At 30.5% G+C, this 271526-nt stretch overlaps 3 protein-coding genes across 6 annotated transcripts; all 3 read left to right on the top strand.

Annotated features, from left to right (window-relative positions):
• Positions 1-50080: 50080 nt before the first annotated feature.
• LOC142329262 (uncharacterized) lies at positions 50081-191252 on the top strand. 4 transcript variants are annotated; one of them, XM_075373686.1, is made up of 4 exons: positions 50097-50171; positions 152447-152606; positions 175325-175726; positions 184211-191252. In XM_075373686.1, the coding sequence occupies exons 1-4, from the start codon at positions 50105-50107 to the stop codon at positions 184659-184661; spliced, it is 1080 nt and encodes a 359-aa protein (XP_075229801.1). In that variant the 5' UTR covers positions 50097-50104; the 3' UTR covers positions 184662-191252. The 4 variants fall into 4 exon arrangements, with proteins under 4 accessions (XP_075229800.1, XP_075229801.1, XP_075229802.1 ...); XM_075373688.1 differs by lacking the exon at positions 50097-50171 and adding an exon at positions 107025-107117; XM_075373685.1 differs by lacking the exons at positions 152447-152606; positions 175325-175726; positions 184211-191252 and adding an exon at positions 114192-116356 and having other exon boundaries at positions 50081-50171.
• LOC142329264 (uncharacterized) lies at positions 55259-97427 on the top strand. The gene is made up of 2 exons (XM_075373689.1): positions 55259-55570; positions 91454-97427. Exon 2 carries the CDS (start codon positions 91485-91487, stop codon positions 92517-92519), a length of 1035 nt encoding a protein of 344 aa, XP_075229804.1. The 5' UTR covers positions 55259-55570; positions 91454-91484; the 3' UTR covers positions 92520-97427.
• On the top strand, positions 138546-140014 carry LOC142329001 (uncharacterized). The gene has a single exon (XM_075373240.1). It carries the CDS (start codon positions 138565-138567, stop codon positions 139621-139623), a length of 1059 nt encoding a protein of 352 aa, XP_075229355.1. The 5' UTR covers positions 138546-138564; the 3' UTR covers positions 139624-140014.
• Positions 191253-271526: the final 80274 nt, after the last annotated feature.

Genomic DNA, 271526 nt, shown 5'->3' with positions numbered 1-271526 from the left:
TTACTTCAAACATATCTTTCTACATAAAAACCTGTCGGCCTGTAAAGTATTTAAATGATTTCTTTTTACAAATCAAGGGATTGTCATTCTTTGTGTGTTTGATGGTAAACGTTTATCTCTCTGGGCTATTTATAATTTTAAGGTAGCCATTCGAGAGCATTAAGCTCTCGGACATTTTTGGTATTTTATTTGACAATAGTCCGGAATTTTATTCGGACTCTAAGAAAAAAGTTTTTCTAAATAAGGATCGTCAGTGAAGAGAACAAATTTAAAAGCTCGGTTATTCAATTGACGTTCGGGTGAACTTTATCACATATTGTCAGTCTTTTAATGCCATTTAGTGAATATGGAAGAGTAATCTACTGCATATCGTGCTTTCTGCGTTAAATTGTTTTATAAAAAAAAAAACAGTGAATCCGCGACAGCTGTACGAAGGTTATTTCGCAATCGGTTTAAAATTCGGCTTCATGGGCGGGTACCGTCTGTTCATGTAATTATGGGTTGAAAAATTTGAGACAGCCGGGTCCAAATTAAATTTAAATCATAAAGGAGCAATAAAAAATCTTAGAACGCCAAAAAACATTGATAGAATTCGAACTATCTTAACATCCAGTCCAAAACGTTCAGCGATTAAACACGCATTAGGACTGAATTACACTGAACCGTCGATCAGCTGAATCTTACATAAGGTGTAACGTTTTTAACCCTATAAAATTCAAATTATTCAGGAATTAAAGACAGTTGCTCGCGTGAATTTTGGCGAGCATTAAGAAATGTTAGAAGGATTGTATTGTGGCGAAAGCTTAATCCACCATATATTTGAATCAGATAAAGCTCATTTTCACTTGAACAGCTACGTAAATAAACAGAATCGTCGATGTTGGAGCAATGAAAACCTGTTACATGCGAAACTGTTGCGTACTTCGAAGGTTAGAATGTGGTATGCAGTTTCGTCATTTGACATTATTCGATAATTCTTTTTGAAGCCGATCGAGGAAACGCCACAACCGTTACTACAGCGCGTTACACAAGCACAGCCACAATATTTTTGAGGCAAGATTAGTTCGAGTTATGTGGTTTCAGCAACACGGTGCTAAAAATTATACAATTCGTGTGTCTATTACTACAAAGTTAGATTCTATTACCGCACGGTTCGGCAAGATAACTTTTGCCAAACCATATCACATCCAAAGATAGGGAAATTGTTTAGTCGGCTAGATCTCCTGATTGGTCCACCTGCGACTGGGGTTTGCTCAAGAGCAACATGCTTGTCGAGCGACAGGAAACATTAAGTAAACTAAAATTAAAAATTCAAGAAGTCGCACACATTACACCGGTCAGGTTACGGTCAATAATGGATACGTTTCGATTAAGAGTGCGTAGATCGTAATGGGGCTCATTTGTCGATCGTTATTTATAAAAACTAAAATGGCGTGTCATTCGTCTTAACCGAATTCATGTTAAAACAAAAACTTATTTAAATAGCGGTTTTAAATTTTCCCGCTTCACGACGTACCTGTAGTATCGGGAAATTTTTATCGATAAGGTTCTCATCTCCAGGTTAAGCTTTTTGCACAGCCCCTTCATAGGAACCAAAGTCACTGATCAGGTCAGTAGGTAAAAGTCGGCCTCCGTGGCGCGAGTGGTAGCGTCTCGGCCTTTCACCCGGAGGTCCTGGGTCAGGCGTGGCGTTTTTCACACACGCTACAAAAACATTCATCTCATCCTTTGCGGAAAAAATTGCTTAATTGCGGACCCGGAGGTTAAATAAAAAAAGTAGTAGGTAAAGCCAACCCAAAAAACAAACTTTAAAAGTATCCAAATTGTTATAATTTTAAAGGTGTTTACGTCTCCGGTACGAATCGAATGAGCATCTAGGCAAATTCTTTTTGAAGAGAAAGTGATGGGGGTAAAAAAGAAGTTAAATTTCCTTAGTGGCTAATGATAAAGGGACAATCTACATAGAGGGATCGTGAAACAAAACAAACAACCCTCCCCAAAAGTACTTTCAAGTTCCTTTCTAGGTGACGGTAGCTATCCCGTTCACAATTTTTGATGATAACTTTCTCAGGCATTAATAAGCTCAAATACGCGTGAAAACTATTACTATTCTTCAGATTTTAAACCGCCACCTAAGAAAAGAATTCCAAAAGGAACAACTTCTCCAACTCGGAATTGTGTGGAATATATGTAAGCATAAGCAACCAAATAAATTATTAATCATTTAGCCAGATCAACCCCCTAACGGACCTGGAAATAAATATGTATATCATGAAATTAAATTTTTCTATCTTTCAAGCACACTTTTGCAACTTCTTTTTTAGGATTTGGATGGGATTGTTAAAGCCGTATGACCTTCATGACAATAATCTAATAAATAATAAAGTTTGAATTAACTTGTACTCACATGTATTCATTATTTCTTGTGTTATTTAATTTTCGGTACGTTTGTGAAAAACCGACTATTTTCTCATCCATGACAGTGGTCTTGGACAAGTGTTATGTCCAACACCAACAGATGATTTCACACGTTGTGGAATCAACAGTAGTAATAACGATTGTTAATAATACTTAATATTAATTTTAGGTAAATAACGGAAATTCTTAAATAGGAGTATTGTAATATAATCTATAAAAACCGGTTGTGAATAGAAAATTATCCAGTTTTAAATAAATTCTTATATCTCAGAATATAAATAAGATAAAAAATAAAAATATCTGTAAATTATATGGCTGTACGATAACTGGATTACAGTGTACAGGCAAAATGATGTAATTTATAATCCGGTACAAAAAAAATATAAACAAAACCGACTTAATAAAATCACGCAACTAATTACAGAAATTAAAAAAAAAGAGTTAATATTGGTGTTGACATTTGTGGATTTAAAAAAAATAATATAAAATTATAAAAATAGCTTACGCTTATAATACAGGTTAATTTGATCATTTTGTTTGTTAAAATCTTAGTCTATAACATCTGAACTAAAAATTTTAAATAAATAAACTGTTTTAGTTACGCATAAATTATACTTGTATTTTCTAAATATGTTTTGAAACAGCATTTTATTTTCTTACCGTTGCACAACAGTTATCGACCCTCGGTCGTGCGATCACAAGACCTTATATAATCAGTGGAACGCTTTGTAAATTTCTGTCTGCAGTTAATTATCTGTTAGTTACTAATAAAAGATTTTAGTGAAAGAATTTCTCTGCATAATGAGGGTTCTAACATGTGGTTATTAGAAACAAAACGATTAAAGAAGTAGTTTTTGTTATGTTCTTTGAGCGCAGAAAACCTGAAAAGTTCTCTGATTTTTTTTATACATATTTTAGCAAACTATTTTGGATTAAATACTTCCTTGTTTCTAAACTGGTGTACCGAATGAAATCATCGTAAGATTAAAATTAGATTAACGAAAGTTTTAAGTCTTGTTAATTATTATTTATCAATTGATGGGAATCTTATATTTTAAAGTAAAAATTTTCAAACTAAATAATGAAAAAGTTAAACAAAGGATTAAAAAATTTCACATTTATTTTGTACAAACATAAAATATTCTCACATTATGTAGATTTAATTAAATTGCTTAATCACTGAAACAGTTAAGAGATAGTTTTTCTTTCTTTTAAATAGGACCGTAGAAAAGTGGCTGCCTTTAGTAAGATATGAACCTTAGAACTCTCGACTTCGAAATCAGCCGATTTGAAAAGACGTTCACCACTAGACTAACCCGGTGGGTTTCGGTATTTACCTAAAATAATTTTCATTAACGCCTTATATTTTTTGAGTTATTTTTTAATATTAAACATCTTAATTTTTATTTACCTAAACATTTTTTCATACGCTTATATTTTAAATAATTAATAAGAACTTTAATCGTCTGGATTTTATTTTATAATTAATTGTTTATTTTGTGATTTTGCACTGAACAAGGTTTTACTTGATCCATTAAGAAAAATGCTGGGTAGGTTCCTTTTTTTGTATATGGGTCACATCAGGAACGGGTAGATACCCATTCCTGATGTGATCTATATAATTTATTATTATGTACCGATCAGAATAAAAAAAATTATTTATTTGTCAATCAATCTTAAGTAAGAAAGACAAAAACTGTTTTAAAAGGATAATACTCAAATAAAAGGTTATAATTCAGATTAAATCTTCTCTTTAGTTGGGATATTAAGGTAAAGCAGCGACAAAATGCTGGATTTTTCATGTAAAGATCGACAGATCGAAGTTTAGTCGTCATAACTTAAATTATTAATTGCTTTTATTGATTTATAAATTAATAACATTACTAAAACCATACGAGTTGCCATAATGTTGTAAATATCGATAATAATATTGTCGTATCGGTAAGGAGTGATTAAAAAATGCTATAGTAGTCGTCTTGAAAGAATAACTTGTTATTGAAAAATATACCTTACAAACTATTCAATAGAAAAGAATAACAGCTTTATCCCTCACTGAACATTGTCGATTTTATCGGATTATTTCTGAGTCCAATTTATTTGAAAAAAATAAAAATAAAATAAAATATAGCAGTTATACAATAAAAGTACCCTGTCTTACGATTGTTTTCCAATACTGTAATCCCAGAGATTTTGGTAACTTTTTTAGTTTAGTTTTATTACTAGAGAAAAGATAGTTTTTAAGTATATTTAAAGACAGAGTTTATTATGTAGTTAAGAAATTAAAAAAAATTTCCCTCGATTGGTTTCAAAATAGCGACCAGGAAAGGAAATATATTACTTCGGTTCTCGTTTTTTGCAGTGAACTATGTATTTTTATCACACTATTAAAGTACATAAATAGTTCCCTCCGCTTACGCAAATGAGACAGAGTATAAATACGTATGTATATATACTTTCCACAGAAAGAGGTTCATCAGCTTGTTGTTTTTATCATTTCAATTTAGATACATGTAAAAATCTAAGAGAGAATAGGGATTAATCAAGGTTGCTTACTTTGTGTGTAATAATACACTCTACAATAATACACTACACTGTCATTCCTTATGATGGACAGTATGAAGATGTTCATGAAGACAATATCACATAAATTTGGATAGAGTTGACAGACTGATATACTGGAACAATATTTTTCGATCGGTGAAGAAATTAGCGGGAATCCGCTTCATTCCTCACTCCTCTTAGTAAGATTGGGATGATATTTTTTATTCTTGGGAATCGTTACGCCATTTTTGGGAATGATTTTGTGTCGTGTCATGTCCGCCCATAAATTAGTACGGTTTAAATGTTAACATAACAGCTTTTATGTTTGAATTAACAACGGGATGGAAAAAACATTTAATGAAATTTTTGTAATTTTCTATAAGGATTTATAAAAAAAATCAAAGTGGATTGTTCTGGTCGATAGCAATATATTCCCGAAGTTACGTAATATAACAACAAAAAAGCAAAAATCGATATTAATGACTTTGATTTTAATGTTAATCGCTATGACAGTAAACAACGGTTGAATATTAAAATTAACTGCTTAATCAAAGAAATTAAAGCAAATTATAAAAAGAGAGAGAAAGAAAGAAAATGTGAAAAAAGAGAAATATTATTTTTGTTAATGATGTAACCATATATTCATATGTATGATATCCGAAATCGGTTACATCCTAAACTATATTAAAAGTGTTAAAAAAGAGATTTGAGTATTTTTGTAGTTACATTTTTTTCGTAAATAAATTAATATTGGATTGCGATCGATAAGTAACTATACATTATACAGATTAATACTACGTAGTAATTTTATAAACATGTTTATTTTAGTACTTATTTACTATATCCACAAATACAGTTCTACGTCTTCGTTTTTCATTTAATAAAACGTAAGCGACTTGTTTGTTTCAATCGATGATATTTTTTATTACGATTGTGTTTGTAAACAGTTTAATATTCTAGATACGTATTATGATGAATTTCCTGGAAGTGAAAAAGCTGATTAACAATATATCTAGCAATTATAACTTGAAGTTAGTTACAGTTAATATTTTTTATATACTAAGTGTCACGCGAAGAAACAAAAAGAATATCAGTTAAGAGATAATTCGATGGTTTTGTGAGGTTTTTCATTCAACAAACTGAATGAAACAGGTCCTAGAGTTATATCTAATACTTTTAGTAAAAAATATTGTAAAATTAAAAAAAAAAATTGGTGTTGCAAAACACAATTTTTTTATCTGATGTATAATAACTTTAAAAAAACTAATATAAAAAATAAATTTGCAACTAAATGTTTAGAGAATTTAATGCTAAACTAAAGAAGAGTTTAAAAAATTTGACTTATATTAAAAAAAAAAAAGAAAAAAAGACTGAAACTTAACAGAAAAATGCTACCTTATAATTTTAAACCGATACAAGAAACATTCCATTATTCGGATATTGTCGCTGAATGGCTTCCACGGCACGTGGCACTTAATGACCTTGTAGTAGCCCTGAGAAGGGCTGTTGTCGAATGGCTTCGACGGCTCGTAATTTATAACCTTGTGGTGGCCCTGAAAAGGGCCGTTTTTTGGGTTAGCTCTGAGAAGAGCTGTTGGGTCAGGAAACTGTATGCGACGAAGTAGGGGAGATGCGTCTCGTCCACTGAAATCAGACCGGGTTTCCCCTCAGCGGCAGTTAGGTCCCAACTACAGCGTGGCACTGGTGGCTCCCAGATCCCCACAGTGTCGGGTCGGCGGTTCTCACAAAGGGACCCCACGCTGGGCCGGCTCCTGCTGCTGAGTCCACCGGCCAGGGTGATTGAAGCTCGGCGAGCTGGAGCGGGAAGGTAGCGTCCGCGTCCAGGACTCTCTTGGAGAGCCGGCCAGCCTGCTGTTCTGGCGGGGATGTTGACATCGGGCCGGGATTGAAGCGCCAGGGAACTTCTGTCTTCCTCCATCTTCTTCTTGTTGGTCTTTTCCAGGTGGTGGTCGAAGATGAATTAAAAATTCACTCCCGTGCACGCTCCTTTATTGGAGCCTGAGAGTGGTGTGGCCGCAGCGCTGCTATGGGGGGAGAACTGCGCGGTCATCTTGGCGGGGGATGGTGGGGGGGTTGGGGGGGGGGAGTGACGCTGTACCAGCGCGTCCCGCTGAAATCTGATCTCCTGCCGTTGCCGTCCACCGATATTAAGTTAGGCATATATGTAGTAACAGTATGTATGTATGTACGTACGTACGTATGCATCTCACATAACTTAGTCGTAGACTGTTGAAATTTTGGATTTAGGACTGCAGTAATCTAGTTATGCACCTGCTGTTTTGATTGCAATCGACGGGACCAAAAGTGTCCAAAAAAGGCACGTCGGTTCGAATGTGACTTTATTTCCTTTTTTTTAATTTAAATATATTAATTTATTAATAATTATTATCCTCTGATTGTAAAAAAAAATTAGAATGACTAAATATTCAATAGTAACAATTAAAAAAAAAAGAATAAAAATCAGAAGTTTTTAGTGAAATAGAATTTAATGTTCTTTTTTTAAAATATGTATATTCAGTTTAATAGACGTACAAGGAAGTCATTTGGTGTCCATATCAAACAAATTTGATGAAACATTTGATTATTTAATATTAATTGAAAATTATCATTTAGAATTAATCGTCGTATTATTTTTGGATTTTCTTAGCAAAATATTCAAAAAGTTATTTAATTTTTTTACTTCCTTGTACGAAGTAAAGCAAGTATTATAATTTCAAAAAATTTCCGTTTTTAGATATCAACGGAAATATCCTTTTTGACCATCATGAATCCATTTTGACTAGTTTCTGCGTGACGTCTGTACGTACGTATGTATCTCCCATAATACAAAAGCGATTAGCCGTACAATGTTGAAATTTTGGATTTAGGATTGTTGTAACATCTAGTTATGCACTTCCCTTTTGATTGCAATCGACTGGGCCAGAAATGCGTATACAGTCAGAACTCTAAATAAATTTGGATTTTGGAATTTTTCTTAACTGCAGTATTAAGCCCTAGTTAAAAACTTTTCAACGATATGTCAGTGGTACTTATTTTCTTTGGTTCCAGAATTATAGACAAATAAAATTTTAATTAATAAAATATTTGGATCTTACAATGGGAAGGCACATCGGTTCGAATCCGACTTCGTATACTATTCATATAGATTTTTTTTTTTATACTTTTTATTTAAATATATTGATTTATTAATAATTATTAACTTCTGATTGTAAGGCATTTTTTAACAAGAAATAATAATTCGATAATAACAATACAAAAAAAAAAAAAAAAAAAACATCAGAAGATATTATAGAGAAATTGTGATATTATAGTGATATCTATTAAAGAAATAAAATTTTATGTACTTTGTATTTTAATTCAAACAGTTTTACGTAATATAATAATTATTAATAATTCAATATATTTAAATTAAAAAGAAAAAAAAAAAATATATATATATGAAGTCGGACTCAAACCAATGTGTGCGTGGTTATTGATCCGATACGTTCTCATATACACCAGATAACTACTTGAGAGACGGGAAATAAAATTAATATATAAACTAACATAAAATGTTGATATGGACACCACAAAAAAATGTGATGCATGTGGTGTCCACCACAATGCAATTGTGTAACTGTCCACTTTATTTAAGAATTAGAGGATCATATCGCACTTTCAAATGAAATAAGTTTAAATGAAGTGCAGAAAAAATGTATTTATGTAATCTAATAGGCGTACAATGAAGTCATGTAGTGTTCACATCAAATTTTTTAATAAGTATTAGAAGAGGAGGTTTAATCCTCAAATGGAAATCTGAATGATGAGTTATATACTAGTTCAGTTTGATACAAGCCGTAAAATTCTGAGAATGAGTAAGCATTTTTCTTAAGTAAGCTTGAGCTTTTCTCAGGTGGTTCTGAGAAAAAATAAATTTGTAGCACGATACATTTAAGCAGAACAGTAGTAGCGCGTTACTAATTCAACGATTTTTACATCGACTAGTTCAAGTATATCCTACAGGAACTTTATTTTATCTCCAGTTACTGAAATCACCCGAGAACAAGATTAGGCTTTCTTATCAAAACCTCGATCCGTTTTCTAATTTTGTGTCGCATCCAATTACTGAATTTTGCATATAAATACAGCGGATTACAAAAAGAAGCTTACTAATTTTAACAATTCACGAACAACATACAATTTTGCCATTTCGTAATTATTACGATAATTTGATTTTTTCAAATCATTTGGGCAATCTGCTGTTAAGCAAGATTTTAATTTTGGGGTACTATTGTCCCAATTTTACCAATGAAAGGGATATTCTATCTGCAATCCGTTTCTCATTCCTCAATAAAAAATAACATTATTTCTAATTACGGAATCAGACAATCAGTTTTCTTTTAAACCACAAAAATTAATTTTTTCTTAAATTATATATTATTTTATACATTTATTACGCAAAGATTCTTTATTAAAAAAAAAAAACAAAAGAATATTACAAGTTTTTTATTTTAACAGAATAAAATATTCTCCTGCTGTAGTTTTTTGTAATAAAGATGTTATTATTATAATTTTTTAATATTATTGTTACAATATCGCGTTAAAATTGAATTGAATTGAAAAAATAAACATGAAACTATAAATCCATTTGTTTTAATAATGAATCATGTGATGAATACATTTTATATTCAGAAGTATAAAATTAGCATTTAGATGTTTTAAATTATTTCTGCATTTATTTAATGAATAATAATAATGATAATAATAATAATAATAATTTATTTATTTATTTATTTGTTTGTATTTTTTGTGCAATAGGACAGCTAACTATAGCCTTTGTATATTACATAATAGTACATAAAAAAAAAAAATATATATACATTAAATATAAATTAAAAATGCAAAATTTAATCATTAGTTCATAAAAATAAGAGTTTAACTGGTGTTTTAATTATGTTACACAATTATATTATTATATGTCTTTGCATAAATACAAGATTACAGATAAACATGTACACATAATTAAAAATACACATAATTCAGGATTTTTTTTTTTTTTTTTTCTTTGAGGAGGGAGGTGGAAATGCATTTACGCACGGAGTGTCGGGCTCCCGCTGATGGTATTATCCAATCACCATCAGCGGACTACCGACTAAAACCACCCCCCTTTCTACCAGGGCTCGACCCGGAACCGTTTAACACATTACTTCTGGTCGAGTCCTCCTATACTAGCCTGTTAGTAGGTGCTACCTAATTTTCAGGACTGTCCAGGTCAACCTTTTTGGCCCTGAGTATGTTGCCGACGAATCGGGCTACGCTTTCCCAGCTGCCCAGGTCACGGAGCATCATCGCAACCACGTTGCGGGGACTCAGTGCCCCGTGATCCGCCTCTAGTGTCCCTCGATCTGCCGCCCACCGAGCACATTTGAAAAATGTGTGCTCAGCGTCGTCCCGTACACCGGGACAATACAGGCAGTCGGGGGACGGCGCTTTCCCTATGACATAGAGGTAAGCGCGGAAGTACCCGTGACCCGTTAAAAATTGGGTCATGTAGTACTCCACTTCTCCATGCCGTCGCTCCGTCCACGGTCTGACCAGAGGAATAAGCCTTGCGGTCCATCGTCCTCTGGTCTCGTGGTCCCAGGTCTCTTGCCATGCGAGGAATGTGCGAGTGCATTCCTCGTTGGCGATGGTCACCCGGTCTTCGCCTCCTGTAGATCGCATGGCGCTCCCTTGCTAAAGTAGCAATGGGTATGACGCCGGCGACCACAAGTACTGCAGGCTCGGAGACCGTCCGATACGCGGAAGCGACTCGCAAGGCTGCGGTGCTTTGCACCTGCGCGAGCCGCTTCCAGTTTCTCGCAACTCTTAATGCCTGGGCCCACACTTCCGACCCGTATAGCAGGATGGAATGTACCGTGGACATCAGCAATCGCCGTCTGCTGGCCTTCGGTCCGCCGACATTCGCCATAAGCCGGCTGAGAGCAGTTACGGCTCTCGCAGCTTTGTCGGCGGCTGTACGAAGCTGCTCAGCAAAGCTGAGTTTCCGGTCAATCATCATACCGAGGTACTTTGCGGCCGGCTTGGTCTCGACAACCTCTACCCCGACCCGCAGGGAAAGAAGGGTGTCGATACGTTTCTTCGTGAGAACTACGATCTCCGTTTTGCTGAGAGCTAGAGACAATCCATGATCGTCCAGCCAGGCACCGACTCTGTGCATGGCCCGACTGAGCCTCAGTTGGGCGCGCTCCACGTCGCGGTCTGCGACAAGTAGCGAAACGTCGTCAGCGTACCCAACCAAGGCAGATTCTTCAGGCATCTCCAGCCTCAGCAAGCCATCGTAGACGGCGTTCCAAAGGTCGGGGCCGAGAATCGACCCCTGCGCCGCCCCTGACGTGATCGTAGCCAGTCTGCCAGCCTGCTGCGGTTTCGTAAATGAGACCGCAGTTCCTCAGGTATGCGTCTACCATTCTCAGAAGGTATTGAGGCACATGGAACGAGTGCTCTAGGGCCCGAATCATATCGCTCCACCGTGCGGAGTTGAACGCGTTTTTTACGTCCAACGTAACGAGAAGGACCACACGTCGCGAAAAATGATTGTGATCCTCTGCTCGCCGCACTGCCACAACAACCTCCTGAATTGCGTCTAGGGTCGACCGACCCTGCCGGAAACCGTACTGGTTAGGTGACAGGCCACCTGCCTGATTCATCGCCGTAATCAGTCTTTTCTTTAACAGCTTCTCCAATACCTTCCCAGCTGTGTCAAGCATACACAATGGGCGGTAGGAGGACGGCGACTCTGGGTTTTCTTTTCCTTTGGGAATTAGCACTAGACGCGCGGTCTTCCACCTGGCGCTAAAAGACCCAGCCTTCAGACATGCATTATACATGTCTAGTAGAAGACGGGCCTGCAGCGCCCCACTAGTTTCAGTACCTCGGCCGGTATACCGTCGGGACCAGGGGCTTTTTTGCATTTCAGCGACCGTAGGACTCCTTCCAATTCCTCCATCGAGAAGAGCGGGAAGTCGCCCATGTCGCTGAAGTCCCGCTCGGCACGGACCGAGTGCGCCGGGAACAACGTCTTAACGACGTGTTCCGCTTTATCTTCGTCTAGTGGAGCTGTTGACCGCGAGACCCCCAATCGCCGAGTTACTATCATGTAACCTAGCCCCCAAGGGTCTGCATCCACGGTCTCCGTCAGTTCTCTCCAGCAGCGTGCCTTGCTCACGTTGATGGCTCGACGGAGCCGCTTCTTTGCCGTCTTATACTCGGCTGACCTGGCGTTCGCGTCTATGCGATTCCTCGCACGTTGCGCCACTCGTCTTAGTCGAAGACACTCCCGGCGCAACCCCGCAATCTCCGGTATCCACCAGTACACGGGTCGCTTCTGGTGCCTCGGCCCCCCGTGGGGCATGGAGGCGTCGCATGCAGAAGCGATCAGCCGCATAGTCGCAGCAACTACGGCTTCAGCGCCAGCGTCCCCCCGTTGGCGAAGTTTTCAGGGGCTACCACCCCTGAGGAGATCTTTTTGTTGAATTTATTCTCGTCGATTTTGTTGATGTTATATCTGTTCGCCTGCCGTGGGGGCCCCGGGCGCTCTCGTGTACCATCTAGGACTCTAAATGAGATGTATTGGTGGTCGCTACCGGTATAATCCTCGAGGACTCTCCAGTCCTGGACGAGCGTGACCAACTCTTCGGAGGCGAGGGAAATATCAGGAATGGTTTCCAAATATCCTGGGCGGCGGAACGTCGTCGAGTTCCCTGTATTGAGAATCCCGTGCCCAGTACGTGCCGCCATGTCCAGAATGTATTTCCCTCTGGAGTTGGTATGCGCCATACCCCAGTCTACTGCCCTGGAGTTGAAGTCCCCAGCTACCACCATCTCACCAGCGGCAGCGAGGATGACATCCTCCAGCGCGTCAACTTTCCGGCGAAAGTCCGCTCTCGAATCATTTGGGGTGAGGTAACAGCTAAAAATCGTCACTTCACCGCAGCAGATCCAAACGAAACCCTCGCCTGCGCCGTGCCTCCGAACTTGGGCTCTGCTGCGATACGGAATCCATATCGCGGCAGTCCCGAGCGAGTCTCGGAACCATTGGGAGTCGTCACGGTCCCGGTACTGCTCGCTGATCAGCACCAAATCGACCTCCTTGTCTCTGGCTAGCTGCAGCAGCAAGTCATCAGCTAGCCGGCTCCTGTTAAGGTTGGCCTGTATTATGTTCAACATTTTAACGGAGCCTTCTCTTCGCCTGCTCCAGGGCTGCCCGGAAGACCTGACACTCCCTTGTTCCAGGTACGTGAGCCAGCTGCGAAGCGTTCACCGCTTTTTCTTGGCAGAGCATGCACCGAAGGGGGGCCGAACACTCCTTAGCCTTGTGCTCCCCTAACCCGCACTTATGGCAGAGCCGGCTTCTGTCAGGCCCCTTGCATCCACGAGCCAGATGCCCATACCCATGGCACCTGAAACACCGTGGGACCTGTGCCCTGGGTCTGATTTGACAGTACAACCAGCTAATCCTTATCTTGGATTGGCTGAGTAGTCTGGAAGCAGCCTTCTCTCCAATTTGTATTAATGCTGCTTTCTGCCCCCTGGAATTAGCACTGGTAACACTAACTCGGCAGTCTCCTATATCTCCGAGCTCTCTTCTCAGTGCTGCTTCCACGTCCTCCTTCTCTGTGACACAGTCTAGATCTCGGATTTCGAGGGTCTCCCTCGGTTCCAGACTGTGGACTACGGCTCCTTCTCCGAGGACAGACTTTAGGACAGCGCTAAGGTCTTTTTGTCTTTGGTAGCGCTGCCGAGTTCAATCAGGACATCTCCCGCCCTAGTTTTCCTTATTGCCGCTACCTCTGCTTCAGTCTCCTCCAGATTCACCCCCTTCCGAATTTGACTGAGCGTTTCGGCATACGATTTCCCCTAGGTCTTTTTAATGAGAATCGCTTCTCTAAGATTCTTCCTCTTTTTCAGATTTTTCTTTTGTCTGCTGCCTCTGGGAGATTTTTGTGGCTCCTTTGCAACCTCTTTATCTTCAGAGCTCTGGCCCTTCTTTTTTCGATGTTATTTCATTTGAATTTTTATATTTAAAGCAAATGTAGTATCAGAGAATTTACTATTTATTTTTTGTCTTCAGTCACTTGTCTGGTTTGATGCAGCTTTCCAAGATTCCCTATCTAGTATCAGTCATTTCATTTCGGTATACCCCCTACATTCTACATCCCTAACAATCTGTTTAACATATTTAAAACGTAGCTTACCTGCACAATTTTTCCCATCTACATGTCCCGGCAATATTAAAGGGACTATTCCAGGATGCCTTAATATGTGGCCTAAAATTCTGTCTCTTCTTTTATAACTCCTTATAATATAAAAGAAAAACTAAAAAAAATTTTTTTTACCTAACTCGTATTTACACTTCTGTTAAACGCGTAAAAAATATAAAAATATATCCCAGTCTGGTATTAAATATCCTGTAAGTAATGTTCTCCATTTTTTTCGCTAAATTTAAGCATTTTTTTAATCGACTGTTTTTCATTTATCGGCCACTTTTCATATAAAAACTATTTCTGTCTTTCTTCAGGAATCCTTATACGTATTAGGAAAAAATTATAATAATTATCATGCTTTTTAATTATAATTAAAAAAAAAAAAACACGGTAGTTCTTTTTGATACCTAAAAAAATAGAAAATCTGTAATGTAATTAAAAGTAATAATTCTTACGAAGAAGATTAAGTTCCATTTGAAAAATAAAACCCTTTTAAATAACTACCTATAAAGAGAAAAATTTTGGAACAATCCTTTAATAACATAGACTATGTAGTTACGAATAATGTCAGCTGCTGGTAAGGTAATCTATCGGCTAATCATTTTCTTGCGAGTGACTGTACTTTACCCGCTTTAATTCAAGATCTATTTACACATTTTTGTTTACAAATATCACTTCAAATGAACGTAAAGGTTTATTTTCCACTGTTATACAATTTTGTATTTAGTATATGAAAATGAACAAATCAGTTTTTAATACAAAAAAAAAAATTATGAAATATCTCTTTATAACTTGAGAAGTGGAAAACCTTACAGTTTTCCACTTTTAAAAATGTTCTGTTTCCCACTAATTTTGAAAAAAATTCCAAATTGTTTGAGGACAAACAATTGCAGGTCGTAAAAATTAAATAAGGGTTAAGATTATTAGGTTGAAAATTAGTCAAAAAGGGACACTTCTGTTTTACTTTTCCTTCATTTTTTTGAAAATAAAAATTTCGATAATGAAATGAAATTTTAGTGTATTTAAAGTTTATAAATATAATTTAAAAATAAGAAAGATAAATATAATTTATATATTTTAAATTTTATATTTGTTTAAAAAGAAATTGAAGAAAAGATTAGAGATTAAAATATCCTTGATTATATCCTGTTATTATTGATCGAGTTATTTAGCTTCAGCTACATCGGCGTCAAGAGGAATCGATATTTATCCAGTTGTTAAAAGCGCTTTGCCAACCGACCGTACATACGCACACAGGCGGGAGCGAGTACGATAACTTAGAATTGAATTAAATCCGATTCTATCTAAACTTATTTTTAAAAATTTAATCGGTATTATACACAACGCATTTTATTCCTAGTTTTATTAAAATAAGCAGTGGCAGTTGGCCAATATATTTACTTCGCCGTTCTGAATAACCAAGAATGGTTTGTCTTATTGGATCGCTTGGTAAGGTCAAGATGTGTAGAACTTTAAGTAAATAATTCGGTTACCGAATTTTCTATATAACATATTTTAAAATAAATATAATCTGTTTACTTAGTGTTAAACTTAGAATAGGCCCTATCATTTAGTTAGCCTATAAATAATAGTTTATTGAAACACTTACATAATAATTTACATGTGTTGAAAATGATGTCCATCCACTTATATGCACTTGTCAACACGTTTGGCCATGTTCCTGGCCGCTCTTGTTAGCTGTACCTTGTGTATTTCTTGGATGCCATCGGTAACGTTGTCTTCAATTTCTGCGGGGTATGTCGATTGCTCCTACAAACTATTTTTTTTAAGTAACCCCACAGAAAGGAGTCTGGACTAGTCAATCAGGGGTTCTTGGTGTTCTGATCGTTTTAAAAAATTAATATATTTCTATAATATTTTCAAAATAGGTTCACTAGGCATTCTAACAGCAGATTATTACGCGGATTTATAACTTATCTCTTCACAAGAAAAACCAGTATCAAATTTATTAATTAATTACATTACAAATTTTAAACCGCATAACAAGAAGTACGTATATAAGTTCAGAGTGTTTAAATAAGAATGTTAAGTAAGAGTGGTTTTAAGAGGCTCCATCACTCAGCAGTCTATACTAAATGCATGCATTGATGTGAGATGGGTAAAATAATGTGGAGGATGTTGGTACGCCTGGAGCTGAAATGGGGAAAACTTTTTATCGCCTTAACATTTGAGTATTGCCAGTCTGTGTCGAGCATTGACCTTTGAACAAGGTAGTCGTGTGATGTTTGTTAAAATGCGGTTAACTGCTGAAGAACGTGTATATGATGAAAACTTATTTAGAGACGAAATCTCAGCGATTTAGAAATTCTGATCAACCCTTTAAAAATGATTCGTCCACCGAAAAAATCCTGTAGCCATCTTCATAGTAGAGCGAGCTGTACGGCAAGTAGCGCCGTCCTGTTGCAACACTCATCCTTTTCCAGTAAGGCTATGAACTTTTGGATAATTTCCTGGTAGACGGCAGAATCTATTGTTTTTTTTTCAAAAAAACAAGGACCCTATTATTCGTCGCCTTGAAACCGGACGCCATACGCCTATTTTTTGTGGTGTAGGGGAGATTGAAAGAAAATGTGCGGGATTTCCGTACCCTACGTCTGGTAGTTCTGAGGATTAGCATACTCACCTAGGTGAAACACCACGCTTCATCTGCGTAAAAGCCTGTTTAAAATGCCAGCGTTGCCTCTAGTGAAGTTCTTGAATCGTTGACTGTAGTGGACCGTTTTAACATATCAGCATTAAGTAGCTTGTGAAAATCTTGCATTCGGTACGGATAACATTTCAGCACTTTCCTCATTGCAGTGTGAGCTGAACCTAGTAAAATGTTTTTTTCCCGGCTTAATCTCCGCAAAGATCTATGAGATCTTGTAATTTCCGCTTTTATGTCCTGTACGACCTGCGTGGTTAAAGATGACCTATATCGAGCACGTTTCCGGTCTAACACCGAACCTATTTCACGAAAGCTTTTAAGCTAACTTCTGAGTAATACTTTTAACTGGTACTTCCTTTTTAAATTGGTCTCTGAACTTTCGTCGACACACAATATGAGATTTCGTGTCTAAATAAGCTTCCATTACAAAGACACGTTCTTCAACAGTTAACCGTATTTTAGCAAACAACATACAAAAACCTTGTTCAAAAGTCGATACTCGACACAGAGTGGCAGTAGCCAAATTTTATTCCGCTCCAGATGTGCCAACATCTTCCACATTATTTTACCCATCTCACACCAAGTAAAGACTGCTGAGTGATGAAGCCTCTTTAAATTGGACACTCTGTACGTATATACTTCTTGTTATGAGGTTTAAAATTTGTAATCTTCTTCATTAATAAATTTGATACCGGTTTTTCTTCTGAAGAGATCTATCCGCATAATAGTGTACTATTAGAATACCTAATGTGTAATAATAATATTAGAATGCCTAATGAATTCATATTGAAAATATAGAAATATATCATCTTTTCCAGAAAAAAATCGCAGTTGTGACAAATATTAACAACAAAAATCTGTTACCTCTAATGCAGACGCATTTTAAATTACCGTAGATGACAATTTTAAAGTAAATTAATTTAGATAATGTCATATTCTGCTTTAGCCAAAAAAAAGTATTGAATCATTTTTTAATTTTTCGTAATAAGTAAGAAATACAAGCATAGCTTTCGCAAATGAAGTTTAGGAACTTGACCGATTATTTTTCTTCGTTTTTTCATTAATCAAAATAAATGACTCTGTTCTCCAGGCACTTTAGGTTTAATAGAACATTTTTCGTCTCAAATCACTTTGTGGAAGACAAGTGAAATATTTTTTGGACCGATCTATCTTCCTATACAATCAGAAATTTGGTGAATGTGTTTGTATCGATGTTTCCTTAAAACTCAGTAACTTCTGGACCTATTTAACTTTAATCTTTTACCGCTGTACTTACTAAAATTTCAGTGGTAATTACTGGTGTAAATGTATCCGATACCGCTATGAATTGCAATAATTTATGGATGAAAAAAATCTTACGTGGACACCACATGACTACCTTTTAGCCTATTAAATTACAAATACACATTTTTAAAAGTACATAAAATGTTATTTCACTAATAAATTCTAATTTTTTCATTTTTTTTATTGTTATTATTGAATTATTATTTATCGTAATTTTTTTTTAAAATCAGAGATTAATAATTATTAATAAATCAATATATTTAAATTAAAAAAAAAGTTAAAAAAAGGGGGGGAAAGAAGAACATGTGCAAACAAAAAAAAAAAAAAAACAGGAAGAAAATGTTGTAAACAAGAAGAAAAACATTAAGAGTTGATAAATATAAAGAGGAAGAAAATGTTAAAACCAAAGAAAGAATAAAAAGATTAAAAGAGGATGATGAATGTAAAGAGAGAGAAAATTTGAAAACTAGAGACCGTGTACACAAAGATCAGGAGAATTATATCAAACCAAAGAGCGATTAAATTATTGGCAACAAAAAACAAATAAACGAAATGATGATCAACTCCGACTTAGGGAGAATACTTTTCTACAATATCAGACGAGTAATGATCTAAAAGATAAGATTTTTTTGCAATTTATTAAAGATCGGGCATGTATGCCTCAGTGTCTAGGTTGTTCTTGTGAGGATCTATTTTTCAGTCATTCTGTAGTTAACTTTAATGTAGATAAAATTAAACAGAACTTCCAGAGTAATTAAATAAAATTGAACAGAAATTAAACCAGAAAATCCATAAATAATACCACTCCATATAAATAATTTTCAATTAATATTAAATAATCAGATATTTCACCAAATCTGTAACATATACACATATGTAATAATGCCTATTAAATTACAAATACACATTTTTAAAAACCCGTAAAATTTTATTTCACTAATAACTTCTGATTTTTTTTTCATATATTTTTTTATTGTTATTATTGAATAAATATTTATTGTATTTTTTTTTACAATCACGGGTTAATACAAAAATATAAATCAATACATTTAAATTGAAGAAACAGTTACAAAAAATAAATTAAAAAAAAAGATAAAAATAAAGATGAAGTCTGATTCGAACCGACGCATCTTCCCATAAGATCCAAATATTTCATTAATTAAAATGTTATTTGGCTATAACTCTGAAACCAATGAAAATAAGTATCATTTATGATATATCATTGAAAAGCTCTTAATGAGGGATTATTACAGTAGTTAAGAAAAAGTCCAAAATCCAATTTTTGAGGATTTTTGGTTTTTTGGACACTTTTGGTTCTTCAGTGGACGGTCTGAAGGGGAATTACGTCGGGAGGACAGGCTTTATAAGCCTAGCCTTCCGCGGTCGGCCCATGAAATGGGTTCGATAACGCTGGTTCAACAACGGATTGGAATGCAATTAAATCCGTCTTAAATTCACTAAAATAATAATAGACAAAAATTGAAAAATTAGATTCGAGATTAAAAAAATAACCTTTTAAAAAACAAGCCCGATTAGAATGATCCAGCAGCAAGGGACTCTGTCCAGGTTCTGCGATAAAGTAGGGAGTAATAGACTCCTGCCAACTTTGCATTCCATTCCATTCCATTCCACTTTTGGTTCAGTCGATTGCAATCAAAAGGAGAGGTGCACAAGTAGCTGTTATACCGGTCCTAAATTCAAAATTTCAACATCCTAAAGCTAATCGTTTTTGAGTTATGCCAGATACATACGTATGTCACGTCGGAGCTAGTAAAAATGGATTCAGGGATGGTCGAAATGAATATTTCCATTGAAATCTGAAAACCGAAATTTTTCGCGATCACAATACTTCCTTTACTTCGTATAAGAAAGTAAAAACGAATAAATACAAAAAATAATTAAAATAATAATTTTTAATTTTACTACAGGAAAGTGTTAAGTTTAAATAATTTTTAAATTTCAAGCAAGAGGCGAAATATCTTTGCCAGCGTTTTTTTGTTTTTACTACTATTCGTCACAATAAAGTTACAAATTTCAATCAAATTGTTAACCTAGTAAAATAAATTAACATGTTGTATAATTTATTTAATGATAAAAATTTAATCGGATGTAATATTTGAAGTAATATATTCACGTTCAATTTAATAACGAAGCGATTAGAGATTCTCTGACCGTCAAATAGTTTTTTCATGATGGAATTGTTAGATGGCTTACCTTAAAATCTTGGCAAGTATTACGCATTTAAATCATCATTACTATATACAATGGAAGCAGATAAATTAGCAATTTTGATTAAGTATAAATAAATAGTAAGAAACATTTACGTCTAGTTTCTATATTGAATCGATTAATGTAAATTCTTTTTGGTGAAAATCATGAGATTTCTTTTAATATATCACAAATTGTGAATTATTATTATTATGATTATTGCCTTAAATTCTAATTGAATTTCTTTCTAATTGAAAACTTCCTCCTTTTTATGATGTCATTAAGACTAATAAATTATTTTGTATTTAAATTTCATTTCAAGTACTTTTAGCTGTACTGAAATAAGTTTTATAATATAATATTAATTTTACGAATAACATAATGAGAGTAAACTTAAAAGATTATCACATTTGATAAATTATAAATTAGCAGTAAACCATTTTTCAGCTCGAACAATATCTGATCGTTATTTTAAACAATTATTTTGAATCGGATAATTCGCAAGTATATAATATTATCTCTGTTTAATGCAATAAAAAATTAGTTTTACTGAAAATTAATTAATCAGACCAATATACTACTGAAATCTAATAAAAACGTTTAAGCAATCTCTACTTAAGCAATCGGCAGTCATATTGAAGATGAATCAAACAAATCGATAAAATATAAGTAAATCGATACGAAATGGTCTATAACTCCCCCAAAAATGTACTGGTTTACCAAAATCTGGCATCCCGTTGTCATTCCTGACACACTTTGCCGTGTGTAAACATTTTCGTATTTAGGGAAGCTTAAATAATTCTTGGAAAAAAGTCAGCCGGCGCGATTTAAGACAAAGTTTAATTTTTGGTAGGTTTGTTACGTTACAATCCCCGCCCATCAACTATTTTAAATAATTCTTTTGACTTCTTTACTATGATAAAACGGTAAAACAACCAAACGTAAGAAAAAAGTTTTTGCGGCATCCCTTTAGGATTATTACCAAAAGGTAACAATTTTTTTATAAATTAAAAAGTTACTATTTTTGAATAATGCTATTTATCTGATATACGTATATAAATGTAGTGGTTTCTGCGAGTCTGTTACTATTTTACGTAAAAACTACTGAACCGATCGAGCTGAAATTTATAAGAAAGTAGTTTTTATAGCTGGAAAGAACATAGGAGTAATGCCGTTACGAAACGTTTCACCGCTTCAAGATGGGGGCTTGCGGTAACAACCGAATTATGTTGCTTGCCGATATTCAACTTTACTATGGACAAACCGTCGTCAAAGGTGAAACGGTGAACGGCGCAGTGGCTTAATCAGAACAACCACTACCATTGTTACTGTGTATGCGACGCGATTGTCCGCACCTGTCTCCAGTTACATGGCTAAAAACCATTAAAAAAAAAAAAAAAGAAGAGAAACGACGTTTCACGGTCACTTCCTCGTGGTGTTTGTCGGGTACCCCCTAAGAACCTTTTTTTTCTTTTTCTTTTCTCTTTGTTTAACCTCCGGGATCACCGTTAGGTATTGCTTCAGAGGATGAGATGAATGATTTGTAGCGTGTGAAAATGCCATGCCTGACCGGGATTCAAACCCGGTACCTCCGGATGAAAGGCCGAGACGCTACCACTCGCACCACGGAGGCCGGCACTCCCTAAGAATCTGCAAAATACTTTTTTACTCGTACTATTCGGGAACTCGCATTTTTCGCATCATTCAAATTTTTGAGTTCTGTGCTAACCAAAATGTTGCTCCAAAGAAATTACAATACACTGATAGATTTTATAAATTAAACAGACTTTAATTGTTATTTGTCTGTATTATTGTCACAAGCATGATAATAATGAACACAGTAGTAATCCAGGGGGCGGATCCCTTTGTCTAGACTTACATAAATTCGTGTCTGTTTTATTGTTATGTATTACCTAGAGAGAAACACCCAACCAGAATTTTAAAAAAATTGTTCAAAAGTTAAATTGTTAAATTGTTCAAAAATATATATATATATCTTTTTTTAATTTTGGACCTATATGTTTAATAACATGTTTAATTACATAGTTTATGTTTAATTACATGTTTAATTATGTTTAATTAACATAGTACATGTTTAATTAAGAGGTCTTCGTATCCGGCAACTAAATACTACAAAAATTGAGTAGCTACTAAACAAATTCTGCAAATCTTGAAAATCAAATAACATGTTTGTTTATTTATTTTTTGTTATGATGGATTTTGATCAATTAACGACTCCATCCATCGATTATTAGTAATTTTTTATTTTCTCGGTTTAGGCATTTTCAAAACGAATACAGATGGTCCATAAAAAGAGTCAAACAGGCATGTTGGAAACAACTTTGTGCCAACATAGATGACGACCCTAGGGCCAGGGTTAGAAGATCGTGACTGGGAAGCTAGGAAGGAGACTTCCGGTAACGACAGAGAATCAAGTGCGGGAGTGTCTGAGAGAATTTTTTCCCGAAGGTAGAGAGCCGATGAGGTAAGAGCTAACAACCGATGTAGTTCAGAATAGACGAGCTCATCGGGGCGGGAGAAAGATGAGATTGCATAAGAGTCCCGACCCCGATGGTATACCGGTTGAAGTGGTGCGGCTGTTGGTCGATTTGGTTCCATGGAAATACTGGAGGTCATAAACCACATGCTAGCCCAGGAACGTACTCCAGTTGACTGGAAGAAGGCAAGATATGTGCTGATAAAGAAGCCCGGAGTAGAAAATACAGCGAGATCATATAGGCCGATTTGTGTAATTAACAATTGTTGTAAATTATTCGAACGGATGTTAGAGGCAAGATTACGGGTAACATAGAAAACCTAGGAGGATTGAGCTCAAGACAATGCGGGTTTACAATAGACCGGTTGTCACTTGACGCTGCGAATGAAGTTATTCGGATAGCAGATGAAGCCGCCAAAGGTACGTGGAGAACAAGAGATCACATTAGACGTTGTAAATGCGTTTAATAGCCTGAGTTGGGAGACCATATTTGCATAGTTCCGATACAAAGGAGTAGAAGTTACCTTAGGAAGATGATTCAAGAGTACCTGGAGGACCGATATATAATTTGTCACCAAGGAGGAAGTACAGAAGAACAAGGTCACACGAGGAGTCACCCCAGGGTTCAGTCCTGAGGCTCCTTTTATGATGTACAGTCTACGATGAAGTACTGAGACTGAATTACCCAGAAGGTGTAACAGACTTGGCCTTAGTTATTAGGGACAGTAAAGAAAAAGATGACAGCTGCGGCTAACAGAGTGATAGAGATGGATAGCGAATGGCTAAAAAAGTGTTACAATTGTCAGGCGGAAAATCACGAGTGATATTGATGACGGGTAAACGAAGAATAAGACCAGCGCTGATTAACTTAGACGCTCCAGCAGGATTCAGAAGTAAAATAGTTGGGTATGTGAATAAACAGACGTAGGGCCTTTTCAACTCATGTCCAAGAAACTTGTACCAAAGCAGGAAGAATGGTCAAAGACTTGAGCGTGCTATTAACGAACATGGCTGAACCGCCATCATCAAGGAGAAAGTGGTTCGCGCACGTGATCAATTCGGTGCTCGTCTACGGTGCAACAATTTGGGCTAAAGCATTAAATGTCGAACGTTACAGAAGAAGTATGGAAGAGGTGCAACGACGGATGGCCCTTCGGATGGCGTCCGCACATTCTTCAGTCTCAACGGAAGCTTCACTGCTTATAGCGGGAATTCTCACACTGAAACAGCTGGCCAGGATGAGGAAAAAGTTGACTGAAGGGGGAGCACAGCCTGGAATGACATGATCGAGGAGTGGCAACCAAGATGGGAAGTTACAACTAAAAGGAGATGGACGTATCGACTGATAAAAAGGATAGGAGCCTGGGCCGGAAGGGAATTTGGGGAGCTCAGTTACTGGCTTAGCCAGTTCCTGATCGGTAACTAGGGGTTCAGAACGTATCTATTTGCGAAATATAGAGCTGAGAAAGAAGAATGCCCCTATCATAATCCCAGTTACAACGCTATAGTCATAACCCTAGTTATGATAACTATCATAACGGGGTCGATAACCCCGATCATGTCACTTTCCAATGCCACAGGTGGGCGATTCAGAGGAGAGTGATAGAAGGCATAGAAAAAGTTGTCGATAGGATGTTGACCGGTGAAAAAGAGTTCCAGGCAATAGCCAAATACATCTCGGCGGTACTTCGGAGAAAAGAGGAGGAGGCGAGGGATAGTCCCTTATGGAGTCGTCGTCCGTTTGGACTTGCTTGGCTGCGGCGAGGAAGTGGGGGGGACTCCGGATCCTCTCGCATCCTAAAACCTCGGAGAAAACAACACCTGGGGTAAAAATAAAAAGACCCAGTCCGGCAGGGGGCCAGTAATCGTATCCCCTGTTTGAGTGGGCAATAAAACAACAAAAGATCCAACCGGTGGCCCGACCCGTCATTCCGGACGTACAGCCGGTAGCGGGAAGGGCCGTTTGAGTTTAAAGGACACGCCCCTACATTGAGCCATGCTTAATTGCTGATCCAATGCAGAGGTGTAGGAAAAAAACTTAGGCATTTTCAAGTGATCTTTTGTTTAATTTTTCAATCATGCAAATTGCTGCTAGGTCAGACTGAAACAGATTAATTATGCAAATTTTACTAAAATGGCTTTTGGTATTCATGTGTAATCGTGAATAAATTGATGGAATCTGGACATAAATCAATATCATGGGCAAGAAAAAATTTAAATTATGCGTTTTTATAATTCTGCATGAAAATAAAATTCGTCAAAGTAATTTATCGACAAAATTATGCGTTATGTAGTACTTCCTATGAAAAGCTACGTCCTCACCTACCTATAAAATTAAGAAAGATCAAAATTTTTATTTATTTTTCGGTATATTTAAATGGTTAATTCGATTTCATAAACTTTGTACCATAATCCAATCAATTATTTTTTATTATTTCATCAATGAGTTTCATGCTAATAATCTTGTACTTATGATCTTCAGCGCTTCAAAATATTACTTAAAAAAATATGACCCTGTAAAATACGACACGTTCACGTTTTACATGGAGTTACTGGAGAAATTTACGACTAAAAACATCCTCAAACTTTGTTAAATACAGCAGTACACGTATCTTTTGTAAAGGCAAAAACGTTTTTAAATTGTAAACGAAAATCGGTACAAAAAAGCCCACAAACATAGACACTCTATATATATATATATATATACTAGTCTATTGGGGCTCGCTTCGCTCGCTCAACCGCCTTCGGTCCCCCGTCCACGAAGCCTACTCCAGGGCCCTAGATGTCGCTTCGCTCGCCGTTTCCGTCTAAGCTGAGGGCTCTACCTGTTGGACTCCTGCAATATTCGTTACCTTCATGGTTGTGAGAATAATAGTGATAAATAACGATAAAACTATTCAAGCTTTATAGAAACCTGAAAAAGAAACTAAATTACATAAGAAAAAAATAGTATTTACGGTGATTTAAATATACACAATTTTGACGACGAAAAATGTATAACTTACTTCTGTTGCCGTGGTGACAGAATATAATAATGAAGTAAAAGGGTTAATTTGTTTTTCATAATGAATATTTTTAATTCACGACTTCACTCCCAAGGGGGCTGGGGTCTCGGTCTATGGTTTAAAATCTTTCCTGCGAAACACAAGTATATTCTTCAAATTTGACAGTAATCGGTCGGTTGGTTTTCGGTGTCGCGAGAACAATCAATCAAATAAACAAACAAACAGACAGACAGATAGGTAGGCGAGGGGTCGGATGGCGGACAGACAAACTTTTGGCTTTGTATATGATATATGAAGTTATATAGTGTTATGTAATTATCGGTTGACTAATAAATAACATTTAATGTATTAGAATAGTAAAATGAATATTGGATACCACATAAAAAAATTATTACGTTTTTAAACCGTATTAATGTTTTGTAACCTTGCTCAATTTATATAAAAGACATTAAGGCAAAAGAAACGTGAATTGTAATATTATATCAAGTCGGTGAAAGTATTATAGTTTTAATTATTGTTATACATTGTACAACTATTAGTGTGGAATAGTTTATATAATATTAATACGTTACTTAATTTACTGGATGAATTACCTATTGGATATGATAACAGAAAAACGAAAGAGTTCTCCGTAATTCAAAACCAGATAAATGAAGTGCAATATATGTTCTTACCAAATAAACCCATTTTTTTGTTTTATGGACGAGTCCTTTGATAGTCTGCAAAGGTGCTAACTTTCAAGAAGTTAAAATATTAAGAAGAACGGAAAGTATATACAGAGTAGCGCACGAAATGATCTGATATTTGGTTTTGTTAAAAAATATTTATTTGAATAGCTATACAGAACAGTGTGTTTACTATATATCTGATGATTATATTCTGCTTATCGCATGTTCAATATGACCACCATCACGTCTAGCAACTTAACTCCGATGTTAATAACTCGACGACACATTTCCTCGGTTATCTTGTTGCACGTCTCAACGGTCAGCACTCGCATTTCCATCACTGTACGAGGATATTTAGGGTAAATCTTTCCCTTTAGAAATCCCCAAAGAAAATAATCGCACGGATTCAAATCGGGACCGTTCGGGGACCAGTTCTGTCCGCGCGTAAACGATTAGGAATCGGTTTGAAATGACGTTACGTTAAAAGTTTCATGCAGAGAGTTTAAAACAACTTTAGCTGTGTGTGGTCTGGCTCCATCCTGCATGAACCACTCCTTTTCTAATTAAAATCCTTTTTCAAGAAGCTAAGGAATAAAGTTATTACGCGGCATGTTTAGATAACATTCACTGTTCACTGTCTGTTCAAAAAAGAATGGCCCTTAATATCCCATGACTTGAGATAGCGGCTCGTAACACACGTTGGTTTTGCAAGCCCAAAAACACACATTTTTTTATTAACAACCCCGTCTACGTGAAAATGTGCTTCATCTGAAAACCAAACGTTGTTTAACAACACTCCTTGGTTCGCAGCCCGTTCAGCGAATCCATTCTTTGACGTTTGTAGTCGACCGTTAATTTAGGCAATATTGTTATTTTGTACGAATTCAAACGAAAATCGGTTTTTAAAATTCGCTTCACAGATCGCCTAGAAATCCCAAGTTGTGCTGCTGATTTTATTGTTGATTGTCCCGGACTCCTCAGCAATGTAACTCTGACACCTGTGGAGAACATTCACATCGATATTCTGTGGAAAAAGAACATCGGCAAGCCGTTCGCGCTTACTCTCAAATATTAAACCGTCACTATTAAATTTTTCGTAAAGTCTACGCATTGTTTTAAACGAGGGCGACCACCGAGTTTGAAAATGTGTACGAAACCGTCTTTGAGTTACTACCACTCTTTTCATTTTATTATAAAGCATAGTCTTTACGCGCTGTTCAACAGTTGGTCTTCCTTTGTCAGCCATCTTGGAACGTACAAAAACATCTCACTCGGAAAGAGAAGAAACTAAAATTAATGAACTGCTATCACTTCTGCCAACATAAAACACATTATTAATTATTAACCTAACCGATTATTGCAAAAAAAAAAAAAAATGTTGGATCATTTTGTGCGCCACCTGTATATTTTTTAGAATATTATTATTTGTTTATCTTTTTAAGAAATTAATGCAAATAAAAATTTAATGTATTTCATATAATTTACCATACTGAGTAGAAACAGTATAAGGCTGTATAATGCATTATTTTATGGTGAAAGAGGTAGAAAAAATTTTCCTCTATATTATATATGACTAAGTAATAATTCTAAGTCTGCGACGCATGTAAAAAGGTAGTCAGATTTGTTTTCTCTGAGAATAAAGTTATTGGCTAAACAAATTCCCTAAGGTGAAGTTGCTGCTTCCGGGCCTGATTGTCAAGTTCATTACTATACAGTAATATTAGAATATTTAGCTTTTATATTTTTCTATTTATTTAGCTTTATATATATATATATATATATACATACATAAATTTCTTTTCGTTTTAAACTAGAATGTTATTCTTTTTACGTCACTCATTTCCTGAGGTGTATTACAAAAGACCTTATAAATAGTATAAAAGGATTTGTAATTATTACTTCTAAATAACTTCTCTACGTTTGATATTCAAATATTAGGTATAAGAGGGATCGAACAGATTATTCCGTTTAAAATGGGCATGCACCAACATCTTATATATTCTTATATAATGCTGTTTAACATCAAGAACTCCCAGTTTCCTAAAAAAAGAAGATAATTTTATCACAGCTTTCCGAATTGTTAAAATAAGATTAATTACGAACTTTTCCGAACATTTTATTGGGTTTGGCGTGCTGATATGCTGTAATGTATTCGATTTCTTGTAACCCTGATATGGTGATGCGTTAAAAAAAATCAGGTCACCTTTAAATTATGTAACCTAAAGAACAAAATTAAGCTATTAAGCTGAAATACATTTGCTTAATTACATTATTAAAAAAAGTCTGTGAATTTATTTATAGAATAAATTTTTGTGTGTGAGCGTATATACGAATTAAATATTCATTATTATATTTTTCTTCTATTTAATATTCTAACGTTATCCTACGTTAATATATGCACTTGGTTATCGTATGAACAGCACACTAAATATACGTGAATTTTTTTTAAATATTTAAACTTAGAATTCTCATAAAGAATTTTTAATATTACTTTATATAATCCTTGAAATGTTCTTCACCTTTAATTAATATTCAGGAAACAATATATTAAAACAAGTAAAAATAATTTTTCGTTTTGGAAATGAACTCGTAAAATTTGCGAGTGATATTACAACATTTAAAAACCAGCATTTTTGAAACTAATATTTATTTTAATATAAAACAAAAATATCTTAAAATCAGCCTTACTATACTGTTTTAATTTATAGATATAGAATATTCGCAGTCAATAGGCAATGTTTATAATTAAAAATAGAATTTAAAACCGACAAATTCAATTGGTTGTAATTACTCAAAACGTGCAGGTGCGCACTGTTTATACAACTGTTCATGCAGTTTCGAGGTCACGTGTAATTTATTACTAAAACAAATAAAAATACTGTAATACTGTACAACATTAACGCATATTATTACAGTTAACTCAGTAGGGGAGAGCTTGGAAACGCCGTTCTCATTCGATAAAAGTTATTACTTCATATTCATTTAATATTATGCTTAATACAAATAAAGAAATCTATATAAATAAAATCCAAGGAACAGTAAAGGCTGACTAAGTTTAGATTATCTATATGATCAGTTTTCTAGTACAGTTTGATGACATTATTTACAAATAGAAACTGAAAAAATATTACTTTCTAAAAATCGTTTATAAGAATTTTACTTAAGATCTGAAAATTAAATTGCCATTGAAAAACAAAGACGGTTGCTAAAAATCGTACAGATTAATTAAAATTTGTATATATGAGTACATATGTATCTCGTATACGTATAAGAAAATAAGTAAATTAAAAAAAAAAAAAATCAAATAATAAAAGAACATATGAAACACGAATTCTTTGAATAAAATTAAAAAATACAAGCGACAATAGTAATTTTAAGCTATCATACTAAAATTTGTAATTTTAGCTTAAAAGCACCACTATTGTAATCTCCGGTAATATACATTATCCACTGTGACTTGATGTAGGTTGGACAGAAACTTATCTTAAGAAAGATAAAGGCCGCATGAATCCAAAATCTTTCAAAGAAATGTCCCTACCCATGAACAAAATTGGAATAACCAAACGATTATCTCATTCTTTATCAAAATTTAATCTAATCAAATTAGATTAAATTTTAATCTAATTCAGATTAATTTCTTTTTTATTTAATTTTATTACTTGAACTTACTAAATTTAGTAATTTTTAAAGTTCAAACTTTATTTCGCCACCATTTTGGGTACAGACATCTTACTAACTTTTTATTTATACCAATTTTTTTGTCTTAAACATATCTTTAAAATGATGTACACATAAGGGGTGTTACCGTTTAAAATATTTGACTTACAACCCTTGGACTACCTCCAAAGAAGGAGTTGACATTTTTTCAAAAGATAAAATAGTTGACCGATACTTTATCCTGAAAGGTACAGTATTCTATCTGGAACGGTTTTAAAGATATTGAGGGGATTTCCATACTTTTGACTCGCTCCGTGTAATAAGCCAAATGTTCCTCTACTCTACTTTTTATCTTATGCTTAGTTTTCCCTACGTTTCCTTAATAAGAATTCTTGTCTTTATAAATCAATTTGCATCTACCCGTTTTTTCAACCGGTTAAATTTTTAGCGTTTCCGAAGAGAGAGCCTAATCTCTTAAAATGTAACCACGTTACCGTTTCAGTGAGATTAAAAGAAAATAATTTTGTTATCTTGGTTGATGTATGCAGAGTAATACGCAGTATTTATTACTGTTTTCTCTGATCCTGCTCTTTTTTGTTCTGAAGTAAGGTTTCTTCTTACTACATTTGCTAAATTTTTGTGAGTACTTTTCAATATTCCAACAATCCAAAACGGAGGCGTTTCATACGCGGATGACACGGCACCGCCGCTCAAGATAGTAGTTTCGAAGAGGTCGAAGGAAAACTAACAGAATCATTAACAGAATTAGCAATTACTATGAAGAATATCACGCGAGATCAAACCCCAGCAAGACATAGGTTTGCGCTTTTAATTTACGAAACTAAGAAGCGAGAAGGAAATTTAATAGAGAATGGAGAGGATCTCGGCTGTAATGTTGCAAAATTCCAGCCGAAACTTTTCCTTTCAACCTGGAGTTTAAAGGAAAGATCTGTGCAAGAAATAATATTATTCTCAAATTGATAAATTCGACACAGAGAAACAAACTACAGTCGAAGCACTACAACCAATAATGCTTCTGGCCACGGCAACGGCTCTGTGTTTTGCGGTAGGAGAGTACGCAGTTACAGTATCGGAAGCATCTGGACACCTTACGAATGTTGATGTAGCTCTGAATAATGCAGTGAGTATTGTAACTGTTGTCTAAAACCTACACCGATACAGAGAATTTACTCTTTAGCCGGTATAACTCCTTCTAGCAAAAAACGGAAAGTGGCTGGAGAAAGGAGAAAAAACCAGGCGACAGCAAACACCCTACGTATGACCAAGTGGCTGTCAATCTTAGGCTTAAATCAAGAAAAAGGCTTCATTCAGAAAATGGTACCTCTTGAGGTTCCACCTGAGACCCGGCGCTAACAGCTGTGGAAAGGAGACGTTACCAGATGAAAGGGGTCTCGTACCCAAAAAGGAGCAATCTATAGAACATCAGCTGCCATATAGTATTTGAGGGAAGCTGAATAGATTTAAGACTTAAGCGGCAAGAAGTCGAAGTAATGTGTTGAGGTACGGATGTGCCTCTGCACAAAAATGAATAATGAATGAACGATAGATGTGATTGTAGGGAGATCCAGATAATGGAACATCTGTTGTTCTTGTGCCAAATATAGCAGAAGCTCGCCCGCATGAGGACTTACCGGTATCAAGTGACCAGGTGATCAGAACTGCTGAGTACTGGAAGTGGAATATAATAAGTGGTTTTATTCCCGGACACGGAAAGTAAGCAGTATTCTGTAAATTATGTTTATAGTAAATCTATTAAACAGCTTAATTAAAATTCATTTCTCTTTATCTCCTTATTGACTGCATTAACAGAAGTTATTAAATTATTGTATTACTATGCGGTTGGGCAAGACCGCACACGTTTAATTTAAAAAACACGATAAATAAATGGTAATTTTTTAAAATCCCATGACTAATTAGAAACAAAATCTTACTTATTTATAATGTTTTACACTGTGTTTAGCGTATAAGTTTAATATTTATTTTTATTATTAGCAAAGCGTTTTTATTTCTTCAGTATTTTTTCTAAAAAAATAATAAATTTTTAATAACAACGTTAATTGCTAAAACGTTAACGTTAGTTGTTATTCAAACAGAGCTAACTAAATAATAAAGAAAAGAATATTAAGAATAATAATAAACTTAAGGAAAAACAGAAATGGAAAAAATCGGGTGGGTCTATGTCGGGGCGCACGGCCGTTAGTTTAACGTGAAACGTTACAGACCTTGGATGAAGTTCCTCCGAGCTACAGGCCGACTAACTTATCTGCAGAGTTAAATGGAAGAGCCACCGCTGTATTTTTTGAACAAAACTGAAAGTTTCCGATGGAAAATTTTAGTTCCTTCATTTGGCCAACTCTACAGATAAATTGGTCTATCTGTATGTCAGCGAGTCACTTTTAGTGTATTGGCTTGAAATAAAAACGATACATTGACTGCAGACTAAATTTTTAACATAAAACAGTACGGGTGTTATCTTCAATCGTTATGTCCATTAGTTCGGGTACATCAGCGGTAGAGGTGCTCGCGCCGTCGGCGTCGTTCGCTGAGCGCGCGGTGTCAGTTTTGCGACGCTCCCGAAACAGTTTCTTTCACTCGGCACCGGACATTGGGAAACCTGTGCATGGCCCATGACCTTTCCTTTCCAACGATATGCGTAATTTATATTTCAGGCTGGATTTTGCGCGGGCTGAGGCTGATATACCGAATTTTTATATTTTTTATATATTTACTTTCATTTTTTACACATAAATATTGCCTAAAATACACTTATTTTAGGCAATAGACAAATAGACCGATACTTAAATCGGTCTATTTCGACAAACTCTAAACACAAACATACGAATAACCGCGCTGTCACGTCTAAGTAGTGAGCTATACTGAATGGAAATGAGCGATAGCGCCAGTTTTGGTCGATCTGTGCTATGCCCTCTTCCCGCCAACCCTCTCGTTAGTGTCGCAAACTCAAAGTCGCATCGATATGCTGACTGTGTAAGTTATAAAGTGACATCGCATTTACGTCTCTGAGACTAATAGTTTGGAAGTTATTAAGGCAGGACAATATAAACCTTTTCGTTACGCTACAAATTTTTGTTCTGGTACCTGTATGTTTCGGTGTGATTTGAAAGACGTTTCACGTCACATGACGACTATGATATAACAAATATGCATTATTTATGTGAGTAACTTACGCTTTCCTTTTTGTAACACATCATCACCTTCATCATAATATTTTTTACAAATTTAAATTTCGTTATTGGTTTTCACCAACAGCAACATTTAGGCAGACTGTACACCACAGCGATATAATTTTTACCTCGGCAATAAGCGCCTTAAGACGTGAATCTTGCAATTGTGATGAATACGTTCTAAAGCGATAAAATAATTATCTCGTATATTGCAATAGGTTAATTCAATAAAAATGAGAATCTAGAATAAGAAAATACTTGTTATAGGAAACCTGTAATAAGGGAACCTATATATTAATGAAAAAAAAAGACCTACAACTTGGAAAATTTTGGTAAAATAAAACTCAAATTGAAGTAAAACAATGAAAAAAATCAGTTCTTAAAATCCTTTTTAAATTCGGATTCTAAAAATCCTTTTTAGAACAATTTAGATTCGGAGTAACAGTACAAGGTGAAAAGATGAAGATGCTACGATTTGCTGATGATATAGTAATTCTAGCCGAGAGTAAAAAGGATTTAGAAGAAACAATGAACGGCGTGGTTGAAGTCCTACGCAAAAACTATCGCATGAAAATAAACAAGAACAAAACAAAAGTAATGAAATGTAGTAGAAATAACAAAGATGGACCACTGAATGTGAAAATAGGAGGAGAAAAGATTTTGGAGGTAGAAGAATTTTGTTATTTGGGAAGTAAAATTACTAAAGATGGACGAAGCAGGAGCGATATAAAGTGCCGAATAGCACAAGCTAAACGAGCCTTCAGTAAGAAATATAATTTGTTTACATCAAAAACGAATTTAAATGTCAGGAAAAGATTTTTGAAAGTGTATGTTTGGAGTGTCGCTTTATATGGAAGTGAAACTTGGACGATCGGAGTATCTGAGAAGAAAAGATTAGAAGCTTTTGAAATGTGGTGCTATAGGAGAATGTTAAAAATCAGATGGGTGGATAAAGTGACAAATGAAGAGGTATTGCGGCAAATAGATGAAGAAAGTAGCATTTGGAAAAATATAGTTAAAAGAAGAAACAGACTTATAGGCCACATACTAAGGCATCCTGGAATAGTCGCTTTAATATTGGAAGGACAGGTAGAAGGGAAAAATTGTGTAGGCAGGCCACGTTTGGAGTATGTAAAACAAATTGTTGGGGATGTAGGATGTAGAGGGTATACTGAAATGAAACGACTAGCACTAGATACGGAATCTTGGAGAGCTGCATCAAACCAGTCAAATGACTGAAGACAAAAAAAAAAAATCCTTTTTATGATATTTTTTTAGAATCCTTTTTCGCCGAGGCAAAGTCGATATAATTTTAAAAGGAGCGAAAACGAAAGTTTGTTAGACTTTTAAAGTACAATTTCAGTTATGGAATGAAATTATGTATGTTTATTAGAATGGATTCGGGGAGTAAAGCGTTCGGACCGCTATATGTTTTTTAAATTAAGTACAAAATGTACCGAACGTTGGGTTGGTGAAGTTTTTTCACCAAACTTCTAGTTAAATCAACAAGAAATTTCAATAAATGAAGTAGATACAACCTAAAACCTCTGAAATGAAATCCCTTATTGCTATTAAAAAGAAATGCTTATACTATACCTCAGTCAAGATAATATCTGCGTTGGTGTAGTACCTTGGTTAGGGTAATTACTTGGTTAGGGTATTTACCGCTGGTTCAAAGAATAAATAAATATAGACATGTATTACTTCATAATTAGATATGATCCTTTAATATTAAAATGAATAATACAAGATTATATATAAGTGTATATAAATGCTTTTTATGATTCCATAAATGATACATTTATTACAGGAACCAAACTGCAACAGTAATAATTGAAGAACATAAGAAAGAAGTCATAATAAGAAAGGGAGTCCGACAAGGATGTTCCCTATCTCCGTTACTTTTTAATCTTTACATGGAACTAGCAGTTAATGATGTTAAAGAACAATTTAGATTCGGAGTAACAGTACAAGGTAAAAAGATAAAGATGCTACGATTTGCTGATGATATAGTAATTCTAGCTGAGAGTAAAAAGGATTTAGAAGAAACAATGAACGGCGTGGTTGAAGTCCTACGCAAGAACTATCGCATGAAAATAAACAAGAGCAAAACGAAAGTAATGAAATGTAGTAGAAATAACAAAGATGGACCACTGAATGTGAAAATAGGAGGAGAAAAGATCATGGAGGTAGAAGAATTTTGTTATTTGGGAAGTAGAATTACTAAAAATGGACGAAGCAGGAGCGACATAAAATGCCGAATAGCACAGGCGAAACGAGCCTTCAGTCAGAAATATAATTTGTATACATCAAAAATAAATTTAAACGTCAGGAAAAGATTTTTGAAAGTATATGTTTGGAGTGTCACTTTAAATGGAAGTGAAACTAGAACGATCGGAGTACCTGAGAAGAAAAGATTAGAAATTTTTGAAATGCGGTGCTATAGGAGAATGTTAAAAATCAGATGGTGGATAAAGTGACAAATGAAGAGGTGTTGCGGCAAATCGATGAAGAAAGAAGCATTTGGAAAAATAAAGTTAAAAGAAAAGACAGACTTACAGGGCACATATTAAGGCATTCTGGAATATTCGCTTTAATACTGGAGGGACAGGTAGAAGGAAAAAATTGTGCAGGCAGGCAACGTTTGGGATATGTTAAACAAATTGTGAGGGATTTAGGATGTAGGGGGTATACCGAAATGAAACTACTAGCACTAGATAGGGAATCTTGGAGAGCTGCATCAAACCAGTCAAATGACTGAAGACAAAAAAATGATACATCGTTAAAGAATATATATTTAATTATATTTTGTAAGTTTGTACGTTGAGTCATATGTTAAACAAATTGTGAGGGATTTAGGATGTAGGGGGTATACCGAAATGAAACTACTAGCACTAGATAGGGAATCTTGGAGAGCTGCATCAAACCAGTCAAATGACTGAAGACAAAAAAATGATACATCGTTAAAGAATATATATTTAATTATATTTTGTAAGTTTGTACGTTGAGTCATATGTTAAACAAATTGTGAGGGATTTAGGATGTAGGGGGTATACCGAAATGAAACTACTAGCACTAGATAGGGAATCTTGGAGAGCTGCATCAAACCAGTCAAATGACTGAAGACAAAAAAAATGATACATCGTTAAAGAATATATATTTAATTATATTTTGTAAGTTTGTACGTTGAGTCCATGAAGGTTGATAGAAGAAGGCTGGAAGAAGACTGCCTAAATGTAGTGCGGAGCCGGCTTATATAGTGTGTACGGGCCCGCTGAATCCTCAGAAGCCGAATGCGTCCGAATGGAGCTGTGTGGGTACACAGTGGACATGTTACTGATTCGGCGGCTCCAATACGGTGGAGGTGGCTCTAGAGATAGTCCTGCGCCGTCTTCATTCGAAAGTGTGCAACGGCCTCACCCCATGGAAGATCTACTGGCAGTCGTCCCTTTTCGTCAAGTAATGATGTCCATTGCTTCTTCTTTAACACTAGCCGCCATTTCTGCTCCATCTCTCCCTTGATTGATGATTTGATTAATTTTTCCCCGTCACAAAATGTATTAGCTTATCGGGCTGTTCCTTTCTAGCACCTTCTTTAGCTAATTGATCAGCTTTTTCATTGCCCGACAACCCACAATGTGCCGGTATCCACCACTTTAAAACGACTTGAATGCCTTATAAAATCGACTCCTCAATCGATTCCTTACACATATAATTTCATTTGTGGAAGAAGAGGAAGCATCAGAAACGACAATTATGGAAGCCTGCGAATTAATCAGGATAACGAATTTCTGCGGTTGTATCATTTTTATGGATTCCAAGGCGAGACAAACTGTTCTGACCTTGCCGTCGAAGTTACTGGCTAGCTTCCCCACAAGCTTTGATAACTGGAAAGCTTCTGCATAAACTCCAGCTCCTCCATACTTTCTTGCACTATTTGCAGAACCGTCTGAGAACAGATGTAAACATAGGGGTATGGGGTACTGGTCTATTATAGTTTTGAGCGCAAAGTTCTTTAGCTCTGTCCTTGAGCAGCTTTGTTTGTTTATCGGCTACAGGTACTGTAAGTTGGCTTCTGCTGACTTTGTAGGGATCCTTGGTGGAATCATAACGAAATTTTCTCTAGTACCAATCTTCAAATCTTCTCTATTGAGTATATTTTATTCGTGAATAACCTACAAAGCATATTAGTATAAATAATTAAAAAAATCTTTTTTCATATCAACCCCGCCCTCCCACCTCTTAAAATTGAAATATATAATTTTTGTTCTTTTGTTGTTACTCGTATCTTCCTTCGGTTTAAATATTTTTCAAATTTTTTTGAAGTTTATTCTTCATATACAGAGCTAAAAATGTCTACAATTTAAAAAAATTATAAACCCTTATCTAAAATTCAGAAAAGCTTTTTGAAAATCTTCTAATTATTCTTTTAGTCTTTGTTGAAGGAGGTGTTAGATTTAGAGAAAACTTTACTTAAGTATGTTAAGCTTAACCTATGTATGGATATTTTTAGGAAATTCTTTTAATATTACAACTTACAACTCAACAAAATTTACATATTCTACTTTTTTTTTTATACTCGTGTTTGTAATTTTTATTATTACTAACCGGTCAAGTCGTGCAATATTTATCCAGTTTTTTTTTTCTTTTAGTGTATCAAAACGATTAGTACATATATACAACGGGCATTAAATTAATTGTTAAGACTCAGGATAATTACTGATAATAAATAACTTACAATTCCGTGAACCTTTTACTTCTATAGCTATTACAAAAAGATATTTTTAAATATTCTTACGCGCCCTAAAAAAAAATGAATAGAGTGATTTTCTAGTACAAATAAAACAAAATTATATTTTGTTAAAAAAATATATTTTTTTTTTGGAATAGCATAAATCCAAAAAAAAGGAATCATATGTTTAAAATAAAATAACGTTCAGAAAAAATAAGTCTGCAGTATATTTTATAATAAAGCATTAACAGTTTTGGCCAAAGATCAAAATATCCTTAAACGTTTGATAATCCAGTGTATCTAACCGACTTCTCGCTTACATTACTATCCGAGTTTTTAACGCGAGCTGGCTTGTTATCAATTTTTCATTACTATTATTAATGTTATATTTATTTTAAAATTATTTCATGAAAATATCTTCTTATATATTTAATTACAATCACGTTCGCATTTAATTAAATTATTATTTACACATTGGAATGCCAATTAAGGTAAAACGTTTATTCATGTCACACTTACTATTTACATACTTATCATCTCTATACGCATGTTATTCATCTTAAATACGTTTCGTAATTTATATGATAAAAATATGAAAATATTCTACGTAGAATTATAAAATGGGTATAAGTATCCTTTTCCAAAAAAAAATTATATATATATATATATATATATATATATATATATATATATATATATATATATATATATATATATATATAAATAAAAATGATTGCAACTAGCCCAATATAATTTACAACTTAAAAGTAAGTGTGAAATTACTATAAATAATCTAATAATGGCTAAATAAATTACGAATCCTTGGCGCCTTTCATCCGGTAGATTCTGGTTTGGAAAATCTGGTCTGGCTTACCAATTTCCATAGGGGGATAAATTAAAAAACCACTCCTAAAAAAAAACTGATGTAGACACCACATCACTTCCTTGTACGCCTATAATTACGCCTTAAAATTACATAAAATTTTATTTCTATTAATAACTTCTGATATTTTTCCATATTTTATTTTTTTATTGTTATTATCGTAAAACATTTTTACAATCGGTGATAAATAATTATTAATAAATCAGTAAATATAAATTTAAAAAAATAAAGTTAAACAAAAGGAGATGAATTCTGATTCGAACCGATGTGCTTTCCCCTTATGAGATCCAAATATTTTATTAATTTAAATTTCATCTGGCTATAACTCTGGAACTAGTGAAATAAGTACCACTTATGGTATACCGTTGAAAAGCTCTCAGTGAGGTCTTATTAGTACAGTTAAGAAAAAATCAAAAATCCAAATTTCTTCTGATTTTGGGCTTTTTTTGGACACTTTTGGTTTAGTCGAGTGCAATCAGAGGCACAACTAGATGTTACAACAGTATTAAATCCAAACTTTCAACATCCTACGGCCAATCGTTTTTGAGTCATGCGAGATATGTACGTACGTACAGACGTCACGCCGAAACTAATCAATCTAAATCTGTATCACAGAAAATATTAATCAGATGAAGAATTGATCATTTCCAGGTTAGCAAAATGAAATAGAAAAAACAAGAAAAATGGGGGAAGAGAAATGAAGGAAAATATTTGTACCTTATCTTTGTTTTGTTTTTTATTTTAAATAATAGGTTGTAAAAATAAAATTAAAGAAAAATGAATTAAACAAGTTATAACTTTTTTTAAGCAGCACTTTTTTTTAAAGAAAAGGATTTGATCATAATAAAATAACAAAAAGTAGGGTGAATAAACAAAATATTTTCCTGTTGCCTAAAAATGTTTATTAAATTCAATTCTTTTTAGAATATGAGTTAATGAAAGCAGAAATGGGAAAATATGAAAATATGCAAGACGTTTGTTATATTACATCACGAATGAGAACCGAGAATTCCTTTCAGTATAAGTAGAATAAAGGTCAAGAAAACTACTACTGTGCAAGATTATAACTAAATACAAAAAGCATATTATGTTTTATCATTAACGTTTAAAATGTATTTCATAATTACATAATACGTTTGAATTAAAAGATAATAATTTACGACTGTAACTTCTTCCTACTAAGTATAGGTAATGCATTGTTTCACAGTAAGAAACGGGTAGGTTTGTTTATTGTTTTACACTATCTGTTCCAGTTACTGTACTGACTTAATACGTAATAATGTATAATGTGCATGACATGTAAAGCTACTAGTAGTGCTACTTTCTTGAAAAGCAATGAAGTTTATTACATACCAATTCAATTGCCTGTCGTGTGAGGGAATGCAGGAAATCTTACGGCTGAGAATATCAGTGGTACATACAAATTCATTGATTTTATACTGTCGCCGAATGACTTCGACGGCACGTAATTCATAACCGTGTGATGGCCCTGAAAAGGGCCGTTTTCTAGCGTTAGCTCTGAGAAGAGCTGTTGTTTTCAGAAGCTGGTCTCCGGCGAAATCGGGGAGTTGCGGCCCGTCCATTGAAGTCCGACCGGGCTTTCCCTCAGCGGCAGTTGGGTCCCCACTAAGCGTGCAGTGGTGGCCCCCAGAGCCCCGCAGTGTCGGGTCGGCGTCGGTCGTCTTTCACCGGCGCGGCCGAGGCGGTTCTCCCCGAGCGATCCCACCCTGGGCCGGCTCTTCCTGCTGAGCCCGGTGAGCTGGAGCGGGAAGGTAGCGTCCGTGTCCAGCGGCTTCCTCGGCGGCCCGGCCAGGCCTGCTGCTCCGACGGGGGTGTTAGCATCCGCCCGAAGGTCCCACGTTGAGCCGGCCAGGGATCTTCTTCTTCAAACTTCTTCAGGTGGTGGTCGACGATGAATTGCATTCACTTTCGTGGTGAACGCTCTTTTATTGGTGCCTGAGAGTGGTGGAGCTGCAGCGCCGCTATGGTGTGAGAACTGCGCGGTAAGAGTGATGCTTGTATCCGCGCGTCCGTATACTGTGCACCCCTCTCACATCGTTGCTACCGTTATCGCCAGCCGATATAAAATTAAGTATATACGTGGTCACAATACAAACAAAAAACTCATTTATATATACACATACGATGACTCAGGAGGAAACGGAAATAATTTGAGAACTGATTCTCGAGTTTGAAATAAGGAAAAAAGTTTATATAAACGTATGTCCGAAAACGCTTTGTTATCGAGTTACGACTAGCGAAAAATTTAGCCAGTATTCAGTTTTACCGGTGAAAAGAGGTCATGATGAAATTTTAAAGGCATTACAGAAGGGGTAAACTTTGAAAAGGCCTTACTTTAAAATTTTTAAAGCGTTACGTAAGGGTTTATTATATTTTTTACCTGAAAAACCGTAGTAGTTTCACGATATCCAACGTAAAATAGAGAAATTCGGTGACGAAAAATACGTTATTTTTTAGGTTTGAAGTACAGTAACTTTGTTGTATGACTAATAAATGTGTAAAGTATATTATCAAAACGTGTAGATAATTTAATTCTGAGAAATCTGATGTAATATATCTAAAAAAAAAAATAAAAAACTCAGCTTTAATTATTAAAAACAAAACAGAAGAAAAGATGAGAAAAAAATTATGAATTTGTAAAAATTAAATAACGGTTTTTAGTATAATAAATTTAAAAAAATTAGGTTGGTAACTGTATGCTTCGGAATAGTCATTATTCTATTGTTTCCAATTTTTTGTCGATAACAAAAACCATTGGAGTTTTTGTCATCGAATTTTTCAGCGAATAGTAGCGTCTCTTCCTTTTATCCGGAGTTCCCGGGTTCGAATCCCGGTCAGGCATGGCACTTTTATACGCTACAAAATTCCATTTTCATATCCCACAGACGAGTTTCAAGTTTATATGGGGAGATATCAAGTAAAAAGAAAAAGAAAAGTTTAGTTTTGTTTTCCAAATTATTGTAATTGTAAATACAGACGTATTTTTTATTTTTTATTTTTGTATAACCAGATTATCTTGATAAACCAAATTATCAAGAATAGAAAATAGACTTCAGTAAAGCGGTATAGCTATTAAAACTTTTAAAATGACTTCAGGTATAGGGATCAATTGAAGTTTAAAAAAAATTGCTTCAAAGGGAACTGGCTACCGAGGAAATGGAAAATTCAGTAAGAAGACTAGATTTCTAACTATTCCGTACTTCAGGTGCAGTTATTGGCATACTGAAATAATCAAATTTTTTCGGGGGGGGGGGGGGTGAGGGGGATGTATGCCAACAATCGATATTTTGATTTGTTCTTGTTGTATGTAGAATTCTGTATTGATGCAAACTGTATTGTTCAATAAAGATAACTATGCTGTGAAATAAAGTAGTAAAAAATCAAATGAGTTTAATATTTAAAAAAAAAATTAATGTATTATCATTAAACTTTTATTTCTAATCAGAATAATGTTTAGCGATAAAATTTTAATAAACATGAACTTTTATTTAACATCTCTACTTATTTAGAAAAAAAGAGATCTTCTAAATACGAGTATATCGACAAATATTTTTCAAATACGCAAAACCGACGAACTGATTTATCTAATCTAAATGTTGTAATATTGCCACAAATACGATTTATTTTACTGCATTATTTAATCTATTCTTTAATTTTCAACCGTTCAATAATAACATATTTTAAATTACTGTAATAAAATGTATGTCGAATTAATTATGAAATTAAAAATTTACGATGGACAGTAAACCGCTGATACTATCGTAAATTTCAACCCTACTGCAGTAATATTCAGTAAAACAAATTCTAATAAATAAATAAAAAGCCGTTTTGAGTACTTTTTTTATTTAATACCGTTATTCATATGAAGGTTAGGCACTCTATTCACGGAACAATTCATCCGTTTCAATAAAACTAGCAGTTTGATTTGGTTCGTCCTCGATTCAAATTTGGATACATAGCATTAAAAACATATTCCGCTCCATTTCGTAGGATTAGTTATCTTTGGAGTAATTTTTTCCCTTGAATATAATTTTTATCATAAATTCTTGCGGTTATTGTTATTATCGTGAAGGTTAAATAACTTCACAATTGTCTATCCTCATAACAAGGACGTCATAGTGCATGTTTTCATTGTTAATTTGGTCTATAACTAATAGATAGCACCACAAACTAATCAAACGATTTAAAATATGTTCAGTAAACCGATAAATAACTACAAGACATTTTCTAAATGAAATTATGTTACCTACGTTTAAACGTCGACCAAATTTAATTAAAAGAATTTGACAACGACCCCTCTTTCGGGATACAACTAATAGCCTAGGCTAAGGACCATAATGATGATATATGTTTATTATTTAAAAAAAGAGCTTCCTTGCTTTTTGGAAGTGAGAGAGCCATTCAAACATGCTATAAGATAAAAACAGTTAGACCACCTCGCAATAAGACGTGAACCGATCGGTGTATGCGCAATTGAGATGTACTCCTACAATAAAGGGTCAAAAGTTTACCTGCGAAATTACCTTCATTAGAAACTGACAATTTAACCTTCAGCTTTTATTAATTCTAGACAAGTAAGTCAAGTTAAAAGGTATTATTCTCTCGGGTTGGTTGAAATTATATTTATGACATGAATGCTGCAAGGTACGACACTATTTTCTACCCCTCTCAACAGCGTTTATTATTATTATTTTTTTTTTTTTTGCAATAGTATCACAGTGTAATGGTAATTACGGAAGAAAGACACCATGTTAAGGAATGTTTCCTGAAACGAAAGAGCAGCTTTGTCTTTTGTTGAAGATTTGTTTTATTCGCAAAACGGAGCGTCATCATAAGCGCCCGAACATGATATTTATATATTAAAAAATTGAATTTAAAAGACTAACCTAAATATTAAACAAAAGTAATATATAAACACACTACAGATGGAAAATGCCTATGTCGTATGCTAAAAGCGAAAAAAAACACAATTAAATACAATAATTAAAATTTAACTAAAAAGAACAAAAATACCATCTGGCAAACGCCAAATTGCATAAATAGACGAAAAAGATTGTACGAATAATCAAATTTTTGAATCCAGATGTATGAGCTTAAGAAATCGGAAGACATTCGATAACATATTCATACGTTCCCTAAAATAATTCTGATGTTTCCGAAATTTTCGACGCGATGCCGCATAACAGACACAGTCCACAAGTAGGTGGTGTACCGTCAGTTGGCAGTCGCAGCAAACACAAACGGTGCATCAGTCTGAGTCTTCCATCAGTGAGCCCTAATGTGCCCTATTTGCAAACGGAAAATAATAAAATCCTCAAGACAGAGACGGTTATTATTCCTACATGAAGAGCTATAGGGTGACTCAGTGTTCTTAACCGGACGAAGTTTATTGTTGATGGTTGCATTCCACTCACTCTCCAACTCTTCAAAAAACAGACCAGATCATTCGAAACAATGGGATTAGTGAAAGGAGGATGCAAACAAGCTTCATTTGCCGCAAGATCAGCGTGCTCATTGCCTGAAATTCCAATACGGCTGGGGATCCAGCTCACAGTTGCATTACGTTCAGTCATTTCAGTGACAGTAGACTGTATGTCACAGACAACAGGGTGTCTGGAGTGCATATCACTAATAGCTTGCAAGGTACTCGTGGAATCTGAACAGACAATCTGTACGTGTCGGAATGTTGGGTTAAGTTTTTTTAAGGTCATGTTAATCGGTCCCGGTATCGTATGAGACGATGGACGTTAGAAGGAACGTCGGGAGGCTTTCCTCACTCCAACGCCGAGCTAATATAAGGACTATCTCGGCATATAGGACCATATCGGAAGTAGAGGCGGAGGTGATAGTTGGGGTGCCGCCAATTCACCTCCGGGCGCTGGAGATGAAAAGAGTGTTTGATGGAACAGCAAAGGCAGAGGTCAGACGGCAACACACAGGTGAATGGCAGTCTGAGTGGGAGGCATCAACTAACGGTACCTGGACGAAGAGGTTCATACCGCGCCCCTCGAACATGGCTCGAAGGGGATTTGGAGAAGCTCCTCTTGGGGCATGGAGGGTTGGCGTATCTCTACAGATTTGGCAGCAGGGACACTCCGACCTGTATCTATTGCGAGGAAGAGGATATAGTGGAGCATGTATTATTCTTTCAATTAGAAGATGGGAGGGGGTCAAACGGCTGAAGGGACTTAGCTGGTTGACCCCAGATACCTTGGTGGTATACATGCTCCAGGGTTGGAGGCAGTGGGCTGAGGTTGCGTCACTGGCTTCACAAATACTGCAGACCAAAGGCAGGGAAGAAGCACTCTGGGGCGTAGAGTACTGTGTTGGGAAGTGACAAAGGAGTTATGGAATAGGGATACCCAATTTACCAGAGTTAGAGCATCATCCGGCCTTAAGCATATTAGGCTTAGGTATTAGATTAAAGTTCCTAGTAATTAGTACATTCTGATTGTAGTTGTTCAAGTTATTGTGTTGTTTTTGTCTTGTTTTATATTTGATGTATTTGTCTGTGGCTTTGGTGAGGGTGCTCTTAAAATCAGGAAAGGATCCGAGTGAGGTCAGCAGTTATCGACCCATCAGCCTCTTGCCGGTAATCGGCAAGTTGCTTTAAAGGCTGTTTGTGGAATGGTTCTGGGAAAACATCGCCATGAACGATTTTCTAAATCGAAGCCAATACGGCTTCATGAAAGGGGTTGGTATCAAGGATTGCATCTTAAATGCTCTTGCCAAGGTGGAAAGCGCCGACTGTAAATATGTTTCGGCAATTATTATAAACATAGAGGCAGCATTTCCTTCCTTGTGTTGGAGTTCTGTTCTATGTGAATTGGAACGCCACAATGTTACCGTGCCCGCAGGGTTCGGTTCTCGGTCCCTTGCTGTGGAACCTGGTCTTCGACGGATTTCTGGGACTGACATTCCCAGAAGGAGTCACAGTCCAAGCTTTCGCCGATGATTGTCTCCTGTTAGTTCGTGGTAATTCATGGTAATTCACGACTACAGGTAGAAGGCCGGACGCAGGCGGCCTTGTCAACCACAGAGGGCTGGATGGTCATTCAAAATTTAAAGATTTCTGTGCCCAAGACGAAGTTTATAATTCTCAAGGGTGCAGACAAATTATCGTAGTCGTAACCCCCATATTAAATATAAAGGCTGTGTAATCAGCCGAGTGAAAGTTAATAAGTACCTAGATGTTTTGTTCGATGAAAAGTTGCTGTTAAGTAACCACATTAGGCAAGTATCGGCGGACGCCGTGTCAGTGATGCACAAACTTAGAAGGATTGCTCGGAAAGACTATGGGTTCCTACGAGGCTACCACTATATTGGAAAAGGCTCTCCCAATCGATTTAGTGGTGAAGGTTCGGGCAGCCATCGCGAAGATGCCGGAAGTCCAAGGTATTTGAGGTGCGGTTTTGAGCCGGGCTAGTACCGGAGCGGAACGGTGATCACAATGCACCGGATCTAAATTTCGAACAGTTGCCCATCTCCTGCCTGCGGAGGAGGCTTTACAGCCTTGCGATGGAAGCATGGCAGCAAGAATGACAAGCCACAAGTTGTGTAGATGGTTTGACGATCTACACGTTGTGTAGGGCCAGAACTCAGACCACCCCGGAACTTAGAAGTCAGTGGAAAATTGGCCACTCATAAGCGGCGAGTCAATGTGGTGTGAGCCGCATTGTCGGACCGTGTGGGAGTTCCTTGATGCCGTTGCTTTGTTCAACCGGCATCAGTAGTTGAAGCGATATAAGACTCCTACGCGACGGAAAACCGTTAAAAAAAATTTGAATTTGTTACAGAATTCATCATTAACAATCGATCTAAATATAATACTTTTAAATTTCCTTTCTAAATTCGGGTCCTTTATTGAATTCATCTAAAACCCGTCTATCGGAATGAAACAAAAATTATTTGAGGGCGTCCATTAAGTATAAAATAAAACGGACTAAATTTGGCGTGTAAAACATAAAAAATCTGCGAACCGTTTCGCAGTTATCGAGCTTCAAATTCGAGCGTACAGACAGTAATATCTGTTCAGATAGTATTGCTGTGTTATCTAAGTAACTCTGTTGTAAACAGTACAAATCAGGTCACAATAACTTAATAAATCGAGATTAATATTATTAGTTTTATTACATCGGTTTAAAAATCACCTCGCTGAAGTGTCAGAATACGCTTTTCGAAGGGCATTCCTTATCATTAAAGGTAATAATACAATTAAAATAAAAAACGGTACGTAAAATTAAAACCGGTATTTTAGTAGTTAAATTGAATACTGTCTGAGATAAACGTTAAATTTATTATGTACGTTTATTACAACAGAGTGCAGCAGCCGTCAGAAATTAATATCTTGAAAACAGTTTGTTTATTTATGAAGTCTTCTTTGAATCCTAATGATTTTTGTATTGCTATTTATTTTATCTATCACAAGTAAATATATGATATTATACGGAAAAATTCTCAATATATGATTTTATATTTTAAGGGGATTTATATTTCTGTAATTAAAATGGAAATTTATTTTTATGAACGAGCTAAAAAAATAATAATAATAAATGGATTATCAACTTAATAAAACCGGACAATAGAACTATACTACTACGGCATAGGAGAAAGGGCCATATTCTCCTTTTTTTAAAAATAAATTATGAACTCGTATCTCGTTTTATCAAAAATAAAATATTTTCTTTTACAGGTCCATTGTTTTTAGATAAAAATCTACGAATAAAAAATAACTAATTCTTTTGCAGCTTTGTGAAACTTATAAATAAATCTCTCTAGATATTTTTATCTTCCTAAAAATATCTAAAAGTTTTTGAGCTTAAATCATTTGTCTTCACATATCTTTTTTCTTGTTATTAAAGTACCTATATGTTTATTAATTTTTGTATTAATTTGGACTTAAAACCTTTTTATTTGCTTTTTTAATAATAATTAATTGTGTTCTCTGTAAAGGAAATTATGGGTTAACCTTAATCGGTCCAGGTAAATACCGGTGCAGCTCTTTTTCAATCCGAAGGATACTTCTATCCTTTCCTGAAGTTATCTATTATCATATAATCGAATAAAAATTTGAAGAAAAGTCTATTATTAATTTATGTTCTCAAAATTTTCTCGAAATCTATTCTTTTATAACTAACAGTATATAAGTTATGATAATATAACAGTTGTTAGTTTTACGCATTATAGGTGATTTTTATAAATTTAGTTAAACATTTTTATCTTTATATATATATATATATATTTTCTTGTGTACGTGTGTATGTCACTGAACTCCTCCTAAACGGCTGGACCGATTTTGATGAAATTTTTTTTGTGTTCAAGGGGATTCGAGAAAAATATGTAGGAGATACTTTTTTAGAATGATTTTAAGTGAAAATTAGCAGTAATGTGGATGAAAATTTATTAATTACACTAATTATTAATTTTACGACGTTTCGATTTTTTAATTCAATTTTCATGGGGCATCTCAATATTTAGTGAAAATAAATATTAACCGTACTACATATAATTAATCAATAAACCCATTACAATAATACATGTCCGGAACATCACTAGGCGGGTGTCGTGCCCTACGGGGACACCAGCGTATAGCCTCCTACTTATGGCGCTCCGTTAAACTAAGCGCCCCAGAAGAAGGTCGTGTAACCGATCGCGGCGGGTGCTGGGTCGGCGAGTAAGTATATTGTTGAAAGAGGATTTGGTGATTTTTCTCAGTTTAAGAAGCAGCGACCTTTCTTTTTCCTGTTTAGCCTCCGGTAACTACCGTTTAAATAATTCTTCAGAGGATGAATGAGGATGATATGTATGAGTGTAAATGAAGTGTAAAGTCTTGTACATTCTCAGTTCGACCGTTCCTGAGATGTGTGGTTAATTGAAAACCCAACCGCCAAAGAACACCGGTATCCACGATCTAGTATTCAAGTTCATGTAAAAATAGCTGGCTTTACTAGGACTTGAACGCTGGAACTTTCGACTTCTAAATCAGGTGATTTGGGAAGACGCGTTCACCACTAGACCAACCCGGTGGGTAAGAAGCAGCGACCTGAACAAGTAAAAACCCACACCGTTACAAGAAGAAGACGATGAGCGTACCATCTACCTTGTACAAGCTTCTCCAAAATATGGGAGTACACTCCTTTAATCAGGGAAGTCAGAAATCTTCAAGGAAGCAGCCTTTCCACCTGACTAGTCTACCGGTAGGTTAAAAGCCCTTCTTCGAGCGAATTTATAAAAACAATTTCAGAAAACGCGATGCCTTTCTTTTTAAAGAATGAAAATTTTCCGATACGTTTTGAAGATTGCATTACATACAAATTCGTTAAAATTGTAGGTTATTTTTTCTCAGAGAGAGAACAGCAGCATCGGTCACTGAAGACGGTCGTAAAGACAACTGAAACGTTTTGAAATAAGTTATGGAAAGATGTTTTGTTATAAAGTTTCGTTCGGCTTATCGGTACAAAAGTTTTTATTTTAGAATTATTAACATTGTCAACCGTCACGGACAAAATATAGCAGAATTTGTGGATTTATTGTACACTGATGCGATATATTTTATCAGGATGTTAAGTAATTGAAAATAAAATATGCCTGATATCAATAAAGTTTCAATTAATTAGTTTATTATTATCTGTAACTATTATACGGGAAAAATTTTACACTTTTTAAAATGAACCCGAATAAGACACAAGTACGGGGGAAAAATGTTTATTTTTTTTATTTTGTAATTAAACTAGATAATATTTCTCGAAAAAAACAAAGAATTAAAATAATTTTTTTAATATTTTGTTAGAAGTTGTTTTTTTTATGTTTATTAATGGAATTTTTATGGATAATTTCTTTTCTTATTATTTCTCGGCAACAGATTAACATGTCAGATAATCGAACGATAAAATGTTATCTTCCATTAAAATTTATGAGGCTATATCTATTATCAATAAATACTATTATTAAAAATTCACATTTACGAAATATTAAGCTATTAATAGATTTTTAGATAAAGAAAATTAAAATTTAAGATATGCTACTTCTAAAATATACGTGACCTCACAAAATGCCTCTCGGAGAAAGTCGCTTGGGAACAACAAAACCACCAATCATTACGCGCTTCAGTAATTTCAGTAAGTACCGACTAGTTTTGTATGTAAAAGAAATTATGTACTTCCTAATTAAAGTGATACGTTTTGATAATCAAAGATATTTTAGATACGTGTAATAGTTATGTTTATTAATTACAATTCATTATTAAAAGGTGGCTAAATAAAGTCCATCAATCATACGCTTCTACTGTTTCTCGTTCTACAACAATTAACTAAAGTTTTGAAAAAGTTTTTGTCACAATTAAACGTATTCTTCTTCTTTTATCTATTTATTAATGTTAATATTATAATATTATTACTATTCGATTATTTAGAATTATTTTCAAATAAATTTTAATGTAAAAAATTTTGCGTTCCAATAATATTTTTATTAGTAGCTAATATTTTCACCGATTAATCTGAAACTTAATAACGAATGATCTTCTTTTATTGGGAATTATTTATGAAGTTCATAATATAATAATAATTTTTAAAAAACTACAGTAAAGTACCATTTTGTTAGTTATATTTTTGTAAATTTTAATTGACTTTTACGCCGATCTGAAATATATACAAAAAAAAAAGCCTTATTTACTTCCTAACAGGTATTTACTCGCGTAATTCCCGCACTTTTTTGGCCAACATTTTTTAACCTAAAAGTAGGTGCGTGATTTATGCGAGAAAACTACTTTAAGTAGGGGTAAAATGAAACTAAAATGTGATAATCAGTGATAAAATTATATTTTTCTACGATTGTATTATTATTATTTTTATAATACAGCTGTTTCAATCTTTTACAAGATGTAGCCTCTTCAAGTCTAGTTCGACAGGTAAGCCTTCAACCATTCTCGCCATGCCTGTCTGTCCTCCGCCGTCCTCTGCCAGTTGGTTCCAGCCACCCTTCTAATGCCTCTGTTCCATCGGTCTGGTGGCCTGCCTCTCCACTCAAGGACCGCCTTTGTCCACTTTCCATCACATCATCTCGCGATGTTTCCTGCCCATTGCCGTTTCAGAGTTTTCACCGTTTCCATTATGTCATGCACTCTCATTATGGCTCTTATGTCTTCCGCTCTTTTCCGGTCCCTCCTTGTGTAGCCTAGCATCGAACTTTCCAATCCTCTTTGTGCTGTCCGAAGCTTTCCTTTCACGAACTCGTTTAAAGTCCAGGTCTCGCATCCGTAGGTGAGTACCGGAAGAACACACCGCTCAAACACCGTATTTTTCAAGACTAGTGGCATGTTAGGTTTGAACACTGTTGAATATCTTCCAAATGATTTCCAGCCCGTCCTGATTCTCCGGAAAATTTAAGGTCTGATGTCCCCTCTGTTGTTTATTAACTGCTCCAGGTAGACGTATTCTTCCACATTCTCTAGGATGTTGTCGTCAACTACTATCTCTCCTGCAGCAGCCCATCTGTTTTACATTACTTTTGCTTTGGTCAAATTCATTTTCAGACCCGCTTCTCCACATTTTTCTGCAAGATCCTCGATAAGCGATTGCAGTTCATCGACCTCCTTAGCCAAAAGTACAATATCATCTGCAAACCGCAAGTTTTTCAGTCTCCGCCCATTTAACTTGATACCTCTTTCAGACCATTCAATTTTAGGACCGCTGTGACTAATTTAGGAGATATGGGGTCTCCTTGTTTAACTCCCCTTCCGATAGAAAATTCTTTTGTCGGTTTACCGATGCTGACAAACGCTGTCGAAGTTTCGTAGATATTGTGTAGCATTTTTACGTATCTTTGGTTCATTCCTTGTTTGATTAGAGCTTCCATGACTGCAAGATGACTCAGAGAATCGAATGCCTTTTCAAAATCGATAAAGGCTAAACACAGCGGCATTTCGTATTCGTTGGCTCTACTAATGGATGTGGTCTATTGTGTTGTATCCCCTCCGGAATCCTGCTTGTTCTATTGGCTGAGATCTGTCCAAAACATCATTGAGGCGATTCGTCAAGATCTTGGTGAAAACCTTATAGATAACAGATAGCTGACTGATGGGACGGTAGTTCCGTTAGGAATTATCCATTATAATACGGTTGTATTATAATGTTTGAATTACGCGGTTGGAACCTGCGTTCCGACATCATTGGGAGTCATTATGAAACAGATTTTCAGTATGATACAGGTGTTTTTTTTTTTAACCTCCGGGACTACCGTTAGGTATTGCTTCAGCGGATGAGATGAATGACAATTTTTGTAGCATGTAAAAATGCCATGTCTGACCGGGATTCGAACCCGGAACCTCCGGATGGAAGGCCGAGAGGCTACCATTCGCGTCACGGAAGGCGGCATTGATACAGGGGTGTTTAACCGATCAAAAGCCTACTCTTTTCAACCACTTACCGATCGCAAGGGGGTATTGTTTAATGTATCAGCTGTTTTTTAACTTTGATTTTATTCCGATTTAGTAGTTAACAAACAAAAATTAATTTGAAGGTTCACCGATCGGTAACTGAGTTTCTATATTTCACTGTTTTTCCTTTTGTTAATTACGTCAGATTCGAAGGAAGAAATACCTTTAACACCGGTCGATATTAAAGAAAAGGAAGAACTTATGACTAATAATCTATTGCCACAAAAATAAAATAATAAAAATTATACGTCAGTTAACGGATTGGAAATTAGCGAACAATGTAAACTCGTTCTCGGAAAATGTATTGCTTGTTTATTTTGAAGAACTGTCTAAAAAATAAAATCGACATCTCTTTGAGTACATTATTCTAAGTAAAATTTATTCTAAATTTGAAACATGAAACGGACAGACAAAAGTGACTGTTTTTTAAAAAGAAAAACACAACGATTTCTATTATTGATTTAAATCAGTAATCCCAATAATTTCTCACCCGTAGAAAAAATACGGTAAGGAACTCTCTATAATGGTCATTAATTCACTCGTTACTCGCAAAGGCTCGTGTCGTAACTTACTTCGCGCTCCTGAATCAATGGCTATCATTATAGGCTCATTGTATAATGTGCTATTATTTGATTTAATGTGTTATTTTTTAATATTTAAATAAATTAGCTAAACATTTACGTGCGTAAATTACACGAGTAAATACGGTATTCTTTTTCATATTACTCATCGTATTTGTGTGTTTTCAATGCATTAGTTTTTAATTATCTGTCTTTTTTCAAATAATGAATGATTATTTCTAAAATTAAAAAAAGGAGTTATTTTTTCATTTTTATAACTTGAAGAAGGAGATTTGAATAGTATTTAAAAGAAATCATTATTTTAACAGGTACGTTATGTATGGTATCTACAAAAAAAATCAATTAGTAATATGACGTATTTACTAATATGAATAATTCAAGTAGTCTGATGCACGTCTGATTTTTTTTTTAAATTTGTGTTAATACAACCTCAACACATCTTTTTTTTATTTTACTTTTTATTCCTAATGAGTACCTTGCAATCTGTTCAACTAGTGAACAATAAACTATCTGCTGATGGCTGAATGAGATGAGGATGATATGTATGTTATGTAAACGAGGTGTATAGTCTTGTGGAATGGAATACAAAGTTGGCGGGAGTTTATTACTCCCTACTTTATCGCAGAACCTGGACAGAGTCCCTTGCTGCTGGGTGATTCTATCGGGCGTGCTTTTGAGGTTTATTTTTAGTTAGCGGGTCTAATTTTTTCAAGTTTTCTTTATTATTATTTAGTATTTTAAGACGGATTTAATTGCATTCCAATCCGTTGTTCAACCGGCGTTATCGAACCCATTTCATGGGCCGAACGCGAAAGGCTAGGCTTATAAAGCCTGTCCTCCCGACGTAATTCCCCTTCAGACCGTCCACTGAAGTCCTTTCGGTGCTAACGCTTAGTAGGCTAGCAGGAATACGCCACAACGGGGCACTAGCTATAAGGAAAGAGCAATGCGTCCCCTTTTCCGGAGGAGTCGCAATTGCTGGGTTATTTGTATAGTCTTGTACAGACTCTGGTCGACAACAGCTGATTTTTTGACGACGAGTTTACTACTAGACTTCCCGGCTGGTCTACAACATACATCTGTGTTGTTTATTAATGTACTTAGTTAATTGAAGATATCAGACATATACTCTAAATTATCTTGTTTTATATGTTCTTATCTTTGTCTTTCTTTTGTATTGATTACTCGACAAAATACTTTGTATAATCACATAAACTAAACCTAGTAATTAAATTTAACCGGCCCACAAACATTTCTTGTGGGTTCAATTAAAAAAAAATCTGATGTGGACACCACATGATTTCCTTGTACGCCTATTAAATTACATATACAGGTTTTTTTTTTAATGAAAAGTACGTAAAATTTTATTTCATTATCAAACTTCTGATATTTTGTCATAATTTTTTTCTATTGTTATTATTGAATTATTATTTATCATAATTTTTTTTCTGCAATCAAAGTTAAATAATTATTAATAAATCAGTATATATAAATTAAAAAAAAATAATGTTAAAAAATGAGATGATTCGAAAAAAGTCTGATTCAAACCGATGTGCCTTCCCCTTTTAAGATCCAAGTATTTCATTAATCCAAATTCAAATATTTTTGGATTTTGGGCTTTTTTGGACACTTCTGGTTCAGTTGATACACTTTGGTACACATTATTAATAACAAAAATAACAATATATTTTTGTTATTATGTTTATAATAGACGTATATAACTTAAGTTCATAAAATATCACGTAAAGGTTTTATTCTTTTTCTAAAATATTTGTCAACTGATTGCATTTAATCTCCATACTATTTTTTGCTTTGTAATTCTGCATTGTTTTTTATGACCATAGCGTTGCCAACAACTGATTGTTTTAAGGACTTATTTCTTTGAAAAGTTATATTGTTTTAATTGGCAAAATACTTGCTTAGACTCTATATATATATGTAACAGAACAGTAGAGGAATTACGAGACGTATTATCAAGAATTATTTTTCCATCTTAAGTCCTTGCTTTAACATACGTATGAAAAACAATCTTAAACATTTCATTTTCAGTAAAATTAAACAATAACAATTTTTTTTTGTGATAGAATAAAAATCTAGTGTAAAAAAATATATAAATAAAGGAAAAACATAATGCAGTGAGGGCTTTGGAAAACACGACTTTTTTGTTGGGGATTTGTGGTAGCACTGAGATACAAAATGAATGTGCGTCTTGTTGGTAGTGTTTGTGTCTTATTGTGGAAGAGAAGAAGACTAAGTTAATGATTTTCGCAATATTGAATAAAAAGTAGTTAAAACTGTTTGTAATCCTGATTAATCCTGTTTCGTTATTAATGTGTGACTGTAAAATATTCAAAGCTTTTTGTAAAAAATAAACGTAAGTTGTAACTTGTAAGTTACTGTCATTACAGTGTACGTTAAAAGACTATATTAAAAACAGAACTGGTTGTTTCTCTTTTTATATTGAAAAGATGGTAATTGCACAAATAATGCATCATGTTTTTGTGTAAGTAAAAAAATAAATTGGCTACGTATATAATTAACGTATTTTTAGAATAATGCTACCAAATATTAGGTTATATAAACATGAACTGTGCGTGATCTTGCCGGTAGTGATAGTATTTGTATTAGAATTGATTTCATGTCGACAGGAAGATAATATTAAAAAAATGGTAAATCACACAATTTAAAATGTTCTAAAACAATTATGATCCCAGATAGATTATTTTATTTTTATCTATTTATTTATTCTTTTAATAAATTCTAACTGTTTGCAATACAGTTTGCCAAAACTTCTTTCCTTTTAGCAACTAAACTATAATTATTATTCATTCACTAATTAGTAACTGGATAACATATCATTTTTTTTACGTGTTTAGTTGATAGGAATAACTATGAGAGCTAGGAACAATTACTGCCTAATGGGGCAAATAGAGCTGATTAAACAGTGTTTTTGAGAAATACTTTTAAGTACAGTTTTCTTGATTAAAATTCAAATTATGATTTTGAGAAACTTTATACTATTTAGTATTTTCTCAAAAAACATTTAAATGATGGGAATTATAATAAAATATGAGGAAGTTTTTTTATTGAAAGTGCATAATTTCCTTATTTTTATTATAATTACATATTAAATTTTTTTTTGTAATTGCCTAAAACTCAAAAAAGTAATTGAAATTTTTTTATTAATGCACTAAAAAGTAATCTGTTAAAAAAAAATCACAATGAAACATAAATTAATATAATTTTGTTGATAAATGTGATCAGCAACTAAGAGATGTAATAGATTAAACTTTAAGGAATTGCTATTGTGTCCTCAACATTATTGTTTTTTATCTTAGGAATTATGGTTGTTAGTTTTATTTTGTTTTAATGTATTATGAAGAAATTTGTTTCAACTCTTAATGATGTTAACATTTAAAATAGTATCCGAAGTTTGGCCTCTATTGTGTTTGTAGTAAATTAAATGGATTTTATTATAATTTAATGTGGTGGTATAACCGTGAAAAAATTGATATACAAAAATTAATTTTTATTTTCCCTGGGAATAAATGAGTTGGTGATTAAGTTAAGCGCAAATTGTTTAAATTAGGTTTCTGATGTTTTTTTGCCTGTAATTTTCATTTATTAATTTTATCACCGTGTTTTTAAAAATGTTATTTGTTATTTGTAATAAGTAAATTGTCTGCTTTTAATGGTTACATGTGAAAATTATGTACTAAACTAAATTTAAATATGTCAAAAAGTTTTACTTTGTTAAATAATTTTCATCTGTAGTATGTACCCTTAAATTGATAAAAATATTTAGTAGGTCATGGATTAATGTAAAATTTTTAAAATTGGTATTATCCGAAGTCAAAACATATAAAATTGAATTTTTGTAATTACACTACCAGCAGTTTGCAATGGTAGTGGTCAACCTCTCTAGTGAAGTGGTAGTATATAACCTCCATAGCGAGGTGGTATATATAGCAAAGTGATAGGCTTTCAAGTATATGTGGGATACTAACCCCAATCAGGCTTGACTGACCGGGAGCATTTTTACATGCTATAAAATTCATCTATCATTACCTATGATTGCTGTTTGTAATCTGAGTAATGCATTTATATATTTTAATGAATAAAAAGGTGCATTATGTTTTTGAAGTTCATACGGAAAAGGAATGAACAAGCCCAGTATATTCATTTATATTGATCCATGTTTCTTTTTTCTTATAATGTAACTGTCACAAACCTATAACACACAGAATGAAAATTTAAAATTATTGAGATGCAGATGATTTTTAAATTTTATAGAAATGTTTTAAAATTTGATCCAGGGTATGTAAGGTTGCTAACTTACAAAAAACGGAATATTTTATTTTTAATAACGTTTGTAAAAAACATATTTTTTAAATTGTGACAATTTTTAAAATTGTTTTTTCCTATTTATGTCATAAAACATTTTTATCTTTAATCCATCTAGTTTTATAATTTAAAAAAAATATATATTTCCCATCATGAGGAGAAGCAGGTATCACAGTGATATTTCTCAGGATTAGCCGGGTAATAAAATTAAAAAAAAATTCAGAATGATCAAGTAAGGTTTTAAAATCATTTGAATGTAAGTCATAATGCAGGACCAAACGTTTATGGGGAAATCACTGCATGATAATACCTCTGTATTGATAAAAACGTTTTTTACAAACATTTTTTAAGTTGTATTTGAAAATGGTTGTACTCCATTGAAGGATCATTGCCGCTGTAGAGTTTAAGCTGTAGAAGTTTAATTTAACACTTCCTGTACTTGAATGCCAGGGAGGGGATGATTTAAAAATATGCTTAAGGAAGACCCTTTGATTGAATTCAGACGTTTAACTAGATTTGTAGTACAAAACCACAGAAAATTTGTAGCAGATAAATATATGGCTCTAGTTTTTGTATGTTTAGTTATAGCTGATTTGAATTGATACTAAAAACATTCATGTGGGTAATTTCAAGAATGTGAGTACAACTGTATTATTTCATTATGAAACAATATAAGTTAGTTAAATGGATATTATTTCTCAATGAAAAATACAGAAATAAATTATTTTTTTGAAATTATTTTATAAAGCGAAAAATATGGGTAATGAATCAGGTAGATGTAAACAAAACCCATATTGGAGAATGAGATTTGTTTGAAGTATATTGGGTAAAACAAGAAGTAATAGGGGAAAAATTGATGGAAAAGTTTAAATTTGGAGAAAAAGTAGAACAAAATCGGTTAAGTTGGTTTTGGCATAAGTATAAAGCAAGAGGAGGATGAGGAAACAATCTATCAAATTGGAATATATATAAAACCTTCAAAGAGGTAAACCAAAGAAGAGATTTCCAGTGTTTGTGGGTGGTATGATACCAACAAGGTTTTGCAATGAAGATTTTTGAAAGAATAGTCAAAGATGGACATATTAGGGTTCATGCCCCGATCTGGAACTAACTGTGTGTTGGAAAGATGGTTTGTTTTATTATTTCGTAATGATAACACTGATAAACATAATTTTTGTTTCCTAAAATGCATTATATGATTTTAATCTGTTTTTGATGCTGAAAACGAATGTGAACTAAGAATTTTTCTATCACCCACCATTTTTGAATTTTAATTAATGGATTTTTTCATTTTTCAGTGTATAGTTAGCATTTCAAGTTCCTATATTGTATTTTGTTAGCTCATTTTTTATTGTTTAACTTTCTAACATAATTTATAAGCTATAAATGAACAATACTAGACAAAGAATTAAATCATATCATAGTCGCATATTATGACATCATATCTAATACTAAAGAGTAAGCCTTCATGACCAAGATTAATCATGTCAGTGCAGGTCAAAACATGCAGCTGAATATACAGCTGCAATCTTTGTATTAAGCACTGGATTTAGGAATGAATTAACTTTGTTCGGTCTTATTGCCTTCAAAATAATGAAAAATGTTGTAAAATCAATGAAGAAGAATAGTCCCGTATTTTTGTACATCAGGCAGAAATTTCTGAATGTAAGTGAAGGAAAAATAATGAAAGAATATTTGTTCGTCTTCAGATAACAGAGTTGTTCAAAGATGATGCGTTTAACTCAACGTTAAATAATGTAGAATATGCAACTTGTGCTTCATTTAAAGACATTTGCAAACATTTTCTCAGCAAACAAAAATCCGACAATTACCACAATATTGTTACTCAACTTCTTACTTCATACAGAAATATGGGATGTAATACGTCTTTGAAAATACATTTCTTTCACTCATATCTGGATTTTTTCCCAGACAACCTCAAAGACGTAAGTGACGAACACGGTGAATGTTTCCACCAAGACATTTTGGTGATGGAAAGCTGCTATAAAGTTATTGAAATACTAACATTCTAGCTGATTACTGTCTGACATTAATTCAGGATGTGCCTGAGGCTATTTATGAAAGAAAAGCATCAGCGAAATCATTCTAACACAGGTATGGCCATGCAAAATTAAAAATTTTACAGATTTTAACTATATTTTCCTTTAATTTTTTTTTGTAGCATAATTTATTTAAAACTGAGGATGATAGAAAAATTGTATTTACAGATCTGTAATGTACACAAAAAAGCAATTTAAGAAATATCACATGTACAGAATCATTAAAAAATATTTTTTGTCTGCCAGTGTAATTAATGTGCCAGTTGAGCTAGAAATTTATCAAGCGTTATTGATTTATTGTAAATAATTAACATCAATTAATAATATTTTCTTTTGATAATGATTAATTAACACTTAAAATTAAATGGTCTAATTAAATTCAAACATTTCAAAAAGTTTGTCCTCTTTTGTCATGTTATAAAAAAATACTGGAATTTTCAGAAATCAAATGTATTTCATATTACAGGTGATTTTGGTTTGTTATGAGTTGTCATCAGGTACAACACTTTTTTCTGTGGAACCTCTAGATGTAAGAATGTTTTCTTGTGGTAAAGTTTTGTCCAGCCTGTGTTAACTTGTTTTTCGTTGAAATACTCTTAAAGTAAATTAAAATTGTAAATTTTTGGTAAGGTGTTGTGAAACTTGATCATTATGGCTTAGAACTCTTGTAAATCTTTGTAAAACTCTTTTGACAGCAATAGGTGATTAAAAATAATGATATACTGATTGATTGTTGTATGTTACGAATATCACTGTCGTAAAGTGTGTTATAATATATAGGTAACAAAATTTTATTTATATACATAGTTATCCACATTTTCATTGATACTGTTTCAAGTAATCTGCAATATAGCAATATTGTAATTCACATTTTGGTATTAACTGCTTTGACATGAAATTGAGAATAGTTGTGTAATCGCCCCATCCTGGTGTAAATAGTAATCATCATTAAAATTATATAGACACATCTACAGTAATACATTCTGTTATTTATTCAAGAAAGTTATGCTATTATTAAAAAAAAAAAAAAAAATGTGGAATGTTTTTCTTCAGTCAGTTACCTACCCTAATTATTTGTACTTGATTTACTCAATTGGTTAATATCAATTACATATATGATTACGCTTAAAACTTTGTTCACTATTGTTTAGTTAGTCTTGTTAATCCTTTCTTTCATTCACTTATCCATTTACTTTTTCTTGCTAGGAAAAAATATTGACGGATAAGGAATATATACTGGTGCTTCCCGATGTAGATTTCTTTTTAAATTATTGTTAGGTTAGTAATATTATATTAATAGACTACCTTAATTAATAGACAGATTTAAAAATTAAAGTAACATGGGCTAAAAGTACATAATATTGAGAACGATGCAGTTTGACATCATTGTTAGTTATAACTGTTAGTATGTAATTTTCATAATACTGTGGTAAGTCTAAGATACTATTAACATGAACATATTGAGCTGTAGTGTGATAGATAATTCTTAACAACTTTTTTTACAAAATATACTGTAACTGAAAATTATTGAATCGAGCAAGCTTAACCCAGATGTCTAAACCTATAAATATCAAACATTGGATATTTAGCATAATTTATAAAATATCCCATTAATTTCTTAGTGTGTGAATTTAAAAAAAAAATCCTTTCATTTTAACTTTAATTTTATTGTTCTTACCTAAATATCCTTAAAAAATACTATGTTCTAGTTTAATATAGAAAATATACTTCGCATGAAATTACAATTCATGTTTTGCAAAGTGTTTAGAAATCAGAAAAATTGTTAAATATCTCTGCCCACCTGATTCTTGTGTACTGTGTGCATTAAGTACAATAGTGTGTTACATTCATTGGTGATATTTCATTTAACACAAATTTTTTTCAAAAATTATGCAGCCATCTTCAAAAATAAAAATTGTGTACCTGATTTACTAAAGAGATTGAAGGTTGAATGATTTCTTGTTACCTTTTTCACAGAATTAAATATTTGATTGCATGTCAGCACAGCATGGCATCAAATTGCAGGTGGTAACATATTCAAGCAATTTGCTATTGGGATAAATCTAATGTATTACTGTATTATAAATAATCTTAATAAGAAAACATTTTGTAACTCCTTTTAGTTTTTTGTATGATTTTGGTTTATCTTTTTCTTTTATAAAAAAAAATTTTATATAATTTATTTAATGTAATCAAAGGGAAAATAAGAGATAATTCAATTCAAAAACAACATAAATATTGACAAAAAGATGCTTTAATGGGATATATTGGAGATGCAGTAACCAAGATGGAAATCAATTTGATAATTATGATGGATCAATTTATGAAAGAAAATATTGAATATGTTAAAAGAAACTTGATTATTAGGGTACAAAAGTCGAATAAGGGAACAGTTTCCATTGTTACTCCTTTTTGCAGTGAAAATTCATAAGTTTGAGAAAGCTATCATTAATATCAGCAGCAGTGAAACTCATTTGAGTCTTTTACATCATGTTTATTAATATACTGAGTCACAAAATAGTAGAGATGAATAGTCATCTGTATTACTTAGGTTAATAGATTAAAAAATTCAGAAACATTAAGATGTAACAAATTTAGAGAAAAAAACATTGAAATCATTTTCACGTTTCTAATTCTTAAAATTTTATTATGTGTTTTTCTTACAGTTATAAATAATGTAAACGGTTTGCGTACCATTTATTTATTTCAAATAAATAAATGGTCCTTTTTAATTAAATTTCCATATCTTTTATTTATTCTTAAGTAGAAGTACAATTGTGTGAATCTTTTCTAAAGCCAACTTCTTGTTTGTTTATTTAGTGGAAATTCTTATTGCAGTAATTAATTTTTTTTCTAAGAGTAATCTCCTGTTGTATTATAATTCATTAAATGGACATTTTTATTTTTTAAAGATTTTAATTTTTCTGATTCAGAACATTGTACTTGCTTAGGAAGAATATTAGCATTCTGTAATAACTATATATTTTTATATATCCATTCTATTTTATTTATTCTATTTTTAATTTAAAAATTTTTGAGTATGTTGTTTTTGTTATTGCATACAAGTATGATTTTTTTATAACAAAATGAAATATTAAGTATATTTATTATGATTTCAGCTTAGGATATATGGTTCCATTGTAAGCAGACCAGTGCAGATGTAATTCTGCCGGTTGTTTGAAGGAATGTAACCTGGGAGCAGCACAGACAAGTTTAGAACCTTGTTGAATAAAATTCATAGTATTATTATTATTTCGCTTTAGATTTAGATCCGGTGAATATTTGTAGTTCTTTTGATAAATGGAATGACATTTTTTGTAGAAAATATTGCTTGTGGCGGCTCAGAAGAAAATTTTGGATTCATGATATACACCAGGGCAGTATCAGTGGGAAATATAATAAATTATACTTATGTTAAAAGAACATTCTGAAAAATTAAAAGAATATTACAGAATGGGTATAAAAACGTTTGACTACATTTTTCAGGCTACTGAAAATTGTTTAAGATGATCATTGAAAATGTATTGAATCTGGACAAAAACTTAACAGTTGCCTCAAGGTAACATTTAAAAATAGTTCATTTTTACTGTCAAAATGACCAGCTTTCTGAAGAAAAATCAAATTCACTTGCTGGTTGACAGATGGTTGAAATATTAATTAGTCTGAAGTGGTTTAACTAGAATTAATCTGATAGTGCAGCACGCATTTGTTTTTGATAGCATTTGCTGGGCATAGATCTGTGCTGGTCGTGTCTGGTTTGTCCGCTTGAAATGGAACCATACTCTTACCTGTATTTTGAATTCTAGTTTTAATCGGATTATTGGGAACTTGATTTATCAAAACTAAGATTAATATGATCATTAATAATTTATTATTTTTTAAGATGTATTTTTTCATCTTGGGATATTTATAATTAATGAAATCAGAATTAGTGTTTTTTCATCTTTAAAAAATTATAGATACATTATTGCAATAAACTCAACAGGCCCATAATGTCGATATTTAAATTGATTTGGGGCCATGAAAACCATTTTGGAAATCATTATGAACACTAGGTTACATATTATAAAGTTGATATAAACTATAATCATTTTTAATATTTGCATCAAAATATTTACTTGGTTCAATATTTATATTGAAGATATGATAAAGAATATATTAGAAAAAAGAGAAGAAATAAGTATTGGAGGATAAAAAATAAGATTCATATTGTTTGCTGGGTTATATGATAATTCTAGCTGATAGCAGATCCATGCTTCAAATATTGTTAATTGCTTGGAGGAAGAAATGAATAAAGTATTGTAAGTAAATGACATAGTGGATTTTGTGGTAATGACAAATGAAGGAAGAAGAAAGAAAGTAAAAAAATTACAGGTATTTGGGGACCATGGTGACAGAGGACTAGAAGAGCACAATAGAAATTTAAAGGAAGGAAAGCAGTGGTAAAGGAAGCCTTTAATAAGAAGAGGAAATTGTAATTTGTTAAAAATCTGGACAAGAGTTAAGGAAGAGGTTAGCCAAATACTATGCATGAAGTGTTATGTTGAATGGAAGTGAAACATAGAGAGAGGGATGGCTTTTGAGATATTTGTATGAAGAAAGTAAGATGAGCAGATAAAATTGGAAGGAGAAAGTAATAAACAGAATTCAAAAAGAAAAAGAGTACTTGAATGGGAAATATATTAAAGAAAAGCAAACTGGTTGGGATATGAAGTTAGGGGAAGCAAAATTCTGTGCAACTGCATTGGAAGGGTCAGTAGAAGGAGAAAGGAAGCAAAGATGAAGTTAAGAAAAGAGGTCAAGATTGGAAATTACAAGCAATTAAAGGATAAGGATTTGGACAGAAATGGATTGAGACAGTAGTGGTGTAGGGAACTTACTGCTAGGGAGATGATTATGATAATTATATAGTGAATTATGGATTCCAAATGATAATTATGTAAATTTTTAAGGAAAGAAGTAAGTTGAAAGTTATAGAATTTTAATTATAACCACTCATTATAGTGCGTTCGGAAAGTTGCTGTGCACTGAAATTATTGAAATGTAATGATGAAATTTTCTTAATTGTAACTTTGTGTTTTTATTTCATTATTTTATAGAAATGAATATTACAATAATTGGAATAGTTTATAAAAGTTGTTGAAATTGACCTGCTCCAACATCAGTACAACACTGCACACATTTCACTTTGTTTTCAAACACTTTAACCAGCTGATGTACTAGAAGCTGATGTCTCTTACATATGTTGTTATTGTGGTTTTTAGTTTGTCCATCATGTGTGATCTGTTGTGATACACTGCTTGTTTCGCTACCTCCTGTAGAAAGTAATCTGGGGGAGTCAGATCAGGTGATCATGCAGGCTATGAACCGCTTGAAATGATTCGTTCACCAAAGACATTTTGTAAAAAAGTCATTAACATGTTAGCTGTGGAGCCATCTTGTTGGCACCAATTGTGATTGATTTTCATTTCTGTTAACCGACTAATAAAGTTTATTAAAACAGCACAATAACGATCACTATTAAATGTATTTTCAAAAAAAGATTGGACCCACAATGGGCGTTCTACTCACATCGACCCAGACTGAAATTGTTCATAACAACTTTGTGTAATTCATGGGGGTTAGTTGTTGACCGCAGTCGTGTATTTTGTGAATTAATATACCTTCCCAGATGAAACCACCCTTGATCTGTAAAAAAAAATGTAATGTGGAGGATACCTAAGAAATTTTGTTTAATAAAACGTGGACAATAATTTACTCTTTTGCCATGATCTGTAGGTTTCAGTTCTTGAACACATTACTTTGTAGAGGAAAAGTTTCAATTCTTTTCTTACAATTTATGTGTGGTAGTAAGTCTGATATCTTGCTGCTGTGCTAACTTACACATTGACTGTGTGACAGATTTTCGGCCATAGCATCTGAAATATCAAGTAGCTTCTATTCATTTATTTTAGGCGGTCTTCCACTTCGATCAGCATCAGAACCAGGTTGCCTGAGACTTTTTGGTAAGACTTTGAACTGCATTATGGTGAGGAGCAGGAGTATTTGGAAACTTTTCAGAAAACTTGTGCCTCACTAATCAGTCTACTTGTCACCTTCGCAAAAGATATGTTCAACAAGAAAAATGCAGTCCAGAATTATAGTGATTCTGATAAATGAAATGAAGCATGTTCAATCACAACTCAACAACTGACATCTTGATTTATTATTGAGCAACACCTGATGAACCGACAGGGCAACCGATTTAATGCTGAATCCTAAAGCATAATCCCATTTCGTAATCCTAAAGTGTGCTGCACAGTGACTTTCCGAATGAACTGTAAAAGATATGAATCTGTGCCATTAAATTTTGTTTTTAAAAGATTTTATAATTTTATAAAAAAAAATGTTTGTACTTTGAATAATCTAACCGGTATTAAACAGTTAGTAATCGACTGTTGTTTTGGTGGCAGTTTTTATTGTTTATTGTAATACATACTGTAGACTAAAACAAATTAATTTATTTTAATACATTCCTTCTACAGTCTCTCATTCTTTATTTTCACCTTATTTATTTGTCGTAAGTAAACTTTTTTTTGATATGTTATTAATTGACCTATTGTTTTTAAAAATTGATGTTTTAAAAACTCGTTTTTTTTAATTATAAATATTGATTAAATGTATGTGAAAATATTTTTTTTATGAACTTCAATATAACAATACAAAAGTAAAGAAACTTTAAAGTATACATTGTACCTGTAGCATTTACTTATTATTATTATATATAAATACAATTTGACAATAAATTAAGAAGATCAATTGATATGACAGTAATTTTATTAAGAAAGAACTTAACAGAACATAATCCATTGCTGATTAAACACTTCAGTTAAAATTACACTGTTAACATAATTTTTGTTTCCTAAACCAATATGAAGTCAGAATCTTTCTATCACCCACCATATTTGAAAAATTTCTAAAATTTTATTAAATTTTCATCTTTCCACTTATAGTTAGCATTTTAAGCTCCTATATTGTATTTTGATAGCTCATTTTTTATTGTTTAACTTTGTTAACATAATTTGTAAGCTATAAATAAGCAATACTAGATGAAGAATTACATCTTATCATAGTCACATATTATGACATCATATCTAATACTGAAGCCTTCATGGATAAGATTAATCATGTTTGTGCAGGCCAAAAACATGTAGCTGTAAACACAACTGTGTTGTTTGTATTAAGGACTGGATTTACGAATGAATTAATTTTGTTCAATCTTATTGATATCTTAAGTTTGTTAACAGTGCAGTGTCATAATGCCTCAAAATTGTGTAAATGATGTGGATGCCGTTTGTTATGTATGTGGTTAGTTTACCGTAAAATCAAATAGAAAAAAACATTACACCTTTAATTAAAAAAGCATATCATTTGTAATTTCAGTGTAAAATTGGTGATTACGATAAGGCTTGGGCTCCTCAAATAGTATGCACTAATTGTCCTGTATATTTAAGAGGATGGCTGAAAGGTATACGGAATGCTTTGCCATTTGGTGTACTATGGTTTGGCGTGAACCAAAGGACCATGTAACAGATTGTTACTTTTGTTAACAAGTGTGTCTGGAATTTCTAAAAACTCTAAATATACTATAAAATATCCTTCATTGCAATCAGGCCTGTACCTTACAGTGAAATTATACCCGTTCCTGAGTCACCTGTGAATGTATCTTTCAAAAGCAGCATTAAAGAATCTGGCAGTACTAAAGAACACAACATTGATTTTGATTTTGAATTATCTTCCAACAAGCCACATCTTATATCACAAGGTGAATTAAATGACTTTATTAGGGATTTAAATTTATTAAAAAATCAAGCTGAACTGTTAGAATCAAGACTGCAAAGTTGGCATTTACTTCAAAGAAATAAAAAAAATTTGGGCTTACGAAGCCAACAAAAGGAACTTTCTCAGTACTTTTTTGATGAAAATAATTTGGTTTATTGCACAAATATTGATGAGCTTATGTTGCACTTAGGACAAGTTCATAAACCTGAGGACTGGCGCCTTTTCATAGATTCATCCAAGTTTAGTTTAAAAGTGGGTTCTACTATACAATGGTAACAAATATCCTTCGATACCATTCCCTTATGGTATTAATTTGAAAGAGACATACGATGTGATGAAAGACATTCTTGGAAATATGAATTATAAAAAACATAGCTGGTACAAATGTGGTGATTTGAAAGTTATAGATATTTTGTTAGGCATGGAGTTAGGCTATACTAAATACGTGTGTTTTCTTTGCGAATGGGACAGCCGAGCTATGGATAAACATTATGTTACCAAAGAGTGGAAGAAATGAGACGACTTAACTTCAAATAGGAAAAATATTATTCATGAGCCCTTAGTTGATGCCAAAAAAATATTTTTACCCCCTCCAAATCAAGCTAGGACTAATGAAAAATTTTGTAAAAGCAATGAAGAAGGATAGTCTTGGATTTTTGTACATCAGGCAGAAATTTGCAAACGTAAATGAAGGAAAGATTAAAGAATGAATATTTGTTGGTCCTCAAATAAGAGAGTTGGTCAAAGATGATGTATTTAACTCGATGTTAAATGTAGAAAGTGCAGCTTGGGCTTCATTTAAAGACGTTTGCAATAATTTTCTCTGCAAAAAAAAAAGTCTGACAATTACTACGATATTATTAATCAACTTCTTACTTCATACAGAATTATGGGATGTAATATGTCTTTGAAAATACATTTCCTCCACTCATATCTGGATTTTTTCCGGACGCCCTCAAAGTTGTACGTGACAAACACAGTGAACGTTTCCACCAAGACATTTTGGTGATGGAAAGCCGCTATAAAGGGAAGTGGAATATTACATGCTAGCCAATTACTGATGGACATTAATTCCAGATGTGCCTGAGGCTGTCTACAAAAGAAAAGCATCAGTGAAATCATTCTAACACAGGTACGGTCATGCATGTTATAAATTTTACAAATTTTTATTATATTTTCCCTTAATTTTTTTTTAAGGTATTTATTTAAAACTAAGGCTAATAGAAAAATGGTATTTACAGATCTGTAATGTACACAAAAAAGCAATTCAAGAAATGATATCGCACTTAAAAACGTTTTTTGTCTATCATTGTTGATTAATATTTATATAAGTAGTTCTCAATAACTGTTTGCAAGTCATATAGCGAATGTATAAGTAATAACATCAAAAAAGGTGTTATTACTTATAAAAAAAAGTACTGTAGGTGATCCAATTAAAAAAAAAGAAGATAAATAAAATATGAGTTTTAATGAGACAGGTATGGGAAGTTCAGGGTCATTTAAGGTGACTACAATGACATCATACAATACCGATAAAGTTGATACATAATTGTAGTGCTATTGTATAAGAGTGATGTTTTCAGTCGTTGCAAAAGAGAAATAGCATTGCCGTTTAGAATGGTTTAAAAGTATTCATGTTTAATTTTAAAACTTAAGTAGTTATGTATTATACTGGTGGTATTTTCAGTATAACAGTAATGTTATTAAATAAATTATTTGCTATCTTTTAGGGAATTAAATTACTCTATGATGATACATTCCGCTCTTACTTATGGTCACAAATTAATTTATTTAATAACAATGGGCATTACTCTGATACTACAGGTTTAAAGGTTTTTATTGATTTTCAGCAAGGGGAAATATTTAATGGAGACAATTATTTATTACATTCCTTCTAGTAAATTGTTTGGAAATTCTTTTGATTGTAAAGGTCATAATTATCACAGATAAGATATGGGAGAAGTGAAGATAAAGAGGAAAAAAATGATTGTTTAATTTTATAAATATTCTATGTTAATATTTCTTTTACAAAAAAAAGTACCGATAAAGATACTAATTGTTGCTTAGTAAGATTTAATTTCATTTGTAGATGATTTATTGATAGAATTTTTAATGAATAAATTTCTATACAGATTTATAGGTGAGATAAAAGTAAATAATTTGTTTTCCTTATTTCAGAATAACAAAAACATTTTAGTTTATAACACATAAAAGAGCTGTAAAAATTACTGCATTTTTTTAAAATGATTGTCCCACACATTTGAACACGTAATTTGACCTTTAATTGATATGTTCATTTCAGCCATTAAACTGATAAAGATTGTGCACATTAACGGTGATTATTATTTTAATGGTTGTTTTATTATGAAACAAGTTGAAACTATTCCTGTTTGTCAATAAATTATCCAAATAAATTTTTTATCATTTTTTTCCTTGAGGCTCTATCTAGGTAATAAAATTATACGAATTTATTTGCATGTAGTTTTATATTTCAGGAACGGTTTAACTTTATCTCATTAAATTTGGTTATTTATATATTAAAAAGTTTTACTCTATTTAATGAAATGTTGAAAATTTGAATAAGGTGGGAAGATAACTGAAAGAGGTGTTGAAAAGTTTTGAAAGGATTGAACGTAATGAAAATCTTACTGTTATGTACCTTTTAACCTATAAGTAATAATACAATTAAAATTATGAAGAAATATGAAAAAGCATCCGTAACAAAAAAAAAATTTTTACTATTCTATAAACTAAAACTGTTCTTATTATTTTCTGTATGACATGTTATCCAGCTACAACGTTTCAGTTGTTTATCACAGAGGCAGAAGATAGTATGTCTAAATAAAAATATTAGGAATTATAAATATATTTATTTTTTAATCTATTTTATGACAGCTTAGGACAGAATAATTCAGAATAGAGTTAAATATGTGTAAATTTCTGTAATAATTTACTGGTTTAACAAATGAATGAAACATAGTTTTTGTCATTTTTTTGTTTTTAAGGAGATAAATACATCTCTGTAAGTGTGAAAATAGTTTCAAATTTAAAACTTAAAAATATCGGCTTCATTTTTTCTAATATAAATTCTTTAATATAATATAAAGAAAAGATAATAATTAAAAAAAAAAAAAACGTTTTCTACTAGTACAAAATTTAATAGTTTTCTACTAGTAGTTCCTGTTTAATATTGAGGGTTGTTTTTTCAAAATTGCTATGTTAATCGAGATATTAAGTAAAACACTTTTCTACATACAAAGTACAGTAAGTTTTGTGTGCATGTTCTAATCTAAATTTTATAACTATTTTTATGCACTGATATATTAGATATAAGCACTTATGTTGAAATTGAATTAGATTTTACTTACCGTTTGATTTTTTGATGAATTCTATTTGGAACAAAATTATAGATATGATTTATAAGTACAACATATTTTGACAAAAGAAATTAAAAGTAGTAAAATTGTAACAATACTTACTGTTTTATAAATAAAATCGTAATCAAAGGTAAGATAGAATTTATTACTTAAAATGAAGTAAAGTAATTGCAATAAAAACAAAGAATTTATAGATATGTTCTCGGATTAAGATTTAGAAAGCAGCTGCCAGTATTTTAATCCTCAAAACTACAATTATAAAAGTATTATCTATAACCATATCCGGCATAATCATCTTCTTCTGATTAATATGTATGTATATCATATTAAGTAAAAACTTAAAAATTTCCTTAAACCAATACTTTAAAAAATTGTGGGATTTCAAATAATCCTAATTCCGGAACAAAGCATTAAAGTTCTAAAAATTAAGAAAAGCTGTCCAAGTTTTCGATATACAAAGTCCTAGCAATAATCCATGCGTGCAGTGTTACAAGGTCAACACATAAGCTCTTTAGTCACCAGGATTACGGTGGACAGCAAGATTCAGTGTGTTTTTTGGCTTGCTGAGTTTGAGTCTGCTATATTTGTTAGGTGTTACAATTTATTAACATCTTCCCTTTGAAAGAAAAGTGGGAAACCTGCTTTTATTCAATAGGTACTTCAACCGAGAGCGGAGTTTTTTTCTTTAGATGGTTCTAAATGCATGAGGTCACTATCCCACACCTGACTGAGAATGATGAGAGCTGATGAGTCCCAATTTTTTTGTGGTTGCTAAAAGATGTTGACACAATGCAACAGATGAAACAGGATGATGACTAGTCTGTTTATTTAAGCATTCTTTCAAGGAATAAAGAAAATAGAAGGAAGAGCAAGGGAATGATATCAACCCGCAGAGGTAGTTTCAGTAGTCGGGCAGTATATCACCCTGCCAGGATTCAATAATATAGATAACTAAAACATCTTGTAACCTGTTAGTTCTGTAATATCTTGAAAGGTATTAATTGAAGCATTCTGGTAGTCGAAGGAAAAGTGAAGTATCATCTGAAATTGTTATCTAAAATGCCATTCCCCCCCAAAAAGAAAATATTACCCCTGTGAAAAAAAAAATATATATATTTATATTAAACCAAATCTCATGCTATTGTTAATTAATGGTATCGTTTGACAAGTATAAAGATAAAACTGTTAATAGGTTTTTTGTATTTTTACTTAGATGGTGGTACTGCATCAATTAATTTAATCTCTACTGCAGTGCTTTTCATTGTATTAGATTTGCACAATCTTATCACTTGATGGATACCACTTCTAATTTGTTACATTACTCCATTATTTTTATCTGCTGTTATCTAGTTATGAACTAAGAATATTACATTACATACGTATATTACTATGTTTCATTTATTCTACTTATTATTTATAATAATAAAAATTAATATTAATATGTGTTATAAAAGTTTTATTAAAAATTTTTGTTGTAACTGTTTTATGAAAAACAAATTGTAAAATTTGTTATGATCTGACAAAAGCAAAAACAAAAACAAAAAAACAAATTTTCATAACTTAAATAATTTATTTTTAATAGGATGACAGTATGAATATACCGACTAACAATAGCAGTTTTGTGTTTTCTTTCCCGTTCATACTTTATCGTTAGTAAAGCCATTCGTATTTCAAGGTAAAGTTTAATTGTAAGAGAAAATTTCTACATACAAATGGTAAAATTAAGGACAGAAAAAATGGTAAATTAAATTCAAACAGTAAAGTTTGGAAAATATCTTAGGAAATTGAAGTGCAAAGGGATTATGTACGGGAACTCTTAAGTCCATCGCTGTTTAATTTACTTATAGGTCAGATTAGTAGTTACATTGTGGAGAAATCAAGAGATAATGTTTGCGAGAAGGGAATGAATATAACAGTATGTTATGTAACCCACCCCGTATAAGGTTCAAATCCTAGTAAAGGCAGTTCTATACGGATTTGAATGCTAGATCGAGGATACCGGTGTTTTTTAGGGGTCGGGTTTCAATTAACCACACATCTCAGGAACGGTCGACCTGAGACCGTAATTTACATTCATACATATAATCCTCTGAAGTAATAACCTATGGTGATTCCAGAGGCTAAACGGAAAAAGAAAGCGTGTTATGTAGATGAATGTTTACTTTTAGCCGATATTAAAAATAATATTTTAATTGTAATTCTTGGATCGAAGAAAAGTTATGTACATTTTATAGTATGAAGATTTCAGTCGATAAGGTATGAAATAATAGAAATGGAACCGTTCGAGTACCGTAGTTCAGCTACGGTTTACTTAATCGTAAGTTCCAAATGAAAAAATTCTGTTTTAATCAGGACAATGAGTTTACAGTACGCATCGTTCATCCTAATAAACCTTATTATAAAAATTAACTGCACAGCAAAATGTGAAATTGAAACTATAATATAAACTGAAATGAGTCGTGTATATTCGATCTAAATCGACTGTAAGTTAGATGATAAGAATTCACACGCACAAGCGAGTGAATAGTGTCGCTGAATATATAAAAAAACTTAAAACCAAAAATGAATAATCTTTTCGCAGCAGTACAATCTTTAACGGTGATTAGGAGGAAAGAGTTTATTATAATTTCATATCTAATAAGTCGTCTCCAATAAGAGTCTTAACGAATAAAATAAATGAAAAAATGTTTTCGTTTATTTGAAATCGGAAATCTGTTCACGAAAGTTTGTCGATATGACTGCTTTCGTCATTAGCCGCTAAAAAAATCGGGTAACTACATCTGAAACTGTGAAAAACTACATCCGTTGTACATTTGCATTCTTCAATTTTCAAGATGCTGCTTCTTGTGATGTACCCGTTGTAATGAAATATCTGGTCGTAAGGGTGCAGTTTAAGCATCCATTACACCCTGAAGGTTCACAGTTCAGTTCGGTGCAGCTTGTTCTCTTGTAATTGTAATATATGAATCAGGAATTCCTGCTCGACTTTATGTTAAATAGTTGTCAACTGTATATGCACAATTAATATTTGTTATCGATTAATTTTCTCTTAATTTTTTATAAAAGTTTTTTAAGTTAGCATTAATGAGAATAATTTTTTATCGTACATTTGTTTTTTTTTTGTTCTATCGATCGCAGCGAGTTTTATTTTTATAAAAATATTTCACGGAGTCAAATTATTTCACGCGTACATTAATTTTATTTCTGTTCCTCATATTTATTTACAATAGTTTTTCACAAAAATGGTTCTTTATTGTTACCGTTTTTCTTTCTAAAAAAATATATACATTTTATATCTCAAAATGATTTAAATTTTTGTGACGCTTAAGGTTTTTTATCGAGAGTTTGAAGGCTATAATTATAATTATAAAAATTAATATGTTTTGTGTAAGTTTTTAAAGTTAAGATTATTTTAATATTTAGTATTCGCAAACTTAATTTATATAAATGGAAAAATGTTAATTTTATTAAATCAGTGTTTGTTGATCGTTTGATACCGTGTTTTGATTAAATGATATTTCTCTTTTGCTATGTTATTTTGGGTGTGTCTAAAAACAGCTTTACGTATTTCATTTTAAATAAGAAAGTGACATTTTAAATAAATCGTTTAGTTTTTCTTTCCTATTTACGTTATAATGTGTTTATGAATAATGAATATTAAACAAAGGTATTATTTTTTTTACGTTCTGTAACTTAATATTTTTTTTTATATTGAGAAATTATTCTGAACTCTAGTTGTTAAATATGCAGACTATATTTAAAATTTGTCAGAGATTTATTTCTGTTTGTTTACCAGACAGTCGATTTTAATATATCTTTTTTTAATTTCTGTTCAATAACTATTTTTGCAAAACTTCCGTGTCTATGTGTAAAACGTACGTTATCAATTTTTTTAATGTTCATTTTATATTTAAAAGAAATTGGTTTTCACCGGTCGATTATAAATACTACTTTTACTACCGACCAAATCAGTTATATTTTAATACTAATGGCTTCTCCATCCTGTTCCCAGACACCAATGTGCTGTTGGGTTTTGATTAACAATAAATTCTAGCCTGGAGATCTGCGGATACGACAAGCTTCAGGTATACTAATTACATGAACAGTGTACTGCCTTGTTATTACATTACAGGGACATAACTATTTAAGATATTCTAGATAATCGGAGATTTCCAATATATTGTAAAAAATTATGAATATTTTGGATTTTTATAGCAATATATAAGCAATTTCTAATTATAGTGATATCCTATTTTGTTCTTAGTTTGTAACACTATACAGGGCTGTACTCCATTATTTATTCCCCGTCTCTAAACTGGATACATGGCTACAGAAAATTAGGACTCTGTATTGTTTGTGAAGGAAGCGCATTGCTTATTGTTGAAGATTTAAAAATCTGTAAATGAAGTTGGATCTGCTACACGTAAAGCAGAAGCTAAGGGAGTTCAGAGTACTGAATCGTCTAATATTGGGCGATTTTGTTCATCCATCCGTGAATTGAAGCTTAAAATTTGAAAGCGAGCTTTAAAACTTAATGATAAACGATCTCATATAAAGAAATCATTTAAGAAATGAAAAATGTTCGGAGATAAGAACACGTTTTGAATTTTTTTTCCAAGTAGTAATTTCTTTTGACATTTACTGCGCAAACAACTTTTTTCACGTCACCAGTAAGATATCAAAAGTAAAAGGAAACGTTTTATGTATTAGAACATTAATGATTGCAATCGTAGATAAAAATAAAAATCAGTCGGTTGTAGTAATTTGCAAAATATACGGTCGTAAGTTAATAAAATAAAATAATTTACAAGATGTTTCATTGAAACAGTCGGCTATTGAAACGGTTATAAATATAACCGTTTACAAACGGTTAAATAAATAAAATACTAACTCGTTAAGTACATTTATATTTGATTATTTTTGCTTAAAATGTACTAATTTTGTATTCAGGAATGTAAAACATTTGAATCTTACTATTTCATGACTCCTATGAATAAAAAATGTGTTACCGCACAAGAATATATGAATAAACGTCTGTCTACTTATTTGCTGTCAGTCTGTCTTTTCTCGCTTCATTTTTACATCACATGTCACGTCTGATTTTTAAGAAACTTGGTGAATATGATTATTGTGTTCTTTTTATTAGAAAATGAGTGTGTGTGTGTGTGTGTGTAAAGCGCTTGTGTGTATTTATAAACTAATATAAGGTGAATCGTGTACAAAGCTTATGCTTATGGGGATTATGCCAAAATAAACATTCGTTAATTGCTTTGTTGATGTTCTGAGATAGGATTCATTCTATTTTCTGTTGGTTGATTTTTGTTATTGCTGTTTCAACTTGATACTTGTATGAAAGAATTAACGGTTTTATCGTTGTAATATTTAAGAAGTATTATAAAAAAAAGTTTTTTTTATAATAGAATACATAAAGGTTATTAATTCAACAAGTCAATATTATTACTAAAAATTATATGAAATAATAATGAAGTTAATATGTTAGACACAAAAATAAATAGATTTTTACAAATTTTATTTAACGAATATTAATTGATGAGATGTTACTGAAAATGGCAACTATTATTTAATAAAATTTTGTTTAATATTTTCTATAATGTTGTATATTTTACGATATAACTATGTTGATGATTAAAGAACTTCCAAAAAATCCTTCCATTCTTCATCTTGTTGCATCCGGTGTTTACTATTTTTTGATGTTTATTTCCATATCAATGCAGTATTATGCGATGTCTGCTTAATTACATTTGTACAAATGTTGTGTGGTTTACAAATCATTTAACATATCATTTTTCAAAGTTATTGTTTTCTAACTTTATTATAACAGTAATTCTGTATTTAAAATTATGTTTTTTAATCGGTATAAATTTCAATTCTATATTTATCGGGTGTTACAGATTTTATTCGTGATGTTTTGGGATTGTTTTTATTTCAAGCCAGAGTATGAATTATACAATTCGTGTAAATTAATGTAATAATTGTACAACATAGTACATTGGAGTACAGAACATTTTTGAATATTTGTTTCTTGCATGTTTCAAGTTAAAAATTAATATTCACGCGATCCATTTTGTTAAACGTTTTACCTAGAATTTTCGTGGAACCTATAATAATACTTTTATTTACTTAAATAATAACTTTTTACTTATATAATATTTATTAAATGCTCGATGAATTATAAAAAAAAATGTTAAAATTTCGTTCTATGTACTTGCTTTATTTTGTTAATATTTGCAATCTTGTGTGAAGTTTTAGATTCGTATTTACTTTTAATTGTTACCGACCAGTGTTGATGCTCGTTTCAGTTAATGTAATTCGTATGTTTTATGTATTTATAAAACATAATATTTTGACTCTTCCAGCTATAGCTCTATTGTTGTTGCTACATTAACTATACGAAGAAAGTATAGTGTTCGGTTAAAACATTTGGTACGAGGATATGTTTGTAAACGGTGACATTTCAAGATCCGTCAGTCTAAAAATCAGAAAAAGTTTTATGAATTTCTAGATGTATGTTTGTGCATACGTGTTGCCCTATGATTTTTTTAGTATATCTGGACCAGCTCATCATACATTTTTTGAAAAGGCTCAAAAAATTTCTATACGTGGGGCATTGCTGGCATTCAGTTTTGGAAAAAATTAAAAAAGGGAGGGGTATATTTTGACATTTTGAATTTTTAACATCTATATAGTCGAAAAATTGATGTAGGATGGATAGAAATTGAGGTAGGATGGAACTACTCGTATTTAATTAATTAAAATTGTAAACTTTTAAGTCTGCCAGATTTAGTGAAGAAATTCAAAATTATTTCTAAACTGATTTTTGCATAATATCTCAAACACCCACCCGTTAACTGAAAAAGTTGAAATTCGGGACAAATATTTCACCGTATTTATCTCAGGTTTGGCCTGATTTTCAACCCTGTCAGACTAGGGGTTACCCGTTGTTTGCGGTACCCATTTTTTTACTTTTTTGTAAACATTAATATTTTTTAAGACATTGTCTTGTCGAATAACATAGCGTCTAATCGGAAAATAATTGCTCTAATAAATCAAATTTTAAACCCAAATAAACACAGAGGGGACCGTACGGGACCTGTACTTAAAATATTTTCTTAATCTTATTTAAGGTGTAAAAAATTAAAAATCAACTTTATACAGTATTAAAGTAGACAAAACGGGAACTTTTTAAAAAAGGAAATGCTGTACGATTAAAAGGTTTTTTTTAAATAATTTTACGTGTTTTATCTCTTATTCGAATTGTGGGTTTATTAGAAATGTTATATGTGGTAGCTGTTGAGCAAGGGGGTTGAGTAGGACTCAAATTTCTTTTATTAAAAGTTTAGATTTTTTTAAACTTTAACAATTATACTCTAAATATGCTATTATTTTGATGTTAAAATTGTCGTTTGGTCGCTTAGGTCCAAAGCTTTTTACTAAGAATTTTGATTTTTTTTCAATTACATTTTTTTTTATATTTGTAAGGAGACAATGCCATTTATCAGAAGGGTTGAATCAAACTGAAATTCTTTCTACTAAACATTTTGATCTTTTCCTCAATTGTGAAGTTAATGTTGAATAATTAAGTCATTAATATTTTAAAATCCTATGTAGTATTTGTAATAAAAATCTGTCAACCCTTTGCTGGCTTTTTATTTATTATATGTGACCTGTCGATATTTCTTTTTGATTTGATATCTTCTTTACATTATTTGATTACAATCGGTTTTAGTCAACAATTATTCTCAGAAATTTTTCACATATTTCACAACCGTATTTTATTTAACGTGTAAACATTGTATAAAATTTCAACATTAAATTTAAAAATTGGACAGCGACGGTAAGATATGATACTTTATTTTTAATGTGACTGATCTAAACAAAAATTTTAATCTTGCATGTGCTTTTACCACAGTGAAACAAATCAGCAGAATGATATTTCAAACATACATACATATATATATAAAGCTGTGTGCACCGCAGAAGTGCTAATGTGGGAGAATGTTTAAAGTATTAAGTAGTAGTGGTATTTTTATCTTTATTTTATTTGATTATTATTCATTATAAACCGCAAAACTGCAAATTAATTAACTATATAAATATATTTATATATATTAACTAATATATAGTGAATCAGATATATTAAAAAAAAAACAATGTTTCTACGGTATTTAAAATCATAAAATACAATCTCTCTCTCTCTCTCTCTCTCTCTCTCTCTATATATATATAATATTAAATAACATAGAGACGTATTTTTTTAATAGATCTGATTTTTGTACTGATAATTTTGTTATTGCCATATTTGAAAATATTTTTGTTTGGTTTTGTTGAAAATGACAAAAGTGATTAAATACATCAGTTAATAAGTAAATACGTTTGTATTTATGTGCTCATAATAAAGGCAAATAATGTTATTACTTATAAAAAAAAAACACTTGAAGAAGTAATTCTTTGATAAACTGTAAAAAAAAAATAAAACTTAAATAAAGGTGGTTATAAATGTATATCAATATTATAAAAGAGTGTGTATTTGATAAAGAAATGAAAAACTTTAGAATGTATGTAAATAATATATGTAGTTCAAAACGAAGATCTCCTTCATTTTTGAAGTTGATAAAGAAATAAAAAAAAAAACCATGAAATCGTTATATGATATGTTTTATTAATTATATTATTCAGTTCTATTATTTGTATTAAGACGCTTAATTTTAATTTCTTCTTTTTAATTTTGTTTTTTGAATGACGTTTATTTAGGAATTGTAAATTGCATTGACCTTTACTTCCTTTAATTGATCTCAATTTAACAAAGATGAGAATTGAATTAACCGTTATTAAGTATCCAGACATCAACATTAATAGTATTATTGTAGGTGTACAGAAGTTTCTTTCTCATTTACATTAATTATTTTTTAATATATATATTTTTGGGTGTATTATATATTTTTACTTACGGTATTAGTATTTCTGTTTATAATGATATGTCTAAAACGTTTAATCGTATTAGGTGTAACTTAATGTTTTGTTTAATTCACGAAATGTTGTCTATTAACAGTAAATTATAAATTAATGTTACGTTTATTTAAGTACGATATTCAACGTAGGTCAGAGATATTTTAAATGTCATTCTAACCGTGAAACGCTTACTGAGAATTCGTTAATTATCAGCAGTAAAATGCCGCACCGTGTACTTAATATAGTTGTAAACGTTTTTACAAGTTTTATGTCGTAGTGAAATTACATGTAAAAGTATCTAGTAAAAGCCGCTTTTAACATCATTTGTATTGAAATATGCATATATTTTTTAACCTACTTTACTGTCTTTGAAGTTTTCTTGTCTCTTTATATTCGTTTGCGGTTATTATTTTCATTGCGCTTAAAATTACTTGCTATTATGACCGTCAAAGGCATTATATTGAAGTATAAATTCAACAGCGTGTTCTATTTATAATTTTTAGGGAAATATTTTCTTACTGTTTCTTTCAGGTACGGTATCGGAGCCTTTTAAGATGAAGTCGGTTAAGCGTGAAATATTCTATCGAGTATAACGTTTCATAATGATCAACATGACCGGTATGTTAAAACTCCAGAATCATTTTATCGGAAAGATGAAGAGTATGCTGTCGTTCGTTTGATGCGTACTAATATTTTTGTAGGATTTTCCTAGTTACATTTTAATTATATATTTGTTTGTTTTAAGTTCATTATTGTAATACTCATTAGTCCCTTAAATCCTAACAGCATGCGGTTTACTATTTTAGGAAAACCTGAACCCGCTATTTTTTAACTTTTTTAACCGTATGGGAAATGCTTTATTAAATACAATCAAAACCGCTGGCATGTAAACTTTATTTGGCACCATCTAAATTTTAATCGGGTTGGAAGTACGTCTTTTTAACTTATCCCTCAATTATGAGGATTTTTAGTATTTTTTACGAATTAAATATATTATTGAAACGCCTAAGGTATTTACTTTAAATATCTCAAGGTATGGAATCTTGGAACTTTACATTTTTCTTTAAGTTATTATATTTGGCTAGCTTGTGTTTTTTGTAGAATTATAAAGATTTAATTATAGAATTAGAAAAATTATAACTTAAAAAATAATTTGTTTTTAATATTAATAAAATTACAAAATTGAACAGCTGTTGTAATAATATTCGTTTAAAAATTTTAATTTTCTAACTATTTTTACGTGTTTTTTAAACATTTAAACTTTGAAGATTTCTTTAAATTTTGAGTTTTAGAAGTTGAAAATTGAAACAGCTACTATAACTTATAACTGTTAATGTAGCATAGATTTAAAAAAAAGAATCTAAAGAGATTTTGAATATTGTAAAAAAAATATTTTTTTATACCTTTTTTGTAAGTTTATTTTGCATTATATGGTTATTTTTATATAGGGGGTAGGCCTAACAAAAAGTATCGTAAAATTTTAATAATCTAATATTAGGTGATGATGATGACCAGAAAAACCAAAAATACCAATTTCTTCTATATCGCAAATGTTTGTTAAAAGAAACTTCCGCTTGAGTTACACCTGGAAAGAATTTTTAATAGTACTTACAGAAAAACTGCCTTTAAAAAATAAAAAAATAAAACTTGAAATCTGTTTATTTGCTTAAGAGTATTCGGTGAATTTACTTGAAGGTTAAAAAAAACGTTTTTGGATTAAAGAACATCCTTTATTTGAAGTCCAATGCTACAATAAACGAATCAATTTTTAAGTGAAATAATTACAAAGAAGAATTAAATAGCGAGTATTACTGTATTGTGTTGCTTTAAGGGTTAGATGAAGGCGTTCCTTTTAAGTTTAATTTAACCAAAGAACGTTTTTTAGATCCTGCAAACATAAGCGATACACAGGTGATGATGATTACGACTAAACATCAAGACATTACATTTGTCGTTAAGGTAGGAGAGCATTGACTGTCAAAATGTGAATGTATACTTAAAGATGGTTCTGAGAAGTATATAAAGTATTATTGAACAATTAGGCTGTACGAGTCGCTTATTGACGTTCATGGATCTAGAAGTCTGGTTCATTGAATCAGACTGTTCAATGTTTATTACCTTATTTAACGCTCCACAGAATATGTAAAAATTGTAACGGCAGAAATAATTCTGTCCATTATTGTTGTTACTTATGCGTGTTTTTCTTCTGTAAATTTGCTTTAAATTGGAGTTCGGCAAATAATTTGTAAGTCCATTCGATTGTCAGACATATACAAATATTAAAATAAAATAAGGTGTTATTCGTTAACAGCATATTCACTGAGCTTGTATTTAATATGTTTTAAAAATACATTCACGAGTACATTTCTTCTAAATTTTTTAAATAGTCTTTATTTATTATTTTTATTAATCCCAATAAGTAGCTGTACAGCTGTAAAGGATTTCAAATTTGTAGTTAGTAAATCGGTTTAAAAATTAACATCCTTCATGTTGTCGCCGAATGGCTTCGACGGTTCGTTATAATTTACAACTATGTGGTAACCCTGAAAAGGGCCGTTTTTGCGAGAACTGTTGGGTCCGGAAGCTGGTCTCCGGCGAAGTCGACTAGGTTGTAGTCGGGGAGTTGTGGCTCCCGTTGAAATCAGACCGAGCTTCCCCTCAGCGGGAGTTGGGTCCCCGCTACGGGTCGGCGTCGGTCTCTTTCGCCGGCGCGACCGAGGCGGTTCTTCCCCGGCGATCCCACGCTAGGCCGGCTCCTGCTACTGAGTCCGCCGGCCAGGGCGAGCTGGAGCGGGAAGGTAGCGTTCGCGTCCAGCGGCTCCCTCGGCGGGTCGGCCAGCCGTGCTGCTCTGGCGGGGATTTTGGCATCCGCCGGAAGGTCCCACGTTGAGGCGGCCGGCAAACTTCTTCCATCTTCCAGATATATATAAATTTAATTGTAATTTAGGTTATACGTAGGGCAATCTAAAAGAAATATTGAAACTAGAATAAAGAGAGCTGTTTGTTCATTATGAATGTAAAACATCAGAGAAATTGGTTATAGTCCAGCATTGCCTGAGACCGGTCTAAATTAGTTTATTAGAAATTTTAGTTTTAAAAATGTACGTAATAAACAAAATTAGGTCTTTGCGAATGATCTTGCAACTTTAGCAAACAGCAAAAAAATACCAAAATTCAAATCGGTACTTTAAAAGAAAATGCCGAATAAACAGGATTATAAATATCGTTTGAAAAAATTGAATTCTTTTTTTAAAGAAAAGATTCACCAAAGCCTTTTTAAATACAAAATACAGAAAAATTAAAAACGTGAATTATTTTAAATATATAACAGAAATAATTCAACGAAACTATAAGACATAAAAGCTAACGAAATTCAGGAAAACAGAATGGAAAATGCATCCAAGCTAACCATTTACGACAAAAATTTTTTATAAATTAACAAAAAATGATGGTATTATAACTGTGATTAAACTGGAAAGTTTGTACGCGTCTAAATTTTTAACTCTACATAAAGCTGGACAGTTGAAAAATATTATTAAAAAAGGAAGTAAAATCCTACTCCAAAAACGAAAGATGAGATTCGATTAGGATAAAATTGACAAAAAACAGGAAAATATTTTTCAAAGTTTTAAAACGCGAAGATTATGTTTTTGCAGACGCATATCTTCATGTGAATAATAATAGATTACAGCCGCAAAAAAGTTAAATCAAACCGGTTCGTGGACAGAAAAGGACGTGGAAGAATTAATTCTACTGATGGTATTTTAGAGACTTATATAGAAAAATTTTATAATTTTTAATTTACAAAAACGGGTTGTCAGATCATCTGGCACCCATAAGTATAAATCGTGTAGACCAGAAACCTATATTTAGAAAATTATATACTTTAACGTATTCTTGCGTTTATATTTATGAATGTCTAATTTTTGCTTAAAAAAATGGTTACTTATTCTTAAAAAATTATTATTTTCAAATTTTATTTTTTTTTTAAATTTTAGCTAACCGGACTGCAGAATTGTTTTCATTTAACCGGCACAATACTTTGGCGTGTGAGAAAGGGCCTTATTATACTTCCTTTGTCGTATTTAATAAACTGGCAAAACTTTTAAAAAACCTTCCAACCGACTTACTTAAAATACAATTAAAGATTCTCTTTTACGGAAACAATATTACTCGGTTGAAGAATTTTTAAATCGTTCTAATTAAAAAAAAAGACGATTTATCAGCATCCCGTTCAATGTGTACATAAGTAAGTACCTTCTTAAACCAATCTTCAGTAGTACTTCTGAATTTTCCATTATTTTGTAATAATTTTTTACGTTTAATGTATCTTAACATTATTTATTTAACTTATATTTAAATAATTAATATGGAATTTAATTACATTATTTTGTATCGTGTAATATGTTTTTATATTTATAATTTATCTTACATTGATGTGATCTGAATAATGATTATTATTATGTTCCGATATCAGAATAAAGATTTATTTAATTGTGGAAAATCGAAAGAAAAAGATAAACATCAAGAACATTGTAAAAGAATGAGGAGAATTAGAATGTCAGAAATGCAGAGGAAATGCGAAATCTTCAATGCGGTCCGTAGTTGGCAAAAAAAAGAAAAAAATTTTACAGGATTGATGATAACTTTATCGATAACTTATCAACAGTAAAGCTGAAATTTTATCGTTAAACAATAATAAATAGGAAACTAATATCCAATAGCCTTTTTATTTTATTTAATTTTATTTATTTTATTTAATAAATTTAATTTATTTTTTATAAATAAATTTATTTAAAATCTCTTTATGAAAGTTTTCGGTTGAACAAAAATAAAATGATTATCCCTTCCCTTATATCTTGTTTGGTTTAAGGTTCATGTTATCCAACTTATATAAGTAAGGCGTGCATTACATTGTGGTGGACAATTTTGAGTTTGAGGTTTGTTAACTGAATTTATAGTTTCTATTTGAATCGTCTAAAATGACATCAGCTATTTGTATTTTTTACTTTAGTTCATGGAACACATAAAAATACATGTTTTATTAAATATTTTAAATGCTGCTATTTGTAAAAAAAAAAAAAACACTCATTATTATTTATTTTCCCATTTATTTATTAAATTTATTTACTTATTTTCTTAAATATTTTTTCTTCAGTGTTTACTGATAATTGTTTGACGACTGAAATACCATGTAATGTAAATTTTAAATAAAATTGCTGTTAATGATATCTGAGTGTAATTTAGTTTTAGTTTTTTTTTTTATGCTTCTATTCATATTTGTAACGTTAAAATTTTAGCGGTTAGGGATCCGTCTTCTACAGCTGACGTAAGCTTTCCCGTAGCTTGTACTTTAACTTCTGCATATTTTTCTCCGGTCTGGTTATCTTTGTAGATTTTTCCCTTAATTCGCTTTAAGAATAGAAAAGCTGAATATACGGTTTGATTTGTATTCATTATTTGTCTATTGATTTCATTTAAGAAGCTCAAGTTCTGTGAGTTTTAATAATCAGACAATATGTACATTTTGTTCTTTATGCGATAGCAATTGAATTTCATCGCTCCTCTTGCCGATCCAAATTTTATTAATGTGCGATTGACAATGTACTATATAAAAAGTTATGTTTTCTAAATAATATGACTTATATCGTTTCGCGGTGAGCCGTGAAACATGTAAACCGTTTTAGTTACTCTGATTTATATGGACTGTGTCACCTATGTCAGGGACAGTGAATTTTAGACGACTTGTAGAACCGTAGTAATCAAGAAATTTTAACGATCGGGTGTGTTTATTATATAATTCTTTTATCTGAATTGTTAAATGTGTTTTCTGTAGGTATCCTACATTCTTTTCCTATAAATCTGAAGTTATAATATTGTTTATAGAAATGTATTTTAAGTTACCGCTTAAATTCAGTATTTTACCTTTCAAACAGTAGTGTAAACATTTATTTCTTTAATTTATTTTTTTTGTTTGTCGATATATTTTTTTATTAATTATATTTGAATTAATTTTTAATGATAATATTGTATTTTTAATTAGGAAAGATTTTTAAAAAAATTTTTAATTTTTGTTAATTTTATATGTATTAAAACAAAAATTATTGTAACTACGATAGATTTCCTTTTATATTAACTGTAATCCATTTATATATTTTTTCATATACATTCTAAATTGTGTGATTTTAATAATAGAAACGTTATTATTTCTTCTTTTAAAAATAATTAACTTTTCATTATAATTCTATAATTTTGGAAAACTGTTATAAGAAATAAAAATTTTAGGTTACAGTTATTCTAATAATCTTTAGATATATAAATTTTATTAGATACAGTGTAATGGAATCTTTATTTACATTTGTTTGATTTTTGTTAACAGAGATTTTTTGTGTGTCTGAACAGCAATTGATCTCATTCATTTAATGTTCATTGTTTTTTCAGTTGTTATGTGTATTATTAAAATGAAACTTTGCACTGCGCAATGCAATTTATTTACGTTAGGTGTTTAAATACAGTTGTATGTGGTATCAATATTTTGTTTATGAGAACAATTAAAAACATTAGTATTTGTTAAAAAAAAGAACGAAAGAAAAAATAGTAAAAGGAAAAGTAAAAGAAAAAGAGGGTAAATTCTGTTTTAAACCTTGCGGGATGGAATTTAATCTTATTTTAGTGAAGCGATGTTTAGATGTTTTTTTATTATTAATATTATTATTTGTGTGCTGTTAAAGCAATCAAACAGAGAAATTGTTTTTACTATTGGATTTACGGTAAAGGTATGCTTGTATCGGTGTAATATAACGTAAAAACAATATTTTAGTTCTGTTTTTTTTTTTTTTTTTTATCAATCGCACGATAGTTATGAATGATACTCTTGATATATTCTTTTTTCTTATTAACCTACTCCGATCTGATTATCTTGACTAAAAACAACCGTAAAAAAACATGGCCCATAGCCTTATAAATTTTCCAATAAATATCAGTATAATACTGTTACCTAAGAGATTAAATCGATCTTGTTAGTTCTTTCAGTATCAGTGGTTTTAAGCAGGCGATGCCCAATGATACCATGTAACATCTGCTTTTTAAGATCATTCACTGGCTTCTATTTGAAATCCTTACTAATTTACCATTTTTTGCCGCTTTTGTTTCCTCATTCTGGTAATTTTACTTGGAATTCTCTGTCCATAAAGTTTAAACGATTAGAAAAATTATGTGCATGTGTATTATAAAACACCACAACACAGTAACTGGATAAATTAAACTTACTGTAATCAATTTTCACGGTATCCCACATCTTCAGCTACTATTAAATTCTATAACCACGTTAAAACATATTCTTCTAATAATTTGTCATTTTACTCTAATTTGCTTTCTTTTCTTTTTCCTGTTTAGCCTCCGGTAACTACCGTTTAGATAATTCTTCAGAGTATGAATGAGGATGATATGTACGAGTGTAAATGAAGTGTAGTCTTGTACATTCTCAGTTCGACCGTTCCTGAGATGTGTGGTTAATTGAAACCCAACCCCCAAAGAACACCGGTATCCACGATCTAGTATTCAAATCCTTGTAAAAATAACTGGCTTTACTAGGACTTGAACGCTGTAACTCTCGACTTCCAAATCAGCTGATTTGGGAAGACCCGTTATCCACTAGACCGACCCGGTGGGTTTCGAAATTGCTTTCTGTAGTGAAAGTTTAAATTGTATTGAGAACGTTTATGTAAACGTTGCTATCCAGTACTGTTGTATCCTATATTCGTATATTACAAACATCATATATTTTCTGTTGGAAAATACTTTTTTTGTGCGTTCTCCATAACCAAACATGTACGTTTGGTTTTGTACGAATTTATTATTATTTTTAAAAATGACACTTCTGTCATTTTGACATTCTCTGTCTTCTCTTATCCAGGTACGAGTTGATCAGTTTAACAGCACTATTTTAGTATTTTAATTGACAATATTAATCGGTTGTATTCAACACAACACGATGAAAATTACTTAATTTAATTAAAATACACAGTGAAGTTGGTTCTATAAATAGAGTTTAAAATAACTCTTGTCCCTCTTCCTGTGCTTGAAATCAAACTGATTTTAATAAAAACGATTACTATTTTTTATGTTAATGTCTCATAAGATGTTCCCAAGTAAACGCAAAATTTAAATAGGATTATTTTTATTGACTTAGTCTGTTTTAATATTTAATTTGTACATTATACGGAAATTTGTTAAAAACTCTTTGTTATTATTCATCTGTTATCTAAAATTTTAAATATTAACATTTCATTATCTTTACATCGATCTTATCTGTAGGTAGATTAGTTTTTGAAATAGTCTTGTTGGTTGTAGAAACTGAAAAATATTTGATCTCCACTTAATGATATATTATTCAAGAAGTAATGTCTCATCATTAATTTGTATATTGATTTAAGTGTCGTCACCTTGTTGTACTATATATTTCACTGTTCATAATAATATGTCGTGTAACGATACCGCATACAAATATTTAAACTCTAAATCGACTAGGATCTTATGAAAAAAAGAAGGAATTATTGAGTATATTTGTAAATGCAATACAGAATAATATTTCTTAACTAGATGTAGGATTTTTTTTTACTATACTTATTTTCTTTAAATATATTAAAAATTGTAATTTTTATTGAAAAACTGAAATCTAATACACGAATGAAGTACAGTAGTGTCTCAGTAATCTGTTTTTTTTTTATTTATCTGGCTAGTACATTAAGAAAATTACTTTTTTCTGAAGAATATTTTAACCTGATTGTCAGGAAATCGTTACAATAACTGTTAGAAGGTATGCTTATTTACAGACTTATTTATTAAACATTTTCAAAAATAACTGCTTTTTTTAAATAAATCTTTCTTAGTTATAAATTAATTTTAGTTTAAAATTAAGGGTGGCTTGACGGTATAGTAGGTGTAGTTGCGCACTGTTACAAAATACTATTTTACAGAAAGTTAATAATATCAGCCCACCATTCTAACTCCGACTTTAATTTTAAAGTTGTGAGCTCTTCTTGTGATTAAAATCGTGATTCGTTTAAAATCTTTTGAGGAAGCTATTTTGGGAACTGTTTTCTGTTAACAGCTCTTGTATTTTATTTATCGGCAACAAAATTTGCATTTATGCAATCACGACAGAAATTAAACAAGGAAAATGTGCTGTAAGAATATTTTATTCCATTTCACCTTAAATTCACATTCGTTAACACGTAACAGTCGCTGCTGTAAAACATCTGATTATTAAAAGATATTTGGCACTTTATATTTAACAATTTAACAGTGATATACACTATCGAAGATACTTTGAAACGTTATTATAAAATTAAGTTACTGTTGATATTATTTATTTGTTAAAGGTACTATGGATTTAAATAAAAATCCTCTGTTAGATATGAATTTAAATATCGGATAGTAGATCCATATTTTGTCTATTTCAAAGTTTGTTGTATAATTTAATCAAATTTTTATTTTTCAAGTAATGTGTTTATCCGAGTCGCTTACAACAATAATATAAATTTGTTAATAAAGGTAGAAAGCAACATTAAAAAATTCCTACAGTGTGCTTTTTGTTTAATTTTTCACTTGACTTTTGTACTTGTTTATAAAAAAACAGGAATAGTTATTGAAAAAGAAACTTAAATGAAAATCAAGTATCATGTGACCATTTCCTTTTCAAAATGCTTATTATCTAAATGTCCAGATATATATATATATATATATATATATATATATATATATATATATATATATATATTTTTTGAAAAAAATCCTTTTCACTCACAGACCCAAGAGGAAGTACACTTTTTATAGCTCCTACACCACTGTTTTAGGTTCTATTTTATAATGTTAAAAAAAGAAAGAAATTAAAAACTAAAAATTTTAATTAATGTCTGAAGGAGAGAGAAGGACAAAAGAAGTTTTTAAGATCTGTTTACACTTTTACTATGCTTCATCAAAAGTAAATTATTAAACCATTTGCCAAACTGCATATGGCCTGATATGATAGTTATGAATCTTGAAGGGATCATTTTTGTCCAGTTTTCAAGAAAAAACTCTCTTTTAATACTCACTATCTGGTAAAATATGGAAAAAAAAGTTATCTCTTCCTTTCTCTACACCCAAAATTGGGGCTGCAACTTCTCTGTTTTATTTAAAAATATTTCTTCATAAAATGATAAAAAATTTTAAACCCTGATTTTAATTGATTTTTTGTGGCTTTATTAATGTGAAGAAATTAAAAAAAAAAAAGTAAATACTGCACAACATTTATTTTAAAATTATTTTTATTATACTTTCTGAGTGAAGTTTTCGCCAAAATATGCTCATATCACATCTTGTGATAACGTTCAGGTTAAAGGAAAACTAATCCTCCCTCCCTCGAATGTCAAATTATTAGAGAATAGGACCGAGAATAGAAGTATCGACAATAATAGTACCAGTGCCATATTCATAAATTTCATCATTTCCCAGATTCCAACACACGCACACACACACACACACTGCGCTCAAGATTGTTTTTGCCTTTTTGAATTCATTAGACATTAAAAATTTAATACCTAAAATTTTGATGCAGTATAATAGTTTAAATTATGGTCTATTATTGTGATTTGTACATTAATTACTCTTACGGAAAAAATATATAAAATTTATATCAAAAAGCGTTCAAAAGTTATTTGGAAAGTAAATGCAGAACGTGCAAAAAGTAAGGGCGGATTAAAGTATTTTATATCAAGGGTATCTTTCCTCGTTAAACATTACATTTTATGTTAAAATATAGTTAGGATTTCAAAAACGATTATGATAAATTCATTTTGCACGTTTTGTTAAATCAGTTCGACCATCTTTGTACGGATCATCATAGAATATGACATTACACATTTCTGAATGCACAAATTGAGATAACGTGCTTTTACTTGAGTTTTTTATGAAACGCAAAGATATCACTGTAAAATATATCTTATTAAACCGGTTTTACAAAAGTCGATTCTGTTCTGATACATATAAAATATTCTATTATTATAAGATCGGCTCATCTGGAACGATTAATTTGATTTAATTAAATGAAAAACAATAATAAAATGGCGTTTGTACGAACCGAATTGTTTAGCTACCTCTTAAAGTACAAGATCTTATCGGATACTTGAAATAAATGTACACCAAAAATATACTGCGTAAAGCGTCATACTTTTAGTTTCAATTATAAATTTCATTTTATCGTGAAATCGTTCGACTAAATTCATATCGTAATTGTCTTAATAGCTAAAAAAAAAATAAAAATAAAAATAAAAAATAAAATACTTTAGCAGAAGAGTTACTTAGATCAGATCAGCAAATCCTGAAATTTGTTATAACAGTGGTACATACATACAAACATAAATACTGGCATTTTTTCTCTTTAAAAGGATTCTGTTTTCGTGCGCGCGCGCATGCATGCATTCGCACTCTGTAATTATTATAAATAACTGCTATTTATTATACGATAACAAAAACATTCCTCTCATTTATGTATTTACTGTTTTAGAACAGATTATTACATCGATTCCATGCAAACAATAATTACTGTAGCTTTGGGCTTTTGATTGTAATATTTTGAATTAATAGTTTGCCAAAGTGGCCTTGGTACACGGTGATTTCTGAGACTCTACTGTACTTTGATCCTGCGGTAATAGTGAACATTTTTAATATTTTGTATAAGTTATGGAAACCATTTCTTATTGAATTCAATGTTTATTTTTGTGACTGATCTTGTTATTCGTTTACTGAAATAAGGTTTTTTATTTATATCAGGGATCCGGAATGAAGTACTGAAGATAACGCTATGTATACTACTGCTGGAATGAAAGAATCTAAGTTGATAATCGGAACCGTTCTCGTCGGAGTATTATCGTTGATCGTTCTTCAGTACGAAAAAACGCAGAAGAGAAGGTTCATTTGCGACGGATCGTTATGGGAGAAATACGAACACGACGAATTCGAAGGCTTTAATAACGAGACTGGAGTTTTAACAGATAATTATATCGTTCCTAATTACGTTCATTTTTTAAGGATGGGTTCGAAAATGAAAAAAATTAAATTTATCGACGCTGTGGTTATGTTAGCCGCATTTAAAAAACAAAGACCGGATAAAATATTTGTTCATACCGATCTCGAGACGTTCACAGGCGATTATTGGAAATATCTTTTGAACGATGTTCCAGGATTCCGCGACGTTATCGTTTTAGTTAAAACCGAATTGCCTAAATCTATATTCAATCAAACGTTTTCAAAAGATTATCATTTTTATCATTCGAGCGACGTTCTTAGAATTAACATACTTTTAAAATACGGGGGAATATTTTTAGACAACGATTCGTTTATGGTAAAAAGTCTCGATCCGTTTCGTCGATTTGAAATGGCGTTAGGTTGGGATGACGGTGAATTCCTCGGTACGCAAGTACTCGTAGCGCACAGACGCGCTCGATTTTTACGTCTTTGGTTGGACAGCTATAAGGATCATTATTATCCTGATCTTTGGTATTTTAATGCGGGCGAATGGCCGACTGTAAGTATATTATGGGCCAGACCCGAATTGGTTCATAGAGTTAGACTTCTGTTCGGCGTACACGATTTAAGGAACGAACTGTTTACCACTAGATGGAAAGACTGGCGCGATCAGTTTTCTATCCATTTGTTGACTAGACATTTAAAATTTTTAATGAAATCTTGCGATATAGATTATAAAGATGAAAACGATCTGACGGAGTCGTTCGTTAAAAAATATCATAATACGTTCAGGGATATGATCAGCGAGATTTACGAATTTAATCCGAGCATTAATGTGAACGAAGTTAAAAATATTGTATGCAAAGAATAAAATTTAAGGTTAACTTCGTCGAAATATTACAGGGGTAGTTTTTCATAATAAAAATTTATCTTTACGTTATTTGTAATTTTTTTAATAAAAAAGCTAAGCGCTTTTGCATTATCTTGTCATTAGTTATCGGTAAATAAAATAATTACCGACTCCCAAGGTAGGGTCTCTGTCTCTCGTGCAGAAGGTTGACCGTTCAATATCACGATCGCATTTGGCTACGTTTTGGATTCGCTAAGTATTACGTTCCCGTGCAAAAGCCTACAGTCTTCCTGTGATAAATTAATAAATAAAATAAGGAATAAAGTTTTGGAACTTCAAAAATCAGAATGTTCTTGAACGGGACGAGATATTGCAAAATACTAGAAATTAGACATTTCTTTCAGCGGTACTTACATATTTCTTAATATTTATTATGTACTTTACCGGCTAATATATTAAAAAAATTATTACTTTAGTCTTTAAATAGTTATTGTCATCTTAAAATGCTTGATTTTTTATTTATTTTTTTTGTATACGCCTAAGAACTTGTAAAAATTTAAAGATAAGCCGCTAAGTCGAGTTTTATTTTACTTAATCGGAAACAGATCTCATCACTTAAGAAATCCTTGTGATAGTGGGTAACTAATTTTTTTTTTACCTTTTATTAATTAGTTTCATGTGAAACTGCTGGGTTTTAATAAATATATTTATATCTACATGGGTCTATATAGTTATTCGTGTATAACAATTATTTTGTCGGTGTTAAAGAAATATGTACGAGAGTTGTTACCTTACAACTCTCAACTGTGTTATAATTAATGAATTTATGATGAGATTTAATTGCTAATTTACGATTAAATTTTAATTTATAGTTTTTTCTCTTGATGTGTTGTTTATAATTTGATATTTAGATTAGTTTTAAATCGATTGATTTTTTTTACAAATTTAAGTCTGATTATTTTAATTATTTCATTGTCATAGTTAATCCTTACTATTTTCGATAAAATCACTGATGTATATACCTTATTGAAATTATAAGTTCTATTTTTTATGCGTTAAATTTTACTTAAAGTAAGAAACTTCTATTACTGTAAAAGGTTTTAAGAGACAATAAATGCTTTAGTCGATTTAATAGCGTCAAATAATAAAATTACTAGGCTTTATTTTGTTTGTGATAGTATCATTCAGTGGGAGTTTTCAGTCGGTATTAGCGTGCTTATAATTTTTAAAATTATTCTATTTATTCAGTATTTTGCTATTATAAGTTTTGTAGAAACATTTTAAATAATGCTAGTGTAATTCTTCCAAAAATAACTTTTGTTTCTGATATTTCTTTCTCATCTTGTTCAAAATAACAATTTGAATTTTAGCGCGATTCATCGCATACAAAATGTAGAAAACAAATATTTTTTCAGACATTTATTTTTAAAAAAATACATTGGTTTGGAGAAAAATTAGCCGACTTTTGGCCGTATATTAGCTTATGAAAATGGAGACTATGAAAAGATCTTTTTTAGAAAGTTTTAAACCATGAAATTGCACAATTTTACTGTTCTTTACTTTTCAGTTCGCGTGAGAAAATGTAGATAGATTTACACTAGAAGAGCTATTAATTTTGGACGTATCTCATATAATGTTTATTCAAAATTTCAATTTGTTTTGTTCAAACGATGAAAAACAAAAAAAGTCATTATTGGAAAAATGTAAGTGTGAAAATAACTTATAACAATTTTCCTTGTTGGTAGCGCTAATATAACACGTTAATTACAAATAAAATGGACACTATTTATCAAAGGTATGTAGAAAATTTATTTTCCAAATATATTTATTCTTAAATAGTTTTAGAAAATATTTCTTTCGTTCAAAACATGTGAAAGCACACTCTGCTAGACTCGAGCAATAGTGTTTGCGATACGTTGTTTTGAATCGCCTATTTTAACAGGAAGAAGAGCGAGACAGACTCTTTTAATAAAACCCAGAAAAAGTAGTCGAATGCTTAAGTTTGGAGTTCTTGGTGGCCAGTTTATCGACACACTGTTGTTTTCATCGGTTCCAATCCTCCAATCTATCGGCCAATCCGATGTCTTAGATAATTTTTCACCTCCATCCGTTTGAGAGGAACTCCTGAACTGATGAGAGTGAAACCCTGAGCGTCTACCTAGAGTCGAGACGTTAGTTCTTATCTAAGTATATGGAGATGAGTTTCTCCAGTTGCTGTGTGATCGTGAAAAATAAATATTTGTGCGCTTCTTCACGGGAAATAGCACAAAACATGTTCACTTAGGTGAATTGCGTAGACGTTGCACAGTTTTTCTGTTTCCGTATTAGTTCGTAGTCCTTTCCGCTAACTATATCGTCCTTTCTTATACCTCAGGAATATACGTTAAAAAAATTAAATCCCCTGTTTGCAGTCCATTTCGCACTCTTTTATTTCAAATTCATATTTTGAAAACGTATGATACCGTAACTTATTTTAACTCATTTTTTCTGTTACATATTTGTTTCGACTAAGATACCTTAAGAATTCGGAAAAACTTTCAGTCCTTCTCCAATTATTTAATGAAGTTCGAATAATTGCTTTGTCACACGTTACAACTTTTTGTGTATCCAAATTACGCTGAATTATCTCGATAGTATCCCATTCACTAAGGAATTTTTTACAACTAATTCTGTTGTTAACATTAAGGAGATTAGGCTAAAAAAAAGCATACTCCGCCGTCTTGGAGGATATCATCCTTATAAGAGACTGACTTTTTATTACCGTTTGGTAGAAGATAATGAATTCTTTCAGAATTATTTATCGATAAATAACAATATTTTCTTTTTTATTTGCGATGAGAGAGATCGATCGTTACAATTAATTGTGACGGTCGTCCGGTACTTAAATCTTGTTGATCCCTTAGGATGGAAGATAATCCTGAGACTTTCAAGGTCATTTTAACATCTTTCAATATTTGCCTCCGTAATTTCACTTTAAAAAATTTATTTTCTTAGCAGGAATTCTTTTTCCGATTGTCAAGCGATTAATCATTATATAAATATTTATTTTTTAAAATAATAGTTCTAACGCGTGTTGGGATGTTTTATTTTTGTTTAATTATGTTAAATACTCGAGACAGAGAACGTAGGAGTTTTTTCATTTGGTTTTTTAGCTTTATTAAATGTACTTCTATACTCGCGTCAAAAAGTGACGATCAATTTGTCGATGGAGCACAGCAGAGCGGTGGTTTCCTTGTTTTAATCTTTTGATACAAATCTTGTGTTACCGGCTTAAGAATTTTTCTGTTACCGGCTTCTCTATATTTCTTTTATGCTTGTCTCTTTTCCTAGTTCTATCGCTTAAACCCGACGAACATATTAAATTAATGGGATCGATATCGTACGTGTACCCGTTGCCGCTCGTACGTTCACGATTCACGATCGTCTAGAAAATATTTCTAATTTTTGTCAGTCGCTATATCGTTATTATTCTGCATCGAAAGTGTGTTAACCGGTTTGTGAATTTTTTTTAATAACTATTTCTATTTTTGTTTTCGTCTCTGTTATTAAAATATATTAAATCGTTATTACAAATTAAAATTTTGAGTCGATTTGTTAATATAAAATCTTACAACGATTGTGTTATTAATTTAATGTAATAATATTCTTCAACGGAGTTAAAATTCATATAAATTGCTTTATTTGCGGTTTTTAAATCGCATCGTATTTATGACATTTTATCCGACTTTTTATTTTTCTATCGGTTTATAAAAATAATTAATTATCTATGAATTTTATACGCGTTTAGAATATTTATTAATATGTACTTAAATTTTTTTTTGTACCTTTATAACGGTTATTCAGGGTTTTCTGATCGCGTACATCCTTGTGCGTGTTGTGCAAGTGTGCACGCGTAATTCCTCTATAAGGTTCAGGAATTTTGTTTATTGTTATTAAAAAAATATTAAAAATAGGGTATAGAATTGCAGAGTTGGGTAGCGTCTAAACAGACTCTGTTCATCAAGTCGCCAGAAATTCTAACTACAAATTAGTATTTATGATTATTCTATCTACACGTTTAATTATCTAATCTTAGAGTGAATATAAATTTTTTTGTCTAAAAAAATTGTAATTTAAAAACCGTTGTAATTTATCACCTTCGGGGGTCATCTGGGAGTGATGAAAGGGGGAAGATTATGGATTTCGAAATTCGTGAAGGTATCATACTCAGCACTATAGTACGTTTAAAAAAATGCCAATTTTTGTAACTTAAGCTAACAGTTGTAATCTAAAAAAAATTATAGTTACAGTATAACTATTTTTACACTAATTTATATTGAAATCAAAGTTATATGTTTCTACTTAAGAATATAAAACAAGAAAATTTGCTACGAGAATTTTTCGAAATTAAGTATATTGCGAATGCGTTAAACGTATAACGCATTTTAGTAAAGATATATAACGAATAAAAAATAAAAACGTTTTAATAAATTTAATTAAAAGAAATATCAATTTAATTAAAAGTATTCATTTACGTAAGAGAAAACAGACTCTCTGAAGGTGATGTAAATCTTGGTTGCTACTTTATGCACAGAAGTTAACGTAAAAAGTGTTAGGTAGATTTCTTTTTTCTAATTAAAAAAACTGTCTAAATTAAAATATATGTATATATGCGTGATTAATATTACAAAATTATAATTATTTTATAAGATTATTGGAGTATTAGAAAAATATAGTTAAATAGTTTGTTATTGTCTATTTTAAAATAACTTACATTCAGTAAAATTTTTATTTACTATTATTATTATTTTATGGCCAATGTTACTTCGGTAGAAAAAAATGTTTGGGCAGAAACTTTTCTCTGCAAATTATAAACTATGTTTTTTTTTCAAGTTTATTATAGTATTAATAGTTTCTAAATATTATTTTATAATTTATATATTTAATAAAATATATTATAATATTATATATTATATATATATATTGCTTTATTAATAAACGTTTCTTTAGTAATTAATTTTTATATAAATTATATTTTTTATATATATATTTATATAAATGTGGTAATGTAATTTAAAAATAAAAGAAAAAATATTTAAATTTGCCATTTAATTATAAATATGTCAATTAATGATGATAAATTATGATTGTTTCATCATATTCAGTTTTATTACATGAATTTACTTATTAAAAATAATAAAACATATTAGTAAAAAATTATTAGAATTTTTATGCTTATAGAAGTACGTAAGATATTTTTGTGAAATAATTTTGTTTAATTTATAGTACTTAGAGGGTCGTTAAGTTTACTTTTGGGTAATGTAATTTTACAGTTCTTATGAAAGAGAGCACAAATAAATAAACGATACTTATTTTAATATGTAACATAAATTCTAAGATTCTACTTAAAAAAATTGTGTTTGATGTAAAACTTAATTTTTGGTGCTTCGCATTAAAACCAAATTTGTCCACAGTCCGATCGGAAAAATTAATACGTCGTTAAATATTAAATTTCAGCTTTTTTTGCTGTTACTTAAAAATTATTATACATGTTATACAGTGTACGTACTATAAGAAAACAAAAGCTTGAATTAACTGCCTTATTATGTTTAAATTATTTTGTATTAATAATATAATGTATTTGTACTCATTATTGTGAAAATATGATTGTAATTTGGTGTAAATATAACAGTTTTTTAAAATTTAAATGAATTTTATTGAATTAATAGAACACACTTAACTTTAATCGTCTTAACAAAAAAAGGTTCTGAATTCGACTTCTATATTTTTATTTGTTTACGATTTCCTTTTCGCAAAACGGGTCTATTCTAATCTTTTTTTAATGCGAAGAACTACCTCTGGTGGTACTGTTGTAACTTTTATTAGGTAATTCAATCGGAAGATTTTTCAAATAAATAATTAGTCTGTCTACAATTTGTTGAAAAAGTCTACGTGTATATTTCTCATATTCTATCATCATCGTTATTAAGTATTGGATTATTATAGTACAGTGAGATATATAGCTCGCGCTATATAAGGTACATACGCTACATTGTATACAAGTGTAATTACGTTATCCCAAGTATTTTCAAACGGTAATTAAATAAAATTATTTAGAAGACTTACGGTAAAATAAAAACGTTTTTCACATTCAATAAAGCTTTAGTTATGCGCAGTATGGAATGGAATGCAAAGTTGGCGGGAGTTTATTACTCCCTACTTTATCGCAGAACCTGGACAGAGTCCCTTGCTGCTGGGTGATTCTATCGGGCGTGTTTTTGAGGTTTATTTTTAGTTAGCGGGTCTAATTTTTTCAAGTTTTCTTTATTATTATTTAGTATTTTAAGACGGATTTAATTGCATTCCAATCCGTTGTTCAACCAGCGTTATCGAACCCATTTCATGGGCCGAACGCGGAAGGCTAGGCTTATAAAGCCTGTCCTCCCGACGTAATTCCCCTTCAGACCGTCCACTGAAGTCCTTTCGGTGCTAACGCTTAATAGGCTAGCAGGAATACGCCACAACGGGTTATGCGCAGCAGTAATCTCTATTTTATTTCATTGCGTGTCATTTATTATTCTATCAAGGTAAGAGGGGTTACTTTTGCAATTCTTACAAACTAATTTTTTTATATTAGCAGTGTGGTAAAAATTCCATTATCTAAATAAAATTCTAAATTAAATGAAGGTAAAAAATGTTATGAATAAAAATTATTCTTTAAAATAATAAATACCGGTGTAGGAAAATTAAATATCTTATAAATGTTCTTTTCAACTCTTAAATTTTGATATTTGAAGTCGGCACCAAATTAAGATTTAGCGTAATTATTTTTGTTGGTGTTTTAAATTTGGTTTTAATAAATATTAAAAATTTACAAAATAACTGAAAAAAGTGAAAAACCTCTTTTTTATTTTGAGATTTCATCGCTTCACAACTTCATACATCCATACATACATCTTCATACATACATCCAGTAAAATCTCCCTGAGATGACCAGCCCTGGTTCCAGACGATTTTGATATTTTGTAGAGGTGGTCGTCTTAGAGAACATGACTGACTGTGAGGTCGTAATAATTTCTTAAAGATGTGTGGCCGTAATAATTTTCGCTAAAGTTTGCGGAAATTAATGTTTTTAATAATAAAAAAAAAAAAAACGTAATTGGAAGTACAGAAGAAATTCTTTTAATTAAAATTACATAAATTTAATCAAACTGTGTACATGTTACTGTAATAACACGGATAATTCGGTTGATGATAATAGAAAAAAAAAGACATTAGTAAAAAGATAAAACAGGTTAACGGAAAGAAATGTCAAATATTAAAGTAAATACTGTAAATGAGGGGGTGATTAATTTTGTATTATAAAAAAATGAATTGCGCATCGGAAAATACTATAAATACCATATACAGCAATTAACACAAATTTTTTTTAGTAACCTCTAAAAAACGCTTACTACAGGAAGTATTCGTTCAGCGAAGTCTGCTACTTATATTTTGTTTAATCGCTTTCTTTTCTAACAAAATTTCAAGTTAAAGAACGTCGACGATTTTATTGTTATCAAGTTTTACGACCTAATTGTTTTAATTTGTTTACACATTTTAAAGCCTTTTTCATGTAAAGGAACAACGGATTTCTTTGTCTTCGATCGTAGTTTCTTCCGCATCTTTGTAAGTAGAAGCGTTACCGTGCTTATCCAGAATATTTTTCTCCTGATCGTTTACATTTTCAACCTCTTCGTCTTCATTTAAGAGAAAATCGATGACGATGCCGATCTAGTGACCAAGCTCTACGACTTCATTTTCAGTTTGAATTACAGTTTCTTCATTCATATTAACTTCCTAAGATAAACTAAATCAATACCGCCTTTCTTAAAACACTTTTTTTACCGTGTTTTCGTCCACACTAAGCCACGCTCTCTTTACGTATTCTACTACATCCGTTAAAGAAATCTTTTAAATCAAATCATCTTCATTGTGAACCGAGTCGGTAATTGCTACAAGAGTTGTCATTGTTCGACGGCGATAATGAAGTTAAACAACTGAATTATTCCGACATCTAATGGTTGTGATTTATTTGTAGTGTTAGCAGAGTTGAAAACAGTAAATAAACGTCACTTGGTACGGGGCATTTTTTTATTTTTTGTCCTTCCGGGCGACCATGCCGTCCCCGGCATGGGGTACCACCCGGTCAGCCGGGACTAGGTCCTCTCAATTGCGTGCCTCAAATCAAAGGTACCCCAAACAGGGGACCTCCGATCGGGACTCGGTCTCTCGGTCTTTACACTTTCCCTTCCTACTCACCTCAGGAGTCCTCGTTCACTCATCGGAAGTGCGACGCCTCAGCATCGCACTCCTCATGAACGGGGCTATCCAGCCACACCCTACACTACCCTACTAGGTAGGTAGTGTACCCTCTTCCTCTTCAACTTCCTCCATCGCCTTCCTTTTCAAAATGCTGCCCACCATCCTACCAATTAGGTTCCAGTTTCTAGGGCTAGGCAACATTGCCTCTATCACATTATCTGGTGTTATGGCACCAATAGCCAGCACTTCCCTCCTAGCCTCTTCCATCTAAAACAGTTAAACACCGTATATTCAACCGTTTCGCATTGCCCACAATATATACACTCCGGCGACCTCCTCCTCCTCCTATTACAGAGGAACTTATTAAACCAGCCATGGCCAGTCAAGAATTGCGTGAATTGATAGTTGACTTCACCATGTTTCATTACCAGCCGTGGCTTAATCTGCGTCCATTAACCTCCTCGTCCAGTTACCCACCTTACTCCTTGACCACCTCTGCTGCCACTTATACAACATTTCCCCTTTCGCTTGACTCTTCGGTTGCCCTTCTGCTATTTCCACCATTTCGTCCGCTACAAGATTTCACGGCGGCATCCCAGCTATCACCAACGCCGCCTTCGGTCGAGACTGTACGATACACTCTAACTGCCCCAATAGCCGAGGGCCTCTGAAGGCTTAACAATTGGTTCCGGGCCTTCTTCTTCTTCAGGGCATTGGTTCAGGGTACGTGGCATTGTCCAAAATTATCAGCACCTTTCTGTTTTGTTTTTTCATTGAATTTTTTATTCCGGTCGGTGTAAGTGGAGACCGTCATCCAAGCCTTTTGATTTACGTACTAATCTACTTTCAGTTCGGACATACTGATGTTTTCGAAACATCTTGGCCGCAGCGAATCGTATTATTAATATAGGTTCTTTTTCTCTTGTAGCATCGACTTAAAACATCACTGTTATTCTTTGTTTTACTTTTATAATACTGTACGCATTTGTACCTTTGAACGTTACGACTTAGTCGGTTAGGCTCGGTATAAAAGTCCCGATTCGTCAACTTGTAAATGTCCTTGAGATCGTAATCTTTTATTATCGATGACAACTGTTGACCACTTCACGGATTCACTTTCACCACACAAAGTTTTTAAAACCATGTTGATTCGGCGACAGAATCTTTCCTACCGACCACTGCTTCCAGTTAACGTCTCGATTGTTGATCGTAACTTGTTGCTTTCTCTTGTATAAGTTTATTGCTAACGTGAAATTTTCCTACACAGACGTCTTCAAACCATGCCAAAGTTATATCGTTCGCTTCTTTCGATCGAAAAGTTTCCTTTTTATATTTTTATTATCATTTTAAACGATTGTTCTTTTAAACTTTTTTAGATTTGTGTTTTACCACAATAGTAATTTTACATCAATTTTCTTTGTGACGGTCCACAGCCAGCATCTTCAACAACTTTTAATCGCGTTTTTAAATTTAGTCTTTTGATTTTGTTTTTTCTGACATTTTACTAACGAAATCTAAAAATACTTTACAGAGACAAAAGTTATGAAAAACACAAGGAATCATCAACGTTAAACCAAGACCTACGATTACGTATAACTCAATTGAGTGAATAGTGACTAAATCAAGACTAAAGTCTGCCGCTGAATCACTTCTGTTTTTTCACTTTCTTTTTATTTTTAGCCTCCGAAACCACCATAAATACTTTTATGTACTTTTTGCTGCTATTTCAAGCGTTTCCATATTAAATTATAATTTCTCAAAACCCTTATACGTTTAAAAATTATTAGATTAAAATTTAGCGAGTGAAAGTAGTAGAAGCTACACTTTACCGAACTCTGTGGCACAATGTTAGCGATTCATACTTTTATTTAGGAAGTTCAGGATTCAAATCTCAGTCGGTATGGTATTTTAATTCAATACAAAATTTCCATTCCGTATTCCCCATTCACAAGCTTTAAAATTATGCGATTAATAAAAAAAAGAAAAAAAAAATTCGCCGATTCATAATGCGGATCTGATTCCTGACAAGATAATTTTTTCACACAGTTTCAACCGACTTATCTTTCTCGTTAAAATTAATGTGCGAATCATATCTGAGGTTGCAGTTTAAAATAATTAATGTAAACGGTAAATTGAATTTGTTTAAGCATATTTATGTTATGAATGTAATTAAACTTACTTTTGAAAGCGATTTTGAAATATACTAAAATAAATAAATCCATCACAACCTTTTTTTTAATGTAATTTCCACACTAAAAATAATTACTTTTATTTAAATAAATTTACAAAACTACTTCGGAGTAAATGTATATTATTTTCATTCAGACCAGCCAGTGGACTCTTCTATTTTTAACTCTTGCCTATACATAATATTCTTGCTCAACTTTAAAAACAGACATATATTAAATTAAGAAGGAACAACAATATATATATTATCTCGGTATTCTGTAATAGGTGGTTTTATTTATTTTTATTTTTCTGTTTAGCCTCCGGAATCGTCGTAAGATATTATTTCAGAGGATGACGTGTATGAATGTAAATGAAATGTAGTCTTCGACAGTCTCAGGTCGACCGTTCCTGAGACGCGAGGTTAATTGAAACCCAACCGTCAAAGAACACCGTATTCTTTAGTATTCAAATCCTTATAAAACTAACTAACTGTCTTTACTATGATTTGAATCTTAGAACTCTCAACTTCAAAATCAGCTGATTTGCGATGACGAGTTCACCACTAGACCAACTCGGTGGGTGGTTTATTTAATAGAATTTAAATGTATATATAAAGTATATAACAATATAAACTTACGAAAATTTATTAAATAATGAAAAATATTCGTATACATTATAGGGTTTCCTTGTACGAAGCAGCCCGCTAAGTGATCTGTTTTTTCCCCTCGGTCGGCTGAACAATCAACTATTACTCAGCCCAAGGGAATGTTCTTGCGACTCTAATGAGCCTCTCCACCTACCGCAATACGTCCGGCATGGCAGGTCGGCTCACCGGTTCCGGATTTTTTCCTTATTTTCATCTTGCCTCTGCCTCTAACCGCTAAGGCCAGGGACACTGGGCCCTGCCCCATCACCCGGGTTTCGTTCGTGCTTCTTTTTTTTAAAAGTAACTCCTCCCATTTCTTGTAATCCACTTCCTTTGCTCGTACAACTTCAGCCACAAATCTGTCTATTGTCAGTTGTCATAAATGCTTCTGTTATAAGCTGTCAACGTGAATTCTCTATCTCTCAAATGTTTAGCCGCAGCTCTAATATATTTAACTCGTAACATTGTGACCGGTATTATCTTTGTTCTGCAGGAGAAAAGATAATTTATTCACTAGAAGAATGTATCTTTATTCTTGAGGTGTATTTCAGTATACGATTCATAATTGAAGAAATATTTTCTTCACCAAAGAACCAGATTATAATATGAAATCAATTTTAACACTAATAAAAAAATTCGGTTTGATTAATAACAAACAATATTTTACGATCTTCGTCACCGTTGAATATGGAAACGGTTATAGAGATATCAAGTTTGGACCGATCGCCTACCTAGCCGTGATTAATTGCTGATAAATAAATTACATGTTTCTCAGTTGAAATCGGTATCGGAAGATTTGATATTTATTTCAAAATTTCAACCGTGCTAAATTTGAAGATTCGATCGGCTTTCTGATCCTGGGGTTGAATTTTGTTCGATACAATCTATACTAGTTCTATTATGTTGAAGATATCATACTCTTATGCAAAGGCGATATCAGAAATTCCTCACACTCCGGCAAATTATACTTTACGTTTACCAAAGAATATAAATGTAATAAATATTTCCAACTTCCTAGAAATCATGTCAAAAATAGACAAGAAGCACGGTTTATTCAGAACGAATAGAAAATTGCACAAGCTCGTACTTGTCCGTAATACGTGTAAAGTGCTCTATCAATTGACGTACAATTTTTTTTGGACATTTTACGCTATTTGATATTTAAACCGGCATCATTTTACAAAATATTAAATATCTTGCCCGTATCCACACAGAAATTTTGCACCTTTACTGTCAATATATAGAGATCCATAATAATTATGAAAAGATCTTCATTTAATTTTCATTTGGAAAGCCAGTCTTTCAAATTTATTTATTAGATAAATAGTTAGTAAAGTTGAACCTTGCAGATCAATAAAACAAACTATTCAGGCGATTATTTTATTAGTAATAGTTAATATCTTTAAACATTTTAATATATTTAATAGGTGATAAATTTCGGCACAGTATGAAAGTTTTGTCGAGTGTTATTTTAAAATAGAAGATTTTTATTGACTTTTTTTGAATATGGATATTATGATAGTGGAATTTATCGATGTTCAATTCATTTTTTTTTTTTTTTTTTACTTCTGCTTTATACTGAAGAACTGGTGAAAACGTTTGTTAAATTTATTCATATTTTTATTCATTTAATATGAATATTACACAAGTAAAATAGAGAACAGAAAGTGAAAATGATACATTACCGTACAAATTATGTGCAAATTGTGTCATTACGTAAAACAAAAACAAACTATACAATAGAACAAAAACAAAAAAAACTTTGTTTGCGAGTTGTATTCGGTTTGAAAATGCTTTTCTTTATATTTATTATTTTTGGATCTAAATTAATTTGTGTTGTCGTAAAGGCGTGAAAAATATTGCGTCAAAGAAAAGTTTTTAATAAAACTTTCTTTTGTTAATAATAACTGTTCTTAAGGTAGTATTAGGAGAATCGAGTATAGCGGTCTAATTAATCTAAAACGTAATCGTAAATTGCTTGTTTTGATTTTAATTTTAATGGATTCTAATTTTTTTACAGCGTATATGTACAAAAAAAAAGTTAACAGGTAAAGTTCTCATTACAGTTATTCTTAGAACGATTATAACTAAAATATCTTTTAACCTAAACTAAAAATACAGATTCTTTTAGATCCTCATTTTGGCGGTTGTTTTTTCTTTCTGTAGTGAATTTTTGTCGATTGATATATTCATAAGTAACGGTTGCTACGGTAACCGTGTTTACATTAACACTTTTGTGATCAGTGTGTAAAAATCCATTTTTTAAATGATTTAAAAAAATGACAATCAACCCGTTTGTTAAGCCTTATTTTTCACCAAGCGGATCGATTTCAATACCGTAATTCTTTTCGTACTTTGTAAAGGAAGGTCCTCTACCGGTTCAGGCGTAAATATTTTCTAGTTAACTTAAGCGGAAGATTTTTTAAATGAAAATTTATACGATCTGCTTAAATAATTTGTAAATATTTCTCATTTTTTTGCGGTCATCATCGTGTAATGTCGGATTGCTTTGTATCCTAACCGTATGTGGGCTTTACTTCCGTTTGATATTCTACAGAAAAATTTAACTATGATATTAGGAGAAACCTACATTCCATCGAACCTTGGCTCATATTCACTTACTTTACGTTAAACGTTTCACTGTATGTTTCTTATTCTTATCGAGACTCCTGCTTTTTGTTTTGATTTTTCACACGTAATATTTTCAGAAATCAGCTTTTTATACATTTTTTCTTGTCGGTATACCCGTATTTTAGACGAATAAAAACCAAACAATATAAACTTAAAAAATAATAAAACTAACTTACAAAATTACTATTAGAAAAAAAAACCTTGTTTAATCCTTCCTAAAATTTTGATGTCGTTGTTAAATTAAATGTTAATAAGTGATTGGAAGTTATTTTTTTTTACATGCAGCTCGATTTCAAAAAGGCAAAATCTAAAGAAGAATTGAAAAATTGTTATGTTAATGTGGTTTTATTATTTTTTTAAAAACTTAATTTGCAACTGATGTATTCAGATCATATGTGAAATTTTGTATTTGCATAACTTTAATTTTTTTTAGTTTTTATTAATATTTTTTTCGTTAAATTTTTTATTACCTTACAAAAATTACAATAACCTGAACAGCCTGTTAAGTTGATAATAACTGCATTGCAGTACATGTTTTATTCATTCCTATCTTTTATTTGTTTTAAATGGATTTATATGTACGGTATTATCGATATCCGACTAAATATTAGTTTTTATTTCTCTAAGATATATATTGTTGTCGGACGTAAACTTTATAATATCGGTTTACATCTTTTGAATAATTTACTATAGATACGAACTTTTATCTCTCATTTTGTGACGATAACCAAACAATGTAAATCAATACGGGTAAACATCGATACTTAATAAGCAAACTAACAGTTGTGAATGTTCTTTCCGATATACGTGTTTACGATTATCGTTTTAAAATTTTGTAACTAAATTAATAAAACATATGTTGTGAAATAGTGTAAAAATTATGCCTTTAAGTGAGTAACAGTTTTAATTTTACCGACATAGAATTTTTAAAAGTGAAAAATTACTACGGTAGAATTTATAATTAATAATCTATCGGTTAACTTAGATGCAAATCTTAATAGCATATCTTTTTTTTTCATATTAGAGTATGATTTCCATTAAAAATTAAAATTTTTGTACCCGCTTTGAAAATTGTTGTCAAGGCAAGTCGTCAAATAAAGTTAATTAATTAATTAAAATTTTCATACAGTAATTTTTTAATTTGTTCAAGTTATTTATAAGTTATTAGAATAATTAATAATTAGCGGTAATCAAGGGAATATTTTGAGGCTTGTTTTTGAAATTATCTTGAAAAAAATGAGTCCGTATCGTGATAACATTAACAGCTTGAAAATGTATAAATCAGTAATTTTCTTAAAAGAATTAGATGACTCTTATGAATTTTATCAAAAATAACAATATCGTGGACGATGATAACTTTTTTTTAAATCTAAATAATGTCCTTAAACTACAGTCACGCAGAACAATTATCAGTTATTTGAAATTATTGCTGTAACTGTTGTGTGTATGATTAATCAGTAGTACAGCATTTAGCAGGTCTAGATATCCGGGTAATGATGACCCACCCGTTTCAAGAGAAAAAAATTTAGGCCAATTAGAGTAGCAATCGGTCTTTGTGAGGGGTTTAGATTAAGCGGGTTCATATTAATTAAGAATGAATTTTAGTCTTGTACATTTGGTTTAAAGAGATTGATTTCTGAAGTAACATTGAGGATTTTACTTGGATCATAAATTGAAAATAAAGATCTTAATAAGTATTTGAAGGTATCGTTTCTTCTAAATTTTAACTTACTTGCTAATAATATTAGCGACATTTTTAAAAACTTGCTTTATACATTTTAGACTTACTTTAATCAAATTATTATCATACATCGTACGAGTTTAATTAGTAGGTTAATTTGGATTTCAAAAGATAACATCATATATTGATTGAAATTTCTAATATATTTATAAAATATCAAAAATTTACTATACAAAGTAATGAAGATTTTGATTATTGAAATAGAATTGTAAATTAACAAAAGTTTTTTTTGTCGCTTATATAAATTTTACAAATTTACCCTCGTACAGGGGGATGTTTGCAAAAGTAATGGTGGAATATTGTATTGTCACCCGACCTTAGTAACTGTGCAAAATTTCACCAATAGGCAATGTCAAGAAGTATCTTACATTATTACACCCGCACCCTTAATTTACACCCGTACAGGGGGGTTATTTGCAAAAGTAATGGTGGAATATTGTATTGTCACCTGACTTTAGTAACTGTGCAAAATTTAATCTATCGGCAATCTCAGGAAGTTTGTTAAATTAAGGATGGAAGATTTGAGGACAAACATGGAAAAAACTGAAAAAATTGAAAAAAACTTTGCGAGTTAAAATAAAGCAAATAAAAAAGTTTACTTTTAAGTAAATCTTACGAATATTACTGCAGGAAAGAGTATAAAATTGACTATCTTTACGGTTTTCTTTGACGTTTAGATTTTATTACTGTATGGAATTCTAAGGGGAGAAGGAAACTGATTGGGTATCGGTTTTAGAATTACAAAACTATTACTACTATAAACCGACTAAAATAGTACGAACTGAATAGACCGACTAAATGTCGGTCACCAATTTAACAGCAGATTAGGAGAAAATTTTAACTATAAACTATTATTGCTAGAATTCTTCTATTCGTTAGAGAAGAGTCACTTGCCCTCGCAGAAAAAAAAAAATAGTATGATGATGTTTCACCATAGTGAAACGGATCATTGTAAAAATTAAAATTCTTCAGAACTGTTATAAATATACAGTGTATCACGAAGTTCTCTGGGGACTTTAATTTATCTTGTCGGGTCTTTATTCTACTTGTGAAAATAATGGAAAAAGTTCATATAAACCTGTAGGTCCTATGATGCTTTATTTGCAAGTTATGGCTAGTTAGAGATTTCGGTCGGATTTCAGCTACCTCAGTGGAATGAGGGCATACTGAAATTTTTAGGATGTTAATTATGGTGCAGAATTGGTGATTTCGTATGGTCTTTAACTTGAAAAATTGAATAAAACAAGTGCCAGAACCGTGTCTACAGTAATTTTTAGTACCACTTTATAATTAGTGTTCAAAAATAAGCCAGCCGTTTTCAACATATTTTTAAACACAGTTCTGTACTGTGTTTGTTGATTTTTTTAGTTCTTTAAAGTTATACTTAAGTTGCTCGGCAGCATCCATAATGCGGACAATTAATTCTTCATGAGAATAAATTTTTGTTTTGTGTACAATATTTTTCATCCATCACTAGATGCAAAGATGTTAGATCAGGTGATCTTGGTGGCTAGGAATGTAGTCCTCTACAACAGACCCATTTCTCAGGGAAATGATGATTTAAGTGAGTGGAAACTGCACAAGAAAAGTGGCTAGGCGCACCATCGTGCTAGAAGTATGCTTTGTGTGTTTTGGCGTTAAGAGGAACACCTTTAAGCATGTGCGGCAATTCTTCTTGAAGAGACTGTAAGTTGACTTCAGCATTTAAGCAGCCAAGTATATGAACGATCCAAGCAGTTGATTGTGAAGGAGGCCGCACAATACATTGACGCATTTACTTCTGTCCATGTATGCTCATTGCATTAGTTCTTGATGCCATCTCTAGTGATATTTGCCTCATCAGCAAATGAAACATACTTGCACAGTTATCGATTGCAATCCTCCAGATCCAGAAATCAAAGCGAAGCAGACCGTCTCCTGGGTGTAGATGTTGAATTGGCTGTTTATGGTAAGGATAAAACTTATTTTGTTTAAGTGCTCTCCAAACTATCAACTATCCGCTTAGAAAGATGTTGTGTACTGATGCCAGGACTGCGCTGAACTACATTGAAAATTATTTCATCAATAACAGCGTTGGTTGGACAGATTGTTCGTAGCTGGGACAAATATTCTATGGTAGTAAACCTGTTTTTTCTATTTGATTTTACAGTAAACTCACCACATCACCACAAAAGGCATCCATATCATTTACACAATTCTGAGGCATTATGACACTGTACTGTTAACAAAGTACAACAAGAAAACAGCAATAAGACTGAACAAAATTATTAATTCCTAAATACAGTGCTTAATACAAACAACACAGCTGTGTTTTCAGCTACATTTTTGACCTGCACAGACATAATTAACCTTGTCCATAAAGACTCGCTCTTAGTATTAGATGTGATGTTATAATATGTGACTATGATATGATTTAATTCATTGTCTTGTCTTGTTTATTTATAGCTTACAAATTATGTTAACATAGTTAAACAATAAAAAATGAGCTAAAAATACAATATAGGAGCTTAAAATGCTTAACTATACGTTGAAAAATGAAAAAAATTCTTAATTAAAATTTAGAAATTTTTCAGAAATGGTGGGTGATAGAAAGATTCTGAGTCCATATTCGTTTTCAACATCAAAAAGCAGATTAAAATCGTGTATTGCATGTTAGGGAACAAAAATTATGTTTTTCAGTGTAATTTTTCAAATAACTTATTGTATTTCTGTCACTAATAAAAAAATTATGTAAGTAATTTTTATTTATTTATTTTAATGTTTACAATTGTTGGGTAATTTCCAGTGTTTTAGATTTTTTAACAGTAAATTTTGTTTTAAAAAATTGTTCACATTACCAAAAAAGAATTTGGTTTTTGTTTACATTAAAAAGTACTTTTCTGACAAATGTAGTAATTTACTGTTTCTAAATAAAATTTGAATTTTTCTAACTTTTTTTATGTTAAATTCAATTTATCTTATACCATTTTGTTCAGAATTAAATTTTCTACAAGTTTTTTTTGTGTTTATTACACATTTAACAAAATTATTTTACGTCAAAGATAAAAAAACAATTTTTTTTTACCCTAACTTGTTTGTCGGTATTCACTCCAGATTTCTTAAAAACCACTGCAGGTATGGATCTGGGATCTATTTTATTCGACTTTTCAGGTCAAAAACCATAAGAAATCACTAATTCTGCCCCTTAATTAACGTTCTAAAAATTTTAGTATGACCTCATTTCACCAGCGTCGCTAAAATCCAAACGAAATCTTTCACTAGCTGTAACTGGCAAATGAAGCATTTTAGGACATATGTTTATATGAACTTTTCCCATTATTTTCATGAGTAGAATAGGTTATGGATGTTCTGGGAGAACTTTGTGATACACCTGTATATTTAAATGGTATTTTTTAATGTTATCTCTTGATAAATTTATGGTACATTGAAATTGTACTTTTGGGAAAAGAGGTGAAGTATGAGGTACTATTATTCATGTTTAATTTATAATAGTTTTTACAGGTTTTTTAAAAAGTTTTAACTTTAAAAGATAATGCAAAAAAGAACAATGGTTTACATGGTGTAGAACTACTTAATTTTTTCCACCAACTGCTTCATTAGATAAAACTCTCCAACGTAAGCTTTTTCTCATTTGCAGAGTATTAAAAAACTGTAAGTGGTTTGCACAAAAGAAGTAATGTTGAAATGTTTGTTTGATATTCTGCTGCTGTTCTTTTGATATTAGATATTACTGTAAAAGTGTTGTATATGAAAGATCATTATCTTATTCTAAAATGTGTTGTAAAGAAAATAAATTGCTTTTTTTTACTATTCACAGACAACGTAGTGTAAGCGTAATGTAGGTGACAATGTAGTTTTTTTTAGGCATAGGGATGGTAAAACAGATACTAGTTGTGAATTTACATAATTTTATTTAAAGTGTTGTCCCGTTTAGTAATATAGGCAATGAATGGATTTGGTATTCTGCAGAAGCAGGTTTAATTTTTAAGTAAAATAAATGCACTGGATCTCACAAAACCCTTTTCTAAAAATATTGACCAAGCGAAAACAATTACAAACCTGTATTAGGTTTGAGGGCACTAGCCACATATCTCTATCAGCCACGGTTGTTACTCAGGCCAATCACATGTGGGTCAGACCATTTTACAACCTCTTGGTTGGGGGGGGGGGGGGTGTAGCTAAACTGATAATTTCATCAGGTATATGCCTGCCATCTGGTGCAGTATAGATGAGATCAATCTATCTATCTCAGTGTAAAAGATCTATCTTTATTCAGTAGACATCTAACCACCAAGTTTGACTTTTATGCAATCCTTGGGAAGGAAATACATGTTCTTGTACAGTTTCACAGACATAAAGAATCATCACTTCACTAAGCCCAAATTAAGAAGTGACTGCTCTGCCAATTACTAGAAAGCGTCGGTATAATGTAATAACAGGAACCATAGCAGTAGCTGACAGCGAATATTAAACAAAAAATTACATAAAATATAAAAAAATACACTGTGTGTTATTTTATTGTAATAAAAGTAGGTAAATAGAAATATGTAATGTAATTAAATAAAAATAATTGAATGTAAAAAACATATTTATTCGCTTATCCACATAACATAAAAGCATTACTGTGTTTAAAAATTTAAATAATTAATACTTATATATTCATGTTCGTTGTTCTATTACAATTAAGATAAGCTTGGTCACATGCCAATCGACTGACAAAGTGTTCCAAAATTTTCAGACATTAAAGTCAGGGAAAGAAGAGATGGGGAATGATTAATTCACTGAGGAACTGAATTGCCTTTGGTAGGATTAATAAAAAATGATATTCCTTTTTTCATGGAATAAATGAATGCCATTGTTAGTTCAAACAGTAACAGCAGTAGTTAATTATAATTAGTTCAAAGTGTTTCTAAAAGACTGAAGAATGAATCAATTAATATAACAGTCTAAACAATGGCTTCATATAATAATCTAAATAAATCATCATTGATGTGCGCTTTTTGCACCGGTTAAAAAAAATATCCAGGGTTATTCTTGTATGTATATGCTCAGAAAAATGTATATAACAATCATGCTACAGACAAATTTAATATCTTTCTTTAGGAATTGATTAGTATTTTATTGATTAGCAAGATAAATGAGGTTTATTTGTTTATAAAATTAATAATTTATTTTTCGTTTTCTTTCCAAATACCCAGAAATCTTATATAGTTTGGTGATTTCTGTGAGTTTGTTACTCTTTCTCGTAAAAACTACTTAACTGATTGAGCTGACATTTTACATGAACGTAGTTTTTTATGCCTGACAAGAATATAGGATTATTGCCGTTAGAAAATGTTCACTATTTTCAAGATGGTGGCCAGTTTAATGGCGTGCGGTAACAACTGGATTATGTTCCTTGCCGATATTAAACATTACTTTGGCCAAACTAAAATCAAATTGAATTCAGAGACCAATTTGAGTGTTTGAAATTAATTTTTTTTTTTCTACAAAAAATGGTTTCCTTTATCTTTTATCTTTTATCTTTCAGTTACTGAAAAAAGTAGCTTTATAGGTGCAGGTGTGTAGTATGTGGTTGCTCAACTAATTAGTTACTACCACTATTACTGTGTGTGCAGCTCATCGTGCTGCAAATGGCTGTACCTGCCTCTTATTACTTGACTATAATTTTTAAGATGCACTGATTATTCTGAAAGTACATTTTATGCACATATGTGCAGAAAATTTTTTAAAAATTATAATTTAATTGTTGTTTAGCGGTGTACAGATTAATTATAAGTCAAATTTATATTTAATCGCAAAATAAACAGGTTTCCTAACTTCTTTAAGACAAGTGCAATTATCAATAACAGGATCTAAAGAAGGAAATGAATTATGGACCTCAGAAGGGCTCCTGAAAGGATATTTCCAGAAATCAGAATGTTAGTAGTAATTTAAATTATTTTTTATAAATTAATACTATTTTTCGCTGTTGTTTTGGTTTTTACGTTTATGTCTTTTGTATGTTATTATATTTAAATTCATACACTGTTTGCTTTATTGATTCTACACATTTTTCAGTCAGTAAAGAGTAAACTCGTATATAAATAGTATTATTTGAAAAGAATATTTCTCTATAATTTATGTTATTTAATGACAAAAATGTTGATTTTAAACTTATTTTATTAACAACGTTTTATTTTTAAAAAAAATTAAGACTACAGTGAAGAAAACATTTTTTCAGTTGCGGTTGAGGATGATGTACCAGAACCAAGACTTCTTTTCAACATATTACCGACATCGAGATTGACTTGCTCATTGATTCTTATCACAAGTGGTTTGTTAATGTTGCTTGCATACAATAAGTGTATATCTCCAAAACATCAAATTATTTGTAGTCCTAAGTTATGGTCATTATATAATGAATTTGAAGGATTTGATAACGTATCTGGTGTTCAGAGTGGAAATTTAATTGTACCTAATTATGTTCATTTTATTCGTATGGGTTGGTGGATGGAAGAAGTGATATTTATCGATGCGCTTTGTATCTTGGCAGCTTATAAAATTCAAAAGCCGGACAAAATTTTTATACATACTGACGTGGAACAGTTTGGCGGTAAATACTGGGAAAAATTGATTAGCATTCCTGGTTTTGAAGATATCTTAGTTATTGAGAAAATTGAAGTACCGAATGAAATATTTGGTCAAAAATTCACTGATGAGTATCATCATTACTTTCATGCTAGTGATGTTGTACGAATACGCATTTTATTACAATACGGAGGAATATTTCTAGATAACGACTCGTTTATTGTGAGAAGCTTAGATCCATATCGACGTTATGAAATGGCGTTACCTTGGGATGAAAATGATTATTTAGGAACACAAATTCTAATCGCGCATAAAGATGCTAGATTTCTCCAGCTATGGTTAGAAAGTTATAAAAATCACTATAAACCAAAAAACTGGTATTTTAATGCCGGTGAATGGCCAACTATGAGTATTTTATGGGCTCGTCCAGAACTGGTTCATCGAGTAAAACTGCTGTTCGGTGTTCACGATGTCAGAAATGAATTATTTACCGGAATCTGGCCAGATTGGCGGAATCAATATACGATTCATATTCTAGAAAGACATCTACAATTTTTAGAAGAGTATCATGATATGCCTATTAACTTTCCTGAAGATATAAATGATAAAAATGTTAGGGAATATGCATTTACTTTTAAAGAAATGGCTGAAGAAATATATGAATTTGACTCTAGTAGTACTCCTGTGGTTAAAGAAATAAAATGCAAAGATTGTTAATTATAAACAAATGAATGGACACAGTTTGTTCAGAAAGGTCCTGGAAATAGTCAGAATTTTGATATCTGTGACATATTGTGTTTTAAAAAATAAAATGTTCCTAAAAGTTTACTACAATGGACTTTATTTTAAGGTAAAATAAAAAAGCCTGTGAGACTGAGCTAGCTTTCACTCTAGGAAGCGTCATCAGAAATTATTGCTCCTGGGATTACTGAATTATAGTGTTATCGGTTCAGGCACAGAAGTGTGTTTTACGTTATTTAGTTTGTGCTTCTTTATTTAAAATATTCGTTTTATCTTTTATTATTCTGAGTTTCTAATGAGTGATAAGTTTGCATTCTTTGGTTTTTTACATGTGATATTTTCATACTGATGATTGAACGTGTGGATTTTTTAAAAAAACTGTTGAGGTGCTTAGAAAAAGTGGATATTGTTAGAATGAAGTATTTTTCTTACAAATAAACAACTGACAAAAACTTGCAAATCAAGATATTAAAAAAAAAATGTATACAAAAAACAATACTGTAAATGAACACATTTTGAATCAGACTTTTTAAATTGCATTTTTTGAATACATGATAAACAGTTCTTTTAAAACCTTCCTAAAACATTAAATTTATCTTTATTAAATTACAACATTAAATTTATCTACACAACAATCCTCAGCACTTCCAATGATAGTTTGTAAAAATACTGAAATACAGTGAAAGATAGCTCACATGCAGGTAAGGATTTTAAAAATTTTCACCTTAAAATAAAGTGTAATGTAATCAGTTTTTAAACATTTTTTAAAGAAAAGAGAAATAAAAAAATCTTGAAGATTAAATGTACTGTATTTACGCCTTTAATTTTAGTTGTTTCTTACTCATTATATGTAGGCTATATATCTCAATTTCTATGTGAAGTCTGTCAGAAAAAAGCAATAAAATCCTGCTTTTGTATAATCTTCAGTACTATGTTACAGCTAATTGGATATTTAGTTTTGGTCGTTCTACAGTGATCCATTCATTTGTTTATTTCTTAGCTTATGGGTTATATTCAAAACATATGTCTTACAAACTCAATTGCGGTTGAATTTAATAAATTATTTATATTATATTTCATGGTTTTTAATTGTCTTATTTACAACTGTTTCTTGTTCTCACATTTTCAATGAAAACCTTGACAGAATTTAATTTTTAACTTTGTTAATGTAATTTTTAATGTGATGTAATCTTGTGGTGTACGTGTAGGGATGCATTTATTCTTATAATATCCACTAGGGATGTTATTCAGTGCTCTTTAATGCCTAGATCACACACAGATTGTGGATTTAGTTAAAATGTATTATAGAATGCAGACTCCTTTTAAAACATTAATCTTACCCCCCCACCCACCTCCCACCATATTAAAACAAATAATCTTGTGTTTAAACATTACTAATTATTTTACAGCGCAAGAAAATATACAAAATCCTTTCTTCATTTTTCATATATATTACAGTAATTAGTCTATAATTGATAGATTAACTTTAAAAATATATTGTTATACCGATCACCATTATGAGCAGTAGCAAAAACCTTTTTTATTCAAAAAGTTTTGGGGTCAATCCCAATGAAGTTTGAAATTTCTTATACATTAGTTTCAATACTAATGTGATGATAGGAAACCATCAAGAATCTTATCAAACATTAATTTCTATTTGTATATTTTCCCGTAGATCATAAAAAAAGACCGACTGGTTAAATGAATTTAAAAGATAAAAATTACTGTTCTCTGTTGTGGGGTGGTAGCATCTCGGCCTTTCATACAGAGAGAGGTCCAGGGTTCGAATCCTGGTCAGGCACAGTAGTCTTCTTATGCTACAAAATTTTAATTTCATATTCCGATGGCCAAGCTAGGTTATACGGTGAATTAATCATCCAAAAAAAGATTTGATTTTAGAACGTTCTCGTCAGACTGACCGTTTGTTTTATTTGCAAGATAAGAACTAGTTTTTATGAGACTTTATAACCGTAAACTTAAAATACAAGTAAAGGAAATATATATTTTTTATTTTACTTAATTTCTTTCATCGATGACTGAATTCATAAACAAATATTCAGAAATTACTTTTGTATTCAGCGTAGTACAGCATTTTTTTTACCCCAACTTAACTATTAGTGATTTTAACAGTCTTGAGTTCTGTAATTATTAAAAACAAATAGTAATAATACATAAAAGCAGTAATACATAATAGAAGTAATACATAAAAGCTGTTATATCCACCTGACAACTCTGTTCTAGTAGTGGTCTCTCTGTCTCTCTCTCTCTCTCTCTCTCATATAGTTTATGAATGTGAAATAGTAGCGGTAGTAGGATTTTACTAATGAAGTAATAGTTTGATGTTAGGTTAAAAAAAAAGGAAAAAGGAGGTAAAAGTACTGAATTCAAGAAGTAGGTGGGTAGGGGTGATTTATAATTAAAACTTTAAACGCTCACTCTGTAGTGTTGCTATGAATATTCAATTTTACAAAGACCTTTTGAATGAATGAGAGTTTAAAATATTTATTTTTAAACAAAAAATTAATGTTTAAAATTCTAATTGCTAAAACGCACAAATTACGTACGTACTAAAACCCTAAACAGTTTAAGCAAGAAATCGAATGTAATTTAATTTTTTTTGTATAACCTTACTTATATTTAAAATAAATGAAAAAAGCTATAAAAAAATTTTTATGTGTATTCTTAAAGTAGTCAGCCTATTAGTGTAGTAGCTAAATTCTGAAACCTTTTAAATTAGTTTTTTTGGGGATGGTGATAATATAAATATTTTTAAATTTACACTGTATTAATTGCTATGAGGCGTGTAAATTTCTCACTTAATTCAGCGTTTGAGAGAGGTGCATACTACTCCATGAAGTTTTATTTTTTAAATGTATAGCTATGTGCAGTAACTACGATCCAAAATCATATTGAAAAATTATTATCGAATACACAAATCCTGGAGTTGCCGATACAGTTTACAATGAATTCCATTTCTCAATGATGAAATCGGCTGTTGACATACGGATGAATTAATAAAAATATAGTTCATGCTATATTATTACGGTGTTGATAAACTCATTTTAAAAATTTATCGGTTTAATTTGAAATCTAATAAATAATTAATATAAATTAATTAATGTAATAACTTAGCGAACATTCTCTAAGAAAATAACAAAGGAAAACAGTTAGGTGTTCTTTCTGCGTTAATATTTTAATAGACAGAGAAGAAATGTAAAAATATATGCTTTAGAATATTCTTAGTTAAATCTGTTCCTGCACGGGATTTCTTGTCGTAAAAAAGTAACTGCAACTGTGCATCAGCCTATTTTTACTGTATAAATAAATCGAACTAAACCGAATGAAATATTAAGTACAATATAAACAAAAAACGACAAGGATATTATTAGTCACTGCAGTATTAAATAATAAAACTCACCGGGTTGGTCTAGTGGTGAACGCGTCTTCCAAATCAGCAGATTTGGAAGTCGAGAGTTCCAGCGTTCAAGTCCTAGTAAAGGCAACTAACTGCCTTTACTAGGACTTGAACTAGTTACTACTTACGTATAAAAGTAACTACTTTTATACGGGTTTGGATACTAGATCGTGGATATCGGTGTTCTTTGGTGGTTGGATTTCAATTAACCACACATCTCAGGAATCGTCGAACTGAGACTGTACAAGACTACACTTCATTTACACTTATACATATCATCCTCTGAAGTAATACCTGAACGGTAATTCCCTGAGGCTAAACAGGAAAAAAGTATTAACTAATAAATTGTATGACATCATACAGGCAATTAATTATGATGACGCCACACTTATTTTTTAATAACAGCATTAGAATCTAAGATCACAGTGTATATTTCAATGGGCACAGTATACAGGATCGAATGACTGCTATTAACAATTTGATTATTTTTATTACTGATGCAAATAATTCTATACGAAAATTAATCTATTTAAAAATTAATTATGTCATTTTTAATTCAAACATTTGAAGCAGTAATGAATGATTCAGATTTCTCGATTCCTATTACAGTAGCCGCCACGTAACGGCGAGCTTGGATGATCAGCCTGCACGTCACTGCTATACTATTGTTCTCTGAAACATTGGCATACCACGATTAGTCATCTCTTAGTAGCATAAACAAGATGCCTGATAGGTTGGGTAGTAATCGTCGCCACTCCAAGCTTGCCGTTACTTGGCGGCGACTGTACATCCGTTTTCGTAGATTAATATTTTAAAAATAAATTGTGCATATCTTTAGCTATAATTATTTCATTTGTTTAATAGTAGTAAGGATTTGTTCCCGCATGACACTATGGTGGGTGAGGTTTTATATAATCGGCGTGTCAGAAGGGAAGTCGCAGCTTTTGAGATCGCTTACAATCTTCTAAGATAACTGAGGCAGAGGTGCGTCAGGCGACATGCACGGCACAAGGCCCCCGGATATGAATGTATCACAGTGGAGCTATTCGTCCGAGCGCTTCCAGTAGTTCTTGGTCCTCTAACTAGAATTTATAATAGGTTGTTCTTCGCCGGCCACTTTCCGGCTTGTTGGAAGCGTGGAGATTTTGTATTGTTGTTCAAAGGTGGCGACAAAGATCCTACTGTTAGTTGTTCTTACCGTCCAGTAACGGTCTTCCCTGTGATCGGTAAGTTTTTTAAGAAGGTCCTATATTTGCGTATTAATGTTAGATTGGTCACTGATCATTAACTAATGGACAACCAGTATGGTTTCCTGCCGGGCAAGAGCACTGAGGATGCCATACTAAAGGTGATGGATATAGCTTCCTCTACTTCATGTAAATATGTATTAGGGGTTTTTCTGTATACATCCGGGGCATTTAACAGCTTATGGTGGCCATCTGCCCTGTTTCAGATGTAGAAGCGTAACTGTACACAAAATGAATTAGAAGTGCTCTCAAGTTATTTCAGCCATCGGACCGTTTCCCTGCGTGATGGCGGCTCGGAGGTTCGTAAGACCCTAACTAAAGGATGCCCTCAGGGCAGTGTTCCGAGTCCCCTTCTTTGAATTATAGAATTCGATCCATGTTGCGTTTGAGGTTGCCATTTGGTTGTCGTGCCATCGCTTTTGCTGACGACGCGCTGCTGCTGATTGAAGGGGATTCGCGTAACGAAGTAGAGTTCCGAGCTGCTCGTGCTTGTGAGACTCTCCAGCTGTGGAGTCTCCAACATAAAATGATTTTCAGCCCAGAAAAAACCACAATGATGTTGCTTAAGGGCCGATTGTCTGTAATATTACCAAGCTTACCAAGTCGTAATGAGGGACCGCCACCAGTCGTAATGAGGGACCGCCACCGGCGGTCCCTCATTACGACTTGGTAATGCCGCGCGAGACTTTATGACTGGACTGCGTGGGAGTGCGGGGTTTGTCCCTGGCTGGCTCATGCGTGGACCGGAATGAGGTTACGTTCCCCTTATTATTGTGACCGGTAATATCACAAGGTGGGTGTCTTCCCGTACGTGGTTGGGATGTAGAAAAAATTATTAAGTAGTAATCGTTTAAATTTAAATAAAATTTTAACCGATAAAATAAAAAGAAAATGAATTAATTTTATCGGTATTTTCTTCAGTTTTCTTAGATAAAATAAAAATTAGATATTTGAGACTCTGATTCTGTATTTTTTTCATGAACAACGTGTTCATGGCAGTATTTACTTTAAAGTTCTAAGGATTTGAGTATTGTTAAATATATTTACGAAAAAGAATGCAAAGGAGTCTTCATATAAACACTTCAAAGATGAAAATTATATAGACAGCCCTGAAAGCAAAATACGCGGTTTTTATAAAAGAACTGCTTTGTTCCAAAATATCGTAATGAAGGAATGGAATTGGTTAATAGCATCCTGTTTTCATATTTATGTTCCTTATATTATTAAGTTTTTCATCGCAAATATTCATTGCTGTCGGTACCATTGTGTGAGCTTCACTGCGTGTCCGATCGGTAGTCTCACATTCAACCGTGACGACACTGCAGCAGAACGCTTCAGAGCGTGATTTGGTTTATTGAAACAAGATCGGTAATCACAATTCTGCGTAATAATCGACGTGAACATGGTAGTGCTGCGCCTACGAATAAAACAATACACCAGGGTTTAATCGATTTAAGGAAACAGGCAGGCCGTCTGTATCTGAAGAGAATGTGGATCGGTTTCGAACATCTTGTACGCGCAGCTCGAAAAAATCATTAGCAAAGCGCAGTTTAGAGTTAAAAATACCTAAAACTACAGTGTACAAAGCGGTGCGTAAGAGACTTAGAATAAGTACGTTTAATGTATAACTTTTATATGAAATCAAACCCAAACACAAAGTGAAGAAAATTGGAGTTTGCAGCTTTAACGTTTAACGACAACAACATCGATGAAAATGAGGACTACCTGAAAAATATCATGTTTTCAGATGAGGCGACATTCCACATTAGCGGGTCAGTAAATCGACACGATTGCTGGATTTGGGAAACAGAGCCACCGCGTGAAATTATTGAATATCAGCGTGACTTTCCCAAAGTCAATGTTTGGTTCTGACTGATGAATGACCGCACTATGCGCCCGTTCATTTTTGTAGAAAGCACAATTAACGGGGATATTTTCTGCGATATGCTCGAACTTTACGTCTTTCCACATATTGACGATATTGAAGAAGAAAAAGGATTATTTTTCTGTCGACTAGACGGACCTCCGCCTCGTTACAGTAACCGTATCTATGCTGCATTAAACATCCGGTTTCAAAACAAGTGGATTGGAAGAGGAGGGCCGATGGCACGGCCACCAAGGAGGCTAGACACGACCCCTCTAGATCTCCTTTTGTGGATGCATATGAAAAATGTTGCTTATTCGGAGAGAATTCGTGACTTCAACCGCTTACCGGAGAGGATTTTTACGGCAGAAGCACTCATTACACCCGACACGCTGGCGAGTACGTAGGAAGAGTTAGTGACAGTTAGTCGTGAACAGTCAAACATTTCAGTTGTTGTGGAGAGATAAGCTTGTACTGCTATTATCCGAGTTTAAAATTTAAATAGAAATTAAAAAATAAATAATCATTAATCGCTATTAAGTTATAATAGCGATTATAAATAGAATTTTTTTATTTGAAAATATGTCTTGCAGCAGTGTACGCGCTAAATCTCTTAGAAGCCTGCTACCTCAAATTCTTCAATACATCACGCCTTATGTGTTAATATGAACAAGGAGGATGGTAAGTCTTTAAAAAGGGAAATGAAACCTGGAGATGTGAAAAACGCTCGAAGAAAAAAAGGTTAAGTATTAAGTTGCAAAATGCGGATGAAAAAAAATTACATTGAAAGATGTATTTAATTTAATTAAGGATTTTAAAAGCGAAGAAAAAGAAATGAAGAGAAAATTGGGCGGTTCATTTGAATTTTGTCACGAACAAATAGGAACAATTATTCATAATTATTAAGAAGTTAGATGATCAGGAGGTACAACTGAGGGAAGGTATCAAGAAGATTGAAGAGCTTACTACTGAAGTGTTGTCACTTAAAAAGAAAAATCGGGAGCTTGAGGTTAAATGTGAAGATCTGGAGCGGTACTCCAAAAGGAAAGATATTGAAATACATGGAATACCGCAATGTAAAGGTGAAAATTTGTATTCAATTATTGAAGACGTCGATAGGGCTCTTAATTTTCCCGTTGGGAATAATATGATTGATGTTTGTCATCGGGCGCAAAGAAGAAATACTGAAGGAAGAGCACCTATTCTTTTGAGATTTGTGAGAGCTTATGACAAGGATGAATTGATGAAGAAAAGAAAGACCAAGAGAAACCTTTCCACGCGTCATATGGATAGGTAGGATGACATTCCGTTCTACATAAATGAGAGTCTTAGTGTTGGAAGAAAAAGAGTTTTGGTGCTGCCAAGACGATAAAAAAAAATAAGTTTTACAAATATCTCTATAAAAGATGGAAAAATACTGATTAGGAAAGACGAAGGAAGCCCTGTAATTAGTGCTTAAGTCATTACAAGATGTTGATTTTTTGTAGAATTATTTAGATTGTAGAGGAGTTGCCTTTTTGTTTATACATTTTTCTGACGGATAAGTTTGTATTTTACATTAACATATTTATTTAATTCATCAAAATATTAATAGTATAAGGAAATATTTTGATTTATTTGTAGAAGATTTAAGTAGAGCGGTAAGTACGCCTAAAGTTATTTTATTAACAGAGGTTTGGACGTACGATTATGAAATGTATAAATATAAGATTTTTGTTTTTATAATTGTAATAACAACTGTAAGGCAGGTGAATTGGTTGCATTTGTTCACAAAGAAATCGACTGCAAGTCTATCAATTTGACATTATTATTTGCAGACTTGAATGTAGGTACGGGAATTTTGATTATATTGTTTGTTTCTATCGTTTTAATTTTTATCCAAAAAGTATTTGTGTAAAGAAGGTTAAGTCTTATTTACCGAATCTGAAAGATAATAATCCGGTTTTTTGCCGGGGATATTAACTTGAATGCTTTATCTGATAATTTAACTACCGATAAATTTACGTTAGACAGTCACGGTCTACATTTGCCGACTAATATTATTGATCGTACAGCTATTGGAACGTGTATTGATCATTTAGTTTTAAGAATTACAATTATAAAAGCATAATTGATAAGAAAGTAATAATAACTGATAAAAATGTAATTAAATCAAAAATAGGTTTTACTAAACTGAGATTAGCTTTGCAGAATATAGACCGGAATAATTTATATAAGCATACAAATGTTGACGCTGCATATGAGTTTTTTACACTTATCTTTCTGATTGTGAATCTACGGCGACTACTTTTTATCGTAGCTTTAATAAATATAAAATTCTGAAACCTCGGATAAATGTTAATTTAGTTAGAAAAATAGAAAAAAGGAATCTTTTTTATAGGAAGGCAAGGAATGAACCTGGGAATAATAGGTTGCTCCAGTATTATATTAAGTACACCAAATCTTTAGGTGACCGGTTAAAAAGTCTAAACAGACGTATTTTAATGAAATGCTAGATAGTTGTAAGGATTTTAAATCCTAGTGGAATGCGGTCAATTAGCTTATTAATAACAATAATATAAATAAATGTAAGGATTAGGAGGAGATGTAATATCTGGGGAGGGGAGTATTGAAAGTGATTATTTTTTAAAAGCCCATTGTTTTAATAAGTATTTTCCAAAAATATCACACAAAATTAAGGCGGAGCTAGACAACATAAATGATTCTGGCGGAAGTGACTTTAGTAAATTTTTTTGGGAGGAGTCTCCTGAGAAATCTATGTTTTTTATCCTACTGATGCTTTCTTTTTCCTGTTTAGCCTCCGGTAACTACCGTTTAGATAATTCTTCAGAGGATGAATGAGGATGATATGTACGAGTGTAAATGAAGTGTAGTCTTGTACATTCTCAGTTCGACCGTTCCTGAGATGTGTGGTTAATTGAAACCCAACCGCCAAAGAACACCGGTATCCACGATCTAGTATTCAAATCCGTGTAAAAATAACTGGCTTTACTAGGACTTGAACGCTGTAACTCTCGACTTCCAAATCAGCTGATTTGGGAAGACGCGTTAGCCACTAGACCAACCCGGTGGGTTCCGACTGATGCTAATGAATTACTTGTTATCATAAGATCGATGAAAAATAAGAAATCGGCTGGAATAGATGGGTGGGCAGTAAGTGTTAAAAATATGGCGGATATAATATGCCATCCTTTGGTCTATGTATTTAATTAAGTATGGAATCAGGAGTATTCCCTTCTCAAATGAAGAAAACTATAGTAGTGCCTATTTTTAAAAGTAACGATAGGAAAATTTTAGGTAACTATAGACCTATTGCGTTGTTGCCAGCCCTTTCAAAATTATTGGAAAAACTTATTAAAAAACGGCCAGTAAACTATTTAGAAAATATAATTTTTTTTAACGGGAATCAGTTTGGGTTCAGAAAAGGGAAAAGTACTGGCAGTCCGGCTCTCAGTTCATTTTGATAACGTAAAATAAAATTACCCGTATTGTGAAAATATTGAAGAACTCATTTCACCTTTTAACTGTATATCGCTATGTTGAATATAGCACTCGATTCGTTTCTACAACAGGCATCACAGTATATGAAAGAATTCTGAATGAAATTTGGCTTATTTAATCGTTTTCATAAGACAAAGGTCTGGATTTTGAAACTGTCCGTTGAACTACTGAAAATTATCTATTATTTTCTTCAAATTAAATACAGAAAAATAAAGTCTACGCATCCTAATCGTGAAATTTGTCCCCTCAACCCGTTCCTAGTTACACGTGTGTCTAGAAGAGAGTTTCGCTGGTATTTTCTGTGGAAGTTCAGCAACATGTAATCACTGCCGCCCTTACGTACGTGAACAAACTTACTTAATATTAATTATTAGTCTTCCTCGCATCCTTTATCCTACCGACGAAGAAGGTATTGAAGACCTCTCGAAGGCAGTGAAGAAATCCGGCAGCTGTTCGATGGAGAGGCTTGCACTACGATGCCCTTCTCAGGACTCACAGGTTTTTCTAAGGTTACAATTGTAAATATTTACAACCGACAAACAAAGAGTCGGAGAAATAAAAGCAAGGACATTCCGCGGCACCGTATTCAGCCCGGCACCAACTCTGCTGATGTAAGAAGAAGAAGGTGAAGAGGAAAAGGAAGAAACCGATGAAGAATCTACAAAACTTAGATTCATTGTCTTTTCTTTTTCCTTCATCTTACAATTATTAGTTTACAGATAATAAATGTGACGCCCTCTGTGAAGGGAGTCCATTGCACCCTCTAAAAACTAAAGCCCCATCAGGCGCATTCCTGCTTGACCGAAAGGCACTAGCACTGAAAAGCCTTAAGTGATCGGACCGAAGGGGAATCGCGCTGGAGAAGGATGAAAATATCTTGCTAATCTTTCGTGGAATAACCCGAGAAAAATATTTCGAAACCCAATCTATAAAGGACCGGAATGCAATCCTCAACTCCGTCCGTCTTAAAATAAAAACAAATATACAACCGCCATTAAAAATTAAATACCCGCCTAATAATTGATGTCCAGACTCTGTGATTAATACGTGGATAAATATCCTGGATATCCTTGCTTCCTGTTCCGAGAAAATTTAAGGTAGTAGATAAATTTAAGGTAGATCGCCTACTACAGTAGGCGACTACCGCTGAAATTAGCGAGTTAAAAAGATACCAGGTTATTTACATAAAAAATACTAGGTTTTAAACGGTTTAGTAAGTGCAGATTTCATATCGCATCGTACCAGTCCTTTGACTAGATTAATTACGTTTTGGGGAAAAATTTATGAAATAGAACTATAAAAGAATTTATATTTTTCAAGGATGGATTCAGAAAAGAGTAAAAATAAAAAACGGTTTGGTGACGTTCTGAATGATGAAAATATGTTCGACGTTAAAACGAATTAAGAATTTTAGTTTAGTATCATTATACTATATCGTAATGTGTTTTGAGAAGGAGCAAATATAAATTTATTTGATTTTCTCCTCGAGATGACTTTTTATTTTATACGCCCGTAAATGAGAAATTTCTTCATTTGTAGCCTCATGTTCTTTTGTTCTTTTGATATAAGCCGATCAGCTGATCGGCTTAAATCAGTACTTTAAAAACGGGTGGAAGGGGCATACTATTGCAGGGAGATACATAAAATACATAATACATAAAATTTAGAAATCGAGGAAATTTACCGGCATTTTATTTAAAAAGCAAATAAAATTAAAAAAACAAGTGTTATGTAACCGCATACAATTTTTTTAGGGTGATAATTATTAATAAATTAATTCTTATCAGTTTATTTAATATGATGCGATAAAAAGTTGATAAAATCAATTATTTCTTTTTTTATTATTATTAGCGATTGTAATACTTGTGTAATCTTAATTAGTAGGTTTGATATGATATCGTTTATATTTTACGTAGTGTATAATACAGTAACATTTTGTAATGTTGTTAATCGTAAAATAAATTTTTATACATTGTTTATGTAACATTTAAAAGTGATGTTTTTTACTATCGCTTTTTATAGATAAATATATTAATTACAATAATTTAATAATTTTCAGTTTTTATAATCGACAATTTCCGGTGTATGCGATACTCGTAATTAATTTTATAAGTAGATTATATTATTTTATCGGCTACAATTGAACGATAAAAAAAATTTATTTTAAATTTCGCCTCCCCTAAAAAAAAATAAAAATCAATAATCGGTTCAGCGTGTTTATAAAATATACCATTAAAAATTTACGAACAGAAAACAGATAACTCGAACACATTAACAACACATTATGAAGAAAATATTTATACAAAAATGAGTATATTACTGAGAATTTTAACAATTACATCCATAAATGTTGTCAGAATCTATAAATTTAAATCTCAGCAAACAGGTCTGATGTCTTTCAAGATTCTTAAAAGCAAAACATATTTATTTTTAATTGATAGCTAAGTAAAAATAAAAAATATTACATTTTTTTTTTAATTTATGAAACGAGTACTACACTTAATTTTAATGTTTCTGATACATATATATATATATATATATGTGTGTGTGTGTGTGTGTGTGTGCGTGTGCGTTTTCTTTAGCATTCTGGATTTTGTTATATAAATTATACAACTGTACACAAAGTTATACATTGTGACTCTTAAGTATTCATAATAGTTTTATTATTTTCTCTGCGATCGTATTAACCGTTTCTGTGCGTACATAGTTTTCTTTATATAGTCTAGAACCTATAAAATTAGTAAATAAACAAGAAAAGAATTCTTTTTAATATATTTTCTGTTTTTGTTAATGCGTTTTGAAGTTTTTTCTCTCTCTATTTGTTATCGATAAATTTCTTCGAAATAGATATATTTTTAGATATAAATCTATTTAATAATATAAAAAACATTAATTGATAAATAATTAATAATTCTGACAAAATAAGACTACTGAGAAGTGAAAAATTGTTTTCAGTAAAGAAACGTGGACATGTGGACGGTGAAGGATCGATTGAAATGGATTACCGTTTTTCTCGTGACGGTTACAGTTTTCGTGATTTATAACTGGAAAAAAGGTATTTTTCATCAAAATTATTGTAACATAAGACTATGGAACGATTATTGGAGCGAATTTGAAGGGTTCGATAATATATCTGGAGTCGCTACCGGCGAACCGATAATTCCAAATTACGTTCATTTTTTACGTTACGGTTGGTGGATGGAAGAAATGTTATTATTCGACGCAGTATGTATTTTAGCCGCTTTCAAAAATCAAAAACCGGATAAAATATTTTTTCATAGCGATTTAACAAATTTTACCGGTAAATACTGGGAAAAAGTTATAAGTACACCGGGATTTCTTGATATCGTTGAATTTGTTCCGGTCGATATTCCCGAGGAAATATTCGGGCAGAAATTTACAGACGAATCAAACAGTCTTTTCCACGCCAGCGATATTCTTAGAATACGTATTTTGATGGAATACGGAGGGATTTATCTAGACGGTGATTCGTACGTAGTTCGTAATATGGATCGTTACCGAGTTTACGAAATGGCTTTAGGATGGGACGAAGGCGAATTACTCGGTACTCAAATTCTCGTTGCGCATAAAGACGCAAGATTTTTAAAACTGTGGCTTGAAAGCTACCGTAATAATTATTATCCCGATATGTGGTATTTTAACGCCGGGGAATATCCGACGAGAAATATACTCGAATATAGACCCGAATTAGTTCATCGCGTTAAACTTTTATTCGGCGTACAAGATCTTCGGGGTAAAATATATAGAGGATTCTGGTCGGATTGGACGCAACAGTATACAATACACGTTCTTACACGTCATGTCGATGTCATTAGCGATTACTACTATGAAAATGTAGAAGGTCCGGAAGATTTAACCGATCAGACGATTGTAAAATATGAATTTACCATGAGATATATGGTCGAAGATGTTATTACATTGCAAGAACAAAATTTTACAGAAGCAAATGATACCGGGAACGTCTAACAATATAAATTAGATATAACATTATATTTAATATTATTCACCTTTTCAAAAGATATGTGACAAATTAGTAGCGTTTTCATTATTTTTCTTTGAAAGCAACGATTCTTATTTCTGAAAAGTTCATTATTGTTTTAAGTAGGACGGCAGTTTATCTTTTATTTTTTTTAGCGTTTTTAAATTAAGCATAGAGTGATAATTAATGTATGAATTTGAATATTTTTTCTTGTAAATGTGCAAAAAAACTACTATACAGAGAAAACAGTAAAAAAGTGCTATTCTGTCTGCGGTTTATTTTGTAAGTTTTTATACTTAAAAAATACAGAAAATATAGACAAAAGTAAAGATGTAAGTACGCGCAGTAAAAGTATAGATAATTTAATTATTACCGTATTAAATAAGAAAAATTCTACGTTTACGCGTGTGTGAATATTAATTTGAACCTAAAAATAATAAAATATACATCTACAGTAATAGTAATCAAAGGGTTAACGTGTGAACAAATTAATGCGATTAGAAATAAATATGAATAATCACATTTGTGTAAATTTGTTGCTTTATACTATCCGTCCCGGTCTTTCTTATTGCCGTGATATGTGAAAACTTCCTGGGATATACGAGACGATTGCGTTTTCTGATAGTAATCATATTTACTGTACAGCCAGTCCCTGTGGTAAATGAAGAGATGGTATCGTCACCTGTATGGCTGAATATCACCTACATTTTGATAGGCTTGACATGCTACATGCAACCGTATATTTGGCACTAGGAGAAATCGTTTCATTCGTTACTCTACTTTGTAAGCCTGCTACGGGAAGCTTGTTATTATTAAAGATGGTTTTGTCGTTTTTGGGAGTGACTTGCGACTCGTATCAATTTTTTTTACGGCTATGCGACAAATAAATAAAACTATTCTGTTAAAAAAATATTAGACTTTTAAAAAAAAATATTAGTTACGATACAAGTTCTATAAATTCACTGTAAACTGCTTATGCATTGTGCACTGTGTTATTTTTAATATATACAAAGTAATACGCTTTATAAATTTGTTATATATTTGTAAATACATAGAGATTGATATACTGTAAATTCTGCCTTTTTGTAACAACTAAATAAACATATATGATAAATGATTTATTGAGTGGGTAAATTGTTGCTGTGATTGCTATTAAACGATGCGTTAATGTAATTTAAGGAAAGCGCATTTACTAAAAATATATTGGTTCATCTTATGAAAATAAAAATAGCTATTAAAAAAAAAAAATATGAGATTATAATTTTGTATACAGCTTGGGATAGAAGTATTGCAACCTCTGTTTAACACTGAAGCGATATTTAATTATAAGATATAAGACTTTAAGATGTTTTTTGGGCGAGTTACTCAATTTTTTAACAGTAAGGCATAAGGAGGGCAGCTAAAAAACTCTAAATTATCACACTCGTTGTACGACTACTTATTTTAAAGATCTCATTAAGAATAAAAGACGGTCTCGATAAAAAATCTCAAGGACAAATTTCATATTTATTTGTTTTTTAAATTACTTTGTAATGCGATAAATAATTTGTACGACAATATATTTTGGACTGATTTTTTTAATAGACATGTAAATAATTATAGAAAAAAATATTTTATTTAAAATTTCTTACGCGACTTCATTAATTAAATATCCAAGCCGGCTTCCTCTCTATTGTTTGACACCATACTAGCCGCTAATAAAAGTTTGACATCGAATTACTCAGTAATTCCTTAGTAATGTTTTGGCTTCTTCCTGAATTTTATTTTTTAAATCGGAAGTATCTTTAGGTTTTATGCGGTAATTAGTATTTTTCATATAGTCCTACCGGAAGTAATCTAAAGGTGACAAGTCTGATCTTACGGGCCGTTTTACCTTACTATGCCTCTTTGACCAAACCATTTTCCAAAAAAAAAAAACTGCATTAATATCTAACACACTTAGCAGCCAAAATAAAGTGGAATCCACTTTTTTGAAACCAGATTTTTGGAAATCACTGCTAGAAATATTTTGAATTTTTAGACCGATTTGATCTTGAACCATAATAGTAATAATAATTAATCGGTTACAGGCTTTTCCATTTTAATGAGACTTTTAAGTAGGATAACACCCAATGGGTCTGAACGTACTATTAATGGTTTTTTTTTTTATTGTCTTCATCAAGAGGGTTTCAGTTTTAATATAAACAAACGGTTGAGTAACTGACCCATAAAGAATTTTACACCTGGAAATTTTATAATTCTATCTGAAATAATTTCATTGTTATACGCGGATTGCAGTGCTTTTCTTTCATATACATATACACACACACAATATATTATATATATATATATATGTGTGTGTGTGTGTGTTGTGTGTGTGTATATAGATAAAAATAACATACTTTTACTGTTTATTTTTTATCTCAGTTACCTCAGGATCTCCTGAACCCATTGTTGTAGAAAATTTTAATTTTACAACTATTCTATTTTGGGTCCTGATCACTCATTAAGAAATGATTTTAGAAAATTTAATCATCAAAGGTTGGATTAGTCACTCCAGTTGAGATTGAACTGATGTGCAAGATAATGCTAATGAACCGCCAGTTCATAGACAGCAATGAAATTGAAACTGTAGATTTTAATTACTTTTATCTTTTATTTTGCCGATTGAATTAATGATGAACGTTGGATAGTTAAGAAGAGTTGTCCCCTTCAAAATCATATAATGAATGAATGAATTAAAGGAGCACTAAACAGAGCCGTTTTCTCTGAGAGTAAGTATGTCCATTATACAACCAGTTCTCTGTGAAAAACAGAGTAACCCCCTCTCATTTTAGAGCCAAGCATATACATTTTGATGAGCTTGACATATTAATGTTCAAGAATATGTCTATTTTGCTGAAGAAGGTGTTTTGTAACCATATTACTTGTAATGTTCCTTTGTAAACCTGGCAAAGAATGTTTGTATTCAAAAGAATGGCTGTGAAAGTTTTAAGAGTAAATTTTACGTCATGTCTTGTAGCGTACAATCTTTTTAGTTTTGATATACCATTCATACCCGTGAAAGAATTTGACATAATTATTAATAATTAACTTTAGAGAGAGAGAGAGAGAGTTTGTAAAACAGTAAGTTAACAGCATTATTCTTCTTTTTTTTTAGTTTTTAATTATTTTTGTAGTCATAAATTTGTAATGAATCCTTCAGGATTGCAATATATTCTACTTATTGAAAAAATGTTCATACTTTAACTTTATTAATCGGTTAAATGGAAAAATTCATTATAATTGGCATTTAGTGAGTATAGTACCGATCCCTGGTAACACTTGCAAACAAAAAAGAATCTTTTTTTGTCTCAAGAAGAAAAATATGTGATTCTGATAGTATGTTTTCTCCTGAATTCAAATATGATATCGGTTTTCCCTTATCAAGATTTACAAGATTTCCGAGAGACAGGAATTTATAATTTCAAACAGTTTAATACTTTTTGCATTCTTAACTATACAATATTCAAACATCTAACTCGCCTAGAAAGTAAGAAATGACTATTTTCTGCTATATTTCGCCTCTGAAGCATCTCTTTTGATAGCCCAATAATAATCGGCCAGCATATTAGGATTCCACTTGCCTTGATACCTCTTTTCCATAGCTGAAATCTCCTGATGAAAGTGTTACCCGTGCTCATCGCTCACTGCGCCAAGATTTTCTGGGAAGACATCTAGATGCGAGTGTAGGAAGTATACTTTTAAGGCCGTATTACAATCCAAATTTTTATAAGATGTTATAAAATCGTTGACAATATCAACGATATAATTAATTTTCCGCCTTTCGATTTCCTAGAAAATTCTTGAGTAACATTTTTCAATGCTTGCCAAGCTGCTTTCTCCAGTGGATTCAATAGTTCCTCAAACTTATCATCGTGCATTAATGATCGTATTTGTGGACCCACAAATACAACTTCTTTAATTTTTGCATCACTAATTTTAGGAAACTTCTGTTTTAAGTGCATGAAACCAGGAGCATTGTCTGTCCATGGCCTTGACGAAATTCTTCATTTATCCTAGTTTGATATGTAACGGAGTAGATACACATTTTTAGGCTTATACAGTGGGTCATGTTTCACATTTATCTGTTCAGGTTGAGTGACTGTTCAGGTTTGAGGCCATTCTTTTGTAATGAAATGGTTTTTACCGTCCCTACTATCCTATTCACACAAAAAAACAACAGTACTTTGTGTAACCTAGCTGAAGACCAAGAATAAGTGCAGTTACCTTCAAATGATCACAAATATTCCATTCATACACTGCATATTGAAGCTATTACAATATAAATTTAAAGTTTTCATATGTTTCTTTCATACTAGCAGAATTAGTCACTGATACTGATGGAAATTTATTACCATTATGCAGAAGCACAGCTTTTAAACTAAGTTTAGAGGAATCGATGAATAAACGCCATTCTGTTGGGTTATGTTCATTACAAAGTGTCTCCGTAAAAGAAGAAATGTCATTACAAAACACTAACCCATTTTCTTCAGAAAAGTAGTCTTTAAATTCAGAATGACGATTACGATAACTACATATCTTTGTATTCATTTGAAGAAGATTCAATCCTTTTAGCCGGGAAGCAAGCATTTCAGATTGTTTTTTGGATAACTTTAAATCTCGTATGAGATCTTTAAGATTTTCTTGCGTTAGTAAACTTGAGGCTCAGATGAACTGCTTTGTTCAAAAGTTCTATCACCAGAATCTGCTTCTTTTTCTTCCTTACTTCCATCAGACTCTGAACTCTCTTCATCTAATGTCACATGTTCTGGAGACTTTGATACGGCAATTCTTCACAGTGCGGTCTAATTGCAGATGTCAAGTTAAGGTACACCACTGTATGTTTTGTTTTTAACGTAATCCCTTTAATGTTCGTTAAGCGGAAACAACAGTCAGAAGAGTGATCTTTGGGTTCCCTCCAGATCATAGGGATAGCAAATGGGACGTGGTGTGTGCCATTTTTCCATGCAGTGAGAAGCCTAGAAAACGATAAAAGATATGTAGGACCCAGGCCGTTGTTTGGTCCCCGACTTTACACCCAAAATAAGGATCGTAACACTTTTTTACTGATGGAGTAAGGTTTCGCCTTTGTGACTTGAGCGTCACTTCACCACATACATAACAAAAATTGTTAGGATGATTTAAAACAAAATCTAGGCATTTTGTAATTAACGACTAATTAAAAGAAATAAAGTTGTAAATATGTAATACACAATATGTTTACTGGTTCACTATTATCTCATAACTGGCGTTCTGATGAATGTATGCTACTCTAGATCACGTTTGTACATGTCTATACACGTCTGAACCTGCACAACAGTAGCAACGCTACCCTTTAAGTTAGCTGATTTGGTTCCATCATATTTACAATGCTCTAGGAGCATTTACTTGTAGTGGACAAATGGACGAAAAAAGGTTAAAATAAGAAAACAACCTGTGGGTGATGGAGAAATTCAGAATACATATCTGAAAACAGGATAAAAAACCGCATATGTTCACCTATTTGTACTCGTGAGACAAAACTAATTTTGACCATTCTAATTTAAAAAGGGGTGAAGTCTCAAACAATAAAATTTGTTATGTGTAGTACATTTTTTTTTTTACTATTCTACAAGGTATTCCATTAAGAGTATATTGAATTAGATGTTATTAACATATTATTGCATGTTTTATTAAATTATTATTATTTACATTATTTTGGTGAAGCAAATTTTTGTTGTTATATAGTAGTTATTTAATATTTAAAGGAAATTATTAAAATAAGAATAAATAATTAACAGCGTTACAAAGAAATGAATGTTGTTTACAGTTTTCATGATGGAATGGTATCCAGAGATGCGTTGGGCCGCTGTTATAATATTTCTACTTACGTTTAATGTATTTTATCAAATAAAATTTGGTACGAAAGATGTTCATCAGTGTTTTAATGATATATGGAAAAATATGTACGATGATTTTGAAGATTTTGATAATATAACTGGTGTACGTGGAAAATATATCGTTCCTAATTACGTACACTTTTTAAGACTTGGATGGTGGAGTGAAGAATTTATGTTTTTAGATATTCTTAATATAATAGCGGCTTTTAAAAATCAAAAACCGGACAAAATTTTTATTCATACCGATGTAGATGAGTTTAGTGGAAAATATTGGGATAAACTTATCGAAACCGATGGGATAATAGATGTTCTAGAAATAAAGAAATTGGAAACACCGGTGAATATTTTTGGTCAACAATTCACTGTCGATTTACATTATTATTTTCATGCCAGCGACATACTGCGATTATTAATTTTAATGCAATACGGTGGGATATTTCTAGATAACGACTCATATTTAGTGCGTAGTCTTGATCCTTTTCGTCGTTTTGAAATGACGCTCGAATGGAATGATGGATATTTTCTTGGAACGCAGACATTAATTGCTCATAAAGATGCCAGATTTTTAAAGTTATGGTTAGAAAGTTATCGAAATAATTATAAACCGGAATTATGGTATTACAATGCCGGAGAATATCCGACAACGGCTATACTTTGGTCACGACCTGAATTAGTACATCGTGTTCAAACACTTTTTGGTGTTTTAGATATGAGAGCTAACGTTTTTGCGAAAGATTGGAAAGACTGGAGAAAGCAATATTCGATACATACATTTTATCGACATATAGGATATCTTGACGAACAGTATGTAGATTTTCCTTTTCAAGCTCCAGAAGAAATCGATGAAAACAATATTAGATATTATAAAACATCACTTTTAGAAATGGCAAAATCTGTTTATAATTTTGACGATAAAGATCCAGTCGCTGTCAAAATTGAACCGATTGTACCTTATTAAAATCTTTCAATCGTTAATAAAGATAGTTTAGCGCTAGATGTAATTATTAAAATTAGTTTAAAAAACAATGTTTTTTTCTAATCGAGAAACAACCCACGTTTAAAAAAACCCAGTTTTCTCGTGACTGTGTTCTAGGAAAGTAAGTACTTCATTCTTTTCAAGTACACTCGAGAAGCAACGTTAAAATAATTTTAATGGTTTCAAGTACGAGTATTTATTTTCCTGTTTTTAAATAAAATCTATTTTTTATGCTCTATGTAAGGCGATGACAATGCTCATTTGTGCACCCGCTGATTGCCATTAATTTATATGTGCAGCTTTAATCAGAGTAATTCATATTATAATTTAAAAATTATATTACGCAGCTCCTTTGTTCAGTTGCTATAATGTATCGTTTCATGATAAAAAGAAATACATTAATTTTTTGCTTTATACTACCTGTAAAGCAACAAATAAATAAAATATTAGTCTTTATTAAGGCTGTGTTTGTACATGGACGTATGTGTACCGCTTACGTGATACAAGACACTCCAGGTAGAATTATCTTCTCCAAGAGTAATAATGTTCATTGTACAGGCTGTCTCTTTGGTAAATACTGCGAAGATGTAGTTTGTAAAGTTGTATATCCCTTATTAAGTAATCGTTTAATAATAATATTTATTAAATTATTAATAATATAAATAATTTTCCTGTGGAAATTTATCTCGGCTACATAGTATTTAGCTAAGAAGGTCAACGGGAAACTACTTTTCGATTCAGTTTCGTGGATACATCTGACATAATAATCCTGGTTATTCTTGAAAAAAAGCTATGAAATTTTCCATCGTCCTATATCTGCATTCAGTTTACCTACAACCTTTTGGTTTTAGCTCTTAACAAACACTCTTATTTTACGATTTTAAATTATAATTTCATTTTTTTATTACACTTTAAACTAAATTCCAACAATGAACCGTTTTAATTTAGCGATTTATTTATTATACAGCTGTTTCAATCTTTTACAAGATGTAGCCTCTTCAAGTCTAGTTCGACAGGTAAGCCTTCAACAGTTCTCGCCATGCTTGTCTGTCCTCCGCCGTCCTCTGCCAGTTGGTTCCAGCCACCCTTCTAATGCCTCTGTTCCATCGGTCTGGTGGCCTGCCTCTCCACTCAAGGACCGCCTTTGTCCACTTTCCATCACATCATCTCGCGATGTTTCCTGCCCATTGCCGTTTCAGAGCTTTCACAGTTTCCATTATGTCATGTACTCTCATTATGACTCTTATGTCTTCCGCTCTTTTCCGGTTCCTTCTTGTGTAGCCTAGCGTTGACCTGGGTTAATGACCTGTTAATTTAGCGATTAACAGTTCATAAGTGACGAAACATATTTACTGTATTTTTACATTTATGTTGAAGAACTACAGAAAAAATAGTTTAATTAGCTTTTAATAATGCACAGAAACCGGCCTTTATGTCATCGATAAAAAAGATCGATAAACTATCATCAGGTGAAATTTTTCTGTAGTTAGACGATTTTTCTTATAGTTAAGTTAGATAATTTCACGTGCTTTTCTGCGGAAGGAAAGTGAAGATTTAAGGAATTTTGAATCAAATCACTGACGGCTCTTTAGCGTGTAGAAAGAACACAGTCTCTTTCTGCACATACCTGAGCAAAATTTAAAACGAACGGTGCTACTTCCATTCGAGGTAAAGAAAAAGAATATATGAAATCGATATGAGAGATTGCGGATTGAATTAACGTTCGTTCGGAAAAAATTTTTTTTCTCATTTCATAACCTCTCTGACAAGAGTTTACTTTGTTTGATGCTTTGCCTATGGAACCGGTTCAAAGATGTTTCATAATCTGTACAAAAAGCTTAATTCAAAGCCGAGTGATGCTTATTAGGTTAAAACAAGTCCTACTAATAGATGCATTCATTTAAAAGTCATCTAAACAACGTAAACACTTAAACTGATGGACAATTTGAAATACAAGAATAATAACGATTAGTCCCTTCTATATTTACATCTTATACATATAGGTTTGTATTGTACGTTCAATATTAAAAATTATTTTTAACCTTGACCTTAAGCTGAATAGTAAATCTACAAGATAATCTTTTATATTCTGAATACATTTTCCTTTTTCTAATCCCATTTTTTATTTCTTGTTTTTAACACACGGTGGAATGACAACTTCCATCGAAAATATAAAATTATTACGAAAATAAATGATTAATTGTTCTTTCATTATTTAACTATTTTTAATTATAATTTTTAGTTTATAATAATTTTTATTTCATAACTAACGAAAATATGTATCACTATATAACATAATTGTTTAATACTTTGTTTAAATGTTGTTCATGAAATGAATATATTACTTGAATATTGTCATCAAAATGAAATCGACTGAGATGAATGAAATTTTTTGCAGTTGCCATCCGGATTGATCTTCGAGTGTTAACTGCAGCGATCGGAATCTTATATATCAATTTAATTATTCAGAAATATAAGTATAATATACAAATAAAATGTAGTCCATCGTTATGGGATGACACGGATGAATTCGATGGATTTAATAACGTTACCGGTTTAGCAGCCGTGCAATTAATAGTACCGAATGTAATTCATTTTATTAGGATGAGCGAATGGACGCAAAATATATCGTTTATCGATGCCATTGTAATTTTAGCCGCTTTTAAAAATCAAAAACCAGATAAAATATATTTGCATACAGATAATGATAATTTTACCGGACCGAATTGGGAAAAAATACTTCTTACACCCGGATTAAAGGATATATTAATCGTAAGGTATATCGAATTACCGGAAACTATATTCGATCAAGAGTTTACCAACGACGGCCATTATTTATTTCACTCGAGCGATATATTAAGAATACAAATTTTATTAGAATTTGGCGGCATATTTTTAGATAACGATTCTTATATCGTTAGAAGTTTAGATCGTTATCGTAGTTTTGAAATGGCATTAGCGTGGGATGAAAATAATTATTTTGGTACGCAAATTTTAATCGCTCATAAAAACGCTAGATTATTAAAATTTTGGTACGAAAGCTACCGTAATAATTACGAACCGGATCGTTGGTACTGGAATGCCGGCGAATTACCGACGATGAGCATTTTATGGGCCAGACCGGAATTTGTTCATAGGGTTAAATTATTATTCGGTATACATGATTTACGAGTCCAAATTTTTACCGAAAATTGGAAAGACTGGCGAAAACAATACACTATACATATTCTTTCAAGACACGTTTCGTTTTTACAAGATTATTACGATTTACCGTTTGTCGATTCTGAAGATTTTAACGAAGTAAACGCTCGAGAATATCCTTTTGCATTTAAAGATATGGTGGCAGACGTATATGAATTTGACGATGAAGATCCTCCGTTAGTTCAAGATATAATCACGATGAGACCCGATATGCAACCTGGATTTTATTTTAATAATTAACCGGTCGGTATTGCTGTATTTATTTATATATAATGAAAAGAAAAACGAATCGATCTGGTTAGCAATAATGATGACAATGTCTTTCAAGACCGTGGATTTATTCAAGAAAAATTTATAGCAATTTTTTTCTTTTCAGTTCCATATTCCAGCATTCTACAAAGTAGTACAGAGTCCAGTTTATAAAACTGCTGTCGACGGGTTTCAGGAAAATTGTAAACTACCATATAACATTGGAGATCTTTTATTTAGATGTACTTTTGATATAGTGGCGATCTTACAGAATGACTTTGACGTTTGGACGTGTTGCAGCCTTCACATCTTTCAGAACGGCAGCCGATGATGGATCACTCCATACTGCAGCAGCAATATTACCTTGTTTACATTAATAAAATTTGCATCATTTATACAATATTATATCATATATATATATATATATATATATATATATATATATATACAAATATTAAATGTTTTTATTTTTTTTACTATAAATTACTGTCGCAGTTAAACAGAAAGAATGTCATTATTTATTAAATGCTGAATTAATAAATTTCAATAATAATTTTAAAATTGTGTCGCCATAAAAAAATTCATAATTGTTTAATAATAATAATAATAATAACCCAAGAAAGAGAGCAATGCAGATAAAATTCTAGATTGGGGAAGAAAAGAGCTGCATGGGAGATACAGGCACCGTCTAGAGCAGGAAGGAGTCGACAAAGGAGCTTCAAATAATCGGCTTGTGCAAGTAAAGTTACATTCTGAGACGGAGGGGTTTATATGTAGCATACAGGATCAAGTAGCAACGAGAAATTTTAAGAGATTTATTATTAAAGAAAATATCGACAACAAATGTAGGCTATGTATGCAACGCAATGAAACAATAGACCGTATAATCACTGGCTGTCCGATTCTAGCTCCGACGGAGTACACCGTGACAACAACGTGGCAAAAATTGTACACATAGAACTCTGCGATAGATACAAGTTACAGTTTCAAAAAGGGCCTTACTATTACTTATGAGGCAGCCTCCTTTCTGGAGAACAACAACGCAAAAATTTTCTAGAACCAGGGAATTGTAACAGCAAAACCCTTCAACTGTAATAAGCCAGATATAGAAGTAGATGATAAAATGGAAAAAGTAACTTACCTAATAGACGTAGCCATCCCATCAAGTAACAAAATCAACACTAAACACAACAATCTTGCTTTTGAAATTAAAGAAATGCGGAATCAAAAAGAAATTTATATAATCCCGATAATTATATCTGCGGAGAGAATAATACCATTTACTTTGCACAACAGTCTTGAAAAACTGAAGATCCAGTGGAAGACCCACGCGCTAATGCAAAGGAGCGTGATAATTGACACCCGCCATGTTGCCAGGAAGGCAGTTAGTCAACGATAGCAAGCCTAATCTCGTTGGTATAAATTACTCCGAGTTTAAGAAATGTCACCGGCAAAAGTAAAAGCTGTGAAAATGTGGGATAATAATAATAATAATAATAGTAATGATAATAGTAATAAAAAGGTAGTTAAATAGACTAAAATTTTTAATGAATTACATGCTAACAGCAGAATGTATTCATTTATTAAAATTAATTGAAAATTTATCACATGCTCCTTTTTCTCTTTTATCCGCATTCAAGTATTTTCGCACATATTTTTGTTTCTTCAGAATGGTTTTTTATTTATATAAAAACCTGTAAAAAATAATTAAATTTAAAATTATACAAATAAATTTACTGTCTCAGTCGCCGAAATAAAATAAAAAATAAAATTTATTTCAACAATTGAAATAGTAAAAACTTAAATTTAATTTTTTATAATTTTTTTCTATTTAACTTTGTTGTTATGTTTTGTATTCAAAAAGAATTTGCAAAATTCAATAAGAATTTTGCAAATAATTAATAATAATATATTTTTTTAAAATAAATATATTGCAAAAATCTCTGTGAAATCATTTAATGTGAAGAAAAGATAACAATATTAACTATTAAGTAAACAATTATTTTTTTATTTCAGTTTATTCTGTTGCTAGACTGGAATTTCCTACTCTTTGTTAAGCAATTCTTAATTGTTTATTATGAATAACTTTATTATAATTATGTATTGATAAGAGTACAGTTTATTTTTTTGTTCAGAAATGTTTTGTTAATAAATAAGTTTGACATCTCTGTTTTTATTTCATGTTGAATTATTAAAAAAAAAAAGTATCATATTTTGTATTGTAATACGTAGCTTTTGTTTAATTAATTGTAATATTTACTTTCATAAAACTATTACAAATAAAAATGTCTTTAAATATTTTTTTTTTAACCCGGTTACATAAGAAGTTGTGTGTTTGTTAACTAGTTTATATTCCTTCAGCTTCAGAAAGTCTGTAGATTTATTAAAAAGATTGTCACCAATTACAAAAAGGTCATTATTATTTTTCTAAAGTCAATACTTATAAGACCAATATTCCTCTGCACCAATATACTGTATTTTTTTTATAACCAAAAACCAACTTGAACAACCCAAGTACAGAATTACAAAGTAAATGAAATGACACTTTTTTTTTTCTTTATTCCAATAACAATTTCGCGGGATCCTGCATCATCAGTGGTATATAAATTACATATCAAACATAACAATGTTTTTTTCTTTTTAGAATAAAATTAAAAGATTAACATATTAAAATTATTACTATCATATATAAAAAACATAAACTCAGTTAAATAAAGAAATTAAATGTATTTAAATATGACGTCAATTAAGAATTAAAAATTAAAATTATTTTTAAAAATAAAATAATTAAAAAATTAATACCATGTAACCTGGCCAGCCGATGGATTTGAAATTATTTATTTATTTTTTTTTTGTCTTCAGTCATTTGACTGGTTTGATGCAGCTCTCCAAGATTCCCTATCTAGTGCTAGTCGTTTCATTTCAGTATACCCTCTACATCCTACATCCGTAACAATTTGTTTTACATATTCCAAACGTGGCCTGCCTACACAATTTTTTCCTTCTACCTGTCCTTCCAATATTAAAGCGACTATTCCAGGATGCCTTAGTATGTGGCCTATAAGTCTGCCTCTTCTTTTAACTATATTTTTCCAAATGCTTCTTTCTTCATCTATTTCCCGCAATACCTCTTCATTTGTCACTTTATCCACCCATCTGATTTTTAACATTCTCCTATAGCACCACACTTCAAAAGCTTCTAATCTTTTCTTCTCAGATACTCCGATCGTCCAAGTTTCCATATAAAGCGACACTCCAAACATATACTTTCAAAAATCTTTTCCTGACATTTAAATTAATTTTTGATGTAAACAAATTATATTTCTTACTGAAGGCTCGTTTAGCTTGTGCTATTCGGCATTTTATATCGCTCCTGCTTCGTCGATCTTTAGTAATTCTACTTCTCAAATAACAAAATTCTTCTACCTCCATAATCTTTTCTCCTCCTATTTTCACATTCAGCGGTCCATCTTTGTTATTTCTACAACATTTCATTACTTTTGTTTTGTTCTTGTTTATTTTCATGCGATTGTTCTTGCGTAGGACTTCATCTATGCCGTTCCGTTCATTGTTTCTTCTAAATCCTTTTTACACTCGGCTAGAATTATTATATCATCAGCAAATCGTAGCATCTTTATCTTTTCACCTTGTACTGTTACTCTGAATCTAAATTGTTCTTTAACATCATTAACTGCTAGTTCCATGTAAAGATTAAAAAGTAACGGAGATAGGGAACATCCTTGTCGGACTCCCTTTCTTATTACGGCTTCTTTCTTATGTTCTTCAATTGTTACTGTTGCTGTTTGGTTCCTGTACATGTTAGCATTTGTTCTTCTATCTCTGTATTTGAACCATAATTTTTTTAAAATGCTGAACATTTTATTCCAGTCTACGTTATCGAATGCCTTTTCTAGGTCTATAAACGCCAAGTATGTCGGTTTGTTTTTCTTTAATCTTCCTTCTACTATTAATCTGAGGCCTAAAATTGCTTCCCTTGTCCCTATACTTTTCCTGAAACCAAATTGGTTTTCTCCTAACACTTCTTCCACTCTCCTCTCAATTCTTCTGTATAGAATTCTAGTTAAGATTTTTGATGCATGACTAGTTAAACTAATTATTTATATATTTCTGATTATATCTATTTTTATCCAAAAAACGTGCTGCCATCTCTATTTTTATATAATAATAGATATAATCAGAATTTGTATAAATAATTTCAAATCCACTCGGTAATGTAACATTGGCTGGCCAGGTTACATTGGTATAATCCTAGTAAATCAGTTATTTTTACACAGATTTGAATGCTAGATCGTGGATACCGCTGTTCTTTGGCGGTTGGGTTTCAATTAACCACACATCTCAGGTCGGACTGAAACTGTACAAGACTACTCATACATATCATCCTCTGAAGTATTATCTGAAAGGTAATTACCGGGGGTTAAAGAGGAACAAAAAGAAGAAGGTTATATGGTATAAATTTTCTAATTATTTTATTTTAAAATTTTAATTTTTAATTCTTAATTGACGTCATGTTTAAATGTATGTAATCATTTTATTTAATTGACTTCATGTTTTTTATATATGATAGTAATAATTTTAATATGTTAATCTTTTAATTTTATTCTAAAAAAAAAAAAAAAAATTGTTGTTTGATATGTAATTTATATACAACTGATGATGCGGGATTTCACGAAAGTGCTATTTGGAATAAAGAAAAGAAAAAACAAGGTAAGTGTCATTTCATTTACTTTTTAATTCTGTACTTCGGTTGTTCAAGTTGGTTTTTGATTATAAAAAATAGAAAATGTCATTATGTATATAAAGATTTGGAAAAAAATAGATCCATATGTCTTTTTTCAAACCAAAATTGATTTAAACACATCATATAAGATCATGCAGATCGTTTTCAAGATTTTAAAATTTTACATTATGAGCGTCTGCAACAGTATAATGCGTGAAGAATAGTTGTTTATGGTATGGTATATATGTATATATAAAACAACATGGTTGTTTTATTTCATGAAAATCATGTTAAACATTTATTTGAGCAGTAACATAGATTACTAAATCAATAAAGAAGTAATTAAATTCCATACCGATTCGTAAATAAAAATAGTAATAAATATAAATATAAATAGTAAAGCAAGCACAACAAAAATAATAAATATACAAAAATTTATATAAAAATTCAGCAATTTAGAATGCATTAATGGAATTCTGTGAGCATGTATTATTTGTAAAAATTAAACAAGGCTACAGAAAATTAAGTTTTCTTTTCTCAATTTTTACTTATGAAATTCATCACCAGAGTAATATTGGTTCTGTAAAAAATCGTTTTATTTTAATTAATGGGAAGATACCTGAAATGGATTGGTCATTTTTTAAATTTGGAATTGAAGATTATAGGAGCCTTTCTCTTAGACTGAACTATTGCGGTTAAAAAAGTATACATATATATAAAAAAAAAATGTTAAAACACTTCATGATTTCGTATATTTTTCTAATAAAACTTTGATTATTTGAAAGATTAATTCAATCCATCAGATTTCTTTTACATTATGCGCAAAAGTAAAATCCCTTAAAAACCTTTCTATCTACAAAAATAAGTTGAGATTACGTAAAGGTAAGTCGGTGGGTTAAAAATTCAAGAGAGTTAGAGAAATGCTAATGTTGAGATTGAATGACAGAAGCAATATAGAGAGGAATGAAGTACAACCAGGCAAGAGACTGATAATAAAAAGAAAGAATTGTTGAAATCTCTTTTTAATTAAGAATTTGTAGTAGGATAATGAAAAAAGGCTTGAATTTGAGGGGATACAATTTTGCAACTAAGAGTTATTAAAATATACAACCTTTAATCCTGTTTTGTTTTATGTTATTTTATTAAGAACTCTTTTAAACAGCCAAAAGTGTCCTATTAACATCAATTTATTTATTTAAATAAAAATGCAGGAAAACCCGTTTTTTTGCTATTTTTGTTCATTCATTTTCCAAGTTGTATAATTTTTGAGAGAGTAATAGAACAATTCTGTAAATTATGTAATTAACATACATTAAACCACGACTTGTATCTTTACTCTCCAAATTTCAAGTTGGAGTGATTATATTGGTAACAAATGGCCTATTAAAAAATTTCATCTGCAATTTTTTAACGATCAGCACATTTTAATATCAAGAAGAATGTCTACGTAAGCGTAGTTCTTCTATTTAATAGAATTCAACCGATCCTTGAAACTTAATTGGAGAGTATCAGAATGATTTTCGACCAGGAAGAAGTTGTGTTGAACAAATGTTCAGTTTTGAAACAATTCTACAGTACTGTAAACTTAAAAATAAAAGTTTAGTAGCAATATTTGTTGACTTTAAAAAAAGCTTGTGATTCTGTTCATAGAAAATTTCTTTTACAAGTTTTCTAAGAATTTAAAGTCGATCAAAAACTCTAAATATTATTAAAGAAATGTTAACAGAAACCTTTTCTAAAGAAAATTTCTAGGAACAGTTTCTGATTCTTTTGAAATTAAAACTAGTGTACAGATAATTTAGTAGTAATCTTCGCAAACAACAAAAAAGAAGGAAAAACAAAACTTGTAGAATTAGAGAAATGTGCAAGTAAAATAGGATTACTAATATCACATGAAAAAATGGAACATATTTACAACACAAAAAACTCAATTAGTGTTATTAAAATATTTCCTAATAAAATGATTAAAAGAATATCTAAATTTAAATACCTTGGAGATGTAATCACACCTCTAATGCTCTAGAAGTAGAAATCATGAAAGAAAGAGTATAAAAACTGGAAAAAGCCAACTATTTAAAAAAAAATGTTTATCATTCATAAAATTAATAACAGCGGTAGACAAAAAGATTTTTTTAATGTTTCACTAAGTGTAATTACATTTCTTGAATTGCTTTTTTGCATAGGTTACAGATCTGTAAATACAATTTTTCTATCACCCTTAGTTTTAAATAAATTACCCTTCAAAAAAAAAAATTATGGGAAAATATAGTTAAAATCTGTAAAATTTATAATTTTGCATCACCATACCTGTGTTAGAATGATTTCGCTGATGCTTTTCTTTTATAAACAGTCTCAGGCACATTCCGAATTGTAATTTGCTAGCATATAAGTATTCCATTTCCCTTTATAGCGGCTTTCCATCACTGGACTGTCTTTGTGGAAACGAGCACCATGTTTGTCACTTATGTCTCTGAAGTTGTCCGGATAAACATCCACATGTGAGTGGAGGAACTGTATTTTCAAATACATATTATATCCCATAGCATTGTATGAGGTAAGAAGTTCATTAACAATTTCGTGGTAATTAAAAAATTTTTGTTTGCCGAGAAAAGTTTTGCAAAGGTCTTTAAATGAATTCCAAGCTGCACGTTCTACATTATTTAACATCGAGTTAAATATATCATCTTTGACCAACTCTCTTATTTGAGGACTAACAAATATTTCTTTTTTAATTTTTCGTTCATTTGTATTAAGAAATTTCTTCCTGATATATACAAATCCGAAACTATCCTTCTTCATTGTTTTTAAAAATTTTACATTTGTCCTAACGTGATATGGAGAGGGGCTAAAAACATTTTTTTGTGCTCAACTAAGGGCTCATGAATAATATTTTTCCCATTTGGAATTAATTTGTTTAGTTTCATCCACTCTTTGGTAACATAATGTTTATCCCTAGCTCGACTGTTTGATTTGCAAAGAAAACACATGTACTTAGTATAGCCTAACTGTATGCCTAACCAAATAGCTATAACTTATAACCACCACATATAATATTGCTGTTTTTTATAATTTATTTTTTCAACAATGTCTTTCATCACATCGTATGTTTCTTTCAAATTAATACCATAAGGGAATGGTATCGAAGGATATTAGTTACCTTTGTGTAGCAGAACCACTTTTAAACATACTTGGATGAATCTTTGAAAAGGCGTTAGTCCTCAGGTTTATGAACTTGTCCTAAGTGCAACATAAGCTCATCAATATTTATGAAATAAACCAAATTATTTTCATCAATAAACTACTGTGAAAGTTCTTTTAGTCGGGTTCTAAAGCCCGAAATGTTTGTATTTTTTTAAAGTAAATTCCAACCTTGCAGTCTTGATCTCAGCGGTTAAGCTTGATTTTTTTGATAAAATTAAATACCTGACCAAGTAATTTTATTTACCATGTGATATAAGATGTGACTTATTGAAAGATAATTGAAAATCAAAATCACTGTGGTCTTCTTCAGTACTGTCTGATTCTTCATCGCTACTTTCAAAACATACATTCATCGGTGAGGCTCAGGAACTGGAATAATGTCACTGTGAGGTACAGGCCTGATTGCAGATTGCAATGACGGATATTTTACAGTAAATTAAGATTTTTTAGAAATTCCAGACACAATTCTTAAACAAAACTAATAATCGGTTACATGATTGTTTGGTTTACGCCAAACCATAGGTACACCAAATAGCAAAGTCTTACGTGTACTGTTCAGCCATCATTTTAAATATACAGAACTATTAATGCATACTATATAAGGAGCCCTCGTCTTATCCTGATCACCAATTTTACACTGAAAGTACAAATGATGTGCCTATTTAATTAAAGGTGTAATGTTTTTTCTATTTGATTTTACAGTAAACTCACCAGATACATAACAAAAGGCATCCACATCATTTACACAATTTCAAGGCATTATGATACTGCACTGTCAACAAATTTATCACAGCAATAAGACAACAAAATAATTTCATTCCTATATCCAATGCTTAATACAAACAGCACAGCAGTGTTGTCAGCTACATATTTTGACCTGCGCAGACAGGATTAATCTTGTCTATGAAGTCTCTCTCTTCAGTATTAGGTATGATGTCATAATATGTGACTATGGTATGATTTTGTTAACTTTGTCTAGTATTGTTTATTTATAGCTTACAAGTTATGTTAACAAAGTCAACAATAAAAAATGAGATAACAATATAAAATATTGGAGCTTAAAATGCTAACATGTTGAAAAATGAAAAAAATCCTTTAATTAAAATTAAAAAAATTTTCAACAATGGTGGGTGATAGAAAGATTCTAATTCATATTCGTTTTCAGCATAAAAACAGATTAAAATCATGTATCGTATATTAGGAAACAAAAATTTTGTTTATCAGTGTAATATAAATGTATAATCAACCATATTTGCAATTCTGGCTGTATTGCAGATTAAAATATACACCGAGAGCCCTGTTGGTCTATTGGCCAAAAATAGATTTTTGGGTATTTATACACAAATTATGTATTAAAAAAGGTGCAACAGTTTTTTTTTGTAGGAACAACTGTTTTGTAGAAAATGTTTTTTCAATTTTGATTTGGTATTAGAACTCATAGCCAGAGAAACACTATTTGATTAAGGATGATTGTGATAAATATTATCCATCTTTTAAAGTAAGTTTTAAGTTGCATTGCCTACTTTTTGATTCTCAAAGTATCACTATAAACTGTTACCACTGTAATAAATGCTGACAGTATATATTGGATTTAATATTTCTTAACTTCGATACTACAGACAATTAAATTTTTATTTATTCATATGATACTGTGGAAGTTTCCTGGTATCTTGTGTAGGTTTGTCGGTTCAGTTATTTGCATTTCTTGTATGTATAGTGATTGTAACTGGAACTTGTTGCATTTTTGGACTGCTCTGCGATGATGTGTTTTAATTTTGCATAAACAATTTTAAAAAAATTTTTGAGTTTCCTAATGCATTTCTGTGCTTCTTATACATCACAATTTTACTACGGTATCCATTAGAACTCTGGTATCAACAGCATGAGATCATGTATCGACAAATACATTAATAAAAACTTATTGCTGCGTATTATGTATTACTCTTTCATCGATGACATGTGCATATTATTATCTGATTTATTAAAACCAGTTGATGGCTTTGTTAATAAAGAGTGAATCGGGGATAACATATTCACAATGTCAAGCAAATTGTCAATAATTGTATTTTTATATATAAATATTAAATCTGATTAGATATGTCCTATCATATTATTATAATTTTCATGATTATAATTATTATCAAACAAGTAATGTATTTCCTACTTGTTCTTTTTCAGACACCAATTGATTGCGACAGAATTTTTAATTGCTTTTATAAAATTTATTAATAATTTTCTTAAACTATTTTTATTTGTAAGTTCTGTTCATTATTGGTAATAGAGAAATAAAATAAAATAGAGAAATAACTGCAGATATTATAATAATGGTAAAAATTACTTAGCAAAAACTTCTGTAAACAGTAATCATCAATTACATTTTTCAGAAAAAATCTTAAGTCGATTGGAACAGTAATGCAATGAAATGTTAAACGATACCTTTCATCATCTTCCTCATATTAGCAGAGCGTATTATATTTTGTAGTATGTTCTATTATAAGACCTAATAACAAAATGATGGATGGAGGACAAGTCTCAAGGTGTTAAAATAAAACTTTTCTTGGTTCGATCCTGATTAAACTACGGCAGTGCAATAAACTCTTCTGCCTGGTCTAATGCATTAAACATGCTGGATACTGTGCATAAGTCATCTCTTCGTCTCGCTGCAAGTGTCTTCCATTTAAGTCCGGTCGTTAAACAAAACCAGTTGTCTTCTATGTAGCCCACATCAAAGCCCAGCCAGACCAAACAAACTTTGAAATTTGTTTTTGTAACTGTGTATGTCAGTACAAAGACTCTCCTCAGTCACCTGCTCACCTTGGTGTTAAGAGCTGTCCGCCGATTTTTTATTTATTGAATATTGAGCTCTCTTCATTCTTCTTACTTAACGTATGCCCTTATCCGTCTTGGAGGCTCAATCCTACAAATATTGACTTGAGTTTGAGTTTGTATGACAGATTAAAAACAAAACCTGTTTTTCTTTATCAAGAATTCTCCCAAATCCTGTCTGATTTAAAGCCGGATGCAATTGTCTATACAGATTGCTTCAAATGTAATAATTTAGTAAGCTGCGCTTTAGCGAACGAACCAATTTCCTTGGACTCCCGTCTGTTACCACTGTCTTTGCCGCTGAGCTTTATGCTACTAACAAAGCACTGAACGTCCTGAATCCTAGATGCCATCATTTTCTTATCTGAAGTGATTCGTTGAGCCTATCGCAAACGATAAGTGATGTATTCAAGACATCCTATTGTTTTGGAAACACTCGAAGCACTCTCTATCTTTTAACCCGTCATAATACTGGTGACAACTTCTACTGGATTCCGAGCCGTGTCGGGATCCTAGGGATTGAGCGCGCTGACGTTGCTGTTAAGGAAGCATGTACACTACCCGCATTCACTACTCGTATTCTTGATTCCAATTTTTCTAATTTAAAAAAATAACGACTAAGAATGGAATGATAGAGTTAGTGAAATGCGACGGTAGATAATAAGCTACGACTTGTGAAGAACACGGAACCCCTTGTAGGCTCGGAGTAAAGCAAATAGGAGATGAAGCTGTTCTTTGTCGTCTGCGGAGTCATACCAGACTGACGCACGGATATCTTATGTTGTCGGCTGATATTCCTGTGTCCTCGATATAACTGCTGTTTAACTGTTTAACATATTCTAGTGGATTATGTACTTTACGCGGCCTTACGTCGCAGGTTTAAAGTTCCTACCGCAATATGGCGTATTCTAGATGACGATGTTAACACAAATGACAAGCATTTAATTTCGTTTGTCAAATAGGAATGTATCGTTAGTTGTTTATCGTTTTTTATTCCTTTTAATCTTTTGTTATTCATAACTTTTTTCTTTTTTTATGTACAGTTTCATGTAGTCTATCCGAGGAGGGGCCTTGTCGGACTTCGTCAAGTTTATTTATGTTTACTTAGATTGTACATATTTTATGTTTGCTATTATTTTTTAAAATTCCGACTGTAATATTAGTTTTTGGTATGTTAGCTGTGATACTAGTTGTAATATTTTACTTCCTTGTACGAAGTAAAGGTTTAGGACTTTTGTAATATCTAGTTGTGTACCTCTCTTTTTGAATGCAATCAACTGAAACAAAAATGTCCAAAAAGCCCAAAATCAAAATAAAAATTGGATTTTGGACATTTTCTTAACTGCAGTAATAAGCCCTAATTGAGAGCTTTTCAACGATGTATCATAAGCGGCACTTATTTTCTTTGGTTCCAGAGTTATAGCCAAATTAAATATTTTGATCTTAGAAGCGGGAAGGCACATCGGTTCGAATCAGACTTCATTTTTTTTTTTTTTAATTTAAATGTATTGATTTACTAATAATTATTAACCTCTGATTGTAAAAAAAAAATTATGATAAATAATAATTCAATAATAATAAAAAAGAAAAATATGAAAAAAAATCAGAAGTTATTAATGAAATAAAATTTTATGACGTTTTTATTAAAAAAAAAATGTATATATGTAATTTAATAGCCGTAAGGAAGTTATGTGGTGCTCACATCAAATTTTTTGGTTTTAATATCATATATGATATCTTTGTTCCAGGCAGTGATAACACAAAAGCGTTTTTCTCCAAAAAACAAAACATAAAATAAAAAAATAATTTAATTTCCCTCATGGGAAGGGCGTGAAAAAAATACGATATTCTGACACTATAATTACCTGATATTTTCATAATGTGTAAATGTTAATGGGTATTTGATTTATTGTCTACATATGTAATTTTTTACCGTGTTTAGAAATTTAGGTATTTAAATGTTTATTTTATCTTTAGATGTAAGAATATTTAAAATTATGTTCACGATTTGAATTTTTTTTATTATCATTAAAATTTTAATTTCAGGTCCAAAATGGTTGTGGTTCGTTAAAGTTCATCAACTTTTTTTGATGTGGATGAAGAAGTTGTACTGGTATTTTGATTTAAGAAAAATATTAATCTCCGCCTCCATTGTTATTATCGCGGTGTTAGCTATACTACCTTTTGTTACAGAAAAGAAAGTCAGGTCTGTATTTTAAATTTGTTACAATTTATGAAAATATAATAAGATTTACAATTTCAGAATTACAATGTTTATTTTTGTAAAAATGTAGATGTAAAGAAATAAAAATGAAGAATAGTGTTTGAAAGAATAGACCGTGAATAATAGATGAAGTATTCAAGAAAAAGTTTCTTGAGTTTGAACACTGAAATTGAGTTTTAAGTAGACTACAGGAGAGAGGGGTTAAAAAAATGGATAGGTTAAAAGAATGCTAGATTTGGAAAAAGTAATAAATGAAAATCATCTCTGAATAATGGTATCCACTTTGCAGGAAGATAAATTTCAAAAGGAAATAAATAAGTTATTGCTTGAAAAAAAAAACTTTAATAACAAAAAGATATATAACCTATAAAGTTCTAACATTTGAAATTTTGTGTGGAAATATTTTGATTTAATTTGATAAATGTTTGGCTTAATTTTCTTAAATCTTTCTCTATTAAGTATAATTTAATAATATAATACTTTTAACAAGGTTATTCATGAACGGAAATGAATTTTATTAATTATAATGGTGATTAACACAAGCTGGGAGATAGGACCGGTGGAGCGTTTTAGTTATAATTATTATTGTAAAAAATAGTAATTTCAAGTAACCTAAAACATTTAGGTTGGCGTATACTTTTCTCTTTACAGATCAAAAAAATTTGTAACAAATTTATTATCATACAAAAAAATATTGTTTGCTAATAAACAAAGTGTCTTTCTGTAGTCCTGTTACAAATAAATAATTTTAAAATTGTTTTAACGGGCTTTTAAAAAACTCTTGCGTAACTTATCAAAATCTTAGATAAATTTTATATTCAAAAATAATGTTTTGAATTCTATTTGTAGTGAAGATTTTTAGTAAGAAAGTTATTTTAGTAAAAAGATGTTTAGTTCACTAATCTATTTAAATAAGATTAGAACTAAGTGTACAAAACCTTCATCTAATGTGCCAAATTGTTTGACAAATGTAAAGGACTGAAAAGTAATATTATTCAAAGGAGAAATGTGTTATTTTTTACGCATATGTGGTCCTAGTTGTAAAATTATCCTTTTTAAAATCTGGCTTAGAGTATTTTAATTAGATGCAGTTACTTTATGCGTTGTAATCTTTTATTTTATTCCTTCTTTCTCCAATAACTACAAATCTACATTAGCAATTTTTTTGAAATTCCAGTTAGTTCTATAACTTCCATTTAGTTATATTAATTTTATTTAGTGGAATGGTTATTCCATTTTGTGGCTTTCCTTTTCAAAATAATCGATAGTATTATTAAACATTTTTCTTCTATGACTCTTCAAACTATGTCTGTCTTAAATGCACTCGGTTCACTGCTTTTACTTTTTATTTAAAGAAAATAATAAAATAACACTACTCCAGAAGTGGTATAGCCAAATTATGTAGATAATGAGTGTTATTAACAAAAATAACAAAATTAATAACTCGAGGAATCTAGTGCATAAAACCGAGATGAAATATAATCAGAGAACAGTAGTTTAATAATTCTTTTGTTTCATCGATGAATTTCAGTGATCCATGGAATGGCTTCAGAATAACACAGACTCTTTCACAGGCCACAAAGTTCCTTTTACTCTTTTATATTTATTTTCTTTTCTTTTTATTTATTGATTTTCTTTTTTAAATTTATGAGGGCTTATGCTTATTAAATAAGATTTTATTCATAATTAAATATATTCTTTGGTTAATATTTTACATGGTTTCTTATATTTATTATCTATTTATTTATTTATTCATCTGTTTATAAGCAAAATTTATTATTCATTAATTTATTACGAACATAAAATAAGTCTATTGTAATATATGTTAGTATGTATTCTGGTTTTCTTGCTGTACTACACTGTTCTTTATTATTAAAAAGAAAATATTTCTTGTTTAGTTTTAGTAATCTTGTTATTCATGATGTCTGAAACGATTTGATCTGTTAAAAATTTGCTGTATTTTTATCTTTTTCTATTTATATAGTTAACATTTTTATATGACATTTAAATTATAGTAATGATAATTGAACAACGTGTGAAAAATTACTTTTTAGTTATAAACGTTGACAGTAATTTCATATTTTAGCTCTTTTCATTGCATCCCAGAAAATAATTGTTTTTTGATGGTAGAATAATAAATTTATTTTTCCAGACAGGAATGGTTTATTAATGGCATCTTTAAAAATCTCAGAGTGAAAAAATCTGATGTTTGGTATGTTTGAAAGCGATAGTACATGACTTTGTACTTTACTATTTTTTTTTTTTGTTTTCTTAAAAAGATTAGTGACTTTTATGAGTTATTGTAGCAGAGCAGAAACACCTGATGTTTAGAAATGAGTTTATTATATTACAAATTGGTAACATTGTCTCAAGTGATATAAATTTTAATTTAAATCTTTAGGTTTAATTTGATATGGACTTTGTGAGAACATGTTGCTTCCATTGAGATGTTCAATTTAAAAGATATCTTTAACGGGTACTCCGTAAAGAATTCTTTTGCGAGTCAATAGTTTCATACAAAATATTATAACAGTATTTTTATATTTTAAGATTTAAAAAATTGGTTGTGTTGTTGACACAAAACTGCTCGATTATCATAAAAATATATTTATATTGTTAAAAAACTGTTTACTTGTTAGATGTAGTCACACTATTCCAAAATATATTATTACAAAGTTATATAACTTATTAATATAATCTTTCTAGGATGATTTAGGAGTACTAAATCATTTGCCCAACATTCAGGTAGTACTGTTAGTAAGTTAGAGCTGTGTGCTTCTTGCATAACTACACACAAATACTATCAACTGAAAATTATCAGTTTATTGCTAACTATAGTCTACTATATTGCCGATAAAAAAATAAAAATATCCCAGTTATTCATAAATTATAACTGCTTAATAATCTTTTGTTCAAAAAATATAATTTAAAAAAGTCTGCATATTTTAAACATATTTTACTGTTTTTAAAAGATGCAATATTATTTATTTATTTTTTTTTTGTGTGGGCAATGACTTCTAAGGTCATTAGCCCTCATCACATTATTTAAAAGAGGTTTAGATCACCATCACGTTTGTCATAAGGGTATAAAGGGCCCTTACATTTTATTTAAAAACACAAAATTAGACAAGACAGATCCAATCTTGTGTTTATCACTGGTAAAAGCCATGGCGGTATTTCTCTTGTAGAAATTGCTAATGTCTCTGGTAAAGATATTTCATATTTTCTTGTCAATTTGTGATAACTTATTCCGGCTGGTCTGGAATAGGTAGCACGATGTTCATATAATGCAGCCAAAGGATGATTGTTAAAAATGTTGTTATTTATGTGGGTAGGAAAGACCCGTATATTTGCTGCATATCTTAGAAATATGTAGTGGCATTATTCCGGCTTCCGACATTAGACTAGTCACCGGACTTGTACGGAATGCGCCTGTTGCATATCTTATTCCGCTGTTATGAATTACGTCTAACTTTCTCAAATGTGACTTCCTAGCGGATGAATATACACTACACTCGTAGTCGAGTTTCCATTGAACCAATGCTTTATACAGCTTCAGTAGCATTTCTATATCTGAGCCCCAATTGATGTGGATAAACATTTAATAATGTTTAGCACTTTTTTGCATCTCTCACTCAAATCCTGTATATGTAATCCCTATGTAAGGGATTTATCCAGTATCAGACCTAAAAATCTCACATTATCCTTATATTCTATTGGAGTCGTTGATGGTCAAAACACGACTTCGGTGAGGGATTCTCTTCCTACAGATGTGTACACAACACGTTTTCTCTGGTGAAAATTTGAATTCATTATTCCTCGCAACTTCATTGAGGGCGTTTATCGCTTGTTGTAATTTGTATTTGTATAGCTGTAGTGTTGCTGGGATACACAATTGCTAGATCTTCAACATAGACACTTTTGCTGATTTCTGCTGGAATGGCTGGCTTATATTAGTTTATTGGTGGCGATCATGAACAAGGTACCGCTCAATGGCAAGCCTTGTGGTACGCCATTTTCCAATCCTTTTTGTGATCAATATTTGTTACTGACGCGTACTTGAAAAGGACGTTTGTTCATATAGTTGCTGAGTAAAACTGGCAGATTGCCATGAACGCTTGATTCATGTATTTGAAGCATTATTCCATGTCACCAGGTCATGTCGAATGCCTTTTGCAGATCAAAGAAGACTCTTACACAATGTTTTCTTGTAATAAAGCTGTTTTATATGATTTCTCTAACTTGATCATTTGATCAGTGGTAGAGTAGTATTACCGAAAACCTGCTTGAGGATAAGTGAGGATAAGAGATTTTCTTTTTCTAAAATCCAAATGAGTCTATTATTTATTATTTTTTCCAAATATTTTTCCCATAGCGCACGCCAAAGAAGTAGGACGATAACTATAGGGATCTGCCAAATTTTTATCTTTCTTTGGCACTTGAACAGTATATGATTTTTTCCACTGCTGCAGGTACATTCTATTCCGCCATATCTGATTATATAGTTCTAACAGTCTACGTTTTGCAATGGTATTCAGCTGCCTGATCATGCCATAATGAATTTTATTCGATCCAGCAGCTGTGTTACTGGCTTTCTCCAACGCTTTTACAAGTTCTATTTTAGATGGTACATTATATGAATAATCTATTTCAGTTCTGAAATTTAGTAGACCTTAAAGTTCTGCTTTTTTCGTCCTAAAATATTCATCGTAGTTAGCCGTTTTGCTGGATTTTTCGAAGTTATAGGCTAGTAACTCTGCAATTTCGTTTGGAGTATCTCTATTTTCACCTTCATATTGAGGGCTGATTGTACACCCACGAATCACCTTCACTTTGTTCCAAACGTCTGATGCAGTCGTGTTTCTGTTAATGGATGACACGTATTGCTGCCAGGATCGCTTTTTAGATTCTATCATATGTCTTTTTGCATACATTTTGCATATATTTTTTAAAGGCAATCAAATTTTCTAATGTTGGTCGTTTCTTAATGTTGGATGTTGTTGTTTGGGAATATATCTTGATGCCAAGTCCAGTATAGCATTAGTTATAGCTTCGACGTCGGCTTCAATATTTTTAGTTGTTTCAAGGAGTATCATCTTAGCTGTGAAGCTCGTTCAATCTGCCTTACGAAACAGCCATCTTTTGGAGATGGGATATATTTCCCTTTTAATGTCAGTTACAATTTACACCGGAAAATGATCGCTTCCATGTAGATCCTCTAAAACATGGAAAGTGTACCTCGGTGCTATCGATCCACTTATATGTTATATATATGCTATAGTCCACAAGTACTAGATCTATACAGGACGTCGATCCATCTCTGGCACTGAAAACGTTCCTGAACTATCATTTAAGATAATGAAATCAGAATTCCTACTGAATTCTGATTTCCAGTTCTCTTCGACGGGGATCTACTCGAACCGACCTTCAAAGAGAATTATGTGCACTGAAATCACCCACCAGCAGTACGGGTGGGGGAAGCTGAGCAATAATATTCGTGCTATGTCATCCTCCTTCCAATCCAAATTCGGCAACTATATGCTGCAGATATTGATCTACAGCGGAGTGCAACCACTTGCAGATTTGTATTTATTGCAACTGCTTCGATGGTAGCTCTAGTCAATGTTAATATAGCTGGCTACTCCACCTCTGGCTCTTATATTAGGCGGTTGGTCTCGCCGAGATGTATAGTACCTTTTTAGATGAAAATTTTCATTTCGGCAGAAATGTGTTGGAAGTTTGAAATGCGATGGATGTTTGATAAACATCCATTGTTGTTCCACCGAGTTATCGACTCGCTAATTTTTAAAATTATTTAAACTTTGGTTTGTCTTTTGGCCATCCTTTTTTCCTCTTGTTTTCCATGTTACGAACAACTTCATGTTCCTTAAGAATGTCATCATCCGAATAGCTCCCGATCTCTGAATCGGAAACCATCAAAGTCTCGGACGATGACAGATATGGATCGGCGCCTGGTTTTGGCGCCGATTGAGAGAGGGGAACCTCAGAGACCCCGGCAATAGAAGTCGTACCTGTCACCACCCCAGGCAGGGGATAAACAGGCCCCTCTGTGTGGTTTTTGGTGGCCTCTGCAATTTAGAGGCCACCTTAATTGTTGGAGGCTTGGGAGCCTCCATAGAAGGCTGCAAAGCAGTCATTCTCCTTGCACCATCAACCAAAAAGTCACACAAATTCACTGGAACCTCTGGTTTAGAAAGTGTTTTTTTGTGGTCAGAATCACTTTTATTCAAAGTCGAACGAGTGTCTGGTGACTGTATTTTTATCAAAGGCTTCTTAAATTCCTTGTGAGTGAGAGATTTCATTCTGTTATCTATAATTCTCTTAGTCATGATTGCCAATGTGAGTGCATGTTTGCCAAGGAGCTGGTCTGTATCAACAGCAGTTGGAGCAGGAACTGCAGCCACAGCCACATCCAGAGCATAAGTTGTTGCTCTAGGCTTGCATACGTTTACAATCTTCTTTGCTTCGAAGCAGCTGACCATATGCAGGGTTTTGACTTCCTGCACAGCCACCTTGTCTTTGTAAGCAGGACAATTCCTTGGTCTACATGAGTGTTTTCCTTTACAGTGTACACATGCAGGAGGATCCTTGCATGATGTTCTCCTTCATGAATTTCCTCACCACACATGCATATTTGTAGCATTTTGCACCGAGCAGTGGTGTAGCCAAAATGTATATAAAATAGCAGCCAGAATTTATTCCATTGAGAACATAGTTTAACACGTACTGTTTTCATGAATTTGCTCTCACATGTTAATTCCACTGTTAAGTCATTTGTTGCCACTCTGTTGGTAGCCTCATCAGCTTGTTCGTTCCTGAGGATGCCACAATGGCCCAGGACCCATACAAATACCACTGTCTTATTTATTCTTGAGAGGGTATCATAGATTATTTAGACAATAGGTTAGGTCGTCTGCTGCCCAAGCTCTCTAGTACGCTTATAGAGTCGGTAATAACCAGGAAGCTGTCATCACTGTGAACCTCAATAACTCTCAAGGCAGAGTAAATTGTGTAGACCTCACAAAAGAATACAGAAGAATAGGCACTAAGCTTATATATTATCTTGTTGTCAGAGAGTATAATTGAACAGCCACATCTGTTGGCCAAGACAGAGCCATGTGTATAGATATGATTGTACCTGTTGTAGTTTTTGGTCATCTCTCTAAATCGGTTTCTAACAGATCAGTAACTTGGGTCCTGTTGAAAGTTATTTGAAAGCATATATGAACATGTAAAATGAAAATTTTGGTTTATTTTTTATTTTTATTAATATTCAAAAACTTATCCTCAAAATATGATTTATTGGTTATGAAATATATTTAGTTATATTTTAAATAAATTAATAAAGATGTCTTATAAATGAATTTAAAAAATGAGTTTAAAAAATTGATGAATTTAAAAGTAAATTTCAAAAAAGACTAAAATTGCATTAAACATTAAAAAAAATGGTTTTAAATGGGCAGCAATTTACTGAAAATAGCAACTAAAACATTAAGGCTGTTTTTTGTTTGTTTTGAAGTATTGTGTTCTGTATGTGAAAATGTTTTTGATGAATTGATGGACATGACATGTGCTTTTTTTTTGCAAATAAAGGTAATTTATATTAATTATATAGATATAAATTAGAATTTTCTTTATATAGTAAATATCAATCTACAAGATTCATATTTATGGGCATCATACAGTCATCTTACAGCCCATTTTTGACACTTGAAAATTCATTTTGACTTATTACAGAATCCCCTACTGATATTTCTGTTAGAGAAGAATAAAACAGTTAAAATAATTTAAGTACTACCAATATTGAGCATTTTACTTAAATTAATGTGTGATGTGATAATTAATATTTGGACATATCAGGGACTACCATCCACTAAACTGAAGAGTATTAAGTAAACTCAATTGCTAACAGCCAAACCCATATTTAATAACTCGGTTCCAACAGATTACAGATGTTGACAACATTTAATAATGGCTTATAACCATAATAGTCAATGCACTAAAAATAAAAAAGGAGCATGTAAAAGATGTATTTATCATAATTAAAAACAATATGAAGCCTAAAAGTCATTGAAAAATTATATTTCAGTGCATATTAAATGTATTTTTTAATATACAATCTGATTATATATTGACACAGGGAGTGCTCATATATACACATATATTGACACAGGGACTGCTTTTAATAAACCAGTGGACTCAATTTTATATGGATATACTGTTTATTATAGTTGGTAAAACTGATAATTGTTGGTAAAACATAGATAAACTAGTCATATCTAAGAGAAATTACTCTTTCAAACTATGGTGAATAATACTTATTAACATTCTAATAATGTATAAAATTGTTGTTTTGATTGAAACTTTTATACGATAAATAATATTTTATATTTGGCTGACGACGTACTGAAAAGAATTTGAAACTGTTCTAAAAAGTGAATATTTAATTGTAACTGATGAGGTGACTTCTTTAAAATATCTATCTAATATTTTCTCCGATCAAAATAGTTGGAAAATAATAATAATACATTTGTAAGTTAATTTCTACAGGTATAGGATATGTTTTGATATTTTCATTCAGGTATGATTGTCTAATCCCTCTAGCTCTTTAGTTATCATATATAACATTTTCTCTTTATGTGGAAGAGCACAGCACTTTGGATTTCATTGTTCAATTACTGAAAATATTATCAACAATTCAAATCTCTACAGCTTTGGTAAAAAATGTTTTTAAAAATGACACTGAAATATGGGAAACGAATTTATCTAAGATGAAATTCATCTTTTATCTTCATTTTGCGGTTCATAAGCAGAATTTCAACGGGCTAATGATTAGAAATTACTGTGATTTTCATCAGTGATCTTACCATATAATTAGAGGTTAGCGATTTATTTTGTATTGAAATTGTTTGGATAAACAGACATTATTATTTTTTTGAATGTTCATAACTAGAATCTATTGTTAGAGAGTGTAACTTTCTTTAAAGATATGATAAACTATTTCTCTGCTCCCTTATCAATGTCATTATTTAGCGAGCAATGTTAAAATAAACATTAACCACAGATGGAATTACAGACACACTGCATGTGTTAGCATACTGACTGTTGCATGACAACTTATTTGAAAAGCACATTATTTTGTGTCATGAATATGTGAATTTGGTGTAAAAGTTTATTTTAAATGTAGGCTTACATAAAATATTCTTTATAAATTACTATATCCTGTAAAAGGCTAATGAAATGTGATGTCTCTTAATTTTATTTTGAAAACTGCCAGGTGTTTCTGCTCTACCAGTATCATGTTATTCGTATGTTTCTTTATTCCATTTATTGCATTTATAACATCAAATGGTAAATGATTTGTATGCACTTTTCAAATCCAACTTCTACTGCTTATGGAATTAAATCACAAAAGAATTTCAGGTGACACTGAGGTTGGTATGTAAAGGAAACTTGGAATTTAAACTTTTTCTTATATATTTTTGTGAGAAAAATGAACCACTTGCTCACTATAACCCTGCTAGAATTTCAAACTAAAACCCAAATTTGCTTGACGTTTTAACCAAAGTTTTTTTTTTTTGTTTATTGTGTACTTTATTATAAATCTGTATATTATTATTTTTTCATTCACTCTTGCTTTATTTAGATATATTTATTTATGAAGTTATGTACTGCTTGTCCCTCTATATATATATATATATATATATAGGTGCTTCAAAAAGATGCAACCCAGATTTTCATAATGCATATTTAATTATTTATTTTTTTTACAATAAAGGGACAAATTTCAAAAAGAAATATACAGATCACACATTCCTTCACTTTTATGTTAGATGGTGAGTGATTTTGTTTATCGTCTTTGAAATCTCACTTCCAGTGTTAATTTTCAGTTTGTCAAGTATGAAAGGATTGTTAAGTAAAGCCATATTTTTTTAATATCCGTAAAGAAAATAATCTGTCAGTGTAAGATATGATGATCTTGAAAGTCATAAGTCATTTAGATGAAGCGATGATCAAAAGCTTCTTGCAATATGACATTTTGTAAGTAGTATGAGAGAGGTAACAGACATCATCTTGTTAAAACCAGAATTTTGTTTATTTTCTTCCTTACAGTCAATAAACTGTTGCAGTAAATCAAATTTTACTATCATAAAGTATAAAAAAAATTAAGGCCTAATTATATGTGCTGTGAAATATTGATCTCCAAACATAAATTTTTTGTGTGTAAATGTGAGAGCGCACATGCATGCGCATGTGTTAGGCATACTATTTTAACTCTTAATAAAGTCTGCAAGAACAGATAATCTGAAAGATTATCTGAGTGTTAATCTGGGCGAGTGAGTTAAATGGTCTTTACATTCTTAAAATTTCTATGGTTAGCAGTAGCAGTTAGTACCATTGCCAGTTTCATGAAATCTTTTATCAATATGATATTATTGACATAATTTACACTGCTGACTAGGAAATTTCAACCAAATTTGTATTTCTTTTCTTAAAAAATTTCTTCGTGATTTTGATAAGCATACACTTATACTTGGAAAATGATATAACAGAAACAACAAAAAGGAACGGGTACTTAAATGATATTGGTGCATATCAAGTTTGTTTCAACAAACACATGCTGCTAACTTTGATTACAGTTTTGCTATTTTTAACTAGATTGATGTAACATTTATCTATATGTAAATTTCACATCTTTGTGCTAAGGGTTGTGTCATTTTTGTTACTCCTTTTTTATATAATAATTTTGAAACTATAACCTAACCAGCATGGTTTTTAACCTAGTCAAACATTTTTTTTTTTTTTAACTGTTGTCTAGTGTGGAAAAGGTTATGAACTCGTATAGAAAAAACAGAAACTTGGTATTCGGTAAATTTCATAAAAACATAATGTTAATACTATATTAACGCTTGAAGACGATAAAATAATATTAAGATAATAAAATTATACAGGATGTCCCATGAAGAAAGGGAGAAACTCTCAGGATATGCTCTACTGGTAAAAATAATGAAAAAAGTTCTGATAAACATAGATCAGGAAACACTTTGTTTTCGAGTTACGCTAGGAAAAGATTTCTCCCGAATTTCAGCTCTTCTAATAAACCTGCTGTAATTTTTGAGATCCAAATTAAAGAGTAATGAGTAAAGCAAAAAAGAGTAGAGGTCTTATGTAATTTGAGCTGGGAAATAGGATAAAACAGATTCCAGAACTGTAACTCCAGTACTTTTTAATATATTCGATAATACACAAAATTCCGCGTCGAAAAACAATTTTTTTTTTAGATTATAATACAATAACTTTGTTAAATGAAATAAATTTGGAAGATTTAGTAACAGAACTTATAGAGAATTTAATTCTGAGAAAATTTATGTAAATACAAACAATAAATAGTAAATAAAGACTTTTAAAAATAATTTTTATTGAAGCAAAACAGATGAAAAATAGAAATCATATTATTCTGTACCTAATTGCTGATTCTTAGTGGGACACTGCATATTAATAGTGATACTGCATATTATTTATAGATTGCATATTGCATATCTAAAGTACAAATAATATATAAAGTTTGTTGTCATAATTAATAAAAATTCAGAATACCCAAAAGAAAAAAGTCAAAAGAAGTAAAGCTAAGAACTATGTAGAAGAATATTGATTACTAAATTTTGCCATGTTTAAAATCTTGTGACGTAGGACATTTTCAGACTCCCATACTGTGGAATAAAGATAAAATCAAAAGCCTAATCTAAGAAAAAAAAAATACATCTACATTTCTACAACTGAATTTGTTTTTATTAATTCTAATTAAATTTATTTAACTGTTGCTTGGATATTACATTTTTCAGCAAATGAAACTGACTTGTGCATAATTAACTGTGAACTATTTTATACTTCATGCATTAACTTGTATAAAATTATTCATGAAAATAATTATTTAATTCCATTTTAATAATTATGTGTTCTCTAACTGGTGACCAAATATTTCCTATTATTAAAACTCCATGTGTTAGCTCTTTTCCCTATTATGGTATGCTGGTCTTGGTTTCCAGGCTGCAGGCATTTTTTAACATGCCCCTTCTGGCTGTATCTATAAGCAAGCCCAGCAGTTATTCTATTCAGTAACTCAATGTTCGAATGCTGCCTGATTATCTTGTTTTTACTTCATAGGAATCCGTAGATTCATCTTCAAAATATTTCGTTTTCAGTTTGAACACACTACTAATCTTTTTTCTTTCATCAACCAGTTTCACTCCTGCATATTTGTGAAGATTTTCATTGTTTATCATGTGTTATTTCACTTCTTAACTTCCAGAAACAAATCCAATAATAATAAGGAATTTATTAACTAATTGGTCACATCTTATCCATTAGATAACTGATATCATATCTTAGGTATTTTTAATATGATACTGTTGTAGGTTTTCATTTTTTTTCTATGAAGTTTGGTGTAATGGATATTTCTCACAAACTCCCAAACTTTTGTGTTGTATTAATGTTTTATATATATATACATTTATTTTTATATTTCTTGTGACTGGGAATTTGTAAAATTATAATTGAATGATTGCATTTAATATTGCTTGAAATAATACTAAAAATAACTAGTATTTTGTTAAGAATATTAAGCTGTCTCATTTAAAACAGTCATTTTGAAAAATATTTCCCTTTTAAAGTCACTTATGTAATCTTACAATTGCTAAAAACAAGAAAAAAAATTACAATAAGTTCCATATTTTTCATCATGGACATAGATGACAGTGTTATGTGACACAGAAATGTAAAGAATTATTAAAAAAGGAAAGCAGTGAAATTAGCATTGTTAATATATTAAGTTGTAAATTTTGATTAAGAACTGATAGAAATATTTTCTGAATGAAGGTTGGATGATTCTTTCTCTGCATTTTGGGTTCTTTTGAAAAATTTTGATCGTTGTTCCTCATTTTGGGCTGTATGGAAATAGTTTAGGAGGTTGGTTGTAAATATCTGCTTGATCTGTGCTGAGGAAGTCAGGACTTGTAAAGCTAGAGCATACTTGATGTAATCTACTGAAAGGAAAGGTTGATCACCTGTGGATTGATCAGCTTTTGTTTCGTATCTGACAGCTGTAGAATAAGCCTGTTGTCTGAAGTTCCTATCGGGTAATGCCAGCTTAAATAATCTTATCTTAAATACAAATTTAAGTGACCATATCATATACTAAATTACAACTACAGATATTGTATGTATTTTTTATCGTGAAAAAGTTACTAGACTGGGATTCAAATCAGAACCTTCTGGGTAATATTTACAACTCCAAAAAGTAAATGCAGTGGGTCATGTAACAATTAAAAATGGAAAAAATACCAACATTGTGGGTGATTTTCCTAACTTATAAAATCAATTAAAGAAATAGGACAAATATGTTTAACCAGAGTGTTAGGTAGTGCAGTTTAGGTAAAATTATTTAGTTAAAGATATTGATATTAAGTTGAGGTAAAGATATTGATGTGATAAATAAAACTATATGTTTAGTGTCAAATGAGCCTTATCTTGATATTATGCAATAGACAAATGAACTTGGGTATCTGACATAAGAAGCTAGGTACAAGTAGCAGAGATCAAATTGAGAAGGATTGATTTAGAAAAAAAAAACGAGAGGTAGATAAAAATCAAGAACATAACATTAGAAAACTTGGATGTGAGAAGGCCTAAATAGTGGCTTGTGAAAATAAATAGGATAAATAACATAAGGAAAATTTTTTACCAAAACAAGTTAAATTTGAAACAAGTAAATTTGATCAAGGGAAAGATCTGGATGGATATCAGAAGAGATTGAAAAATTAGATGTGATTTGAGGGCAGAAATTACAGAGAGCTTCGTGGACTGGGCAAATTAGAGAAGAAACTTGAAAGACAATTCTGTGAGAAACCATGGAAAAGGGTAACTGACAATGTTGATAAAAATGTAGGAAATTGTGCTTATTGGAAAATTTGTTTTAATATTGCAGTAAATTAGGAGTATATCTGTAGATATGATAATATTTTTAGTATTGTGTTTTGTTAGATATTTATTTTTTTAATTATATTAATTGGTCTTTATCTAAGTACATTTACTATAGCTGTTGAATTTATATATTAACATTCTTTCTACCAAATATCTGCTGTTTCACTTATCTTTTTTTTTAATTTTGTTATAGTATTCTTATTACCATTTCTTTCTGTTTCTTTCTATTTTTACATTCATTGCTTGTAGACTGGTGTCAGTTATATCTGTCCACCTCTTTTTGCTATTACTATTTTTTAATATTAATTTTCCTGGTATCATTTGGAAATGTTCCTTTCCTTTCTATTGCTGTTCAGAGAGTTTTGCTGTGTTAAAATGGCCCTACTTAAAATAAATATTATTATTCAGTTAAATATTACTTATTACATCTTATTTCTGTTTAATTTTCAGGAGCCATGCATCTATAATTAAAACAGTAATCTACACTTATTGAAAGACTCAGTTATATTATCCAAAATTCTATAAAAGAAAGACTCTTGTAATTTTGGACCCATCTAATACAAGCTTTAGACTGTTGCTCAAAAAACTTGTTAAAGTTGTAAAAAACTAAAATTACACTAGTAATAAAATAATACTAAGATAGAATCTAATATTGTAAATTATTAAAATTAATATTATTCATTATATTAAAGTAGTTACAAATTTTGAAATGTTAAAAATTATAAATGATGTGGGTTTAAATTTTTTGAAATTGTTCTTCAAAGGAATTATTAAGGACAGTTATGCTTCCTTTATCAGTAGAGTTGTTAGTGACACTGTTATTAATAATTCCAATTACTTGGAAAGAGATTAGGAAACCTGTTTTAGAATATAATAAAATTAAATAATTGGTTTATATTTTGTTTATGTACTTTATGTCTTGTTTTTATAAAATTCAGTGTTATTAAATTTTACATTGTTAAAGTGTAATGAGATCTTATTCTTATGTTTTATGTGTAAAATTTGCTTATTTTGGTTAATATATTTGTATATATGTATGCCTTGTTTCCATAATATATGCAAAATTTGATTCTGTTGTATGAAGTGTCTGACTGATTGCCCTTTTTGTACCTGTGAATAAATTTGGATCCAACAGTCTGATGTGTATAGTGATCATTATAGTCTAATTTTGTATGTTGCAATGTTTTTGAGTTTTTCTGTGTGAATTTTATTAGTTTTTGTGTGATATTGTTTATTTTGTTTTTAATTATAAAGTAGCACAGTAACCTTTTATGAAAATGCCAGCAAGTTTATGATTGTTGATTTGTGTGAATGCTACCGATTTCTTTCTAGTGTCTTTTTTACTTATTAAAATTTCTTGAGTTCTTCAACACACTGAGCTATTTAAAACAGTTAATGAGTTGTATACTTAAGAATGCTGCATATCTTTTTCTGTGTTTTTATTGTCTATTTTGGATAGGATTAATTTAAGAAAATTAAACAATCTTCTGTGTTCCATTAAACCCTGAAAATATAGTTTTTATTCAGCATTTATAATTTTTAGAAATTTTAAAGTGTTATCATGTTTTGTGATTCTGTTCAGTATAAATATTGCAATTAAATAATCACTGACATTCATTATACTTATCTTCTTTATTGTAAAGATTCCTTTTACTTCACTAGCAAAAACACAAAATTGAACACTATTGGATGATTGCATTTAGACACTGCTAAACAACATTGGCAACAATGAAGATATTATTTATTTATTGTCAACAATGAAGATATTGATGTTATTTAAATAACATTGGCAACAATGAAGATATTATTATAGGCTATTGATTAGAACAAGAAAAGTTCAAAACAGTGAATAATAGTACATGAAGTATACAAATTCTTATGATTGTATCAGGTTAAACTGGATAAATAATAATGAGTCAGCCTACTATGAGTATTATGATCCTATGGCGATGAATGAAATTAGAACAAAAAAGATAAACAGCTTTGGAAAAAAGTTTAAAAACCATCATAGGTATTTATATTGGATGTAATGAAGTATATTTATTTACTGATATCCATTCTGTAAATTATTATTGCATATTCATTCTGTTTTAAGGAAACTGTATGGGATTGAAATATAAATTTCAGTTTTGTATATTATATTTTTTCCATCTAAACTATAGAAACATTTTTGGTTATCAGTATAATATTCTGTCGCACACAATTTCTCTTTGTCTTTTTATATGGGAGGATGACTTTTAAGGCGTGGCAGGACTAATTTTATTTTAATATTATTGGCTCATTAAAAACTGTGTTCCTACCACCATTCTGTTTTTAAACAAGTTCTATCTAATAAAGAATACCACCTGATCTGGTGATCCAAAATTTTAAGATATGACTGGTATTACTGACTGTATAAACAAGAAATACAGCACCTGTGTGTCCAATGTTCAGCGTCACATATATGGAGACTCTAAAGTATTGTTTGAATCAAATATATATATTTTAAAACAAACCAACAAACCAGGTTGGTTTATAGACCTAGAAAAGGCATTCGATAACGTAGACTGGAATAAAATGTTCAGCATTTAAAAAAAATTAGGGTTCAAATACAGAGATAGAAGAACAATTGCTAACATGTACAGGAACCAAACAGCAACATTAACAATTGAAGAACATAAGAAAGAAGCCGTAATAAGAAAGGGAGTCCGACAAGGATGTTCCCTATCTCCGTTACTTTTTAATCTTTACATGGAACTAGCAGTTAATGATGTTAAAGAACAATTTAGATTCGGAGTAACAGTACAAGGTGAAAAGATAAAGATGCTACGATTTGCTGATGATATAGTAATTCTAGCCGAGAGTAAAAAGGATTTAGAAGAAACAATGAACGGCATAGATGAAGTCCTACGCAAGAACTATCGCATGAAAATAAACAAGAACAAAACAAAAGTAATGAAATGTAGTAGAAATAACAAAGATGGACCGCTGAATGTGAAAATAGGAGGAGAAAAGATTATGGAGGTAGAAGAATTTTGTTATTTGGGAAGTAAAATTACTAAAGATGGACGAAGCAGGAGCGATATAAAATGCCGAATAGCACAAGCTAAACGAGCCTTCAGTAAGAAATATAATTTGTTTACATCAAAAACTAATTTAAATGTCAGGAAAAGATTTTTGAAAGTATATGTTTGGAGTGTCGCTTTATATGGAAGTGAAACTTGGACAATCGGAGTATCTGAGAAGAAAAGATTATTAGCTTTTGAAATGTGGTGCTATAGGAGAATGTTAAAAATCAGATGGGTGGATAAAGTGACAAATGAAGAGGTTTTGCGGCAAATAGATGAAGAAAGAAGCATTTGGAAAAATATAGTTAAAAGAAGAGACAGACTTATAGGCCACATACTAAGGCATCCTGGAATAGTCGCTTTAATATTGGAAGGACAGGTAGAAGGAAAAAATTGTGTAGGCAGGCCATGTTTGGAATATGTAAAAAAAAATGTTAGGGATGTAGTATGTAGAGGGTATACTGAAATGAAACAACTAGCACTAGATATGGAATCTATGGAGAGCTGCATCAAACCAGTCAAATAACTGGACAAAAAAAAAAAATATATATATATATTTTTATATTTTTGTATTAGTACCTTTAAATCATTTTTCTGTACTTCATTACCTTCAAATACATGAATGTAAAATTATTTGAAGGTAAACAATATGAAGGTAAAAATTACTCTTTTCATGTTATGTTATTAATGATAATCATATCTTTTATTTATTCATTTTACATTTTGTGATGCTGTTTGATTGAAGTTTTCGTACTGTTTCCTTGATTATTTAAGGAAAGTGTTTAAAGTGGTTGCTTTTGTTATCCTTATAGTTTTGCAATGTCCAAATTTTAATGCAATTCATCCGATTCATAATAATTTCTGTGAATTCTATTTATAAATAGAATATAAATTTTTTTATATGTATTTTTGCATTTTAAATTGATGTGCTATTAAAAGTCCTTTATATTTCAAATCATCTCTATATTTCAATCCACATTTTGATTCTGTTTCAAACTAGAACAAAGCCAGAGTTAAAATTTAAACTAAAATCGGAATTATGGTTTTTGATTAATAATATTCTCAATTTTAGGAAGTAATTGATTTGGTTATCCATAAGAAATCTTGAAAAAACTTTTATAGTAATGTATTTCTAAAATTATCTACTCTTAGTTTCAATGAGATTTTATGATAAGTCTATCATTTACTAAGAGAAATATTCATTTTTATGAGTTTTTCATTTAGTAATTTTATGTATTGAGTATAATGCACTTTGATTTATATGGATCTCCATTGTTGTCAGAATACCAAGAAGGTTGAACCATTGAGGAGTTTTGAAATTGCTTGGGGTAAAAAAAAAAATATTGGCCTATTGATAGTTAATAATGAAAATTGTATTAAGAAAAAAATACTAAATAAAATGTTAATCTGCAAATTATTAATTGAAATTATCTGCTACAAAATTCATCAGCAATTTTTTTTTTTATTTTAATAAAAATTATTGTATAAAGTATTAGTTTTATGAAATGTTCCTAATATTATTTTTATTTCTAGAATGAATTATATGTCTTAGTTTTCAACATGTGAAAGGCTGATAGCTTCATGCATGGTTGGACATGACTTGGTTCTTCAGTGCGGTCCTACTTTATTTCTTCTGACATTTTATATCAAGTTCTCAGGCATTTTCTTGAATGTTTGTTATAAGCTCATTATCAGTAAATATTATGTACCTTATCAGTATGATTATGTACCTTATCCTTATTATTCAATGAATCTTTCAATAAAATATGACACTGTCTCTTGGTAGTCATTGTCCACATTGAGATCTATTGTAGTTTTTATTATTTAAAGTTTTCTGTCCGTAATAACCCTGAGTTTGATTTTTGGAAAGTAATCCTTTTTTGTAGTTACAGTAGATTTTCAGAATTTAATGTAAGTGCTAGGAAGTACCTTTAAAAAAATAAGAAAATAAACTGAAAGATTGCATACATTTCACAGAACTTGTTTTGATATGGTAGGGATTGGTGTGACGGTGTAATAATAAGTCAGAAAACTGGATGTAGCATACTACCGAACAGCTTGACTATTGTGATCTCACTAGACGTAGTTTGATTAAATAAAATACTTTATGATTTTCATTAAATTTTTATAAAGCTCAATTAAAAGTTTTATTGGAAATAATTAGAGTAACCGGTTTATATATTTTAACTTCTTTATATGGTAATCTGGACTGAATGTTAATTAAAATGGTTTGCTGAATATTAAATTGTATGACATAGTTACATAAAATGCACATGATGATTTGTCATGATGGCATGTTTTTATACACTCATGTTTCATTTCATGTAGTCATATTTTTTAGTAGAGAAATTTTATATTGGTAATGTGAACAGCAGTAGGGGATTGTGACACTTTTTGTTGAATCCAATTTCTTTCCTATTACGCAATTTTTATCATCTATTTTTTATAACAACAGAACACTTTAGTATTGTTTCATATTTACATTTTTTTTTTTTTTACACGTTTCTGTATTTTCTGTATCCTTTTACTGCATGTGCTTATTACAACACCTATTCTAACATCTTTCATTAATTTTTGAGTAACAGTATAATTATTTTATTTCATAATCTTTAGCGTAATCTTTATTTAAATTTTGCAAAAGTTATATTGTTATACCATAAGATTATTTTATGACAAATCAAATTCCAAATACATAAAAAGTTTTTTTATTTATGTCAAAACATTTTCTTCAATCTCTCATAATAACATTGAGATGCGAATAAAAAATATTTATTATAATTTAAGTTTGATTTGCTTTGTCATAAATATCTGCTTTTTATTTTAAAACTGCCTATTAATTGTTATGAAAAACAAATCGCCACATTGATATGCAACTTTGAAAATGATTATTTTTTAAGACATATCAAACTAAATTTTTTATTTAATAGAAGTTGTTTTATTCATCTCAAAACATTTTCAGCTAAATGTAGACTAATTAAATTTAAAAAAATGTATTCTAATACATTTTATGTCAAATCTCAAGAACCTTAGCTTGATAATTTTTGTTACTACATAATTCACTGAATTTTGAGAAAGGACTTTGAGCTAAATTTGTGTAGGTAATTCATCATTTTGTGACAAGTATTTTAATTTTATTTCAGAATCACTTTAATTATACTAACGGGATCAAATCACATGTTAGAAAGTAATCTTTAGTGCAATGATTTTTGAGTTGACTAAATCGTATACTATACTATTATTAGAGGTTCATGGTTTCAGTTTGGGAAATTTCAACAAGTTTTCATTATTAAAATGTGTTCAGTCTATTTTGCAGTTATCAGAAATTTAATTTAAAAAATGTATTGTTTCACATTTTTTGAAGAAGGATCAAAATCATTATTTTTCATTGTGCGAGCCCTCATTTATCATTCTCTGTTTCTTGTTTCTAATATTTTTTCACAAAATAAAATCAACCAGTAAATCAATTTCTCTCCTTCTTTAAAAATTTATTTTAAGTTTTGTGCATTGCATAATTAATAGTATATATTTTTTATGAAAAGTATCAACTTTACTCTTATCTGTGACAGATTTACTATTGCCTATGAACATAAAACAGTTATGAGAGTTGCAGAATGAGATTTGATTAAAATCTTTGACATATTTTAACTTAAAATATTAACATAGGACTCCCACTTGTAACAGAAAGGTTTTTTATTGCTTTACTTAGGGGAAATTAATAAGCTAACTAATACTTATAAAATTATTCTACTATGTTAAGAGGTATGTCCATTAAAGAAAAATTAAGTAAGTAAGTTTATGTGTGTGTGTGTGTATATATAGAGTCCAAAGTTTATATATATATATATATATATATATAAATTTTTTTTTAAATTTTGGATTGGAACTACAACCTTTCTGGTATAGTATATAAGAACTGGTATTTCTAGAATCACTGACTCATTCAACTAGTACACATATTTATTAACTATTAAATGACTACAAAAAATAAAACTCACAAAAATAAAAAAAGCAGGATAAAGATAGCATTCAAAATTAGAGTTGTTATAAACTACCATGTTTGGACCTGTTTACTAAATAAAGATATTGCTTAAAGCTGAAAAATTTTGAAACAACAAACCAAATCAAATTTTATAAATAAAACGTTTGTTTAACTTACTTCAAAGTTTTTTCGGTTGTTCTCGCAATCATCTTCATTGACTGGTTATACTCTTTCATCCTGCTGACAGCTAGTAGTCTGGCAGTTTTGACTGGTAGACACATATTATATGATTAGAAAGACATATATAATTATTGATTATAAGATACCATATAATATTATACGATACCATATAAGATATATAATATTATAAGATGTCTTATGATTATAAGACATGATTAAAAATACATTTATATGATTAAAAAGTGCACTGGATGTAAATTGTATTTGTTCATTTAGAATTTTGTTATATGTTTTTGATCAAAATTTTTGTTGTTGTTATGTGTCATATTTTTCAAGCATGTTTAAGATTTGATCCTTTTTATATATGTGGTTGTTGACACAAAAACCAACAAGGTACCACATCTTAACATACCTGTACATTTTAAAATTTGTATAAACACAAATATATATACATATATATATATATTTATTTATTTATAAATGGAATGATTTACTAATGAACAGACATAATTCATATCCAATACACTTTTTGTCAACATTTTTAGTCTGGGTTCAAGTAATAAAAAAAAAAAATTTGTCCGCAAAATAGCATTATCTGAAACCAGGGTGAGAACAGCAAACGCACCTGTTGACGAAGGTGCTTGCAAGGTTAATTGAAAATATTTTTTGCTATACAATGTTCAACTTATCAAACTTAGTTTTGTTTGGTTTTTAAAAAAAAGTTCATAGTTTTAAATAATTTTTATTGCTGATTGTCACAGAAAAAATAACTAATTACATAAAGACAATACTTTGTGTGTATGCGTGTGCGTGTGCACGCGCATGCATGTGTATGTATGAATACAAAATATATTAATTTGTCGTATTCATATAAATAGATAAACTGTACTGAAAGTAAAAGAATTTGTTCTGGCCAAATAGAATGCATCTTCAAATAAATATCATGAACATGATAACAGTAACTTAGACTTGCAATTAATTGTTAAGTTATTTCTTTGATTCAAATAAAAAATAATTTTAGATTTACAAATATCAAAATTCTATATATGTACAATAGGATAAATAATTTTTAACTATAGTTTTAAAATATATAGAAACAAATAAAAATACATAAATTTGGTATACTAGGACAGAAACAGTTAACAATAATACTCTTTTCCATTACATCTTAAATATATATTTTTAATGAATTCTCATAAAAGAAAATTGTACAGCAACAGTTGCATTTTTGGAATCAAAATGCACCTCCAACAGCACCATTAGTAACCTATGAAACTATTCATGTATAGTTGAAAGTATTTGATGTTAATAAAAAATTTCTGTTATATTTTAAATTTAGTTAGTTTGATTAAAAAATAATCATGTCATTAATTTTCCCACTGTCTGTCATGGTTAATAAAGTTTTGCAGATGTATTATAAATAATTAAATTACATTGTTTTGATAATAAATAAATATGATTAATTAAAAATGTAATCAATCTTTTTTTTTCAGGTATTTACCATGTCAAGTGCATCCTAGTGCGCATAACTTGTACAGGTTTAATCAGGATAACTCAGGGCCACCATTTTATGAAGAAATTGTACCAAACATTGTACATTTTTACAGAACTGGGAAAGATGTAAATGAAATTAGTTTTTTTGATGCCTTATGCCTTTATGCTGCATTTCGTATAGCTAATCCTGAAAAAATTATGATACACACTGATGATGTGTTGGCTGTTACTTACAGTTTTACCAGATCATCATATGGCAAACGATTAATGCAAGTATTAGGATTTAAAAAGGCACTTGATATACAATATTGGCCTGTACCTAAACATGTTTTTGGGATAGAATTCAGTAATACTCATCGAAATAGGCATATTAAAGATGTTACAAGACTTAGAATTTTGAGGTATTTATTACTTATTTTTGGTACAATTACTGTTTTATATAGAAAGTGGAATTTTTTGTGTAACTAGAGACATAATTATTCAAGACTGTATTGTTGGAGTTATTCTTATTGCCTGTTGAAAAACTACATTTGCCATAGCAACACATCAAAAGTATATTAGCTACCAGCAATCTATAATGTTATTTTATGCCTGTGAGCCCTTGATTCTGTTTAGTGTTTGGTAAAGCAGCGGTTGAAACATGAATCCATCATTGTTACTCTTGCCAACAAAATGCAACTGTATGAAGTGTATGCTGTGAAGTGTGTGTGTGTAGTTTTTTACTATTGGAAAGATACAATAACAATAAAATCCATCTAGAGTTGTGCTTCATTTTTAATTTCCTGGCTAGAGTTCTGTTGCTGCTGCAGCAGCTTAGCTATAAAGGGAAAGTTAGTGATTGGCAAAATTTTTGGTGTTAGGATTTTTACAAATGTTGATTTTTTAAGACACCTTTAGTCCAAAAACAAAAAAAACATTGTTAGAAATTTCTGGAAGACATATGTATGCATGTAACTCAAAAAGATGTTTCGACCCCCTCAGAGAAGGGGGCATCACAATACTTATATTTTTTTTTTTTAGTAATTTTTTAGTATTTATATTTTTTTCTACCGTTTTGAAAAACATTGCACCAAATTGGGCTAACTTATTAAAAAAAACTAATTACTTTAAGAAATAAACTTAAATCCCAAAAAACAGTGGGGGTTGAAAATGCTGCCCATGCTCAACCTGAAACCTGAATGCTCAACCTGAAAACTTAAAAACCTTGTTTGGTAATTTTTTATATCTTATCTGTTTTCAAGTTGAGATTGTTATTAAAAGTGTTATATTAGGCAGCTATCAAGCAAGAGGATGAAATAAGACATGAATATCTTTTTAAAAAAAAATTTGTTTTTTTTTTTAGTAACCACACTCTAAATTCAGAACTATTTTGACAATGAAAACATCATTTGGTCGTGGAAGGTGACTGGAATTATATTTCTCTAGTACCAGGTGTGTAAATATGAAACCAGAATTTTTGTATAGAAAATACACACTTATTGTATGAAAATGATAAAAATATTTTATTCGAAATATTGTCCATCGCTAGCTATACATTTTTCCCATCTCTCTGATAGTTTATGAATCCACGCCCAAAAAACTGTTGCTCTTTTGAGACAAACCAGTAATCAAGCCATTTTCATACATTTTTATAAGAAGTGAAGCACTGCTCAGCAAGTGTGTCCTACCGATGTAAATAAATAGTATTTGGATGGAGCCAAGTCTGGTGAGTAAGCTGCATGTGAAAGTATTTCCCAACTGAACGCTGCAATCGTTTCCTTGACTGGTTGTGCTGTGTGTGATGGTGCATTATCATGAAGCAAAATTACTTTGTGTGGCATTTTTTGATATTCTGGTAGTTTTTCACACAATGGTTAATTCAAATCGATCATTTTTTGTCGGTAGCGTTCAGTATTAACAGTTTCACCAGGTTTTAGCAGCTTGTAATAGTTCACACCCTTGTGATCCCACCAAACACAGAGCATTATCTTCTTTTCATAGCGATTTGGACTTGAAATCGATGTCAATGGTTCGTCTAGAGTTACCTTATCTTAGAGTTATCTTTCATGCTTAGGATTTTCGAAATATATTCACTTTTCATCACCTGTCACAATTTGATGGAGAAATGACTTTTATTTTTTATTTGTACCTGGCAAGCAGCATTTCACAAGTAGTTTTTCGGTTTTTGTGCTCCTCATTCAGTTCATGTCAAACCCATTTTCTGGATCTTTCCATCGTTTTTGGTGGTCTTCCACAATCTTCATTTGTAACGTCAAAATCGCCATTTTAGAATTTTTTAAATCACTCAAACCACTGTGATTTACCAAGAGAATACTCACTGTAAGCTGCAACACGCATTCTATCCAATTCTGCAGCATTTTTAAAAAAAATGGTAATAGAAAATCAATGCTGTTCAGAAATCGTAGTTTGTAGGTACAAAACTCGACATGTTCAACACTAATTAAAACTATGCTGTTTTATAAAACTTGTATTCTTGTGAGTTGAAAATCTTTGTCAGTTGTCAAAGAAAGAAAATGGCATCAATGATGCGGTTTGACAGTAACTATATTGACAGCTAGGGCCATCTATGGACAAATTCCTGCATAATTTTTAATGTAAAAAACACATTTAATTAAGGGGGTAAAATTGAACCCACATTTTTTTTGTGGAACTTTTTTTATTTCTCACAATTTGTTCTAAATGTTGTATAATTAAATCATTAATATTTAAACACCCTTTGACTTATTTGAAATAAAAATCTGTCAAAAGCAATACCAGGAAAGTTATGCAATTCTTTGCCAAATAATTATCTGTGTAAGAATGTGATGAGAGATTGATGCTGAAAATTCAGAGTTAGTCACGGATTTGCATGATGAGAGGAAAAGAAGATGCGCATTTATAATTGATGAACTTGTTAAAAATACTGAATGAATTCTGTATGATGAATGCTATTTAATTTTTTAAATTTAAAATTAATTAACATCAAAAGAGTATATAATTAATTATTAGAATTATGACAGATAGGCTAGTTTTCCATAAACTCTGTTGCTATGAAAACAACTGACTAAAGTGCACTAAATTCAAAGAATGGGACTATGACTTTGGTGTCCCTTAAATACAACAATAAAATTTGTGATGAAAATATAAAGTAAAAAATTTGTTAAGGCAAAATATGAGCCAAGTTTGTGAATGTTGAAATCAACAGTACAAACAATACATGCACACTTATTCATCTAATAAATCAAGTAGATTCAAGCACATACTACTGTACTAAAAATTATGGCTAAAGTGTTTTCAGACTGCAAGGGAATTTTCTTGATAAATGTATGGAAGTTGAAATATCAGAAGTTTATGTGAACACTGAAAAAGATTCAGAGGTTATTTAAAAACAAACAGTACATGTTGCTTATAAAGACTTTTGTTCTACAACATGACATGTACAACTGCAAATTAAACAAACACTTGAGTAACTTCTGTAGGGTTTTTTTTAACAACCTACCCTATAGTTAGACTGTTAGTTATAGACTGCCATATCTTCTCCAGAATGGATGTGTGGTTCACTACCTAACACTTTCAAACTAGTTAGTGGCAACGGGTGGGGTTAATAACTAGTTAATTAACTTACGACAAAGTTCTTTAATGATAGGTTGCAAAACTGATATCATAATATGATTGTCTGAAGGCAGATGGTGACTAAAAATGCTTAAACAGATAAATCATATATATGATAAAATATTTTTTCTATCATTTTAGATTTAAGCATGTTAATTTTGAAATAATAGCCTGATGTTTATAATTACATTTAAAATTATGAAACAGAATCAATGAACAAACAGATTTTGCAGTTTCTCTTTATACTGGAAGTGCTGAATCCTTAGACTTTTATTAGAGTACTTTTCTTTAAGTAGAAAGCAGCTTCTATCTATAGGATATTTATTCAATTGCCATTAAAGAAGTAAAAGAAGAATTTTCAAAAATTGGCAGTCTTAAGCATATTGGGATAATAATAAAATTTTGCGTAAATTTTTATTCAAAATTACATTAAAAAATTAGATGTAATAGTAAATAGTTTTCTTTTTAGTCTGTCAAATTTTAACCTTTATGTCTGCTCAATTAAGTAACCATTTTAAGAGTTTTTGGAGAGGTAAAAATCTGGGAGAAAAGCTATGGTTTGTTTATGAATGTTAGTAATATCACGTTATTAAAAAAGGAGGAGCAGATTTCAAATATTTGTTTCTAATGAACAATATATAGCAACACATATGACACATCACTGAATAAAGAAAAGTTCAAAGTTTTAAGTATTAGTTCCATTCAATGCCTACAGTGGCACTGTGGTTTGTTTATGAAAAATTGACGACGCCACAGGAAAATTAATTTTGTGTGCTACAGTATGCAGATAATGAAATACATTGTTTCAGTGTAGCTTGTATCTCATTGTAGGTTCAACAAAAAGCTGTACAAGAAATTAGATGGTGGCATATGCAAAGGGAATAGCATTGGTTGACCTTGCAAGTCAGATGAAAATGTTGAGTGTATCTGAACTGCTTCCGAACATAGCACTAGCAAATCCACAAGCAGAGGAAGCAAAGAACTTGGAATTCTGCTACAAATACTATGATGTGTGCTTAAAAAAATCTGCATCTGAAACCGTGTAAGTTGCAGCTACTTCAGGCATTGCATCCAGGCAATCATGAAAAAATACATAATTGATGCAATTCCAGGAAGATGGATTGAAAGAGGTGGGCAGCATGATCTTGTTCATTTTAAGCGGCCTCCAAGGTCACCAGATCTTACCCCTTGCAATTTTTATCTGTGGTGGTACATAAAAGACAGCGTGTATATAATACCTGTACCGGCTACTCTTCAAGATCTGCAAAATCAAATCATTACTGCAGTGAATTCAATAACCAGAGACCAGTTAATTCATGTGTGGCAAGAAATGGACTACTGATTCGACGTGCGTCATATAACAAATGGTGCTCATGTTGACTGCATAAAGTAAAACTTTGAACATCCCTTTATTTAGTGATTTATCTTATTTGTTTTTATCTATTGTTCATTAGAAATAAATATTTAAAATCTGCTTCTTCTTTCTGAATAACCCTATATATAAATTAAATAATCTGATGTGAACACCACATGACTTCCTTGTAAACCTGTTGGATTACATGACAGCTACACAGTTACTGAAATATTAGTTTTTATTAACATTAATTATTTATATAATTATTAATTCAACAATCTTACATGAAATATTAGGATATAGTAAAAAGCCCCTTTATTACTCGTACTACTAGATCAGTATTATTCATATCTTTGTGAGTTCCTGATTAACAAAAGTTTAAGATTTCTGATGTGGCATATAAATAAAAGTTAATTAAACTCTTCCATTTAGTGAACTCCTGTCAACTGGTTACAAATGTTAATTTCAACCTTACAGTGTAAAATATTCAGTTTTTATTATTGGATTATTTGGTGAATAATCAAAAATGAAAAAGAAACAATCATACTAGAAGAAAAAAGATAACATGAATGAAATACATCCCAAAAAAATGACAAGAAGATGAATATGAAGAAAATATTAAGAACATGGGAAGAATAAAAAAGTTAAGAGAAGATTATAAATATAAAGAGGGAGAAAATGTTAAAATGAAAGAAAGAATAAAAAGATTAAGAGAAAATGATAAATATAAAGAGGAAGAAAATGTTAAGACCTAGTAAAGAATAAAAAGATGAATATAAAGAGAGAGAAAATTTGAAACCTAGAGAATGTGTACACAAATTAAGATCAGAAGAATTATATCAAACCAAAGAGCGATTAAATGATTGGCAACAAAAAACAAATAAACGAAATGATGATCGACAATATCAGAGGAGTTATGAACTAAGTTAAGATTTTTTTGCAATTTATTAAAGATTGGGCAAGTATGCCTCACTGTATGTGTTGTTCTTGTGAGGGTCTATTTTTCAGTCACTCTGTATTTAACTTTAAGGTAGATAAAATTAAACAGAAATTAAACTAGAAAATCGAAAAATAATATGATTCTAAATTATAATTTTATATTAATATTAAATAGTCAATTGTTTTACCAAATCTGTTACATATTCACATATATAATAATGCCTATTAAATTACATATACAGAGTTTTAAAAGTACATAAAATTTTATTTGACTAATAACTTCAGATTTATTTCATTTTTTTATTTTTATTGTTATTATTAAATAATTCAAACTGATGTGCCTTCCCTTAAGATCCAAATATTTCATTAAATAAATTATTTGGTTATAACTCTGTAACCAATGAAAATAAGTACCACTTATGATGTATCGTTGAAAAGCTTTCAGTGAGAACTTAATATTGCAGTTAAGAAAAAGTCCAGAATTATTTTTTTTTGGAATTTTGGGCTGTTTTTGGACACTTTTGGTTCATTTGATTGTAATCAAAAAGGGAGGTGTACAACTAAATGTTACAACAGTCCTAAATCCAAAATTTCAACATCCCACGGCTCATCATTTTTGAGTTATGGAGATACATATGCATGTACAGACGTCACGCTGAAACTAGTCAAAATGGATTCAGGGATGGTCAAAATGGATATTTCCATTGAAACCTGAAAACCGAAATTTTTTGTGATCACAATACTAAGTAAGAAATTTCTGTATAAGAAAGTAAAAATGGGGAAATAGATATTACTTTATTAAAAATCTATTAATAATTCACTATTTTAAGCCGACTTTTATCCATTTACGTAATTTGTGTATTAAATCAAATTATTTTAGGTAACTTTTAATAAAATTTCTGCTTTGGATGTGGCATAATGTCATCTTGAAAAATATTATTTCAATTTATGTTTTACAGATCAAATTTAGTGGAAGTAATTAAATAAGAGTGCAATGTTGGATTGATTTTTTTTTAATGTTTAAAATGAGTTGAAAGGATTATAAAATGTTATTGATCTGTAAATAGAAAATGTATATGAATGTTGTTTATAACTATAATCTTATATTATTGTAAAAATCATAAATTATTAATCAACAAAATAAGTATTTCTGCCGGTAAAATAAGCAATAAAATTTTTTTTTAATTTGTCTTTTCATTTATTTTTAAATATTTTGTAATCACAAATAGCATAAATTGAATCATAATAATGATTTATTCTATCAGTGACCTAAAATAACAATACATATGAAATTAAATTATGAAAAAATGAATGTGTTTACAATAAAACAACCTTATTAAAACACAAATAATTATTAAAGTTATAAAAAAAAGTCTAAATTATAAGTGAAATTACACAAGAATAAATATAAGCCTAACATATTATACATCATGAGCATGACAAGTTAAACATACCCAGTATTAGCATGTCAGGAATTTGTGCTAAAACTTAAGACAAAAATCAAACTTCATATTTTATAAAAAAAAAAAATAAATATATGTTTTCAGATATGGAAGTTGTTAGGACTGTAAAATCTCAGCTTCAAGTGAATTCAGTTTCTGGTGTTCCCGTGAGGGTCACTTAGCATAACTTACAGCTAATTTTTTTAAATCAAAATAAAATTGAAGAAATTTAAGCACTTTCTTGGTTTTGCCGAAACCGTCCCTTTTTGCCTCTTTTACAGTACGATCGGTTAAACAATTTTTCATGCTTAAAAATAGTTCAGAATATTGTATGTAAAATAAAACTGTATGAAATATTATATATCCAACCCATTTAGAAGGGAGTAGGAAAAGGAAAATGTGATCCCATGCCCCCAATGGCCCCCCCCCAAATTCAATTGCTGGATATGCCCCTGTGCTTGTCAAGAGTGTGTGTTGCTTACTTATCTAGTGCAGGTTAACTACTTCTAAGTAGTTAACCCGCATGTCAAGTTAACCCCCGTGTCTCTGTCAAGAAGATTTGTTAGTCATATTAAGTAACTTCATTTTTCATACTATTACTGATTGGACTTCATCTATCCATTTTTTCAAGTTTCCTAACCCGGGTATTCTCCTGACTATTCTTCTTTTCTGAATTTTTCTGTGTACTACTAGCTACAATAAATATATTTCACATTACATAAAACATAGCCCGACTATTATAGCTTCCATGTTCATTCAGTATTTCTATTCTTTTAGAACCTCACCTAGTTTGTGAGTCTGCCCACCCAGAACATTTTCAAAATCCTCTGATATAAGCTCACTTCAAAGATATCCAGTTTGTCTATAATTGCTTGATTCAGGTCTCTACACTGTATAACTTATTGAACACATAACATTTAACAAGCTGAATTTTAAGTTGCAAAGGCAAATTATTACAGACTACCCTCCTCATTATTTTGTAAAAATTGTCACTTTTTTCAATTTTTGTTCTCACTTCCATTGTGCAGTCTAAATATCTTTTATACGTGTTTAAATTTTTCAGTCTATCTGCCTTCAGTACTTCATTGATGTTATTATTTTTGGAATTACTAATTTTTATCTTTTTGTATCAAAGGACAATCTGTATTCCTCACTACCACCCACATTAAAAATCTATCTTTTAAAACTTGATGTTGTCAGCAATTATCACAATAAGGGTTACGCAGCAGGAAAAGTAATAGTTTTATTGATGTTCCTACAAAACTAATGTTTTGGATCCTCTAGATATTAAATCTAATGTTGTTTTCATAAGAGTTTTTAAAGTAGCAGTTTGATCATACTAAAATTGATGTTAAGGGTTAGGTAAAAGGAATCGGGCATTATAACTATATATCACTGATCATACAATATTTTGTTAGCTTCTTAAAATATTCAAAATGATGTGAATCACAGGTATTCAGATATTTTGTGAGATATTTGACATAACTTATATTTTTCATTATTATTTGTATTTATTAGTTACTTATTTACATTAAATAATAGTATTTTTTTGTTTTCAGGAAATACGGAGGAATATTTTTAGATAATAATTCATTTTTATTAAAAAATCCTAAGCAATTACGCCATTATGAAATGACTACATTTGAGAAAAAAGATAAACTAATTAATTATTTAATAATAGCTCACCGAGATGCAAGAATGCTTGATTTGTGGTTAAAATCATATCATAGATATGATCCTGATATTCAAACACATCATCGCACAGATTTTGTTAACTCATTATTCGCACAGAAAACAACATTTTATCATAAATTTGAAAATGGTGCACAAGATGGTAATATAAATATGTTAAATGGTGAAAATGGTTTACAATTTAATAATCAAGATAGTTGTTATGTTTTATATTTAACTAAATTAAAAGATAATAATGTTTCAGAAGATAATGAGTTTGATTTTGAAAGTGATTATTTTGTAAATTTAGTTGATAAACACATTAGTAATATGAAATAATATTCCACTTTCTAATTAATCTAAAATGAGTTACATACAGATGTTGAGCTCTACACAAAACGACTACCGGTATATACACATAAATCTCATAAAATATAAAACTAATAAAGAAGTAAAAAAAATTATGAAATAGTTAATAAAGATTGTTATGTTACATAATAATAATAAATCAGTTGCTGAAAGGTAAAAATCAAATATAAACTGGCTTTTCACTAATTCTATAATTGTTTAAATTAAATTTCCACTTGCCAAAAATTTAAAAAGTGTAAATCCTAGTACTTTCAGAGCTGTTACTCCATCTTCAGGGATTTTCAGGTATGTTAGTTTTAATTCAAATCAAAAATCAATAAATCAAAGAAAAAAAAATCAATAGTCAAAGAATTTTCATTAATTCTTTGCATTGTTTTTAATGCATATTTTATTTGTGCACACATAAATAAAATATTATTAATATTTATTTTAGTCTAAATAAAAACAATCAAATAATAAGTGGAGTATATAAAAAACCTACCTCAAATGAAATCATTATAAACAAGAATTCTGATCATCCTTGGTCCCAAAAAATTAATATTTTTAAAAACATGATTAGTAGAGCAATAAATTACATAAACGATAAACAGGAATTGTATTGCCTCATTTTATTTGTACAATACATTTTAAAACTCAGGTGTAATAATAAATATTAGTTTCTTCAACAAGAACGATAGCCTGAGAAAGGCCCATTAAATCCACTGCAAAAAATCAATTTACATGAATTCTTGGAAATATTGTTATGTTTTTACCGGTTTTATTTATGCAGTTTACCCTTATTTTTTTATGGAATATTATAAAATTTTCTGAGGGCAATATTACTTTTTTAATATTAGATTATGTAAAAGCCTTTTCAGTGAAATACTGTTTAATTTGATGCAGCTATTTGAAAGATTACATTTTTAATAAATTGTCAAATTAATATGTACAAAATTCACTAATTAGTCTACGATTACAGAAATATAGGACCACCAGTTCTAGGATTTATACTATTCTATATTTTGAAAAGAAATATACAATGAAATTATTAATTGTGCAAATTGATATTTACTCATTTATTAGACCTGAATCGCTGTATTAACTACTGCATATAGAACTTGTTAAACATCAGTTAGCTTTGCTGTAGAAAACATTTTCTTTGTGAGAAAGAAAAAAATTATATAGCTGAATTTTAAGATTATTGAGATGTGTTTTTCCCCAAGTTAGGTTTTATGAGAGAAATTACAGGTTATTATTAATTATTTATTTATCATACTTGTTAGTAAAAAAAAAAAAAAAAACTATTATGCACAGACCATATTAAATTATATATAGTAAATTAATTTATTATAAAAAAATAGTTATTGTTTGATAAAATTATTTTGCTTTTATAATTCTAAATTTTTAAACTTTCTAATTTTTGTTTTTCAAGTTTCATTCTCATTTAGGCTACCTAAATGAGAATACACTTAGGTGAGGTGATAATTAAAATTGGACCCGTCCATTCTATTTAAGGGATTTTCTTAATTTTTAAAAAAAATAATGGTGATCTTTGTTTTTATTACATTACCCACAATACTATATTATTATTTCTGTAGTAAAACTAAACAGGTTATTATAGATAAATCAGATAGAAAGATAATGAAAATTTTTAGCTATTAAACTAAAAATGTAGTTTCTGTATTGATTAATTTTTTACTAAAAATCCCAACAGCAGAACAAATTGATAATGTTTTTAAATATTCATTGTACTTATTTTAATTTATGTTTTTGTTTCGAAAGCTTTTTAGTGGACCACTACATAGTGTACTACTTGTATTACATAGTTTCTACATCATTGATGAAAACAGTTATTATCTACCGCTGTTCTTTACTTTTTATATTACAATTTCATATTAAATCAGATATAAAATTTCCTTTTAAAAGTGTATTGCTCTGTTTTAAGTAATAATTATTATATTGCTATTCATAAATCAATAACGTGCACATTGAGTAATAGTTTTATGTAATTCATGGGAAATATATGTATGAATATATATATGGTATATTTCAGGCTAAATGTTTAAGACCATTAGTAAAATATAAATAAAACGCATTGTTCTGACTTACATAAATAAAATTGAATAGATTTTGACTAAATTTAAACTTTTCTATGAAAATGCACACACTTTCTAGTTTATGTAGAGCTGCAAGCATCTCTTCCTGTTATTCTGTTTACGTATAACACATGATGAAACACATTTCTCAAAAATCATCAAACTTATTGCTTCTCATTATTCTTGTCTACCTTTCTTTTCTACTCACACATATTGTTATCATGTTAAACTAAAGACACTACGTATATTTATTTATTTTCATAAATATTACTGCAACATAAATACTCTGTTGGTAAATAATTACAGTTCATTCTTAATTTGAAGTATCATTTGTAAAGACCTATTAAAATAAGAAAAGCCTGTGCAATTAGTATGGAGAAATGTTCAATCATTATCATCTTACTTAAAAAAGGAAAATCAGGCACAATGCAACAATTGAGTTGAAGTTATCCAAGAATTTTGCGCATCACTGTAGATCGTTTTAAGAAGACCGCTGTTTTCAATCTTGTAGTCGTTTAGGAAAGCTTAACGTTAAGAGTAAGAGTGAAGATCATTTTGTTATAGTTACCAGTAAGCGAAACAGACATTTAACTGTACCAGAAATACATATGAAATTTAATGAAACTTGCACTAAACTTGTTTTTTTTTACTACAGTGAAACAGTGTTTAAGGAATACTAAGTTAATGGGATGTGTAGCAGTTCAAAAATCGCTACTTAGTGCACAAAATAAGAAAAAATGCTTTGAGTAGTCGGTCCTTAAATCATCATAATTGAACGGAGGAAGACTTCGACAAAGTGCTTGGTCAGATGAGTTTAACTTTGAATATTTGGTACAAAAAGTGAGTTTATGTTCGACGAAGCGCTGAAGAAAAGATGCCAATAGAAATAATTATAATTTATAATTATAATTTACTTTTAATAAAAAGTTGTGAGATACGATGAAAATAATATTATGTATATATATATATATATATATTTATTTATTATTTTTTTTTAAATACAGATTCATCTGTCCATCCTCTTATACTTATAGTATTATTTTGAAAGAAATTTTCTTTAAAATTAACAAAGAGGTACAGCTTTAAATCATCAGCCAATACAGAAGCATCATTGTCGATTTCATTTATCGGGACTATAGATAATGGGAAACAAAAATTTAATTTCTGTAGCAAGGCGCAAATAATAAATAATGAAAAAAATATATAAAAATAAAAATCAGCACTCGGTACAGCAGGTCTAATAATCCCATGCATGTGTTATTTTCAAGTTACTTATTTGGCTTTTTTACTGATGCACGCACGATCGTCAAAGCATGAAGTAGATGTATTTCTGTGATACATGCTGGCAAGTCCTCCTGCTTATGTATACATTTAAATTAGAGCAATTTTATTTTTGGATGTTATGCAGAGAGCCTGTTACAGCTACCTTTTTTACCAATAATGTATGGCTTCTTCACTGACAAGCTTCTATATGCAGTCTTTTTTTTGCTCTGAGTGAGAGACCTAAATGATGTATATAAAGGTTGTTATTATAAAAGATAAATTAAAAAAAAATTTTTTCTGTAAAACAGATTTTTAAAAAAAGGGAAAAGTTTGTATTATTTTGGTTTGTTTGATTTAAGAGTGTTTTTAATAGAGCTCATATTTTTTAATAATTTTCAGCTAGTTTTACTCTTAGATAAATGATATTGCTATCGGCAGAGTTATGTATATATTAAGAGGAAAATAATTACCTCTATATTTTTCAAATTTTTGAAAAAGTGACCAAAGAAAATAGTGACCAAAGATATTACTGGTTACAGTTCTTACATAATGAATTTCTTTATTAGATGGGATTTTATATGTGAAGATTAAAGTGTTACGTTCCTTTTTAATTTATTTAATTATTATTATTGTTTAATGCAGATTAATTTATATTATTAATAGAACTGTAATAGTATATTTCATTATATATTTTTTTTGCTGATTCGATTAATGTGATTTTAATCTACTTCTGTTAGATTTAATAGACATTTACACAGTTTATTACTAGTTTTTTTTTCAGTCCTTTAATGGTATTTTTGATTGCTTTACATGCCAGAAATTATTTATTTTGATAGGTTGTTATCATGCCTGTTCAAATACAACATGCAGAAATTGTGGTAATAGCATTATTGTACCAGTTTTATATATACTACAGTTATAGTGTTACATTTCATTTGTAAGTTCCATTTGTGAAGGATTATCATGTATTACTTTATGTATTACGTATTATTTTACACATATATACATACACATACACATACACATTACACATATATACATTTACACATATATACATTTTATTGCATCACTTAAATGTTTATTTGAATCGGTTAATAATTATATCATATCGTAGATTAAAATTCTTAAAAATAATGTTTATATTAGTGATAATATTGCTATGTTCTTTTTTTGTTATATTATTTTTAGTAACAGTGAGTCATTGATGTTTAGTTAATTAATTACTAAATGCATCTGTTTATCTATATTAATTATTTAGAGTAAGGAATATATATATATATTTACAGTTAATTTAATAGATACAAGTAGTGTCTGAAATAAAGCAATTAGTACATGAAAAGACAATTTGTTTATAATATTAGATCAATCTAAGATGAAATCATGGCATTACAATTCCTTATGAAAGTAATGATTAATTGTGTTAAAATTAACAATCCTTTATCCTAACTAATTAATAAAGCTTTATGGCTACATCAACCGTTTAATTAGTGCCATAAATAATTCATTTTTTTCAGTTCAAATTACAATAATTTTTTTAATTATAATAATAAAATAATTATTGGTAGATCTACAATGGAGAACTGAATTTTTTACTGGTATAACATGTTTCTGATTATGTCCTTTATGAGCATTTAAGATGAGTTATCCTATTCTTGATTTCCCTTCTGTGTGGCATGTGCATCTTTTGTCTATCCTCCTCTATTATTTTTTTATGTCATATGAGTAATTCTACAAATTAGATTTTAACATTACAAGGATTAAATTCATACTGGACTCGGGTGAATGGAACTGCACCATTTAAATACAAAATTCATAAATGTTTCTATCTATGATTGAACATTAGAAGAGGTAAAAGCTTACAAGATATGGGTGCTCTACATTACACCTGTAGAAATGCGAATACTGGGTGATGGGACTTAAAATGCACAAAATATACATGCATTAAAACTGCACTACAACCGACATGGTAATACACTGACCATGCAACCATAACTGCAAGAGCCCAATTGGCCACATTGATATACCTAAGATACATGTATTAAATCGGTCGGTTGATTTTCAATTGGCAAATCTTTGTTATATTTCTTCATACAAAGATACTGTATTATTAAATTTTTATTTTAGTAATTAAACCGTTTAAAAAGTAGCAGTTCATCTATTAAAAAAATGTGAATTTCATAATAATTTAATATCCGATCCATAATGAATTTCTTTGATATATTTATAAACAGTAATATATAATTTTACAGTTAGTTAAACAATAAGAATAAATAAAATTAGTTGTACAATTTAGAATATTATAAATGAACCAGAAAAAAATAAAAAAGTCTTTATTCTCAATCCACATCAGTTGAGAAACGATGTGGTTAAAGATAAAATGTCATGAATTATTAAAACAATGCTAAATTTAATAAAACATTTTTACAATTATTCCACTTTTGCAGAGAAAAGATTCAGTATTTCTATTGTAGAATATAAAGTTATCATTAAAAAAAATAAAGTATTGTTAAAGCAGAGAAATCAAAAAATGTTGTTATAAGAAATGTCTAAACTAATGAATGATCTCAGACTAGTTCATGTGCAAGTCAAAAAAGTGTTCTATTCAGGCTAAGAATTGATGGGTGGTGCTACATTTTTGTTGTATTCATTTAAAAACATATATTTTTTCTTAATTTCATATTGTGATAGATTCTAGTGAGTTGTGACGTTTGTCATGATCAAACAATTAGTCTTAGTTTTTCAGAGTAAATGTAACTGATTATGGTAGTATTTATTGATATAGACAGTAGACCACATAAAAAAAAATAATAATGAAACTTACCAAGCGATTTAAGATTAAAGACGCTCCGAATACTTTGAGTTTGTAATTTATCTAGTGGTGATATTTTGTTTATAAATTTTTTTATTGAGGGGGTAGATTTCAGTGTTGAAATTTTTATTTGTTTTCCTCTGAAAATCAAAAAAAAAAGTTCTGATCAACTATTTGTCAGCTTAAAAAAATAATGAAGCAGGAAAATTTTGAAACATTACTATTAAAGTTTTTACTAACAAAGAATAATGTATTATGGGAAAAAAGAGTTAATTAAGCTTCTTAATCTTCCACTTTATTGTATGTTATTTTTATTGTATATAAGTATTGTTTACCGTACAATGTATTCCATTTGAAGAAAGTGATAATGGCTACTTTATTTATTTGTAAATAAATGTGTTTAGTTTATTGATATTTATTATAATTTTATTTGTTTATCCTTCCAATTCTATTTATTTTTTTTAACAAACATAGAAAAAACCATTTGTTTTGAGTATTATTTATTGTTACTAATTTTAAAATGTTTAAAACTTTTTTCTTTGAATTGCTACAATTTGTCATAGTAAAGAAGAAAAATGAATAACAAAAAGATCTGAGGTTGTAAACTGTTATTTTCGTAATGTATAAAAGGGGATGCTTGGATATGACTGGATTGTTCTTGTTATAGATCAGAGTCCTGATTTATTATGTAAATGATACCTTTAATGCCAGTTTCTATATACTGGTATCGGATTTGGACCGACAATAATCAAATCATTTTCTGTATTGGACTGTTTAATTGAAATTAAAAGTTATTGTTTGTTTTCTCTCTCCAAAATTAATTTGTCTTCAAATTATTGCCATGTGACCCCAACAGATAAGTAAATAATTGATTTTAATAAAATGCTCTATCAGCTAAATGATATGTTAAGGCATTACAATACACTTATCTATATGACATGTTCAAACTAGTGCCAGTGCCAGCCCTAGGCGGTAGGCAAGGTAGACGACTGCCTACAGTGACAAAATTTAGGAATGGCAAAACCGCCTGAACTAGAAAAAAATAAACATAGCCCACAAAAACACATTTTGATTACTTGAATCTAGAAAATAATGCTATTTACTATTTATTAGTACAATAATATTATTATTGTACTAGTTTTGTTTATTGTTTTAAAAGTATATTTAAATTATCTCTGAAAATAGTAGGTACTAGTTTTAGTTTGTAAATTGTTGTCATTAGCTCTTAAAAACGTAAATTTTGTTTTCCAATAAAACAGTTTTCCATAAATCTGTATTATTATTATTATTATTGTCTTAATTCAATTATATGCCATTTTTCTGGTTAACATGGTTCTTTTATAATTCTGTTTTTTTTTAATTTTAAATTTTTTTGAAGCTTGGGGATGGCATTTTTTGGGTTTGCCTATGGTGGCAAAATTGCTAGGGTTGGCCTTGCTATTGCGTATTGTTAAAAATCTGGATTAATCAGTTTGTACAATGTCACAATAGGATTTTAAGTTGTATTAAACGGGAATTTATTATCTAACTCTCTTCCACTGTGTAACAATTATGACAAATTATACAAAAAACTTTCTTTGAATATTTAAAATAAATTGTTATAATTTATACAATTTAATCACAACAAAGTTAAATATATCCATGCATTGCATTAAGTAAAGTATAAAACTTTATAACATTTAAAATATATTAAGATGTTTACAATGAATTTTTTGCCTGCAATGAAGTTCTGCTGCAGTTAATGCCCTTTAAGTAATCCTTTATTTAGTGGTTGTGCTTAGGTTTGAAATTATTTTATTCTATTCATTTGGTCCTTTTCTTTTTTTTTTTAAGTATTTTGTTACCACTGTTATTATAGAAAACCAGAGCAACATTGGTAAGGTGTATTATTTTAAATAACATTGGGTAGTTACTGCCTTTATACGAAGATTACTGAACCACCTAAAATTGATGTAGACAAAAATATATTTGATCAAATTAATACACTTTCACTATGGAGGTTACCCCAACCAACCTTAGTTATATATATATATATATATATATATATATATATATATATATATATATATATATATATACACACACACACACACAGTAAAACTTGGTTTTAATGAGATTCAAGGGGCCGATCAAATAATGCTCATTACAGATGAGTGCTCGGTACTTCTGAGTTGCCACCTGATATCTGTAAATTTTTATGTCATCATTACCTACTATAATTCAAAAAATATCTATAAATCCAAAAAGAAGCTGTTTTAAAATAAAATATCGATGTGTTTTGTATATAAGTTTTGTAAAACTAGTCCAGTTTTACAAAACTTATATAGTAGGTATCAGTAGTCCACTGATAGATACATTTTCATTTCTTTTCACTTTAAACCATGATAAGAAGACACTATCTAAGTCGTCTTTGTTACACAGCCTGAGTTTCTTTGCTTGTGTGGGATTTTTTCAAAAGCACTTATAAGTTTCTCGCGACTCTTCCATACTGTTAAACTGTGGATGAAGAAAGTCCATGTTTTTGCAAACATCTGAATTTGATAGGCTTTGTTCCAGTTCTTGGATAATTTGGATTTTATCACTCACGGACAGTTTTCTCCTTTTGATGCCTGAAATCGTTCATTACAAATGAAGTGGAGTTAATAGAATACACTTTTTTAAAAATACACTGTATAGTTTTTTTTTAGCAAGAAACACTAAAATGAAAACACATTCATCGATGCAACTACAGTATTACTGTATTGTATTTGGCTATTGGGTAACTGATCGATCACCTTAACGCAATACTGTTTGTTTAACTGATTCTATGTTACAATACTGTATTTTTAAACTGAAAATTATGACTACTGAATTACCAGTGGTGGTTAGATGGGTAAAATTTATCTTTAACCATGCTCCTCTTCAGACTTTTATTTAAATTGTTTAAAATGTGCTATAGAGTATGAACCTGTTTGGGCAGTTTTGATGGATTGTTGTTTGGCCCTAGTCTTTCCTGGAATTTTGCAAACAGAAAAACTTGAGTAATTAAAATAACTACTAGCTTTTGTAATACCACACGGGAACTTGTACTGTATATTCTGTACAATGTCCTGTTACAAACTTCTCTTTTGTTCACTCTTCAGACCCGACCTGAACAAGCCTAAGTTAAAATTTCACAGTCTTTACGTATAAATCATAAATATATATTTCGTAAATGAAGAAATGGAATTTTCCTTACATTGAGATTATTTGGTTGTTTTTTAATTTTTTTGAAACCCAGTATTTTAAAAATGAAATTGCTCATAATAACCAAGTTTATGATGTGTCGATACCTCGCTAAAAGCAAGTTAATTTATTGTTAATGAAATAGAAAACCAAACAAGAAATAGAAAACCAAACACTCCTGGAGTTTTGCTCATTACAACCAAGTTTTAGTGACAAGCGAGCTCGTTATTCACGGGTTCCACTGTATATTTCTCCTACCAATTTTTCAGCTGCTGTCAGGTCTTGATGTGTATGTATAGGCAAATACTATTACTGCTAATGACTTGTCAGGCCAGCTGCAGATGTAGTGCAATGTAAGTGTAAATGTAATCATGTAGTCTGGAACAGACTCAGGTCGATCTGAGATGTTAACTGAAACCTAATCACTAAAGAACACCGGTATCCACAGTCTAACATTTAAATTCATATAAAAGCAACTGTTTTTACAAGGACTCAAATTTTAGAACTCTCGACTTTGAAAATCAGCTGATTTTACGATGATGGGTTTAACCACTAGACTATCCCAGCAGGTTGGTTACATATGCTAAACATCATCATTAAAATCAATATCTTTATTAAAATTAAATTTCAAATCATCAATTAAATTTCTAGTCATTAGACTTCTATAATTTACTAATTTATACTTCCATCTAACAATGAAGGTAACTAACTAGCTACTCTTGAAAGGAGTACATCTTCAGATCTTGGCTTGAGGCAAACAGCCCTTTTAAATTCAATCCAGTATAGTCTATGATGATGCATACTGAATATCTAATTAAACATTTCTCCCTATTCACTTTGGATTGGATATTAATTAGTTTAATAAATTTTGGGCATTATTAAACTTATTTTCATCTGTAATACTGTTCTTTACTTTGAAAAGAATCGCTATGTTATTCAAAAATTTAAATTTAAAATACCAGGTTTTTAAACCCTCAATAATTGGTAAAATAGCATAAAGTTTGATGAGATAATGACAACCTTTAAGATAAGTAGAAATTTTTTGAATTGTTTTTTTATTTAATAAATGAACAATTCTTATACATTCTTTAGTTTTGTTTTACAGGTTGTTTACAAAGCTTTAATACTGCACATATAATAAAAAAAAAGAAATGGCAAAAGATTTTTTCTTCATTTCTCTTTAAACATAAATAAAAATTTTAAGTTTTTTTATAAATTCTTGATAAAATAATTCAATAACGAAAAAAAGATTTAATTTTGTTTTTAAAAAAAGAAATTATAAAGGTTCAAACTTGAATGTTTTCTTTATAATAAATGAGAATGTTTTAGAATGACTTACTAAGAACCGGTAAATGTACTTCAGAACACGTGATAGGCAATGACAAATTGTTCCAAAAAGCAGCTAGTAACATTATAGCTTCAAGTACAGTAATAAAATTTGGATCAAACGTATATTATTAAACCACATTTATCATTAAAGGTTATGATCACATTTAGTCACACAAAAGAGAAAATATTATGTTCTATTTATTACATCTTAATAAATTTTAATAATTCACATATTTTTCAAAAATGTACAAATAAATTTAATTTAAATCTGTTTTGAAACTTCTTTCTTTTTATTTAATGATATATTTCAAGAAAATATTTTCAAAATCAGGTATTATTTTAAAAGTTCATTATTGCATATTTTTAATTATATTTTACAGTAATTTATTAATATAATAATGCCAGAAGAATACCAGGAAACTTATTTCTGAAGCGTGTTGTTAAACATGAAAAAAGCAACTGCAAAACAGTTTATAAAGTTATTTATAAATTTTGATATCCATTTGACGAACTTGGAGAAGATTTAAAATTAAAGATGAATAATTTATCATCTTCTTTAAAATATTTCATAACATTTGTAAAAATGTTTCTGGGTATGTATTGTATAATAGATATTCCAAGCATAAAAAATAGACTTTTTTTACATACAATTGGTATTCCATTTATTAGTTTTTTAAATTATTTTCTTTACCTCATGTATATAATACAATCTTTTAAATTTGTGAACAACAAGCAACCCCATGATCCAGTGAAATGAGGATAATATGTATGACTTGTAAATGAGGTATACACTCATGTATAGACTCAAAGTGACTATCCCTGAGATGTATGGTTAATTGAACGCCAACTATGAAAGAATACACTGATATTCACAGTCTGGTATTCAAATCCACATAAAAGTAACTTACTTTTACTAGGATTTGAACCTCAAAATCTTCAACTTCGAACATGAGTTGTTAAACGGTAGATTTGCGACTATGATTTTACCACTAGACGACCCGAATTTATTTATTAATGATTATTTTATACTTACTATTAATAATTAAAAATGTAATGTTTATGATTCATTTATGATAATGAGATAGCATCGTGAAACTACCATTACATTTAACAATACAATCTATGTATGCTGATTTACTAGACACCAAACGTTTAACACTGTTACATTGCTACTGGAATACTTATAAAATAATCAGTGCTAATTAATTAATTGGTAATCAAGATTACCCCATGTGCAACTGTCAAAATTATTTTAAAAGATTTCCTACTTTTAGTTAGTTAATTTTTCATTATATTTAAAAAAAGAGAATCTGTGTATAAACTATATTTGGGCTGTTTAACACCTTTGATTTTATTTCTGATAAAATATTGTTTAATTTGAAATAATATCGTAAATGGATATACTTTTAAATTGTATGAATGATCTTCTTAATGCTAAAAAAAAATTTTTTCTACATCTTATATTTTTTAAGTCTTTACATTAAGAATTAATGTAATAATTTTAATTATTATATTGTACAGAAAATATGTCCAAAATAGAAAGCTGTTATTATTATTTCAGAAGATTTTATTAGTAGTTAGATTAGTAAAAAAAAATTAATAAATACCATTTTTGGAAGTAAAATAAATAATACATTTTACGATATGTTTCTATTTAATGTATTATAATTTTAGGTACCTACAATATGTTTTCAGTTTATATAAATTTATTTAGTAGTATACTGATGATCAGTTATTATATATAAACTGTTTAATTTTGTGATTTATAAAAGTAATTTTATTTTTTATTTACCTATAAGATGTATACATATATGTATATATATATATATACATATATCAGTGCTAAATTATTTGATCAGCAAATGGAACAAAAAAAAGAACTAAATAATTTATACATTTTCATTATGAACTATTTATGAGCGGTGCTGTGATTGCAAGTTATTTATTTTTTTTAAGTTATATTGTACATTAGTAAATTACTAAATCTTACTAAACACATTAAATATGCTATTATGCTTTATTTAAAAAGAAAGTTATACAATATGTATAATAAAAAAATGTTGATTAAAACCAAAGATGCCTCAGTTCTATAATTATATTTTCAATTGTGATTATTTTATAAGATAAATTATATCATTAGTTAATTGAATATGTTAGATAATTTAAAAAGTATCTATATATTTTTGATTATTTAGGCAGTAATAAGTATATTTTATTAAAATGTTTTGTTATTGAATTTTTTTTGTATGTTAAAATATCTGTATAAATGTGTTTAAATAAATAAATTAAAAAAAATATCATTCATTTAACAATTATAATAAAGACCAAATAATTATTTATCTTTTTAATTGTTTTTCATATCTGTAAACATACTCTTCCCATTACTTTCCTAAAATTGTATTTCGAAATGCATATTATGTATGACTAACTTCATACATGGATTGTTATATTAAGGAATATGTTAACTTACTGTTTTATAACATCATCTTTAATTCATATGAATGGGACACTTGCAAAGCATTTGTAATACAAAAAACTGTCAGCATTGCTTTCTCTGAGAAAAATGATGTTCACCATATAGCCAGTTGATAGATGTTTACATCATGAGCAGAGTGAAGGACCAGGACTCAGTTTCATACGGTCACTTACATCTTAGAAGCAGTTCTGACAAAGAAAAGTTCATTCAGCTTGATGAAGGAAATAAAACCCATTTTATTCTTTGTTTTTCCTAATAAGCCTAATCATAATTTTTTTTTGGAATAACTGGCAACAACCTAAGCGGTTAATTTTATTGTTTTGGAAATTTGGTTCAGGCAAAAAACTGAGTGGACATCTGATGAGAAATTGTCCTGAAGATAGAGGTTCTGGTTCTCTATGATCTGCTGAAATAGCGATGGTAGGAAGGGAAATGAGACAGGCTTCAATTTGTGTTAAAACTTTATATAATTTCTCAAAATTAAGGATTGTTTATTCAATTACATGACGTGTATGAAATTTAACGCCTTTGATTGAGGTTTCACATAAACCATTAATTTGGGGTGAAGAGGGAGAGTTCACTACTACCCTTACTACCCTTGTGTAGTTGTGAATGCTTCAATATCTGACTGTAGCTTATCTGAATTTAAAAATTGATACAACTTATAAAGTATATTTCTGGCAGAATGGAAGTTGGAACTGTTATCAGAAAAGACTTTAATGGGAATACCTGTACTTTATATAAATGTTTTAAATGCTGCACTAAACGACTGTGAAGTCAGATCAGAAACTAATTCTAAATGGATACCTTTAGTAGTGAGACATATGAAATATGCTATATAAGATTTACTTAAAGTCTTAGATCTCTGCTCGCTGTGATGAATCATAATTGGTCTGCCGTAGCCTACTGCGCAAGTAGATACGGTCAGGAAGGAATAACTTTGTAAAATGGTAACTGATCAAGCTATTGTACCTGGAATTTTGCATTATTTCAAAAGCATATCATACATTTACGAACGATAGAAGAAATAATTCTCTTACCATTTATAATCCAATATTTCTGACGTAAAGAATAATGTGTCAATTGAACACCAGCGTGCAAAAGACACAAATGTTCAGCATTAATAATTAGTTTTGTAATATCTGCATTTGGATGCAAAATAAGAGGATGTTTAACATGGTAATGTAATACAGAGTGTTTTAATCTGTCTCCTACAAGAAGTAAGCCTAAATTATCCAGAAATGGATCAAGTGATTTACTTGTAAGTTCGCTATGATTAGAAATAATTTGTTTTTAAGATTATTTATTTCATTACTAAAATGCATATGTTGCAATAATTTATGCTCCTTGTATATAATCATTGAATGGCATAACTTTTTACACATATCACAAGTATATTTTATTGATTTATTATGCTTACTAATATGCATAACTAATTTTAAATGTCTTATTACAACAATTACAAATAATCTTTTGATTGAACATATTGTAAGTGTCCATCATTTTTGAACTAGGGTTTCTAAATTTATAAATAAAATGGTTCATAGAGCCTCTTTTAGGACAGTAATGGTTACATAATTGTTTTCCAGAAAGAAATTTCTTTGTACAGAATTTGCAGCGATAGGTATATCTAGCACAACATATTGTAATGTGCTGGCTTAATCCATTTCTATTATCAAATATTTTTTTAACAATGCTTTGAATGAACAAATGCAAAAGTGCATTTAACAATGCACTTGTATTCTTTTCTATCTTCTTTCTGTGTTTTTATCACATTCACTTTCTTTGGGTTTAACATAATCATTTTTCTTTTTGTATGTCCTTCTATTATCTAAATCTATATCTGAACTACTTGAGCTAGTTTTGGTAGACTTACTTGTATCCGTATCTGAATCAGAATTTGTATCGCTACTACGCTGACAAGAAAATGATGATGACGAATGCAATTTTGTTTTTTTTTACTTTTCTATAATGACTATTTCCATTTAAATCAATATTACTAAAATACTTTTTATTCTTTTTTATATTGCTATTATCATTATTATTTTTACTGTGTAAAATATCAACATTTTTACTTTTATCACTATTACACGACGGTTCTTGATTTTGCACTTCGTTTAATTTACTGTTACTATCAATCCTTTTTAATGGGTTAACATCATTAGAAAATATTTGTTGATACAATTTGACATTAATTCCACTGTTACTCTAATTAAATTTTAATGAATTGACTTTATTTTCATTTTTACTATATAACAAATTTCTTATGCAATGTCTTGCAATAATTTCACTAACAATCGTTTTCACCAAATTATTAACATTGATTTTCTTTAAGTGAATCCTTTACTTCCCAAATACTTCTTTATTTATATTATTAATTACATTTAACTGTTACAAATTATTCAGTTCTTAACTTGATATTTTAACATTAACAAAAGAATCAATCGCCTAGTTGAGTGTTATTTTCTTTGCATCGTGTTAATCAAACACGACAAATTTACCTTGATTATTTCAAGTAGTGTTGGATTGAAATGTTTTTCATGTAGAGGTTTGATTAACTGAAGGATCAGTAGTAATTTCTTCAATTTTTCAGAAATTCTTAAGTATAGTTGAGAGATTTTTATGAGTGTTACAAGCAAGAAAAGATGCAACAGTATTGTTGCCCTTAATGTTGTTAGGAAGGCGACCCATAAGTACACATCCTAATATAGTCTTCTGAATAATAGGATATGTGGAATTTTGAGTGAATTTCCCAGGCAAGTTAAGACTCAAATAGAATTGAGCTCCAATCATTATGTCAATGTTATTTGCTATGTTGAACTTGGAATCTGCTAGAAATATAGTATGAGAAAGATTAAGAGTAGAAATGTCAACTGTGGTTGATGGCAGGCTGTCTGATATATCAGATAAAACAGCATATTTCACTTGAATGAAAAGTTCTTATATCAAGAGTGTAATGTAAGTGTAGCACTGTATTTGGATTGAGATAATGAGTTATTTATGCCTGAAATGGGGAGATCATTCTTAATCAGTTTAACTCCTAATTTTCAGGCAAATTTAGATGTACAAAAATTTGTCTGGCTACCAGAATCTAATAAGATTCTACATGAATCATAATTACCATAAACACATGTATGTTACTGGTGTCACATGTGGCTGTTGATAAAAGTGTATTTTCGTTTGACTGATTATTAAATGAACAATAAGTATTATATTCAGGCTTATTGCTATCTAAATTAGAATCATTAATTATGCTCATGTGAATGAGTGTATTATTTTTTTAGTATAAATCATACATAAATTTTTTGAGTAGCCCTCATTAATAAAACAGCCTATTTAAACAAATAAACCAACAATTATTATGCCCTAAAATTCCTTACAATATTGTAAATGATGGTTGGATTAGAAAACAAACATTGCTTAGAATTAAATTTTGTGTAATAACTGACACTATTTTCTTTGTATTGCTTGTTAGAATTTAAAGTAAAGCATTTGGTAGAAGATTTGACTGTGTTGTTATAACGCTGTTGTTTGGTTTTGTTTTCTGTTTTTACTTGCATGTTTGAAGTGAACACATTAATAGTTTCAAGAAGTTGTCATCTCGAATTAAGAAATTCGATAAAAATTTTTGAAGGTGGGAAATTTTTAATTTGATAACTTTCCTTCCATAATCTTGAAGTATTGTAATCCAATTTGAATGTTAGAAATTGGATGACAATAGATTCAAATTTTTTTTACAGGAAGTTGGATTGCTTCAAGAGAATTCACATTTGAGGAAATTTCATTAATAAATTTGGATAAAGTATCTACGAAATCTCTTTTTACAGGACCTGATCTTAAAATGAGCTCAGCATTATGAACTGCAATTATATATTTGTTGTCAAATTGTACCTTTAATAATTCTAGAGCAATTGTGTAATTTTTGTTAGTTATTGGCAGGTCTTTAATGATAGAGGTTGTGAATGCTAGAAGTTGTGTTCTGGCTGAGGTCACTGTCATACATGATCTGGTGTGCTTGAACACTGGTGGAGTCTACACTTTTAGAAGAGGCACTAGCGAATTGGTGGTGGATGTGACTTTCGCCATCTTGGATTTGTCTTGCTGGATTCATAGATGGAGGGTCTGAGAGCTACACTGCAAGTGACCACCAGGCCATTATCATGATGCTTGTTGGCGGTGAGCCTGGAGGTGCTGCGCGTACTTCAGTGCAAGGCTGGAGAATCAAGAGGCCTGGATCCAGTGACTTTTACCATGGTTCTGGACCTATGGGGCGTTGGAGAGGTCGTCACTGCAGAGGAGAAGGCTGCTCACCTTGTGGACTGTCTTCAAGCATTCTGTTCCAGATTATTTCCCAAAAGATACTGTCCACCAAAAATTGGCAAGAAGAGAGGGGAACGTCGTTGTATTAGGAGACTGGCGTTGGGGGCATATTACTACTCTCTGAAAGAGCTGTACACTGCCCGGTACAGAGAATGAAGGAAACAGCTGTAGTTACTTATTAGAGACTCAAAAAGGGTGTGCTGGTGCCGGCTGTTGGCTGAGGTGGACACTGACTTGTGGAGGAGGCCATTTAGGGTTACAGTTAAAAGACACAGTATCCGCTGTCTGTGCGATGGCTGAACGAATTATACGAGGTGGCCCAAATAGAACGTCTAGTAAGATGTGTGTGCTAGTCACATTTGATGTAAAAAACGGCTTTAATTGCATTCCCCACTCAACAATTAGGAAATCACTGATGACTTTAGGGATTCTGGGCTATCTCGTAAGGATTGTATTGTCCTATCTTATGGGATGTCACCTGTTTTGTCAGGTTGAGGATGGTGAAATAGTGCATGCTGTCAATAGGGGAGTCCCACAGGGGTCGGTCCTTGAACCGACCCTTTGGAACAGGCCTATGATGGGGCTTTTCATTTACCAATTCCCACAGCGGTCAGTCTCATTGGCTATGCTGACAATCTTGCTTTGGTTGTGGAGGCGGACTCCAAGAGACAGGCTGTGGATAGCATCCGCAGTGCTATTGTACCATAAATGATTGGATGCGTGGTGCAGGGCTGCAGATGGCTCCAGATAAAACTGAGGCAGTTGTAATTTTGGCAGCAAAAAAGAGACCCACTCTGATAGTAACCTTGGAGGGTCAAAGAACTGCCTCTCAACCTGCAAGTATCTGGAAATCTACATAGACACCCAGCTACTTGAGCTTGGTGCTCACGCACTTGGCTAACAAAAAGGCGGACAAGGTACTGAGGCTGGACTGCTACCCAATCGCAACGGCCTCAGATTGCGGAGGAGGAGACTCCTTGTAGGTGTGGCCCACTCCACACTCTTACATGGAGCAGAGTTGTGGGTTGGAGTTATTAGGTAAGCTAGATACAGGCTGCGCTGGAGGCGCTGCATAGGAGAGCTGCCTCCAAGTTGTGTATGCATACCAAACGGTCTCCAGGATGGCTGTGGAAGTGCTGGCGAGGCTCCTCCCAATAGATCTTGCTGCAGAATGCCGGAGGAAGTTGTAGGAGTTAGGGAACTATCAGCTACTGAAAGGAAGAGGCAATCTGAGATAATGATGGATGAATTAATAGATACGTGGTAGTGGCGATGGGATGGTGGATGCACCGTTTGGTGAGGGACATCAGGAGTTGGTGTTTGACCCCATGGCTCACTTGATTACTGTTTTACTCAGTTCCTGGTGACCATGGGGGATTCAGGTCCTACCTATTTAGATTTGGGTTGGATAACTCTAAATCTTGCCCAGTTTGTGATGAGGAGGAGACTCCTGTGATGTGTTTTTCTCCTGCCCCAGATTTAAGGATGCAAGAGGGGAACTGCTGAGTAACATCAACAGATAGTTCATGTTTATGCCTGAAGAGGTCCAGACAATACTTTTGGAATTGGAGAGTAACTGGAAGGCAGTGTCTGAATACACAAGCAAGGTCATGGAAGAACTTAGAGACTGGGAAGAGTCTAACTTAAGAATGAGATGTGTCGGAGGGTACGGGGGCAAACAGGCCCTCAGCTGAGCACCTAGAGGGTTCCAATGCATGTGGGGATCGCCTGGGTGCAACGAGGATAGTGGCACGTGTAATCGATGGCGGTCTCCGGGAAGTAGTGTGAATGACATTTGTGGTTGATGTGCCTGATGTGTATGACGTTCGATCTGATGTGATTGTTGAGTAATGTTGTACGTGATGAGATATGTGTGATCCCTGTGATTCTGTGGCTCTGTGCATGATTGGTGTATGACTGTGTATGAGGACGTATTATCACCCTTCTGATGAAATGCTTCATTAGCGGTACCAGAGGGGGACTTATGCTTAATACATGTAATGTTGTTATAAATTAATTATACATGATGGCTAGTACTAGACTGACCATTCTAGTGGGAGCCAGTGTAAAGTAAGGCTTTGCTTTTAACATGGATGGAGCCAAGTGCAGCCGCCCGGAGCTGTGTGCAGCTGTCAGAAGGACTTTGAAAATTTAAAAATCGTTCTTTAAATAAAACTTAAAATTCCGCATTATAATAAAATTTAAGAACATGAAATGAAACCCAAGGGTTAACTGTGATAATAATTAGATTGCTACCAGAGTAAACTTTAAATGAGAATTAAAAACAAAATATACTATGTATTTTTTTTTTATGAAGACTGCAAATTGAGATATAAAATTTTATTTATGTGGTTATTCTTCAATAACAATATATTGCATCAAAAAAAATTTTTTTAAAGAATTTTTCACAAAAATTATGAAGTTTTATTTATTTTTTGAATTTAAAACTGCATATCTTTGTAATATAAAAGTTTTTTGTATACAAGCTAATATACTTAAAGAGTAACATTTTCATAATGGTTTTGCATAAAACAAGATAGGTCTGTGGTATCAAAATTATAACTTGCTTATAAGTTTTGTTGTATCAAGGTTTCCAAACTTTAAAGTTACATCTCCATTTCCACATATAAGCAATGTATATATTAACTGAAAACTGAAATGAGAATAAGTTGTTCTATGAGAGCAAACTGTTATGAATAAAACCATGAAAGTTTTAATGACTGTTAAAACAAAATATTTTAATTTTTTAAATATTAAATAAGAATTATTTTATTTTACCGTTTAAGAATTTTTATATTGACAAACTTATAAATTTATGAATTGAATAATAAAACATAATTAACCAACTGAGCCATCTTATGTTATTTAGACTAGCTTCAATTTCAATTCCCAACCAAACTTATATTAAAGAATAAAAAAAAAGTTCAACTTTTAATGAAGTATTGTGATTGGATGTAAAAAAAATAAAAAAAAAAATGAAAAAAAATATGGCATCTCTTAGAATACAGAGTGTAAGATATTTTTACAGCATTTTTAATTTAATTATTTTATTCTACGTCATTAAATATTTTTAGTGCAAATCATTAAATAGAAGACAATTTAAGATAATTTTAATTTCATTTATTAAATAGAATACAATTTCAGGACTGAAAGATATCTCTCAACCAGTGAATTCTGTTTTATTATTATTTTTGAAGATTCATTTGTTAATACTGACATTGATAATCTACGAAATAGAGAAAATATTATGTTTGAATTATTTAAAACACATATGTATTTTTATTATTAAAAATCTGATGTGGACACCACATGATTTCCTTGTACATCTATTAAATTACATATATACATTTCTTTATAATCAGAGGTTAATAATTATTAATAAATCAATAATATATTTAAATTGAAAGAAAAAATTAAAAAAAAAAGGAGGAAGTCTGATTCGAACCAATGAGCCTTCTCCTTATAAGATTTAAATATTTCATTAATTAAAATTTTATTTGGCTATAACTGTGAAACCAATGAAAATAAGTACCACTTGTGATATACTGTTGAAAAGCTCTCAATGAGGGCTGATTACTGCAGTTAAGAAACAGTCTAAAATCCAAATTTGTTGGGATTTTGGGCTTTTTTGGACACTTTTGGTTCAGTTGATTATACCCAAAAGGGAAGATGCACAACTACATGTTACATCAGTTGTAAATCCAGAATTTCAACATTCTACAGCTAATCGTTTTTTCAGTTATGCATGTATGTACGTACGTAGAGATGTCGCCCCAAAACTAGTCAAAATGGATTCACGGATGGTCAAAATGGATATTTCTGTTGAAATCTGAAATTTTTCGCAATCACAATACTTCCTTTACTTTGTAGAAGTAAAAACAGAGATTAAATAACTGTAAAACTGTTTCTATAAAAGAATAAAAATAACCGTATCAATAAATATATCTTTACAATTTATAATAAAGCAGGTATCTATAAAGTGGAGTGCAGTGAGAAAAATTGTAAATAATTTTATATAGGAAAGACAAAGTGAAACTTAAAAAAATAACATCATGAATATTTGCCGGCATAAAAATATAAACAACCATCTATCTGAGAGAATAAACACCTGTTTTCTAGTCTAGAAAACAGTACGTTTTAGAAAATCAATAGAGAGAAATTTAAATCCCTCACAATTAAAAAGGAAAATCTGATTTTTACATCACATGATTTCTTTTTACAGCTATTAAAATTACATATTCACATTTTTTTTACAATTAGAGGTTAATAATTATTAATAAATCAATATATTTAAATTAAAAAATGTTAAAAAAGAAAAGAAATGAAGTCGGATTTGAACCGATGTGTCTTCCCCTTGTAAGATCCAAATATTTTGTTTGGCTTATTAAAGCCAATATATTAAAATTTTATTTGGCTATAACTCTGGAACCAATGAAAATAAGTACCACTTGTAATACGCTGAAAATCTCTCAATGAGGGCTGATTATTGCAGTTAAGAAAAAGTCCAAAATCCAAATTTGTTTGTGTTTTGAGTTCTTTTGGACACTTTTGGTCCAGTCAATTGTTATCAAAAGGGAAGGTGCACAACTAGATGTTACAACAGTCCTAAATCCTGAATTTCAACATTATACATCTAATCGTTTTTGAGTTATGCGAGACACATACGTATGTAAATACAGACGTCATGCCGAAACTAGTCAAAATGGTCTCAGGGATGGTCAAAATAGATATTTCAGTTGAAATCTGAAATTTCTAGTAATCACAATACTTCCTTTACTTCATACAAGGAAGTAAAAATAGATTTAATAAAATATAATAAAAAAAATATAATTAATGAACTAGTAAAATTTGAACATGATGACTGGTTTAAGAAAATAATAATATTAAATTTAACATTATACGCGTATTTCAATAGTACAGAGTAATAAAATTATAGTTTCATTATTTGGTTGTAGATTATATAAGCAGAGTAATTCATTTTACTTAGATGGCTGAGTTAGTGAACAATTTCTCTTCAGTTTTAAGTCTGAGTTTGATTTTTTATTGACGTATCATTTATAGATTAATCAATAAAAAAAATTTATTAGTTCTGAAGAAACAAATATTTCTACAAAATTATTTATAATTTTAATTGATTAATATAATCTGATGCTAGATGCAATTTGTTAAATTACATATTTGCATGCAGTGAATTTATGTTAAACTAGCCAGTAAGAGCTCCACTTCCTGGACCTCCCCCACTATGTTTATTATCCTCCTGAGAATAATACGGATAAGTAACCCAAATAAGACGACTCCTGTTAAAGCCCATCAGAGCTAGTAATGGGGGGAGGGGTATGGCCACCGAAATCATCACAAGGTGGGCATCTTCTCCTATGGAGATTGGGATGTGGCTGTATTGGTCAAGCTGCTGCACTACACACAATTGCACCTTTAAAGCTATAATTCTTGATTATATTATAATAAATTACTCTTATGATTTATAATTCTTGATGATAAGCTATAATTCTTGCTTCCTTTTATTCAATTTAATATGGCCAAACCAGTATTTGAAATTAAATTTTATACAAAAAAGCCACTTTGTCTTTTTCAGTAACTCTTTCAATTACTTAGAATGGCCACCATCTTGAAACATTTTGTTGCAGCAATACAAAATTTCAGCTCAGTGGGGTTGAGTAGTTTTTCTGTGAAAGAGTAACAGACTCACAGAAACCACTAGATTTATATATACGAGGTGTGTGAGAAAAGTAATGAGATTGGTAACACTGCGAGCAATCTGGCAATGCTATGTCTACCGGTCTGGTTTGTTCAACTCTTCCACATGCTCAGTACGAGTTTCAACTTCGTTCAACCAACACATTATTTTTGACATCGTCATCAGTGAAGTTGTGTTTTTGTTGTGTGTTACAAAAATGGAGCATCGGAATTTAGAGCGACGTTGTGCAATCACGTTTTGTGTTAAACTTGGGGAATCCACGAGTGTGATCTTTGAAAAGTTGAAACAGGCCTATGGGGAACATTGCTTATCAAGAGCACAAGTTTTCCGCCGGCACAAATCATTTTTGGAAGGCCGAGAACACGTTGAAGATCAACCTCGCTCAGGGAGACCTTCAACTTCAAAATCAGAAGAAAACTTTGAGCGTGTGAGGGTTCTTGTGAGATCAGACTGTCGTTTAATAATAAGGATGATGAGTGAACAGTTAAATTTAAATGCTTTCACCGTACATCAAATTTTGATAGACGATTTGGACATGTGAAAGTTTGTGTGAAATTGGTGCTGAAAAACCTCACAATGGAACAGAAAGAGAATCGAAGAAACGTGTGCGTTGATCTTCTTGAGAGGATTGACAATGACCAAGAATTCTTCAATCGTGTGATCAGAGGTGATGAATCCTGGATGTTTGAGTACGATCCTGAAACAAAACGGCAAAGCGAAGAGTGGCATGCTCCGTCAATCTCCTTGACCGAAAAAATGTCGAATGAGAAAATCAAAGACCAAAACCATGCTGATTTGCTTTTTGACAGTAGCGGTATCGTCCATAAAGAATTTGTTCCTCCAGGACAAACTGTCAACCAAGTGTTTTACAAAGGTGTCCTTGAAAGGCTCAGGAAAAGAGTGATTCACGTGAGACTAGACATTGCAGACAAGGATGGATGCTTCATCATGACAATGCCCTGTGTCACACGACCATTTACATCAAGGAATTTTTGACCTCAAAATGCATTCCTACGGTTCCTCAACCCCCCTTTTCACCTGATTTGAGTTCTTGTGACTTATTCCTGTCCCAAAATTGAAACATATCTTAAAGGAACGTCATTTTGGAACTCTGGAGAACATTCACAAGACTGTGACCAACAAGTTAAAAGCCCTACCAGTTGAAGCCTTCCAGCGCTGCTACCAGGAATGGGAATAATGACTCCACCGGTATATAGCTGCCCAAGGAAACTACTTTGAAGGGGGATAATATTGTTTGAAAAAATAAAAACTTTGGTAAGTAAAAAGTTAGTCCCATTACTTTTCTCACCCACCTCGTATATAAATTCTATTAAATAAACCACCTAGAACAGAATATTGAGATACGACATATCTTACCTTAATTTTTCATGAAAGTACTTTTGTGGGATCCTGCATCCTTAATTAATAATTCCATTATTTCATAATAAAAATTTAAAAATAATGATTTTATATATAATAACTTTATTAAATTATAATTTTTATTTTATAATAATTTCATTATTTTAGTATTTTTATTTTTAAAATGTTATTATGCAATATCAGAATTATTTCAAACATGACTAAGGATGTAGGATCCCATTTAACTACTTTCTAAAAAATTAAGGTAAGATATTTGTTCTCAATATTCTGTACTAGGTGGTTTATTTAAATATAATTTAACAATACAGAGGAATAATATGAATCTTAAAAAGATTAATTTCAGTAAAATAATATACATATATAAATATATACATTATTTAATATTATATGAAATATAAACCACCAAATCACAGTAATTATATAAGTTAAAATTAACATATTAATTCCCAATAACTAGTTTTTCTGAAGGTAACCTTCACCTTCATTTTGTACTAAGTGATAAATCTATTATATTAAACATATGTTTTTAGTTTCTTATCATTTTATTTGAAATTTTTTTATTTTTTGGATAATATAATGAGCATTTATGTAAATTTTTCTGTCCAGTTCTGGAATATAAATATAAATAGTGCATATAAATACAAGTGCACTTGTACAACATTATTTTTTAATTTTGAAAACACTTTTCATATTAACAAATGATAAAATTAATTTTGTTTAAATGAACTAATTTTTATTTGTTTTTAATAAATTTGTCAGCTGAAGAGGTGAAAATGTTATTTTAAAAATTATAAGAAAATTTAATGTTGTTTTGGGTTTGATTTTGTTCTAAAAATTTCTGTTCGTGCGAATTACAACTATTTTGTAGCATTTTCTAAAGAAATTGAGATAATTTAAAAAAAAAGATTATTTTCTTGCTAATCTCATGCATATAAACAGGTATAAGTTCTATTCTTAAGACCCCATCCAATCCAATAATTCCATTCAATATTAAGTGCCATATTTCTGGGGGTTTCTAGCACCCTAGAAAGGGTACCAACATTTCTTTGAAAAGAATTAAAAATTTTTTTTTAAATATTTTAATTTTGGAAAATTATGTTAACTTCTAAATAAAATAGACCTAATTAAATTTAAAGAAACATTTTTTCAAAGTTACCAGTATCTTATTTTGGTTAAAAAAGTAAATCGGTTGTTCTGGATTTTTTCTGTCATCATTGTTAAACCTTTAAAAGCCTACTACTATTTTTTTCCAAATTTTTTTGAGTAAGACTAGATTAGATGCATGTGTGTTTAATGACTTAAAGAGTTAATCATTTTTTACAAATTTATTTCTTATAGTATGCCGTGCTTCACAAGTAATACTATTAATTTAAGGCTTGAAGAAAGCCTAAAGAGGTTAAAAACTATTTGTAAAAAGTTATAGATCTCAGAAATCATGTTGAAACTTAAAAATTTTGGAGAAAGCATTGTTCTCAAGCAGGTGTTAGTATTACCAAATACAAGTTAGTAAAATTTTATTGAGATAATGAAAATCTAACCTGACGTTCCACACAGTTTTTTTAAAATTTATATACCTTGATCTTTCATCGTCGTGTGAATCCATTCTTGTGTTAATTATATATGGGATGTGACAGAATCCTGTAATTCACAGTATCTTGACACCTCACTGTGCGGTTTGGTAGATACAATGTATTTGCTAAACAAAATGTACGTTACTGAAAAATAAAATTGTATGTATAAGATGAACTAAACCAATTTTTATCCGGTTAAAGTTTCTGCTCTTCCTGAATTTCATATTTGGCAAAGTTAAAAAAAATAAAGTTATTTTCTTGCTTTTCAAACTAAAAAAATATATACAGTCATATAAATCTTGTAAAATAACACACTAAAAAAACATAGTAACTCAGGAATTTACAAATTACTGAACAAATTACATACACAAAATTACACAAGTTACTGAAAAATAAAATTGTATTTATAAGGTGAACTAAACCAATTTTTATCCGGTTCAAGTTTCTGCTCTTCCAGAATTTCATAATTGGCAAAATTAAAAAAAAATAAAGTTATTTTGTTGCTTTTCAAACTAAAAAAATATATACAGTCATATAAATCTAATAAAAAACACTAAAAAACATAACTCAGGAATACAGAAATTAGACTAGAAATTATAATAATTTGTCAGACAGGCTGTATGCATATTCATCAAAGGATACAAAGAACACTTATAAATAGAGCATACAACATAATTAATTAACCTTTATAAATCACCTCATATTTATAGGATAGATATGCAGAGGTATTAATTACAAATGTCATTTTTACATTTAGTTTCTTATAAAAGATATCTTGACATGTTTAAATAATATTAACTTTATAAAGGGTATTTTGAAAAAAAAAAAGTTAAAATGAACATAAAACATATAAAAGTGGGACGTGTAGACGTATTTAGCCACACCCCACCTGAAACGGATGTCATTAGCAACACCCCATCTGAAACTATTAATGAAGAAGCTCTTTCATCATTTTCTGGAAGCTTAATTTCGTGAAATTTAAAAAAAATAAGTTCGGTATTTAAAAGTTAATTTTTTTTTTCAAATTGGTAATTCTCAAGAAAGTTCCATTTTTGTTGATGCCACGGAAATACGTTTTTTGTCTTGAGATATTAATAGTGTCTAAGTAAGGAGGAAATTATAAATTTCTCTCTTAGAGGGAAATTGTGAGTATTTAAATTTTTTTGAAATAAGGGCTGCCTTTTAATACAACTTATGATATTTTTATTTTGAGATTCTATTCCTCATAATGTGTTTTAACCCTGACTACAATTTGACCAGTGATTCTTCTAACATTATAGCTATATTATAACTGTGTTTTAAACCATATTAACATAAGTCATTAAACTATAAATAGCTATATTATAGCTGTTTTTAAGGCAATTAGTGGGAGAAATGATTGATTTAAGGGTAGAGCATAGAGTCCTTATTTGTTTACACATTCATATCTTTCTGAAAACATTACCATTATTCTATATTTAAAAATTATATTGATAGTTATGCTTATGAAAGTAATTAAACCATATTTTACTTAAAATTTTTAATGAACTGTATTTGGTTTTCTGAGAAAATGTTAAATTACTATATAAAAATTAAATTATAGCTATTACAATGAACAACTTTTTTTTTAATTATAAGAAATCAATTTTGTAGCATGTGAAAAAATATGAAATAGAATTCCAACCAGAAATGTAAGTAAATATGTTAAATTACTAAAGTTAATAAAATTAGTTATAGTTAAGAAAAAAAAATAGTGTTAAGGCAAGTTATTTATAATTTTATAGTTCTTTAAATCATAAAAATAATTGTTCATAATTTATTTAGCCACAATTAGTTAAACTACCTACAGTTCAGAAAGTTCAAACCTCATCTAAGTAAAAAATACTGTATATTCCTTCATCTAAGCTTTTTGTGATTTTCCCTTAATTATTTTTTATCATATTTATAATATTTTGCTGCATTTTCAACTAGACTCGTGGAAAAAATACCAGATTACTTAAGCTCAGCCTCTCCCTTACAACATTTTATTATGTGCAATATTAATTTTTTTTAATTCCTTGTAAAAAGTAAAGGAAGTATTGTGATCGTGAAAAATTTTGGTTTTCAGATTTCAATGGAGCTATCTAAATTGACCATCCTTGAATCCATTTTGACTAGTTTCGGCATGACGTCTGTATGTACATGTGTATATATCTCTCATAACTCAAAAACAATTAGCCGTAGAATGTTGAAATTTTGGATTTAAGACTGTTGTAACATCTAGTTGTGCACCTCCCCTTTTGATTGCAATCAACTGAACCAAAAGTGTCCATAAAAGCCCAAAATTAAAAAAAAAATGGATTTTGGACTTTTCTTAACTGCAGTAATAAGCCCTCATTGAGAGTTTTTCAACGATATATCATAAATGGTATTTATTTTCATTGGTTCCAGAGTTATAGACAAAGAAAAGTTTAACAAAATATTTGGTTCTTACAAGAGACATTGGTTCAAATCAGACTTCGTCTCCTTTTTTTTTCTATTTAAATATATTGGATTATTCATAATTATTAACCTATGATTGTAAATAATGTTTAAAATAATTAATTTATTCAATAATAACAATAAAAAAAAATGAAAAAAATCAGAAGTTATTAGTGAAAAAAATTTTATTTACTTTAAAAAATGTGTACATGTAATTTAATAGGCATTATTACATATATGTATTTCTAATAGATTTGTTGAAACATCTGATTATTAAGTATTAATTGAAAATTATAATTTAGAATTGTATTATTTTTGAAGTGTCTAGTTTAAATTCTGTTTAATTTTATTTAATTATTCTGAAATTTCTGTTTAATTTTACCTACCTTAATGTTAACTACAGAGTGACTGAAAAATAGACCTTACAAAAACAACACATACATGCCCAATCTCTTAATAAATTGCAAAAAATCTTATCTTTCAGTTCATTACTCCTCTGATACTGTCAGACAATATTCTTTCTAAGTCGGAGTTGATCATCATTTTGTTTATTTGTTTTTTTTCTAATCATTTAATCACTCTTTGGTTTAATATAATTCTTCTGATCTTAATTTGTGTACATGTTCTCTAGTTTTCAAATTTTCTCTCTCTTTATATTCATTATCCTCTCTTAATCTTTTTGTTCTTTCTTTGGTTTTAACATTTTCTTCCTCTTTATATTTATCATCTTCTCTTAGTTTTTTTATTCTTCCCTTGTTCTTAATATTTTCTTCCCCTTCATATTCATCTTTTTGTCGTTTTTTTGAAATGTATTTCTTCATGTTATCTTTCTTTTTCCTGTATTATTGTTTCTTTTTCATTTTGATTATTCACCAAATAATCCAATAATAAAAACTGAATATTTTACACTGTAAAATCGAAATAAAAATTTGTAACCAGTATACAGAAGTTCACCAAACGGAATAGTTTAATTATTATTAACTTTTATTTATACGACACATCAGAAACTTTGTTAATCAGCAACTCACAAAGATACGAATAATACGAGTAATAAAGAGACTTTTACTCTATCCAAATATTTCATGTAAGATTGTTGAATTAATAATTGTATAAGTATTTGATGTTAATAAAAAATTATATTTCAGCAACTGTGTAACTGTCCACTTTATTAAAGAACCGAAGGATCATATCTCTCTTTCAAATGAAATAAATTTAAATGAAGTGCAGCAAAAAATGTGTATTTGAAATTTAATAGGTGTACAAAGAAGTCATGTGGTGTTCACATCAGATTTTTTTTTTGCTAGGTTTTAGTTTAAGTTGAAATGTAAAATCACCATTTATGCTACATAATCTTTTATTTTTAACTGTAAATAGTTTTAATTTCAGATTTCAACTGAAGGTGAAAGGTGATTTGCAGACTTTAAGTCTGCTTTTTTAATTCAAAAATGTATTAAGTGTACTTTTCTGTTGGTCACAAAAGAAAAAATGATGCTATCGAACAATATGTATTCACAAAAGAAAAATTGGTAAAAAATGCTTTAGTAATTTATCCAAAAAAGAGGGATTCTAGAAAATATGCTACATACATTTTTAGAACTAAGTAAATCTTTTGATTGCTCATAGCCAATAATTGGTTTATATTACATCTTGCTTGTAAAGCAGTAGATAGAAAGAGTAATAAGAAATTAATGATTCCAATTTTTTTGTATAGTATTAGTGAGAATTATTATGTTTGAAAATATTTTTACTTCACTGTGTTGATGAGCTACTAGCAGTGATTAATAAAAGTTAAGCAATGCTTTATGAATTAATATTATATTATATTATTAATATTATAAATAATATTAATATTATAAAAATAATTTATAAAAAAAATATTAACTTACAATGCTAATATTTCTGTTGCTGATATAAATGAATTAGAAATATGTTATTTCTAGATATATATTGATTGAGCTGTTCAGCAGCTTATTCTGTGAAATTCAGTAATAAATGAAAATAAATTCAAATTTATAAATTTTAAATGTAAATACAGCAAACAAAAGAGTAATGTTAATGTCACAATGGGTATGCAAAAAAAAAAACAATTGCTCAAATATCTTTGCTCTAAGATTAATAAATAATTTTTAGGCTTGGTATCAATAAAATAAAATTGATGAGAGTAGTAATTGATGAGTTCTGCCATTAACATATTCTTCCACACATAGATTGGTAATCTCATATTCAGAGTTAAATCCTATTTGAAATCACCACGTTAACTAAATTAAGAAAGGGCTTAACTAAATGAAGAAAGATATTATGGGATGCACGAAAATGATAAGGAATCATGAAATCTTTAAAGATTTATGGCCTATAAATGCTACTTCTATTAATTTAAAGTCTGAAAGATTATCTACTTCTTTACAGTGGTTCATTTGGCTGGTGGCTTTGCCAAAGGGGGCTACCTCAAGGAACTCTTTCCTTTGGATATTGAAAAAATGCCAAGCTAATAGCAGAGGCAGGATTGTTTAAGCAAAGCCTGCTTTCCTTTTAAAATAAAATATATATAATCTAGTTTATTTTTATTTCCACTAAAAAAAAAAAATATTCTCAGTAAACGTTTTCATTCTTGTTTTAGTTTTACTTAGAAAATGGAAACACCAATCCTTAATATGTTATTATCTTTTATGGCTTATAATTTCCATTTAGCGCATTGTTATTTTAATATACTAAAATTGATCTGAATGAGTGTATTATATTCTTGTTACATGTCCAGTAGACATTTAAATGGTATACAAATTAATTAGTTTGATACTTCAACATTCCACTCAATTCTGAGAACGGATGAGAATATTCAATTAGGAATATCTATTCTTAGATGGCGCTCTAATTTCTGGGAGAAAATCAATTATTGTTGAGCTGGTTCATAAATATTGATCAATAATCTGCTGCTCCCACATTGTTTAAAAATATCCATGCCTCTCAAGAGATTTGAGGGTGATGGAAGCCGTTACAAAATTAAGTCTTGAGCTTTCCTGTTGTGATGATTTCTGGTCTTATACTACAATTTTCCTAGGATAAATGGCTCTTTCTTGCCACCAAACCTCTTTTTTTAAACATCTGTATTTTTCTTAGACATATTTGATTCTCTTAATGCAAGTGTGAACCTTAATGAAAGTTCATAATGAACCTGCACTTGCTGGCACCTGCAGATGCAATCCATCATTCATATTTGTCATGAAGATTACTCCTTAAAGACCAATCCAAGGACTCTATTTCATGCTCAATGGTTGGATAATAAGGCCTAATGTCAGAAGTGTAGCTGTCAAAGCTGGTTCTCTATTTTTACAAAAATATAAAGTTATTATTCATTAATTTTATGTTAATATTTTAAAAATTAAAAGGGGAAGTTCCGTCAGACTTCAAAAGAGTGTTATAGCAATGATACCAAAGAAAGCAGGAGCAGATAAATGTGAAGAATACAGAACAATTAGCTTAACTAGCCGTGCATCAAAAATCTTAACTAGAATTCTGTACAGAAGAATTAAGAGGAGAGTGGAAGAAGTGCTAGGAGAAGACTAATTTGGTTTCAGGCAAAGTATAGGGACAAGGGAAGCAATTTTAGGGCTCAGATTAATAGCAGAAGGAAGATTAAAGAAAAACAAACCAACATACTTGACATTTATAGACCTAGAAAAGGCATTCGATAACGTAGACTGGAATAAAATGTTCAGCATTTTAAAAAAATTAGGGTTCAAATACAGAGATAGAAGAATGATTGCTAACATTTACAGGAACCAAACAGCAATAGTAATAATTGAATAACATAAGAAAGAAGCCGTAATAAGAAAGGGAATCTTTACATAGAACTAGCAGTTAATGATGTCAAAGAACAATTTAGATCCTGAGTAACAGTACAAGGTGAAAAGATAAAGATGCTACCATTTGCTGATGATATAGTAATTCTAGCTGAGAGTAAAAAGGATTTAGACGAAACAATGAATGGCATAGATGAAGTCCTACGCAAGAACTACCGAATGAAAATAAACAAGAACAAAATGAAAATAATGAAATGTTGTAGAAATAATGAAGATGGACCACTGAATGTTAAAATAGGAAGAGAAAAGATTATGGAGGTAGAAGAATTTTGTATTTGGGAAGTAGAATTACTAAAGATGGATGAAGCAGGAGCAATATAAAATGCTGAATAGCACAGGTGAAACGAGCTTTCAGTCAGAAATATAATTTGTTTACATCAAAAATTAATTTAAACATCAGGAAATGATTTTTGAGAGTATATGTTTGGAGCGTCGCTTTATGTGGAATTGAAACTTGGACGATCGGAGTACCTAAGAAGAAAAGATTAGAAGCTTTTGAAATGTGGTTCTATAGGAGAATGTTAAAAATCAGATGGGTGGATAAAGTGACAAATGAAGAGGTGTTGTGGCAAATCGATGAAGAAAGACGCATTTGGAAAAATATAGTTAAAAGAAGAGACAGACTTATAGGCGACATATTAAGGCTACCTGGAATAATCGCTTTGATATTAGAGGGTCAGGTGGTAGAAGGAAAAAAATTGTGCAGGCAGTTAATGTTTGGAATATGTAAAACAAATTGTTAGGGATGCAGGATGTAGGGGGTATACCTAAATGATACGACTAGCACTAGATAGGGAATCTTGGAGAGCTGCATCAAACCAGTCAAATGACTGAAGACAAAAAAAATTCTAAAAATTACATTTTTTTACGTTAAAATTAACCATATTTTTACATTAATTTCAGGGTGAATGTTAGTCTATAAATTATGCAATCTATTTTTTGATTAAAGATTTAAAATCTATTTTTTTAAAATTTTTATTCAAATATTTTTTGCAAACCTTATTTTAGTATTTATGTTTTTGGTAAGAGCAATTATGTAAAATTTCTCTATCTAGTTAGTTCAAAACACTTTCAATTATAAGGAAAGACTCATTAATAAATTTATGCATCTATATAGTATTAGTAATAAAGAGATGAATTTAAAAAAGTAATTGCAGAATAAAGCTGTTTTTAAATAAAATTTTACTGCCACATTTGATTATCTCTTTTCCATCCTTTTCCTTATTCAGTAGGAGCAGTATAAAAAGTTTTATATATATATATATATATATATATATATATATATATACAAAACACAATTTCACCGAACTGTATCTAAAAATGTGTTTATCGTAAATATCATTATCGTATTTATATTGTAAATAATTTTACTTTTTTTTATAAAATGGACCACTTAAAATATTCTGAAAATGCATACATTTCATTTTATGAAAGATACTTCACATTTTCTTTACTGTTATCCTTTTTTTAACGTTAATCTTTGATAATAGGCTGCATTTTTTCATGACTATGTATAGACTATGTTTTTATAATTAGGCTTATATGAAAACAAGGTATATCATAGTTTAAAAGGTAAAAAAGAACACTCATTGAAATATAAGAACACTCAATGCGTAAAAACAAGTGCCAACACTGCTACAAGGTTACACTTTCTACACTCAACCCTTCTTGACTCAATGCCCTGACATCCTCTTAACCTTATTTTCCTAAGAGTGACTCTTATATCCAGAGGCATCGTAATAAAATGAAATTATAGTACAACCATCCACTAAGAGTGATACTCAACATATGTTAAAGGGAAAAATTGTATCAAATTGATTAAAATAAAAATATCAAAATATTCTTGTACGTTATTTTGTTTTGCTTCCAAAAATAAAATAATATTAATATTGTGAAAATTACTTATTTAGAAATAAGTTAATAAATAATTAAAAATTTGATATACCATGTATCTTAATTAAGAATGTAAATGATAAAATATTAATACCATTACAGGAGTCCTAGATAAAACATTAGCCTTTCATAATCTGCTTACATCAGTTGGAGAACAGATACAAAGAAAAATGTCATGAGTTGAAGTATATTAAACATTGAATAAATACTATAATTTAGGTAGATTAATATAAAATTTTTCTTATAGTTATTTATTTATTTTTTTGTTTCAGTTATTATGTAAAATCTAAAAATTTAAGATGAAGATGTAGATAATGAAATACTGTACTACTGTAACAAGGAATAACAAGGACATTCATAATAAATAAAAAATTGTCATATTACTTCATGAAATACTATTATGTATGGATAAAAAATTTCAAAGTAATACAAAGATTATTTAAAACTATAAAATTCTGAAAAAAAAAATTAACAAAATTTTATAAATACGACATTTTTTAATGTTAAAAAGTTTAAAAATGCGACGTGCTTAAAAATATTTTCAGTCTCTAGTGACACTCCTCGGTAACAAACATTACTGTTTCCAGCTGTTGTCAACACTCACCTACAGTTGTAGTTTTCACTTACCCTACTGCTATTATCAGGGAGAGAAAACCTAAGAAGTGATGAAAGCATTTTGAAATAATTGTTTAAAAGACTGCGTTTATAAAATTTGGCTTGGTTTACATTGTTTAAAAAATTAAAATTTTTTAACTATTTTCATAATTTATAAAAAGCACAGCAATAAAGACATACAAAGAGTGTAGAAACTAAAATACTTTTCAGTTACTGTTACAGGAATCTTTACATCATAATGAATTTTTATAAGGAAATGGAATTCAATCCATAAGATAATCTGTGAGGAAAATAAATTCAAATTTTTATAAATGTGCATTGAGAGTTCTCTGGATATCAATAAGATTTGCTGTTGAACATGAAATTCTAAAACATTCATTTCAGAAAATTCTATAAGAAAAATTTTTATGTTGTAGAATACATTAAGGTGGACTGAAGCAATCTTTGAATCATCTGGCTAGATAAAGAGGCTTAATTGTACCTATTAGTATATCCATAAAACAACAAAATTCATCTCAGAACTCAGTTAAATCAAACTTGTGTTTAAATTACTACAAGAAGGTATTAATTTTAGTTTCAAAGAAATAAATTTAGATGATAGATTATGTAAAATCTTTTTACTCAGTATTTCACAATAACTGCAAAGAAATATTAACAGAGGGAAGGTTACATACAACAAATACTAATCAATGTTAGTTTCATTCAATAGGTATATCAACCATATCAACCAGTATTACTTTTTTGTGCAGTAAAGTGTAATCCAGTATGGAATTAACTGGTTTAAATTCCAGCTGGATACTTCTACACAACACAATCCTGAAAGTGAGCAAGGGTTATCCTTAGTGAAATATGAGCCTGTCTTTAGTATCGGGAGGAAAAACAGTTTAGTATAACATGTATTTGAGGTGTTCAACAATGTGCTTCTCCAATATTGGATAAAGGAAGACTACTACAATGAGGAATTGTGATCAGATTGGGCACCAACCATCTGGAAGTGCTTTAGAGTATACCTTTTCTTGTGGATTTATCTGTATTAATTTACAATATCTGTGTCCCTTTTTCATCACTTTCCCTTATTCTTGATCTCATGTTCCTTGAAAATGTTGGTTACATACCCTCTGTATCCATGTTAATGATGTATGAAACTCTAATGTTAATATATCCTTCATATTTGTGTGATATATTTGGGGGAGGCTTTCACTGTTAACCGTCTGAGGACTTGTTTTCATATGCGATGTCTATACAAAAAGTCTAACTAAGGCTAGAGTCATTACACTTTTTTTTTCTTTTTCTGTTTAGCCTCCGGAACCACCGTCAGGATTGTTTCACAGGATGAATGAGCATGATATGTATGAGTGTAAATGAAATGTAGTCTTGTACAATCTCAGGTTGACCATTTCTAAGATGTGTGGTTAATTGAAACCCAACCATCAAAGAACACCGGTATCCATGATCTAGTATTCAAATCTGTAACTGCCTTTATTAGGATTTGATCCTTAGAACTCTCAACTTCAAAATCAGCTGATTTGCGAAGACGTGTTCACCACTAGACCAACCCAATGGGGTTTAGAGTCACTAGACTAGGTAAAGCTAATTTTCTCATCATTTCTAAACCATGTATTCATAAAAAGTAGTAATATAAATACCCATAATTTATATTTTTATTTCTGTATGCTAATTCATTTTTACATGTTTTCTTTTCAGTGCACCTTGGAAATGCCAAAGATTTTAATTAATTTTTAACATTTAAATTACATTACTTTTTTCTTTTTGAAAACCTTTTTAGAGGGTACGATAAATCAACTTTGGCTGTTTCCTCATTATCAATTTTCTCTTTACTCACACTTTTTTATTTTTCAAGAGTGTTGTTCCTTCTGTTCTTGTGTCCACTTTCTTCCATTGGTTGATATTTTCTCTAACAACCTGCTTTTTGGGTTGCTTCTTTTAAGAGTGTTCTATATTTTAGTGCATCTGTGCTGATTCTAGCATTTTTTCATATCTTTTCTTTTTACCCAGGTTTATATATATAACTGTTTATCAAATCCAAGATGTGCTTGATTGTCTGTTATTATTCATTGTGTGTATAGAATTATATAGTCTTCTGTTTTTTCATTACATCTGTTAGTTTATCAATTCTTAAATATAGTTCTCTGTTAGAGAATCATGTTACATTACATTATTAAAAATAAACTTTTGCATGAGCATGAAAAAATTTCTGAGCATAAAAAAATTTCTGAAAAATTTCTAATGTTTTGACTAAAGTTATTCCAAATCTGGTGACATAAAATGATGTCTTTGTAAATTATTTCACTTGTATACTGCATTAGAAAACTAAAAACAAAAATATAGTTTTCTCTATGAGGAGACAGAGATCTCAAGAAAAATATATAATAAAATCTTCTGGTAGATGCTGAATAATAAGAAGTGCTTCAAAGTAGGTTTTAAAACTTTAAAGTCTTCAAAGAGGCAGATAGAAAAAATGATGCATGTATTTATACAGTCTTTTCAAGAATGATCATCAGAACAAAGGTTGGTTTTAGCTACCTTATGTTTTAGCAGCTCATCAGCTGCTATACAAAACCTAGGAGACATTGAAGATATATACTTAAAGAAGAATTATGAGGTAATGGACCATTCCATTCCCATCAGAAGCACATGTTACTAATTATAATTACCAAAAATTACTGTTATTTAATAAAAATTACAATCATTACCAAATTAATTAATAACAATTGTTGCATATATTAGATGAAAATACACACTAAACAAGTATTATATCTACCACTATATTCTGATTAACAAAGATATTCTGATAAACAAAGATGGATTAAACAGTAATTAAGGTCTGACATTGTTAGGTCATGGTTGAAAATGTACATGTACCATACCATGAAGTATACAAAAATAAACTCTATTACTTTTAACAGAAAGAGATAAAGTTATTTGAAAATAAAAATAAAAAAACATGAAGAGATCTAAATTGAGAAAAAATAATTGTTGGAGTGAAAGTAAACTTTCTTTTCTTTTTTTCTTCCTCTAGTGTACAAATAAAACTACTTTTATAGGCTATAGATTGAGTTATATTTTGTTCTACACACAAGTTGACAGCGGTTTTCATTGATTTTATATTTCCTGAGACGTTTTAATGACCGCTTTGAGAACATTGGATTTCTTCTTGTATTTTGTGTTGAATTAAACCCTACTGACTTCTACATTATTATATAATGTAATATAAAATCCATTATTGTTCCATTTCAAATTATCTTATAATAATTTCCAAACTTACTTTATCTTAAATAAAAGTAAGTATAAAAAATATATAATGTGAATGTTTATTAACTATTACTAATTAATGTGGGATTCAAGATTCATTCAAACTCTGAGTTTCATATCATAATGTTCAAAGCGGAAAAATAAAAAAAAACTTAAATTTATTATGAAAGCTATTAATATATGACACTCATTCATGAAAAATTACTCTTTTTATCTGTTTAGAGTGGCAGTGGTGCAGTTTATCCGTCACTGGGTCTGACTTTTTTCATAATATTACTTACTACCCTACATGAAATTGTTACATACTGTTTAAATTCAGTACATTCTGAATTAAACCAAATGTATTTTACATAATATAATTTCAAACGGTATTAAAAACTTTGGCTGCAGGAAATATAGGAAAGAGTAACTTTGGTAGCATAATAATAATAATCTATAAATAACAAATAATCTTTTTATGAGATAAATTTATTTTATTAAATAAATTATTTTATTTTACTTGATTAAAATTTCCCAACTTTATTTATATTACTGTTAACTATGAGTAAATGTGAAATGAAAAAATAACAAGAAATTACAGGGAAGAGTAAACAAAAAAATGGAAATGGGATGTAAAAATGAACTAAAACCACCCAGCTTCCTCTAATTTTGTTGATTTTTGCTATATTATCACAATGTAGCTATTGTATATAAAATAAAATCTATTTTTAAAAGTAGAAAGTTAAATAAATCATATTACTACTATCGATTTTTCTGAAAATTCTAATTTTTTAATCCGGAAAAGATTAAGTAATTTTATAAATCAAGTTTTCAAGCGATTAGGATAATTTGGGAGTATGTTAACTAAAATTTATTTTTTGTTGAAGAAATTACTTTTCAGGTTTACCGATTGAAATATTTATGTCATTGAACAGTATAATGAAACGCGATAACATTTTAAAATTATGTATGCTATACATTCAGATTAATAGGACTTATTCTTCCAAAGTCTTTTCAGAGATGATTATCAACATCTTTCTTAATAGAGTTTCCAGTAGTACTGTTGTTAATGGCAGAGAGAACATTCTTGTTATTAATAGTTATTGTAAACTAAACTGAGGAAGATGGAGATGCAAAGGACCTTAGTTCTATTAATTTAAATGTAAGTTTGCAATTTAATTAATTTTAAGGAATTAATTAATTAGAAAGGAATGTTGAATGTTATTTTCAGTAAACAATGAATATTTTTTTATTCAATCATTGTAAGTGTCATTATAAACTTTGTCATTGCGACCTAAAGGATGTTCCTGTTCTTTCTTCTAAAGGATAATGAATTAAAAAATTTTCCTAATTGCTGGTCGACCAGAACACCTATTCAAGCAAGACACACACAAAGAATTTTGTAAATAAAATTTTAATATTTTTTTTGTCCACTAAGTAACTTCAAATCAATGAGAAAGACCTAGAAAAATCTTGCAAGTGGTGAGGTTTTAACTGACGATTAAATAACAATGCTATTAAAATGCATAACAACACCATAACAGTTAATAATTTAGCTGTTTTTTTTTTTAAATTTCTAATGGAATAAGTAATACCAGGTAAAAAAATATTTCTTCAAAATAAATTGGTTTTCAATTTTGGGATTTTATCGACTCAATCTAACAATCTTCAATCATAATTAGATAGTTTTAAATTCTTATCAGTGCAAATAAAGTAAGTAACACTTCTTTCATAATAAAGTGCTAAGACTTAAGTTAATAAAAATAAAAATTACAACTTCAGAAATATTAACGGTTTAAAAATTAATATTACCACCATTATGAAATTTGTTAATACAATATCTCTATATTTATTTATTTAAAAAAAATACTTTGGTTTAATCAAATTAAAAATTAACAAAATATTAAAGACTCAACTATCATACTAAATACTAATCAAGGCAATCTGAATTGGAAGTTCAGAGATTTAAATATTTTTAAATTTAAATTTACGCTTTATTTTGGGACTGTCTAAAAAAATAGCTATTTGTCTTTTTTACACTTTTTTAAAAAGAAAATTGTTAAAAATACTCATTTTGTAGTGTTTTGTAAGTAATGTTTATTTGTCATCATTATTTTTTTTTCCTTTGTTTATTTAAATTATTAAAATTATTTACTTATTTATACATTTACCATTATGTAAATCGATAGTAATTACATAATAATTGAAATGCACAATCAACTTTTGGTTTTAAGTAAATTATTGTCTAAACAGTTTTTAAGGTTAATTGCATTTTGCGACTAAAATAAATTTATTTTTGTTAAATTTTGTTTTTTTTTAATAGTTAACTTAATATTTATCTATTTGGGATATAGATATGTAAAAAGCAAAAGCAGTCATTTCCATTTGCAGTTAAACTGAAAAACTTGTTACAATTCAGTTTCTAAAATAAAACATTGAAGATTTTTTATACAACAGATATGTTCTCAGGAAACTATTTAATGGTAAAAGAATAGCATAATCTTTCCTGAGAAGTATGAAATCAAAATTTGGAAATGTCCAGTTTTTCATCTGAAAATAAAATTTTCCACTTTTGAACCTAGCATTAGATATATTTAGTAAGTAAATAAAACAATAACACAGTAAATAATTGTTATTTAATTACATTGTAAAATTCATTTTTTTTTTGTCTTCAGTCATTTGACTGGTTTGATGCAGCTCTCCAAGATTCCCTATCTAGTGCTAATCGTTTCATTTCAGTATACCCTCTACATCCTACATCCCTAACAATTTGTTTTACATATTCCAAACGTGGCCTGCCTACACAATTTTTCCCTTCTACCTGTCCTTCCAATATTAAAGCGACTATTCCAGGATGCCTTAGTAGAAAATTCATTATAAAATAAATGTAACATGTTTATTAAAAAAGAAAAACAGAATAAAAATATCCTCACAAAAACATTACTATTTTAGCGTTAAATTTATTTTAATCCAAAATTTATTCTCTTCTTGTATTTCTCACAATATAATCTTCCTCAATTTCTTTGCTATTATTAATAGTACCTATGTCAGTAGCATTTTCACAAAATAGATCCAAGAACTTCTCCCCGATCCACGCCAAAGTGTTTTATTTACAAATATTCATCGTCTTTCAACTTGGCTTCTTTCATAAAGATTTTGGGTTTTTTACCAGATTTATGGGGCGTACAGTGTTATAATATTTTTGTTTCTTTTGAAAAGCAAGTCGACAACACCATCATTAAAATTATGAAACGGTTGGGTCTTCTTTCACTAGAATTTTCATATTAGACTCACGGTTTATTGTAATTCTTTTTGATTTGTTTATTGGATGTGTTAGTTTAACATTTAAAAAATTTTCTTTCCAAACAATTTACTTCACAATTTAAAATTGCAGTACTAAAATGCGTTTCATATATCTTTTTCTTCTTACAATTTGCTTGTCGTAGTATTTTTTTCTTGATCTTCCTTCTAAAAATGTGAAATAGTTTTTTTAAATAAACTTTTATTTTTAAAAGTACAATAATATTAGCTATTATTGTAACGAACACTTGACAAAACAACATAAGATACTTGTAGTTACGGCAAAAGCAAAAAAATTATGCGGTTTGATTGGCTGAAAAGAAATGTTCACTTTTGCTTTTCATTGATAATTATAATGTTCAATTTTGCATCTGATTATAGTTTTTAATTCTTTTAAAGAAAGAAAAAATCCAATTTTGCTATTGTTTTTTTTCTTTTTATTATTACATTTTTACAAACAGAAAAAGTTAATATCATATTCTCAATTTCGTTTGATAGTGGTAATGCCCAGTTTTGTTTCTGATCTATTCATATAAATTCTGTCTATTTAAAAACAAAGTACAGAGATTTCCAAACCTGTGTTTATACAGGTTTATTTACAAAAAAAAAAAATCTTTTTTCTTTTATTAATGAGATACTTAAATGGACGGAAAAAAGGAAAAGGATATTCTTCGGGCACTCAATGTTACCTGTTATTACAGTACAGGCACAAAAACATTTATATAATTAACAAATTATATGAATGTTTTTATTTAAAAATAATTTATTTCAAATTAAATTAATAAAAATTATTTGTTATTAAATTAAAACGTAAATAAATGTAATAACATAAATAAAAGAAACAGATATGTATTTTAGTTCTGCTATTTAATTATACCTTTAAACATTATATAACACTTGGGAAATTATAAACTTCTCTTCATTTAGCACCGCAGGACTTAATTACGCATTATATTCTAGTGAGATGCATAATACTGGGGATATTAATATAAGCCAAACTGTAAATACAAACCGTATAAATAATTCATTCGCAAATTAATTTAATCGGAGGGGGTTTGTTCTAAACAAAGAGATCTTATATCACTTCTTACAACCCTTTATGCATTACATATGATACCTTTATAAAATTAAATTACACTGATCTACAATTAAAAATTTATTATTAATATAATAAAAAAAAACCTAATGTGGATACCACATGACTTCCTTGCACGCCTATTAAATTACATATTATTTATTTTTAAACGTACGTAAAATGTTGTTTTGCTAATATGATTTTTAAAAATATTATTTTAATTGTTATTATTGAATTATTACTTATTGTAAAACTTCTTTTACAATCAGAGGTTAATAATTATTAATAAATCAATAAGCCGGCCTCCGTAGCGCGAGTGGTAACATCTCGGCCTTTCATCCGGAGTTCCCGGGTTCAAATCTCGATCAGGCATGGCATTTTCACACTCTACAAAAAGTTGTTATTCATCTCATCCTCTGAAATAACACCTAACGGTGGTTCCGGAGGTTAAAAAAAACAAAAAAATAAAAATAAATAAATTAGTATATTTAAATTAAATAAAAAGTTTAAAAAAGGAAAGTGAAAAAAGGAAAAAAGGAAGAAAATGTTGCAAACAAAGAAAGGATAAAAAGATTAAGAGAAGATGATAAATATAAAGAGGAAGAAAACGTTAAGACAAAGGAAAGAATAAAAAGATTATGAGAGGATGATGAATATAAAAAGAGAGAAAATTTGAAAACTAGAGAACTTGTACACAAATTAAGATCAGAAGAACTATATCAAACCAAAGAGCGATTAAATTATCGGCAACAATAAACAAATAAACGAAATGATCAACTTCGACTTAGGGAGAATATATTGTCCGACAATATCAGAGAGTAATGAACTAAAAGATAAAACTTTTTTTCAATTTAACAAAGGTCGGGCATCTATGTCTCAGTGTATATGTTGTTCTTGTGAGGGTCTATTTTTCAGTCACTCTGTAGTTATCTTTAATGTAGATAAAATTAAACAGAAATTAAACTATAAAATCCAAAAATAATACGACTCTAAAACACTTTTTCTTGAAGAAAATGCAAATTAACCTCAGCATTTAAGCGGCCGGGTAATATTAACGGTCCAAACAGCTGATTGTGAAGGAGGCTGCACCATATATTGACGCTAAATCGGTGTTGAAAACTGCCTTTCACCGTTCAAATAAAAGATTAATAGTGTGGTTTGAAGACTATTAATTTAGAAAATACACATATAGAAAAATACCATTAATTCCTTTTCTGAAGTAAGATATAGCTAAAAAGAGAAGAATATATAAAGTTTTTCTTTTGCGATGGGGTGAATATTAAAAAAACTTGTGGTAATTTATGATCGTGATAAAAAAAGACTTCAACTTTTTTAAGAAAAATTGTTTGTTAAAGTCCCCCCCCCAGTTATAATCTAAAGCAGAAGTACAGGGAACACTGAGATGACTTCGAAGAAGATATCTGGGGAGACGGCTACAAAATTTTTCCAAAGAATTTGGTAGGCGTCTTCCCGTTCTCGACAGGGCTACTCTATTTAGCGCAGACTCTCTTCCCTAGGTGCGGGGAGACAAACCAAGAGGAAACAGCTGCCGATGACATCGTTGTCGCCGTTGACATTTTTCAGATAATGTTATTATCCTTCCACTGCTAAATGTTGTCGATTTAAAACTTTGGAATTTTAAATAACTTTACAAGTACTTTCATCGTACTAAAGCTCAATTTTGTACAACCACTATACAAAAAGTAAAAAAAATCAAAATCGTGAAAGCTACCCTTTCACCTTTTTTAATTTTGTCAAACATTTAATGCCATTAATTCTATATATACAGAAATCTTTGTGCCATTTTCGAATAATTTTGTTGAATAAGTCCGGAGAAATTAGTCACAATTCAGGCTTACACATGTCCGTTCATACGTCTTCCAGAAATTTCTGTAAATTTTAAAAGTCAACATTTGCAAAAACCCCGATAACTAAGATTTTTGAAGTTTGCCATTCTTTCTTTTATAGACTGCTGCAGCAATAATAGAGCTCTAGTCAGGAAAGTAAAAATATATTTGTTATTTTATAGTTATTTAAGTTCATTTTAATAAATATAATTATTAACAAGGTGATTCACGAAGAACGTAACAAACTTTTAGAACATGTTCTACTGTGAAAATAAAAAAGAAAGTTCATATAAACACAGGTTTGGAAACAATTCATTAGCGAGTGTTGACCGGCGAAAGATTACGCCTCGATTTTTGCGCCTTCTGTAAAGTTAAGCAAGAGTGTAATTCTTGGGACTCAACTTAAGGGGTAAATTTAGGGGTTTTATACGAAATCTGACCTGAAAAATTAAAACAAAGTCTAGATACATATATATTTTTGGTAGTTTTTGAGAAATTTGGGGTAAAAATAAAAGTATTTTATGTTTGATATAAATTGTTAAATGGTTAATAAATTTGTAAAAGTTTTAGAAAAACTTCTAGAGAATTTGATTTCTGTAAAATGGTATGAATAAATTCCACACACACGAAAGAAATACACACGTAATAATTTTGAAGTTTATTAAAAACAAAACATACCAAAATGTGACAGATTTTAATTAGGTATTAAATAGAAAAAATGTTCAATATTAAAAATAAAAGAATTACAAATATTTTATAAAAATAAACAATCAAAGTTAAAAATATAAGAAGAATCAAACAGCACGTCAATAAAAGGATTTATTAGACAAATTTAAAGCTCATTAAAAATTAATTTTATCTGAATTTCTTTGAAATAATTTTTTCATAAATTTACTATATTAACAGCTGTGATTTTAACAATTAAGTTTTTTAATTAGTATTATTTTAAATTTTATTGCCATAAAAATATTAATTATCTAAAAGAACACTTATTTTTAGAAAAAAAAATTAAAGGGAAGATCTTTTAAAAGAGTCATTGTTTAATTAAAAACAGCAACGGAAACAAAATTTGTTTGTCTGACTCTGTCGTTTTTGCTATGCTACATGAAAATATTTTTCTTTGTCTGGTTTTGATAGAAATCGATTTTGTTACTTTTTTCAACGAATAGATAAGTTAGGATTTTAATTTTTTAAGTTTCGGTTTACATGATTTATATTAATGAACGCCAATGATTTGACAGCTCATTTTCTCTTAATCCTAAAATCTCTTTAGAAAAAAATATATTGGTAACGAGCCTGCTAACCATATATTCTAAAATATGGCGTGTTCAAATGTAACCATCTGCTAATTTAAACTAATGTAAATCATTTTAATAATAATAATTATTATTGTTATTATTTGTAATTATCTGTATTTAACTGAAATTAAGCCAAACTAAAAGTTTGTAACTTAAGAGCAAGAGTTAACTTCCAAAATATATTCTTCTATAACTTACGCTAATTATTCTTTTATAGACATGAATCATAATAAAAGATTAATGATAAAAATACACTGCTTCATAAGTTAGCGTACAATTAGACCGGGGTATGTTGGTGAATTTTGTAGTGAAAGGAATGATTACGTGAGTCGAGGCAGAAACGGGAAGACAAATGAACATCAAGATAAGGTCCTGTCTTCTTTCAACCATTCATCACATCGTCACTTCTGTAACGCCTGTTTCCTGTTTCAGCCTTTACAGTTTTCTCTAACAGCGTAATATTCGTGCAGTAGAAACCACAATAAATCGTATAATATAACGGAAAAAACTTAATTTATTATAGATAAAATTATTTATACTGAGAAAACAAATATTAATAATACTTTCACGCAGAAATATTTCATCGGCGTATCATAAATTATTAAGAGAATATTCATAAATTCATTCTCCAAGTCTCTTTTATCCTGCATTATTTTATTTATTATTAAAAATAATATTTTTATCTCTAAAAATACTGTGAATCAAGCACAGTCGGTTTTTTTCATTTAAAACATCGGTTTTTACCGATGAGTTTACAATAATGATTAAAAATCTAGGATTATGTAATTAATTATACTGTCTAATCGTTCTTCTATTAACTAATTTCTTTTCATTAATGAAACCTTTTACATAAAAAACATCTGAAAAATATTTTTAACTATTTTTTTAACCTTCAGCAATTATACCCATTATAATTTATACCCGTGTAAAATGCACAAAAATATTATAAAAAATGCGTCCTATTAACTGACTAATATATATCTTTTCTCATTTTACCTGTACAATTTGGACATATGACAACCAGTAGTTATCAGGCATTAAAAAATAAAAATAATAAAATAAATAACTATTTCACTCGCGTATGTAATTATTTTTAAAACTAGAAAAATACTTGTATAATTGTTTTACTAAGATAAATAAAAAAAAGGCTAATAATTAAAATTAATTTAATAGGAAGATTGTTATAGTGTGTTGCCTTCACAAATGATTTAGTTATTTTGTTAAACGACCTCAAATAGCAATAGAACAGAACCTACAAACGTATTACAAGGAACAGAATAAAAAGACAAGATCTACAAATATCTTTGTAAAAAGTAAAAAACACAATGTATGACAATATCAGAAATGCTCCAACAAAAAACTAGATACCCACCTCCTCGACAAGTGATGTCACCCCCCCTAACCCATTGAAGTCACTCTCCCCTCTGAAGTCACGGTGTCATCAACCCTCGCCAACAAAAAAAAAGAAAAACAAATTAAAAAAATATATATATATTTTTAAATTTAATTTTTTTTTCATTTTTTATTTACTTTCAGTTTTTTTAATTTTCTTTAATTAATTTTTTTTTTCATTTTTATATTTAAAAATTTTTTATCATTAACATTTTTTATAGTTTTTTAATTTTTAATTTTTTGTTTGTTTTTATTTTTTCGTTTTTTATATTTTTTATTTTTCATTTCTTTGTTGGTGAAGTGATGTCACGTGACGTCAGAGGGGGAGTGCCGTCAATGGGTGTGACGTCACTGCTTGATGGTGGGGAGGGGTCAGAGTCAATGACCTTGTCCCAGAACATATATTTTTACTCTAATGATAAATAATCGATAACTGTTAAACCGTTAGCTAACAAACGGTCAGATTAAAAAAACCAATCAATTTCTAGCACGCAAGGTACTAAACAAAATTTTACTATTTTATGTTAAACTGATTCTGAGATGTAAAGTCGACCACAAATATATATACACGTAAGCTTAAAGCAGAATTAATCTTTTTAAAGTTATATTTTTGAAGTAACAGGACTTAAAAACGTTTGAGAAAATTTCGGGGTGGATTTTTCATACGAGTAAATACAGATATAAATACTTTTCCTTTATTTTTATACTATAATATCTAAAAAAGTAAAAAAATTTATACGGATGGGAATAAAAAAAACCCTTAATGTACTGGAAACACAGGTGGATATTATGTTACCCGTTAAAATATATTTATTTTCTTTACAAACAATAGGCTTACGCCAATTATAATTTAAGTAATGATAGAGGGATTTTGTTATGTATAAAAATAACGAGCTTGACTGAGATACGAATCTGGGAATTTTCGGATAAAAGACAGAGATGCTAACACTTCGCCTCAGAGGTTGAAACATATAAGGTAACCGAAAACGTTTAAAATAGCGTTAGAAGGAAAAGAAAAAAGAAAATTAAAAACGATTATTAATATAATATTTATGATTGTTTAATTTTTCTCTTATTCTTCTTTTTTTGTACTTAAAATTACATTCAAGCGATGAAAAATAACCCAAAAACATTTTTGACAAAAAAGGCGTTCACCGTAGATATGTTTTTTCTATCTTTAGCCAAGTTAGAATCAGGCATAAGATAAAAACATATTGTTAATTTTACTAAAATTAATGAGCGATTAAGATATAATGCCTTAAAAAGATAAACAGAGTGATATGAATATAATGCAAAAGGAGCCAAACAAAAATTACTCGGTAATTTTAATAGAAACATTACAAAAGCATTAAATTATATCATTTCTTTAATAATAATTACTTAAATAAACTTTATATATAGCGTATCAAAATTCTCTCTCACACACGCACAATTTGCACTTCTTTGTATTGCGCTCTAAAGTTTTAGTTAATTAAGTAATTTTAATTAATTTACGATACATACTAATTAAGAAATAATGAAGAATTTAATTTAATTTAATTTGAAGTAAGAGTTTATTAGAAAATGTAATTACCTTACGAAAAGAACAAATAAAATGCATTTCGATTGTTTACAGAAACAGAAGCAATAGGGATTAAGCATTAGCAATAGCAGATGGTGGAGTAAGTAAAACTGGCAGAGATGAAAAGAAAAACAAGAACGTTTCAACTGGCTACAAGACACAGACGCACATTACATACTAAGTTTGATCGGCATGTTACAGTCTAGTTCAATAGAAAAGCTACTCTACAAAAAAAAGACAAGTCCTGATTTAAACGAAGAAGTAATTTATATTATGTTTAATAAGTACTCACTTGTAGCCTATTAAAAAAATTGTACATATTAAAAAAAAAAATTCGAATCAACATACTATCATAGTAGTACTGCACTTTTTAAAATACGTTATAAACTTTGGGTTAACAAGAAGAAACTTTGAGTTTTATTTAAATAACTGAATTCACTCTCAAATTAATAGATGTAATAAAAAGAAAATAATAGAGAAAAAATAATTTAATTGTGTCATGAAATCGGTCAAAGACCAAAGACAAGGTTATAAGTCAAGGTCATCGCGATATTTCAAGACCATTTTGAGACTTTCGAGATTACTTACCAAGGGTTATTATACTGTATTCAGCGTTCTCAAGAGCTACCCTAGCTGTTGTTTTTGTAGTAGTGAGACTTTACTGCAGCGGGTGCGATTGTTAGTGCAGTAATAAACCGGGTTGGTCTATTGGTGATTTCGTCATCACAAATCAGCTGATTTCGAATTCTGAGAGTTCTAAGGTTCAAATCCTAGTAAAGGTAGTTATTTTTATATGGATTTGAATACTAGATCACGGATACCGGTGTTCTTTGGCGGTCGGGTTTCAATTAACCACACATCTCAGGAACGGTCAACCCGAGACTGTACAATACTACACTTCATTTACATTCATACATATCATTTTCATTCATCCTGTGAAGTAACACCTTACAGTTTTTCCGGAGGCTAACGAGAAAAAAAGCAAAAAACCGAGCGACTAAATTTCTTAGTCCTCACCAATATTTGTATAATACTTTACCGTCTATCGTATTTTTGTCGATTGTGAAATAACTTTAAATATAGCTGCCGTGTAATTAATTTGTAAATAACTAGATTCAGTCGGCGCCAAATGAAAATATAACAAATAAAGCATTTCATAAATCAAACATAAAACATCAAAACGTGTAATTTGTACGCATAACTTTCGAGACAGTCAATTACAACGCCACACGGGACAACAGGTTGCTGTTAAAATGAATAAATATCGAATGTTAAATAAATTAATATCGAAGAGGTACTCGGTTAAATAAATGAATTTTTTAAACTAACATAAATACAAGCACTTCATGAAATGTAGCGATTTAGATGATGTTTTAAAAACTTTAAACCAAGTTCCTGTGGCATTTCTGCAGTAAGTTTCTTTAACAAGTGAAAAGTATAACCGCTTTTTAAAATAAAAATTATTTTTACACATGCAATTTAGTTGTAAAATATAAATATAAATTATAGATATAAACTTAATTTTTTTTTTTTTTTAAACTAGCTATACACAGATTAATCTAAGGTGTTCTGATTATTTTCAGGTAAAACTTCAAGGTAATTTGTGTTATTGTTATACATATAAAAAGTAAATTTAAAAATATTGTAAAACCCTTTTTGAATAAGAAATGGAGAAGTAATACAGGTTCACCTTAGCTCAAATTGTTATACAACATTTTTTAAAAGGGCAAGAAATCTTTGTTCTCCTATCCGCATTTAAAAAAGAGAACTATAAGACAAATAAAATCTGGCTTAAAAATTGCATAAAGACTAGGGTTTTTTTAAATTTAATTTAAGTCGGCACCAAATTAAGGGTTACATAGTTGTTGATTACAGTTTATTATTTATTTGGCGCCGGTTTCTTAAAGTTGAAAATTAAAGTACAATTAAGCAATTATTACTTTTCATGAATTCTTTTTAACTCGTATTTTTGAAATACGTTTTATACTATTTTTCGATTTCAAAGGAATAATTACTCAATAAGCGTAAGTAAATTGTGTCTATTAAAACCTCAAAACTGCTGCGATCATTTTAAATAAGGTATTTCATTTCACGATGATTGGTTCAGCCGTTGCTGAGACAGAAAATTTATTAGATAAAAATATATATACGTAAAAATGAATATATTTAGAAATTTGTAACCAATATTTCCGTGTTTTGTACCTAAGAGATCTCAAGACGTAAGTAATAAAAAAATGCCTGGAGGCGTATTCTTTGACGGATAGCAATATATTCTTTGTATGGACTGTAACATCCGGTAAAGTTAAATTGAAATCATCAGAATTAAAGGGAAATTCAATTTGATACAAGGTTTGGAAACAATTTTTTTTTAAGTTTGGTAATCAATGTTGTTTTGCTCCGAATTTCTATGGCATATTTGAGATTTTCACAACTAATCTCGCAAACTAGGTCTCGTATTTCTGGTAATTTTCGTACTTTAATTCACGGATAAATGACATTATTATATACCGATAGCGTTCTGTTTAAGCTGCAGAAACACGATAGTTTCCTTCTGTATCTCAAGTCATACTTACTCAATCGGCTTCGATTTATCCCTCGGCGCCATCGCTAAAAATTGTAATATATGCCACACCGCTTGTCCACCCTCACGAAGTTAATCTAAACGGTTTATATATGACAGGAAGCAAAACTTATCTACTATAGAATAGAAAATAAATCATTTACGCAGCTTTAATACTTTATGTGCAGTAAGCGTTTCAAATTTTATACTTTTTGGAAGATCCGAAAACTCCAACTTACACAGACATGTTGAAGATCGTAATTGTATATCAGTAAATATTAGTTTGTTTATTTCTGTGTATCCTGGGTAAAAAAAAGTTAAAAAATATTCTTGTACTTTTATAACTAATTTTTAGATAATTAACTAATCTATAGGTAATTAATTAAACGTACAAATAAACAACTAAATGTGTAAATATACAATTAAAGTTGATTAAAATTGAAAATAAATTAAAAACAATCGGTTGAGTTTTATTATTGTATTATAATAGAGAATCTTTGTTAAAAAGAAGTTTGAATAATTGAATATTGAGAATAAAAAGTTACCGCACTTCACTATTCATTAATCTAGTTGTGGCTAATGAAATGCAAATTAACTGCTCAAGAAAAAATATACAGTAGCTTATATAGTAATGCTGCAGGGAAAACAGTTATCCAGAATATATCGATCAGTGAAAAAAAAAAAACTGAGACTATTCAATTTCCATTATTAAAACAGTACCAACGGCAACAGGAAAATAGAGTGCATTAATGATTGCAATCGATGCCACTGGTGAATAAAACCGAAATACTCCAATTAACGGGTAGTAACGCTGATAAATGGTTTGTGATAGTATAAATTTCTTTCATATCTTCATAAAACAATAGAAGTAATCGTATATATGCATTATATGGATTTTACTCATGATTTATAACTAAAATAAATAAAAAAATAACGAAAAAAGAATTAAATATCTATTGTTTTAAAGTTAGAATATTTCGCTGATTAATATAAATGAAGTTTTATTTAAATAATTCTCATTTTAAAATAAAAAAAAAAAATGAATTTCACGTAGTCGTATAAATATAAAAAATCAAATAAGTTTTTCCGATCGCGATAATAAATTATTTTAAATAGACAGTTAAAAAAAATACTTTTTAATATAGATTAAATTTTTGAAGATTAATGAAGTTTTTCTAAAATTCAATCATTAACTTTACTCCAAGGAGTAAGTAAGCGTTTATGAGTTCGGGTTTACCAAATTTATATCTTCAGAACGCTGAGAAACTAAGAAATGATTCAGACTGAAATTTTACTCCTCATGATTATTCATTTCTTCAAGGCCACCTACTATTAAATTAAACAAAAAACGTTCTCTGCCATCCAACTTAAATTAAACGACAGTAAAAAATAAAATATAAAAATATTACGGAATTCCTTGTGATCTCTTTTACAACTTTTTTTATTGAAGTACTGAATATATCGTACTCACGAGAGGGATATAATTTTTAAAACTGATCATGAAGTAACAAAGAAAATAAAAAGAAAGATAAGTAGAAAAGAATAGATAAAGGCACAGGGTAGAAAAGAAAAAGAGGTAGGAGATGGAAGAGGAAAAGAGAAACAAGAAGAATGAAGAAAGAACAAGAAGATAGAAAGGAGTAGGAGGAAGAAAAGAGAAAGAAAAATAAACAACAGTGGTCGTAAAATAAGTAGCAGGAGGAAAGAAAACATGAATAAAAAGAAATAGTCGAAAGAAGAAGAAAAAGAAGGAAGAGAAGAGCAAAAATAACAATATGAAAGTAGTAAAGGAACAAGTAGGTAAAAAAAAGGAGAGGGAAAATGAAGGAAGAAAAAAGTGAAAAAGCAAAGAAAGAAGATTAATGAAGAGGAGGAGGAAGGGTTGCAGACGATCACAGAAAAATAAAATGTAGAAGAGGACAAAAGTAAAAACAGAAAAGTATTGTAGAAAAGACTATAGGATAAAAGAGGAAGGATAACTAACAGTGTTTGGAGTGAGGAAGAAAAAGTAAACTTGTTAACGATAGAAGAGGAGAAAGAAACGAAAAAACTATCTATAATTATATACAATTAATAGCGGCACCTCAGATTACTTTCATATTGATTTACATTATTTGCTTTTAGTTGTTTCTTCAATTATAAACTACTATAAAGTCAAGTATTTGGAAAATTCTCGCCTTAAAAGTTATTAGATGATTCAGAAGAAACGAGTGGAGGTTATTTTCCTGTGGTTCCGGCTGGTCGGTGCCGTCGAATAATTAATCGATCGAATGTTACGTGAATACATTCTTTGTAGGTCGGATGTATTCTTCTGAAAATAAATTCTGCTAGTTGTACTAATAAATAGCGCTTCTTTTTTCCGTAACGCGCAATATTTGCGCGTACGTCGCGTTACGTTCCTTTGATAGTTTGCGTTGGGTACCTGTTTCTGGATCGACGTAATTCACCGAATAGTTTACAATACTTCAAACTGGAAACAATTGTAAAGCTTCCAGCAGTCAGAAATTACGGTAGTACCTGGCAATCTATATTGCTTTATAAAGGTTAATAATGTTTCATTGCCAAGAGTCGGTATTGGCTAGAAATAAATCGGCTACTGCCCTTTCAATTTCACCGAATATCCATCCACTTGCTATCAAAAATTCTGCCACGGTTATATTTCTGATGACCAATTCTTGTCTAGCCAATCTCAAGATTTTACCTACCTTTTCCAATTTTACCTGAGGGTGGCTGCTGGACTGAAAAAATGCAAACTCCCTCGGGTAAGAACACCAGTTTACATACTTTCTAATAACTGATCGACAGATTTATCTCTTTTTTAAATTATGGTTGTTTATTTTTAAACTGTGTTATTCTCTTGTTGCTTTTTTTGTTATTTTTTTAAGGAAATCTACTATTTTCAGCCTTTTTTCAATGAAAAGTATTCTTTTTCTCGTCTAAACACATACAATTTCCACAATCAGGTCACTTTTCGCATTTCGGAAGAACATCGTGGTCGTACAAAAATGTAAGCACCGTCGATCATTTTTTCACAACAAAATAAATCGAGACAATGTTAATTCACAATCGGCACAAGTAAAAGCCTGATCAAAAAAATTGGACGCACTCATATCGGAAACTGAATTGGACAATGATAAACGAGTCTGATCAATTAGCTTTCTTTTAGTGTTAAATACGTGGATCCGACAACTGAATTATCAAATTTCAACGTCTTTTGTAAATTTGTGTCAATATGAAAGTAAATGGAGTCGAGCCATGAGTTATGTACAATTACCAAATCTATTTTAGGTAAAGTATACAGGGGGGAAGAATAGAGGTGTTGGTATCCTTCAAACTACAAATAACTGTGAGATTTCCAGCTGTCAGTAATTATAGTAGTAGCCGGCAATATGTACTGATTTGTAACGGCTAATAATGTTTCAAAGAATTAATTTTTCAGGGTATAAGGTATAATACTTTATTACGTTAAACGATACATAATACAGAAGAAGAATTCACCTGATTCCAGAATATAGCGCGAATTAAACATGTTTCTTAGAACGCAAGTTGTATTACAACATATATCTTTTATTTACAAAGTAAAAATAATTATTTAATAATCGTGACAGGTTTTAAGTAATAATGTAAACTGTAATAATTAATAAGAACAAATCATTATCAGAAATAGCTGAAAGATTTTCCAAAGCCCTCTTAACTAAGAAATCTTTCTTAATAAGAAATACTAAAAAAAAAACGGGCTAGTATTCGACAGTTGTTAGTATCTAAACAAAGAATAAATAACATGACGAGAAAAATTACTTTTATTTAAAAAAAATACTTATAAATATATATATATCAAAAATATATCATTTAGATTCTACTAATCTCATTATTTTGTAGAAATAGGACTGACATCGATTATAAAAAACAATTTTACATTTATTTTCGTACGAACGTATAACTGAGTTTAGATTTTACTAACTTACATTTATAATGAATTACAGAAATGCTGAAGATGTACAAACTAAGATACGTCAGCAGTTAAATGTGACAGTCTTTTTTAATTTAATCAGAGTTTTTATTTAATAAAATTTTCGCGGAACAACATAAAAAGAAAATAGCAACAGGTACTGAAAAGAATTTTATTTTACCTAAGGAATAGGGCTTACAAACATCAGTTGTAATAACGAAGACACAAAAGTTTTTTATTTGTTTCAACGATAATTAAATGAGTGAAATTCCTGATTTTTTAAATTAAACTTTACTACTTGGTTTATTCAAATAAAAAAATTTATTTTACGTATCCGAGTAACAATCTGAATACCTTGTGTTTTTACTATGTTGTAAAATTCGTCTATTATTTACACAGGTAAATAAAAATAATCACCGTTTAGATTTATCTTTCAACAAAGATTTGTTTATGATTCGTGCACATAATTAAAGGCTTATATGAATATAACAAAAAAAAAACTCTGATCTGGACACCACATGACTTCCTTCTACGCCTATTAAATTACATATTTTAACATTTATTTTCGTACATATAACTGAGTTCAGATTTTACTAAGGGATCAACTTACATTTATAATGAATTACAAAAATACTGAAGATATACAAACTAAGATACTTTAGTAGTTAAATGTGACAGTCTTTTTGTTTTCTTTTTTTGTTATTTTTGAATTATTGTACAATTTTTTTACAATCGGAGTTAATCCTACCCTACTAAACGACATTTGTATGAGTGTCTGCGAGTGCGTCTCCCTTACCGGAGCACCTGAATGTACCGACCACTAACTGAAAATCCTGATTCGTTAGTACATATCTCGTGGTGGTCAGGTATATACTTGTTATATTATTATATATCGATATATATATATATATATATATATATATGTATATGTCGAAGTTTTGGGAAATTTTAGTACTTTTTAACCGGATTCGAATTTTCAGACGAAAATTGCTAATATCTCAAAAACGGTTGGTCCTAGCGCTCTGAAAAATTTTTCTACTCCCCACGACAATACTCCATCCGCTCTCAGTGGTACCGGTCGGATGATAATTTTTCAAGTGCCCCGGGGTACTTTACGGAAATTGGAGAGCGGGTGCGATGGAGTGCCATCGTAATATCTCGGCAACCGCTCATCCAATTTTCGCGATTTAAAAGGCGTATGTATCAGCAGTTCGAGCGCTAACTGTTTAACTTATCGAGTAGACTCTTGATCGACCGGATTTTGGTTATCCGGAAATTAAATCGTTTGGCCCTATGTTTTGATTTTACTCACCCACCGTAAAACGTACCGATTCGATCTTTCGCTAAATACGCTAAAACCTGTGCGTTAACGCAGCTGTAAAGTATAAACTTATGAAGACTAAAAGTAGTAAAATAAAAAGTATACTTAAAGGGATGGTCAAAATGTATATTTTAGTTGAAATCTGGAAAACCGAAATTTTTTGCAATCACATTACTTCCTTTACTTCGTACAAGGAAGTAAAAAAAAACAAAAAAACACGTAATTTGATCTATCATAATATGCAAGAACTCTACAATTTAACAGTTTATGTAATAACAGGTTAGGTAATTCTGTTTGGAGTTTACCACATTATGATGTAATTTCAGGATAATAAATCTAGTTATTGTTTCATTATAGAGTATTTAAGAAAAACAAACCGTAATACTCCAGGAAATAGATATCAGAATAAATGTTTAATACTTAATTATTTATAATATATACTGTAGCCGAGATATTAAATAAAATTATGTTTACATTATAAAGTTAATTTGTTTTGTAGAATAAAGACTCTTAAAAATTACTTTTGAAGGATAGAAAAACTGAAGCACACGGTTATAGAGGTGGAAAAGAGGATTAGGAGAAGTGAGCAAAAGGAAAATGTGAGACTATGAAAGAGAAAGAAGGAAGAGCAAATGTAAATAAAACATTGTTTTTCAGTAGAACTTTCACATTATTAATGTTAACACTTCTTTTCACTCATTAAAATGGATATCTATATATACAAAGATACACATTATCCTTTATATATATATATAAACACATACACACACTCTCGCGCATTCACAAAGGATTCTGTTATACAGAAGTTAAACTTTTTATGTTCAATTCTGTTTATTTGATACATTGTAAAAGTAAATATTATACTTCATAAACATTTAAGTGCTACAAGATTTCTATATTAAATAGCACTTATATAATTCCACTTTTATTGGAATTATAAATTATTTATTTCATGTTTGAAGAGTTTTTTGTTGTTCATTACGAGTTCGTCGCCTTTGGAAGATTGAGACCGTATCTTTCCGTGTGCGTTCAGTACGGTGTTAATTTTAGAAAATAATATTTCTCGTCAAATACAAGTCTTTCTAGAACACGGAGAGCGTATACATACATTGGGAACGGAAGGCAAGAATGGCGGGTTTGTATATTTCTCCCTACAGATCGCAGAGCTTGGACAATGTCCCTTGCTGCTGTATCTTTCTGTTATCGGGCGGGTTTCATCGGTTATTTAGTGGCGGTTATAAATTTTAAGTTTTATTTATGAACCGATTAGGTGATTTGCGTTCCTATCCGTATGGGACCAGCGTGAAAATTATTTACTGGGTCTGACAATGGGAGACTAATGCTTTTGAGCCTCGTGCTCTCGGCGTGATTCCCCTTCAGTCCGTCCGCTGAAGTCCTTTCGGTACTAGCACCTTATGGGCTAGCAGGAATACGCCTACCGGTACCCTAGTTGTTTGGAGGGAGCGCCTCCTTCTCCGGAGGAAGTCGCATGTGCTGATTGAATTAAATTGTAAGTTTTGAGGATGGCGGGTAAGAGGAGTATAGATCTTCATCTTCCTTTGTGGCTGCCCATCGTGCTGTTTCTCTGCTGGGCTGTTCTACCGGACTCCAGTCCGTGGCGGTGAGTCGCGTTGTGGGTCCTCTTTTTCTTCTTTTGCTGAATTCTTCTTTCTTCTTTGGCCTACACTTTCCGTGAGTTGGCAGTAATCGAATTACACGCCACTAACCTTAAAAAGTCCCCTGGTACTAAAGGGCTGAACGGGGAAAAGTGCAGGTTTCTTCTTTCTTCAGTCTACGGCAGGAGGCTGCTTGGCTCATTACCTCTTCTTCTTTCTTGAAAGGTAATACATACATTAAAAGACCACCCGTTATAATTCCTGGTACACCGTTACCTAATATACATAGTGTAAGAGCACTAATCGACAGATTTAAGGAGATGGAATCGGTAAAGGACGATGAGCGAAGCGGTAGACCGTCAGTTCTGGATGAAGAAAAACTGAAAGACATATCAGTTGCTATGTAATGTAGCGGCAACAAGTCCATCCAAAAGTCGGTCCGACAGAAAAACGCCGATATTGCAACCGCAGATAAGGCGGTTTGTAAGAAGCTCATTCTGACCTCATATGAAATAAAAGCGATACAAAATTTATCGGCCACAATCTATAGAAAGCGAATTCAATATCGTGAATAGTTTCAACGGTTTCTAGCGAAAAATTATGACTATATCTTGTATTATGTATTCTGTACCGATAAGATCCTATTTTTCAGGGTATGTGCGCGCATGTAACTCACGTTTACGGTTTACCGACAATCCTCGTACAGAAATTCCTCTACATGACCAGAAGGTTGGGTTGTGGATTGCAATATCCAAGAGAAGAATATCCGTCGATATTCTTTGCAGAAGCAAACATTCAGCTTGTTACTGTGAAATCTTTCACCAGTTCGTGGAAAAGTTAACCGAGGAAGAAATTAATACGCTTGAAATCAACAAGACGGCGGGATCACGCAAACACACAGGCAGTCCATGAAGATAACGCAAGAGGTTTTCAGAAATTGAATTATTTCTAAGAACTTGTGGCTTCCTTCTTCGGATTTTTTAGTTTTGGAGTTATGCAAAAAGGTAATATTTATCTAGGAAATCCCGTCAGCTTCCAGGAACTTAAAACTGCTAATCGAGATTTCACCAAGAACATTGCGTATGAACAATTTGTGAGAGTCTCTGGGAACAAGAAGAAACGCCTGTAGAAATGTCTGGATGTTCATGAAGAACGTTTCTAACAATTACTATAAAGAAGGTAACCAACGTTTTTACAATGAAAAGGACACAAATAAATTGAAAAAAAAAGTCGTAAAAAAAGAAACATTTCTTTATAATATGATAAACGCATAATAAAAACATGTGTAACATTTTATATTGTAATTATGCTTATGTAACTATTAATTATTAATTAAATGAGTACTTTTTCATCGAATGAATATTTTTCTCAACGTATCATCTTCGCACAATATATTAGAAGTATCCTTCATATTGAATTTTAGGGCAAGTGCTGGAGCTAGAGTATCAACACTTAATCTGGAGGAATATTGAGATTTACAGATTAGTCATCAAAAATGAAAAAGAACTACTTTTCGAGGGAGGACAGAACTTACAAAAGAAGGACTGTCTCCATAGAGGACGACTGGTCACCTTACTTTAAAGTAACTTGATGTTACGTATTGTACTAGTGCGTGATGAAAGTACTTTTCGAACGATCTTTATTAAAACGTTTTTATAAACATTCTTATAAACGTTTCAATCATCTTTGTTACCCTCCATAGTCACTAATCCAGCAGCTTCCTTCACTGGTATCAGCTGATGGTATTAGTTTTTTTTTTAATTAAAGGAAAAAATATTTATCTATGTTTAATAACTTGGATTACGTCAGTTAATTTTAATATGTCAAACAAAAAACGAAAGAATGGTCCCAAATAAAAATAAAAATCGTAATAAGTTTTTAAAACCATTTAATTATTTTCGTCGTGTATCATTGTTATATATTGAAAAAAAATTGAAAGAATATATACATATATTTCACATATTTCATATATAATAAATAAATAAATAAATAAAGATATATATATATTTATTAATATTCAAATAAAAGAAATAATAATTATTAATTAATAATTAAAAATAATTTTATACGAGTAAAAACCTTTTTTTACTCGTAGTTTTAAAAAATCAGTAAATCTTATTGAAATTTGAATGATTTCCAAATATAATCTAAATATTTATTAGGTAATAGTATAAACAAAATTAGGCATTAATTAATTATTCCAAAAACTGAATGAAAAACGCGGAATTTAGGAGTATATTATAATCACTGTGAATACCTTACATAAAACTAAACAAAACATTAAATACAATTTTATTCTTAATAAATACGCTTTATATCTGTATATAATATATATATATATATATATATATATATATATATATATATATATATATGCTCAATAATGCTATTATGTATTATGTTCGTTTATTATTCATATGATTTTTCATTGGTTATTTTTGGTATGCATTTTTGGAGCGGATAAAATTGATCAAAAGCGAATTATAAAGAAAATCAAATAACACTATTCACGTAGAATTACATTGACTCGCAAATTGTTGTCTGTTCCATATATTTGCATGTTAAGCGTTTGTAAACCAAGTAACATGGGAGCGTAAGTTGATATTTATGATGTTAGTCGTAGAAGATTAACTGTGTTGAGTGGATAACCATCGAACAAAATTTCTTGGATTTTCTTCCTCGTCTATGAGAAAGTTATTTCATAATAAACTTTTTCAGGACATTAAGAAGAAGTTTGCGCTTTAAAAAGTTTTAGAAAAGGATCAAAGAGTAGCCATTACTGGTTTTTTTAGCGTTTAGTAATATTAAAATTTATTAATATTTCTTGTTTTCTTAATTTACGAGGAATTGTATTGCGTTTCTTATTTTTTTAATAAAAAAATAGATAATCGATGACATGACAGATAATTATTAATAAATTTTCCTTCTGGTAACAGGCGAAAATTTTAAATAAAGTATTTTTAAAGATTTCAGAAACCTATCTGGACACCTATTAAGTCGAATCGTGTTGTAACTGCAGCAATGTAGTTTAACACTGTAAAAAAAGGAATGATTAATTTTATGACAACTATATTTGTCTACAGAAATCGGGTAATGGAAGTTTTATACTCCATTATAATACTTATTCATTATAGCATTCTGCATTAAAAGTATCTGAAACAGTGTAAGCTTTTCCATCTGAATAGCGATGTTAAAGCTTTCATTTAAAATTAAAAAAGTTAATCTTTTGTAGAACACTTTATAGGCTTTAAGTATTACCTATGTTATTACTTTTTCGTAAATTGCAGGTTATCGAATAAATTTTCAAAAGCTAAGCTTTAAAATAAAAGTTCAATTTGCGATAATAAAAAAATAGAATTTAATCGGAGATAAGCTCATTTGTTAAATTTCATTAAAATTTGTTAGTTATACAGGTATTAAAATAAAAAAAATACATATATTTTAATGAAATCAAATCGAATTCTGTAAAATAAAACTATACTAAAATTATAACATTTCAATAATTCTTTAAATTTTGATATTACGGAAACCGACACCGAATTTAATAAAACTTGTAAACCTTAAAATTTGGTCAATATTTAGAAAAATTAAGGTTTAAAACATATAAAGAAATCTTTTACTTAGTTGTAAAGTAAAGGAAGTATTTTGATCACGAAAAACTTTGGTTTCCAGATTTCAACAGAAATATCCATTTTGACCATCCTTGAATCCATTTTGACTAGTTTCGGCATGACCTCTGTACGTACGTTTGTATATTTGTAAGTAGGTACGTACCTCGCTTAACTGAAAAATATTAGTCCAGCATGTTGAAATTTTGTATTTAGGACTGTTGTAACATGCAGTTGTGCTCCTCCCCTTTTGACTGAAATCTACTGAACCAAAAGTGTCCAGAGCCCAAAATTCAAATTTGGATTTTGAACTTTTTCTTAACTGCAATAATAAGCCCTCATTTAGAGATCTTCAATGATATATCATAACTGGCAGTTATCTTTATTGGTTCCATAGTTATAGCCAAATAAAAGTTTAATTAATGAAATATTTGGATCTTACAAGGGAAAGGGCATATCGATTCAAATCCCACTTCATCTTCTTTTTTTAGGTTTTTTTTAATTTAAATATATTGATTTATTAATAATTATTAACCTCTGATTGTAAAAAAATGCTTTACGATAAATAATAATTCAGTAACAATTAAAAAAAAAAAATAAATATATATATATATAAATATCAGAAGTTATTAACGAATAAAATTTTATGTACTTTTCATTTAAAAAAATGTGTATATGTAATTTAATAGGTGTACAAGGAAGTCCAATTGAGTGTGTCCAATTGAATGTGGTGTCCAAATGAGATATTTTATAAATATAACATTATTTTTTAAAAGAAAAAATTTAAATACATTTTTTTGTTTTATTGCAATTTATTTCTGAATAGGCAAAAAAGAAAATAATTCTTTTCTTTTTTTAAAATAATAATTTTGTTCATAATTGGTTTACTAATAAACAAAAGCAACCTGTTAAGAAATTTATCGAATATAGTAATGACTAGTGTTAGTTATTGTAAAATACGATTTTTGATAGTAGTAATAAGAGAAATACAAAGAAACTACGTCAAGAGACTGTGACCGAATGTATGCGAAAACCTTTTGGAATGTAGGAAAATTTTATAATTTTTTTTAAGCCAAGTTAAACTAACAAATTTATTACTTGTCAAAGTTTAGGAAGTTCTCAGATGACATGCTAAGCAGGGGGTTAGGTTGCTGGGCGGATTGCTACTTACGACATCCTGTCGCGATTCATATGATATTATCAATGGTAACTCTACGATCCAAACACACTTAAATAGAACTACTGCGCTTCTAATTATGACGTTACAGAATGAAAAATATCTGCGTATGACGAAATTGTAATTTGTTGATGAAGTTTTTCCCCCAAGTTATACAGAAAAAGGTACAACGAAATTACCAGATGTTATTTAAAAAAATAAAATAAATGGTATCGAAATCGGTCAATTTGAAAAATAAGGATTAAACAGACTAAAAAAAATATGGATAGAATGAGAAACCTTCTTTTTTAAAACAGCTAAAATAGACTCTAAACTTCATACACAAACATATTATATTTTTTTGCTATGATATTTCTAAACATAGAGAAAAATAAAACAGTGTACCCAAACTGTTTACTATTTTTAACACTTTCCTAATTTTATCATTCTTCAAATTATAGCAGTTGGTAAAGCAAAACTATGTCTTATGCATACATTAACTCATCTGTCTATGGATATTGAAAAATTAATTACCAAATTTATCGTTAAAAAAATTCTTCCCAAAGTAAAATTGATTAATTAAATATTTCTTAATATCTTCATTTATTTTTTTATATCTAAATAATATTTGTAAGAATATGTTATTTGTTATATTATTTTCAGCTATATAGCAATTTTGTGTGAAATTGAGATATGCTTTATCATCAAGTTTCATCTGAAAACATTATGACATGAAAATCTGTTACAGACAGTTTGAAAGTATATGGTTGTTATTTTCATTACGGATTGATGGTAGCTGTGTAATAATAAGAATTATTAATATTATTATTATAAAATAGTATCATATAAGAAGAAACTTACGAAGTTGTGTTTCGTTAAGGAGATAAATTTAATACAATATATTATCTACTTTTACACCGTTAGTCATATGCAATACATAGGTTTACTGTAAAAGATTTTTCATCAACTTTAATTAAAATTTTCCCTTAGTTTCCTTTATCCTATAAGAAAGGTTAAAAGTTGAAATTAGTATTTCAATTTGATATACGTTGTACAAATCGAATAAAAAATTTTGTTAAAAATAATGTTAAAAACACTATTAAATAATCGTGTTTTGTACTATATTTATAAATATAAAAAAACAAAAAAGTATATACCTTATATATACGAGTATATACACGGTATTACGTATCTGATATATTCGTCATTCAAACTCGTATGTAATGGTTTACTTTTCTTTTTGTTTTATTGTTCTGTCTGTTTTAATTCTTTAATTTGGCTAAAAAAAATACTGTTTTAACAAAATAACCTATTAAATACTTGGTGTTTGTTTTCCGCGTTACAAAATCTCTTTATTATTTGTGCCTTAATAAATTTCATGTAAATCAATTATTCAAACTTTGTTAAAAGTTACTTTAAAAACATTTGTTTTAAATAGTTTTTAATAAAATTAATCAAACAAAATTTTTGATAAATTAAATAAAATACATCTTCGGGATGCCTATTCCTAACTTACATTGTTAAAAAATAAAACCGATGTTAATATTAAAAAACACAACAATGATACTGAAATTTTCCAGAATTTACATAAAGTTTAAAATTTAACACTCTACTTTTACCCTAATTACTTAACTTTAATAGTATATTAATAAAAAAAATTCTTGAATAATGATTATGCTAATAAAAAGAAACAAAAATTCAGAAAGTTCATTTCTGAGCAAAGTATTCTATACTACTATAATAACGGGCGATCATTTAAAAAGTTGCCACATTTATTATTCAACAGCTATTAGTGCCATCGTATTTTTGTTAGCAGGCATATACACCATTCTCGGGGGGAAACTTTTTAAAATTATTTTAAAAGGGGTGGAGGAATCCACCCTCTCCGCTATACCTAACCTAACTCAAAAATCTTAAAAGGCAATGGTAACATCTAGTTAAATTAATTGACAATCCGAAAAAGATAATGAATTTTGATGCAAAGAAAATTAAAATCCGCTCACCCTTTCGCTCGCTGCGTGAGAAAAACCATTTAGGGTAGTACTGTTTTTTAAACTTTAGTCCAAAAAAATTATACAATTAAGTGATATTACTTCTTAAATCATTTGAAATAATAATAATCTGTGGATTAAAACCGTGAAAATTATTTTTAAAATTATCAACACAAAATTTCGCCCTTAAATGTTTTCTAAATTTTCAAGGGTTGAAAGCCTATTTTTTTTTTTAAAGACGATGTAGCTTGTAACAGGGCCTTTGAGTATCAAGTAATTTGGTACAAATAAAATAAAGGCTGGTTAACTAGTATTGAAGTTATGATTAAAAATGTGGTTTTTTTAGGTTATGTTGGGATGTAGTGTTACTGACCCAAAGTATTCGGTTTGAAATCGTCCGTTCTTGTTAAAAATATGGGTTTGTGGTTTCTCCAGTATTGCAAAAAACGTTTCATTAGATACAACATTATACCATCAGTTAAATGTACGAAAATCCAATAATAAGGTACCTACTTTTTTGCTGGCAATATGTTGAAAAATTGATTACCTTGTTATAACAGGTTATAATTTTTTGCCAATTATTGAGATCTTAGTTTCTACGGTAAATATCTGCAAATTGTTTTCTTTCGTAGTGTATGTAATTAGCGGCAATAAGTATTTATTGTATTTATTTCTTCGTCATGTTTTATTTAAATTGTTGTGTTTTTTGGTTAAAATTAGCATTTGGTTTGTTCTATTCTACCATTTGGTCTTTCTTTATTTTGTTTTTAGTAAATTTGTCTCGCTAAAATGACTTACAATCTGGAAGAAAGGACTGAACTAATTTCTACATACGGTGAACAAAATAGGTGTGCTAGAAGTCCTTTTAAAAATATACTTTTATATACCACTTTTAAAAATATAAAATATTTTTAAAAGCGATAAGATGAGCATTCATGCATATACTGCGATTAATATAAAGTGTACTTATGTTTGCAAAATTTTGATAAAATTAACCCCAAAATTTTACCAAAAAAGCTACCTCATTTTGTCTGTTTACAAAATTTCTGGCTTATCCAGTCAAACTTTATTAATAAGCCGCAAACGTGCTGACACACTATATTATCCCCCACTTTTTTTTGTTTTTTTGGAATCTCTGGGTCATGAAACTTTGAGAATGGTTCATAATAGTTTTTTTGTGTATGTATCGCTTTGTGTAGGTCGTACAGAGCCGAAAATTCTTTTTTAGTTGTTGCTCATGATATACGAAACATAAATGGATATCTTTTATAATTTGTGACATTTAACCCGATTTAAAAATAAAATGGTCAGATAGAATTAAAATTGAAATAAATATGAAGAAATTTAAGAATGCCGGTTCTAGTCGTGATTCGGATTACTATTTTGTCGGCGATTCTTATCTCAGAACACTATCATCATAATATTTTTTCATCTTTCTCCATAATTAATCAACACTACATGAAAAACCAACTTAAATCGCATTTTATCATTTCGTACACCCAAGCGTTTTACAAAGTCTGAAAACGAATAAAAACAAAAAAAATCTGATTTACGATTCTATCTCCCTCTATATTTACCCCGATTACCCTTTTAGCATAATGTAATACTATTCAACATTTTATAAAGATAATTTCTTAAAATTTAATTGACGGGTGGTTCTTTTTTTTACGTACCAAGAAATATAAAATTTCTGTAAATTTATAGCATAAATTTTAATTTTTCTGAGATGGGATATTACAGATGACACAAAATAACGGGAACTTTTGAGGTCCTTATGTGCACACCTTTCAAACTATCATTGGTTTTGTAAAAAATTTTTACAGCGAAAGCAGCTGTGGACCGATCCACTGCTCCATGGTAACCGAGTGGCAAGATTGCCTTTGTATAAAGCAGTGCTGCCAACTGTACATTGCTGCCAAAACGTATTTCATAAGTTCCCGTTTTTTTTTTGATCACCTTTTGCTACAACGGTCTAGATATGAAGAATTACAGGATGATTTGCATCACGAAGAAATCTTTAACTTTTACGACCTTTATTATTGAAACATATTTAATAGTTTTGAATTTTCATACGATTGGTTTTTATCTAAAAAACTTTGTTTCAGCTATGCATAATATTGAATAAAGTATCGTAAAATGGATCCTTAATATTATCCTATCCAACTAAACAGCATTTGTATATATGTCTGTGTGCGCGTCCCTCTTATCTTAGCACCGGGATGTACCGATCACTAACTGAAAATCCCGATTCGTTAGTACATATTTCGTGGTGGTCAGGTATATACTTGTTATATACCTGATATAGTATATCGATATACCGTATACAAATCGATATATATGCGAAATATATATCGGTATATTAATACATATAAAAGTTTTGGGAAAATTTACTACTTTTTAACCAATTCCGAATTTTCGGACGAAAACGGTCGGTCCCAGAGAACTGAAAAAAATTTTTCGACCCCCCTCAAATGTACTCTACCCGCTCCCAGTGGTACCCGTCGGATGATAATATTTTCAAGTGCCCCCGGGGCGCCGAACAAGATGAGCACCGAACAAGTAATAAACTAAAACTTAAGTGCGGTTAAAATAAATTGAGTGACGTAATAACGATATTCCGCATCGCGTCTGAAGGTTAGTGCAATGGAGAAAGTGAAACGGTGTCGTCTTTTACAATGCAATCATTATTTGTGTTACCGTAACTTTTATAATGATTAAAATTAAACTTATAAAGATTAAAAAATATGTTGAGATTTGGAATTAGAAAATAGTCTCAAATATGTAGATATTTAGAATTTTCAAACAAAAGTTTGAACCGCCCTCTCGCTCGGCCCAGATTTGAGTTAATGAAAAATGGAAAAATATGTGTCTTTTTCTTATTATTTACAAAGAAAGGTTCTTAATACAAATTTTCACAATAGTAACACCTTCGGCTTCATATATTGTAATGAAACATTTTGCAATCCCCAAATTTCATTTTTGAAAAATACTGAAACACGTCTAATTTTATTTTTAAACAAGCATCTAAATACCAGTTTTCAACACTATAACACCTTCGCTTCCTAAGATATAAAATTTTCATAAAAACTTTTATTTCCTTTACAACCCTCAAAACTGGATTTTTGTAAAACCTAGTTTGGTGATACGCGTGTTAATCTGCTTTTAATGATGAATTTAAATACCATTTTTTAACATCTGTAACACATTTGGTTCTCGAGTTATAACATTTTCAAAAAAAAAAATTGTTTATGTTTTGACTCTTACAGACAGGAATTTTCCAAAATTCTTCCATCGCGTGCCTAAATTTCAAAAACAGTATATCCTCCAAAATTCAGCTATCTACGTTAAACGGATTGAGTTGTGCGTTGATGAATAGTCGTCAGTCAGAACACTTTGATTTATGTATAAATAAATTGTTGTGAGGTTTATAATATATTTGAAAAAGAGCTCTAAAATTATGCATATTTAAAATTAACCGTATTTTATTGCATTTATATTTACCAAGGCTATAAAAGCAAAAACGTATGAAAATTATCTCTATTTTTATTTTCTGTATCATCTACTTTAAAAATATTATAAAAAAATATTCGTTTAGTATCTTTTTGGAATATATATGTGTAGATTAACAATAAAATTTAAATTTTTTATAAAAAAAAAAAGATAAGATATAAATATGTATATTTCTATGATTTATATATATTTTTTATTGCTTTTTACCCACAGAAAAAACCTTTATTCATTTGACCCTTTTATTCTTTAATAATTTAAAAAAGGTCACCGCTGATATTTTTAGGGAATAACTCAAAACATCAGAATGTAATATTTTGATAAATATGGGTGGTAATAACAAACCGACAAACTTAATTTCTAGACCGTTAAAAAAATTAAAAATGCGACCACAAAAGGATAATTCTATGTAAAATTATAACTATTTATTTATAAATAAATTAATTAAATTCTAATTCATACATGGGGGCAGTATTAGAATAGGACACATACGAGAATAAATATGAAATTTTTAATAATTCTTTTTGTTTTAATAGTGTAATAATTTTATTATTATACAATAATAAAATATTTATTAACGAAGTATAATTAATAACAAATGGTTTTTTAAAAAATAATCTTTTATTTACGGTGTAAAATTTAATTAGCTTTGGAATTTTATTTACGTTGTTCATTAAATATGAATGGTAAATGGTTGCTTTTAAATAATGCATTTTATAAAACTAAGCACGATCACATGAACACAGTATGCTTATCGTAAAAATTTAATTAAAAATAAAAACGTAGGAAATCATATATGAAATACTAATAAAAGAATAACGTTACCGAGTTGAAATTCTTGTTTATTAATCGCAATACTGAACCTTTTCTTACTGTGAAAGAATCATTGTTTCTTGCCAGGTAAGGGTTCGTTTATTTATTTTTCTTATGACTGATGACTTTAACCGTTGAACTGCAGAGGACTAGTCGCTGTTGCTTTTCCTGAGGGTGAATAAAGCGAAGGTGTTACTTGTAGAGCTGAATATCAGCTACATTTCCATAAGTTCTTCATCTTGATATGTAACTACATATGTACGAATATGACTCCTTAAGAAAATGTCACTTCTTAATTTTCGTAATAAGCCTGGCGTGTGATATTTATTATTTTTGAGAATATTTCTTGTCATTTTTGGGGTAGACTAATTACTCAGGTCGTTTGTAAATACAAATTAAATATACATACTTGTAAAATTTACTGTTAAATTTAGATAAGATTTGAATTTTTAAATTAAATTGTATCTTTAATAAGAAGCTAAAAATGAAATACCATTGCAAACAGTTCGAAGGCTTCCTAAGTTATAAAATTTTCATGAAAAGTTTCATTTCCTTTACAACCCTCAAAACTGGATTTTTAAGGGTTGTAAAGGAAATGAAGACTGTAGCAGTACCAAGGGGTTCGCTCTCGACAGACTTCTGCTTAAGAAGATAAAATGGAACATTAAATTACGTAGGCATGCAAGAAAAGAATTAAATACAAAATTACTGTACTTTCTTACAAAGTTTGAGATAGGGGCCCGTGATAACCGTATTCTCCAATTGATTGACCAATTTTAGTCAAAATTAAATGTAATCAGTGTGACTTGTATTGAAAAGTAATCTTACAGAATTTATAAAAATCGATTAATCCAGTCTGAAATCAAGAAAAACAATAATTGATGAAACAAAAATTAATTTCGGGCTATTCTCTGGATAGGATTATTTATCTTACGTCGTGATCCCTCCGATTTTTCTCATCATTCACCCTTTTTCCTACATTTCATCCCTTCTTTCACTATTTTTGGTTCTTTTGTATCATAAATCTACTAAGTTCCATGTTAAAAATGTCACGACTTGTATCGCTTAGTGCGAGTTGGTGTAGCGCGCTTTCTGCGGATTAGTCTAACATTCTTGCCCAGTGGTTGCAGAATAATTTTATATTTTACTTGATTAAAGTATTTGGATTTTAAACTTCTTCTAAAATGTATTATACAAAATATTAACCTAGGAAAGTTGGTTTCTACTCTTTCAAAACCGTGAACATGAGCGTTGTCAATCAGAAGAGCAATGGCATTTTCAGACGGTACAAATCATTCATATCTCATCTTCTGAAGCAATACCTAACGGTGGTCCTGGAGGTTAAACAAAAAAAAAAAAATCAGAAGAGCAAGCAATCTATGGAGAATGGCAGATCAACTGTAAATACGTTCGCACGTGTTTTTCTCGCGCTCCGTATTTTGAAGTTTTTACTAGGCTTTTGTGTTATTTAGTCGTTTTTCTGTTGTTTACTGTTATTGGTTTTAGGGTTGTTTTCTTTTTCCGTTCGTTTTTGTTTTTACTGTTAGTTGGAAGGTTGTATATTTGCACGAGTATCGTGGAAAAATATAATAGGGTAAGCGTAAATTAAACAATATAAATTGTTTATGTTTGGATAAATCCTTTGGAAATCAATGGACGTTGTAATAAATGTGCGAAATTAAATCAACTCCGTCAGAGATTTACAGTTGTATCTTACTTTGTATCTTTAAATTTGTAATTTTTTTTGGGTTCTGTTAAACAATCACGAGAGGTACGAATTTTAACTTAGAAGTTTTAGTTTAGCGTCCAGACCGCAAACATAGCCCGACTGAGTGATCACTAATCTCGATACGTCAGTAAAGCGGGCTCGATAGGATTAAAATATACAGTTTTATCTGGTAACTAATTATCTTACAAGGAAACGTGCTGTATAACTAAAAGAAAATTGTTTCCGGATTTTATTTTCCTAGTCTAAGAAATCGTTTTAATGCCTGAATTTAATTAAAAGTACGTGAATTTCAGACACCAGAATATCAGTTTGCTTTTTTTTCAGTGACTATTATGAAATTACAATGTATCGTAGATTAACTATTTTACTTATTCTAATAAAAAATTTATACTAAATATCAATTTCTCTGATTATCGAATTTAGTAATCTGCTTATTTTGTTTCGCGGTTTCTCTCTTCTACATCACTGATGTCTGTTAATTCATACTTAGAGAGAGAAAAAAAATAAAATATGAAAAACTTCCGCTATTTTAAAAACGTAAGAGAATATAAAGGATAATTACTGTTTAATTGTAGCGTATCCGTTTGTAACGCGCGGTTTTAATATCTTAAGTATCATAATGACAAATACAGCAATAAACTTTTACATTTTAGAGAGTGAAACAATTCCAAATATTTAGACGATTGTAGTGTTACTCTGACAAATATACTACCTTCTGAAACGTTTTAAAAATTTGGCTACAAAGAAGAAAAAGCACAAGTTTTTAAGGTCACAAATATTTAAAATACCCTTTTCCTTATAAATCCGCTTAGAGCAAAAGTAATTTGCTATAACATGCTTTTAAAAATCTGATGTGGGTACTACATTAGTTCCTTGTATGTCTATTAAATTACATATACACATTTTTTTAAAATGAAAAGCACATGAAATTTTATTTCACTAATAACTTCTGATTTTTTTTTAATATATTTTTTTATTATTGTTAATGAATTATTATTATTTGTAATTTTTTTACAAAAATTAATAATCATTTTTTTATTATCAAATTTCATTAACTGAAATTTTATAATGGCATAGGCTAATAAAAGAACAAATTAAAAATTAAGATGCCGGCACTCATTATTTCTAAAAAAAATAGTGCGATTTGATATAAAAGAGCAAAAGTTAAAAAAATTTCAATCCATAATGAAATACATTTATGAACTTAATATTAGCAAGAGAAAGACGAAATTCGTTATATTATTCTAATAAGGACGTTATAACAAATCAAATTCCGATTCGACAAAAAAAAAAAAAAAAAAAAAACATTCGTAGAAATGTTTCTTTCTTTGTCGGTCAGTCAATTATTCTATAAAGTTTTAAAAACTTTACCGGGTACCGAATACGATAGAAACTTTTCTTGTTCAAGCTTTATTTAAGTTTTTACGTAAGTTGAATTGAATTATTCAAAGATTAAGTATATACCTTTTTCTTACTTCATAATGCTTTTTATTTTAACAACGAAGTCCGTAAGAATTTCTGATTTGATTTATTTTAAAGCAGTGTTCTTATTTCTACTTGAAAAACCCATTATCTGTATATATATATATATATATATATATATATATATATATGAAGGTAAAGTAAAAAACAACAATAATAATAAGAAAAATTATTGTTATTGATTTATTCTACAGAAACAAGGCAGAGCAGCCAAATTACATAAAATTCTCGGTACATAAATAATTGTGACCTACGTCATAGATAAAAGTAATTACTTAATTACAACGATTCTGATAATTTGTTTGTTTATTAATATAAATAATCAATCATAATACATCATCACAACACCAACTGCTGAAGAGCATGGCAAAATTTGACAACGGTTTAAAAATTAACAGCGAGTGTAGGTAGTACATCTATCAAAAGGGGAGATGAAACGACACCTAGGAAAACTTCTAGCAGCTATCCTAGGTACGTGCAAGATAACGGTGTACTTTGGTATTTTCACTTATGTCGATCAACCGGGCAATGGTTTTGTTCAGGAGCTTCCTAGGGGAGTACGAGATTGGCAGTCTCGAGCTGGTTTCGGTTGTGTTCCTCAGTTTTGCTTTTTGCAGCGAGAGCGGGAGGCATGGCCATGATCTGTTTTTGCCGACGCTGGGTGAAGTGCGAACGATGAGTGCTCATTCATCTTCCCGGTAGTAAAAACGGGTTGAGGGTATGCTGATGCGAACTTGCTTTGATGAAGTCTTGCAGCGCTCAACGTGAATCAGTTATTTCGGTCCTTGGCAGGGATTGGGTAAGGGTATGCTACGTGCTACCCATGCTACGTGCGAACCCTGTGATGGCGGTATAGAGGGTCGGGCAGTACCTAACTCCAGGTTAAATTTTACTTCGAATCAACCGGAGTTCACTCGGTTTAAATTTGTGGGAGGCGGCTGATTGAGAAAACCCATGCAAGATCAGTGACCTGAGGCACGTTCACCGTCTCTTCAACGATTTACAATTGTCACGGTTACTCAAGTCAAATAAAACTGGAGTGTTGGACGTTGAGGTAAAGAAACACGAAACACTAAATACCTGAAAGGGTGTTGTGTGCAGGGACTTATTGAACTGCACCGAAGAGGAAATCGTCGAAGAACTGTATGAACAAGGAGTTGTTACGTATCGACAATTAAATGTATGACGAAACGGTGAAATTGTACCCCTCGTGTCACATGTGCTGACCTTTAATAAACCGAAGTGTCAGGAAAAAATAAAAAAAACGTATTGTTAATAAGAAATTTGGAAATCGTCCAACCAGAGACGATAGACCAAAACCGGTAAAGAAAAGAACAGATATTATTAAACCAAAGAGTTGTTCTCCATTGAGAAATGAACCTTTGACAAGTTCTAAGGTGAAGGAAAGTGAAACCAAAATACAGAAGTAACCTGAAGAAGCTAAAGTAGAAATTGAAAAATTCCCATTTAAGTATCTGAGAAGAAAGAGATTAAATATCAGAAAAAGAGGATATTGGACGAGTTACAATGGAGCGTCCGAAAGCACAGAGGTCTTAAAGTTAGAGGGCAAGCATTTCAGTCACCCCACACGCTTTAGCAGGGAGACTCTGATGCATTGCTCACCGCACCATCTGAGCCAGTCACATCTGACGCGGGCAGCAAAACATCCTCTGTAATTTACTGCGGAGGATCAAAAGATTCCATCTTCAAGACCTCAGACACCCTGGAATTTGACGTCGAGGCCGTCAGGACGATGGAAAAAAGAAGAAAAAAGGATGGCCTAAGGGTAAACCTATATGAAAGAAAATAAGAATGTAAATCCTTGGTAGAACTTAGAACTAGTGTGGACTGTATTTTTTGATGAGATGGTAGATGATGAAATGAAGCAACTAACTTCTTCTTGAATCGTTATATTTAATTTGTTATCACCCTTGGCATTTTAATTGAATTACATTAAACTTAAGAATGTATGACACTTATGTAATAATTGAACTTAAACATTATCAAGAAACTATGAGACCACTTGGACTGAAATAAAAACACGACCGCACTGTGCGGGATCCTGACGTAGAATATAACTAACATTAATTGTCCAATGAAATGAAAATGCGACCGCACTGGGCGGGATTCTAACGGAGAATGCTAATACGGCCTCACCTTTCGGTTAGAGCCAGCACCCACTAGATCGCAGCACCGAACGACTCGATGTGGAACGGCAAGTCGTTTTCTGGGTGATCTGTCTGCCAAGACTAGTCTTTTGATTAGTTCGCTAATTAGCTTATCAGGGAGAGAAAGAAATTCTTCTTCTTTTATTTAGGAAAAGGGCTAATAAGTAGTAATCAGTAATTAGTAATAAGTAGCAGTAATCCGTACAACCAAAAAAAATAAATATATATATATATTTTTGTATAATAATTTTGCATATATATATGTATATAAAAAATTAAGTAAGTTAAATCATTATCTCGATTTGTAGGTTATTATTTTATAAAAACGTAAGAACGATTAAGTGTTACAAAGAAATAAATTGTTGATTATAGGATATATCGGATTCATAGTAATTTTTGACTTAAAAATAATTAACTTTAAAGAATAGTTCTTACTCTGCTTTTCCATAAATTAAAAACAGATTATATAATTTATTGTTTCTAATAATAATTTTATTAAATATAGTATACTGATTACAATTTGCCTAATTTTTTATAAAAAAATCTATTAAAAATAATGAATTAGTTAGAAATTTGTTTTTCGTGGATGAAGGAATTTTTTATGACTTTCGTCGAAAGGAGTAACTTTTAGCAGAATACTTTGAAGGAGGAAAGTTAAACCAAAGAAAATTCAACTGTTTTCAAACAGAAGTAACTATTTATTATATTCGTAATTTATTCTGAAACCATTGGATAATTTCAATTTTGCTATTGCATGTTATTCCCCAAAGCTGGATTCCATAGGTTCATACCGGCATCAGAAGTATTTTATACAATAACTGTTTGTTGGACAATCACTATACTGAGACCTCCTTCCTAGAACCAGTCCATTCGTTTAAACATAATGTGAAGCTTCTTCTTTTTTCTCTCATGTAGTGTTTCCAAGTTGGACGACAAAATTATGAATTCTTTTTATTCATATTTTGATATAAAAATATTTATTTCCAGTTTTATGACATATTTTAATAAATAAATAAATCGATACAAAAAAAAAAAACTGACAACACAGTTGTAGGACTTTCCCGTCACGCGGCTTTTTTCTGATGCTCGGCTTACACACACATGCGCACACAACTTAATTTAAAATATTTATGATTTCGTATAAATATAATATATTTTGTTTATTTAATTCAGTGATTCTAACTAAAGCGTGTGCGCATACCGTATTTCATTCATACGGGAATGGCGGTACGAGCGGCCACTGTAAATACTTTTTTATACTTTAAATATTATTCATTTATTTACTTCTACCGCTCACCTGTGACGTCACAACATAGCAGACGTCTATAGAAGCTGTACGTCAGTGTTACACTAACCCTGCTTGTGGTGAGACGGGTTACTAATGACGCACTAAACCCACTTAGCCACTAATTTATTTAGAGAAGTTTTTAGGGTTGGGGTGAGATTTTGCAACACTTTTTTCTTGGAAATATTATTATTTTTTAAGGGTTAATAAACGTGCTCAAAAAAATAAGATCTTAATTAGGTGAAATCTCAGATACTGAGGGTAACCTTGCTCTACAGCCTCATTACCTTGACCTTTTAAGTTGAAAATTTAATGGCACCAATGCTTTATTTGTAGAAGTAATCTGACAAAGTTTGATCAAGATCCGTGCAATAGTTATGGAGATGTAAGGTGATTTAATGTGCGAAACTGAACACACACATGTACATACGAAAATCCCAAAATTTCCATCCGGCTTTTTGGGTTTGTTAGGTGTCAAAACGTCAAGAACCGGTGAAAACTGCACACGCCCAAATTGGGCCGATTACAATACTTTCCCTTCTAAAGCTATATATGTGCTGTAGCTCTATCTAGAACGGAAAGTAAAAGATTATTTCTATCCATATCGAGGACTTTCTTTTTGTTAAGAGGTGAGGAATCCCATTTACGGACGCCTAAGCAGTGTCGGGCCTAACAGGTGCCATGATGTTAATATGCGTATGTAACCCTGCGCACTATCGACTAAACTGCCACCCCTGGTTACCACCTTTCTTGGAACCGCTAACGAAGCATTTCTTCTGGAAGGGGGGTTACACGCTCCTCACACACTCATACGTCATAGTGCAATCGCATCATAATAAGAATATCAACAAAAACACATCAGTCACGGCAAAACAACAGCAAACAAGATACAGAAAACAAATTTTAACTACATGTAAAGAAAAAAGTCACACAAAATATACAAATACAAGAGAATAAAAACTCAAGAAAAAAAGAAGTCTCACAACAATATAAAAAAATCATCGAAACCAATACAGAAAGAACATAAAAAAATATGCCAGAAAAGAGACATCTATTAATATTACACGATCAGTGCAACAGCGCAACACTAAAAATGCAGATATCGGGCAGCAGTAAAACTCTGCAGCCAAACAGCTAATCCTCACGAATTGTAATAAATACAAACAAAATACTAAACAAAGATTATAAATCAAAAACATTACATCATAATATCAGTACAGCAAACTTACATCATAAACTAACCAGGCACACATACATACTCCTTATACTTAATACCTGCGGACGCCATCAGATACTGAAGCGAAGTGTCCGCGGCCTCTTTACGTCAAGGCGACCATCATGATTATCATGATTTTCACATACTCGGTGATCGCCGTCCAGTTTTCTTTCTTTTCTATCATTATGTCCATTAGCTTTTCAGGCTGTAACATAACTTCCCTGCCTAGTATATCAAGTAGCTCTGTCCTAGGTCCTTCGTATCTCGGACAGTGGAAGAACACGTGGTATGGCGTTTCCTACTTCTTTCATACCGGGCAGTTCTGTTCATCGTCAAGGCCGTACTTATGAAGGTATGCTCTGTAGTTCCCATAGACCTTTGATGGTTGAGGTCCTACATTATGAACGAACGCGTTCCATATCTGAACGGAACTGACAATAAAATACACGTCACAACGTATATTGTGAGAAAGAAGAAAATTACAGTGTCACAGGACTTACGAGAATAAAGAAGAAATAGACTTGATTTCATGTCTTAACAAGGGGTGTGAAGATTAAATAGAATATTTTGGTAATTTGTGATCTTGATAAAAAAAGAAAGTCAACCTTTGTAAAGAACGTTTTTCCTTAAGTGCGCCAGTAAAGATTTGAAATTTTATTTCGGTCAAAACACTCCCACCCCTTTTTTAATGTTTGAAAAAAAAAATTCTTTCCACCGAAGGTAATACCAAGTTTGAAGAAAATCGGTCATCGGGGTCCAGAATTATATGAACAAATACCGGCCAACACTATATAAATACGTACTCACATGCCAACATGCTTCTGCCAAAAATTAGATTTTTGGACTTTAGCATTAGAACATATTTTTTTACAAATTAATTAAAATTTATCTAAATAATTATTTTTTTTATTAAAGTTTTTGTTAAATGTTTTCTTAAGACACAAAACTTAAAAAAAAACATCAGTGCTTTTACATCTTTTTTTTTTTTTGTTGAGAAATCTATATACTTTCCCGTTAGATCTATAACAGTATAGTCCGCTATAGCCGGAAAAATAAATCTGAATAGTATTTTCTTAAATTATTGATTTGTTAGATTTTTTAACAGCCAATTTTTTTAGATTTTGTGGAATAGACTTTACTAGTTAATTTACGATAAAATGGTCGGCTAAACGTGGCGAAAAACATTAAAATCGATATGAAGAATGTATTAATTGAAATTATGAAAATTTTTAGGACATAGCCTTTAAATTTCAGATTTTTTAAAAATAGAGTTGAACGCTATAAAATAGTGCCCATTTGTAAAAAAAAAATAAAAATTAAATATTCGAATAAAGGATTATTAAAGTTTATATGCCTATTTTATATTGCTTTTCGTGAACTCATATGTTAACTTATAGCTCAACCAGACTAGTGCTAAAACATGCTAGTGGGGTTAGAGACAAAAGATTGGGGTCGAAAAACACTATTCTATGTTTATTGTAAAATAACTTTGTTAAATGACAAATAAATATATAAAAGATTTTATTAAGAGATAAATTAAGTCGTTTAATGATTTAAATGAGTTAAAGATTTGTAGATAATTTTATTCTAAGAAAATGTTATGAACAAAATATGAATAAACCATTTATTTTCAATTAGAATATTTCGGATGCTTCATAAACAACTTTTTTCTGAATAATTTATCAGTTCTACTGGACGATTTTCTTTTCAAATAAAAAAAAACGGATTATTTTCCAGCATAACGGGACAATACCACACTTTTCTCTAGCTGTTAGATTACATTCAAATGCGAGTTTTTTAAACAAATGGTTTGGACGTGACGGACGAAACAATTGGCCTTCAAAGTCGCCGGAATTAACATCTCTGGACTACTATCTGTGGCGCGGTTGAAATCAATAATATATGAACAAAGGTAAAATACATGAGAAGAGTTAGTTATTAGAATTCTCAGTGCGGTACAACTCAAAAAGCAACCTTGTTGAAATATGGAGTCATCAAAAACATTGTTCGTCAGACAGATTGCTGCATCCAATGTGGAGGAGGACATTTTCAGCAGGTTACTTAATTGTTTGTAAGTCGGTTTTATTGTTTACGTTTGTATTTGTTATTTTTTTAAAATATTTAATTCGTTTTCTTTTGTAATACTGAACATTTTATTTCGTTTTATGCCTTGTCATAAGAATGACTATGCTACTTTGGAAAGCGATTGGTTTCTTAAATAAGATGATAGGTAAGGTTTATTGAATTAAAAGTAGACGAACTAATTTTAAGTCATTTACTTAATTATCCTTTTCCTTTAACTATTATTTGAATATGGTTTATATCATTTTCAAAAGAAGTTTTAATTTTAAGAATTGATACAAGTATAAAATATTTTGTCAATAAACATTAATAACTGTGGACGGATGAATCCTTTTATATTCCTGTTGTTTTATTATAAAATTAGATTAGTATTCCTTTGTATAAGAATAAAGATTATTATTAAAATTTATCTATATTTCTCTAGAAGGAATATTTACAGTTGCACAGATTATAGTTAATATTTTGTAGTTGTTTAACGGTTATTTATTATTAAAAAAAAAAAAAATTCGAAGGGTTGGCAATACTGGATCACTTTAATTTCTGTTTTAAGCGCGAAAAAAATACCTTTAAGAAGTTCAGATAATGGTTATAAAAAAAAGAAAAACAGCTTAACAATTTTTTAAGCTTTTATAAAGGATAAAAACCTTATTTCGTGCGTACGAACAATAATATAAAAAATTTATAACCGAATTTCAGATCTTTTGTGTGTATAATTTATAATATAATCCAGATTTAGTACTGAAAGGATCCCTTTTTCCTCGGTATCCATGTTCATCTTCTAAATAGTGAAATGCGCTTGTGGCTGCAGCAGGCAAATCCCTTGGGATACAATTGTCCCGGCGTAAAGCTTCTCTAAGAAAGGAAGATGCGCTTGTATACCTCGACTATTCCCAAAGGAACGCTCGAGACAAAGGTAGCCTCGAGGATTCTGTTTACAAAGTAGAGAAATGTAGGGCAAATTAAATTCTTATTCACTGTGTATTGTATAATGTAAACTTGTTATAATAAATCTTATAGATATATTTATCTTGTAAGAACAAAATTATTATTTTGTCACTGAAAAGATACAAAGTTAAAGTTAGTATGCATATTGTAATTTAATGAATTTAGATTTCTATAGACGTGTTGCTGGGAAAAAAATTAACGGAATAGAATAATTAAAAAAAAGGTAAAACGCTATTAAAAAATACATTAAAAGTATTAAAATATATAATATTATTTCAACAAGCCTGTAAAATTTTAGCAATATTAAAAATAACAATTTTTAAAAACCCAGGGCGAAAAAACCTTAAATAACGTGAAATAATTAAATAACTGTATTTTTACCTTATAATCCTCTGTGACATTGTGGTATTGTCTTTAAGACCGTCGTGTGTGACTATTATGATAACTAAAGTTTATTTATGCAGTTTACGAGTCACGCATGACGGTCAATCACATTCTTAACTTTTCTTAAAAACAATATCACAATGTCAAAGAAAATTATAAGGTAAAAATAGAGTTACCCTTTTTAGGATTTTTTCGTTATGGGTTTTTAAAAATTTTTAATCTTATTTTTTATTTAATAATTTTTAGAAATAAATTAAAAAAATTAAAAGTGGGAAGTTTACAGGCTGATGATGGTGAAAGTTTAGTATACTTGACCTGCATAAATGATTTAATAATCCACAAAGTAATGCAACCTTGCTGAAGTTTGTAAGACTTAGAAGCAATAAAAAGTCGTTTGAAGAAACATATCTACTGCAACGCACCCTGGCGGCTATAACCGTAAAATTAATCTAACAACCTGTTCTGAGGCGATTCCTACGTAATGCAAAAAACCGCATCGAAATCGGTTCAATAGTGTTTGAAGAAAATGGTAAAACACACACACACACACACACACACACATACACACAAAATTCTTACCCCAATAAATTAAATTTGATCCATTTTTCAACTTTTATAACTGAAATTACTTCTGTTCTTGCGATGGAATTATTTTATAAACATCGCAATTTTATAAAAAATGGAAAAATTAAAAAAAGTAGTTAAATATTAAATAAACTACGACACTAATATCACAATTCTTATAATAAAAAGGAACAAATATATTTTATACTATTTTGTTAAACTCAGGAAAAATTTACATAAATTCATTCCCGATCGAAATGATTGTAAACTAACCATTTTCAATGCACAATATACTTCGAATAATAATGTTTTGGAGGGGATAATATTGGAAGGACAGGTGAAAGGAAAGAACTGTGGAGGCAGGCAACGTTTGGAATATGTAAAAAAAAATTTTAGGGATGTAGGATGTAGGAGGTATACCGAAATGAAACGACTAGCACTAGATAGGGAGTCTTGGAGAGCTACATCAAATCAGTAAAATGAATGAACACAAAAAAAATAATGTTTTCAGCCATTTGAACAAAAACTAACTTTGTTTTTATTTTTTTAATGTTACCTAATAATACGGGTTTGGAAACTGTAGTAAATCTGACAACTAATTTTTATAACCCTGTTTGAAGGAATAATCAGATTTAACTAGATTAAATTATCGTGTTATCGATGTAATGTATACGTTAAACTTCAGTCTACATAATTTTCTATAAAAAAAGAAACAAAACTCACGTGGAGGGTTGAAACCAAAATCTGTATGATAATAAACGGACTTAAAGGCTGTATTGATCAACTTAAATCTTGAAATGATGAACAAAATTTACCTTTGTTGTTAATAAAACATATAAAGTTTTTACAGATTATCAAAGCGGTTGAATAAATTTAGCATACGGTAATGTGATTTATTTTATCAACTGAAACCTGTTATAATTTATTTAGCTGCTACATATCGGTAAAAATATTATGGAAATTGTTTTATTCAATTTTATATATGAAATAAAGCGATTCTATAAATCCAGCTTATATAAAGCTTACGTATAAAATGATAAATGTTTACGATATTATAAACGTACTATAAACACATATAACCTTTAAAGGATTTCTAGTTATTTTTTTTTAACATGAGGTTATTTTACGATTCATTTAGTACACTCGTAGGTTAAACGGTAGGATTTACTTCAATTTGTAATTATGCATGCGATAAAAAGGAATCACCAATTGAGTGAACACATTTAATCATTTTCGAGGCTTATTACAAAATATAAGGATTTACTTTTCAGCTATCACTTTGAAATCTTTATTTATTTCAAAGCAGACGTATTAAAAAGTAGTAATATACAATATGTATTTATTTTACACCTCCGAATGGATATTAATAATTGTTATTCGTAGTTTAACAATAATAACCTCTAATCTATATTAATAAAATAATAAATAAAACATATAAAATCACATATATTTTTTTATCGATGTTTTATGGCCGTTTTATTTGTTCATTTAATAATCTTTCTGCACTGAATTAAAAAATTTTTACTAATATCAACAACCGTCAGTAATTCATTTTGCAGAGGCTGCCGAGTGGTAGCGTCTCGGCTTTACATTCGGAAGTTCCGGGTTCGAATCCCGGTCAGGTACGGCATTTTCACACACGCTACAAATCATTCACCTCATCCTCTGAAGCAATATCTAACGGCGGTCCTGAAGGTTAAACAGAAAAGATAAAAAATAGAGGTTGCATCTATGATGCTCAAGTTTTTTGACATATTCGCTATAACGTACTACTCTTTCCGTGTCACTTTGTGATCACGTGTGTTATACAAAATAACATGTCCACTGCCAAAGATAAAAATTAAAAATTCACGACTAAAAGTGAAAATTAGAGAAAAATCGATCGACTATTTCTTGTTATATTCGTTATAAGAGATGGATATGTCTCTTTTTAATGTGTTGTGTTTGAAGGGCATTAAATACATTAAGTATTGGATCATTTTATCGTTAAAAAAATTAATTTAAATAAAACCAGTAGATTAAAGTTGTTCTTAGAATTTTTGTAAACGGTTTGACAATAAGGATATCAAATTAATTTTTTTTAAAAATATTAATTTTATATGTAAAGATACCGTAGCAAAACATACGAAATGTCATGCAGACACTATAAGAATATTATATTTTGTCATTTTATTTATAATTCTCCCTTCTAATGTTTTCTTTTATTTTTCCGTTTTAATTTTATAATGTACGTTAGCTAAGAGTTTAACAACGTAGTAGTAGCACTACGAGAGATATTTGTCTCTCAGCTACATTTAATGACCTCAGATTTGAACACTTTTTTTTTAGTAAAGGACACCCGTATTTACCCAAAGGTAAATAGGTATATAGTAACTGTAATATGATTACAGATTCCCACATAATCTTCTTTTCCATACCGGTTTTTGATCGGCAGTGAAATAAAAACAACATTCGAAGCGATCGACCTGTTAAAATTAATAAAAACGATTAAATGATCTTATCGCCGATTGAACTACGGTGCTGATAAATTTTTTCTGTTTTAAAAAACGGTGGTAGCGGTTAAAGTTCTCTCGCAACCGATTACCGTATACAGTTTTAATGTAGTGAATAATAAGAATGTTCGAAAATTATGTAAAATGTTTTGGATCGATTAAATAAACACTCATTATAAAGAAAATTACTCGAAAATCATCACTAACAACAGGCAGATGCTCATCGACAATGAAAAAAGAAGAAAACTGTCGGTTCAACATCTCTAACTTGGATTGATTTTTCCCGATGTTCATGAACAGTTTATGACAAAATTGTCCGTCAAAACTTTACATTAATATTAATGTTTTTTGGGTTTCAAACGTTTTAACGAAAACCTATAAATCTTTGTAAAGAAAGACTATAAATGAAACAAAAGTTCATCCTCATTCGTCGGTAACGTTTCAGCTATTTATCTGATTTAAATTAAAGCGAATTACATCCGCATAAAAAGTAAAGGAATAAATGGGTGGCAAGCAACTCTTTAGCGATAATGAGTTGAAAGAGGCTGTCAAGCAGCGGTTAAATTGACAAGTGACAAAGGACTATAAAAATAAGAGTATTGAGATCAATGGATTTTTACGAAAATTTCTCTATTTTAACAAAAATTATTTAGAAAAGTAAGCTAATGTATTTAGCTTTAGTAACTAAACGATCTTATATCTTTTCAGTAAAAGTAATCATTTGAAACTTTAGGTCTTCTTTAAGTCTAAAGTTTCCAGTTAGTAGAAGTAAGGTCGTGCGTGGTATTACTAAGGCATTAATAATTATTTGCTAAATCTAAGAATATTTTGTTTAATTCATTTTTACTAAACACAAATCTAAAATATTAAGTGATTAATTCGGTATTAATTTATTTCATTTATGTCTTTTTTAGTCGACTTATGTACAGAAGTAAAGCTACCTTATGGCAGCTTCCGTTTGCTTGGAGAAATAATTCAGGGTTTCGTAGAAAACCAATAAATGAATAATTTGTTTTATTACGTTAAAATTGATAAAAAACACAAACTGACGCTCGTGTAATGAATAATTAATTAATATTTACTTATTCACTGTGTTATTCGGTATAATTATCCAACTATTATTCGGTGTAATTATTCAAATAATCAGCTTAAAATATTGTTCGTATTGGATGGGTAATTCCTTTGAAATTTTTCATAAAAGCAAATATAGATTATCATCTAGGAAGTAATTTTATTTCATTATTTTGCATGGAAAATAAACAAGATTAAACAAGAATTTAAAACTAATAAAATAACCACTAACAAGAAAAAAAGCTGACAATAAAAGTGTAAGCTTACAGCCGGTAAGCCGACACTTACACAGTAGAAAAATAATGGTACATCAAAAAAGTTACTTAAGATTTATTTTTTTGGGGAGTGAAGGTAATTTTGTATGACGTTTTATTGAAAAATTATCGTTATAAGTTTAAAACCAAAAAAAAGTTTAAAAAATTTAAAAAAATCGGTATTTTTGTAATTTTAATTATTCCAGCCCCAAAATCATCTTTCAAGAAAGCTTTTTCCAATTTTTTTACGCTAAAAATAATCCCATCAAAAAAACGTACAGCCAATAAAAAGTTACCTAATATTTTGTTTTAGGTAGCTTTAGCTTTTCGTTTTAGGTATTTTAGGTAGGAGCGAATTATATGATGAAATTTTACAGTAATTATTAAAAGTTTAAACAAAAACAATTTTTTTATCTTATATTTTAAAAATTTGATCGTCTTGTCCATCCCGAATATTATCCTCAAGGTATTTTTTGGCAGTCACTTGCACTACTATACCTACTACTACCTACTATACTACTATTATACTTAGAACGACATGGAAAAAAATAATTTGGTTAAAAAAATGCGATAAATATAAAGGTAGCATTTTTCGATTTTTGTGAAGGGAGAATTTTGAGGCAAAATTCTTTTTCTTGATTGTAAGATAAGCTTGTACGCGTGTACTGACTTTAATATAAAGCAAGATTATGTTTGCAAAATTTTTAGAAAATTGACCCTAGAAACTATCTACTTCACCCCGTGGAGAAAATAGACCTAAGATTTTACCAACATATTGTCCCATATTGCGCGTTTGTTTGCCAATTTCATCAAAATCGGTTCAATTGTAATTAAGATTCAAACACGCAGACATACATACGTAGGTACGTACGAAAATTACCCCCATTTCTTTTTATTTCTTTTTGTTTCTTGGAAGTCCCTGGGTCATGAAACTTCGAGAAATAAAAAAAAACAAATACCCATTGTATGACGTAAAAATGAAAAAAGTCGATCTTTTTTCGTCATTACAACATTGCATCAATCGAACTTGTTAATCTGCATTTATTATATAAAATTAAAGAAGAAACGTTCACAATATTTCGTGGTAATTCAGTATTTTAACCTTCGTAAATTATTATATTCCTACTCCACTAAGCTATAACACACGGTAGGTACCCGCTCTCTTTGCATTATTTTCAACATTAATTTTCTTAATTTTACCAATATTTAGGTCTCGCGCTGCGTTTGCACCGAATTATTTTTTCATTTAATCACAATTTCTTTATAAGTCTATCCATATTTTAAATTAAAATAAAGTCATTCTAAACATAACAAAATAAAATTTTGATAATAAAAGAAAAAAAAAATAAATAAATAAATAAAAATAACATCGAAACAAATTAAGAATGACCTCCTTTAATTAAACTCAGTTAAAAATTTTTTATTTTATTTAAAATAAAACAATGAAACAATGAACGGCATAGATGAAGTCCTACGCTAGAACTATCGCATGAAAATAAACAAGAACAAAACAAAACTAATGAAATGTAGTAGAAATGTAGTAGATGGACCACTGAATGTGAAAATAGGAGGAGAAAAGATTATGGAGGTAGAAGAATTTTGTTATTTGGGAAGTAGAATTACTAAAGATGGACGAAGCAGGAGCGATATAAAATGCCGAATAGCACAAACTAAACGAGCCTTCAGTAAGAAATATAATTTGTTTACATCAAAAATTAATTTAAATGTCAGGAAAAAATTTTTGAAAGTGTATGTTTGGAGTGTCGCTTTATATGGAAGTGAAACTTGGACGATCGGAGTATCTGAGAAGAAAAGATTAGAAGCTTTTGAAATGCGGTGCTATAGGAGAATGTTAAAAATCAGATGGGTGGATAAAGTGACAAATGAAGAGGTATTGCGGCAAATAGATGAAGAAAGAAGCATTTGGAAAAATATAGTTAAAAGAAGAGACAGACTTATAGACCACCTAC

Source organism: Lycorma delicatula, chromosome 8 (assembly GCF_047948215.1).
Source record: "Lycorma delicatula isolate Av1 chromosome 8, ASM4794821v1, whole genome shotgun sequence".
In the NCBI taxonomy this organism is placed as follows: Eukaryota; Metazoa; Arthropoda; class Insecta; order Hemiptera; family Fulgoridae; genus Lycorma; species Lycorma delicatula.
The sequence above is the reverse complement of the archived record's forward strand: the minus strand, read 5'-3'. Positions and strand labels throughout refer to the sequence as shown.

Excerpts from the sequence above, each read along its gene's own strand:
- LOC142329262 (XM_075373685.1), top strand. The coding sequence starts at position 50,105 with ATGCCTCTCGGAGAAAGTCGCTTGGGAACAACAAAACCACCAATCATT. Across the intron at positions 50,172-114,191 it reads TACGCGCTTCAGTAATTTCA|TTGCGGTTGAGGATGATGTA; the intron begins GTAAGTACCGAC and ends ACATTTTTTCAG.
- LOC142329264 (XM_075373689.1), top strand. The coding sequence starts at position 91,485 with ATGTATACTACTGCTGGAATGAAAGAATCTAAGTTGATAATCGGAACC.
- LOC142329001 (XM_075373240.1), top strand. The coding sequence starts at position 138,565 with ATGAAATTTTTTGCAGTTGCCATCCGGATTGATCTTCGAGTGTTAACT.